This window comes from Antechinus flavipes, chromosome 2 (assembly GCF_016432865.1).
Source record: "Antechinus flavipes isolate AdamAnt ecotype Samford, QLD, Australia chromosome 2, AdamAnt_v2, whole genome shotgun sequence".
NCBI classification, from domain to species: domain Eukaryota; kingdom Metazoa; phylum Chordata; class Mammalia; order Dasyuromorphia; family Dasyuridae; genus Antechinus; species Antechinus flavipes.
Genome location: NC_067399.1, coordinates 33,646,528 through 33,853,003, shown reverse-complemented (window position 1 = coordinate 33,853,003; position 206,476 = coordinate 33,646,528). Strand labels below are relative to the sequence as shown.

At 41.8% G+C, this 206,476-nt stretch overlaps 3 protein-coding genes and 1 long non-coding RNA gene across 5 annotated transcripts; 3 read left to right on the top strand and 1 right to left on the bottom strand.

Annotated features, from left to right (window-relative positions):
- Window positions 1–12,232: 12,232 nt before the first annotated feature.
- CD8A (CD8 subunit alpha) lies at window positions 12,233–27,919 on the top strand. 2 transcript variants are annotated; one of them, XM_051974399.1, is made up of 6 exons: window positions 12,233–12,438; window positions 12,687–13,055; window positions 14,694–14,810; window positions 15,488–15,595; window positions 16,709–16,739; window positions 27,351–27,919. In XM_051974399.1, the coding sequence occupies exons 1-6, from the start codon at window positions 12,384–12,386 to the stop codon at window positions 27,400–27,402; spliced, it is 732 nt and encodes a 243-aa protein (XP_051830359.1). In that variant the 5' UTR covers window positions 12,233–12,383; the 3' UTR covers window positions 27,403–27,919. The 2 variants fall into 2 exon arrangements, with proteins under 2 accessions (XP_051830359.1, XP_051830358.1); XM_051974398.1 differs by lacking the exon at window positions 12,233–12,438 and having other exon boundaries at window positions 12,491–13,055.
- Window positions 27,920–34,576: 6,657 nt separating this feature from the next.
- Window positions 34,577–95,620, bottom strand: RMND5A (required for meiotic nuclear division 5 homolog A). Its single transcript, XM_051974397.1, has 9 exons — window positions 95,385–95,620; window positions 70,830–70,972; window positions 58,333–58,467; window positions 57,001–57,101; window positions 46,636–46,802; window positions 44,200–44,365; window positions 42,460–42,562; window positions 39,886–40,040; window positions 34,577–38,933 (listed from the first exon to the last, which is right to left on the bottom strand). Exons 1-9 carry the CDS (start codon window positions 95,524–95,526, stop codon window positions 38,870–38,872), a joined length of 1,176 nt encoding a protein of 391 aa, XP_051830357.1. The 5' UTR covers window positions 95,527–95,620; the 3' UTR covers window positions 34,577–38,869.
- Window positions 95,621–95,712: 92 nt separating this feature from the next.
- Window positions 95,713–123,087, top strand: LOC127547466 (uncharacterized). Its single transcript, XR_007950187.1, has 3 exons — window positions 95,713–98,105; window positions 102,168–102,331; window positions 122,778–123,087. It is a non-coding gene; the product is annotated as an uncharacterized LOC127547466 (long non-coding RNA).
- Window positions 123,088–161,692: 38,605 nt separating this feature from the next.
- RNF103 (ring finger protein 103) lies at window positions 161,693–182,216 on the top strand. Its single transcript, XM_051974395.1, has 4 exons — window positions 161,693–162,457; window positions 165,340–165,479; window positions 176,741–176,856; window positions 180,321–182,216. Exons 1-4 carry the CDS (start codon window positions 162,232–162,234, stop codon window positions 181,777–181,779), a joined length of 1,941 nt encoding a protein of 646 aa, XP_051830355.1. The 5' UTR covers window positions 161,693–162,231; the 3' UTR covers window positions 181,780–182,216.
- Window positions 182,217–206,476: the final 24,260 nt, after the last annotated feature.

Genomic DNA, 206,476 nt, shown 5'->3' with positions numbered 1-206,476 from the left:
CACCATTTGTCATTATCTTTTGTTGTCATTTTAGCCAATCTGAGTGTGTGAAGTGGTACCTCAGAGTTGTCTTAATTTGTATTTCTCTAATCAATAATACCTTAGGGTATTATTTTCATATGGTGATCATTGTATCTTTAACAACTAGGTAAATGAGTATTTGACCTAGTGGTCTGCCTGTGGCTAGATACAACAGTGTGGTTTGGAGAATTTTAAATACTCAAGCATAACTGGAGTAAAGTCAATCTTTTACTCATGTTTCCATGCTAACTGGAAATTCCCTCTGTTTGTCATCCTCTCCACCCAATGTCTAACCCCCTTTAAATACTTTGGCACATTTGCCCTTGGTCAACTGGGCACCCCTTTATAATGCTATTGTTCTTACCCCTTCTTCTTCTTATTAGATTTGTTTCTTCTAGGTTCCAGCTGATTCACCTTCAATTGATGGTCCATACTGGATACCATCTATTTCTCTTTCTGGACTCAGCCCCACTGGATGCAACAAGGACCAGCTTTGGGGTCCTTGAGCTCCTCGCTCCTTCTGATGGGACCCTGAAGGCAGGGACTATTCTAAACCCTGTATCATCAGGACAAGACCTCCACACCCCAAAAGATTTGAGGTCCCATTTGTTTGAGAAGGGAAAGGATATGATCCTAGCTCCTTGGTGATAGGCAATGACAGGAGAAAGCCTGTCCAAGCTACTCCCTGCAGCAAATAGGAAAGCTCACTGATACTATCAACCCTTTAAATGGACCTTTTGGTTTTGATTAAGCCTTTTGTTATCCTAAGTAAGCCTTTATTGCAATAGATCTGGGTTGAATTCCTTGTCCTATTCTTTGCATTGAGAAACCCTACAGTTACTGTATCCATTCAGGTCAACTTATGATATCAACCTCCCAAGGTTATTTTTTTCCCTCTAAAAGGACCTACCTGCCCTTGCTAATTCTTTTAGGACCCTAACTCTTTCTTAGGGTTAGCCAGTCAGCCAATGACATAAATCTCTATTTCTTTGCAGATTTATTGTGGCAGCAAGTTAACTTTGCCTTTCTAACAGCTTTTTCTCAAGGTTAATTGTGAGTTCCAAAAAGGATCTTAGCACCTCAATCTTTCCCTTTGTTAACAAGTAAAACTCCATTTTGGAACTTTGCACACTAGTCAATGGTATAATAATAAAATCTTTGCCTCTTGATTTGGAAAGAAAAAAAAACCCACAAGAAAACAATCTGAAAAAGGAAACAAAAAATTGGATATAGTAAGTCAAGCCTAGGCATGACATTTTTGTCTCTTCCTCCTTGCCAACTGAAATCTTAACTATCCTTCAAAGTTCAAATCAAATATCCCATATCCCAAAGAGAAGAAAAAATAATCATATGTACAAAAAATATTTGTAGAAACTCCTTTCATAAAAGGAGTTATTACAGTTATTATTGCCTGTATATTGAAGAATGGCTAAGCAAGTTTTGTTTTTTTTTTTTGTCTTTAAATAACTTTTTATTGATAGAACCCATGCCAGGGTAATTTTTTACAGCATTATCCCTTGCACTCACTTCTGTTCCGATTTTTCCCCTCTTTCCCTCCACCTCCTCCCCCAGATGGTAAGTAGTCCTTTACATGTTGAATAGGTTACAGTATGTCCTAGATACAATATATGTGTGCAGAACCGAACAGTTCTCTTGTTGCACAGGGAGAATTGGATTCAGAAGGTAGAAATAACCCGGGAAGAAAAACAAAAATGCAAGCAGTTTATATTCATTTCCCAGTGTTCTTTCTTTGGGTGTAGATGCTTCTGTCCATCTTTGATCAATTAAAGCTCTCTTTATCGAAGAGATCCACTTCCATCAGAATACATCCTCAAACAGTATCGTTATTGAGGTATATAATGATCTCCTGGTTCTTCTCGGTTCACTTAGCATCAGTTCATGTAAGTCTCATGGGTAAGCAAGTTGTGGTATATGAATGTAATGAAATATTATTGTTCCATTAAGAAAGGATGAAATGGACAATTTCAGAGGAAATAGTGAAGACTTCCATTAACTGATGCAGAGATAAGCAAGCAAACTTAGGAAGACAATTTATACAATAGCAATAAGCGTATAAAGAAAAATGACTCTGAAAGACGTTAGTATTCTGATAAATGGAATGACAAAACCAGGATTCCAGGGGACCAGAGATGGAATAGGTTACCCTCCTGTCAGAGAGATAAGTCTAAGCACATCAACTGACAAGGGAAAGATAGTTGATAATAATTTTTTTCAGTGTAAAAGTACATTAAAAACAAATCATTACAAAGAGCTATTGCAATTTTACTTTGATTTTAAAATTTCATCCCTCTCTCCAGTTTCTTTGTTCTGTTTTTGTTTTGCTTTTTTACAGTATTATACTGATTTTTTTAAGCAGTATTGTATCAAGTGATATGTGTTTGTAGCATTATAAATTCTGATTCTCATAAGACACATGTTTTGGACATGGCCAATGTGGGAACTTGTTTTGCTTGACTGACAGAATTTGTTATGAGGGTTTTCTCATTAGTATTATCATAGTTCAGTGGTGGAGAGAGTAGAAGGGAGAGAAAAAAATAATAAAATCAATTTTCTTTTTAAATTTAAATTTAATCTAAATTTCTGCTTTCTCCTTGAATTTTCCTGTATACATCAACAAAGATCATCTTTGGCCCTGGTTTCAAAAAACACTCTATTTTGCATAGTGGGAAGATCTTTTTTCTTTTAGTGAGTAGTTTATCACATAATAGAATCTTCTTTTTCTTTTTTATGACAATAACTGATTTCTGATCCCCCACACCTACTAGTGCCTTCCATCCCTACTCGTACTTCCAAGAAGATTTTTTTTTGTAAGATAAGTCAGGACATCAAATCACCTATATTTGGGAGAAGGGATGGAACATTTATTAAACACCTACTAGCCCAGTGCTAAGTATTTCTAAGTGAACAGATGCTACTGCCTAATAATTTAAGCCAGAAAAACCATCTTGATGGAAAACTCAGAAGCACTGACGAAGCTTCAATATCTCAATCAAAAATATTAGACTAAGTTGAAAAGTCCCCCAAAGCCTTTGGATAGTGAGAAGTAATGTGAAAAGTAAATAATTTGAAGTAATGTTGAAAAGTAAAATGTAGAAAAAGTAATGGTGGGGCTGTATACTGGAGTTCACTTAGAATCTAGCAGATTTGGGGAAATGATGAATTGGGAGAGAGTAATTTCTGCCTAGCTCTTGAAGGGTCACTTAGGTTGGAGGAGGAGACCCCCTCATCCTCAGTCTTGGTTTCCTCTCATGCCAACTCCACTGAGGAAGACTATGAGTTTCCCAAGAGCTGGAGGATCTGATTGCTTCCACTGGCATCCCCTCAATGTGTCACCAAGAGCAGCTGGTGACAGTGGCCACATTAGGAGATGAGAATGGACTGGACATGAAGAGGAAAGCTCTGTGAGGTGCCCAAAAGAAAAGCAACAACTAGTCTAAAGCAGACTTTATCAGAAACCCCACAAAAGGGAGAAAAAGAAGTTCAGCAGCCAGGAACAGTGAGTTAGCCCTCTGGCACATGAACTCCCTAAGTTTGAGCTCACCTTCCCTTGGTCTCTGCATGTACTTGGGGGAGAACATGTCATAGACTTTTTAGGGGGACAGGAGAGAAATGTTTTGCATTGATTGTTCTTCCACGACCACCTCAGTAAATATCTCCTCCGAAAAACTGATTGAGGCTGGTTGGCTAATTTATATCAATTGATATTGATGTACGGAAGAAAGCACAATGGTTAAAGCTCATGAACTATAGCATTGAAAAGATACTTCCCATCCCTTCAGGAATGAGAAATGATTCATTTGGACTCCTACTCTATTCCAATCAGAATTAAATACTGCCCCACTGGGGTAGTAATTATAAGTCTTGTATTTTAAGCCTCAGAGCTGTGAACTGCATATTGTACATTCACTTATTTAATCATAGGAAGCTAACTGGAGGATCGCCACCTTTTTTCCCCTTGTTCTAGTGATGGAGACCAGCATGGTGGAAATAATTCAATTAAATGGAAAGTCCTTCAGCTTTCCAGACTACTCTCCCTTGTTCAACAGGAGCAGGTGAATATCTTATGACCACTTAGTCAGTAGAGAGGCTCCATGCTTTGCCCAACCTCAGATTCTCCTGCTGACACACTATTTTTTTGGCTGAAACGTTATTTCTAGTCCTCGAACCAAGATATATCAACCTATATTTTGTGTAACCCTCTAGAGTGTTCAAGTATCAAGATAGCCAACTTTATAAAAATAAGGTCCTGGAGGAAAAAAAGGGAGAATCTCGATCATGACGAAGATCTGAGGTCCACTCGATGAGAGGGGACCATGGGCCTTTTAATAAAGTACCATTGGCTCAGTGGTTTTTCTTAAAGATTGGGCAATTATAATCCCCACAAGGGTAGACTACAGCACAGAGGGAAGATAAAATGGTCAACCTTTGAGGAGCCAGCTTGTAAGTAAAATTTTATTTATTTATTTATTTATTGCAAAGCAACTTGCCCAGGGTCACGCAGGTGTCTGAGGCCAGATTTGAAGGTCCTCCTGACTCCAGGGCTGGTGCTCCATCCCCTTCACCACCTAGCTGCCCCAGTTTTCTGCACAGCACTGAAGCCTCCTGCAATAGAATGTGAGCTCCATGAGAGCAGTGATTTATTTTTGTGTTTTTGCATCCCTTGCCTTGCATTTTTTTTTAGTTGCTGATAAGTCGGTCCAACCTTCACGACTCCATTTGGGGTTTTCTTGGTAAAGATGCTGGAGCAGTTTCTCGTTTCATTCTCTAGTTCATTTGATTAGATGAGGAATCTGAGGCAAACAGGGTGAAGTGACCTGCCCAAGGTCACACATCTAGTAAACATCTGAGACTGGATTTGAACTCTGGCCCAGAATCTAACTCGGGCCCAGGGCTGCCTCTTTGTATACAGCAGATGCTTAATAAATGCTGGCTGGCTGGTAAGTGCTATGAGTTTAATCGCTGTATAAGTATGATGTTTTAAAGAGACTCGTGAGACTTAAGTAATGATGCTGATGAGTTACACAGAGGATAGAATACGGGCACTGGCACAGACAAGAAGATCTGAATTCAAACCCACCTCCAACCCTGACTAGCTATATTATCCTGAGCAAGTCCCATCTGTCAAATAGCACCAACTTCCAGCATCAAATGAGATAAAGTGTTTTGCAAAACCTTAAGGTGTTACATGATTATTAACCTGGTTAAATCTTTCTTTCGTTGTCACTCTCTCCCATCACTATCATGACGATCATTACTTAGAGTAGAGGCATATATGGAGACACTAAGCATGGCAAAGATAGTGCCTTGTATGTAGTAGGTGCTTAATAAATGACTAACAGAACAGACTTTTTTTTCTTAATTAATTTCATGTAATGGATAGATATCTGAGCAACTAGAGAGGATAATGGATGGAGTATCTGGCCTAGAGTCAGGAAGAATGACTTTGAGTTTAAATCCAGCCAGATTTTTAGTGAGTATGTGACCCTGGGAAAGTCACTTTACCCTGTTTGCCTTGGTTCCCTCACCCACAAAATGAGTGGGGTTGAACTAGATGACTTCAGAGATCTCTGGCTATACCTAGAGAATTTGATGAGTACATGGCTATTTTTGTATGTATATAAGGAAGAAAGAAGAGAATCTGAAACTCAGAGTTTTTAAAAACAAATGTTAAAAAGTTGTTTTATAAGTAACTGGGGAAGATAAAATATTAAATTAAAAAACTTTTTTTCTTTTCTACATGGTTTATTCAGTGAACATAAAGGAAAATTATTTTTAATTCATTCATTTATTCAAAACATAGCTCTGAGGATGGCTTGATAGTTGGTTGACAATAAGTTGGTGGTTCAATAGCTGCAAAAAGGCAGTTCTGTGTGGTAAGGAAAACATAAGCCAGAGTGCAGAGCAACTAGAATAGTAGCAATGACAATCTGCTGAAAAGGTTTTTTTTTTAATTAAAAGTATCTTTAAAAAAGAATCATGAAGTTTAAAATTAGAGATGATCTTGGAAGGCAAAGGAAAACAGCTTCAGAGCCAACAGGCCCTAAGAGGTCATTGTGCCTTGTCCATGAACCTTCTCTCCATTCCTCTAGTTACTTAGCAGTTACCCTCCCCCATTATCTCGCATTTATGTGTTTATCCCTCTATTATTGTTATTATTATTTTTGGTAAAACAAATGGGGTTAAGTGACTTGCCCAAGACCACATAGTCAGAAAGTGTTTTAGGCTGGATTTGAACTCAGGTCCTCCTGACTGTGCCATCTAGCTACCCCATTATTTTTTATCTCAATATATTTTTCACATCATTATAATACTTCTTGTCTCCCCCAACAGGATATAAGCCCTTGATGGGGGGGCTTGTGTGATGAGGGGAAGTTTATTTTTTGTCTTTGCATCCAAATTGCTCAATAGGGTGTCTGGCCCATAAGAGGCATTGAATACAGATTTATTGATTGATTGAGTCCAACTTTATCTTACAGATGAAAAATGGAGACACATGGAGGGGAGATGAACTATCCGAAGCCACAGAGCTAATAACTGCAAGAGCTGAGATTAGAAGCCAGATCTCCATCCCCAGAGCCTGCATGGTCTCCAGTGCCCTAGTGCCTCACTAGCTTCCACTAGCTTCCCACTCTGAGGTTCTGTGATTCTCTCCACTGGCCTGAATGTTACCCAAGCCACCGGTCCGCCTCAATGCGACTGGGTCTGGTTTTGTTTCCCAACCACACTGAGTCTGTGGTCACATTTGGGTCTCATGAGCTCCTCTGACTTGGGAGCTGAAAGACTGAGCTAAGTCCACATGTTGGTCTGCAGGGTGTCAGGGTCTCCAGGCACACACAACTCAACAGCCTCTGCCTGCTTCTCGCAGGGAGGAAGTCACTGTGGTTTTGTCGAAATCCCACTGAGATCGGCACAAATATCATTGGGGTCATGAAACCACCTGGGTGGGTTTGACACCCACCCTTCGAATTGTGCCCCCTCAGCGCCGCTCAGTACAAAGAGTCTGCCCAGGTTCTGACAGCCTTTCAGAGCTCAAAGGATGGAAGAAACCTTAGCCAGCTGCAGCTGGCTTCCTGCAGGCTTTCACTTGGATACCTACTTTTTCATATTATATAACCATCCCCTCCCCATCTCTCACTCCTAAGTATCATAAAGAACCTTGATTTTTTTTAAAAAGTAAGTTTAATTATTTGTCATTTTGTGGAAATGCAGTGGAGTGTTAAATAGGGAGGCAGTGTGGGATAATGAGTAGAGTGCTGGACTTGGAGTCCACACATAATATAATGTGTTAAATGTGTTAAAAAATAAACACATAAATCTTACTTCAAGTGGCTTAATACTTGTGGCACTCTGGGCAAGTCACTTAGCAGCTCTGTGCTTCAGCTTCCTCAACTCTAAAATGATAGGATTGGGACTGATTATCTCTAAATTGATAACTTCAAAACTATGGGGAAGTCACCTTATTCCTCAGGATTTCAGGCAATTTTTTTTTCCATTTTTCCAAATAAAGATACTTTTCAACATTCATTTTTGTAAGACTTTGCACTCCAAATTTTTCTCCCTCCCTCCATAACCTCTCCTCTCCCCAAGACAGCAGGCAATCTGCCATAGGTTAAATATATGCAATCCTTTTAAATATATTTCCATATTTGTCATGGTGTGCAAGAAAAATCAGACCAAGAGGGGAAAAAAAACTTGAGAAAGAAAAAAAAAACCAAACACTTGAAAATACTGTGTTTATCGATGATCAACTTATGAAAGACCTGGTTCTTCTCAGTGGTTCAATGATCTAAGGCAATTCCAATAAACTTTGGATTAGAAATGCCATCTGCATCCAGAGAAAGAATGATGGAGACTGAGTGTAAATCAACACATGCTATGCTCACTTTTTTTTCTCTTTTTCTTATTTTTTCTCTCTCATGGTTTTTCCCTTTTGTTCTGATTTTTCTCTCCCAACGTGATTCATAAAGAAATGTGTATTTAAAAATTAATGTACATGTATCACTAGGGCAAAAAAAGAAAGCAATTAAAAAGGAAGAAATAAATTTAAAAAATACTTTTTTTCGATCCACATTCGGTCTCCACAGTTCTCTTTCTGACACTTCATTCCAAGTCTATTGGAGCTGCTTTGAATCACTCATTGTTGAGAAAAGCCAAGTTTCAGGCAACTTTCTAAGCCTTATGTCACAAAGTATCATGAGATCTACATTTGGGAGAGGGAATTTCCAGACCGAGACCACCCAATACTGATTTGAAAAAAAACAATTCAGGTTTTATCTAAAACCAAGCTGTTGTTGTTGCTTTCTGTTTTTACATCATAGTCATTTCTTTATCTAACACCCACCATTGCCATGAGCCTCTCTTCTAACAAAGAAAAACAATCTGATGAAATCAACTGACAAGAGAGCAAGTCCAATAACAGATACCAAATGTCACCCCAAATTCTCCCACCTTTCCACCAAAAAGAGAGAGCTGTGTTTCCTCCCTGGGGCTCCAGGATCAAGGATGAGTATTATTAGTTACAGAGCTTTACTTCTTTTTGGTCTTCATCTTTACACTATTGTCAATCTCGGGTAAATCATTTTCCTAGTAAACACTGAATCCCAATTACTCCATTCCATCTGGCTTATAGATTTCATTGGCAAGTTTGATACAGCCATGTCCTCCACAGGAGAAACAGAATCAAGTCACTTGTAAGGCCCCTGACAACTACAGACTCTTTCTTATTGCTTGGTTCCTTAAACTTTATAAAAGGCAGTCCAAAAGTACACTGAATAAGAGCCAGGAAAACCTGAACTCTAATCCTGCTTCAGAGATGTAGTAGCCATCCCATAACCCTCTACCTCAATTTCCTCATTTTAAAATGGTTATTACAGCAGCATCTACCTCCCAGAGTTATTATGAGAATCCAATAAGATAATGTATGTCTGGTGTTGTATAAAACACCCGTGTAAACTTGAGCTATGATTGTTCCTTTGAAAGCAGCCAGGCAGAGTGAAAAAAAAAAAAATCTGGATTTTAAGTCAGAGGACCTGAATCTGTTCCTTACTACATTTGCGTCCTCTAGCACTTATTCCTCTAGGCTCATTTCCTTATCTGTAAAATAAAAAGATTGGATTTGATGACAAATGTGGTCCTTGAAGAAGGGGAAATCCAATGACTTTGCCGTTGGTTAGTTTCTCTATTAAAAACTAATGACTTAAATGGTTCTCTAATCATCATGGTTTTCAATTATTCATTTATGAATTCAATCAATTGACACTTATTAAGCACTTAACATTCCCGGTGTTCCCAGCTAGGCATTGAGGGAGATACAAAATAAATAAGTCCTTAAGGACTTTATAATATAGTATGAGGAAGTTAAGACCAATATATAATAGATATTAAAGCCATCTGACTTTTTTCTCAACTCACCTTCCATAGCCAGTGGCTGATAAATCTTATTTAACCTTCATATTGATCACTCACACTTCAATCTCTCTAGTTCATCACCTCTCTTTTGAACTATGGCAATAACCTCCTAACTGGACTCTTGTGCTTCAAGGGTCTCCCCTCTCCAGTCAGCTTCATACTGCAGGTAAACGGATATATTCCTAAAGCATAGGTATGACTTCCCTGATCAAGACACTTCAATGACAGACATTGATTCAAAGTAAAGAGGATAAAACCAGGGGAACATTGTACATAGTAACAGCAACAATGTAGGAAGAGCTGGGAATGACTTCACTTTTCTCAGCAATATGACGATTCAAAACAATACCAAAGGACTCATGATGAAAAAAAAATGCTATTTCCAGAAAAAGATCTGACTCTGAATGTAGTCTAAAGCATACTATTTTTCACTTCCTTCCTTTTCTTTTCTTCCTTCTTTTCTTTTTTCTTTCTTTCCTTCTTTCTTTTTTCTTTCTTTCTTGAATTTTCTTGCACAAAATGATTAATACATATGTATAACCTATATCAGACTACTTATTGTCTCAGAGAAAGGGATCAAGAAGGAGAGAAGTATAGAATTTGGAGCTCAAAATGTAAACAACAAAAAGGACACATTTTTAAAATTGTTTTTTGCATGCAAGCAGGGGAAAATATTTTAAAAATAATACAGCATCATTTAAAGAAAAAAGAAAAAAACTCCAGTAGTTCCTCTCTTGTCTCTAGGATCCAATATAAACTCCTCTCTGTGGCATTATAAGGCCTTCACAATCTGGCTCTAACTCATCTTCCCAGATTCCTTTTAGGGAAAAGCCCATTCTAGTAGTAATCTAATATAATCTCATCATTCTACAGACTCTGGTAAAAAATATGCCTCCCTCTCATTCCCTCCTGAAAGAGAGCTTCTCAACCCAGCAGAAAACATCTGCAGACTTTACAGATCTACACACACACACACACACACACACACACACACGCACACACACAGAGAGACTAAAGTCAATCGACTTTTCTCGAAAATAGACAAGTATTCTATTTGAAGTCACAGCTACTTAAGACCCAGAAAAGAAAGTTCTCACCACCAAAGTCCTTGGAAATGTTAAATGGCTTAACATCAAAAATGGATATGGTTTTATCTATAGAAATGATATTAGTGGAGACACATCATCACCCAGAAGGATTTTGTGGTCTTTATATTTGATTTGCAAATAAAACCTCCCAAATGTGTTATCTCCCCCCATTAAAAGGTGGAGTTCTTTGAGAATAAGGACTGCCTTAATTTTTCTATTCATATTTCTAAAGATGAAGGAAGGCAGTGTTTAGTACATGGTAGTAGTTTAATATACGATATACTCTCACTGCCCCTGAAAAGAATCATACTAAGTACTGATCATTCCATTCCTATACTTCTCTCTCTCTCTCTCTCTCTCTTCTCTCTCTCTCTCTCTCTCTCTCTTCTCTCTGTCTCTCTGTTTTTCTCTCTGTTTCTCTGTTTCTCTCTGTCTCTCTCTCTCTGTTGTTGTCTCTGTCTCTGTGTTTTTCTCTCTCTTTCACTCTCTGTTTTTGTCTCTCTCTCTCTCTCTCTTCTCTCTCTCTCTCTCTCTCTCTCTCTCTCTCTGTTTTTCTGTTTCTCTATTTCTCTCTGTTCCTGTCTCTATCTCTGTTTTTCTCTGTTTCTCTCTCTCTGTTTCTCTTTCGAGCTCTGGCGCTCTCTCTCGCTCTCTCTCTCTCTCTCTTGCTCTCTCTCTCTCTCTCTCTCTCTCTCTCTCTCTCTCACAAAGGAAGAAATAAAGATCTAAACCTTAAACTAGGAGTAAAAGCTGAAAACACTAATCTACTGCACATAGTAGGCACTTAAGAAATATTCATGAGATTTCATCCAATGAGACAATATAATGCAGTGGAAAGACTAGATTGGCAATCAAAGGATCCAACCCTTATCAACTCCGTGATTGAGCAAATCATTTAACCCTTGGGCCTCTGTTCTTCCTTTTTAAAATGGGGAGAGCTAGCATAAGCCTTCAAAGCTTCTCTTCCATCTCTAAACTTATGATCTTCTAGAACAGGGGTTCTGAACCTTTTTTTGCATCACGGGCCTCCCGGGCAGCCCTGTAAAGGCCATGGAATCCTTCTCTTAACTCTGCTTATTATCTACTTTCATAATTGAAAGAAAGACTAAGTTTCAGTTAGAAGTAAGTAATAATTGAAAAATTACTTTGCCCCACTCATGGTCATGGGTGGCCTGAAATCTACCCATGAACCCCAAATTGAGAACCTCTGCTCCACTCCGCTGTTACCATTGTCCACTTTTATCTCTTTTTCTTGTCTTCTCCCTTCTTCCTCTAAAAGACTTTGCAAGAAAGATCTCTCCTCCTGGATCACAGATCTATACTCAGTCACCCGGGAGAGTCAACAGACTTTTGAATCCTGTTCTAACTTCCAGAACATATTGAGTTGATTTTTAATAACAATCGGTTGAATTAAATTATCTCTTGTCTCCCTTCCTATCAAACCCAGTAACAAATTAAGACTAGGCCTGCCCGGGCTCTTTCCCCACATATAACACGAGCCACCCGTTGGGCCCTTCTCCCTCCGACCACCAAGGATGTCTGGACCGGGTGGACGGCAGGGAAGGGTTCTCGCCCCCATCTGCAGGCTCCTCTCCTCTGCTTTCCCTTTCCGTCCCTCAGTTCTTCACCACTCGCAGGTGGGAGGTGGCCAACCTCAAGGAGGGAGATTTTTTTTTCTTTGGGGGTATCAAATGACATCACATCCTTTGGTCTCCTCGGAGCTAGACGGAGAAGCTTCTCCACCCTTCACCGAGCCGGGGCCCCCCTCCTCTTACCGGGACTCGGCCAACTTTCTGGTTCCATTGGGGCTGCTGGACGGGGCGGGAAGTACCAAGTGAGCCAAAGATGGGCTCCAGCTCCGCCGTCGGATCCCTGCTCCTGCCTCTCGCCCTGCTGCTGCGTGAGTAGCCACAGTGCGCCCAGAACTCGGGACCCCGGCCTCGGTCCGTCCCGGAGCATCCGGGCCTATGGCCGGAGGTGGAGGGAGGGAGGGAGGGAGAGAGGAAGGGAATCCTGGCTCGCGGAGCCCGAGGGCACAGCCGGGGAGGGAGGGCGCAACTGGGACCGCCGTGCCCTCCTGGGGTGGCCGGGCCGAGGAGCACGTGACGCTAGCTCTCGGGCCCCGGGTTCTCGCTGTCTCCTTCCCAGAGCCCTTCGGGTCCCAAGCGCAGCAGGGGTTCCGGATGAACCCGACGGAGAAGCGGGACGTGAGGCAGTCTGAGCAGGTGCGGCTGCAGTGCGAGGCGCTGAGCTCCTCGAACACGGGGTGCTCGTGGCTGCGCCAGGCTCCCGGAGCCCTGATCCCCACCTTTCTGCTCTACATCTCGGGCGGCACGAACAGCGTGAAGCTGGCCGACGGCCTGGACGCCACGAAATTCGCGGGGGAGAAGGTCTCGCCCTCCACCTACCGCCTGACCGTGAAGGACTTCCGAGCACAAGACCAGGGCTACTACTTCTGCGTGGTCACCCGCAATGCCATCATGTACTTCAGCCCCTTTGTAGCTGTCTTTCTACCAGGTCAGGGCCCGGACCCGCTGCTGAGGTCCTGGGAGGGTGCTGGGTCAGCTCCACCCCCACCCACCCTACCCTACCCCACCCCACCTCCGAGTCCCGGAAGGGCTCAGGACCCGGCTGTCCCTACCCTATCTATCCCTGGGACAAGGCACTGACGGGGGCGCATCGGGAGCTGTCCCGGACAACCACCCGCGCCCTCCGAGTAGGGTCGGGAGGCTGGCCAGCCTCCAGGGCACGGTTCCCTTTTTTCACTGCGCCAGGATCACAGTGGGTGACCCTGCCCAGAAAACCAAAGCCCCACAGAGAGCATTTGGTGCTGGGTGACTTCAAGCATCCTGGCCGCTGAGAATCCACTGAGATCCAAAGATAAGGATCTCACTTTCCTCATCCGGGAGATATGGAAGGACAGCTAAAGTCTTGTACTCATACATCTATGAACCTTTAATGCATGGAAAGGATTTTGGAACCCTAAATTATTATTACTGTTATTACTAGAGATCATCAGTAATCCAGCCTTCCTCAGTATCTCCTCATCCTCCTCCCCGCACCCATTAATATGAAGGGGACTCAGATCCCACGAACATACTCTTCAAAAAGTTGCACAATAATGATAAGTAACTGACATCTGGATGGTCCTTTAAAGTTTGGATCTGATGCCCTTCCCACATAGAGAGCTTGTTGAGGGGGAGTTTTAATGAAAGACAAGGACGGGAGAGACTGAGGGTGGGTAGCCATGTATTGGGTTATAAACAGCATCACCCAAGCTGAAGTTCTAAATTGTTGAGTGATAACTCAACAAGCCTTAAATTATTTATTTTAAAGTTCTGAAAGCATTTTTTTCTGTATTTCATGTGAGCCTGGCAATAACCGCCTGAGATTAATAAATAGGAAAGGTGTATTATGCCCATTTTAAAGATAAAAGAATTGAGACTTCTAAAAGATCATGTGATTTTCCAAGATTGCCCAGTAGGAATGAGGAGCTTCTGACTACATCAGAAAATAGCTTGTTTATTCTTCATAGAGGAAGACTTGAGACCCAGAATGATCCACTACTTTGCTCAGAGCAGAATCCAGATTAGAACCCAAGACTACTGAGCCAAAATTCATCTAAATATCTCTTACTTCTTGCTCCCGGAGCATGCTATTCTGCCCATGGGTCTTTAAACACATAAGGACAGATATGTGGATAAAAACAGATCTATGGATAACCCATCCATAGACCAAAAAAAATGGACCTGCACCTGTAGAAACACAGATGCCTTGCTCCATCCTTAGAAAGTACCAACTTGTCCGCTGAATTCTGCAAGAACTGGCTCACGTGCAGAATTCTCCTGTTGAACGAATAATGCCGAGTGCATGACTATTACTGATGAAATTGTGCTAATGTTTTCTCTGCTCCCAGCCTGGGGAAAGTATTAGGGAGCGGAGAGGAACCCCTGAGCTGGATTGGGACTGTGTCTCTGTAGAAAGATAATGACCCAACATCTCTGCGTTTAACTGAGAATAGAGGGAGAGTGTTTCTTGCCTAGGGATGAAGATCAGAGGGAGAATTATTTGTTACTTATAAAGGATGAGGAAATATTAAGTCAGAGAGCTCCCCCACCAACTTGGTTCACTTTCTTCCCTTTTTTCTCTGCCCAGTAAAGGCCACTACCCCTGCGCCCAAGCCCAAGACTACCACTCTTCTGACCACCATCGGCTCTCCCATCCAGAATTCAGCAAATTCTGGGAAATGCAAGCCCAACGCCAGCTTCCAAGGTGAGGCAATGACTCCTATCTCCCTGTCCTCAGCTTCTTAGGGGAGTTCCAGCCTAACCCTGACATGTGTCCCCGCACTTGGAGGTGATGCCCTCGGACACTATCTTGGGAAACCCTGCAGGGTCCAGAAACTTGGACTTCACACCCTACCCCCCACCTCTATCTGCTCATCACTTCCTGTCTCCTCTCCCCCCCCCCCAGAACCTTCAGTGCTGTCCTAGCAATAGGCAAAGGACGCTCCCCAATGGAAGGCAGTAGGATCTCAACAAATGTTTTATCAAGTTCTCACTATGTACCGAGTGCCACATTAGGCAGTAAAGATTAAAACACCAAATGCTAAACTTAGAATCTCTTTGGGGTGAGGGGGAGAAGGGTTTAGCTATGTACTTTATATCATCTTTATGATACAATCAGAATGGGATTAGTACAAGAATAAGGTCTCCCCAGAGGGCTATATTGGGGGGTGGGGGTGGACAAATCGCTTCTGGGAGTAGAGAGAGTGGGGAGAGGCAAATAGGAAATTCTTCTTGGAGGAGGTTGCTTCTGAGCTGGCCTGGAAGGGAGAGGGAGATTGAAGCAGATGAAGATAGGAAATGTTCTCCAAAATTTCTTGCCCGCCATGACATGATCAGGAAGACCATTGCCTCATTGAGTTTCCCTCTGTTTCATGTATACAGGAACGAAGGTATTGGATTTCTCCTGTGACCTGTACATCTGGGTGCCCCTGACGGGTGTCTGTGTTGTCTTACTTCTGGCCCTGATCATTGCCATTACCATCTGCCAGAGTAAGAAGCAATCCTTCTTTCCATACTTCTCTCCACCCCAGACCACAATCTCCTCTGCTGAGTCATTGCCTAGTTTCTCCAAGCTCAGAGGGTTAGGGAGACTCCCTCACCCCATCCCCAAAACAGCTCATTCTGCTCCATAACGACCCCTCCCCTTGCCTTCGAGAATTTAAAGCATCTTCCCCAACTTATGCAACAGGTGGGAGCTGAGATTTAAATCCGAGTTTTCTGAGCCCCAAACCAGGGCTCTTTGCAGATGGAAAATTAATGAGATAAAGCCCCAGGAGCAGCAGTGGGAGAGAAGGCCCGGAGCCTTCCTGAAACGAATAATCACCCGGTTTAGGGTTTAGGGATGATCTACCCAAGCAGAACCTGCCTGGGCAGCGATCAATCAAGCATCTGCAGCATTAGAACATGGATAGAGAGCCAGGAACATGTGGGGTTCAAATCCAGCCTCTGACCCATCCAGGCTGATGGCCCAGGCCACTAACTCTCCGAGACTAAACTGCAGAGATCTGGGGACCAGCACTGCGGAGGGATTTTCCTCAGCTGGGAGTGAGATTATAGATCTAGTCCCATCCCTATGTCCCCGTCCTGGGGGATCGGGAAACAGAATCCTCTGTCCTCCCGGAGCTGGGGGGGCAGAGGAGGGAGCTCGGACAGGGTCACAGAATAAATGCAAAGTGATTGGGAGGGGACTAGGAGGCTGGAGGAATCGGGGGGGGGAAATCCTGGAAGGTGGCCCCTAAACAGAGCCTTAATGGGAATGAAATTCCCAGAGAGGAGGAAAAGGCAGTTCCAGGCCTGCGCTGTCCGGGAGGGAAGGAGCAAGTGAGGAGGTGAGGGGGAGTAACGCGGGAAGAGCGGCGCGCAGACGGCAGTTTCAGGACTGCGCTGTTCTCGCTGCAGGACTCGCGTTTAAACGGAAGAAATTGTCCAAGGAGCAGAGGGTCGGGGGACTAGTATTAAAGCGCCTGCTCTCGATCGGCCCAAAGCTGGGCTGGAGAAACGGAGAAAGGCGAAATCCGGAGCCTCCTCCCCAGCACTCGGAAGGACACGCGCCGTTTCTTACTGCTGTTTTTAATTCTGTTTTGTTTGTTTTTTTCCCTTAAGGGTCACGAAGACGAGTCTGCCGGTGTCCACGGTAAGTCCCCCAGAGTTCCTCTGGCTGAGATCGCTGGAACTGCCATTACTGATAATTCTGCAGTGCGTGTTTGACTGGGCTTGGAATGAGGACTCCTGGGGTTCGAATTCTTCCCGGGCCCCAATCACAGAGCCTTCAGCTACTAATAAACGCTAAACGCGGTGTGTGAAAAGGCTCCGGCCCTGGAAACCAGCAGCTCTGGTGATGGGGGGAAACTTTCTTTTTGGGGGGGAAGGGAGGGAGGAGGAAGCTTTCAAGGACTGGGGATACCCGACCTTGGGAACAGAACTGGATGGGGAATCCGGGTCCTGGGGAGGGAAGCGTGACAGGGAAGGATGCCTGTGTCCTGACCAAGGAATGAGTGTTTGTGTATATGTGTTCCTCAAGCTCGCCCCATTGAATCATAGATAGATCGACCGCCGGAAGGGATCTCAGAGGCCATCTTTTTTTACAGAGAAGGAAACTGAGGCTGAGGGAAGTTCTTGTTTTTTGAAGGGCAGTTGGGGTTAAGTGACTTGTTTAGGGTTACACAATAACTGTTAATTGTCTGAGGCCATATCTGAACCCAGGCCTTACTGACTCCAAGTCCGATGTGTTCTATCCACTAAGTGCCCCCAAGAAAGTAAGAGGACTTATGAGAGTCACCCAGAGAGTAAGCATCAGAGGCAGGATACAAATCCAAGTGCCTCCTATTTCAGAATAGCTGCGCATTCGTTCTTTCTTGTTGCACAGCTATGCAAGGAAAAGTAATCACTTCCTCTGGACTCCCTAGATCTTCTGCTCTGACAACCTACTTGAACAGTAAAACTGCCTGTGAATGGGGATTTTAAATATTTTTGTCTTTTGATTTTATAGCATGTATAGCCTTCCTTTTCCCCCAGCAAGAGTCTTCTCAAAATGTAAAAAATGTAAAATAGACAAGGGGGGCATGATGGTGTGTCACCAGGTGACTCAGTAGATAGAGCACTGGCCCTGGAGACAGGAAGAGCTGAGTTCAAATCTGGCCTTACATAAAATATTTACTAGCTGTGTGACTCTGTCATTTAATATTGATTGCCTCGGAAAAAAAGAAAAGGAAAAAAAAGACACAAAGAAAAAGTTAGGCAAGTCTAGCTATGAATTAACAGTCTGACAATATCAATGGAGCAAGGAGCCATTAAGCATCTACTCTTTACCAAGTGCTGTAGAAATATAAAATACAAACATGAAACAATCCCTACTAGAGGAGACAATGTGGATTGATCTAAATTCATACAAATAAATACAAGATACATATATTGGATTTAACATATACTTTAACATATTTAACATGTATTGGACTACCTGCCATCTAGGGGAGGGGATGGGGGAAAGGAAGGGAAAAGTTGGAACAGAAAGTTTTGCAAGGGTTAATGTTGAAAAATTATCCATGCATATGTTTTGTAAATAAAAAGCTATAATAATACAATAAAAAATTAAAAAGAAAAAACCAAATAAATAAAGGATAACGGAGGGGTGAGGAACATAGCCCATAGTGGTAAGGGACTCGTATTTGTTTTGTTGAAACAGTGTCCAACATCTGACTTGTCTGATTTATTGAAAGGCCTCTTATGGCCAAATGTCTAAAGTGGTGCCTGTTTTGGGGGTGTCTAAAATCATAATCTTGAAAATATATCCCAGGAAATAAAGAAGTAGTGACATCATCTAGGAGTCCAGGAAAGCAACAACAATGACAAACAAACAAAACAAAATAAAACAAAACCTGCCACCACTTTCTAACTCAATTATCTGGTGGTTTCAGGAGGGGAAAAAAAAAATCTTTCCGATACAACAGATTTAAGCATCTAGTATATGTGAGGCCCCGCAATTTTAGCTTAAAATATACAGATAATGATCTCCATTCTGCATCTCCCTCTTGGGGCACATAATTGTTGTACCCTTGCCTTGCCCTCAAGGGGTTGGAGGCCTGCCAGTTGATAAAGGAACTCATGGGCCAATCGAGTCTGTGGGTATTTTGGGGCATGTGAGGGACAGGAAACTTCTGCTTTCTTCTATTTTAACCCTTTGGTAGATGGCAAAAATGTAGAGCAGAGTCATGAGAGGCAGCTTGATATAGAGGAGAAGGTTCTGGACGGGGAGTCAGGAAGCCAACTCCCCTCTCAGACATTTACTAGATGTGTGATCCTATGTCCTTTGGCCTCCATTTCTTCATTTGTAAAACTGAAGTGGTAACCCCTTCTAGCCCTAATGGCAGCCAGGGAGCACAGTGTACACACAGAAGGCTAGACTTGGAGGACCTGAGTTCAAATCTAGCTTAAGTTGCCTACTAAATATGGGATTCTAAGCTAGTTTCTTAAACTGTGCCTGTCTCAATTTCCTTATCTGTAAAATAAGTTATGGATCTTTTAGGATTGTTAAGAGGGCCAAATGAGAAAATATTTGTAAAGTACTTTGCAAACCTTAAAATGCTATAAATAAATGCTAGTTATTATGAAACATATGATCTTTTCAAAACAAGAGGGACCAATTATGTTCTCTCCCTCTCTCTTCTCTTGAAGAGGTACACACACAGAACTATTGTCCCCCTCCTTCCCAAGGAAGATTGAGCAGTGAATTAATAATTTAGTTGTAATTATTAAAATGAAATGAATAACTTTAATTTAATACCTATTTGACCTCCTTAGATTCACGGTTACCCTCCCTTTCATCATTGGTCAATGTCTTCACTGAAGTTTAATTTACAGATGGGAAGTAAAGTGTGACATTGGACGGATCACATTGGGAGAAAGGACCAGAAATGGAATTTGAGCCCTGGGTTCTTTGCATGCAGAAAGAGAGATTGCTCTTTCCATTGAACCCCATTGCTAAGGACTTACCTGCCTGAAAAGGCAGCTCAACCAGAACAAAAATCCCCAGACTTTACACAAGAGTGTCTTGTGCCCACATTGGTGTCTTAACTTCTGAGCCCCTCCTCTAAGGAGAAGAAGCTACAAAGAACTTTGCTTGGGGGGGGGGGGGGAAGGGGGAGAGAGTCGGAGGAGGAGGCAGGTAGACTCATAACTGGCTATCTTCCAGCACCCAAGTTGCTTTAGGAGAGGAAAAGGGCTGAGAATGAGGTCAACTGATTCCTATTCTGCACCACCACTCCCATCTTTACCCCCACTCCCTGAGCATTTGTGGCTATGAAACAAAAGTTTCTTTCTTGAGGTTACCCTTCACAACTCAAGAGCCAGGACCTATTTCCCCTTTTCCTAAGTTCTGTGCAAAAATTTTGACAGAAACTGGGAAGCACCAAGAGACTGTCCAAGGCTGTAAATTAACTGAATTGACATTTAAAATGGCTGATTCAGAGAACTCTAAGATTTTGCAAAGTACTTTAACCATGTTATTTTAGGCATATTATCTAACTTAATCCTTACAGCAACTTTTGATATGAGTTCTATTAGTCCTCCCATTTTTTCTTTCTTCCTTCCTTCCTTCCTTCCTTCCTTCCTTCCTTCCCTTTCTTCCCTTCCTTTTCTCCTTTCTTCCTTCGTTCCTTCTTTCCTTTGTTCCTTCATTCCTTCCTTCCTTCTTTCCTTTTCTTTCTTTCTCTTAAGCTGAGGCAGTCGGGTTAAGTGAGTTGTCCAGGGTCACACAGCTAGGAAGTGTTAAGTGTATGAGGCCATATTTGAACTCAGGTCCTCCTGACTTCAAGGCTGGTGCTCTATCCACTGTACCACCTAGCTGCCCCCATTTTCCCATTTTTCAAATGAGAAAACTGAGGTTTAGAGATATAAGTGACTTGCCTAGTATCACATAGTTAATCATAGTGAAAGATTCAAATTCAAGTCTTTCTGACTTGAAATCTCATTTGAAAAAGAATATCTGAAAGAGACTAGAACAAAATTGACTATGCATAGGGTAAAAAACCCAAAACAGTTTTAAAAAAAACCCAAAACAGTAGTTGTGATCATGCTAACAGACAAAGTTAAAAGAAGAATGTGTATTACCAAGAGAGGGAACCTGGTGTAGTCAAAAAAGACCCAGCCTTGTAGCCAAGAAGATCTCACTTAAAGTCCTATTTCTGATACATACTATGTGTTCCTAGATCAGTCACTTAATCCCTTAGTGTTCTAGGAAACTTTAAAACTATAAGTTGAAGAGAAAGTGCCAATCGATCTCAGCAAATGGAATTTCCTCACTGAGGAGTTTCCTATGCCATGATAGCATGGACCCTGTTATGCTATTATCAGAAGAAATAAACAGGGAACCTATATTACAATTAAAGAAATCATTGATAATGAACCTATATTAATATTGAAGATATAAGCATCAAATGATATTGCTTTAAATTTGTAAAGGAAAATTTAACTGAATTGCAAACAGACATGGATAGTAACACAGCAGTATAGGAGACATATTCTCCTATAGGAGAATGAATCTGATAGAATGATAAACAAAGAAGGAAACTATAAGACTGAAAACATTTTTATGACATTGTCCAAATGGGAACATTAAAGAATATACGTATTTCTTAGCACTGAATGGTACCTTTACAAAAACAAAAAACTCTCAGTCATGCACTCTGACACAGAGAGGCTAGAACAAAATTATAATAGAATGTTAAAAAGCAGAAAATATGGAACATACTTTTAAAAATAATATTACAACAAAAATCATAATTTTGTAAACAAGCAAAACTTGAAAAATTAATATAAAATATAAAAATAATAATAATGTGAAAGAATGAGACAAATGAGATAATACATCAAAATTTCCGGGATGCAGCTAAATCTGACCTTAAAGTTACAACTCTTAAAAAATACATTAACAAAATAGAAAAAGAAGGGGTAATTGAATAAAAGATGTAATGTTAAAATGAGAAAATAAATTTTCAAAAAACTGAGGGAAAGTTTAATATTAGAGGAGAACTAGATAAAATGGAAAACAAAAAGACTACAGAATTTATAAAACTAAAGACCACTTCCTCAAAAAGATTAGCAAATTGACAAAACTTTAGCTAACTAGGTTTTTTTTTTAAGAGCGGAAAATCAAACTGAAAATACAAAATGAACTAAGAAAAATCACAATAGAAGAAATAAGTATTAAATTGGACTGATTACAAAAGAAATACACTCTAGTCAGACTGATTTATAGATAAATTCTATCAAATGTTTAAAAAGCTGTTAACACTTCTGCAGCACAAATTACACCCTCAAAAACTGAGAAAGAAAACACTTTACAAACATGTTTTATGAGGCAATTGTGGTTCTAACACATAAACTGGAGAAGTATAATCCTAGTTGAAAACAAAAAAACAAAATTATGGCGATAGATCTAAAAAAATATTGATGATGATCAAGTTATATTTTATCGGGGATGAAATAACAGGATAGCATTAGGAAATCATTAACATAAATCATATTAAAAATAAGACCACAAAATTATATCAATAGAAGTAGAAAGAAAAAATTTTTCACAAATCATAAATATTATTCACCAAACCCTATAACAGAGCCATAGATAAATGGAGGTAATTGCTTAACATTATTATAAGGAGTATATAACTAAATCCAAAAACTAGCATTAAAAGCAAAAGGGAAACACTATCAATCAATACATAAGAATTTAAGTGCTTATTAAAGAGTACACACTGTGTTAAGGGATAGAGACATAAAATTAAAGACAATTTTTGCTTCAAGAAGCTTATATTCTAATAGGAGGCTAACTTGTTTATTATTAGGCATAAACTATATTTAAGAGAGCAGATGGAAGACAGCTTTCTAGAAGATTGAGGGAGGAGAGATTAGTAAATGTTACCTACAGAAAATGATATTTAAGCTAAGTCTTGAAATAATTTGGGGATTCTAAGAGGTAGGGGTGAGAATGAGAACATTGATTTTAGAGTAAGAGGGGAGAGTCAGGATTGGAAAACAAGTCTGTTGATGTTAGATACAATGTACCATGCTGTCTCTTGGTAGGGAAAGTTTTGTTTCCATTTGTTTCCAAGTGGTCCTTGGTCTGTGATGGAGCAATATAATTCATAATAAATATGAGAGCTATTTGTGTGTCTATGAGGACATTTGTCACTTCTCCTATATTTTATGTTCCTATCTAGGAACAATTTACTTTCAATTTATTAAATTATTTTTCCCTAAATATAGAGCTATAAAAGATCTTAGAGATCCTTGAGTCCAACCTTCCTTTTTCAAATATGGAAACTGAACATAAAATAACTTGCCCATAGTAACATAGCGATCACCCGAAGCAAGGGTCCCCAAGATTCTTTTGGGGATTCTTTTAAGACAAAAACTACTTTTATAATAATGCTAACATTTTAATTTCTATTATAGTAAATGTCAATAGATATGTCACATAAAAACACTTTAGGTGAGGGATCCTTGATACTCTTAATCGGTGTTTATTATTCCTTCCATTATGGTTTCATAGTTTTCTTTTTGTAACTTTGTTAGTAACTCTAATAACTTTACATTTAGATTAATTAATTTAATTAATCTAGCTTCATTAGATTAACCTTCCACTATTTCAAGTTCATGTTGTTACTATGAGTGAAATTTGTCTTTCTTCTTATTTTCTACTTATGTGACAATAGAATATAGGAAAACAACTAGAGAAGCACGAGGCAGATTTAGATAGCCGTTTTGCTCAATTAACCACTTAATCCTGGTTATTTTGAAGGGAATTTTAATAATTATTTGTATTTGTGTTTCCAGAGATTAGCACAGTGCCTGCGGCATATGATACACACTTTATAAATGTTTGTTGACTGATTTAATATTAATGGGGTCATTATGGCTTTGCCCAGTGGTATTAAAATTTAGAGGACATTAGCGTCACTAGATAAAAATTTAAAATTTTAATCATTTTAGTTAAAAATGGAAATAGCAGGCCTCTTTTCCTCCCCAGTCTTGTGTGGTCATGTTGCATGTGAAGGGAAGACCCCAGGCATCCTAGTGTTTCTCTTTCCACTCCTTTGAATTTGCGTTTAAAAGTTGATTTGAAGGTACTTTTCATGAATGTTCAGGTTGTTTGCCTAAGTTTCAAAAATTGCTACTTAGAGCTCTGTGTGGCAATGCATTCTGTTTGCTAAGATTTCATTTAGGATTTTTTTATCTGAATTCATAAGTGAAATCAATTGAAAATTTTCTTTTTTGGTGTTATCTTTGTTTGGTTTTTGGAAGACAACCATGTATGTTTTGAGGGCATTCCTGTAGTTGGCATTTAGCCCTTGAAGATTTACAAAGTGAACCCAAAAAGCTAATTTAATCCTTACAACCTCTATTATCATCATCCCTATTTACAGGTGAAGAAATAAAGGCTGAGAGTTTTAATGACTTGCCCGGGACAGCACAGTTGGTAAATGTCTGAGTATTTGGAACAAGGACTTCCATCCCTCCACCACTGACCAATCTAACTATTCTTTGAGGTGTTAAGAAAATTCTCCAACAAGAGAATCTAATTTCATCTAAGTCAAGAATCTTTTCTTTCCCCTTCCTTTTCCCCCACCCCCCACAAAAAAAAATCTGGCATTCTTTGATGTTTCCCTATTTATTTTTGCTATTGAGCTAGTCATATTCCCCATTTTTTGCATCTATTCAGGATGTTTGTGCTGATATAGGTAGTCATCTGTTTCTCTTTGGTTATCACTTTTATATGTGGAAATGTGATATTGATTTCCTAAAACATGATAAATATTCCCTAAAGTTTTTTTTAACCTTTCACAATAGCTTTATTTTTTTTTTTTTTAAATGGTGCATTTGCAATGGATAGAGTACTAGGCCTGGAGTCAGAAAGACCTAGATTCAAATCTGGTCTCAGATATTTACTAGCTGTGTACCCTGGGCAAGTCATGTAATCCTATTTGCTTCAGTTTTTTCATCTGTAAAATAAGCTAGAGAAGGAAATGGCAAACCACTACAGTATCTTGCCAAGAAAACCCCAAATGGGGTCATAAAGAGTTGGAAACAACTTAGAGATGACTGAACAATATTTTTCTGTATTTTTATTGGTTTAAAATATTATGTGTTGTATTATAGGTTTCTTCTCTGATTCCAGTGTTATCTTAGCAATCTAGTTGCCTTTAAAAAAAAATTTCCATGAGGTGAGGAAATTCTAAATTATATTTCTGTTTTCTAACTTTGTTATATTGAGGTCTGAGAATAAATTATGTAAAATTTCTGATTTTTTGTGTCACTAAGTTTGACTTATGTATATCCCAGTATATAACCAATTTCTGTGATTAGTCCATAGAGATTTGGAAAGAAAATGCTTCTCCTTACATCTGTTAACTAATTTTACCATACTTAATGAATCCTTCAAACTCCCTATTTCCTTTTTCAATCCTTTGCTTACTTTGTCACATTCTGAGAGCGGTGAGATCTCTTAATACAATTACACTTTTGTATATTTCTCCTTACAGTTCTGTACATTGTTTTGTCATTCTTTAATTGCCCATAAAATTTACTGAATACTATGACTTCATAGGAGAGGAGACCAGTCCCTAATTTATTTCTCGTTTAGGTCTTATTTAATTCAATTCAGCAGGCGGGTCTTCCCCTCCTAGACTGATTCTTTTGTGAAGACAAACTAGGTCATCTTTTGCCTCAATTCTTCTCTGGCTTTTCATTAAGAAACATCCTCCTGAAGTCTTTTTCTAGAACAAAGGACGAACAACAGAATTAGTGGTTTGAAGAGTTCTCTTTTTAGGTCTGTTGCTTTGGCTTTTTCAGCATGTTTTGCTGATGTTTGCTGTTTCCCCATATTTCAGTAAAAAAAATTCTTTTTTTTTTTTAGTGATATTAAGCAAATAGAAGGACTCTCCCTTATTAATATCCACCCCACCCGCTTCCTTCCTCATCTTTCTTCCCCATCATTCTCTGCTGATAGTTCCCATGCTCTTTTTTTTGCTGGGCTGGGTTACAAGGTGACTCCCAGTAGTTCTTGGGCCAATTGATCTCCAGACCAAAACAATATGAAGCTGTTCCTGCAAACACAGCTCAGACCACAAGGAGGGTAGTTAAATCTGAAGCATTGTATGGTCACAGAATCACAGAACTCTTCAAAACTTTGGAGATGATCCAGACCAATCTTGCTCTAGGTGAGGAGGTCGAGGCCCAAGTGAGTCCCAATTTCCTAACTTCTCTTGCTGGATGTGCTGAAGTTTTGTTCTTGGCCTGGTGTAACCTGTTGTAAGGGCCCACATGCAAACAGTCGGTGCGAGGGATGAGACTTCTTTCTCTACAAAATGAGGCCCGATCTTCTGTTCCTCTGGTTACCCACTTTCTTGTGTTTCGAGACTGGTTCCTCCAATGATGGAGGCCAGAAGGAGTTTCGATTTCAGACAGAAAACGGCCTCCAGGCTTGAGCATCCGCTGACTCAAGGCAGTAAATGCTCAAGGTGGGTCTGCTTTCCCCACTGGCCCCTCTTTCTATCCTGCTCCCTTCCTCCCCTCTGATCTATGCTGGCTTCCTGCAGAAACACTAGTTAATGGGGGTTTTCACCAAGGCTGGGGTGTAGATCAGAGTGGACATACTTCAGTCTCCTCACGCATTTTTATCCATCTTATCTGCTTGCTACTTGCCTGCTGTCCTCCCAACCCAGCACTACAACTCCTGGATGAAAAAAAATAAATAAAAAAGGATCTCGACTCTAAAAGAAGTTATTAAGGAAACATTGGGGTCTCATTATTCCCTTGTTTTCCCTTCATTTCTACATTTTCACCATTTCTCCTCCATTCTACCATCATTTCCTGTTTCCCCCTCCTTTTATTTTTGCTTCTTTTTTAGATCTTGTAGGGGAGGCAAAAGAAAAGGGGATTAACATGTTATCTGATTAACCTTCATTCGTGGATTCCAGGGCAAACGAGGGCGCCCACTTGTGACTTGGGGCCCCCCCAAGGCAAAGCCACAAAACCATGGAAGCGAGGAGGTTCTTTCTAATGTCCCCACATCCTCCTGTGTTTGTTCCCCATTCCGCCTCTACTCAGGACCCTTTGGTTAGTTACTCTAAGCCCACCCCAGATTGTCTTCTCTGGTTTATCCACACCTTTCCAACAACTTTGTCCAGTGGCCCGAGATGAGGAAACACATGGGTTTCCAAGGTGATAACAGCTTCAGTGGGTGGAATGTTGGACTTGGGAGGCAGGGAGTCCTGCCTATGACACTTGCTCCCTGTGAGACCTTAAGCAAGTAATTTTTCAGGGGAACAGTTTCCCATTTGTGAATGAAGGGGTTAGGCAAGATGGCTGCTAAGGTTCCTTGTGACTCTAAAGCCAAGATCCTAAAATCACTTTAGGAAAGCTTTCCTAGCTTTCCATCCTTCGTAGCTATTATTTCTTTGGCAGCAAAGACTGATGAAATCTTGGACAAATCACTTCGCCTCTCACAGAACCCGTCTCCCAAAGTGGTTGTGATGCTCAAGTGGATAATACTTATAAGCAGTTCGCAAACCTTGAAGTGATCGAGAAACGCTATTATTATTATTCAATTGTTCTTCAGTGGGGACCCACGGGTTGTTTCCGGGGCTTTGCTCTTAGCTGTCCTGGTATAAAAGGGTCTTCTTTTAATCTCTCTGGCTACGGTGCTCATTTGCAGGACTATTTATGAATAAATCTTCCTCCCTCTCTCTAGGCCCCTGATCAGAGCAGGAGGAAAGTCTGGTCCACCAGAGAGATTTGTTTAATGAAGATGGTGGACATGAAGCGGCGACAAGCATGATGGTGGCTACTACAAAGCTATTACCTGAGATATTTCACTGTATAAATTAGCAACGATTTCCCCCTTCTGTTCCTTCTTCCCTTTTTTTGGAGGCATGGTTGGGTGGGGGTAGGGGTGGGGAATATTCGTCTGGGAAAGTATTCATTTTTCTGTTTATTTGGAGAATTGCAAGAAGAATGAACTTTGTTTCAGGGCCCCAGTCAAGAGAGTACTGTGAGGGTGCCTAATTTGAAAGCACAAAATGATGGGCTGTGCCCATCAGTCATGGAATCCTGGGACTGGAAGTCTTAGGGATATATGTACTGGAGCCAGCTCACAGAACTTGGGCCAGTTGTAACATTCTCACTGTGAACATTGACATCTGGGAAACTGAAGGGGGGAGGGGAAATGCTACAAATCGAGTCTTAATTCATTGTTTTGTCGGTTATCTAGTCTTAAAGTGAAAAGGAAAAAATAATAAATGCATGTTATTTGTCACTGAATTTTCTCTATATTACTAAATCTAATTGGTTGAAATTTCAATCACTATTATTTCTTATTTTTAGCAGAATATTAAACTATATTTAAAATTTTTAAAAAGAAAGTAATAAAGAAAATGTTGATAATGCAAATCAAGTTTAAAAGTGTTTCATGTGATGCATGTATGAATTTGTTTCAAAAAAACTGGTTGTTAAAACATTTGCCATCACACCACTGGCCTACTCCAATATATTTGTTTTACAGATGGGGAAAAGTGATGACCTGAGATACGAAATTACTTGCCAACTCATTGGGGGGGGGGGTGATCCGGGATTCAAGAGCAGGGACCCCAGTTCTCAGGCCCACTTGGCAAGATTTCATTTTTACACAAACTACAGAATGAAGTTGTACTAAACCAGGAACCATAAGTAAAGTGGATATAGTTATAGAGTGCCTGCCACAAAGAACAAAGGAACAATAACATAGCAGCAGAGCAATTACATCACACTGTATTTTCTTGTACAGCAGAGACAGGAGGGGTACTCGCTGTGTGACTGTGAGCAAAATGAAGCTGATAACAGCTGTAATTCTCCCCTATCTCACAGGGTTGTCGTGAAGCCCAAATGAGAGAATGTGTTAAAGCATTTTGTAAACTCTAAAGGGACTTCCTGGTAGGAAGCAAAGCTAGAAGCCCATCCAAAGTGCCCCATGCAGCCTGTTTCCTGTCTCCTATACTCTTTGCCTAGAATATCATGGATTAAATGCAAGGGGATAGGATCTCCATCTTTCCTAAGAACCTTCTAAGGATTTTTTTTTCCTTTCCTCCATCTTTTTCTGTTTACAAGAGACTGATATTTGGTCCCAATCATCCTTCAAGATACAGCTCATCTCTTTTATGAAACCTTCCCAGATTTCCACACCTACACACCCAAGCAGAAAATGATCTCTCCCACCCTAAATCTAACCCAGAAGTTTTGTTTGTTTTTTTTTTTTTGGAGCCGTTCTATGCATTTAACTCATGCTGCTTGATATTATAGCTACTTTTGTCCAAGCCTCCTGTCTTGTTCCTAGGTTGTAAGTTCAGCAAGGGCCAGGATCCTGTTTTCTTAAGATCACAACTCTGTGTCATACCCCAGAAGCCACTTCGTCCAACATCATTTTAAAATTGAGAGCAATGATCTCCAGGAAAGTTAATTGATTTGTTCAGGGTCATACAGGTGTTAAGTCATCAGCCAGCTCCTCTGCCACCAGTTAGCTTCAGATGGGCAAACCCAGGGGATCCAATGTAGCTCATGGCTACAGATAAATCATCGTTCTGTGGTGCTGGGTCAAAGTGCTGAATACAGTGGGGAAGTTCATCACCCACAAGCTGGGAAGGGGCCGAGGAGCAGACAAAGCCAGAAGATGCTTAAGATCCAAAGGGATCCTAAAGACTGAGTGCATACAGGGCCTTCATTTTACACATCAGGACTGAGGCCTGGAGAAGGGAACACACTCTGAATCCTTTGCAGTGTAGAGGGATGGCCAGAGGATTGGATGTAGGCTCTGACTCAGTCTCCCTTGCGATCTCAAATATAACTGACTATTCAGTTCAGTAGTTCAGATAGTTTAATTCCATTTGCAGGGTTTCGTTTTTTCATCCCAAATAGTGAATTTCTGTAGGCAGAACCTAAGGCATGTAAGCCAAGTTACGACTCAGAAAACAGGGAATATGCTTATGGCCCAGCAGGAAAGGGAATCTGAAGATTAAGGTCCTACATTTCTGTACAGTGAAGAAATGTCTTAACTAAGGCTTGTCAAAATCAACATTAATCCAGTACCTTCCACATGCCAGGGCCCAGAAATGCAGGACATAAATGGAAGCTGCTGCCCACAGAAGCTTATATTCTCTTGAAGACCTTGGTGGAAGCAGGGTACAACATGGACACAAAGCAAATTCCTGCAGAATAAGGAGGATCTAGCACCTGAGCTGTGCCTTGAAGAAAGCTAGGAATTCCGGAAAGTGGTGGTGAGGAGGGAAGGTAGAGTAAGTTTGGGGATGACAGGTAATAAGGGAGATGGAACGTCAAGTATGGTGCATAAATAAGGATCACTTTGATAGGAACAGGTACACAAATATTAAATAAGATGCAAAAAGTAGGTAGGAGTGAACTTAGCAAAGGTGAAATTTTGTATTTTATCCTATTAACAAAAGTAAGCCATTGAAGATTTTTGAGGCAAGATAAAATTTTTTAAAATGTCGATTTGGCATCTCTGGAAGGGATGACTACCCTGGTCAGAAAGATGTAAAGGCTAACTGTCAGATCCCAAGGTAACAATCATGTAGGTCTGAATTACAACAATGACTGTATGAGGAAAGTTCTTACACCGATTACATCTTCTTATCCCGAACCAATCTTGTCCATGTCTTTCTGTAGATTCCAATAAAGGATCCGATCAAAGCCTGCTCTTGTAATGCTTCATGGAGACCCAGGACAGCACTTGGGCCACTCTTTTCTTACCCTTGTTCCATGACCAGCCACCATAAATATGAGACACTGTGTCTTCGAGCATGAATTAGGTAATTTCTCATTTAGTATATAATATATAGCCGGAGTTTTCTTTTCAAACTGGCTTGGCCATTAAGTTCCTGTCAAGTCAGTGAAATATATACTGACAGAGAAACTCAATGCATTGGCTTTAACAATTGTATATTACAACATGAGCAATGAGGGTTTTGTTGTTTTTTGTTAAGTTCTCTCCCTTAACTGCTTTCCATCTAGGGGAGGGGGTGGAGGGAGGGAGGGGAAAAAAATCGGAACAGAAACGAGTGCAAGGGATAATGTTGTAAAAAAATTACCCTGGCATGGATTCTGTCAATATAAAGTAATTATTAAATAAAAATTAAAAAAAAAAAGTTCTCTCCCTTATCCAAGGGAAAGGTTTAGCCTGGTCTAAGATAGAAATCAGTATGGATTCATTGAAGAGACTTTGTTCCAAGTGTTCCAAGTCTCTGTAGTGAGCTCTAAGAACAGGAGCATCTGGAGAAATTTCCACCCAGTCTCTTTGTAGAACATCCTTGGTGATGATGAAGATTCTGCTCTCTCCTGCTGCATTTATCAGAGAATCTGATGTGATATTAACACCTTCTGCTGGTGTACACGGCTTGTCACCAAACACCTCTGCATTTCAGGCAGCTCTGTGACTTTGCATCTAACAAGCATTGGGTGGTAGATCCCAGAGACACAGAGATAAAATGATCCACAATACCTGCTTCCAAGGAGTTTACGTTACAGGGAGGTTGGGAGACATAACATAGAAATACCTAAGTATTGTTGGGTTCAGTATCTGGCACACTTGCACTTAATCAATGCTTCATTCACATGTCACTCAATGTGGAAGCTCCCTCCACTGGTGCAGATTGGGAACTCATTAGTAAAGAGACTTAGGTAATCTAGGTCACACAGCAGTTATATCAGAGGCAGTTCATGTCTTCCTGCCCTCTACCCCCTTCAAATCAATGGCTCACCTGTAAGTATATCAAATATAATTAAGATTTATTTGAGAAGAGAGGAACACTAACAAAGTAATCAGTCTTAGGAGGTGGCAGATGAACTGACTTTTATACGAGATCAAGGGTTCCAAGAGCTAAACACTGCCTAGGTCAAAGGCATGGAGGTGGTAGAGTGAGCTAGGAAACAATGAATTGAGTGTCAGGCCTGGAGTCAAGAAAACTCCCCAAGTTCAAATCTGGCCTCAGACATTTACTAGCCGAGTGACATTGGGCAAGTCACTTAGCCCCATTTGCCTCGTTTTCTCATCTGTAGCTGGAGGAAATGGCAAACCTTTCTAATGTCTTTACCAAGAAAACCCCAAACGGGGTCATAAAGAGTCAGGTATGACAGAAAAAGACAAAACAATACACACATTAAAAAGTGAGTTTATAACATAATATTTCAAGTGTCCTTGTCCTTTTCATTCTCCTCCATGTTAACTAAGTAGCGGCCTATCCATAGACTACTCACCTCCAGTCGCATGTCTACACATTAGCTTATTACACTTTAATTCAATTTGTACAGAATTTCCAGGAATGTTGCAAATCATAAAGTTTACTTCATCATCATCAACTGATCTGTTCCAGTTAACAGCCATTTGTCATCCTTCCAGTTTCAAGAACAAATGTTCTCAGGAATACCTGGCACAACTGTGCCACAAAAATCAATTTTCTGCTGCTGTTTTCCCCTCACCTACGCTTCTTTGTTTTATATTATAAGATGATGCTATTTTTATGATGTTCCATCACCAGGATTGTATCATTTGGCAAATGAACTCACACTCTAACGTAAACCCCTAATGGAAATTTTCTTGACGAGACAATCCAAATGTTCATTGGATAAGATTTCTAGGTTCTTTGGGCCTTGTTTTTGAATGTTCTCAATCAGTTTCATTTCTCAAAAAAATTGTAGTCGAGTCAGTTATCTATTTGTTCACTTTTCAGAATGAAGAATCCATTTTAATAGGTAAGGTGGGGTTGCTATTTGGCTGATTTTCAGCCTTTTTCATTCTTTTGATTTTCTACTTTAGCTCTAAGTTGTTTCCTAGCTGTCATTACAGTAAACTTCACTTGTTCTAATACTCTGGGACCTTCCATATACCTCTTCTTAAAAGAAAATTCTTATGATGTACAGATACATTAATAATCTACAATCCTGGCTACCCTTTTTCCTTCCTTGATCGCAAACTAGGTTTTTCAGTATTTCCGTGTTCACCACTAAAGTCATCATTATCCAAGTATTAAGTTGATTTAGTTTGAAGGAGTGTTGTCAAGTCACTTAGAGAATTTCTCTCCTTCATCCTCTTTCAAGTAGCAATGATTTTTGTGATGGTTGGCTTGCAGTGCATCTTACACATTGTGATGTTTCTTACTATTTGGAGGAATATGATGGAAATACCTTTGTCACCTTCTTTAACTGAGGAGAATGTGAGCTGCTCTTCCTCCAAATGGGTAAATGTTTTTGGTTTTTTTTGTTTTTTGGGGGTTTTTTTTGTATCTTCTAGCTTCATTTATAACAAGATCACATAGCTATGTTCAGTTCCTCCAGAAGGGCGGAGGGGGAAATGCACATGAATGCCCAACACGTCAGTGATCTGTGATTTCACAGGCTGGTTGTGAGGATCAAAATTCCAAAGTGCGTAATGGGTTTTGAAAACTTTAAAATTCTGAATGTCAGTTATTTCAGATGCAAATGCAAACTTCTTCTATCAAGATTTCTGGGATCACCCAATATGGAAGTAATCTCTTCCTCCTCTGATCTTTTAAGCACCCTTTGAACAACTTCAGTCAACTAATCAACTATTTAAACAGCTATCATGTATCACAAGCAGTGCTGGGTACCTTTTTGTACTAATGATATTTCTGGTGAATTTTAAAAGATACACACACACACACACACATATCACTCCCAATTGGGCCATGAGAAGCTTGACAATAGGGTTCTTGCTTTATTTCCTTGTACCTCTTTTAGGACTCTGAGCACTGAATAAGAAGCAGGGACTGAAAGACCGTATTATCAGCAACTAACCAAAAATCAAATTAAAACTACAAATATTTCTAGCCTCAAAAAGGGAGCTCTACACAAATAAGACAGCTCATCAAAAGCTTCTAGTAAGGATGAGAGTTTCCCCCAAGTTTTTGTCTATATCACCCAGATCTTTAGCTATACAACTGGTACTATGTGGCCCATCATTTAATGAGGAAAATTCTAAGACTTTCAAAAGACTTAGTATCTGTGTGACTGTCTCTGAAAATATGCCAAGGGACCAAAATTAAACATTGTTGGTCTTTACTACAGAGAATGAATTGTACTAATAGGTAAATTGGGGCCAAAACCCTCAAGAAAAATATAAAGAAATTTCCCAAATGATCATTATAGCTTAACATGTATGTGAGTGAATTTGAACAGCTGAGGAATTAAGTGAATTATGGGAGGTAGGATGAGAATGATCAGGATTCCTTGTCAATCTGCTAAAAGGAGAGAAATGTCCACCCCAAGTTTGGGAATCTATTGACTCCTCAGAGATTTCTGGGAAGACAACTCAGTTTAGTTATGGGTATACCTCCCTACAATTCAGGGTAGGGACTTATGTCAGGAAACAGGAAGGTGTTAAGACTCCATCACAGAACTATAGACCCTAAAAATGAAAAAGGATGGGGCCGGGGAATGGGAAGCGAACCCAAGAATTGCGAATCATGTCTCTTAGAGACACTCAATTTCGAGCTGTTTTAGCTCCCCTCAACTTTAGATGCCATCAGAACACAGAGAAGTGGCAACTACAAAAGCTTTTAGAACAAATTGTGCATAAGCTGCCAGGGAAGGAGTTTTTTGTGCATCCCAGTTGTTTCTGCTTCCAAAGACCTTACCAGAATCTTCAGGCTCCCTCCCTTAGACTCGTCACTCTGTGCATAAATGGTCAGATAATCCATAAAAGATGAAAGCACTGAAAAATTTTAAGTATCCGCCCACAAGAAACAATGGTGTTTTACATATGAACTTAAAAGTACTTTTTGCATATTTCCCAAAAATGTATATATGATAAGCCTCAGAGAGTGAAATTTATAGATTTAATTAGGATTAAATGAGTCCTTGAAGTCACTTAAATATCCAAGTTTCCCCGCTCCCATCAAACAGAGTATTTCACAATTCATGTGTTAAATAGTGTTTATTGTTAGCGTTATTGCCTATAGTCTCTAAGATGCAGCTTTATTGTGCCTTTGCAAAGATACATAGATTTTTTTCTTTAAAAAACGGATCAAATTTCATACATATAGCTCTATATGATACATTACAGTGCAACACTATTTCTGTTACATAATTATAGAAAGACTATTGAACCCTACAGCACAAAAGAAGCAAAAGAAATACAATCCTGAGCCATCTGAACAAGATGATTGGATGACCTAGGGGTGGGGGAAACACCACACGGGCACGCTGCTGGCAATCCTGAGGCAGCCGTACAGCCAAGTTGCGGCCCTCCCGACAGACCTGAATCCGGAGGTCATCCTGTTCACTTTCGGGTCCACGCGTGCACCCCGCCCCCCGACACACACACCCAACTTCTCACACTCACCCCACCCTCTCCCCACAAGAGGCACTACTGCGTCCTAGGGAACCCCATCCCTGGCTTGTCGGGAAAGAGAACTTGTAGCGGCAGAGGCCCTAGCAAGTGCAGATTCCCACCAACTACGAGACCGAGCTGACAAAAGAAAGGCTGCTAAGCCAACTACCTTCTCCTTTTTCATTCCCTCCTGGGAGAAAAGAAACGATATGATTTTTACTATAGCGAAAGCTGAGGGGGGTTGGGACAGAGAATGTTTTAGAAACTAAACTCGGTCTCTCCCCTGATGCTGAAGAACAGCTGTAAAAATGCACACTGCAAAGGAAACGACTTATCTACTATTAAAAATACATGTGTCATTCTACCCATTTTTGGTATCTACCTGCTTACAATTCAATACCAAGGTTTCTTGTACCTGCTTAAGGTAAACATGAATGTACTACTGTATGTATAAGACTCACCCACACCTGAACACAGCCTGGGGGCAGCTCCCCAGCCTCCCCTGGAGAGAGCTGGCAATCAGTGCGGTCAGAGACTGCCTCCGCGAGTGAGCCAAGCGATCTGGCTTCCATCCTACTGATGAACTTGAGCAGCCCCCCACCCCCTGCCCCCGTTCCCCTCTTTGAAGATAACCGAGTTTGCTGGTTAAACAAACTGACTGGCTGTCGCTTTACCCAAATGACTGGCACCAGCAGCTTGTCCTATGAGGCTGAGCAAACTCTCCTGGTTGATTAAGGGGCCCTTCGAGCTTGGACGCTGAAGAGGCCGAGGCCGGTGGCAGCAGCACTCTCGGCCCCAACTCTGCTAGGCTAGCTTTGGGAGGGAGGGGGGCGGACCACCCACCCCCTGCCATCGAGAACTGCCCTAGGTAATCACAACAAAGGCTGTGTTTCTCTAGCATCATATTTTCAATTAAATACTCACACACTTATAACTCACACACTCTATGAATGTGAGGTGGCTCTTGTGTCCCAAGAAGCACCAATACCCGTTCATTTATGTGACAAATCTTTCACCTTGAAAAGTAATTCAGATGATCACCACGAAAAGCAAAAGCAATGGCGTCTCAAAGGGATTGCATACAAGTGAACATGGCGAAGACAACCCGAGCCATCTGAAAACTCAATTAGAAAAAGAGCAAGTCCGGTCACGGCCCAGCACTTGAAGAGTAAGGTCTCGACTGGCTTAGCATAGAAGTGCGGGCCACATAGAAGGCATGGTCACTGCCCATGGCCAGGACTCACGAGAAAACTTTCAAACTCAAAACTTGGAGAAACCATTTGGAAACGGCTTTCCTGTATTCCTGTGGTTTGCTGTTTTCACCCTGTAAAAAACCCTGACTGTCCCATTAGCGTCCAACAGGTGGGACCGGACACCCCCCTTTTGTGCCCTTTGAACATGGGCATCAGCTACCGCGAGGATAAGCCATCTCACGTGACGGTGAAATAGTACCGGGATCAGAAGGTCATCTTTGGTTACCGTATACAAAAGCGCAGTCCCTAGTCTCTTCAAATACTTTTCCCGAGACATCTAGTCTTAAGTGAATCAACGTAATGGCACAAGCTGTGCTTTCTAAAGCGTGTCTTCAGACAAAATGGTTTGGAAACTAAGTCATCACCTATCCCCAAATTTAATTTCATATCTTAAGGCCCTAACACTGCCCTAGGGAAATGGAAAGTCAAGTCCAAATGCTACAGTTAAGTCATGTTCTCTCTATATACTTTTTATAAACTATAAATCTAACAAAATTTCTAGCACTGGGATAAATGAAATTTATAGCAATTCTATGGCTTATGGTCTTGCAAACAGCACCTGTCTGCTTTCAGAAATGTCTGGCCCACCAAGCACTGACACATTTTTTCTAAGTATTCTTAAGATTTTCCATAAATTCTAAGTGTGATATAGGCATAGAAGTTCAAAGAACAGGATATGATTAGTATAGAACTAAATTTAGCTTGGCAGGGGCTAAATCTGTGGAGGGAAAAAACAGAGACTTGATAAATACCCTAATGACAAGAATTCCTTGAAACTGCTTCTTTCCAACATTGGCCCACAATCTGCTGGTTGTCGAGTGACTTATGGCAGTTTCTAGCTATGAGCAGAAGACAACAACAGGCAAACATTTAGGACAAAAGAAGCAAAACCCTCTTATTTCAGATCTTATCCAAATAAATACAAGAACCAAGTAAATCAAAGATCCAGAAAACCTACTCGGGTCACCCAAGGAGCATCTTGTGTTTCATTTCGTTGGCCTTCTCTCTGCCCTGGCCATCCAAATCTTCCCCAGAGAAGGCCCCGATGCTGCTCACCTGGTAACTCAGCCTGAGCCCCAGTTCACCCCATCCCAGCTGTCTTTAGTAGCCAAGTCAACCCTGGAGATTCCATCCTGAAACCTCAAACTCCTTCTCCTGCTCAGTCTTCTCCAACACCTCATGAAGGGTTTTTACATTGTGTCCAGTTCCAAAATCCAATGAAATGGGGTTTCAACAAGGTGGATTTCCCAATCACGTTCTTCTCTACGACACGCGACACTGGCACCTTCTCTCCTAAGAGCTCTTCTCTACAGAGTTCACAAAAAAAAGTTCTTGCACGTGTCGTATGGCGACCTTGGAGACAATGCATTCAAGAGAAAAGGGAATAATCTTATCAGAGGCGAGCAACGATGTGACATCCCGTGTGGAGGAGAGCACGAGTATGCGACAGCTACAGACAAATGACAACAAGCAGATGCATTCTGAGGGGATGGTGAGCGAGCTTTTAGCTTAAAGGACGAGACAATGTGAGCTCACAACTGCAGGCTGCACCCACGCACCTTCAGAGAGACAGCGAGGAACCTGAGAGCCCAGGCAGCAAACAACGGCCTGTCAGCTCCAGGAGCAAAGTGCCCCCAGGCCAGGAGGGCCCCCGAGCGGGGACTGAGCTTGCTCGGAGAACAAGGCCCCCCACTGTATTCTCTCCAGCGGTCACTGGGGCAGCCAGCCCCGGGCAGGGCCACAGCCAGATGTGTGTCTGTATGCGTGTGACTGTCTGCGTGTCCGTCTGTGTGTCTATGTGCCTGTGTACGTGTGCATGTGTCTGTCTAAGCATGTATGTGTGTGGGGACGTGTGTCTATGTCTGTATGCATGTGCACATGTCTGGTGTGTGAATGTGTATGCATGTTCATGTGCATGTGTGCATCTATTTGTATGCATGTCTGACGGTGTGTCTGTCTCTGCGTGTGCATGTGTCTGGTGTGTGCTTGTGTTTTGTGTTTGTGTGTGTCCATGTGCATGTGTCTGTGTGTCTGGCTTCAAGAGGAGCTGCAAGAAGGGGCAGAGGGAAACATTTGAAAGCAGACTCAGAATATATCACAGCTTGTTTTCTTCTTTAAGCAAAAAATACAAATTACTTTTATAACCACTATTCAATTTATCAAACTTTTTCTGAAGTATTTTTAATTATGTACACATAACAGGAAATAAAACTTTTTCACAAACATTCTTCAAAGATGAAAATCATCAAGAAGAGGATGAATAAAAGCAGGAGAAATATTCAACACATGGGGGAGGGTGATTTCTCGTTTCTGCTCTTAAAAAGTAAAAAAAAAAAATCACCATATAATTAAGTACAAAAACCGGCATTGAATGACAACTGCTGGTGTATTTACTTGATCAGAAATGAAGACCAAGAGTATAATAAAGCCCTATGGTAAGATCGATTCCAGAGCACTTGCCCGCAGCGTGGACACACTCAAAACGCTGACCAAGGTTCTGACGCTTTTGCTCTGAGCAGCCCGGGAGTCCGCGGTCTGTGGAGCAAATGTAGCAAGTATTGTCTAGTCCTCTGAAAGGCGCCTGCCATCCAAGGCATCACTTACGAGCGGCGTCGGAGTGACTCTTCAGAAAAAGATCTGTTTGGCGTCTCCTGGACTCTGTTCCATCGGGCAGTAAGGACATTTTAATCTAGAGACAAAGAGAAGACACTGAACGCTGGGGAAGAGCAGGCAGGATCCCAGGGAGCAGCCTCTGCTCCCCCTTTGGTGACCCTATCGCTAACCCGCATTCTTCTCTCTCCATCCCCACCCCCAGGATTCGGGGTAAACGCTCCTCTCCTCGGTCATTGCTCCGTGCCCCCTGGGGTCCCCACGGCATGACAAGGCAATCTTGGCCCTTCCAGAGCACAGGCCAGGGAGCCAAGGGCCAAAGAGTACAAGACCCATGCCTGAGGCTAATCCATCAAGAGGTAGGAGAGGCAGGGCTTGTGCCCAGGGCACTTGGGACTGAGCTAAGGCCTCAGACCACTGTGCACGGGCCAACTTTCTCCTCCCACCCTTGAGAAGATGTCAGGAATTGGTTCTTTTAATGAATAAACCAATAAGATGACTCCAAAAGGCTTGGATTCTGTAACGGGAAATGTGTGCAGCTAAGGGCATTTCCACCCAAGATCAATAAGAGATACAAGGGGAGCCTAGGCCTGGCCAGAGACCCTTTTATTCCCAGGGGCTAAAAAGGAGAGGAGCCCCCTCCCGCACTTCCTACCTAACTCACTGCACTTGAGTGAAAACATGTCTAGGATCAACTTCAGCAAAAACCCTTTGCCCAGGGCCAGCCACAGCTGGAGGTGCGTTCTGTATGGCCGCCATATTGGCTTCAAAGCATGGGCGAGGCAACATTGCAGGTGAGCACTGGGGACACTGCAAGGTTAATGGTCTGGCTCAGGCCCCACAGAGAACAAATCAGGGTGGGCATGGCCCTCTATGCAATGGGCCACACTATGTGTTACATTTCAATCTAGTCCTTTGAAGGTGGACACTAACTTTTGTCGTTCTCCCTTGTTGCCATCAAATGCCCCAAATGTTCCAAGTCTTAAAAGCATTTTTGGAAAACAAACTGTTAAAGCTGTAATGACACTTACTTGCTACCATTAAACATTTTATTCAGCGCATCTCTTGAGATAATATGACCACAGACCAATTTCATAGGTGGATTATTATCTGTTGTTTGCTGACGAAGAATGGGACAAGCGAATATAGAGTGATACCAGCACTTTTTACCAAGGTCCACTTCAATCTGTTTTAATAAACAAATAAATAAACACATCGATTAATACCAGTAGCTGGCTACCTTTCTTAAAATGTCGCCTGCTTTATGCAACAAAGATTTTTATCAAGTATCTAAATGTGACTTTGCAACTCCAAGTCTTCCAATTCTGACACATGGTTCAGACTCTGCCACAATGTTACAGGGAGTTTTAATTCATTTTCAAAATTAAAATCATGTGACTGCTTTTGGTGCCAATCTGTAAAGATCTGAAACCAAACCAGTGACCATGATAAAGAAAATCAAATTAGTGAAATTCCTACAATTTGGACCTTAGAGAAACAAGTAATCTCAAGAAGTGAGTTTTCAGTTTGAAGGTAATGGAATATTATTGTTCCATAAGAAATGATGAACAAGCTGATTAAAGAAAGACCTGGGAAGATTTATATGAAATGTGGCTGAGAGAAACGAGCAAAACCAAGAATATATTATACACAACAATAGTAAGAAAGTCTGATGATCAACTGTGACAGATTTAGTTTTTCTCAGTGATCCAAAGCAATCCCAAAAGACCTTGGATAGAAAATGCCACCTGCATCCAGAAAAAGAACTAAGGAGATTGAATGTAAATCAGCACATGCTATATTCACTTTTTTTTTTTTTTTAAAGTTTTCTCCCATGGTTTTTCCCTTTTTTTCTGATTTTTTTCTCCCAACACGAGACATAAAACAATGTGTATTAAAAATAAATAAATTTACTAGGAAAAAAAAACCAGAAAGCAAGCAAGCAATAACAAAAAAGGTGAAAATATTATGTTGTGATCCACATTCATTCCCCATCATTCCCCTTCTGGATGCAGATGGCTCTCTCCATCCTAAGTCTACTGGAACTATCCTGAATCACTTCACTGCTGAAAAGAACCAAGTCCAATATAGTTGATCATCACATAATCTTCTTGTCATGTTCCATGTTTTCTTGATTCTGCTCACTTCACTCAGCATCAGTTCCTGGAAATCTCTCCAGGTCTTTCTGAAATCCCTCTGCTCATCCTTTGTTACAGAACAATAATATTCCATAACATTCATATAAATAGCTTATTCAGCCATTCTCCAGCTGATGGGTATCCACTCTACTCAATTTCCAGTTACTTGCCACTACAAAATGGGCTGTCACAAACATTTTTTGCACAAATAGATCCTTTATCATCTTTTATGATCTGTGATACAGGTCCAGTAGAGACGTTGCTGGATCAAAGGATATGCAGTTTCATAGCCCTTTGGGCATAGTTCCAAATTGCTCTCTAGAACGGTTGGATCAGTTCACAACTTCACCAAAAATGCATTACTGTCCCAGTTTTCCCACATCCCCTCCAACATTCATCATTACCTTTTCCTGTCATCTTAGCCAAACTGATAAGTGTGTAGGGGTACCTCAAAGTTGTCTTAATTTGCATTTCTCTGATCAATAGTGATTTAGAGCATCTTTTCATATAACTTGAAATGGTTTTAATTTCTTCATCTGAAAACTGTCTATTCATATCCTTTGACCATTTATCAATTGGAGAATGGCTTGAATTCTTATAAATTTGGGTCAATTCTCTATGTATTTTAGAAACGAGGCCTTTATCAGAACCCTCAGAAATCAAACTTTTTTCCCCAGTTTTCTGGTTTCCTTCTAATCTTTTCTGCATGGGTTTTGTTTGTATAAAAACTGTTTAACTTAATATGATCAAAATTATCCATTCTACATTTCATACTAGACTCCAGTTCTTCTTTGGCCACAAATTCTTTCATTCTCCACAAGTCTGAGAGTAGACTAAACTCTGCTCTAATTTGCGTATACTCTCACTCTTTATATCTAAATCATGAACCCATTTTGACCTTATCTTGGCATAGGTATTAGATGTTAGTCAATGCCTAGTTTCTGCCATACTAGTTTCTAATTTTCTCATAAATTTTTGTCAAATACCAAGTTCTATCCCAGAAGCTGGGGTCTTTGGGTTTGTCAAAACTAGATTACTACAGTCACTGACTTTTGCAGAAACATTCTTTTTTGGAGGATGAACTGGACTGGCGTGAGGAGTCTGGCCGAGAACCTGTATGGGAGCTGTGACTGCAGGGATGTAGAATAGGATGTAGATTTAACAATAGTTGGAAGCTTAGAGGGGAAAAGATGTGAAAGGAGAGAGGAGGAGAAAGAGAGGGAGCAGCGGGACAGGCAGGGGAAAGCCAAGAGAGAGCAGCTCCACAACAAGGGAGGGAGGAATGTAGTCCAGAGGTGGTGGATCACCAAGATCAGAGGTTCCAGAAGTCCAATGAAGGGACCTGTGGCTAAGCACACCCTCTGGCATCAGCTGCTATTCTGCAAAGCTGCTATGAATCCCAGCAATCCCCAGTCACTGTGGACTTTGGCAGAGGGGGAAAAAACCACCCCCTGACCCTTAACTTACAGGCAACTCGTCCTTCTGGTTCCAAACGCCTGTGCACTGCCTCTGCTCAATCACCGCCTTGATGTTAATCAGAGCCGGCAGGGCTACACAGCCTGCTGAGAAACTGGCAGGAGAGAGGGAGAGGAAGAGGAAAAAAAAAATCAGACTCAATTTCAGACACTGTTGCTGTCACCTCTGATCAAAATACTAAGAAAACCCAAGGAAATACAGAATTCACACTTCTTCATATCAGATTTGGAAACCAATGAAGAGAACCAATCAGATGTTTAACCAGAGAAATAAGAGTAATGATACTAGTTCCTATTGACTAAGTTGCTGACAGACAGTATCTATCTAATTTAATCTTCATAGTGATCCTCTGAGATCTGTCTTACTGTTAACCTTTTTCTACAGAGGAAAGAACTGAAGGTCATTTAGCTCAACTCCTACATTCTACAGAGAAGAAAATGGAAAGCCAGGATCAGAGATAAGGGACTTATACCAAGTGGCTGAATGCAGACAGAAACCAAATCTCCCAATCCAGAGGCTCTTCCCACGGCCCCACAATACCCTTTGCTTTTCACTTACTCTTGTAGACACATTTTCTCCAGTTACTAAAAAGCAATGTCAACCCCTCCCCTCTCTACCAAGCGTACTTTTTTTTTTTAAAGCATTAAGCATCTGTCCCACTCTCTTTCCCCCATAATAAGCTGCATCTATGAAAGTTTGATCCCAACTTTCATTTACCAACAAGCTCCATGATTTCCTGCCTGGCTAGATCTCCACTTCTTGGAGGTGCTACTAGGGCACCATCACTCTCTTTGGCTTATAAGAAGAAAGCATCCCTGGTTCTCAGCCAGTTCCACTTTTAAAATAAGAAAACGGAGGGATCTAAACCAGACACGTCAAACACCCTCAAGGCTGCCAACTGCAGTTCATATAAAATGGAAATGAGACATTGCAGCAAAACAAATAAAAATGTGACAAAACATCCATAACCTTTCACCTTTTACCACTAAGTCAATGGCTGACTGTGCACAGTATGGGCCCCTGTTTTTCTTCTGAGTTTGCTACCACTGGCCTAAACATAAACAAAGGAATATATCCAAGATCTGGTAAGAAGAAGAGTTATTTTTAAGGAGCTCTGCCTTCCGCCCTACCAGCCAGGGCACAAAAGGGAAGGACAATTTGTTATGAGAGAGCCCTTTACTGAGTGTTCTGGACAAAGGATGGAGATCTTCCACTCAACCCAAACCGTTTCTTAATGGCACACTGGGCCACCAACTTCATTGGGCTCCTGCCATTTAGAAAGGACCACAGTAACAGCCAGAGCGACCTTCACAGGGAATTAGGAGACCACCAGCAGCCCCTCGAGACCATCTCCTTCAAACCCCTCATTTTACAAATGAGAATGAAATACCAAGAGAGAGGGAGGGATTTCCCACGTCACAAAGACAGTTAAAAAAGCAGGCTGGATTCAAACCAAGATCTTCTGAAGCCAAAGCCAAAGACTCCTCAAAAGTCCCACTTGTTTGATTTGTACTTGTGAGCCCGAGTGCCCCGATGTCATCCTGCAGGCCTGCACTGTGGTACTGGGAGCTTGTACATGACATCATAAAAGAATGGGGGAGCTTGGAGAGCAGAGAGAGAAGCTATTCTAATTTTCCATAAGAGGAAGACTTAACAGAACACCAGCCAGGTACCTTTCCCTAGGATAGGAAGTGCACATAACCAGCATTTACTGCCGTAACCCCGCCATACCTAACACTGAGTGGTGACTCCACAGACAGTCCCAAGAGAGCGCAGGCGTCCCGAGTGAAGATGTCACAGATGTCCGCCCACTGGTTTGCATCAAGCAGGTGAACGTAAGGTGAGTTCTCAATGCCCTGCCTCAGGTACACGAGGCTTCCCATCAAGACCTGGATATCTGAAGGATAAAAATCAAGTTAGTAGCAATGTGGTTAGAACTAAAATTTTAACTTTAAAGGTTCAAGATTTTCCCCTTTGTTTATGGAAAGAAAGCAAAAGGGAAAAAGAAAGTTTAAAAAAAAAAAAAAAAACACCTGATCAATGTGTTTGGGAATTGCTCAATCATTTCTTTTTCTTTTTTTTTTGCTGAAGCAATTGGGGTTAAATGACTTGCCAGGGTCATACAGATAGGAAGTGCTAAATGTCTGAGACCAGATTTGAACTCAGGTTCTCCTGACTTCAGGACTGGTGCTGTTCCCCCTAAATCATTTCTTTTAAAAATAATGCTGTCCATACAGAGATGTTCCTCCCTTTCCTGTGCAAAAAACGATTCCCAAGTGCTTCAATGTGGATCAGAGAGAAAAGGAAGGTTTTATTTGCACAAGCAAATTGCATAATTTGCACATCACCGAATGCAATAACTGTGTACATTAATGGGGGGAGGGGGTGCACACTGGCTCCCAAACGTCAGTCTGGGTATTAGGATCACGAGGTTCCCAGACCCCCTTCCTTTCTAGCACCAAACCTGTTTCATCAAAAAGGCAAAATGGGGTGGGAAGGGCTGCCACAAGGGGACAATCATCAGGCCACCCCATGAGTCCGCTTTAGACTAACACAGTAGCTCAAAGCTTCTTCCAACGTATATTTTCATATTTTCTTAGAGGCAATGTGGTATTTCATCTTTTTTCTCTTACATTTCAATCTCAGCAACCAGGTCACCAAGCTCTCTAATACACCTCCCAGTGTCCTCTCTGATAGTCAACAGGCACGTATTAAATGCTAGTGATGTGCTGGGCACTGTTAGGCGCCAGGGACACAAAAAAAGGCAGAAAACACAGTCCCTGCTGCCTAGAAGCTCAATTCTAGTGGGGGAGAGGAGGAACATGCAAACAATGGTGGGCATGCAAAACGTGGGCAGTGTCAATGGCAGATAATCTCAGAGGGAAGGCCCTGGCGTTAAGGGGGATGGGATGGGGGCAGGGGAGCAAAGAAGGCCTAGGAAAGGCTTCTTGAGTCAACTAATGGAAATAGAGCTAAGTCTTGAAGGGAGCTAGGAGGCAGAGGAGAAAGGAAGGCTGCAGCAGCCGGGCCCGGGCACTGAAAAGTGCAGAGTCTGAGTCAGCATTTAGGCCAGTGCTGCTGGTCAAGCACAGGAGCCCTGGACAGGGACCAAAAGGGCAGGCGGGGGACAGCACCCAAACAGCCAAGCGGGGAGCTCTGCGCCTGATCCTGAAGGGAGGCAGCCGAGGGGGGTGGGGGGGACGGACAATGGAGAATGCACAGGCCTTGGCGAGTGTGAGGCAAGGGCCAAGCCTAGGTAACAGGAGGGAGAGTAACAGGAAAGCTGGAAAGAGAGGAGGCTGGTTGGGGGCTGAGGGGAGGGGATTTCTGGATTTCTATTTTGGACGTGTTAACTCAAGAGGTCCAACAGATATCTGGAGATGGAAGATTAAATGAGAGCCTCCGGCCTCCCCTGCAGCAAAACAACAGCTGAGCGCTGACCAGATTACTGTGGCTGGAGAGACGGTCAAGAGGGAGAAGAGAGGGCAGGACCGAGCCTATGGAGATGTCCACCTGGAGTGGGCAGGTCCAGATGAAAAGGCTGAAATCAGAGTTAGGCAGGAAGGGGCAAAACCCAGAGGGCCGTGGGCAGGAGCCAAGACAAGAGGGCGACTTGCTGTACTGAAGGTCAAGGAGGAAGAGGAGGCTGAGAAAGGCCCCGGAGACCGTGGTGACTCGGGAGAGCCGTCGCCGCTGTCTTGGGAGGTCCGAGGCCAGCTCTCAAAGGGCTTGGAGAATGCTGAGGGCAGAGCTGGGGTACTGGGGACAGACAGGTCTGGGGAGAGGAGCAGCGCTGACGGCTAGAAGGTGGGCAACCAGAGCTTGCTGCGGGCCTGAGGACTTTGGGGAGAGAGCAGAGAAGATGGGGGCCCGAGGCTCTGGAGAAGATGGGGTAGAATGGAATCCCACGGCAAGAAGAGGGGCCCGCTCTTGGCTCAGACAAGATCAGGGAAGCGGCAGAAGACAGCCGAGCTCTGGGAGAGGAGGGGGAGGAAGCGGGGAGCTCCTCCAGGACAATGGCCACAATCCCTTCAGTGAGTGAGAAATGCTGCTGTGGTGCTTTATCAGGAGGCCACTTCAGAGGTCCAGATCCACTGTTTTCCAGAGCGCGCATTTCTCGGCCAGACCGCCCACATTTCCACCCTGGGAACCAAGGGAGCCACTTACCTTTCTGGTGGTTTAGGGCAAATGGCTGAAAGTTTTTAGCATATTGCAAAGCTTCCCGCTGGTTTGCGGTCCCACCCATTAACAAGCTGATGAAGTACAATCTGTGCAACTTGAACTCCAAGGAGCTGTTCTGGGCCATGAGCATCTCCCGATTTGACACCGCCCACCTAGAGAAAGGGAGAAAGGAGGAGCCGTCACCGCCGCACACACAGCAACTGTTCCACGGCAAGCCGTCGCCAGGGTTTCTGGGAGGAAGGAAGGGCTGCCCCGCCACCTAGCGGGGCCCTCGGGAGCCGGCCCAATTCCTGGAACTGGTTTCTTGTGAAGCCTGAGGACGGCGGCTCCTCTGAGCCCACGGCAGCTCCAGCCCCCACGAGGAGGGGGAGGGGCACAGGAGATGGTGGCAGGGGAAGCCCCACCCCCGCTATCGTGCCCCCCAGGAGGTCACCGGGGAGCCCGGCCCCTCCAGACCTGCTCCCACCTTTCCTCTCCAGGCTGCTCCTCCATGACAGGAAACGTGCCAGAGGCACCGGAGGCCGACCCTGCTCTAAGCACCGTCAGAACGGACTCAGCCCCTCAGCCAGAACCCCGAGCAATGGAGGGCCTGGCACACAGCGGGTGCCCATGTCCACCCCCGGCCTCTCTAGGTGCCCGCGCACAACAAGGGTCGGAGTAAATGGCATCAGGGTCAGGGCCTGCCAGGCTGGGGCAGCCGCCCTGGGCTCACGCACAACTGCAGGGCCACGAGCAGCCCCACAGGAACGAGAGCGAGAACGCGCTCCCTGGCAGTCTCCGCCATGACAAACGCATCTGCGTGAGCAGCCATCGCTCACTGGGCACTTGTGATCCAAGGGCTGTGGTTGTCAATGCTGCAGACCCAAAGCAGAGAGTCCTGGCCCAAGGAGGTCCCAGACTCGTGGCCCCCTGCTGGGCCCTTCTAGTGGGGGAGGGGGGAGCGGCCTGGGTGCGCCTCCGGGCTGCCCTGGCCATCTCACCAGGACCAGGCAAGGCCTGCCCGAAGCAGCCTCCGAAGGGAGTCCTGAAGGCAACACGGGATCTGCTGGGGTGGGAGTGTGAGGTCGGGGGGCCTGGAGGCCCTGGGGAGCCACCTGGATAAATGGGGCGGGGGGCGAGAGACCGACTGCGGCCCACAGGAGAGCTTCGTGGAGCCTGTCACACATGCCTGGGCCACCTGACTGTGAGAGGCAGGGTTGTCCCCGACTGCCAAATGAAGGCACCCGATGCCCAGGGCAGTGCCCGGCCTGAGAGGCAGAGGCCGGAGCCCAGCGTGGGGCAGCCTTTCCAATTCTTGGTCAGTCACCTGCCTGTGCCCACAGGAAAGAGACTCAGTCTTCCCAAGTCTGCGAGGATGAAGGGGCTGGTTGGGATGGTCTTGAGGATCCCTGCTGGGAGCTGGGGGGGAGGGGGGAGAGAGGGGAAGGAGGCTGGAGTCAGGGAGGCCGGGGTTCCTTCCCAGCCTCATCCTTGCCAGAGGTGTCAGAGGAGGAGCCTGGCAGCGCCTCCATTCCATGGTTGTCGTGTGGATCAGAGGGAGTAATGAGCCCTTAGGGGCGCCCGGCACATAGAGGTGCTTCCCCCCTTCCCCAAGTGGAGGTCACCATCACCTTAGGGATGAGGCTCTCTGAGGCACAGACCAAGCAAGCTTTGCTCTCATGGGGGGAAGGGGCTAGCAGGGGGAAGGGAGAGGAAGGTGGGACAAAAAAGTCCGAAAACATGGAACCCGCTGGCTGGAGGGCACTGCTGGAGGCAAAGAAGGCGGAGACCCTCCCCCCCAATCGTGCACTCAGGGAAGGCTGCCCAGCTGTGCCCCCAGGGACCTCAAACCTCAGGCGACCTTACTGAGGACTACAGGCAGCTCCAGCAATGACACAGGCTGGGGAGATATATACCCCTGAGCAAGAAACGGTCTGAGGGTCTCTGCTGCGGCCAGAAACATGGTGGCAGCAGGGCCACTGGGAGCTAGAGAACTAAGCATAACACACACAACCCTCCCACTCCGCCCACCTCTGCCAAGGAGGACCAAGAAGCCCAGTCTGGCCCCCTCAGGGCCTCCAGTCCCACAGCTTGCCTGCCTGGAGTAAAGCCCTGAGTTCGAATTTAGACTCGGGCTCTTTAGTCCACAAGACCTCCAGAAAACCACTTTACTTTACACCTCGGTCTCCTCAAGTGTAAGGTGTCCCTAATACCAGCCTCCGCTCGTTATTGTGAGGATCAAAGGAGACCATATTTGTGACGCGCGGAGCACAGAACCTGGCACACAGCGAGAACTGTACAAACATCTGTTCCCCCGCTTCCTTCTTCTCTTTAAGTCTTAATTACAATCTAAGAGCACTCTTCCCTTATCCCTCCTAACTCGGGTTTGTGATTAAATCTAGATTTCATCATAATCAAAACCCCAACCTCCAAAGAGACGGCAGGTCCCCCAGTGCCACGAGGCGAGCCATCAGGGCTCAGGGCCCGGGGACAACCTCCAGAGGTCAGCGGCGTCACCATGACTAGCTTTGCTCACAGCTCCTCCATTCTGCCGCTGTCCCCAAGGGAGAAGAAAATGCCTCCCGTTTAGATGAGCAAGTTCAAGGCAACTCCCAGGCTTCTGAGACACTGAGGTAGGACTCAGAACAGTTTTCAAAGACCCCACCATAGTGAGGGGACAGCGAGCTCTGTGCCAGGAACTTCCATTAGACTCCACCCCCACCCTCCAAAACAGACAATCCCATATTCACTTCTTTGTGTGTGTCTCTGTGTATGTGTCCGAGGGGGCGTGGGGGGAGAGGGGGGAGGGACAGAGACAGAGACACACACACTCATAGAGCTATTTCAATTCTTCCTGAGGCACATACCAATGGCTCACAAAGACCCCCCTTTCCAGTCCTCGTTAGGGCCACATTCTTGGGGGAAGGGGTTTCTAGGATATTTTCCCCCCAAATGATGCTCCATTGAGCCCCGAGTTTCCAGAAAGCAGTCTCCAAGGGCTTCCATTGGTTAGAGAGGCAATAAATTGCCAACCAAGAGTGCGGTGCCCAGGGTCAGGTCCCACGGGGCATTCAGGGCCCTGGGCATGGGGCTGTCCTTCACACACGCCGTGCTCCCTGCCCATTCCTGGGTCTCCGAGAGCCGTATATCATTCTTCCCTTAGCTCTTCCTCTCTGTGAGGAACAAAGATTGGTATTTCCAATCAGGACAAAGAATCAGCCCTCCCCCCCAACTATTTTTCCCCTGTCCGTGCTGTGTCTCTATAAAGACATCTGTAAGCAAACCTACATCACAACTGTAGAAATAAATCAAAGAAGGCTGACGTTCACATACGCAGCCCAATGCACTCCCTGCATGGAGCAGCAGGTCACTCCAGCCCTCTCCCCAGCTCCCATCCAATGGACAACCAGGGTCAGGGTCCAAGCAGGCAGCAGGGACTCTTACTGCCTGATAACCAGCTCTTCCTTCTTTCAGGATTCCACCTTCTCATGGGTTCTAGACAAGTCTGAATGGAAGGCTCCATCTTTCGCCCCCCAGGAAGGGAAGCCCTACCACAGCCCCAAAGGAGAAAGAGAGAGAAGGCAGAGGCTGCGGGAAGGGGAGGGCCATTCTCCTAATCTCTCTGCCCTTGGCCATGATCCTTCAGCTCTCTCCCTCACCCACTCCCAGGAGCCTGGGACCAGCGGGACAGACACAGGAGAGACAAGCACAGCCCCACTCCTGGTGCAGTGAGGCGAGGGCAAAGGCCGTTCTGATTGGCTGAAACCGTCTCACTGTCCAGACTCAGGGATGACACATGGCACAGTCAGTTCATTGTTTCAAAAGAGGGTGTGAAATAGCCAGCATTTAACCACCATGATTTCACTCAACGTCCATCTTTTCCCCTGAAAAATAATGCTTAATTCTGCTGGGTAGTTGATTCTTCAATGCAGTCCAAAGCTCCTTTGCCTTCTAAAATATCATATTCCAGGTCCTCCAATCCTTTTAATGTAGAAGCTGCTAAACCTGGGTAATGCTAATTGTGGTTCCCCCATATTTGAAATGTTTCTTTCTGGCTTTTTGCAGTATTTTCTCCTTGATCTGATAATTCTGGAATTTAACTACTATATTTCTTGGTGTTTTCATTTTGGGGTCTCTTTCAGAAGCTGATCAATGGATTCTTTCAATGACTATTTACTCTCAGGCTCTAGGACATCAGGACAATTATAATCTTTGATTTCTTGAAAGATGTTTTCCATGGGTTTTAGGTGGTCCAAGAATTCTTAGATTGTCTCTCCTGAATCTATTTTCCAAGACTGTTACTTTTCCAATGAGATATTTTACATTTTCTTCTTTTTTTAGAATTAAAACGTTAGAGAGGATAAGAATAAAAGGAGTTTTCCTTAAAATAATAAGTAATGTCTATCTAAAACTATCAATAAGCAATATCTGTAATGGGGATAAGTTAAAAGCATTCCCAATAAGATTAAGGATGAAACAAAATTGACCATTATCACCACTATTATACAACCTTGTACTAGAAATGTTAGCTTTAGCAGCAAGTCAAGAAAAAGAAATTGAAGGAATTGGAATAGGTGCCAAAGAAACAAAACTACCGCTCTTTGCAGATGAAATGATGGAATATTTAGAGTATCCTAGAGCATCAATTAAAAAACTATGAGAAGCAATTAGCAATTTTAGCCAAGTTGCAGGATATAAAATAAACCCACATAAATCATCAGCATTTCTATATGTTACCAACAAATCCCTAGCAGCAAGAGCTAAAAAGACAAATCTCTTTTAAAATAACTGTCGATACTAAGATAGTTGGGAGTCTTACCTACCAGGAACATAATTACAAAATACTCTCTAAACAAAGTTGATCTAAACAACTGAAAAAAATATCAAGTGCTCATGGGAAGACTGTGCTAATATAATAAAAATGACAATCCTACCTGAATTAATCTACTCACTTAGTGCCATAACAATCTAACTGGCAAAAAATTACTTTACAGAGCTAGAAAAAAAATGACAAAATTCATCTGGAAGAACAAAAGGTTAAGAGTTTCAAGGGAATTAAAGGAAAAAAATGCAAAGAAGGCAGCCTAGCCATACTAAACCTAAAACTATATAAAAAAACAGGGTCATCAAAACCGCTCGGTACTGGCTAAGAAATAAAATAGTGGATCAGTGAAATAGGTTAGGTTCACAACACACAATGATCAATGACTATAGTAACCTAATGTTTGATAAATTCAAAAATTCCGCAAGGGATAATGTAAAAAATTACCCTGCCATGAGTTCTATCAATAAAAAGTTAATAACATCAATAAATAAATAAATAAAAATAAATAAATATACCCATAACAGAAAAAAAAAAGATAAATTCAAAAATTCCAGCTTCTGGGATGAGATCTCACAATTTGACAAAAACTGCTGGGAAAACTAGAAATTAGTTTGGCAAAAATTAAGCACTGACCAATATCTACTACTTTATACTAAGAAAAGGTCAAAATGAGTTTATGATTTAGACATAGAGGTTGATACTATAAGTAAATTAGGAAAACCAAGGATAGTCTACCTCTCAGATCTATGAAAAAGGGAGGAATTTATGGCCAATTACAGAACATTATGAAATGCAAAATGGATAATTTTTATTACATTAAATTAAAAAGGATTTGCACAAACAAAATTCAACACAGCCAAGAGTAAAAGGTAAGCAGAAAGCTGGGAAAAATTTTTAGTCAGTATTTCTGATAAAAGCCTCATTTCTATCATTTCTAAAATATATATATATATATATATAGAATTAGTTCAAATTTATAAGAATACAAGCCATTCCAAAGAATTGGAAAATGAGTAAATACCCATCAATCAAGGGAATGGCTGAATAAGCTATGATATATGAAAGTAATAGAATATTATTGTTCTATAAAAAAAATGATGAACAGGCACATTTTAGAAAATCCTGGAAATATTTCCATGAACTAATGATGAGTGAAAAAAAGCATAAAAAACACAAAAAAAGTTTTTATATCTAACTAGGGAAAACAAATTTTTAAAAATATATATAAGCTATTTCCCAATTCTAAAGGGTCAAAGGATATGAACAAATACTTTTTAAATGAAATTAAAGACACTTCTAATCATACAAAAAATTGCTCTACATCACTATTAGTTAGAAAATGCAAATTAAAAGTCTGAGACACTATACACCTCTAAGATGTAGGTAAGATGGTAAGAAAAAATAATAATGAATGTTGGAGGAGACGTAGGAAAACTGGGACTCTATTATTTATTGGTGGAGTTATGAACTGATCCACCCATTCTGAAGAGCAATTTGGAATTATGCCCAATGGGCTATCAAAATGTGCATACTCTTTGATCCAGCAGTGTCTCCAGTGGGTCTGTATTTCAAAGATATCTTAAAGGAGGGAAGAAGACCCACATGTGCAAAAATGTTTATGGCAACCTTCTTTGTAGAACGGCTAAATAAGTTATGATATATGAATGTTAAGGAATATTACTGTTCTATAAGAAATGATCAGCAGGATGATTTCAGAGAGGCCTGGGGTGACTTACATGAACTGACACTGAGTGAAATAAGCAGAACCAGGAGATCATTGTACATGGCAACAACAAGATTATATGATGATCAATTCTGGTGTTCTTCTCTTCTCAACAATGATTCAGGCCAGTTCCAATGGTCTTGTGATGGACAGAGCCAACTGCACCCACAGTGAGAACTGCGAGGACTGAGTATGGATTAAAACATACTATTTTTACCTTTGTTGTTGTTTTTGTTGGTTTTTTTTTCCTTTTAATCCAATTTTTTTTCTCAGCATGATGACTATGGAAATATTTTTAGAAGTATTGCACATGTTTAATTTAAATGGACTGTTTGAAATCTTGGGGAGAGGAAAGAAAAAAAACTGAACAAAAAGTTTTGCAATGATTAATTGATAACTATCTTTCTATGTATTTGAAAAATAAAATACTATTAAATTTTTTTCAAATAATTAAAAAAAAGGATTGGCAAGTAAAAAATATTTTAAATAATTTTTAAAAGCTCAAAAAGAAAAGTAAGAAAAATGAGTTGAAGCATGATAGTAAACAGAACTATGAGATCTTCTTGCTAAGCATAAATTGAAGAATGGGATACATAGTTTGGGACACAACCACTAAGGGATTTGCTTCACTTGGCTGTGCCTATTTTTTGGCAAAGGCTTTTTTTTTTTTTTTTCCTTACAAGAGGGGTAAGGGAGAAAGTGTTGGGGAAAGGAAGAAAAAAAATGATTTTTTTAAAAAATAAAATTTAACTTAAAAAAAAAAAAACTTGCCAATATAATGAGCTCAAGAACCACTCCAAGAAAGCTAACCTTTGTTCTAAGTCTGGAACATATTGACCATTTGATCTTTGTGGACTGATAAGTTAAATATTTTTCAGAGTTAATTTCAAGATAATTCTAAAACTTCCATAAAATCATTCTTATCTCATTCTAATCTTCTGGCTTCCATTTATCTTGTTAGCTTTGGTGAATAATTCTTTAGTCCCTCTTATTTGCTATAAATAGATTTCTAACTACAATAAGATCACATAACACTGATCTAAAGAATTAAATAATAAAAAAAGAATGAAAATGAAAACTCAAGTGACATTAGCTGAAAAACTACATTTCCCAGCTAATAAAAGGCAAGAAAAAGGCCTTTCATATCAGAAAAGTATTTAAATCAGGAAGCTAATGAGGAAGAAGAATAAATGAGATCTTTCTAACGTTTCTGTTTCTCAGTCCTGCTGAAGCTAGTCACACTCTGGCAGCTCCTGGCCAAATGGGAATCTTTCTAAATTTGGAAAGGACACCAGAATCCGCCATCTGCCAGGTGCACAGCAGACCACAGCCAATACCTTGCTCACCTTGCTTTCTAACTTCACATTTTCAGCACATGCTAAGCTGGAGTGTGCAGGAGGAGGCCACAAAGATGGTGAAAGGAGTGTGGAGGATCAGGCAGAGCAGGGGAACCTTTTGGAGTCTAGAAGAGCTATAGTGTGGAGGAGGGCTTAGCTCCCCTTTGTCTCCAGAGGCAGAACTGGAGAGCACAGGAAACTGCAGGAGAGGTCATCAGTCATTGGGGGATGTGCATCAGGAACGGCAGAGGGATCTGGGCTTGAGGGAGAGTCAAGAAGCTCCATTTGAAACCCAATGGGCTTTTAAAATCTGCCTTTCCAGGGCTGTATCTCAAGAAGTCAAAACGGAAAACCAATCAAGACAAAAACAATTTTTTTCAGCTTTAAGAAGGGAAAAAAAGGAAGGCAAGAAGGAGGAAGAAAATAGGAAAAGAAGGAGGTGGAGAAACTTCTGTGTGGACTGACAGGTTAGGTCTCTAAAGGGCAGTGGCTATTACTCTCAGTTATGGTAAAAGCTCAGTAAGAATGTTAATTGTGTGCCAGGCAGAATGCCTATTTTATGGGAGAGGACACCAAAGTAAAGAGGGTTCCCTCAGGACAGATCTGAACTGAGAAGGGCTGGCCGACCCCCGGCCCGGCACACTGGGCACGCAGCGCTCTCCGCCATCTGGAGGCCGGCAGGCTGCAGGAGTGCAGTCTGTCTGGCTGCGTACAAGTAAAGCAAACACAAAGGCACCCCTGGGCTCTTGCGTGCCCCGGTATGCTGTGCAGATGCACCAGGAGGACTTCAGGAGGACCAGCCCCGAGACCAGCAGCTGGAGAAAGAGCCCGAGACCGCGGCCCTGCAAATGAGCTGCCATGGCAGGGAGACAAGGCTCCCCTGGAGGGGTCTGGGAGCCGACCTGTCAGACCAGCCCTGGGCTTTGAGAGAGCTTGATGAGGTCGGGAGAGGGCCCTGCCAGTATAACATGGAGGCTCAGTGCGACTGGAGACATCTGGTAGAGACTGCCGGCTCAGCCAGGCTGATCAGTGAGAAAGGCCGAGCGCCCATTAAAAGCTGACAGACACCCCCAAACCAGCCTTCCTACGTCTCCTACACAGGGCCTACCCAATCAAAGGAGCTGGGAGGACAAGGTGCTCCTCCCCAGAGAGAGGAGACAAGGACCTTCGGGAGAGGGGGCAGGCATAGGACCACTCACCTGGGCCCCCAGCCCAGAGGCTCTTGGAACCTCCGCCCCAGTCGCTGTGTTTAGTTAGGTGAGTGGAGGGGAGAATCTCCCAGAACTTCAGCCCTCGCTGCCTGGGCCAGATCAAGCCTCACATTTTAAATTAAATGGGGAAGGGGTGGGAAGCGGTACCACAGATGGGAAGCAGCCTGGGAATGTACCCCAAGGTGAGGCTGGGCTGGGCTTGGGACTTAAGAGGGTCCTGAGGCACTGATCTGCTGCTCCAGGAAAAGCTACTGTTCAGCTGCCTCCATCCTGAGGGGAGACAGGGTCCCAAACCCCCCTGCACCAACCAGGGCTTCTCACCAGCCCCTTAGTTACAAAAGATAGTGACGCACAAGCGGATGAGCAAATTCCCATGAGGACAATGCCAGGGGGCATCCAGCCCCCTCCCGCCAAGCTCAGGTTTGCTGGGTCACATACAAATGTCCTTAGGGGCAACCTAGCACTCAGCACCTCAAAGGCAAGTGTCCTGGCAGCAGATAGATGATTCCCACAGGCTGAAGACTAACAAGACTCTTTTAGAGCCTTGTATTAGGGGGAAGAAGGCAACAAGGAAGCCATGCACAGAGAGAAGAAAGTTTTGTTCTCATGAAAATACAACACAGATCAGGGCCCGGCTACTTTCTTCTGTATTATCACCCCAAGCTGTCTAAATTTCAGTTAAAACCAAATAGTCCCATTTGATCAGTGTTTCCAAAAGTTGTCCCAGGAGATGTCCAATTACCTGAACCAACTGCTCCTACCAACCACTGTGTGCTAGGCCTTGGCACGCAGGCTAAAATAACGATGTCCCTGCCCTCCCAGAGCTTGGCATCCAACACTTCTTCCAATCAGTTTCTTCCAGACCGGTTTGGAGCTGGGCCTGGCACCTCCCTCAAGATCCAAGCCTCCCAGAGCAGCCTGGGCCTGTGATCTATTCCATTTTTTATCAGAGGAGGCAGCTGGGATCTTGTGGTGCTATGGCCGATTCCCAGTCCGCTGGGCCGGTAGCACCGTGGGGAAAGTGCACTGGCCTGCTTTGGCTGTGACCTTCACAAGTCACTTCAACTCTGACTCCATTTCCTCACTATAAAAGGGTACAATCGCAGAACCCACCTCCCGGGGTCATTGAGAGGATCAGATAAGACAACATCAGCCAAAAAAACTCTTAACCTGGGCCTGGCCCAGAGGCAGGTGCCACAAAACACCCTTCCCTTCCCTTCCCTTCCCTTCCTCTCTTATCAAGATATTCAAAAGCAATCAAGTTTAGTGACTCACTCCAAAGCAGGTCTCAGAACTCGGACTTTTAATGCTTCCAATATTCGATTTAATTCCACAAATGGTTCTTTTTGACTTGGGTCTATAGACAGTCCAGATTCCTGAAAAGCAGAAAAGTTCCTTTGTTACCTTTAGTCAGAGCTATAAAATGGCATTAAAAGAAAAGTAATCTAACATTAGAAATCTGGGAGAATTTTTTTAAAAATTCTGTTGAAAAAGCATGTATTCCTCTACAAATTAAGGAGCATAAACACAAGTACCAAGTTCCTGAAGGGGCAATCCTAAGTTTGGCTTAAACTATGATCAAAATGTGACATTGCATTTTCAGATGAGAGGTTCAGTTTAGTCTATACTTTTCCCATCTAGAAAATAAGAGTATGCCCTAGCTTTTAAAATATTTTAAGCTCCCTAAATCAGTGGTTCTTAAACTGTGGTCTGGGGATTCCTCTCAAATACCATTTCAGGAGGGGCCCATAAGATCAAAACTATTTTCATAATACTAACACATGTTCATTTAAAATATAACCTACTAACAGCAAGTCTTTTTTGCCTAAACACTGGAAATTGAGGAGATGCCCATTAATTGAGGAAAGGCTGAACAAGTTGTTACGTGATTATGATGGGATATTATTGTGATATAAGAAATGAACAGCAAGACGGTTTCCAAAAATCCTAGGAAGATTTATGTGAGCTTATGCAAAGCAAAGTGAGCAAAATCAAGAGAAGACTGAACACAGTAATAGCGTTATCATAAGGATGATGAACAGTGAAAGACTTAGCTCCTCTGATCAAGACAACGATCCATAAAGGCAATAATTCTAAAGGATCCATAATGAAAAAGACTATCCACCTTCAGAGAGAGAAATGAAAAACGCTAACTGCAGGTTGAGGCATACTTCAAAAAAACTATTTATTGTTATTGTTTTATTTTGTCTTTTGTTTTGCTACGTGACTGAAAGGGAAAAGTTTTACTTGACTTCACACATATAATCAATATAAAGTTGCATGCCTTTTCAAAGAGGGAGAAGAGAAAGAAGGATGAGAATTTGGAAATCAAAATTATACAAAATGATTATTTGAAAAATTTACATTTAATTGGGATGTATTTAATTAAATAAAAATAATTTTTTTAAATTAAAAAAAGTAAACTCCAGTAATGACCAACCCAAGTTCTAATTAATTAGAAACAATTAAGATAAAATTAAGATATGGATACAAAGAAAGATAAATGGACAGATGGATGATGATCAACAGAGATCTGAACCCTGCTTTGGAATGCTTAGCACTGAGTGTATTCCTTTCTCACCACATGCCCATCTATTTCCCAATTACCTGACAGAGCTCCTCAGCTACATCCAGCATTCCTTGTCGGAAAAAGTGCTCCACCATCACCTCATTGAGGATCCGCTGGCTGTCTGCCTGCCAACAGCCATCAATTCCCACACTACTGATGTCGGAATCAAAATTCTGAAAGGAAAAATGAACATTCAATTGGCCAGGGAACATCACATTATAAGTAGAAGTCACTTGCAATGAGCTTGCTGCTCAGATACGTTTTTGTTTGCCACCCAGCCATCTAAAAGGTCCTTCCAAAAGTCCAGAATGCTGCATTAGGACATCATCCATCCATTGTCTCCTTTCTGAAACCAGTTTCCTTATCCAGGATATATCGACTTATCCAAGAGATTTAAAATCCTGGCCAATCACAAATCAACCCTTCTCTGGAAGACAAAGTCAAGTTAGTAAAGAATTTTTAAAAGCAGATTATGTGAAAACAAGAAAGTCAAGTGACAACAAATGATTACAAAAGGCCATTTTCTACATCAGAGTAATAAAGAAGTCTATTCCTAAACCTCAAAAGGTTCATTCTTTAAATGTGGTTAAAAAAAAAAAATCACAAAGAAATAACTGCCCTGAATATAACTGCCAAGTCAGTAGTCTAAGACAACAACGGCAATACAACAAAAGATGTAACTGTGAAAGTCATATGCAGAAATATGAAAATACACAAATTGTTTCATTCTGTTGATTCATCTTCTCTGTACAGACCTCCATCTCTCTTAAAGGTTCAGTATTAATTTACTGTACGAAAATGAGTTGACACAAAGCACCCAGCAACTAATGGGAGAAAGCAGTTATTGTCATCCAGGCCTGGAGGGGGCTGGCAGTGCTGGGCCAAGGGAGCTCCATTCCAGCTTATCAGATTCTGCATAGTAGTTCAATACTTTCAAGCACATCATCCCATCTTTCTGTTTTCTATGACAGCCTAGTCGCCCCCAACCTCCCACAATGGATTCGTTCCCCACACTCCTCAAGTGCTGGGAATAGAAAAAGATGGTATCACAGTCCAACCCCCTCTTCCCCCAAGTCCTCTCCCCGCACCGGCCTTCAGACAAAGAACCATTCACATGAAAGGGGAGGGGGTGTGTAGAAAGGGAACAATGGCATGTATTACAAATGGACACAGTGGTTTGTAACACAAATGGGCAAAGAGGTTTAGAACACCCACCAAAAAAAAAAAAAAAAAAGTGAGCAAGAAGCACAGACCAAGGCTTAGATGACCAGAGAGACTCTTTAGCATCATCCAAACCAAACCAAATGTGAATTTCTGGTTCCCACTTAAATAGTACAAGTAAAAAAATCTCTCTCTTCCTTTGATGAGTTTAAAAACTTTCTTCCATGAGAATGAAATGAAATAAACTTTAGTGATAATAGCTGACATAAAAGTCATAAGCCAATCAGCTTGACAAAACATATTAAGCCAGATTTTATAGGTTTCTACCAATTCAAGTGAATTCAACAAGTATTTATTAGGCATCTACCATGTGAACAGGGGAAGACTACTGGCCAAGAAAAGAAAAACCCTTTAATTATCAGATTATGTATACATGTAAAAATGGGAAAACCCTTGATCCTTCGGATGATATTTAAATTACTGAATTTTCCCCCTGCTTTGGCAGCTAGTCCTTTAAACTATAATTAAATATGGATGCAGAGGGAAATAGATGAGCCTTTGACGTTCTATCACTGATTTTATGCTCAACCTTACACTCTATTGAGAATTATCATTTGTGTACAGCTCAATCTCTACTTAATCAGCAAAAGAAGTAAAAATGAAGATTCTACAAAATGTCTGGATAGAATTACTCGTGTGCTTAAGGAGTATCAATCTGGTAGTTGGGGAGAAACAAAGTTGAAGTAAGAATGATCTGGAAGCATAACCACAGTCCATGTGTGAGCTGCTAATCATCTAAATTAGACTGATGATAAACATAAAGGACGCCATGGGACACAGGAGAACTGGCCTCAGAAACCAGATCTTAGGAATAGACAAAGATGCTCATAAACATTCACCTGAGGAAATGCAAATCGCTTTCACCTTTGACTCTTAATGATGCCTCAAAAATACAATTCCGGTGATCAGAGATCAAGTACATATGTCCCAGACGGTTTTCAACCAGCCTTTCCACAGAACTATAGCACCTTACATTTGCATCACATTTTGTAGTGCACAAAGATTCTCACTAACATTTGATTTTAAAGGTTATTTCCAATTTTCTTGATATAGAAATGAAGAATAAAAGAGTTAAATTTGCCAATGCAATCAGGTGGAGGTGGAAGTACAACACAAAATCCCAACTGAGGGTCACTGAAATTGTAAAGAGGCAGAGCCAGACTCAGACAAATTACTTCAAAACCACAATTTCACAAAGGACAGGATGCTTTTAATGGGTTGCAATCTCTTACACTCAATACTTCATATCATGTACTATAATAAATTTGAGGGTTTTTAAAATAATATAAAAAGTTTAAGTAAAAAAGTCTCCATTGTTTGGTAGATCAAAATTTTATTTCCCTTTTACCAGTAACGTTCTAGTGGCACTGCCAACCAGAAGCCAGCCCAACTAACTAATTAATAATTAATAATTTTGTTCACAACAACTCATAAAACCATCTCCAAAAAAACATGGAGATTGTAGATTGCCATCACATAAAGTAACACCCCCAAATATGAAGTCACTGAAATCCCAAAATAACAAATGGAGGAATAGTGGAGCATGGGGTAATAGGCCACCCCACCCCCACCCCCGCTTTGTGCATTTTCTTTCTCTCTCTCGACTCCTTTCATACTTGTGCTCCAGATATTTCTATATGTGATTTCTTTTTGGTATATTAGTGGAAGACTTGACATTTTCTCCATTCAACTCTGCCTCATTTGTTTTAACATCCAAACTCTGAACTATTAAGACCTGTCTGAACTCTTCAGCTGTCATCATAATTTGACAAACATGCCAAACACACACGTCTAATAGGCTTAGACGTTCCCTCCAACAACACAGACTGAAACCACCTACCCATCCCATAGTACTCCTGGACCATGAGTCCACCACAGGGGAGAGTTATCCCTTGTGCCTTGGCCAGTTTTTTTTCCCCCTCAAAATTATGAAGATATTAGGAGAGTCATGGGATGCCCCCCTATTTGTTCCATCAGTTATTTAGCCCACCAACATTGCCTATCATTTATTTCCTTGATGACACCTGTTACTCTGCTTTTCATCATTCTTTTAATTTGTTATGTATTTCACTCACCTCCTACATGTCAGGAGCCTCTGACCAAAGCTTGGATAAAAATACTCAAACTTCTAGTCAAATACCACCTCAGAGAGAGTGACTTTATGATTTGAAGTGATTCCCACATCCTCCCCTAAATTTTAACTTCTTCTACCAAAAGGATGAAATTTTAACTTCTTCTACCAAAAGGATGAGGTTGGACTATATAATTTTATGGTCCCTTTCAATTCTAGAGCTATGATGCGATGATACCAAATGTAAGGGTCCTTTAAATGGGCGGCCACAATGCAACAGGAGATTTGAGTGGCCCAGAAGTAATCTCTGTGGTATAGGACTGCCCCTTGGGTGGGATCCTGTCCATATGGAGATAGCTTCTTAAGGGAAGAAAGCTCTCTCTCTGATTGACTGTTTGTGTGACCTCACAGACCCTCTATAAGCCCACTGTGGGCAGCAAGTCGCGCTCATTATCCTTAGGTAGCCGAGCCAAGTGGATGGATAGCTGAGAAAGGTAAGGAAGTTAATAGTGAACATGTGGGTCTTCAGACCAGGTGTTCACTAGGAGTTAACAAGTCAGGACATTATGTGAGTAGGTATAATGAAGGCTTTAAGTGTGCACATGGCTAGCTGTTCTTGAGCATGCTATTGGTTATTAAACTATGATTCAAGAAATTGTGGCCAGAGACCTCAGAAGGCTTCAAAGGAGGCGAGTTGGTAAAATTAGTTGACACTGCAAAGATCAGTGGCCAGAGGTACTCTGAGGGCCTAAGAATTAGGAGAGACTGGTAATGGTAACTGCTATGAGAGCAAGTTACAACCAAGGGCTGAAGCAATAACTAATTATAGTTGTTTAGGGTTTTTTTTTTCCCACAACTGCATAAAATATATTTATTTACATATGAGATTTTCTTGAAAGTTACCAATGACCAAAGGATTCCATCATAAATTGATTATTTATTAGAAGGTAACATATTATTTGCAGTCTAAAATGAATGCATAAATCATTAGACAAATATATAGTCAAAATTTGTGCTTTAAAAGTACTGTATTTTTAAAAATCCTCATATCATCATAAGGGTGGCCACCTGGTGATTTATAATTTGTTTCCATTTTATGGCTCAGTGTGGTGTGGCCCTTTTTAGAAGACATGGTAATATAGGTAAATATAGGTAAAATACATGACAGAGGACACTAAGAACTACATTCATTTCATATACACCAAAATATTTTGCACTTTCAAAAGGTCAAAGATCTGGAAATAATCTATTCTAATGGTCAACTGATGGCCTTAAGATGACAAGCTTATAGATCAATACTCTGGGCAAATCTTTTCACTGCCCTTGGCCCCAGAGGGGTAAAAACCTAAAGTCCCTTCCAGCTCTTAACCTATGATCCTATAATCTGCTGAAATGTATGAAGAATTAAAGAAGTCCTCAATATCAATTCAACATACAGCTTGATACTCAGGGACTTCAATGAGAAGAGAGACATAGAGAGAGGAGGATAGTGAAAAACATTGGAAATTGTGGCTTAGTTTGAAGAAATGAAAGGGCTTTCATGGCTCTTCAGATCCTCTCACCTGTGCATATGAACAGTGACTTCCAGAGTCTGAACATGAAGACTAACAAATGACCTCGAAACGCTAAGACTCCTACAAAACTGCCAGCCATTTCCCCATCAGTGCTCTGTAGGCTTAGCCAGACCTGGCTGGAACAAAGACCAGAACAGACAGCAGAAAATGTTGGGATCATGAGAGTGATTCTGTTTCTTTTAGAGACCAGAGTCCTTGGGCACCGATGACCTTGAGACCTCACGTCCCTTCCCCAAGTCTCCGTCCCATCCCCTGCCAGACAAGGAAAGAGCTGCAGGGTCGTTTTTGCACAACCAGACATCCTAGTTCTAAGGGAAGTCTCCAGGAAGTAATGACAGTCACGAGAAAAATAATAACAGCTACTCTTTGCAAACAAATCCTAAAGTACTACATAAAGTGCTTCATATACACGCATATATACATTATCTCTTTTGATTCTGACAACAACACTGTGGCACAGACATTATAATTCTGATTTCACAACAAGGAAATCTGAAGGCTGAGGAAGGATGACTTGTTTAAGCCAGCAAATGTCTGAGCCAAAATTCAAACTTGGGTCTTCCTCATCCCAAGTCCAATATCTCATTTTAAGAAGATCTCAAAGTGGAGAAGATTCCAAATGAAAAGAAGGGAAAAGGAGAAATCATAGGTGGCACTTAAAAAAAAAAAAAAAAAAAAAGGGGGGTGGGGTGGGGAGGTGGGGGGTGGTTATTGGCAGTGACCTGCACATGCCTTTTTGATTTCAAAATTTCAGATTCATGTAGATGAAAGTGTGGAGGCAGAGGAAATAAGCCCACTGAAGAGATTTCAGGATTTGAGTGAGAAGACTCCTATACTCTTACCACTGGGTATGGTGCCTAAATCAAGGGTTCAAAATATATCCATTTATGCTCTACAAGGTAAAGCTACCATGTAACTTCATCTCCATCTTGAGAATTGTTCTAATCCTTCACACTGACTTTTTTTTAAGCTATCAATTTCTCTCCCTTGCCATAGTCAAATACAATTTGTTTCTAACTCTAAATTTAAATTAAATTCATCATCAAAAAAGCAGAAACAATCTCAAATGGCTTCTTCACTCTGGCGTCTTTATTTCCACACATGCCCCTTGATGAATCTATTATTGCTTCCTCTAGATGTCCCTTTCTCCTCTATAAAACTAATTTCATCTCTAGCAGTGATCTGGATTCCCAATTTTCTACTAATGTATTCATTCCCTCTTTCCCTTTTCTACGACTCTCTCTCTCCTCTCTCCAAAAATTTATAAATCTTCCTAATCTGAGTACCAACTGGATTTCACCACTTGGCCCTTCATATTACAGTTCTCTATCTTCTTTTCCCTCCCTAAAGAAACTCTGGGCTAGCTGCCCCTCAAGAACCATTACTGATGATAATACCAAATCAAAGCATCTCTTCCTGGCTTCCAAAGCCCATTATAGCTATCTGACTCTTAAAATTCCCTAACAAACCTTCTAGATCCAAGTAAATGTCCCTAACATAATGAATCAGAGAACATGCTCATTCTCTACTTAGTTCCTTGCTTTTTTCTCCCAACAAGTGATAGGTGAATGAATGAAATGCTAGGAAAGGTCAAAATAGTGAGTGAAATTTGGCTATTTCTAACAACTCCACTAGCACATGCGTGTTTTGATTGGCTGAGTCCAAAGTAAGACAAGCCAAGTAACCGGATTGAGAACTGTAGGGATAACAGAGTAGTCAACATACCCAAGTCTATTTTGCCTTGAACATCATATAATATTACGAAATTACTCACATGCACTTTGTGCCCCAGTTAAAATAAAAAGTCTCACAATAAACAAAACACAGATTACTTCAAAAACTCAAATTGACTATGATCAGATTTGCTCCAAAACAGTCAACATCTTAAGGCACCGATTCATAGCCACACTGTGCTTTATGGCCCTTTTATAATAATTGAAGATCATGAAATGCCTTGGTACCCAGTATAAAAATCAATGGCGTCTTACTTTGGGGCAAAATTGCCTAAAGAATTTCTAAATGGCAAAAACTAAAAGAATTTAAAAGAGCAAATGAAGAGAAATAAATTAGGAAGCCAAACACTATGGGATAGAAATTTATTAGCTTATACTTTGATAAACTGCCCAATAGTGGGTACACTCAAAAGCCCAGGTAGCTTTGAAAGGAGCCCTTGGCTCCTGCTTGCCAGAAGCCATACTAGACTAAAGGATGATACTCCTCCCATCACTGCTCAAGACCAAATGAACTTCATCCTATTTCCTTTCAATACTAATTCACAAAATTCTACCCTTTAAAACAAATTTCCCAATTGTCTGCTAGCTCAGAGGCTTCACCTGAAGGAACGGAGGTCCCTCTCTGGACAATAAGGTCTTTAAGAGCCATCACCCTTCTCATGGCAGAATTGTTTGGTGCTGGAACCCAGGCCAACACAAGCTGCATTTTGAGAGTGAGCATTTAGACAACGCTAAATGTCGGCATAGATCTATAAGCCACAGACCTAAAGTACTGGAGTACTGCATAAAGTAATTATGCAGATTAAACTTAAAAATGTGTTGTGTATAAATTCCCCATCCTCACTTTGGAGAGCCAGTTGTTATGTTTGCCAGCACCCTAAACAATTTGTTTGCTGCTTGAATGAGAACAGAAAGACAATCAAACTTACAGTTATATGATTTTTTTAGGAAGCTGCACGGTAAATACAGATAGATAGATAGATACAGATATAGATAGATATAGATCTGGCATTTTCTTTCAGACACCATTCTATTTGCTGCATATTGATAATTAAGTCCAATGTTCAAAACCCATAGGAATCGCCTGAAGGATTTCAATTAGAAATACTCAAATTTCAGGGGACAAGACTGCCCTGCTGAATCAAAAATGGGGGTTAATAGATCATAAATGCTTACAGGCATAATTTATATGGATTTTTGGAAAAATAAATTTCCCTGCTCTGAATGCTGGTAATAAGCTTAAGCAAATCATGGTGCCATCAGGACTTTGCCTACCATTAATAAGTGAAGGAATTCAATGAAAAGGACCCAGGTCTTTCATTTTTGGGGAAAAAGATCAGGAGTCTTTTACTAAATATTGAGAAGTGCCTTTTAGAACTTACTGCCAGATAGCCTTTTAAACTAAAAATCATATCTGGCAGGATACACTACCATAAAAATTCCCTTTAATCATCACTTGTTTTCTGTTACTATAATTGGTTCCATTATTTCTGCTACTGATGCTACCAAAAGCTAATGGGTCAGCTTATTCACCACCTGTTCTGATGGCTTCATGGGATAACTTCTACAGCTCTGAACTGTAATCCAAAATTCAGTAAATAAGAAAGTTGAGTCATTCAGTGTTCAACTGAAAGGACAAACTGGGGAAAAAACTGAGCTTTTAAAACACAAAACAAAACTGGAAACCCACTCTCAAATGGTTTTCAAAATTCTTCATTAACTGAAGTCACTTGAGTCTTCAATTTCTCTGGTATTGTTATAAACCCCGGTAAAACACTATAGAAAACCCCTTCTCAAAAGTAAATAAATCTTAAGCTGATTAGAGATTGTCACACTCAAGAGACGGTACATGCTATGATTAAGCTCTTTCACAAGCAGTAAAATGACATGGTTTTACTCTGAAGACATTACCAAGGATATGACCTGGCTCCTTCCAGTTTAATGACTCAGAAAGAAGGCCAACTCAGTGTTGTAAGCCTTAAAAAGAGTGTGACTAAAAAGACTTTTAAAAATTATAGACACGGGTGAATGGGATCAACTAGGCTAAAAACCACCAGCACCTAGCCATTCTAACTTACTAAGAGTGTATCTTCATTACATGAGGCTTATTTCCCCTCTCTTTTCAGATGAAGCACCATGTGCAAAAGCAGGTTTGAAACTGAATAATACATTCTCCTCCAGCCAGCCTTCGTTGGGCCTAAGCACTTATATCAGATATAATCTTGCAGATGTCTCCACAATATCATCTGGTGTCTTTCTCTGTTCAAAACAGGCAATTATTTATTTCTCCAAACATTTTTAAAATTTAGCAAAAATTCCTTATAAATTGGTCACATGAAAAAAATGCTCTAAATTACTATTGATCAGAGAAATGCAAATGAAGATGACTGAGATATCACTACACACCTGTCAGACTGGCTAGAATGATAGGGAAAGATAATACAGTGTTGGAGGGGATGTGGGAAAACTGGGACACTGATACATTGATGGTGGAGTTGTGAACACATCCAGCCATTCTGGAGAGCAATTTGGAAGTATGCTCAAAAAGTTATCAAACTGTGCATACCCTTTGATCCAGCAGCATTTCTACTGGGCTTTAAAGAAGAAAAGGGATCCACATGGGCAAAAAAGCTTATGGCAGCCCTCTTCATAATGGCAAGAAACTGGAAACTGAATTTATGCCCATCAGTTGGAAAATAGCTGAATAAATTGTGGTATATGAATGTTATGGAATGTTACGTTTTCTAAAAAATGATCAGGAGGATGATTTCAGAGAAGCCTGGAGAGACTTACATGAACTGATGTGGAGAGGAGAACCAAGACATCATAGTAACAGCAAGATCATGTGATGATCAACTGTGATGGACTTGCCTTTTTTCAACAATGAAATGATTCAGGCCAATTCCAATAGACCTGTAATAGAGAGAATCTGCACCCAGAGAGAAATCTGTGGGGACTAAATGTGGATCACAACACAGTATTCTCAACTTTTTGGTTGCAGTTTGCTTTTATTTTTTTCCTTTTTTGTCCGATGTTTTGTGTGCAGTGTGATAAATGTGGAAATATATATAGAAAAATTGCACATGTGTAACATATATTGGATTACTCGCTGTCAAAGGAAGGCGTAGGGGGAAAGGAAGGAAAAAATTTGGAACACAAGGTTTTACAGGAGTGAATGTTGATAATTATGCATGTATTTTGAAAATATAAAGCTAAAAATAAATCAAATTTTAAAAAATTCATTACAAACTAAAATGTAATACCTGGTTGGCCTTTTGAAAATATCTCTTTGTAATGTACCACATCCATCTTTCAGCCTATCAGTAAGACATCTCATAATACAGTCTTAGATCTAAAGACGTTATGGCGTTAAAAGGATGTGAAACAGTCAAAAGAAATGAAAAAATAAAAGGTCTCTCCCTACTGCAGACCTTTTTAAAAACTTGCTTCTCTCAATGAACTTGTCGCCAAGCGTTCCTGCACCCTAGCACATTGTACTCAGTGGTTAGCCTGCTTCCAAGGCCTTCTCAGGGATCCTGAACAAACCATCAGTCCCCCGGCTCCCCAGCACTCTTCAATGCTACGCTTCCTCCAGATCTGCCCACTCCCTCCCCTGTGGTCTCTGGAATCCTTGCTTGAGAAGTAACAAACCTGCCTTCATGTCAGCCTTGGCCTTCCTCACTCTTTCCCTGCCTGGCTCCCGTCCCCCAGGGCAGAGCTCTTTTACAACATGGGCTTCTCTCTCATGCCCTGATACCCGGTAGAGGAAGTGGAGTACATTGTGCTTGTCCTGCTTCTCCCTCAAGGTCACACTGTCCACAGTGATCATCCGGTCCAGCCTACTGGGCCTTCTCTGTTCACTCCCAGGACATCTGCCTGCTTTCCCAAGGAGTTTCCAGGGCCTGGCTTAGAGTCCCTTCTCACCATCTTCCACCTTCAAAAAAGGAAACTCCATACAAATGCTCTAATATCTTCAATCTTGCCATTTAGTTGGCCACTTTCTGGGGCCCTTCTTTGCGCCTCTTCTCAAAGTCTGTCCAAGCTCATGTCTGTTGCTCTATGACACTTTATCCATCTCATCCTCTCCCTTCCCCTTCTCCTTTTGCCTTCAGTCTTCCCCAACATCAGAGTCTTTTCCATCGAGTCCTGTCTTCTCATTATGTGGCCGGTACTTCAGTTTCAGTATCCGTCCTTCCAGTGAAAAAAGTGATGAATTTTTTTGAGTACTGACCAGTGTGATCTCCTTGTTGTCCAGCACTACAACCTGAAGGCCCACAACGTACTCCCCTGCGTCCCACAAAGAGGAGCACATCCTTGACTCTGCCAAAGCTTCTCCCAAGTGGTCACAACTCCAGAACTCCTCTTGCTGGTCATTCTTGTTCATCTCAGCCCAGGCTCCCAATCTCTTCCACCACTTGTTCTCTTCCCTCCCTCCTAACTGAACCAGCCCAACGGCGCCCATTTCTCTTGCGCCTCCATGTCCTTCTAAGTCCCAACCTGGATTGCTCTCGCCATCTTCTTCCTTCACTCTGTTCACGGGCCGGACAGAGAATCCTCTGGCATTGGGTGAGCCCTTGGGGCAAGCCTTAGTCCCTCTCCAGAGAGACCGCCCTCAGTCCATCCAGCTCTCGGCGTCTCAGCCCTTCTCCAGATTCCTAGGCTGGGCCCTCCCTGCCTTCTGCCCAAAGGCTCCAATAATCTGGCTTTTCCTGCCTGACACCTCTCCCGACTCAGGAGCCATGACTGTTCTAAAACGCAGGTATGACTGTGTCAGCCCTCCCTGAGCTTCTGTGGCTCACTGTGACCTCCCTGAACAAAGAGCTGTCCCTTTGTTTGGGGAGAATGTACACATGCCTCCTGCATACTGAGTTTCCTGTGATCTCCACGGCAGCCCTGGGAGGGGGGTGCTGCTATTAGCCCACGTGACAGTGAAGGAAACCCAGGTGGCAGGGGAAGGGAGTTGCCCCAGTCACACAGCCAGGAAATGGGCTGACATCCCTCCTCAGATCTCCCTGACGCCAGGCCCTCCCTGTCCGGTCTTCCCCAGGAGCTCATGCCCACCTGGGGGCCTGCTTTGGCTCCTATGACCACTCAGTTCCAGCTCATGTCCCCCTGGCCCAGGGCCCACCTCTGCCGTAAGCCTTTTCCCGAGTGCCAGGAGCCTCCTGGGGCCTGCCCAGAGCTCAGCCAACCCAAGCCAAAAGACACAGAGGAAGACAGTCCTGCCTCCATGGAGCATCCACTCCAATGTGGCCAAGGGAGCACAGGAGGAACGCCGAGTGATGCAGGCAGGGGAGGTGACCCAGGGGACACTGCAGGAGGCAGCGCCGGCCCAGTCTTAAGTCCAGATGTAATTACAAGAGAAAAGGAGGAAGAAGAGGCTGCCAGCCGCAGGAGACAGCAAGGGCAAAGGCAGAGGGGTGCGGGACGGCTCTGCCTGTGGGCGCAAACTTCCAACCATGCTCAACAAAGCTGGGGGTGGGGGAAGGAGGGGGAGTCCTGAGGCAGAGCACTCCAAAGGAGAAGACCAAGGTCATCCCAGGGCTGTCTAAGGCTACTGAGGGCAAAATCAGGTACAGACAGGGCTCCAGGACAGAAAGCCATCCAGGACCCAACTTTACCCTCCTTGGTTTTCAAGGGCTTAGGATCAAGGGCTCAGATCCGCTGCCCGGGGTCCAGTGGGCCGAAAACTTTTAAGGAGAGCCAGTCCCCGGGGCACCTGCGGCGGCCTCACTGCTCTGGCCGGCTCCAAAGCTGGGGCTGCAGAGAAGAAAGGACCTTCCACCTGAAGGCTAGTGTGCAGCAGCCAGGTCCAAAGGGGCCCCCAAGGTGTAAGGGATCCAGGGTCACGTGTCGTTGAAGGGAGAAGCCCTGTTCCCTGAGGGGAACCCGGGGCCTCTGTCTGGAAGGAAGGAGTCACACAGTAAACAACCTACCTTGTCAATGGCTTTTCCAACCCGGGAGACACTGCTGTGGATGTCTTTGTGATCGGAAGCCAGTTTTTGGACTGTGTCCTTTATTCTTTTACAGCACTGTGTCAAAACAAGTGACAGTGTCCCTGATAATTCACCATCTTGGCCTATATGAAGAGAAAATGAATTACTAAAGCAAAACCAGACTTACTTAACGAGGGCAGAACAATTAACCCAAATCATCCCTGGCACTGCTCTGCAGGGGGAGGGGCATCTACAATAGCAAACCATGTAATTATGGCCACCACCCTTGGCGCAAGGTCCCAGAGTGTCGAGGCAGGACCACCCGAGTCCCAGCCCTGCCCTCCATATCCCACTGGCCCCCCAGACCGCCATCGACCCAAGAATCCCCACGGAGCCTTCCCAAGTGTTTGGCAAGTCACAAGACTTGGGCTCCATTTTTCTCCATGCTTTTAACGTTGAGAATGTCACCTCAGAGCGGCAGAAATGGGAAAGGAGCAGTCTTCCTAAGACCAGTGGAGAAGGACCCAGGAAAGGCCAGCTCTCCAAGGGCAGAGACTGGGCCAGTGAATTGCAAAACCTCCTGGGGACTCTGCAGAACTAAATTAGGAGTCCTGGGGCAGCTGGGGAGAGAGGCAGCCTAGCTCAGAAACATTGATTTTGCAGATGAGGGGAAGGGGTCAGCAAAGTCCAAAGAAGACCGATACCAGCACTGAACATGGGGTGCTAAGCAGATGTGCCCCAGCTGTGGCTTCAGGAACCAGTGGGTGCAGCAGCAAGGGGCAGGGTCCCCGCTGATTCTGGGCCCTGCAGGACAACAAAGTCCCTAGTTTCAGTCCCAGAGCAGAAAGGAAGCTGCAGTTTGCCGCCACTGGAGGGACCCAAGGGAGCAAGAGCATTTGCAGAACAGTGTGGCTGGGACCCTGACTGAGGCTTAATAGTGGAAAAGAAACCCAACAGTTGGGCCCCAAGAACACTCAGAAAATAATAGTGAGAAGGCCCTGAGGCATCATTCCCCATACCTCAGGACCACAATTTGATCACACTAATGGCTGCTTAAAAAACAAACAAACAAATAAATAAAGATAAATAAGCAAAGGAGAAAGAACCCAAGCATAGTTACTATAGGATAGAGAAAATCTTGAGTGCATATTCAAAGGAAGATAATGGAACTAAAAAAGCCACTCTTTTTCAATGAGAAATAGCAAAGGATTCCAAAATATCAAATGGTCCCCAGCACAAAGCGTTTTAAAAGGACTTTAAGTTAGAATTAAGTTAGGGGAAACTAATGATGTTTTAAGAAACCAAGAAATCATAAAACAAATTTTTTTTTAAATAAAATATCTCATCAGAAAAACAAAGCATCTGGAGCATAGATCAAGGAGAAATATAAGGAAAGTCAAGACTACCTGAAAAATATTATTAAAAAAAACTTATACAATATAAGAAATTATTTTTAAAATTGCCCTGAAATTTTAGACAAAGTAGAAATCAAAAAAAAAACTAATAATCATTACCTGAAAGAGATCCCAGGAGGAAAACTTACAGAAATATAGCCAAGTTTCAGAGCTCCCAGGTTAAAGAGAAAATATTGAAAGCAAAAAGAAAAAGAACAAAACACCACAATTTAAATATCAAGGAACTACAATAAGGATTACACAAGACTTAGCAGTTAGGTCTAAAAGACTAAGAGACTAAGGTCTAAAAGACTCAAAGACCATAGGTCGTGGAATACTACATTCTACAGAGCAAAAGAGCTGGGGTTATAACCAAGGGTAACTTACACAATCCTAAATAGGGGGGTGGGGGCTGGAGTGGGGGTGGGCGGGAGGACAGTTAACAAATTGAAAGACTTTCTTTCAGGTCTTTGTGACAATAACTCTAAAACTTAAGGGATGATTTGATATATAACATCCAGGAGAAATATAAGGTAAACATGAAGAACCAATTATAAGAGACTCAATAAGGTAAAATTGTTTGCTTCACATACGTTAAGGTATTAGCAATACTCATGATTGTCATCATTACTTGGGTAGTGTGGAAAAAAAAGGCTTAGGCTGACCTGAGTATGAGGGTATGATTCTAAAAAAAATAAAACTGAAGGGAAAGATTGAAAGAGTAATTATCACATATAAATGAGGCATGAAAGGAAAAGTTGATGCAGGAGAAACTGGGGAGAGGAGGATTAGTCCTGGAACCTTACTCTTATCAGCAATAGGTAAAGGAGGGAAGAAGGCAGCTGGGAAGGTGTGGGGGTGGGTGGGAGGGAGAAAGGAAGGAAAGGAGGGAGGAGAGGGGGAAGGAGAAGGAAGGAGAAGGAAAGAAAGAGGAAAGGAGGAAGAAACTAAAGTCTCCTAAATTCAGAAATAAATAAGAGGCAAGAGAATAGATGGGAGAGAAGATAAGGAAAAAAAAAAAACGATTCAAGGGGTGGATTGGTTAAATAAGGAAGGAATAAGGTAGTGGGTAGAAATAAAGCAGAAAAGCTCTAAAAAGAGCTGATATTTCCAGTTTTATTAAAATCAACCCCTCCTTCCCCTTACTATCAAAATAGTAGCTTCAATATGGCTACATGAAACTTAGGAAACTTGCTCCACCACTGAAAGTGATCTCTTGCAAAATGACCAAGATGACATAGGGGCACACCACACTGATTCACTGTTAGGAGAGCTAGGACTCATCCAACCACTCTGGAAAGCAGTTGGGAATTATTCCCCCACGCCTATGCTCTCCCAAAACAACTAAAACAAAAAAGTCCATGCTCTTTAACCATAGGAATGACAACCCACAGGAATATGACCCTAAGAGGTCAAAGACATCCCACAAGTACAAAAATAGTCGTAGCCATATTTTCCCCTTAAAATAGAGAACAAAAAAGGATTGTATATGAAACCATAAACTTGTTATGTAGGTTTTTAAAACGTGAATTATATTACATCTTCAAAACTGACAACTAGTTAAGCAAATTGCCAATTTGTGTCCTCTTCTGACCTTTCAACTTTTCTTTTGTTTTTGTTTTTTTGTTTTCTTGGTATTTCCTTTGGCAATTTCCCTCATTTTCATCAACTCTCCCCCAAGTCCCCCTTCCTCAAAGAGAATCCTCTCACTTGTAAGGAGTATAAGCAAAACAAATAAAATGCACTGGACACTGCCCTTCTGTACCTTTAGCCCACCGCTTCATCAACCCATCCTGTGGTAAGCAGAAGATGGAAACAGAGTGGGCCACCGTCAATTTGGGAATGGAAAAAGAGAGTGTCCAGGTTAAAGAAAAAATATTGAAAGCAAGAAGAAAAAAAACACAAAACACCACAATTTAAATATCAAGGAACTACAATAATGATTACACAAGACTCCTGAATTAAGAAATAAATAAGAGGGCAAGAGAATAGATGGGAGAGAAGGGGGAAAAAAAACGATTCGAGGGATGGATTGGTTAAATAAGGAAGGAATAAGCAGATAAACAGAAGGTAATACCACTGTGCTGTAAGAGACAACAAATGAGGGATTCAGAGAAACGTGGGAAACCTGGCCAACAACACGCAGCACGACAAGGTCAGCGGAAAGGCAACAAAACCCAGGGAGCGAGTAGAAGAACAGCCAGGCTGGGTTCCAGAGAAGGAAAAGGAGAAAACACTCCTCCCGCCCTGCTTTCATTCGAGTAAGAAACATGTGCTATCTCTCCAACACAGGCAAGCCAAGGCTTGTGTTCCGCAGAAGATCTGGGGCCCGAGGCTTTTTGCTTCATCATTCCTGGCCCGAGGGAAGGCTCTCTGGACAAGGAGGGAAGGAAGGGATAAGTTTAGGAAAAGTGTGACTTTTAAAACAAGAGATACACAAAATTATAAAATAAAACAAAAATGAATGTTCAAGACTATTGTGAATTGAAACGTGGTTGATACCAAGTAACAAACCCTCACTTGGAAGAGGACCTAGAACTTTAGGAAGGAGAGAAGAAGATATTCTTCAAAACTGACAACTAGTTAACCTGTGAGAAGCCCGTAAATGAAGAGAAGGGGCCTATAAAGGTAATCTTTTGTCATTTCTGTTTGAATTTCTTGAAGAAAAATAATTTTTACATCATATCCTGAGCATAAAGATCACAGACTGATAAGGTTCCTTCTATGCAATAATTTTTAACCTGGTATCCACAACTTGGATTTTTTTTTTTTTTAAGAAAACTCATCTATTTCCAAATAACTAGATAACATCCATTCTGGAGAGCCAATTTGGAACTAAGCTCAAAAAGTCATCAAACTGTGCACACCCTTTGATCCAGCAGCATTTCTACTGAATCTGTATCCCAAAGAAATTTTAAAGGCGGGAAAGGGACACAAATGTTTGTGGCAGCCCTCTTTGTAGTGGCAAGAAACTGGAACCTGGGTGGATGTCTACTAGTTGGAGAATGGCTGAATAAAATATGGTATATGAACATTATAGAATATTATTGATTCTGTAATAAACAATCAGCAGGATGATTTCAGAGAGGCCTGGAGAGACTTACAGGAACTGATGCTGAGGAAAGTGAGCAGAACCAGATCACTGTACATGGAAACAACAAGATTATAAACGATCGATTCTGATGGACGTGACTCTTTCCAGTAATGTGATGATTTAGGCCAGTGCCAATGATCTTGTGATGGGTCAGTAGCTAGCTGGGATGGGACTTAGACACAGACCAAAGCTCCACCTGAATTAGCTTTCCTTTACCGAGTTAGCTTCCCTGAGCATCAGTCTCCTAGTATGTCAGACATTTGGCTGGATGACAGGGCCCCCTTTCTGAAGTCCTGCTATCAGGCCAAAATCTATCCCCTGTCTTTCTCTACCGAACCCAACTCTTCACCCTCCCCCTGACCTTTAATCCCTTGACCTGCTTTTCTCTCACCTTTTCCCCACTTCAGTTTCAATCTCTCCTTCCCCATTCCTACAAAAGCATGTTCAGGTCCCTTCCTTGACCCTTCCATTTCTTTTCGGTCCTTTGCAGCTGAAGTCCCTGCAAAAGTGGCTCCATCTAGCTCCTGTTCCTCTCCCTCTCTTCGGGCTCCTGGGATCCTGTCTATTCACCAAAGCTGCTCCTTCCAACATCGCCAATGATCTCTTCGTTGCCAAACTCCATGGTCTTTTCTCAATCCTCATTTCCCTTCATCAGGCTATAGCTTTGACACTGACCTTGGGTCACTGTCTCCTCCCTTCTCTCTAGGCTTCCAGGATACCCCTCTCTAGCTTCTCCTACCTCAGATTCTTTGAATCTCTTAGATCTCACCTCCTAACCATACCTGTCCCTCAGGATCTTGTCCTGGGCTCTCCATTCTTCCTCTATACTACTTCACTTCAATTCCCATGGATTTAATGTGAAAAGTAAATTATATTTGTAAAGTTTTTTTTTCCACAGTTGAAAAACTTCAAATGAATTTTGACCAGTTATAATATTGTGCCAAATTTAATTAGATGCCGTGATAAGAAAAGAAGAACTCTAAGCCAACAGGGATCCATGTGAGGAATGGTGGGAGAACAAGGTCGTTTTCACAGATGCTGTAACTTGTCTACAAGAGTAAGAACTGGGGGGAGTCAACCCAGTAGTCTATGCTATCTTGACCAGCAGTAATTCAAACTCCAAGCCCCCCCCCCCCACCTCCAAATGTGGGTCCAGGTATTCTTGCTACTTTGAATGCTTAATTAGCTCTATTAGGTTCTCCTCATTATGCATGACCAGGGAGGGGGACTGCTGCATGCAGTGAGAGAATAATGAAATATGAGACTACAGAAGGGGGTCCTCTAAAGGAAACTTTGAGCAGGAGGAGTAGTAAGGATGGGATTACAGAGTATAACAGTGGGCTATGGAGTAGGTGGGAATTTCCACACTGCTTCCTACAGGAGCCTGTGAAAGCTGCTTCACTTATCCCAAGGCTGTTCAATCTTCGCACCCTTTTGGGAATTCAGAATATTGTTTCTAACAATGACCATCTCCATCTGATGACTCAAGTCCACCCAGCCTGCCCCAGCTTTTCTGCTGACCTCCAACTACCTTTCAGATGGCTCAAACCGATGTGGGAAAGATTCCTATTTTTGATTCCCAATCCCCTCCTCCCTCCCTCAGTTAATGTAATTACCCTTTAACTCACAAATCCTGGTCCTTTTGAAGTCCAATAGAAGATCCGGACCTGTCCCAGTCCCACCCGGATCTGAGCCAACTTTGGGGATATATCCAAAAGCTCCTAGAGCTAAATCTCCTATTATAAAAAGGCCAAGCTGGGAACCCCTCTTTGCAGAGGTCCCAAACATGCTAACCATGTGAGGACCCTCTGTCCACTGGACCCTCTGTCCGGTGCCCTCCTTATCTCTACCTTGACCTATCTCTTTACTTCCAAACCTCTTTTATCAATCTAGCTCTCGGGCCAATAAATGCCTTTATTGGGGACTCACGCAGTTACTAGACCTCATTTACGTATCCTTGCGCCGAATCTAAGGAGGTTACTTTGCTTGACTTCCTGTACCCCGAACCTGTCACTAAACCTGTCACTAAATCTCCACTAAACCCTAATTTAACTTAGGTACCCAAAATCTAGACCTCAACAAAACTAGCTGTCTAGCAGCTTTAACTCAACCTGTTCAAAACAGAACCAACCTGTTCAAAACAGAACCCATTATCTTCCCCCTGAACTCCCCAACCAAACAGAACTGCTCAACTGGACACACAGCTAGTTCCTTCTTTCCCTTCCTTCGGTCTACATAGACCTGTGGATGCTTTGCTCAAAGGAATGGTTTGGCAGCTAAATTTCTTTCATAATGACCTTGCCTTAAATTCAAATCACTCTAGTTCTCATTGCTTGGCCAACAATAAGTCTTAACCCCAACTGATTCAGAATGAACTCAGATTGTTTCAGTTTGGGCTACACACCCAGAGGGTCTTTTCCTCCCAGATAGTTTTTTGTTTTGTTTTGTTTTGAATTAAGCTTTCTTCACTGAATGGGTGCGGCCTTAATTCAAGACAGGTTGAAAACCTTTGTTTAAAAAGGCCGTGGTCTCCCTCTACATCCGGGACCATCTCCAATCTTTGTGATCTCTTATCTGGCCACTGGACCCAGATGGCTCTGGAGGGGAAAGTGAAGTAGGTGATCCTGTCCAGCCTTAAATACACCCACTTAAATACAATTCACTTGCATTTTATGGCATCACCTCTCTGATGTCCCTATCCCACTCTTCTTTGAGAATGAAGGACAAACCAGGCTAAGAAATAGTGTAGTAGATTAGTGGAGAAGGTTAGGTCACAAGACACAAAAGTCAATGACTATAGTAATCTAGTGTTTGATAAACCCTAAGAGCCCACTTCTGGGATAAGAACTCACTATCTGACAAAAATTACTGGGAAAATTGGAAACTAGAATGGCAGAAACTAGGCATTGAACTATACGAAGATAAGGTCAAAATGGATCCATGATTTAGACATAAAGGATGATAGTAGAAGCAAAATTAGGAGAACAAGGAATGGTCTATCTCTCAGATCGAAGGAGAAGAAAGGAATTTGTGACTAAAAAAGAACTAGAGAACATTATAAAATACAAAATGGGTAATTTTGATCATTTTAAATTTAAAAGATTTTGTACAAACAAAACTAATGCAGGCAAGATTAGAAGGGAAATAAAACTGGGAAAAAACTTTTACATCAAGAGTCTAATAAAAGCCTCATTTCTAAAAAGCCTTTCCCAATTCCTAAATTCTGGTGCCTTCTCTCTCAATTATTTTAGCTTGGCCTATACATAGCTTATTTGCTTGTTGTGTCCCCATTAGCCTGTGAGCTCCTTGGGGGCAGGAACTGTCTTTTGTCACCTCTGTATTCCCAGAACTTTGCCCAGCATCTGGCACACAGTAGGTCCCTTAAGAAAGGTTCATCGATTGCCGACTGACCCTTTCAGCTCTAAAGTTCTATAATTCCGTGTAAAGCTGAACTTAGCTTCTTTACCCTCTATTTTCTGCCTCTATTTTCCCCAAACATCTCCCTCTCATGAATTTTATATTTGATCACATTTTTGTTTTGTTTGGAGGTTAATGATTTCACTAGCATGGCAACTCCCAACCCTGAGTAATGACTTAATCCAGGTCCTGGAAAGGCAGACCACAGACACAGAGCTTGCCACGAGGTTCTCCTGATTTCAAGGCCAGCTTTTGGCCACATTTCCTTGAATCCCAATCCACCCAGGTCAATCTCCCAGCTCATCCATTCAAGGGGCTTCCCACTGCTCTTGGTAAGAAAAAACAGGAACTCCTGTAGAGCCCGGTCTCAAGACATCTTTGCAGTTTGATTAGACATTACTTCTCCTGAATGCTACAAACCACAAAAAACACAACTCCAGGCTCCTTGGCTCCATCCTGGCCATCTTCCTGCCTGGAATCCCCATCTCAGGCTCACTCTCTGCTGATCCCCGCCCTTCCCAAACTAGCTTATATTTATTCTGCTTATTTATCCTTATTATATTATTACATATATATATATATATCCTTATTTATTTGTCCTCCCATGAGAATGGAAGCAAGCTTCTTGCTAGGAAGGAAAGTTTTTCATTCTCTGTGGACCCCACCTCACCCAGCCTGTCTCACAATAGACATACAACTGCTGGGTGATTTCTACCCCGCTTTTATGGTTTATCTAGACTTTGGCTCAGCCTGTAACAGAACTTTGGAAAGGTCGAAAGGTGGCCCGGCCACGTGTAAGATTATGGGTGCTAGCAGTTGGAGGACAGGAGGGGAAATCCACAAAGACTTTTTGTGAAAGGAAAGCAGGCTCTGGGTCTGGCTTCCCTGGCCTACAGAGTAAGGAGAGTACTATAAAAGCATGTTGGAAAGGCAACATGGGACCATTCCATAAGACTTTCCAGCCAAACAGATTTGATACTTTGTCCTAGAGTGTGCAGGGCAGAGCCCTGGGAGACCCCCAGGCTCTCTGGGGCCACTTACACTTTTCCTTCTCTGTCCCTCATCACTCCCTCAAGGGCTCTAGGTTTTCACAACTGGGTCCTCCTGTTTCTTCCCAACCTCCCTTGCTAGACTATCCACATCCCATAACCATGGGTATATCCCAAAGTGCTGTCCATCCCAAGTCCTCTTCTTGCCTCACTCTCTGGGTGACCTCATGAGTTCCCAAGAATTTAATGAACATCTCTCTGCAAATGATTTCCAACCTATAAATCTCTTTCTGGATAAGGCTGCTATCATCCCCGGATCTCCAACTGTGGTTTAGTAAATAACTTGGAGCTAGATTCAGTAACACTAAGCCCTATAACCACTCCTAATCTCCCAAACCAGGAGTCTGATCTTAAAATGCAACTTTCACACACTCAGTAACTGAAATTCTGAGGAATCCCTCATGAATCCTCTCATTTCTGACCAGATGATGCAAAAGTACCAAAAATATACTGATTATCTTTTCCTTCCCCAACTCAAATCCAATTTTTCAACAACACGAGTCCTTGAAGTAATTATCATAGTCTTAAAAGTTCATTGTTTGAGTTTGATGGCTCAGAGTGAATGTAAACAGCAATTGTTTCTGTTCTGGCCAGAAACTGAGGGTTTTTTTTAGACAAAAAATTAAACTTGTTGTGATGCTCAGGTCAGTTAGCTTATCTTTGAAAACTTAATGTGAAATAGTTTTAATACGTGGGCTTAAAAAAACTACATTTTTAAGCTTGTTCATGCTTTGTCCTTTAAGGGACCAATGACATCAGGAAGATGATGGCTTGACTTGAAATTGAATTGGATTTAAATGAGGCTGAGGCAGCAGTGCCAAATCTTGATCTTTTAAGTTAAGGTCTTCAGCCAGGTCTCAGTTTGTCTTGAGCCAACCCCGAATCAGTCATAAAAGGGTGAATAAGAATTGAAGTTACACTCTTTTTGTTGTTGGCTTGCATTTTTTCTTACTAAAGTCTTACCTTTTTTGATCTGATTTCTCTTGTGCAGCAAGAGAATTGTATAAATATGTTTATGCATATTGAATTTCACATATATTTTAATATGTTTAATATATATTGGATTACTTACCATCTAGGGGAGGGGATAGAAGGAGAAAATCTGAAACACAAGGTTATGAAAGGGCTAATGTTGACAAATTATGCATGCATATGTTTTAAAAATAAAAAAAAAAGCTTTAAAAAATTAAAAAAAAAAAGAATTGAGGTTAAATGCCTTCAGGAAAAAAAAAATCAGTCTAGAATAGGAAGGAGGCAGGGAGGAGAGGGGAGGGAAGGAAGACTAAGTAAAAGAAGTTATAAAAAACCAAGCAGCTCGGTGGGTGATCTTGGCCCTTGCCCAAAGCCTTTGAATTCTTTTAACAATAAGCACTCTAATACCATTTAGTGACCAAGTGACAATTTACTATATTTAGGACATAATTCTAAATTCTGGGAAGGGTGCAAAAATGAGTAACACTTCACAAATAAAATCACAGAAGTGTGAGAAAAATGATGACTCCAGAGGCACAGAAAGACTTCACTGAAATGATGCAAAGTGAAGTAAACAAAGATTTCAAATAAAAAACAAAAAACCATCAACATAAACAATCACAAAAAACTCACCACCATGGCCAACCATCAGAATTGAATGCTATGAAACTGTGATGACCCATAAGCCCTAAAGAAGAGATATGAGAAACCAACTCCAACACTTTGGGGGCAGATGTGCAGTACTAAGTGGTACAAAGCTCTTTGTACAATACTAGACTTTGTCAACGTGTTGATTAGTTTTACTGAACAACTTTCTCCCATCTCTCCTTCCCATTTGTTCCTTCTTTGTTGTAAGAAATGGATCTCTGAATTTATAGGTCTTCCCAACTGACTGGATGTAATGAAGGGGAGATAGAAAGGAATAACACATTATTTGCAACCAACTTATATCTGGTCTCAGTATTCTGTAATGCCATGCCCAACCCAAGCAAAATTATATTATTTCAGAAAGCCGCTGCCACTTGAATATTGCTTGAAGATTTGATTTGACCAACTCAATAATAAACTCAAATAAGTCAACAAGTATTTATTAAGCACCTACTATGTAACTGGAGGGTATGTAGGTGACTCAGTACATAGAGCATCCAGTCTGAAGTCAGAAAAACTGCTCTCCCCACGTGTAATGGGCTGAAATTGAGTTGATGCACTGAGGTCCGAGCACTTAAGGCTAATTACCAAATGGACAATACTCTATTAGCATATGCTTGGAAAACAGCCACCCCACCATTCTGTTGGTGTACAGGAAGATTTTGGAAGAAGGATTAGAGAATGAAGTAGGACAAGCGAGTATGACTTCAGATGGTAGAAGAAAGAGAAGATTCCTGTGTCCACTCTATCTCCTGTCCCTTCAACAAAGAATAAAGATCAAGGACTTTTGCTTATCCTGACTCTGGCCGATTCTAAAATATCCAAGGTGCTACCATGGTCTTCACATCCACGTTCCAATCTGACCTCGGATACTCAGGCTCCTTGTGAGACCTTGGCTAAGTCACTTAACCACATCTGCCTCAGTTCCTTACCTGTAAAATGAGCTGGAGAAGGAAAAAGCAAATCACGCCAGTCTCTACCAGAAAAATTTCAACAGGAGTCATAAGGAGTCAGACAGGACAAAAACAAATAAACAGTGACAACAGTGTGCAAGGCACTAAGCTAGGCATGGGCTCTGTCTTCGGGCACTGCCATTCTGTCTGGACAGACAAGCATTCATCAAAAATATACAGTTTTGGGGTCTACACTCTTACTCCCCTTCAACAAAAAGAGAATTAATTGGGAGACAATGAGTGCTACAAGATGCCCTCATAAAACACAGTCACACCAAAGAGCCTACAGACCCTAGTCATTACGTTAACTGGCAGGCCAACTCCTACTAGAAGGGAAGAACGTGACATCCAAGCAGAAGAATAAAATGTCTACATGCAAAATATTGTCTATTTGCACTGGATCTGTACTAGGACCACTCACCACGCCTTTGGTGCCTGCCACACACCTGCCAAAGAGAGATTGCCCAGGTGAGAAGGCAACAGCCTCTCACTTCCCTAAGGGCCTTCCCAGAAGGCAGGCAGCTGAGAACCCTGCCCCAAGAGGTTGGAGGAATGCGTTGGGGGCCAGCAACGCTTGCCAGCTCAAACCAGGGTAAGGCTCTGCCCAAGTCAGTCATACTAAGTGAGCCTACGCAGGATATGCTGCAATATTAACAAGGATAATATCCTTAAAATTGACTGGAGTCACTTTTTCAAGAAAATCTGGGCCCTATTTCGAGGTCCTCCAAAGATAACCAAGAACCAAGTCAGTAATCCTACAAAATCCTTCCCCTTCCACAAGAACACATTTGGACTTTGTCTCCATTACTTATACAAATGGAAAACAGGAACAACAGACAGATCAACAAAATCCACAGGCCACGGAATTTGAACCCAACTTCCTCTTCTACCAAAATCTGAACCAACCTAATGCAGCAAAAAATAAAAAATAAAAATCATCTGGATTTCCATTTCTTGCCTTCAAAGGGCTCCAAAGAAAATGCCCCTGATCAGCCTGAAAACTTTAATTATAAACCCATAAACAAGTCATCTGCCTCCTTTTCTGATGAAGGGAGCGAAGGAGCGCCCCACTACTTCTCAGCACAAAAGGAGACAGCAAGTTCCAGCTGCCTCCCAACTCCACAGCAAGCTGTTCCTGTATTTTTAAGCAAGATCATGGGACTAAGTTGTACAGCACCTCCCACACTGCTGGATCCCAGGTTAAAAGATAGTTACCACACTTCTACGGTGGAGCTGAAGAAGAGCAAAGGGAATAAGCATTTATTTGTACAGCACCTACCACATGGCCAAGAGCTTTACAAACATTATCTCATTTAATCTTTGCAGGAGGTGGGAGGAAAGGGGTGCTGTTATATTATACCCATTTTACAGCTGAACAAACTGAGGTAAGCAGAAGACTAGTTAGCTGCATAGGACCACACAAGTGGTACCAATGGCACTAAATTGGAAGGGAGATAACAAGCACCTGCATCAAGATCCCTCTGCTACTGATCCTGGGACCTGAAGGAAATGGTTCAAAGCCATCCACATGAGGCCCCAGCAGAGCTGCTTTTCTCAGGCCTCCAAATCCTCAGGTCCCTGTTCTGGATGTCCTTGGCAAAAGCACAGAAACCTTTCAAAAGACACTTTAAATTTTCATGTGAGAATTTTAACAGGTCCACATCTCAAGAGCATCTGGTTCCAGCTCACTGTGGGGTGTCTCAAAAACATACTCCAACTCTTCAGGTCACCCAATGGCATCTTTCAGTTTTTAAAAAGGCTGATTTATGCTTCTAAAAATGCCATCATCACTCAACTAATAAGGATTACAATCTTCCTACTTAACCACATCAAAAAGCTGAAAGCTGGGCTCCTCCTGCAGAAGCCGGGTATACCATCCAAATTCCAATAATTTGTTGGGTTTTGCCCTGTTTTACAACTTTGTGAATCCCATTCTCTCTTTTCTAAGAATTAAAGAAACAAAGAGAAGGAAAAAAGTACAACTCAGAAGACAAAAGGTTTCTTCAATGAATAGTTAACAGAAAAAAATATGATTCTGACAAAATGCAATCTCTAAAAAACCCTAAAAAGCCTATGTGTATGTAACAGGTATCGAATATGACCAAGAGTACACATCTAAAACCAAGCACCAGCCTTGTTTGTCATGGAGAATCATTAAAAGCTTTCCCGGTAAAAATGGGGTCAAACTAGAATGACCCTCCCCCTTACTACTGTCTGACTGGTACAGAAATGCTAGCTAAATTATAAGACAAGAGAACAAAATTAAAGGTCTGAACATCAAAGAGAAAAGACATTTCCAGAGGAGAGAAAATGCTTAGGGAAAAAACCTAGAGAATCAGTTAAGAAGCCTATTAAAGACTATTAATACCTTGAGGAAGGTGGCAAGATACATAAATCAGTACAATTCATCAACATTTCTGTAAACACAAACAAAAAGAGAAATTGCAAGCAAAATAATTACAAAATGCATTAAAATTGTAACCAAATCAAGTGATCTGCTTCTGTAAATAAACCTACAAAACACTATTTATTTATATAGAAACAAACGAGGACTTCAAAAACTAAAAAGTTATTCACTGTTCATGATTGGGACTTATCAATATAATAAAAACAACGATATCAAAAATAATTCACAGATTTAGTACTATAACATAATCAAAGGAATGCTTTCTATAACTAAACAAAAGGAAATTCATTTGAAGAAAAGGTCTAAATTTTTTTTTTTTAATGAGAAAAAAAAATATGAGTAAAGGGAATGTAGCATTATCAGGCCTCAAACTACAACATAAAATTTTTTGGGTTCAGGGAAACAGACAGACAGTTGGCTATTGTCCTTTGTTCTCAAAGAAGACCAAAATGACATCCCTTACTGGTTAAGCAGGCGGATAACGAGCTCAGGATCTCCCACAAGGAGAACAGAGACCTCTCTAATCTGCACAGCTCACAAATTCATTTGAAGCTCTGGTCATTCATTTCTGCTCACAGGGCACAGTGCCAGCACAACATAGGCACACCACGCTGGGTGGTCCTGGGCCAGCATCTTCCACATCTCACAACTGATTCCAATCTTCAGCAAGACCTGGACAGTGTCCTTGAATTGCTCCTCCTGGCTTGTGAGTTCTCCAGAAAGTAATCTTTTAGGCAAACATGCATTTGGCAATCAAACCACATGGCCATGCTGGACAATTCAGCTCAAGGACCTCGGTGTCCAGAACCTCATCTTGCCAGAACCTTCCTAAAACAAGATTTCCAGCATGGCACTTGTACGTGGCCCAGGTTTCAAAGGCATACAAGGTCAGCCAAAGGCTCTGCAGACCTTCGGTTCAGGAGGCAATCATCCTTTTCCCCATCATGCTCCTTCAGAAACTCAGCTAGCTCTGGCAACGAGCACATCAAACTCCCGGAGAAGATGCACGTCCCTGGAGAGCGCACTGCCAAGGCCAGGGAGCTTATCCACGGCATTCCCAACTTCACCTGCTGCAACCAGCAGCTCCAACGGAGCCTAAGGGATGGTATGGTGCTGGCTGGGGGAGCACCCAGTCTGTGGGCTAACCGTCAGGCCAAATGAGCCCAATGGCAGAGTCAGTCCAGGCTCTGCTGTACCAAGGGCACCATCATTCACCAATACACCCGCCACTGTGGGCTGGGCTTGGAGCCTTTTCAAGTGGAAGAACTTGACATCAGGGAGGCAGCAGTCCTTGGTGAAGGCACTGGACCACACGACTGAAGCCATCAAGCTGAAAGGCATGGGAGCACGCTCGGAGTCCCATTCGCTGCCCTGGTGCTCGGGCACTCAAGCGCTGCCCCAGGTCCAGGACTAGCCAAGCAGGCCCGTCAGAGAAGTGATGGGCGATCCTGATGAGCTCCAAGAAATTCAATTCTGATGAGCCCTCGGGACTGACCGGCATTGTGTAGGATCTCCCGCTCTGCTCCCGGCATTTCTCCTGGAGCTGGCGGGCAGCAATATTGTGTCAACCATTCCTCCACTCTTTCTGAAGCCACCCTGGCTCTCAGGTAAATGAGGTGAAAGACTGGCCTAGTAAGCAGGACTCTAGCCAGAATCTTGCCAACAATGACTAAGAGAGAGAGGATGGACAGAGGGATGAATGGATAAAGAACAGAAAAATAAAATGAACTAGATATGGGAAAAACAGATGCACACCAAAACAATATTAGATGAATAATATTAGATGAACCCAAGAACATGTATTTCTTAGGCAATGACTCACCTTGGGAAAAACTTTGTTTTTGACAAAGTTTTTGATAAAACTATACTTAGGGAAAAAAAACTATATTTAGGCCCTCATCTTACATGGCATATAATACATTCAAAATGGATGTTATCTCCACATAAAAATGTCATAGCACCAAGAGAAAAGGATAAATCAGGCCTCTTTTACAATTATACCTAGTGAGATATAGATAGATAATGATAGAGAAAACATTGGAAGATAGTCAATTTTAACTAAATTAAGGAAAAAACCTCTTAAGAATAAAATCAATTAAGGTAAAATTGCAGAAATTATAGAAGGGAACATATTTGCATCAAATATCATCACCAAAGCCACATATTCAAAACATTGGGAATAGAGATTATATACAATAAACAGCAGAATTCTTCATATTAAGAGATCAAAAGTTTTAAGTTTTCAAGAGAAATGCAAATGATAAACAACTATGTGAAAACATGCCACAAATCACAGATACTAAGAAAAAAAATAAAATTAAAGTAACTTTAATGTTTTGCCTCAAACTATGCAAAGCGACAAAGATGTCAAAAGACAAAACTAGTCAATATTGGAGGAACCAATGGTAAAGTTGTAAAATGGCCCAACCACTTTGGATAGCAATAAGAGCTCTGCAGGGTAAAGGGACTGAACTATCAGTATCTCAACTCAAAAATCACATTATGGGCTTACTCATCCCAAAGAAGGCAAAGGCAGAAGCTCCAACACTTGCCAGTGGTGAAACACTGCAGTGGCAATGAACCTAAAATAGAGTAAACTCTCCTTCCCTGGGGAAATGGCTAAAAACAAATCTGTGACACTAATATGAAACATTATAATAATATGGTAAGAGAGGACTAACAAGGAGTTCAGAAAAAAACTGTACATACTCAAGCTGAACAAAATCAGCAGAGCCAAGATCACAATATGCACAAAGCCAGTAAGGTAAATGAAAATATCAGTAGAAAGAAAGGCCTGTACACTTCTCTCACTGCATCCAGGGCCATGTCCAGACATCCTGATCTCTATCTGGCTACTGGACCCTGATAGCTCTGGAAGAGAAAGCGAGGTGGGTGACTTTGCCCAGCCCTCCCTCTTGCTCGTCACAGCATCACCTCCCAGATATCACAGTCTTCTTCATGGTCCTCTTTGAGAAGGAAGAGCAAACAAGAAGATTTCACTCTCAAGTAATAAGGCAAGGCATCAATACTTACTATGGGGCAGAGGGATGATGGAGAATGCATGAGATAGTTTTGTTTAATTGTTCTTTTTGGTCACAAGGGAGAGTTCAATATGGACTGGGGGAGGGGGAAGCAGCAAAATGACATGGGAAAACAAAAGGCATCAATAAAACCTTTAATAATAAGGAAAAATAGCAAACAAATTTTTAAAATAAAAGTTTTAAGTTGCTGTTGGTACCTATCAATACCACAATTTGGATCAAGGATGTGCTGGTAAACATTTAAAACTAACTCTCCAAAAAAAATTTGTACAAATTACTTTTAAATTCAATTTGTATTTATTAGCATTTTCTAAATCTAGCTCTGATTTGTGACTCCCAGTGCAAGCTGGCTTCAGCACTGCCTCGGTACCAAGCATCTTAAGCCACCTTAGCTCTAGGACTCAGAAGCTCCACACAAACCCAGGGCCACCAGTCCAGGTCCATACTCACTTCAAAAGAAATCCTTGGCAGTCTGTCACTTCCTTTTGCTACCTCACTAGCAACAAAATACAACTTGATTTTCCCATTATATTCTCCTCCTGTCTTTCCCCAGAAAGTGTGTGTGTGCTGGAGAGAAAGGAAGGGAAAATAAGGGTATTGTCTCAAACTCCTTCTCCAACTCAATTTTACCTTCTCCTGTATATTCTCCAATATATATTTGGGTATCCAACCTATATCTTCTCTTCTCCAAAGAGAACCTCTTTGCAAATCAGTTCAAATCCTTTCCCATCCTTAGCCCAAACCTGAGAATATTCCAATATTCCCCTTCTAACCAAGCCATAATTCTCTCCACCTGGCCCTTCCTGACCATTCCCTCCAACGGCCTTCAGTCCTTGCACTGCAGACACTGTCTCACACCACTGTTCCAAATACTTTTGGATCCTACTGACCAGTCTCCTTTCCCATGACATACTCTTCTGGATTCCCTTTTTTATTTCTGAATTAACGTCTACTTCCTCCTCAACGGCATTCTTTTGCCTTCTCTTGACTGAGGGCATTGCATGTGTCCTCAGCCCCTCAACTAGTCTCTCCCAACGTGTGCACGCGCACGCACCCAAGCACGTGGGTCTTGGCCCTCTTGAGCATGGATCCCCTTTTCTCAGAATTTTTCTAAGAACATAAACTGCATCGGATTGCAAAGGAAACCAATTATGGAAAGCAACAAGAACAACAAAATTTTGAACCCAGTTCCTAGGAATCCCTGGGGCTCCATGAACCTCCTCTGGCACAGGTTCTACTCCCCTTGTTATGTTCATTCTCGCCTCCCAAATTTGTATCTCCAGACCAACTCCAAATGGAATAAGGCACCTAGAAGGCCAATGTCCAACCCAGTCAAGCCAATTCCCCTTCATCTATAAAAGGAAGGGCTTGGACAACCTCTGAGCCTCCTGGACATAACACTTGCAGTTACCTCCAACTCTAATTATGTTTTTCCTCCTTCCTGACTTCTCTCTCTCTCTTTTGTCAAAGGTATAATGGAAAAGCATTTGCTTTCTCTCTCACACCTGCTTCCCACGCCCTCTTCCACTAGTCCTTTGTCCCGGTCACTTCGGTGACTGTACTGCAGTCATGCCCCAAAGTCCCCAGTGCATGGAGAGAAAGCACAAACTCCTCCAACCTGGCATTCGATCTGATGACCTCTCTCTTACCACTTCTCCTTCCACTCACCCACAGAACCTTCCTTGACAGGCCCTGACCCCTTCTGCCTGCATTTCTTAGCCCTCATCTCAACCTCGGGCCAAAATCCCATCCAACCATCTTCCATGACTGACTGACTGACTCAATGGATCATTCTGGCCAATGACCCTCATCCTCCCTGAATTCCTGGGGCTTGTTTACGCTAATAATTGTGCTCCTAATTATACCATATATTCCTTGTGACGCATCTTGTTCTGCTGTCCTGTAATTACTTCACCCTTTATAGGTGACTCTACCTCCATCTCCCCAGATTCACAGCAAACTCCTCCAGGACAGGTACTACCACTCAGATTTCTCTGTATTCATCTTGGTATCTGACAAGGTGTTTAGGAAAGGGAAAAAAGCAAAGGGTTTTTAGTTGTAGAAATAGCAGAAAAAATATACATTATGGAAAATGACCAAGATAGTGTAAGTACTTTAATAGCAGTACTTTGGTCCTCTCAAAGAAAAAGCCATTGAGGTTTTCTCCCCACTTAATCATAACTAGCATTTACATCATGTTTTAGGTTTGCAGAACACTTTAGAAATATCTCATTTGATACTCACAACAACCCTGAGAGGTATTGATAGGATTCTCACTTTACAAATAAGGAAACCAAGGCAGGGTTTCAGTGTCTGTCCAGGGTCACACATTTAGTAAGTGGTGGCTCTTATCCACTCCAAGCTCAGTACTATCCATGGCACCACTTAGCTGCCTTTTCCTAAAGTCCTTTATAAAGATCTCATTACGGCCTCCAGGTTACTGACCACAAACTGGGGTTTTCAGTACAATCCCAACCATCAGCTAAGGCTAGTCTATCTAAATATAGAGAAGCTCATCACCAACGGGCCAGCCGCTGGGACGAGCTCTTTGGCCGTGGCAACACATGAAACAACAATACAACTATGGTGCCCTGTCCTGCTTCGCAGTGGGAGGCAAGCAGAGAGCACTGGGCAGCCCAGTCTGGGGACCAGCTCAAAACAGAAGCTTAGCTAAACCCCTGCGGAGAGAGGGAAATGGTCTCAGACGGCAGAGTCAGGCACAGAGAAGATACAGAAGAGACAGGGCGACTGGGGGGCATCTGCTTTGCTTGACTACACGTTTATAATGGGGGCTCTTTTTTTTTTTTGCTTTCTCAAGATTGGGGGAGGGTGAAAAGTTAGAGCTGAAAACAAAATGCATTTGAATTTTTTTGTGGACCATGAATTTAGTTCCTGTAGCTCTCAATACCACTACCACCTGAGGCAGTGAAGACTGTCACTAGGCATTCTCAATATAAATGAGACCAAAAAGTGCTGATGGGATCAAGGAAATGAGTTAGAGCTTCAGATAAGGCCTCTGGGCTGCTCCTGGTATCCTTAAGATAGCAAGAAAGCTCAAAGAAGGCCCTCAACCCATGGGATAGCCCAACCCTCTGGGGCAAACTCATGGTGGGTTATGGACCAAAGATCCCGCTCTCCACATCTGAGCAATATCCATAGCAAAGATGGCCAATGGTCATGCTGTAACTTAAGATTCTGCTAGGTCCCAATCGGTGCAAAGAATGAAGTTATCAAATATATTCAATCTTGCACTAATCGAAGTCCTAATTACATAAAATATAGTAAATAGTTCCAACCCAATGGGAAAATATTCTATCAATTTGAATAATACAACCACGGGGGGATTCATTAGTCACACTAATTGGGACCTGGCTGTGCTAATTAGGGAAATAACCTGTAGTACTACAAAAAACCTAAGGGAGAAATGATTATATGGTTGGGGAAATGACAGATCAATGATTAAGTTAAATCAATTTAAACCCAGAGTTACAAATGAAACTGACACACAGAGAACTCTCAATTTAAACCAGCATAAAAGTCATTCATATGTTTAATGTTAAAGAATATACTTGCTCATCTGGATGTTCTCCATGAGAAAGACCACGGAGGGAAAAAACCTGAGTGTGAATCTCCTTCTCACAGAACATTACTGACGTAAGAGAGAAAGATCTTTCCAGAGTCCAAGGCTCCCAGAGCTGAGCTGACCCAGCTAACCCAGAGCAGGGGACTAATAAAATCAGCAGAATATGAATCTGAACTGAGGTCATCTAACCTTAGATCCTGTGCTCCTTCCACCATATTAATGTAGGCACTGGTGTGCCTGAAAGCAGGCTAACAGCTCCCAGGATGGTCCCAATGACAGTGCACCCAGGAGCTTTATACTTTGTAAATAAGCCTCTACTCCAATGTCAGGAAGCATCACAGTAACTTTAGCCAGCCAGTACTAGGAACATTTCTGGTTAAGGCAAGGGGAAAAAAGCATTCCTAGAGCAAAGAGACCGGGATTGAAATGGACCTAGTGTATGACCAAGGGCAGGCCAATCCATCTGAGTCTGGGATTCCTCCTTTGGATCCACCCCACAGCATTCTTATAAGGATAAACTAGGATGATCTTATACATAAAGTACTTTTTGACCCTTAGAGAATGGTATAAACATCAAGTATTGTCTGAAAGCAAGTAATCTGATGAGTCAGAGCAAGATACCTATAGAAACTTTCCTGCAAGTGACCAGGTGAATACCATACTACTCATAGTATTTAGCTGCACAATTGGTTTCCACCTCAGGACATTTTATTTGAGTCCAGCACATCCACTTAAGCTGAAGGGGCTCTGGGCTCACAAAACACAGCCCAAACTTTTCACACCCTACCTGACTCTCCTTACAAGCAAGCAGGGTGACGCTGCAATTTTGGAATAACTCTATGATGGAGTCACAAAAGGAATTTCAAAATACTTCACAATCACCCAGCTAGTCCAAGTCGCCTGACAGCTGCAACAATAAGGCTAAGGTGCGGGGGAAGACAGGGAACATTGCAGCTTCTTTTCCAAAGGTCAAAAGCAAGTGGCCTTACAACAATACAGAGGGGGCAGTTAACTCTGATCACCAGTCCTGGTGTCCACTTGCCACCACACAGCTCTACACAAATACTTATTGTCTCACATACCCAAGTTTTCCACAAGAAAGATCCTTGCCCTAGAAGGAATATCCAACAACAGCAACCATTATAAAACCATGCATATGCTTTAGCAAGGAAGCGAGGCAAGTATATAAATAACTAGGGCAGCTAAGTGGCAGTGTGAATAAAGCACTGGGCCTGGAGTCAAGAAGACTCATCTTCCTGAGGTCAAATCTGGTCTCAGACACTTCCTAGCTGTGTGACCCTGGACAAGTCACTTTATCCTTTTGCCTTAGTTTTCTCATCTGTGAAGAGCTAGTGAAATGGCAAACCACACCAGTATTTTTGCCAAGAAAATCCCAAATGGGGTCACAAAGACATCTGAAATCATTAAAAACATAAATAACAACAATACAAGTTAGAACATGTTTAACAATGCTGGAAAACAGTAATGGGGAATGAGGGAAATGAGGAAATGAGACCATGAGTGCTGGTGAGGCAAGGTGACATAAGGTGCTACTAATTAAGAGAGGAAATCTAAACTCCTCTGGAGTCCTCCAGGTCTGCTACCAGTTCTGAACTAGACTAGAATAAGTCTTGCAAAGTGCAGAGTTTAGAAAACTAACCAAGCCCTATTAAGAAAAACTAGAGAATAAGACCAGGAGAGTTTATCCCTTGGCCTAAACAAGTTTTAGTTGACTGAATTTTTAAAAAGCTATCACTAAATTGGAGTTTGTTGACATACGGCCCCATCACCAGGATCCTCATGGAACAAATTCTCTTGATCAAGCCCCATTTTCCAAGGAGTTATAACAGTCACAAAGCAGGTACCATCTGGGCTTATTTTCAGCATCTCTATCAAGAAAATTGAAAGGTAATATATTCTTGGGAAAGAATACTCAAGTAGGAAAAACTCTGCTTTCTGGGAAACAGCATGATCAGGCAGAAAATACCCTAAATGGTATAAGTCACCCCACTAGATCTCCTAACACCTTGAGCTACACAGACCAAGTGCACATTTCCTCAGGTGCCCATGCTGACAGGTGCAGAGTCCATGTTAAATCAGCCTGTTCCTAAGAAAGCTGGCTTTGTAATTTACAAGGAGTAGCTTCCACAACCAAAAAGCTCTGGTTAAGGTCACTATTACTAGCAAACAAGTTAAGAATAAAACCCCCAAGGTTTTGCTTTTTCTAAAGGAAAACCAACTGTAAACACTGTCCTTTATTTAAGAGGCTCTGCACTGACTCATTTCTAAGACCTCTCCTCCAAACACAATTTGCCCACATCTCCCATTCACTAAATCCTGTGTTTTCCTTAAAACAGGATGGGATGGGCCCTGATTATTCATCCAATTAATTTCCAGGGCATCTTTCCACACAAACCATCCCTCCTGTTTACTCTCTTTACTAATGACTTCAGAGCTCAATGACTTTTAAAAATACATGTAATTATTCAAGAGGTTCCAAAAAGTCAGCCTCTTCCAACCAATTTCCAGTTTCTGAAGTTTTAAATAGACTAAAAACCTCCATCACCCGCCCTCTCAACTCCTATTACAAGAAGTTAATAACAATTATATGGAGAAGGGGAAAGTCAGGGGAAGGTGGAGGAAAGGGACTCAGGAGCCCACAGAGGTCCGTCCTCAGGGAGGAGACTTAGATGAGCTCTGGAGATGTCCCTGCTGAAGAAGAGGCAGGAGGCAAAGGGGGAGCCCTTTCCTTGGAGTTTCCAGTGGGTTTGGGGGAATCAAAGCAAGGGCAAAAATGGATGAGGCGCTGCTGGCACCGGAGCCGACCGGGTCTCCGAGGCTCCACCGCGAGCATTTCACGGGAAAGGAAAAGGGCAAGGGGCTGTGCATGCCCCCAAGAGGAGGAGAGGCTCCCAGGGACCGGGAGGACTCCCGGGGTTACGAGCAGGGACACCAAGGCCTTACAGAAGGAGGCAAAGGCAGGGGAGTTGGGGGGACCTTCCGGTCTCGGAGCTGCACAGCCCCACTGCGCTCAGGGAGAGGACTCCAGAGTCCTCAAAGAGGGAAAGGAAGGGAGGCGCAGCCCAGCCAGGGGGAATACCTGAGGCCAATCTAGAAAAGGGGGGTACACCTACGAGGTATCCCGGGCCTCCCAGTAACCAGAGGCAAAAAAGGTCCCCAACCCCCCACAGCCAGCCCTGGACAGCGGAGGCCCGCGAGAGGCGGGAGAAGTCCCCAGAATGGGCCTGGGCGAGCTCGGAAAAGGGGGGAGGGAAGGAAGCAGCCCAAAAGTCGGGCAGCAAGACAAGGGGTCTCCCGGTGGCGGGCCCGAGGCAAAAAGAAAGGGATGAGGGGGCTGCCGGGGAGGGTCCGGAGCCGGAGGGCTTGGCCGGTCCCTAGAGAGAAGGAACTCACAAGCCCCCAAGCCAAGCACTTCCAGAAAAAAATTGGGGGGATCAACCCGAAGAGACTGAGGGGCGCTTCTGTAGAGATGGGAGAAGTGGGGACGGTGCTCCAACGCCAGTCAGAGTCCGGGGCCCATCGCGGACGCGCCCCGGGACAAGGGGAAGGGGCGGAACTGTCAGCAGACCCGGGCTGAGAGAGGCCGGACTCCTGAGAAGGACGGCCGGAGCCCAGACATTAACAAGGGACGCGTCCCGAGAAGGGAGCCCTTCCTCCAGCCTCCCCTAGCCCTACCGCCAAGTCCGAGCCGGGAGCTCCCCATCCTCTCCCACCCAGGCTCCGGCTCGGCCGCCCCCTCCTCCTTTCCCCATTCCCAGGGTCGCGGGCGGGCGCCCCCCTTCCTTCCCACTCCCAGATTCCGAGCTGGGCGCTTCTCCCCTCCCCCCTGGGTCTGGGCCAGGCACTCTTCCCCCCTCCCCGCCCCCCGCAGGGAGCCCCCGCCACACACAGACTCACAAACACACATCTCGCCACACCCCTCGCTCTCCCCCTCAGCCCCCTGGGCCCTGGCCCGAGCGGCCCGCGGCGCTCGTACCCTGGCTCTGCAGGATCTCGTGCTTGAGGCCGCCCGTGTAGTCGATTAGCTCCTCCAGGCCGCGCTCGCACAGCTGCCCGTAGCCCGAGAACTTGTGCAGCACCTTCTCCAGCTCCCGCTCCACCGTCACGCACTGATCCATGCCGGGTAGTCCCCACGGCTCGGGGCCCCGCTCCGGCTCCTCAGCGTCTCCCGCGCGGAGGCAGCGGCGGCGGCGGCGGCGGCGGCGACTGCTGTGGCGGCGGGGGCGGCTCAGCGGCTGCGACGGCGCTGGCGGTGCCCCGGGCGGGCCGCGTCCCCCGGCTCCATGACGCCCCGGCCCCGGTTCGGCCCCCGGCCCCACGCGCGGTGCTACTGCGGCTGCGGCCGCCGCCGATTGTTTTTGTTTTCACAGGAACCGACCGATGACCTGGTTCTCTCCCGGGCTGCACCAAGCGCCGCCGGCCCGAGGGGGAGGGCGGGTAGAGAGCGCCTGGCCGCGGGTCGTACCAAGCGGGGCGTCCGCTGGAAAGAAGGGGGGGGCCGGATAGCCCACAGAGAGCGGCGGCCCGGGACTCAGGTAGTGCCGAGCGCGGGGCCGGCCGCGCGCAGCCGCGGTTAAAGCGTGGGCTGTACCACAGGAGGCGAGCGAGGGGAGAGGAGGGAGAAACCACCGGACACCCCCGCTCTTGCCAGGCCAAAGGGCATGCGTAAAGGGAAAGGGGGGAGGCTCCAAGCGGCTGGAATCCAGTGGGAAACGGCTTCTAACTCCTCCCCCGGGGACGGCGTGAAAACTAGCCAATGGCCCGGTGCCTAGAGAGGAGGCACTACGTCATGAGGGAATCTTCTCCAATCCAGCACCGCAACATCAAACCTCCCCCAATCCGGGTCGAGTGGGCCAAACCAACCGACACGCTGTCGGAGGGGGGGAAAGCGCTCCCGGGAAGGCAAAAGCAACACCGCCCCTTGCTTAAGGAAGCTTGTGCACCACGTCCCAGCTCCTTTCCTATTTCCAACCTCGCTAGGATCAGGACGGGAGTGGCCGACCTGACCAGGTCCCATTGGTAACCGAGGCCCCGCCGCCTCATACCACCCTACCAACCGTCCTGGGATGGAAAGGGACCACACTGGAGACTGGATCTCCAGCAGGAGCAAGCCAATGGCTTTTATTAGTCATTGTGATTAATTAGTGACCTTAGAACCCGGTTGGCTCGGTGGGCGGGGGGAGACGCGGGGAGAGAAGGGAGGAGGGAATTCCAGAAGGCAGGAAGGGCGCAGGCGCAGGCGAGAGGCGGAGCCGACAGGCGCGTGGCTCCCGCACGTGCGGAGGAGGGAAGGCGGGGCTCCTTTGGTTTCCATGTGTCGGTGTGTTTGTATTTATCCGCGGCGCGGGAGGGGTAGGGGAGGAGCCCCTGGATCGGGCTCCGCTGCGGCTGCTCCGGGAGCTTGGTCCTTCAGTCCTCCGCCCATGCCTCCTCTTTCTTCCGCGCGCCCATCCTGCGCTCTTGTTTGTAAACTCTTCGATTTCTCCAAATAGACATTTTCAACCTCTTCAGTTTGAAGAAAAAATGTTTAAAAAGCTCTTTCCATCCTCCTAGTAACTGGAGTAACTTGCAGGAAGACTTGAGTGCAAATCCATTCTCACTAGGTGTGGGACCCTGCCTCAGTTTCCTCATCTGCAAAATGGAAATAACATCCCGAGTGGTTTCGAGGATCAGATGAGATTATATTTATAAAGCGCTTCATAAACGCTATTGTTATTAGCTCATTCTGGAACCCTTTTTGCCCTCACCCCCTCCTGCCTCTTTTGGCCTTCACTGGTGCATGTGTCCACGGGGCAAGAGGAACCTCCATCGGCCCCCCCTCACCCAGATCCTACCTTTATCCCTGCCTGCTCTTTCCTCAGTCCCCATTCCCACTCAGGCCAGAAGTCTGGTTTCTCCCCCATCCCCTCCCGGACCCGGACTCCAACCCCTCCCTCTCCAGCTCTGGGCCAGGCCAGAGCATTTGGGGGCTCTGGTTTCTCCTCTCCTTTTCTGCACCTCCTCCCACTTCTTACCTGATGCTTGCCAAAGTTCAGACCTCCCATCCCTGCTCTTTTCTAGGAAAACTCAGCCATTCTCATCACTTGAACAATCTATGTAGAAAATTTTCCAAATTTGTGTCTCTGGCCCTGACCTGTTTTGCTCCCAAGACCCAAACATCTCCCTTAGAACAATCCATTGTTAACTCATATTTTTTAGAGAATGTTAAAAATTGTGTTACATTGTAATTGGGGAAATAAAATACTAACTTTTTTTTTAAAAAACGATCTATTGTTAACCTTGATCTTACCCTATCCAAAACAATATATCACCTTTATCAGAACCTGCTCTCTCTGACTTCCCCGTTTCTATCAGAATCTCCATCTTTTTTGATGTCTACAAGTCACAAATCCTATTATCTCTCCCATTTTACTTTCTCTTCCAGGCAGTTCTTTTGGTTTGCAGTTAGGAGTTTATCATGTGTCATATCTCTTAAAGAAATTATTTTACAAGCTTCTTGGAAAAACTCGAAGACCTCAAGAATAGTAGAATCTTCCTGTTGCCAATCCAGCAAAAAAAAGACATCATCCAACTTTTGGGGAGCTGTGACCTGATATCTCTTCCTGCTATTGTTAAAGGCCTCCTAAGAGACCCCAGCTACAAAAGATATGGAAACAAAAGTCTTTGACATTCCCCTGTGGTTCATCATCAGAAATGGGTAAGGTTTTATCCATGGAAATAACACAAAAGAAGAGGAATCATCCTCTGCTTGGCTATGGCACCCAAAAACCTTTTCCATTTGATTTGCACTTAAAACAAGTGCCAGTTCCTCCAATGGGAGCCCCTTGAGGACTTTTCTATTTGTATTCTCAAGAATTAGTGTTTTCTCATTCATGCATTCATTCTACATATTCTTCATCACCCCCTCCCTTCTAGCTGATTCCTTCCCTATCCTATTACCCCAAATTTGTTTCCCATGATGCTCAGCACAAAACAGTGAGACTGTCCCCTCACCAAGCCTTACATCTTTTTCCTACTGTGTCTGTTCTGCCAGCAAGGTCTCCCCTTTCCTTTCCAGCCTATTCTAAGCCCAGAACATACTGGCCCATTCTGCCCTCTTTTATCCATAGGCCACAAAATGACCAAAAGCTTCAGTGGGTGGAACATTAGAGATTGGGAAATACCATTCTAAAGGAGGAATCTTTTTGAAATGGTAAATAATGGATCTTCATCATCACCCCTTCCTTCCATCTTGCATTTATCAGTTTTGAATGCAATCAGGGTTGAGATTTTTAAAAAATGGAATAGCAAGGTAAGAAGGCTAAGTCCAAATTTCACCTTACAGGATCCCAGAATACTTTAGAAAGAAATATAAAGGAAAATATTTTTGATCAAAAGATAGAACTGGCACTGGAATAAGAAAGAGCTGGATTCAAAACCTGCCCCAGACACCTGCCAAGTGAAATTGACAAATGATGTAATCTTTCTTAGACTAAGTTTCTTATCTTCAAAATGAGGGGGTTCTTAAGCTTCTTAAGTGTGGGTCACGTGGCATAGCTGAATGTGAGGTCACAAAATTATGATTTATTATCAGGCAGTGCTTGATTTGTACCTATTTATATACCTACATACCATAGGTTGCATAGAAATTTCTCAGGTGTAAGGGGGCAACGAGAGGAAAAAGTTTAAGAAGCAGCCCTGCTCTAGGTGACCCCCTTAAGTCTCTTCTGTCTCTCAATCTAATAGCCTGTGGTTTGGGGGGTTTGTTTTGTCTCTTTGTCACTCTTCAGTTGTATCCTACTCTTCATGATTTCATTTTGAGTTTTCTTGGCAAAGATACCAGAGTGGTTCACCATTTCCTTCACCAAGAATCCTTGAAAAAGCAAGGTCCCTGTATGTGCAAGAATGTTTGTGGCTAGAAACTGGAAACTGAGTGGATGCCCATCAATTGGAGAATGGCCAAATAAATTGTGGTATATGAATTATTGTTGGGTAAGAAATGACCAGCAGGATGATTTCAAAAAGGCCTGGAGAGACTTAAATGAACTCATGCTGAGTGGAATGAGCAGGACCAGGAGATCATTATATACTTCAATAACAATACTATATGATGATCAATTCTGATGGACCTGGCCATCTTCAACAATGTGATGAACCAAATCAGTTCCAATAGAACTGTAATGAACTGAACCAACTACACCCAGCGAAAGAACTCTGGGAGATGACTAAGAACCATTACATAGAATTCCCAATCCCTCTATTTTTGCCCGCCTGCATTTTGGATTTCCTTCACAGGCTAATTGTACAATATTTCAGAGTCTGATTCTTTTTGTACAGCAAAATAACTGTGTAGACATGTATACTTATTTTGTATTTAATTTATACTTTAATATATTTACCATGTATTGGTCATCCTGCCATCTAGGGAAGGGACTTGAGGGAAGGAGGGGGAAAATTGGAACAAAAGGTTTGGCAATTGTCAATGCTGTAAAATTACCCATGCGTATAGATTGTAAATAAAAAGCTATTAAAAATTAAAAAAAAAAAAAAAAAGAAAAAGCAAGATCCCGGGAGAGTGAGACTGGTCCTTCTTAAATTTAGGGGATCTTGACTTCAACATGTGAATATGCTATTAGAGACAAAAGCCTAACTTTATTTGAAAGCCAACAAACCTTTAGTGGAAAACCACAGGTTAATTTTGGAATTTCATTATGAATTTGGGGAGCATAGAAAAGATAGCCTCTCTTTTAAGAATATTGATAACCAGGGCAGCTGGGTGGTGCAGTGAATAGAGCACCAGCCCTGAAGTCAGGAGGAGCTGAGTTCAAATGTGATCTCAGACACTTAACATTTCCTACTGTGTGACTTTGGGCAAGTCACTTAATCCAATTGCCTTAGCAAAAAAAAAAAAAAAGAATGTTGATAACCTCATTGTACACAACCACAACAAGATTATGTGATGATAGACTTGGCTCTTTTCAATAATAAGGTGATTCAGGCCAGTTCCAATAGATTTGTCATGGAGAGAGGATAATGGGAACTGAATGTGGATCACAATATAGCATTTTTATCGTTTTTGTTGTTATTGTTTGGTTGCTTTTTTCTTTTTTTTTTTTTTATCTAATTTTTCTTGCAGCATGACAAATGTGGAAATATGTTTAGAAGAATTGCACATGTTTAACCTATATTGGTTACTTGCTGTTTAGAGGAGGGAAGGAGGTAGGGAAGAAGGGAGAAACTATGGAACATAATTTGCCAGGGTGAATATCGAAAACTATCTTTGCATGTATTTTGAAAAATAAAAAGCCATTTAAAATATATTGTTCATCCTATAGAGAAAAAAATCATTTCAGTACTATAATCATGAAAGTTGGGAGGGGAGACAAGGGAGGGAGGGAAAGATGATTTGTTTTGAGATTGTGGAAAGTCATCTAAAAGGAAAAAGATTGAAGCCCCAGTTCTGCCATTTAACAGTCAGATAGCACAGGACAAGTTCTTTCACTCCTTCTCTGAGCCCTAGTTTCCTCATGTTCCAGTGGGAATCACAGAACTCTAACCTGAAGCCTAAAAGGCCCCTCAGAGGCCAACTCATCCAGTCCCTTCCTTTTGTGGACCAGAGGAATAGACTTTCCCAAGTTCACATAGGTGGTAAGAACCAGAATTGGCACTTGTATACTCATACAGGACTTGTATCTTTGCTTTTTAACTGCATTATTTCATGCAGACTTTTCCACACTTCAGAATATTTTCTATATTTGTTTTTATTTAGGTTGATACAATTATCATCTCCAATCTCCTGTCATGATCCATTTAGCCATTTGGCATTTTACTTTCAAATTTTTAAATATTATATAAAACATAAGCTACAAATACTTTGTATAAAATGTTTTATTTTTCTCTGAAATAGTGGATTTTTTTGATGAAAAATAAATATTTCTCTCCTCAGCCTCTCTGTGTGTGTGTGTCTCCCCTTCTATTCCACCTCTGTCTTTTTCTATTTCTCTCTGACTCTGTTTTTCCTACATCCTCTCCTCCCTTGTCTGTTTTTGTCTACTGCTTCTGTCTCTCCTTATCTCCCCTTTCTCTTTCTGATTGTTTTCCTCCCCTCTCTTCTCCTTTTCCCCCTGAGTAACAAGATTCATGATTCACTGGAAGGCTCTGCTTCCATTTCTCTAGCCATTCCGTGTTGCCTGGGAAATCAGTGCCATTTCCCACAGGCTTTCTCCCAGCACAGGAGACTTTGCAGTCCAGGACAAGGCCTTTCAAAATTATTTTTACATGTAGTGGTTTGGTTATGGGGCTGAGACTTGATGACTGATCTTTAATTATCCACAAAAAAAAAAAAAAAAGCCTATGGCATAATGTGTGTTAGACATTGTGCAATGTATGGTAGAGGATGTGTCAACAATGCCTTGCTGTTGCAACAAATGCTTCTATTAATAATTCAGTTGTATCACGTGGAAAAACAAGTGAGGTAATTATTCAGATTTACTCACTAGTCCTACTGAAGTCTCTGTTGATGTACTGAATGCCAAAAAAGCAGGCATTGTGTTTCCAAAAAGCCAAATTGCACTGTACGGTTCAGAGAGGGCGAGATTTACTGGCAAAAATAAAATGGCAGGATGATATTTGATACTTAGACTATTAAAAAGAAGTGTAATACATGACTACAAGTGTTGGGAGAGGACAGAATTTTTACAATAAGGGAAAGAAAGAATGATAGCTTTCCCAGAGAAAATTCACAAAGGCTTCTAAAATATATAAAATGCTGTGTTGTTAGGACTTAAGTTACACGAAGACATTTGTGGATTGTCCCTTTTCAAAGCGGATCAGTGACATGAAGGATGATGACTTGACTCGTGAGTGAATTGGATTTAAGGGAGACAGAGCCGTACCAAGTCATCGATTGATGTCACTCTCTTTCTCAGTCATCTGAGTCCAGAGGTAAGACAAAATGGGGATACTAGCCATGGCCCAGGCTGTGGCAGGTAACCCTGGTGAATCTGAAATCTGACAGAGCCCTAGGCCCTCCCTAGCACCTGTTTCACAATCATTCTCATCGGTCTGTTCTTCCAGCGAAGTCTTCACATGTTTGAACAGACATTCCCTTAAATCTCTGATGAATTGGAGGACCATGACCCCCCATTATGCTGAGATGTGGCTGCTGCACGAGCCATGGGTGGGAGCTGGCTGAATCAGGTGGACACCAAAGGCCTCCAAATCCTGACTCTAGATCTGCTAGTTCACTCTGCATAAGGATGCTCTACATAAAACCATAGGGCAGAGAATTGGCTCTCTCTCAACATTCAGTTTGCTGCCCAATCCTGAGGAAAAGTTAAAGTGGAACAAAGAACACATTTTTGGAGAAAAAAAAAAAATCTTTTTTTTTTTTTTTAAGTTTGTACAAAGCATTGAATTTTCACCCTTGAATCAGATAAAAGGAAATTAGTTAGTTCAGTGGATAGAGCACCCAGTTTGGAGTCAGAAAACTTGAATTCAAATTCAACCTCAATTACTTACTAGCTCTATCATTCTGGGCAGTTCCTTTACCTCTATCAGCCTGAGTTTCCTCATCTATAAAATGGGGATGATAATATCATTTATCTTCTCCCATTGACATGAGGATTAAATGAGATAATATTTGTAAAGTTTTTGTAAAATTTGTTTTTAAAAATGTCACAAAAATAACAAAAATAAAAATAGTACTTCAAGGTTACCATAAGTGCTTTTACATAAAGTATCTAATTTTTTTGGAGTCTCAGCCAAATTCAGTTTATCCATAAAAGCTTATCCTGTCTATTTACATTTGGATTTGTGATTAAAGGGACATGAATATTCTAAACAGCTTGTGTAAAGTATCTAATCACCTCCTGAAATTAGATCAACCAACAGGGAAGTACAAACTCCAGTGATGTTGTCATTTGTATTTTAAAATGTTTTCATCCTAACTTTTCTTTGTTATCATTTAGTCGAGTCTGACTCTTCTTGACTCCAAGGATTTTCTTGGCAGAAACATTGGAATGGTTTGCCATTTCCTTCTCTGGCTTATTTTACAAATGAGGAATGTTAAATGGCTTGCTCAGGGTCACCAGCTAAGAAGTATCTGAGACCAGGTTTGTTCTCAGGGAGATGAGTCTTCCTGACTTTAGGCCAGACACTCTATCCACCAAGCCACCTAGCTGCCTCTAGTTTTTCTAGGAACTTTATAAATATTAAAGGAACTCAATCTCTGTGTACACTTGAAGGATCCAAATCCATTTCTCAGCTCAGTGACTCTGTATATGATTCTACCATTTGGTTATTAGAAACACAAAGAGCCTTTACAAGAATTGGGTGGAGGCCTGTATTTAGGAATATTTATCATCACCAGCAACAACTGCTAACCAACTGCCACCAAGAGGCAGATGTAAGCCCAGGAGCCCTGAGATTGACAGCACCCCCCTCCCCAGACTAGTGATCCCGCTTCTAGGCCAGCCCTCATGGCCATGATCCAGGCAGATGAGAGCAGCCATCCCCACTGAGTGCCAACGACCTGCCACTCACAGAGCTGAAAGGTCAGCCTAGCTCACTAGCGAAATCGTCCCAGGATCCAGGAGCCAAGAGCCCTGAGAATAGCGATGCTTCCAGTCCAGTGCCCTTAGCCACTGTCCACAACCCCTGTGGAGATGCAGCCTGCCAACTGCTCTTGCAGGTGCTTCAGTTCATGTAAAGACCCAGGAAAAAAATTCTTGTCGAGTGATTCAGACCAGAAAGTGATATTCCATCGGGGGAAATGACATTTAAAAAGAAGCCTTAATATCTGCTTTGTCACTTCATGGGACTTTAAAATGACTTGCAACTGTGAGCCCCTTGAAATCAGAGACTTTCTAACTTCCCTATTTCTCTTCGAAACTAGTAAGTGCTTAATAGATGCTTCATTCATTCAGAAAACATTTCAGGATCTGCAAAATACCTCCCTTAGAAGTGACGGAGGCTTTTTGCAGGTGTACCAGCTCATAACAGTGGCCCCAGGAGAGGGGGAACCATATGGCCAATTTCAAGAGTTCCAAAACTTAATAGTCAAGAAAGCAAGTGGGGAATTCCTGGGCAGTACCAGCCTCTTAGGGAGAGGAGGCTCAGGAATAAGATGGAGGGGCAAAAAACTTGACTGGATTTTGCCCTCTTTTACTACCAGAAATTATTCAAATGGTGTAGTTTCCTTTTTAAACCTCAGAATACCATTATGAACCTAGAGGTTGGTATAGATCCCCCAGGGGTAAGACAAAATCATAGAAAAGGAAGAGATTGGAGATTGGAAGCCTTTTGCATGTTCTACATTGTTTTGTAGAATGAAACCTGTTCCTGATCTTCAAGTTATGCTTCTTAATTATACTCAGCTATGAACCTGTTATCTTTTCCCTATTCAGGTATAAACTCTTTTGGGGCACTTTTTCTCACCAAAGAGAAATCTAGGAACTGGAGAAATCAGAGAAATGCTTCATGGACCAACTGCTCTTATATAGAGCTTTGAAGGAGAATAAAAATCCTGAGAGTTAGGAAGCAGCCTTCTCACCCCGGCAACGCTCTCACTATGCTCCAGCAGCTTCCTCATACTGGGAAATCCTCTGTCCCTGCAACAACTTGCACCGACTGGATATTTCCTCCCAGAACCTGCATTTAAAAGAAGGGCCTCCAGGCTAGCCATAGTCACTCCTATCTTAGTGCATCTCTGGACTTCTTTTTTTCTTCTCGATGCCCCCATATTTCTCCCCATTCTCTTTCAGCTTCCTTTTATAATTTTCTTTTCCTATTAGAATGTAAGTTCTTGGAGGGCTGGATCTTTTTGCCTCTTTCTTATCTGCATTACTTAATACTGTATCTGACACATAGTAGATGCTTAATAAATGTTTACTGAGTGATTGAAGTAAGCAGAACCAGAACAACTTATACTCTTGTAACCCCAGGCCCCAAGCCCATTAGTATGGGATTCTGTCCTTATTGGTGGGGCTCAGTGTCCCACCCATCAGGCAGTGGACTTTGCAATTGAGGGCATACTCAACGCTCTAAAAATAAACAATTTTGAAGACTTGTATAAACTGAAGAAGAATGAAATGAGCAGTAGCAGGAAGACAAATGATAGCAACACTATAAAAATAAACCACCTTGAAAGCTTTAAGAATTCTTATCAACACAATTGCCATCCATGCTTCCAGAGAACAAATGATAAAGCATGTTTCCAACCTTCTGATAAGGAGGTGATACAGTCAAAGTAAAGAGAGAGACATTTTTTTTTTGGACAGTCACTTGCCACCGTGCCTAGGACAGAGTAGTCACTTGCTTGATTGATTGAACCTGGCCAATGAAAGAATTTGTTGTGTTTATCTCTAAAAATGTGTTTCAAAGATTTTTGTTTTCCTTTTTTTTCCCCGTAAAGTAGAGAGGGACAGGGGAAAAAATACACATACACACACACACACACACACACACACACAGAGAGAGAGAGAGAGAGGAGAGAGAGAGAGAGAGAGAGAGAGAGAGAGAGAAACACTCCAATAACAAGGAAAATGCTCTAAGAAACACCAAAGAAATAGCTACCTAGAATCAAAGCTATAACTAGTACAAGGCAACAGGGGCTTCAACCCCCTGCACTAAAATTTAGAGGCTGCAAAAATTTTACTAACCCCTTACTTACAACAGCAATAATATCTAGCATATAATACTTACTATGTGTGAGGCGCTGTACTAAGTGCTTAACAATTATTATCTCATTTGATCCTTACAACCACTCTTCAAGGTAGATGCTATTATGATTCTCATTTTACAGGAAATGTAAATGAGGAGACGGAAGCAAACAGATTAAACAGCCTGCCTGGAGTTACATAGCTAGATAGAAAGTGTCTGAGGCAACATTTGAACTCAGATTTTCCTGACTCCAAGCCCAGTGCACAAGAGTAGAAACAAATGAATTTGGCTACTAGTTAAGAAGCATAAGTAATTAAAATAGGATGGGAACATTGTTAATAAGCTCTATCTGTGACACTATTGTAACTAACTCCCCTTTCCCACTCAATTGCATTTGTTTTTCTTACTACTGATATTATTTTGCATCTTGAATTTTCACAGCTGATTTGAGAGCAGTTTTGTGCTGTTTATCTCAGAGGGAAGTCACTTTCTGCTCCCTTTCCCCCCCAAGCCATGCTTCTCTACCCTGAGGAAGTCTTCTCTATATCTTTCCCTGTCTCTCCAAACATTCTAACAGCTTCTCTGAATGTACTGAATGATCACCATTCATAGTGTTGGGGGAACTAGCTTCCAAGCCAGGGAGGATTGAGCTGTAGGATACAGCGACTGCTGCCCAGCCCTGCTTCCTGGTTCTCCCACCTTCCCAGCCATCTGTCTTAAAAACTGATGGATTATTCTATTATCAGTGCATTTCTATTTGTGTCTGACTCAGAATCCATGAGTCAACAAACATTTATTAATCACTTATGTATTTGGTGATGTGCTAAGCCCAAGAACTACAAAGTAGGAGCTCCCATTTTTATAAGGAAGACCATAAGTTAAATAACTAGCGTAAAAGAAAGGTGATCTCAGAGGGGACCACAGTCAGATTTTTCTGTAATACTTTCTTTTACGTTACTAAAATTTCTCTCTTATTTTGTTATTTTGCTACTTTTTTGTTTATAAGGCATGTGATTACACATTCTCCCAAGTGACAACAGAGGTTCTATAAACAATAACAAACATGGCCTGGATAGAGACAGGTCTGTCTGATGACTGACTAATCATCCATAGTGATGGGAGTCTGCTCAAGTGGAGATCTGGCTGGACATATTTAATGTTAAAATAAGAGGGGCAGAGATTCAAGGGAAGGGGACAATATAGAATTGAACTGATTCACTAAAGAATAAAGATGGGGGGGGAAAAAGAGAATGGCTACTGCAGACTGGATGGCCTGGGAGAGAGCTGAGGGAGTGCAAGGGATTGGAGATCATGAAGTAGATGGAACAGGTGTGGGAAGGCAGAGAGAGGAAAACCGATAAATTACTGAAATCAGAAGATTTTCTCTTGCCTTTCCTCTTCACAGATCAGATAGGTGTAATAGGAAGTGGAAGTCCCAAACACAGGTCATAAATGAGCACATAATAGGTGCTGTAACCTGGAAGAGGAAAGAACTGAGTTCAGATTAGCACTCAGACACTCACTAGCGATATGACCCTAATCTAACCCTCCTGACATCCAATTCTTTTTTTGGATTCATTACTTCATTACTGAATGGCCATTGCCTCTGTCAAACGAGATCTGTTAAAGACCTTAGTTTAGTTATTATTATTTTTGTTTATTTTATTTACATATATTATTTAACATTTAATTATTTAATTACATATGATTATATAAATAGTTATTATATATAAATAAGTATATACATCTAAAATGTAGATAACAAATATAATAATCACAAAATATATAATATATGAATATTTAATTATTTAATATGTATTTATATATTAAATATATAATATTTATTACTTTATTTATTTAATTTATATGTAATAGGAATATGTTTGATAGATGTTTATTATATAAATATATAATATTTGGTTATATGTTTAAATATAAATATATATTTATAATTTAGTTATTATTATTATAAGGGGAGTGAAGGATTATCCATTCTCCTTTCAGCTCTCCTTTATGTTCTGTCTTCCTCAATTTGAATGCAATCTTCTTGAAGGAAGGAACCATTTTGTTGCTTGTATTTGCATCCCCAACACTTAGCACAGGACTTGGTGCTTAATAAATGCTCAGTCTATCCACATATCCCTATCCACTATGTCATGCTATAGAAGGAATGGAAATGTTCCCTTGGTGCCTCCTGGTGGATAACCTATTATGTTAAGAGACAGCCCACCATAAATTGGTCAATTCAGATTGTTGGGAGTATAGACCATTGTCACAAGAGCCACTTTTGTGTATGGTCCAATAAAAAGAGTCTGAGTCACAACTTTTTCATCTTTACCCTGGTTGAAAGGTTGTCTTTTCTTAGGAATTTCTAACAGCTGCCTTTCAGCAGAAGCATAAGGTAAACTACATGGGAACACATGAATGAATGAGCATTTATTAAGCATTTACTATGCACAGTGAAGGTCCTAAGTTCAAATCCAGTCTCAGGCACTTAATACTTACTAGCTGTGTGACCCCAGGCAAGTCACTTAACCCCAATTGCCTGCAACCCCCCTCCAAAAAAAGGTCATTTATGATGTATAACTGTTCTAAGCACTGGGAAAACAAACATAGAATCTGAGACATTCTCTGATCTCAAGTAACTTACATTCTAATAAGGGATAGAGACACATCTAGCCAGAAAGACACTCTTAGTTTTGGAAATTTATAGGCTGGTAAGTAGAGTAATAAGAAAGTAGACTGATACAATTTCCAGTAATAATGGCAGAATTGATTATGACTCCAATATTGAAAAGGGAGGTAAGGGAGGAGAGGACAAGGAAGATGTGAGAGCTTCATCGGTTTAATGTTGGAAAGAACCTTAGATCCCATCACATCCAATACCTTCTTTCTATAGGTGAGGAAACTCAGGGACAGGACTTGCCCAGTGTCACATAGCCAGTGTCTAACGTGGAATTTAAAGTCACATCTCCCTGAATCCAAAGCCAGACCTCCATGTGTTGAGGAGAGCAAGTGAGAAATTGGCCAGAGTATAAAGCTCCCCAAAGATACTGGACTATGAATCACTCATTAATCAGAGCAATAGGGAGGCATGGAGCAGAAAGGGTTAACCACCATTCCGTGTGACCTGATCGGGACTTTGTGTACTTTACCAATCTTGGGAGTTACCTTACAAACCATTTTCAAAGACTATAATTTGCAGAGTAGGTGCTGACATACATTGGTAGAGGAAGTTTTCCTCATTAGGTTGTTCCTTATACCAATTAATTTACAAGACAGATCAAAAAAATAAATAAATAAAACAGTGCAGGGAGGAAAATGACAAAGGGTTGATTGCTAAGCAACCCAGGTGCCTCCTGGGAGAGTCCAGGTGTTTAGAGAGTCTTTGGGAGAAGAGCAAGGCAGTAAATAATAGGTACTCACTTGAGTGACTAGCAGCCTTAAAATGTATTTCCTGGAACAGGAGTCCAAATGATACAGTCTGTGAGTACTCTGTAGGACTCACCAGAGAGGGAAGAGAATTGTGTTGATTGGTTGACATAGATGATTACGCTGATAGTCATCCTCTGTGAGATGAAAGAAAAGCGACCCTCTACCTAGTACCATTGTTACCTTGAATGCTTCTATGGGATTTGGGATTCTCTTTTACCCATTTTGTGGAGACCTAGACATGAATGATATTGGATGATTTTCATAAAATATATTCTGAGTGGAGGCACAATGAGCCAAAGAACTCTTCCTTTCTGAAGGCTGCTCCAAAATTAGACCTGGTCGATATAAGCCCAAAGTCTGCAGGGGTCTGAGTCACAGGTTAAACAAATTTAGTCACAATAGAATGTATTCCATTTTCTTATCTTCTCAATACAAAATTTAAACCAAAATTGTACTCCCTGACAGCCGGAACTAGAACCTTCTGAATTACCCTCTCTCTTAAACCTCCCCATCCTTGATGGAGTTCACAAGCCTCTTTTTCTTTTACCCCCAAGACTCAAAATAACCCTTCAGAATTCCCTTTTTCTTGGGTGTCTTGCCTTTGTTGGGCTCCCCCTCCTCCCCAGCAATGAACATAACCAAATGACTTCCAGCACTTGTGATGATAACCAGTGTCTGAAAAACCCTTGTCACCAATGTGCTGTATGATGCTGGGTTTTGTCCTAATGAGGGTAACTCTAGGTGCCAGCCACTGGTCTTTCTCATGTTAAAGGAGAGGGTTAGATTAGGGAATCAGTAAGGTCCCTTAGAGCTCTGACATCCAGTGCTTCTTTAACTACCCATGCAAATATGAATTTACAATTACAAGGTTATATGATATAATGGAAAGAATGCTAGACTAGACTCAGTCTAGTCTTGATCTTGAATCTCATCTCTGATACTTAATAGCCTTAAGACTCTAGACAAGTCAATTCACCAAAGTGATTTTTTTCTATTGTGTAAGTCTGTCCTTGTCACACTATCCCAAAGAACTGCTCTGGCTCCCTATTCCTTTGAGGATCAAATAGAGTCGTCTGATTGGTATTTAAAGCTGTTCATGACTGCCATGGCCCCTTCCCATCCTTCCAGTCCTCTTACTCTCCTCCACATGTTTTATGACTCAGTAACACTGACCTGTGTCTCCCACTCCATTTTCCTCTCTTGGTGAAGGACTCTGATTGTTCCTCAGACCAGAAATACTGCATCCCTTCTCAGCTCCACTGTTTTACTTCTCTGGCTTTGTTCAAGACACACTTTAGACCTTAACTTTTGCTAGTCCTTCTCCCCGCCCTCTCTCCTCTCCCCCCCCCCCCCCCAGCTTTCCCCTTCCAACAAGCCTTCCATCAGTGTCATCGATTGCTTGGAAGTACCTAGTATATCCTTTGGTTCTTAGCATTGGGGGGGCATGTAGCATTTCTTAAATGCGTCAGTTTTATCATCTTTAAAATGGGAATAACAGAACTACCTCTCTCCCAGATTTATAGTAAACCATAAATATCTATGCAAATGTCAGTTCTTTCTAAAGTTTACATTATGTTTGACTGCTGTAAAACAGGAATCCAATTTAGAATAGCTGTATATATTGACACTCTGGAGGCACAGTTGATAGAGTGCTGGCCCTAGAAGAGGGAAGAACTGAGTTCAGATTAGCACTCAGACTCTCATTAACGATATGACCCTAACCCTAACCCTCCTGACTCCCAATTCATTCTTTTCTAGCTTTCATTACAATGGGCATTGCCTCTGTCAAACTGAGACCTCTTAAAGACCTTAGTTTAAAAAGGCTAAGTTCTCTTGCTGCATCCAGGGCCATCTCCAATCATTCTGTTCTAGTCCCTGGACCCAGATGGTTCCAGAAGAGAAGGGGAGGGTGGTGTACCACCTTGCACAGCCCTCCCTCACTCCAATCCAATCCATTTGCATGTCATAGCATCACCTCCCTGGTGTTATAGTTGTCTTCAAGAATGAAGGAAAAACAGTTTCTGTTGTTTTCAGTCATGTCTGCCTCTTCGCGACCCCATTTGGAGTTTTCTTGTCAAAGATACCTGAATGGTTTACTATTCCTTTCTCCAGCTCATTCTACAGATGAGTAAACTGAGGCAGACAGGGTTAAGCGGCTTACCCAGGATCACACAGCTAGTAAGTGCCTGAGACCAGATTTGAACTCATGAAGATAAATCTTCCTGACTCTTGCACTCTATCCACTATACTATCTAGCTATGGACAGGCTTTATCATTCAAACCAGCAATTCCAAGCCCTCTTATAGATTTTGAAGATATTTTGCCCAAATATCTGTCATAACAAAATGACTGGAAAAGGCAGGTAAATTGAGATCCGTTGTTCAGGACAACATTACAATTTGTATTCTCAATTTTTGCCATCACCTCAGCACAAGTTCCTATGAGCTGAGGTGGAATAAATGATGAGGTCAATGTGATTTATCTTTGAAGCCCCACATGTCCTCCTTCCCTTTGCTCCATTTTCTGAAGCTGAATCTGAAGATTTTAACTTCTTCATGACCAAGGCTGCTTTCTCTTTGTCAGTATTTCCATTATCCATATGGGCCATCTAATCCACAATTAGGTGAATCTATTACTGGGATGATTATCTAAAAGTAGTGGTCTCATACCAGGCTTTCATGCCCTCCTTAGTCCTCTCCTTCTGCAAAGAAAATAAAATGGTGCCCTGCTCCTGATTGTCTCAAATTTTGTGACTCAGCACCGGTAATGATGTTGTCCTGCTTAGGACAATCTATGCTGCAATTTTTCTTACATTCTCAGCATCTATGGAGTCTAGCTGTATCAGTCTTTACACATATTGTTTTACCATGAATAGAAACTCAATACACATTTCTCCCTTTTCTGCACAGTATTAAGAGACAAAAGTAGCATAGAGATCTTTGGATCCATTCCACCTCAAATATCTCTGCTAATGTTTATGCTGGACTCTCTTCTACAGGACTTTACCCTGCCTTTGTAGCTATCTCCCTTAATCATGTCTCAGTTTTATCAGAAGGCTCAGGGCCCTCTCTTGCCAATCTGCCCCAAGTTTCCTAGGATTATTCTCCTGGGGGAAACAGTTCATGTTCAGAGAAAATGACATTTTGAGACTTACAATATCTATCTTCAGCAAGGTATGGCCTCTGTCTTATTCATAGACAAAATAGAGTTTGTGGATTTAATTATCTCTCTGAAGGAATGCTTCCTTTGATTAGTAGGGCTCCCAGTTCAATAAGTAATTCCTCATCCTCAGGGGATAGACAGATCTGAAATCCCCAGGAATAGCTCTTTAGTGAAGAATTTTCAGATATATCTCTGTGGTCAAGAGTCTCAAATAGAATTAGAAAAACTTCCTGAATTCTCTCACCTCTCTTTATATCATTGGCCCTAACTATACTCTCTTGCGATCTTTTTTCTTTTCTGTCCAATATTCTTTAAAATGTCCTCATTCTTTTTTTTTTAAACATGGTAGAAATATATGTTAAATCCATCTTCATTTTTTAGATCTTTTGATATGGAGTGATTACTCTATAGTTAACAGGTAATCATGCAGCAAAGTTCCACATTATTCATAGGACATCAGAGCCAGGTTCATAATTAACCAGGTGGAAAATTTTTCGTTTAGAAAGGAAATAGAATAATGGGGAAACCTAATCAAGAGGCTTTTACCTTGACCTACAAAGGACTGTCCTCTCAACTTTGCAAGTAGTAGCAGTTTTCAGACTATTCTCCCTTTGGGCAACCCAGAGATTACCTTAAATGATGGAGTATTGGCTTAAAGTTGGCAATTATGCTTGAAATCAAAATTTAGAATAATATCAAATTATAATCCCAAGATATTTTACCTCAAATAGCAAAATTCAAATAATTATAGCTTAGGAATAAGTTATTGTTATTTTTTATCATTTTGCAATAACAATTAACAATGAGCACAAATTAGAACATCTAATTTACCTTTCATTTATAAATTAAGAATAATCACATTCTCTAGTTTTATGCATATAGTAAAAATGGTAATTGGTCAAAACCATAGACAAATGCTAATTACAATAAACTTTCCAACTGCTTATTAACCTCTAAAAGAAAATGAAATTTTTGAATTTGAGGTCTATTTTTATTATATCAAATATGTAATTTCAATGCAAACTATTTTAACAGATATGATCTGATAATTTTTATAAGAGATGATCAAATAATCTCAGATCAAACTCACTCTTTATTATAAATAAACTTTTAAGTCCCCCCACTTCAATTGGAAATGGTCCCTGTTTTCAAATTTCACTATTTTAGCATTTTACAACATTCTGTCAACAAAGATTATAGAATCTTGTGACCCTGCCCAATAGATAGATAATTAAGAGGCCTTGGCTGATTGTTTCCCCAAATACTAAATTCTTATTATTTATTTTAAAGCAAAATATATTCAATTAAATACTTAAGTTTTCAAACATTGTAACTATATTCTTTTTTTCACCTTCCCATGATTATATTCTTTAACAGCTCAATTCATAATCTAATAATATTCAGATTAAAAGAGAAACCACTAACTAGCGATACAATTGAAAGCTTTCTGGATGTTATTTTTCAAGTAAATAGCATTATTTATACAATGGTTTCCCAAATTTTACAATACAAGAAAAATTAGAAGCCTACCAATAACATAAACAATATTAGGGATTTTTAAAACATAACACAAAACTTTAATTTTTTGCTAATCAAATAGAATCAATTCATTTGAATGCAATTCCAAATCCTCTTCTGTAGAAAATCATCATTCATTAGTTTGGCATTCTTTATCAACCATATCCAAAAAAAAGCGTACTTACATTTAATAAAAATTAATAATTGCTAACATTTGTATAATGTTTACCATGTCTCTGGCACTGTGATAAACATTTTATAATCATCTTCTCAGTTGATCCTCACAATAATCCTGGAAGGTAGATGCTTTTATTACCCCATTTTACAGATGAGAAAACAGATAAACAAGTGAAAAGACTTTCTCACAGCCAATAAATGTCTGATTGAATTTGAATTCACATTTTCCTGATCCTTATAGTTTCCAAGTAAATCAAGCAAATTTTAGCCTTATTACCAAATATCAAATGTATTTTCCATTAAATTCCAATTTATCCTAATTATACTAACAGGAGAACACATCTCACATTAAATGGGACCACGATATAATTTAGTTTTAGGACAAATTTAAATCAGATCAAATCAAATCTTAATTTGTAATTATTAATGGTAGTATTCAAAAATCTCCATTTTCTCAAGGGCCATAAGCTTAAATTTAAAAGCTCACCACTGTTTTCAGTTAATTAATTATCATGGATTCATGATTAGTGATCTTACCTTCTTATTTCCCTCATTTTAGAGACCAAGAGACTGTAAGGATTGAGACATGTCCTTTGAATAATGCTTCAAGGACAGAATGTTAGTATGCTATATTTAGCTAATTTCATGCTGCTAATTTGCTTCTAAGAGTTTCTATTTGATAAATATTATAACTTTTTTTTCAAATTTAGTTGTTTTTTTTTTTTTGTGGAGGAAAAGGACATATATAGCATGAACAAAACATTATAACTTGCTAAAATACTTTCTATCTGAAATTACTACAGGAATTTCTCTAAAAAGTTTCTCAAATCCTTTTTATCTCAGTGAACTCAAAATCTTCCACAAAGATGTTTTATCAGCTAGAAGAATCTTTAAATCATAATTTGGAAGTTTACAGTACAGTATTACATGAGTTTCATATTTTAGTGTCTATTTAGTTTACAAAACCACAAATTTCGATGAACTTGGAAAAAAAGAAGAAAAATAACTTTCCTTTTCTTATCTGTCTTTCTTTCTATAATCTCCAACTTCACTAGAGTTGTGGAGGAAAAAAGAAAGAATTTCACAGTTCTTTTATCAAACCAAAAGTCTAATCAGAAGTCAGTGAAAGGAAATCCCATTTAATGCTACCAGTAGCTGGGTTTGACGTTCTTGACAATTGCAGTTGCCAAGGCAAAGGTGGAGAAGGGGCTCCACATGGTGATTGATTCTCCATGGCCTTCTTCCCTTTTGATAATTCGGTGGATGTCTCCTTCTGCCAGAGACCTTGTCCTGCTGGAGGCTCCTGCAAATTCTCTTAAAGCATCCATCCCATTTACAAGGAAAACATGCCCTTGGATGATTGGATTCGTGTAATAATTAGATGGGACCAATGCTATTTCAAGCATCTCTCTCATTACAATATCACAGGGAGATGGGATTAATGAGGGCAGTACCCTTTCCTGCAGGTTGGTTGTTCATGTATTTAAAGACCAAGTCAAAATATGAAGTCCCTCAGACTTTATACACAGAAATCAGAGAAATTATACATATGAGTAAATATACTAGATAACATAGAATGGGGAAAAGCTCTCCTTCTAGGAGCAAAACAACCAAGAGAGTATCAGATTTCATTCAAAGGGGAAATTCCCCAAAGCTGGGGATGGAGACATGATGAAGACTTGTAGCTCCTTTCATATTAGTTTCTTCCCAGCGTCTTTTTCCCCATCAGCAACCTGAAAACTAACATATGGTTCATCTTCTCTCTTGGAGCTAGCAGCCAGAAGAGCCTGAAAAGCATGGATCTCTCCCTTTCTCCCCAACTTCTCCTCATACCTCCAGCTAACATAGGGCATTGATTTCCTTCAGAAGTGGAGGAATTAAAAAATGGAAATTTTATTCTGGATGTAATTCTTAATAACAAGGGGGAAACTAGTTGCTTGGGTAGAAATGATGAAAACCTTAAAGGGAAGTGACCTTACTTCCTTCTATTTGTATTAAATGAGAGGAAATTTAAGATTGACATGTATCCTTGGATTAGGGGAAGCAAATTTCAAAGGGTTCGGAAGAAAGAGAGGCAAGATCCTGATGTATTGAAATGCTACAGAGCAAGTTATTCTAGGATAGATGGATATTGCTCAACAATAAAATTCTAAAAATACAAAAGGAAAAAATTTCAATATAGAAGATAAATGGGATTTGTCTGAAAAGACTGGTAGGGATTAGCAAGTAACTTACCAGCAACTAATATATTAAAAAGAAATACACAGAAGATGAAAGCAAGATGGAACAGCAGAGAGTGAATATAAAAGTCTGTCATGGTTCTGTAAAAAATAGTGACAGGGATGCTAAAGAACATAATGAACTGAAGCTGGTGAGGGAAGCTAAGGAAAAGAAAAAAGAATTTGTTTGACTATGCTGGAAGGGAAAAAAAAGGACAATCAAAAAATGGATAGAGTCAAAAATAACTAACAACAGAGAGAAGATAGAGGTGCCCATTACTTATTTTACTGTTGTTTTTCTAGAGAAAAAACAGAATAAAAATGAGTAATAGGGAGTTGATACCCAAAATAAGTTATGAGATAATAAGACAGTCTTTCCTACCCTTAATGAATTCAAGTCACCTGACCCAGAAAAAATATAATCTTAGGTCCTGAAAAAAAAAAAAAAACTGGCAGATATTGTTGAACCACCAATGGTAATATTTAAAAGATCATGGAAAACAGGAGAGATTCCATAAAATTGGGAAAGAGCAAATATCTTGATTTTTAAAAAAGGAAAGAGAATAATATTTAAATTATGAGCCAATGAGTTTGACTTTGATTTTTGGAGAAACTCTAGAAATGTTCATTAAAGAGATGATCAGCACACATCTAGAAAAAGGAGCAATGTTTATGAGGATCTGTTATGGTTTCATCAAGTTCATGCTAAACTTAGCTCATTTCCTTTTTGACTTGATTGCTAAATTAAGAGATGAAGGGAATGTTATATAGTTTATGTAGATTTTAGCAAAATTTTTGATAAAGAATTTCACACTATTCTTGTAAAGATGGAAATAGATGGACTAAACAATACTCTTAAGAATTAGTTGGATGGTCAGACTCAAAACATAGTTGTTAATGATTCAATGTCAGTGTGGTGGGAGATTAGTATCCCAGTGTTCTATGCTTGGCCGCATGCATTTAATGGTTTTTTTTTTTTTTTTAATGCTAAACTTAGCTGACATGCTCATAAAATTTACAGGTGGCACATAGCTGGGAGGATTAGCTAATAGATCAGATGACACACTAAGTATCTCAAAGGATCTTGATAGCTTAGAATGGTGGCCTCCAAATTTTTTTGATCAGGCATTCTAATGTGTAAATACTTATATATAAATGTGGAAAGATGTGTGAAAGGAACCTCTAATATAGACCTACTGGCCCATAGGTGAACTAGATAAATATCTAATCTGAGATCTACCCCACCTTGTCTCCAAGAAAGACTAATTTCTGCCTTTGTAGAGAGTAGGAGCTGGCCATGGTTATATTACTATTGACTTCCAGAAAAGAATAAGATAAGATCTAAGATAGATCTAAGATAGCCATGGCTAGACAAGTTCTCCTTTGCTTTCTTCAGAAGGAATATTCAGCTAGGATTACCTTTCTATCACATATTAAATACTGGTAATTCAGGAGCATGAAGCTCTTGAAGAGGTTCAGAATTTTTAAAATCATTTTCACCCACAATTTTTTAGCAACAATGGAAACTGGTTTCCTCAGATATATCTTATAAAGTGGTCAGTTGTTAGACATATACTTACTATTTCCTCAGAGATAAAAATTTGATGCAGACGTTTTAAAGATTTTTGACACTTATATTCTCTAAATCTGCCGTAGATAATTGGTAATATTTTTCTTTGCACTACCAAACAAAAGCCTCACACGTATAAAGTTGGCATCTGCTGCCATCTTAAGCCAATAAAATCAATTATTAGCTCTAGAGTTCTTTCTTGAATACTATATCCAAAGTGATCATGTAGAACCTTTATGGCCAAGGAACAAAATGTCCTGGGAGGCACCGACTACTTTCTGGTATCATATGTGGTATCAGTGACAGTCTAATACTATTTCTCTGTTGACTGCTCCAATTCCTACCATTGTCTCAGCAATAAAATCCATTTGAGAGATTAGCATCTGAGCTCCTTGACATCACCCCTTCACTTCTTGGCTTGCCTTTCCTCACGTAGTTTTCAGACTTTTCACAGTCATCTGTAGACAGGGGATGTAAAGAAAATTGGTTCAATGAAATGACATTCACATAGGCATCTGGCATGCTGCCTGGTGGAAGTTCCAAGCTTCAGCTGTGATGTCAATTGTTAGCAGTCCAGCTCCTTGGTTGTTACCTGCTGTTTTTATTCCTTTTTTTTGTTAGTGTTCTAGTTTGGCTATTCCATCACTTTCTGGAAAGGAGTATCCCCTGGCTGGTCATATATGCTGAATTTATAGTTGATAAGCTCTGTCATCCATCTAGAAAAACAGTATCCACCTTAGCATTGCCCAGACTATGTCCATTGATTTTTGTCAGACTATATTTGTAAATGATGATTAGGTGGTCTGTAGTTAGGAAGAATTCTCTTCCTGAGTTCAAGTCTGGCCCCGGTACTCACTTTTTTTGTGACCCTGGGAAAGCCACTTAATACTCTTTACCTCAGTTTTCTGATCTATAAAATGAGTTGGAGAAGGAAATGGCAAACCACTCCAGTATCTTTGCCAAGAAAACTTGGAATGGGGTCACAAGAAATCCTTCATTCTTAATATCTTTAAATACAAAAAATGGACTCAAAAGAGTCACACACAATTGAAATGGCTGAACAACAAAAATTGCGAATTCACACCATACATAAGAATTTCTCAGTAACTGCTCGAGTTATATCTAAAAACTACAAATTGTTCATAGAATAATGGGCATTTTTGTTGCTCAGGCCTCTGCGAACAAAATTTTGTTTCATCATTGGTTTCATGTGACCATTACTCCCTTAGTACAGGACTGTTCCTAGAACTTTCAACAAGCAAGTTCATCTCTACATTTCGTATTCTTCTCTTTCTATATCTTTTCAGTTATATATTATTGAACAAGGTCATTCAAACTTTTAATTTTAAATTTGGTATAATTCCCCAAGTCTAGCAAAATGCTTAATTTTAAAGGCTTTTCAGACATGGTCAAATCAGAACTACTTCTTTCTCATCCCTTTCTAAGTAATCTTCTTACCTTGGAAGATACAGCTGCCCCTTCCTCTGATTGGCAAATTCCTCCTTGGAACTGCCACCTGAGCAAATGTCCAAGCCAACATTGATATTTTCTTGGCTCGGTTCCTGATTCTGTGAACTTCTTACCTTTACTCACTGGCTTTTATGTGCGGTCTTCTCTCATTAGAATGTAAGCTATTTAAGGACAAGAACTGCTTGGTTTTTCGACTTGTACTTGTATTCCCAGTACTTAATACAGTGCCTTACACATCATAGGTGCTTAATAAAGTTCTCTCTCTTTCTCTCTGTCACTATCTCTGTCTCTCTCTGTGTGTGTTTTTCTCTGTATGTCTCTTTCTCTCTCTGTCTCTGTCTCTCTCTGTTTCTGTCTCTGTCTCTCTCTTTTTGTCTCTGTCTGTCTGTCTCTATCTGGTCTGAGTAATTATTTATGCCTTGTTAAATAAAATACCCTATGATCCACATATTTGACTTACTTGTTATGATACAGTATGACCAACATACTTAAGATTCAGGCTTATCTATTGAAAGCATTAGGCCATTTTCTTTCAGAACAGGATTTCTTAACCTTTTTTGGTGATCTCTTGACACTCTGGTAAAGTCTTCTAATTCCTAATGTTTTCAATTACATAAAATGGATTGTGATAGAAACTAATTGTATGAAATAGTTATCAAATTATTTTTAAACCAAGTTCATAGACCCCAGGTAAATAATCCCTTGTCTGGTCAATCCAACACTTTCATCAATAATTCAGGGTCTTCTTAAAGATAGTGAAATCTGGCAACAGCAAGATTATACGATGATCAATTCTGATGGATGTGGCTCTTCTCAACAATGAGAAGGTTCAGGCCAGTTCCAATGATCTTGTGATGATGAGAGCCATCTACACCCAGAGAGAGAACTGTGAGGACTGAGTCTGGATCACAACAGCATTTTCACTTCTTTTGTGGTTGTTTACCTGAATTTTTCTTTCTCATTTTTTTCCCTTTTTGATATAATTTTTCTTGTGCAGCAAGATATATAAATATATATGCCTATATTGAATTTACATATATTTTATCATGTTTAACATATATTGGACTACTTGTCATCTAGGAGTGGGAGTGGAGGGAAGGAGGGGAAAATTTGGAACACAGAGCTTTGCATGGGTCAATGTTAAAAAATTATCCTTGCATATGTTTTGAAAATAAAAAGCTTCAGTAAAAAAAAAAAAAGTGAAATCATCAAGCTATACCAACACTCATAGATTGTTCATATATGCAACTACTTTTTGGATCTCAAAATCAATAAACATTTATTAAGTACTTAATATGCCAGGAATTCTACTAAGCATCAGAAATATAAAAAGACAAAAGAAATCCCTGCCTTCAATAAGTTTGCAGTCTAATGGGGAACTAGTCTTTGGAAAGTGGATCCAAGGTGCCTTGGGATCTAGGCAACTAATTTAAATGGACATGATCCACCTATACAGATGAAAGCAATCTTCTTATCTTCTTCCATTGGATGCTAGTAAGAGCCACTCACAAGTCTAGTACAACATTCTCCCCCCCCCCCCTTCCCAGCTGACTATCGGATGATCTAGGACAACTTGGATTCTTAGTATGATGTACCAATCCACTCTAGTCATGGGGTTGGACAAACTTTGGAAAAGTCTGATCTAATCCACTGACATTTTTATATGATCTGTGAGCTAAGAAGTCATTTTGGTTTTGTTTTTTTACATTTTTAAATACAATAAAACTTTATTTTAAAATATAAAAAAAAATTCTCACCTGCCAAGTTTTACAAAGTTTGCAAATCCCTGGGCTACACATACATACTTTCCATCCTTCTTCAGCACCTTTACTAGGACTCTTATATTTTGATGACCCTAAAGGATTCTTGAGGTGTCCCTTCTGAGATCGTTGATCACATACAAAGGCATTTTTCTAGAGCTTTCTTGGAATGCTCTGGACTTGGCAAGCTAGATCTTGTGAGTTCTCCCAGGGTATGCCCCACATCTCACTTACACAATGAGAAGATTTAACGTATTGTCTTCTTACTAAGTTACTGCCCCAACTATGACTTCTATTCCTCTAGAGTTGGAAGATCTTTGAAAATTAAATTTCTCTGGATCCAATCCAGATGTTGAAATACCAGGGTTCATATAATGTTCACCCTCACCCCCTTGATACTTACTATCTTCCTCTGTATCTCCATGGAAGCTCCATGGTTATCCAAAACAAGTAAGCATCATACCTCACCTTTTTTTGTTGGCAATATTCTGCTATTATCTCAGAGCCTGGAATTGGTTCCAGATAAGGCTAATACTTCTTTATCACCTATAATATTGCATCTGAACACCCAGAGCCAGAAGATCCATTGCCTTGTTAACACCAGCACCTTCTTCAAGAAATCCCAAGTCATATAAATAATATACTCCAAATATGGGTTGCTATTGTCACTCAATTCTCTGAGGCTACAGAAAAAAAAGTGTTTTCTTCAAATGTGTCTCATAAGGTGACTGGAACAAGATGGCCATATTCTCCAGCATCTATGGCAACAAAAAGATACTCATCCTGCATTTTTATAGGCACCTCCATAAGGGTCCATACCTATAGGTCCAGGTAGAAAAAACTCCTGATTTTCTCAGGGCAAAGAATTGGAAATTGAAAGGATGCCCATCAATTTGGAGAATGGCTGAATAAATTGTGGTATGTGATTATGATGGAATACTATTGTTCTATAAGAAATTATGAGTAGGATATTCTCAGAAAAATCTGAAAAGTCCTCCATGAGCTCATGCAAAGTGAAATGCACTTTGGAGAAAGTAATAGAAATATTGTGGATTGATCAGCTGTGAATGACTTTGCTGTTCTCAGAAATACAATGATCCAAGATTACTCTGAAGTCTTATGATGAAAAATGTTATCTATACTTAGAGAAAGAACTGATTGTTCTGTCTGAATACAGATTGAAATATAGATTTTTAAACTTTATTTTTCTTGAGGGTTTTTTTTTGGGAGGAGGAGATCTAGGTTTACTTTTGCAATATGACATTTGTGGAAATGTTTTTCATAACTTCATATGTGCTTTCTCAATGGAGGGGAGAGGGAAAGGGAAGGAAGGGAGAGACTTTGGAACTTAAAGTATTAAAAATTACTTTACATGTAACTGATGAAAAATAAAATATTAAATTTTTTTCTAAACAAAGACTTCTGAAGCCATATATCTGGGAAAGCAACCTCCATGAAGATAAGACCAGCCATACTATCAACTGCCATCTTTGGGGCAGATCAGCCTGTCAAGCTGGAACATTGAGGCTTCTGAGGAAGATACAAGAAACATTCTGTGCCTGATGGGCCAAGCACCTGCTTCATCCTCAATCATTACTTTCAACTACAACTAGCCACCACCAATGGACAGGAGCTATAGCTACTGCTTCCTTACTGAAGACCTGGAAAAGAAAACTCTTGACACCATTTTGGTCCTGAAAGTGGCTCAAAATCAGAAACAAATATAGTAATACCAGTGGAAATCACAGAAGCTATATTACTATGTGATTTTCTATTTTGCCCAAAGTACCATGGTAACATTGCAAAACTTAAGACTCCTAAGAATGTTGTTTCCACATTAGATAATGAGCTCCATGAGACCAGAAACTGTCTCTATTTTTCTGTTTTCATGTAGTAAGTACTTAATGTATGCTTTTTTCTTCATTCATTAAGAATTGCTAATGTGGTCTTGCTCACTACCTGCAGAAAGCAGGGCAACCTCCTTCCCTGAACCATTTCTTTTTCCTAAAACTAATACTATAACTTTAATTTTTTTCTACACCAACATTTGAATCTCATCTTCCATGCATGCAACATACATTTGCTCATCCTTTGATGATAATATCTAGCACTTAAATAATGCTATGAGGTTTACAAAGCCCTGTACAAATATTATCTTGTTAGTGCTTCACAACAACCATAAGAGGTAAGTGCTAGTATTATCCCCATTTTACAAATGAGGAAATTGAGAGAGAATGAGATTAAGTGATTTGCCCAGGATTAGCCATATAGTAAGTGTTTATGGCAAGAATTGGACTCAGGGATCCTTGATTCTCTGAGAAGCACTTTACCCATGGTACCATCTAGTTATGTGTAGCACTCTATCCATGGTACCACGTAGCTTAATCTATATGTGGCACTCTATCCATGGTACTATGTAGCTTAATCTATGTGTAGCACTCTGTCCATGGTACCATGTAGCTTAATCTATGTGTGGCACTCTATCCATGGTACCATCTAACTTAATCTATGTGTGGCACTCTATCCATGGTACCATCTAGCTTAATCTATGTGTAGTATTCTATCCATGGTACTATATAACTTAATCTATGTGTAGCACTCTATCCATGGTACCACATAGCTTAATCTAAGTGTGGCACTCTATCCATGGTACCATCTAGTTTAATCTATGTGTAGCACTCTATCCATGGTACTATGTAGCTTAATCTAAGTGTGGCACTCTATCCATGGTACCATCTAGCTTAATCTATGTGTAGTATTCTATCCATGGTATTATGTAACTTAACCTATGTGTAGCACTCTATCCCTGGTACCACCTAGCTTCATCCTAATTGGCTCTTCTCCTTTGCGCTAAACAACAGTAACCTTAACAAAGAAATCCAATGCTTGCTGCCAAGTTCCTAGATTTTGTGAACAGGCTTTTCATGTGAGTCCAGGCTGAGTATCCTTTGGGCTCTCTGCAAGTCCAAAAGCTGACCTTTTAAGGCATTCTATTCATCTACACATCTTTTCTAATTCAGATGCTTAACATGTCCATAGTGTTTCTGTCAGTTTTCTAACCCAAACTTCCCTTGTCTGTTCTCCAGAGGTTCAGGATATTTTCCCAGAAAAAGGTCTTATCTCAGACTTATGTTGTCCCTTTCCTATAATACATCTAATTTCATTCTTGTCTACAGTTGCTGAGATGTCTTTTGGATCTCTCTTTTAGGAGTCTAGGCCTTCTGTGAAATTCCGTTTAAATATCTCCAAAAAAGCAAATCCAGCTTTAAGACTTGTCCCTACAATATTATCAGATTCAAGGAAGCTCATTTTTGCTTGGAATCTGGAAATAAGTAAAGCTATTCTTGATGGAATCAGCATTATTCTCACGTGAACAGTCTAATTCTGGTGGCAAGAATCTTGGTTTAGTTTAATGTAGAGGTGATAAGCCAAATACAGTTCCAAACTCATATTTTAGCTATCATGCTGCGATCTTCAGCACTCGTATTGTCACAAAGTCAGTAGAGCTCATCCACTACAGATAGGGAGTTGTAAGTCAGTTTCCCAGGATTATCCCCTATCTGAATTTTTTGGAGTAGTTTGTAAAAGTCAAATAAGTCTGATAATTCATAAAATACATTCTTAATGGCTTGTCCCAGTAAAGGATTTTCTATTGTACCTAATTCTTGTATTTTGTCTTTCAAATTTTTATAATATCCTGATTCTTCTACACAGGATCTACCCCGAATATTAGGAATCTCCAAAATGGAAAATAGTATGATAGAAACTAGGCATTGACAAACACCTAACACTCTATACCAAGATAAGGTCAAAATGGGTTCATAATTTAGACAAAGAGTGATACTGTAAGCAAACTAGGAGAATAAAGGATAGTCTACTTCTCAGATCTGTGGAGAAAGAAGGAATTTATGACCAAAAAAGAACTAGAGAACATTATGAAATGCAAAATGGATAATTTTGATTGTCTAAATATTGAGCCCTGAATAAAAAAATCATAGCCACCCCCCACCCTCCTGCTTCCTTGCCATTAAGACTGGAAATTGAGTTTAAATAAAAAAGCCAAGGAAAAATCTTGAAGCTCCAACCATCTTTACATATCATTGAGTCATAAACTCCAGATGCTTTATCTTAATCCTTGCTAGGATAATTCCTCCTCCTTTTGTTTATTGCCTCTTGACTCACTGTCTCCTGTCCCAGATCTTCTTATCTAGACCCCAATCCTGTCAGGATTAAGTTATGATCCTTTCCTAGAATTATGGCTTCTCAGTCCTCCCAGTGTTACCTGATTTTATTTCCCCTATAAAATTGTATACTCGGGTTATGTATTCTGTTTGCAAATCCTAATTAATTAAAATCCTATATAAATTCCCTGCCTCAGTTTATCGGCACCTGATGCTTTGGACAAGAGTCCCATATGATTAGCTAGCTTAAACTCTACATTAAAGATTAAAAACCAATCTCTTTTTGCTTCAGTTTCTCTGGTATTACATTAAATTTAAAAGGTTTTGAACAAACAAAACCAATGCAGTCAAGATTAGAAGGGAAGCAGAAAACTGGGGGAGGGGGAAGAGGGGGAAGGGGATTTTACATTTAAGATTTCTGATAAAGGCCTCATTTCTAAAATATATAGAGAACTGACTCAAATTTATAAGAATACAAGCCATTCTCCAATTGATAAATGGAGATAAATTGATAAATGAACAGACAATTTTCAGGTGACAAAATTAAAACTATTTCTAGTTTATATGAAAAAATGCTCTAAATCACTATTGATTAGAGAAATATAAATTAAGATAATTCTGAGATGCCACTACACATCTCCCATATTGGCTAAGATGACAGGAAAAATAATCATGAATGTTGGAGGGGATGCGGGAAAACTGGGAGCCTAATACATTGTTGGTGAAGTTGTGAACTGATATAATCATTCTGGAAAGCAATGTGGAAATATGCCCAAAGAGCTATCAAACTGTGCATACCTTTTGATCCAGCAGTGTACTACTGTGTCTGTATCCCAAAGATGTAATAAAAAGGGAAAAGAACACACATGGGCAAAAATGTTTGTAGCAGCCTTTTTTGTAGTGACAAGGAACTGGATACTGAGTGGATGTGCAGCAGTTGGAGAATGGCTGAATGAGTTATGGGATATAAATGTAATGGAATATTATTGTTCTGGTAAGAAACAACCAACAGGATGATTTCAGAGAGACCTGAAGAGACTTACATGAGCCAAGAGATCATTGTACACAGCAACAACAAGATTATATGATGATCAATTCTGATGGATGTGGTTTTCTCAACAAGGAGGTGATTCAAGCCAGTTCCAATGGTCTTATGATGGAGAGAGCCATCTGCATCCAGGAAGAGGGTTGTGGGAACTGAATATGGATCACAGCACAGTGTTTTCATCTTTTTGGGTGTTGTTTGTTTGCTTGTTTTTTCTTTCTCATTTTTCCCCTTTTTGATCCGATTTTCTTGTGCAGCATGACAAATGTAGAAATATGTTTAGAAGAACTGCACATATTTAACTTATATTGGATATAGGGGATATAGGGTAAATGGGGGGGAAGGGAGGGAGAAAAATTTGAAGCAAAAGGTTTTGTAAGAGTAAATACTGAAAATTATCTTTGGTTGTATTTTAAAAATAGAAAAGCTATTATTATTTTAAAAAAAACCAAATTAGAGTTTAAAAAAAGGAATCTCTTACAAATGCTAATATTCATAAATAGTTGTTTGGGCAGCTAAGTAGGTTCAGCAGACAGAGCACTGGGCTTGGAACTCATCTTCATGAGTTCATATCTGACTTCAGACACTTCCTAGCTATGTGTCCCTGTACAAGTCACTTAATCCTGTTTATCTTAGCTTCCTCATCTGTAACATGAGCGAGAAGAAAATGGCAAAGTACTCCAGTATCTTTGCCAAGAAAACACCAAATGGGATCAAACAACTGGACAACAACAGTTCTCATATCTTCACAATGTTTGGCCAATATTTGACCAGTCACCAAAAGCAATTAACTAACTGATCAAACAATTTTGCCTCAAACTCCAACAATTCAAATTAGCAATAATAATGTAGGAAATTATATTTAAAAGAAGCAAAAAAATGTTTTTTTAAAAAAAACATATTGCTTAAACTCCCAAGAACAAATGAAGACAAAATGTTATACTCAAAGAGCCCCCATGGGTAATATCACTGGACGTTGGGGCACGTAAAGTTGGCCAGCTGGAACCCACCTTGTTTGTTTTCTCATTCCTGTTGAATAAGACAGACAATGGCTATCTCCTCCCTGGAAGAGTGATTTATATGAATTTTCTTCTTAGGCCAGAATAGTTCCCATACTCCCTTCTCGATGATATTTAATTAGCCACTTCCTTAGCTTTGCATTTTAGCCTCAAGGGCAATATGAAAACCTTCAGATACTCAAGATTTCTCTGCTACTGTTTTATGGAGTTTACATCAGATGAGATAGTAGTAGTATAATCACAATAGCTCAGAACCCCAAATTAGGAAAATTTCCAACATTCAGGCAGACTTTTGACTCTGAACCCTAAGATAAACATGTGTTTAGCTAGTGCATGATCTCCTTATGCTTGAGGCAAAATCATTTTACAGGAAATATTTAGGGAAAAAATGAATAGAATACATGACATTGTTTATTGCTAGACAGGCATAGGGAGGGGAAGTTGAAGAAAGAGTAGATCTTTTTTTAGAAATGTTCCTAGTTCTTGAAGAGGTGGGTACAATCAGAGGCTTGCGTCAAAATGATCTGCTCAGATAAATCAGTTCCAATAGAGCAATAATGAATTGAACTAGCTACACCCAGCGAAAGAACTCTGGGAGATGACTATGAACCATTACATAGAATTCCCAATCCTTCTATTTTTGTCTGCCTGCATTTTTTATTTCCTTCACAGGCTAACTGTACACTATTTCAAAGTCCGATTCTTTTTGTACAGCAAAATAACTGTTAGGACATGTATACATATATTGTATTTAACTTATACTTTAACATATTTAGCATGTATTGGTCATTCTGCCATTTAGCGGAGGGGGTGGGGGGAAGGAGGTGAAAAATTGAAACAAAAGATTTTGCAATTGTCAATGCTGTAAAATTACCCATGCATAAAACTTGTAAATAAAAAGCTATAATTTAAAAAAAGAAAAAAAATTAACTTTCGAAAAAATAAAATAAAAATCTGTTTGTCAATGAAAAAAAATTGATCTGCTCAGAGAAGCTTGTGTAAAATTGAAAATTGATGCCCCATTTTATTTTGTAATTTATTAATTATTAATTGAGAATCATATCTAATCACTGAAAACAATACTCATGGATCAGAATTAGATTTAGTTCTAAGGGCCTCAGTGGTAGAGTTTATAAGATCTTAAGTTCCCTATTTAGGAAGCAGCATGACACTATAAAGATTCAAAATCTATGAGCTTTTACGGATCATGGAAGGATATGACTCAACCTTATCATAGAGTGTTTGCCTATCACAAGACTTTCCAGAGGATGTCAGCCAACTTTATGGTGTTCCTGGTGCCATAGATTGTGGAAATCCCCTCTCTGAGACAAATCAAATGTAAATCAATTATCTGTGTGTCAGCCCACTGACATTTTGCATCACTGCCACCTTGTGTAGCCAAACTACAGAAAAGAGTTGTCTGTTTGTCAGATGCATCCTTGACATCTTGGAATGTCTTAAATCTCATTTATTGGAAATTGATAGCTTTGCTAATAAACTGATCATGCTTAAAAATTTGTGCTTCAGTTTCTTTTTATTACAGATTTTTTTATCATGAAACTTTTACAGGCCCAAGAGTCTTCCTGGAGCTCTTCCTTTTTCCTTTTCTTTTCTTTTCTTTCTTTCTTTCTTTCTTTTTTTTTTTTTGCTGAGGCAATTGAGGTTAAATGACTTGCCTGGTTACACAGCCAGGACATGTTAAGTGTCTGAGGCCAGATTTGAACTTAGATCCTCCTGACTTCAAGGCTGGTCTCTATCCATTGCACTACCTAGCTGTCTGACCTCTTCCTTTTTCAAGAAGACCTACATTCAAATTCTGTCCTGCCAAGGATCAGTCTTGAATTACTACCACCATCTACCAGTTTTGCCCCTACGTACATGTTGCTGAATAAATCTGGAAAAATTATCTATTGGACATCCTCAAATGGATAAACCATAGATATCTTAAATTCAATGTATCCAATATGGAATTAATAATCTTTCCTAAAAAAAAAAAAACCCACCTACTCTTCCTATCTTTCAGATTACTATGGAGTATACCACCATTTTCAAGTGACTGAAGCTCACAACCTAGGTGATTACCAACCCTTTATTCTCCTGGATTCCCATATCCAATCTGCTTCCAAATTTTATCAATTTATCAATATAACATCTCTTACATATGCTGCCTTCTCTCCCCTGACACTGCCACCCCTTTGGCCTAAGACCTCATTGCTTCCTTCCTGGACTATTCTAATTGCCTGCTGGTGGATCTGCCTGCCCTACATCTCCTCCCACTCCAGTCCACCCTCCACTCAACTCTTCAATTGACCATCCAAAAGTACAAGTCCCTAATCAAGAAACTCTGGTGGCTCCATATCATTTCCAGGATCACTTATAAAATTTAGCATTCAAAGTCCTTTATAATCTAGTGCCTTCCTAACTCCCTAGTCTTCTGACAACAGCTATACACAATGACAATGACCTCCTTCCTAGAACAAGAACTCCATCTACTATTTTCAATGACTTTCTTCTTTCCTCCTCACCTTTCAATCACTGACTTCCATCATATCCCAGCTAAAATCCTACTTCTGCAAAAAGCCTTTCATGATTCCATTTAATTCTAGTGCCTTCCCTCTGTTACCTACAATTTATGCATATATATATTCACACATACATATATAACATATACACACACACAGATATATTATATATACATGTGGTATGGATGCATACACATATATTATATATCATATGTTTATATTAGCTATAATTTAACATATATTATACATATGTATATACAAATGTGTTTGTTTATACTTGTTTTCACATGGTATAATTGATAGAGGTCTGGGCCTGAAGTCAGGAGGGTTTGAGTTAAAGTCTGGTCTTAAACACTCATTTTAAGATCCTGGATAAGTCACTCAATCTATATCTGCCTCAGTTTTTCCAACTGTAATATGGAGATAATAATACTCATGAGATTATTGTGAGTATCAATGAGAACAATATTTATAAAGTTCTTAGCACAGGATGTGACACATATGGACACTTAATACATAATTGTTCCATTCCCTTCTTGTCTCAACTATTAGGTTATAAGTTCATTGAGAGTAGGAGCTATTTTTAAATTTTTGTCTTTTTTTTTCTCCTTGATTTGTATTCCCAGTGGCTAGAACAGTGTCTGGCACTTAATGGATGTTAAATAAATTATTTTAAGTATGTTTTTATTTTGTTAAATATCTCCTAGTTGCATATAAAAATTTTTAATTCATTAAAAAATTTTTCAATTCATAATTCTGTATCCTTCCAATTTCTCCCCCATACACCGAGAAGGCAAGCAATTTGATTCCAATTATGCTTGTGACGTTGTGCAAAATTCTTCAGCATTAGCCATTTTGCAAAAGAAAATATACACACAAAGCAAGAAAAATAAAGTAAAAGTCTACTTCATGAGCAGAACCAGGAAAACATTGTACACAGTTACAGCCAGGCTATGTGCTGATCAACTATGATAGACTTGACTCTTCTCAACAATATAATGATCTAAGACAACTCCAATAGACTTGGGTTGAAAAATGCCCTCTACTCTCAGAGAGAGAACTATGGAGACTAAATGTGGATCGAGACATAGTATTTTCACCTTTTTTTTTCTTTCTTGTGGCTTTTTCCTTTTTGTTTTGATTTTTCTTTCACAACATGACTAATATGGAAATATGTTTCAAATGATTATACATGTATAACCTACATCAGATTGCTTGCTGTCTTGGGAAAGGGGAAGGTAGGAGAGGAAGGGAGAAAAAAATTGGAACTCAAAATCTTATAAAAACGAATGTTGAAAATTATCTTTACCTGTAATTGAAAAAATAAAATACTATTGAATTTTTAAAAAGTATGCTTCAATTTGTGTTCACAGTTCACTTGTTCTTTCTAGAGATGGATAGCATTGTTCATCATTATTCCTTTGGAATTATCTTGAGTCACTTTCTTGATCAGAGTAGCTAAGTCTTTCACAGTTGATCATTCTTACAATATTGCTATTGTTATGTACAATATTCTCCTGTTTCATTTAGCTCTTCCCAGGTTTGTCTGCTCATCATTTCTTTTAGAACAATAGTATCCCATCACAACCACATATTATAACTTGTTCAATCATTCCCCAATTGATGGCCATTCAATTTCCAATTCTTTGTCACCTAAAAATAAATATATAACTTGGGATGGAAAATGCCATCTGCATTCAGAGAGAGAACTATGAAGATTGAATATGGAGTAAAACAAAGTATTTTCACCATTTTTTGTTTGTTTGCTTGCTTTTTCTTTCTCATGGTTTTTTCCCCTTTTGACCTGATTTTTCTTACACAGCATGACAAATATGGAAATATCTTCAAAAGGATAATACATGTTTAATCTATATCAGATTGTTTGCTCTCTTGGGGAGATGGGAGATTAAGGGAGGGAGGGAGAAAAATTTGGAACATAAAATCTTAAAAAATGAATATTGAAAAGTATCTTTATGTATATTTATAAAAATAAAATACTAATGAGAAAAAAGAAAAAAAACTGCAAAAAATGATATTAGCATTCTTATGCAAATAGGTCTTTCTCCCTTTTTTTTTTTAATCTCTTTGGAATAGACTTGTACTGGTATTGAAGCTAGGTGATACAGTAGATATAGTGCCAGGTCTGAAATTAGGAAAATATGAGTTCAAATATGATCTCAGACGCTGACTAGCTTTATGATCCTGGGCAAGTAATCCTATTTGCCTCAGTTTCCTCATCTGTAAGATGAACTAAAATTGAACTCAATCTAGCCTCTGTTAATTTTTAGCTAGACTCTGGGCAAATCTACAGGAAAGCAATTAGAATGATGAAAGACTTTGCATCCTTTAACATATGGGGAGCCATTGAAGGGAGCAGACTTAGCCTGAAGAAGAAAAGACTTCAGGGGGATGTGATAACTCTCTGCAAGTATATAAAGGTTGTGATGTGGAAAAGGGACCATTAGTTTGTTTTTTGTTTTGTTTTTTTCCTTTTCTTTTATTTATTTATTTATTTAGACAACTTTTTATTGACAGAACCCATGCCAGGGTAATTTTTTACAACATTATCCCTTACATTCACTTCTGTTCCGATTTTTCCCCTCCCTCCCTCCACCCCCTCCCCCAGACGGCAAGCAGTCCTTTACATGTTAAATATGTCACAGTATATCCTAGATACAATATATGTGCACAAAAGTGAACAGTTCTCTTGTTGCACAGGGAGAATTGGATTCAGAAAGTATAACTAACCCGGGAAGAAAAACAAAAATCCAAGCCGTTTACATTCATTTCCCAGTGTTCTTTCTTTGGGTAACAGAACAGAACAATATAGTCATGACATATTTGATCCAATTTACATAGAACCAAATGCTGATATCATTTTTTGCAATTTCTTTTCTTTTTTCTCATTAGTATTTTATTTTTATAAATATACATAAAGATACTTTCCAACATTCATTTTTTAAGATTTTATGTTCCATATGCTCAAAAAGTTATCAAACTATGCATACCCTTTGATCCAACAGTGTTTCTGTTGGGCTTATACCCCAAAGAGATACTAAAGAAGGGAAAGGGACCTGTATGTGCCAAAATGTTTGTGGCAGCCCTGTTTGTAGTGGCTAGAAGCTGGAAAATGAATGGATGCCCATCAATTGGAGAATGGCTGAATAAATTGTGGTATATGAACGTTATGGAATATTATTGTTCTGTAAGGAATGACCAGCAGGATGAATAGAGAGAGGACTGGCGAGACTTACATGAACTGATGCTAAGTGAAATGAGCAGAACCAGGAGATCATTATATTCTTCAACAATGATACTGTTTGAGGATGTATTTTGATGAAAGGGGATTTCTTTGACAAAGAGACCTAACTGAGTTTCAATGGATAAATGATGGACAGAAGCAGCTACACCCAAAGAAAGAACACTGGGAAATGAATATAAATTGCTTGCATGTTTGTTTTTCTTCCCGGGTTATTTCTACCTTCTGAATCCAATTCTCCCTGTGCAACAAGAGAACTGTTCGGTTCTGCACACATATATTGTATCTAGGATATACTGTGACATATTTAACATGTATAGGACTGCTTGCCATCTGGGGGAGGGGGTGGAGGGAGGGAGGGGAAAAATTGGAACAGAAGTGAATGCAAGGGATAATGCTGTAAAAAATTACCCTGGCATGGGTTCTGTCAATAAAAAGTTATTTAAAAAAAAAAAGATTTTATATTCCAAATTTTTCTCCCCCTCTCCTTTAATCTCCCATCTCCCCAAAAGAAGAAATCCACTTCCATCAGAATACATCCTCAAACAGTATCATTGTTGAGGTATCTAATGACCTCCTGGTTCTGCTCATTTCACTCAGCATCAGTTCATGTAAGTCTCGCCAGTCCTCTCTGTATACATCCTGATGGTCATTTCTTACAGAACCATAATATTCCATAACATTTATATACCACAATTTACTCAACCATTCTCCAATTGATGGGCATCCATTCATTTTGTAGTGACTTTGTAGTGACAAAGAGGATTGCCACAAACATTTTAGCACATACAGGTCCCTTTCCCTTCTTTAGTATCTCTTTGGGGTATAAGCCCAGTAGAAATATTGCTGGATCAAAGGATATGCACAGTTTTTGAGCATAATTCCAAATCGCTCTCCAGAATGGCTGGATGTGTTCACAATTCCATCAACAATATATCAGTGAGACCATTAGTTTGTGTGGTATGTAGCATCAGAATTCAAGAGCCCATCACCTCCTGTCTGATCTACTGCAAGCATTAGTTTGTGTGGCCACAAAGGGCAGAATCAGAAATTACTGGGATGGTTTTTAAAGGGAAGTATTTAGACTTGACTTCAGGAAAGATTTTCTAGACATAAACCTGTCCAAAGTAGAAGGGCAGCTCTGAAAGATGGTGGATTCCTCTTCCTTGGAGGTCTTCATCCAACCATTGGGAGGAATATGGTATGGCTGGGACTCCTTTGAGCTATGTGATTCCTGAGGCCCCCTCCAGCGCCTACATTCAGTTTGTGGATAATTAAATGGCCATGGGTCTCAGGCAAATTACATGCTATGACATGGAGACCACACGAAGGCTTCTGCCCTTTGGCTGTGGTGCTGACCCAGCTGGGTACAGGATGCCCGTATCTTTCAGGTGAACACATTGCCAGGTGATGCTGCTCTGACTTCCAAAGGCTGTAGGGTGGAAGCCCAGCTTCATCTGTCCAGATCACAATGCAGGCAATGTAGAGTCTAGGAACTTGCACCAGAATCTTACCTTTCATTGCTTTTCTGCACAGCCCTCCTCAGAGTTTAATGAGTTATTGCCAAGATCACAGCCCTAGGTGCAGACATGAAGAAGGTGTTTATAGGACTCCATGCCATGAGAATCTCTACTCCAACAATGTCTGGCCATCTCATCTGATATTCCTGCTATTATAAGTTCTCTGTCCTGCCCTGGTGACTGCCAGGCAACTGCCACAACCCAATAGTAGGTATGTCATTTCTTCTGTGTAGCCAGAAGGATATCATCCCTTCATGGAGCCCTACTGGATTTTATATGGCAGTTGGAGGGAATCATGGCCTGATTCTGAATTAATGGAGCCATCGATGAGTCAGTGGCCAAGAATGAAATCAAGTAGAAATTGGCTCTCAGGCAAGTAATTTGTTATACCTCCATTTTAAAATCATATAAGAGGCAGTTTAAAATCTTGGGAAGAAATACATTAGGCATCTTTGTTCTAGTTTAGGATGACTGAAAAAAGCCAACAACATTATATCATACTGAAAAGTACATTTAAAAAATCAATATATTATAAATGTAAAGGTATTTATCATTCTATTCTTTTATTTACAAGCTGTTTTAATATTTTATTTATATTTTAAGACTGAACATAATAAAAAATAAGCTATTCAGTGTCCTATTTTTATTTTTAGAAAAGAGGGCTTGTAAAATCATGAAAAAACAATAGAATTTGGAAAGCAAAATCATATTTATGGAAAGACAATAACAAATATGAAGAAAAGAAATTTGAGAAAGCCTAAAATCAGCACATGAAATGGCAATTGGATTTTTAAAATGGCATTTTCCACAAATAATACAAAATAAGTATATCACCTATGAGAGAAAGAGAGAGACAGAGAGAAAGAGAGAGAGAAAGAGAAAGAGAGACAGAGAAAGAGAGAGAGAGAGAGAGAGACAAAGAGAAAGAGAGAGACAGAGAGAGAGAGAGACAGAGAGAGAGAGAGAGAGAGAGAAAGAGAGAGAGAGAGAGATGAGCAGAAAAGGAAAATACAGTACATAAATTAATTATTCCATTGGATTATAATAGATTGAGCTGTGTGATTTCTGAGTCTCTTCATCTGTTAAATGGGGATGATATTTTCTTTATCTTTCTCACAAGGTCATTATAAAGAAAATGTTTTACAATAGTAAAATACTAAATAAATTCAAGTTGTTATTACTATTATAGTCATGACATATTTGATCCAATTTACATAGAACCAAATAGTTATTGCTATTATAAATTCCTACCACATTTTGATTCAATTTATTCAGTACTAAGTGATGGTTGGTGCACTTACAAAATTCCATAAAATCAGAATTCAAATGCATATGAATATTATTGCATTTTCTACATAAATTTCAAATGCAGAAATGTAGGATTAATTGGAACAAAGAGATCGCGCTAGCCCTCTACGTATGAGGTAATAAGCACTGTATTGTAGGGGATTAGAAATAAGAGGCAGGTTGTACACACCAGGAGGGTCAGTTACTAGAATAGCAAATTGTAAAACATTAGACCAGGGACCTGAGGCAGGAGGTGATCCAGGATCAGAGGAGTGATCTAGCAATGAAACATATGAACACACCAAAGAATAAGCAGGAAAAACAGTAGAAGTCAGGCCAGAGTTCAATGAAACCAGGTGTCCAACACAGTTTGAGTTTGAACAAAGACCTTATAGATAATTTGTCACGCCCAGCCTAATGAACATACCTGTGGCCTTTTATCGCTGGCTTGTGAAGATAACTATCTCCCTCCCTTATTTCTATGAAATGGCTTCAATTATGGACAGCTCCCATCTGCTGCCGATTATGGGAAAGGATAGATCTGCAACAGCAGTAGACCTGGACTAGGGATCAGAATAAAAAAGAGAGAAAGAAAGATGCAAATTAAATTGGGAAGGAATGATGGAATGCTGGTAAGTGTTTTGCAATCAGCTTTCTAGGGAATGGAGGGGAAGAAATGTACCCACAGCATTTAAATTTTTATCATGCAGTATTAATATTTTTTCCATCACTTTCTTAAGTCTAGACAATCAACAGAACAATAAATAAAGCTCTGATTTGTAACATTTGCAGATTTCCAAGGTGTAAATGTTCTCAGTGAAAATTTAACAATCTGTTCTAGCAGCCTCTAGCACACGCCTGAGAAGAAGTTGTATTAGTATTTGATGAATGATTAGACATGGGGATGGTAGATTGGACAAAGTAAAGCAGAGTTGGTGATTTTCAAGTTTTGAAGTCAATTAATTAGGCTGGTGACTTTCAGCCAGCCAAGGGTTGTTGCAAAGTCCCTTTTTGGGAATCTATTAAGTCAAAACTATTAATAATACCAAGATATTTCAACTTCTAACACAGTAAATATTGATAGATATGACCTATGTAAACAAAAGCTCTTTGGGGTCCTCAATAATTTTTAAGAGTATGAAGGAGGCAAGAAACTGAACACTGAGTGGAGGCCCATCAGTTAGAGAATGGCTAAATAAGTTATCGTAAATGAATATAATGGAATATTATTGTTCTATAAGAAATGATCAGTAGGCTGATTTTAGAGAAGGCTGGAGAGACTGATATGAACTAATGCTGAGTAAAGTAAGTAGAACCAAGAGAACATTGTACATAGCAAGATTATAGGCTGATCAATTCTGATGGATGTGGCTCTTTTCAACAATGAGATGATTCAGGCCAGTTTCAGTGATCTTGTGATGAAGAGAGCCATCTACACCCAGATAGAGGACTGTGGGAACTGAATGTGGTTCACAATACAGCATTTTTATTCCTTTTGTTCTTGTTCACTTGAATTTTGTTTTCTTTCTCATTTTTTTTTGCTTTTTGATCTGATTTTTTTGTGCAACAAGATAATTGTATATGTTTATATATATATATCAGATTTAACATATTTTTCTCTTTCTTCTCTTTTTTTAATTAAAGCTTTTTAATCTTCAAAACATATTTTTACCATGTTTAACATACATTGGATTACTTGCTATCTAATAAAAGGGTGGGGGAAAAGGGGGAAATTGGAACACAAGGTTTTTCAAGAGTCAATGTTGAAAAAATTATCCTTGCATATGTTTTGAAAATTAAAAAGCTTTAATAATAATTTTTTAAAAGATTATAAAGGACTCCTGAAACCAAAAAACTTGGGAATTCCTGATTTAGGTCCTTCCTGCTTATTTTTGGTTATAGACAACTGGGAAAACCTCCCCTGGTGAGCTCCTATAGATCCCACCATCCCACTAGTAGTAGTTACCCACACGTAGGCATAATACCCATGAGGAAACAATCAGTTTGTATAGAATTGCCCTTGTGGACTTGCATCATAAAATAATATTCTTTGTGAAATCAAGCATTAAGACAAGAATCTTAATCTTTGTTGTGGCGTGGAATCCTTTGGCAGATAGTCTGGTGAAGTTTATGGATCAGAGAATTTTGAACTGAAAACAAAAATTGAATTGAAAACAATAAAATAATAAAACAGGTTTTGTTTTTCTTGCTTTCTCAGTAGAACAGGAGGGAGGAGATGGGAGGAAGACAAAACTCAGAGCTGAAAATAAAATAAAATTTTAAAAAATGAAAAAAAAAATTAATAATAAAAAATGAAATTCAAGATGGCAGATTAGAGACAGTCACTCAATTTAACTCTCCTAACATTCCTCTTCAAACAAACCTTCAAATAAAATTTTGGCATGGCAAAGGCAGCAAAAACCAAAAACAAAATGAGGTGAGATCTTTTCTGACCGAAGAAAACTTAGGAAGTAGCTAGGAGAAATCTGTAACACCAGGTGGAAATCTAGTGAAGGTCGCTTCCACATGTGTGGTAGAAGCAGCAACAATAGCAGCAGCTGCGGAACACAGCACAGAAACAGGGAGGAGGTTGAATCAGAGAAAGATTATAGGTAACCCTTTGCGGGGCACTGGCTACAGCTGATTGACAGCTCTATTGTCCATGCATAGTTCTGGATCACAGTTCCAGGGCAGAGAGGACTGCTGGTGGTACGCCACAAGGGAGCAGGAGTACTGGTCAACATTCCAAAATCAAGAGGAGCACTTACTTATGACTGCAAGGGACCAGGGACCCTTCTTGGATAAAGACTAGTGGCAAAACCTCTTCCAGAATCATACCACTCAGAAAACATCAAAAACTTGCACACCCTTCAGAACTAGTTATGAAAAAAACATGAAACTTGACAGAGTGCCTCCCCACCTTAGATGAGCAGACTTTTTTAACAAAAAGTTAAAAGTCAAGAAATAAGTTGGGGAAATGAGCAAACAACAACAATGACAAAGAAGAATTTGATTATAAAAACCTACTGCAGTTGTAGGGAAGACCAAGATATAAACACAGAAGACAACAATGTGAAAATAGCTACCCAAAAAGGCTCAAAGAAAAATGCTAATCAGACCCAAACCCATCAAGAATTGCTGGAAAAATGAAAGAAAGAGTTAAAAGTGATAGAGGAAAAAATTAAGAAAAAAGTGAGAATGCTGCAAGAAAATCATGAAATGAAATGAGAGTTAACAGGTTTTAAAAGGATTTATTAATATGATGGAGTACTATTCTACCATAAGAGATTATAAAAGTGATGCTTTCAGAAAAACTTGGGAAGATTTGCATGAACTGATATAAAGTAAAACAAGCAGAATTTGGAAAACAATTTATAAAATAACAATAGCCCCATAAAGACAAATAACTTTGAAGGATTTAAGAACTCTGATCAATGTGATATCCAATCACAATTCTAGAAGGCTGATGATGAAACAGGTTACCTTTCTTCAAAATGCACAACTAATAGATTCAAAATACAGAATGAGTAATCAATGTGGAAATTTGTTTTGCTTGACTATATATACTTGTTACAAGAGTTTTCTTTTTCTTTTTTCTTTTCCCAATGAGAGGAGAGAAGGAAAGAAAAGTTTATTAATTTGTGGGGGCTTATTTAGTTTGTTAATTTTTAAAATAAAGTTTTAAAAGGGAAAAAAAAAAGAGAAAAATACTCAAAAAGGACACAACAGCTGAACCAATCAGATTACTTCCAGTGACTGAGCTCCATGTTCCTTGAAGCAACAAGGAACACGCCTGTATCCCTTCAAAGGAAGATAAAATCAATTAATAAATGTATCCAGGAACACACCTATATCCCTTCAAAGGAAGATAAAATCAATTAATAAATTTATTCAGGGTCCTCCCAAAATTTACACAAAGCAAATTTCTCACATCAATCAGGGGGCATCATTTCCACATTTCCAATGGAACAGAATAGCATTTGTAGTGCTTTCTAGTACAAATGAAGTTATAGATTAACAGAGAGACCTCTGTTCTTTCCCAACAACCCATCTGGATGTCAGTAAGTGAGTTCTGAGCCAAGATGTAGTACTGTGAACAGCCTGAGGCCCTGCTGGCTTTCACTTCTGTTTTCCAAAGGACAGATTCTCTGCAGCAGTGTGTGTATCCAGAATGGAAGGGCAAGCCATTAGTTTTGCCAGCCATGTTTATGTACATGGGCAATGAACCAATTAGTACTGTCAGATACAATGAGTGATTGTGTAGACTGTTTTCTAAAATACTGATAATAAAAGCCAACAACTATTTAGTGCTTACTATGTCCCAGGCACTGTGCTAAGTGTTTTATAATTAATTGTTATCTCATTTGATCCTCACAACAAGTCTGAGAAGGTTCTATTATTACCTCCATTTACAGATGAGTGAACTGAGGCAAACAGAAATAATTGATTTGCCTAGAGTCACACAGCTAATTAGTGTCAGGAGTCACCTTTAAATGCAGGTCTTCCTGAAAACAAGACTAGTATGCAATCCATTGTATCTTTAAAATCAAAAATCAACTCAATTGTTTAAGGATTAATGATTCAGAACCCCCAACTCTTTCTTCTTCTTTCCCATTTCTACTGATTTATCCTACTTTTGAGATCCTCTATATAAAAATTTTTTTAAGATTAAACTCAAATAGGAGTCTTAGTACTTGTTAGCTATTCAGGTAAAAGATTCAAATATAGAAGGAATTTAAAATTAGTAGGCCTAAATCATCACTTGATGGTTTAAATTACACATGCTACCCAAGCTCTCCCTTCTCCCACCATAGGTTGCAAAATTAATAACAATTTAATCGTTAAAAGACTTTTTTAGACTTATTTTAGACTTTTAGACTTACATACGTTGGCGTGTCCACAGGCCTTCAATCTATGACTTCTTCATGACTCACCCCCTGATGAATCCTATTCCTGTTTTATTCCTACAATCTGACTTACCTGTTTCCATTTACATGATGCTGGAGAACAACAAACCAACTTAGTTTTTTAACTCACCTGGAACCTCACTACATATAACAGGGCATTCTTTCTACTATTCCCTGATAATCTGTCCCATTCACCATGCTGGCTGTTCCTTCCCAATTGCCTACAAATATGTTCAGATCTTTAATTTAAAAAAAAAAAAAAGGGACTATCATCCGTGATCCTATCATCCCAGGTCGCTATCATCCTATATTTCTCATCCTCTTCTCAGAGATACTCCCTGAAAAAGCTGTGTTCATTGCTGTCCTCTCACTCTTCCAAACCTTCTGCAATCTGGTTTCCATCCACATCATTCAAATTGCTTTTAAAAATTACCATTGTATCCAATTGCCATATCTAATGGGTTTTCCCTCAATTTTCCTGTTTCTCCATCTCTCTGCAGCATTTGACATTGGCCTGTCATTTTCTGGATCACTGTTTAAACATTTTTCCCCAGCAGGCCAAGGAATCTATTTCAGAAATCAATATTTGTTTTCTTTGGGAATAATACTGAAAGAACACACCCAAGTAAGCCCCGGGGGTGGTGAGGCGGTACAGTGGATAGAACACCAAACCTGGAAGGAAGAGGACCTATGTTCAAATATGGCCAGAGACATATTCACTGTGTCACCCTAAGCAAGTCAGTTATTTGCCTCAGTTTCCTTATCTGTCAAATGAGCTAGAGAAGGAAATGGCAAATTACTCCACTCATCTCTGCCAAGAAAACCCCAAAGGGAATCACAGTCAGACCCTATTGAAATAACTCAACAACAATAAAAGGGGATTGTACAATATTCCCCCACAACTGTGGGCAACAAAGGTTCTACCATAGTGGGTACATTCAGTCAAGAGATCTGGTTTTGGTTTCCCAGAGCCAGAATCAAGAAATAAAAATAGAAATTACTCGAGATGCCTAAGGAATTCAAGAAACTCATTGACTCCTCCTCCCACAAAGTATAATGAGGAATGAGGATGTAGATGTCCTACTGGGCCAGACAGCAGAAACTTAGTGACAATCTTGTTTCAATTATTTTTTGCAAAAAAAAACAAGATATATATCTCTATAGCCAATCAAGGGGCTGGGTCTCTATAAAATGAGCAAGGACAACCTATACCAGGATTATATCAAAGTATTCTTAAAATAGGGTCATATTTGGAGAATGAATAATGGGATCCAGTAAATAGAATTTATGCTGTCTGTAGTGCAGAAAACTTAAATCCAATCAACCTCAATCATTTACTAGTTATGTGACCCTAGTCACAATCTTGCCTCAGTTTCTTCTCCTGTATTAAAAGGGGGTAATGATAGCAGTTATCTGATAAAATTATTGGGAGGATCAAATAAAATAACACGTGAAGTGTTTGCAAACCTTAAAACGTTATAAAAACACTAGCAATTGTGTTGTCTCATACTCTCTGCCATGGAACCCACGTGTCGGGGGCATTTTGCATATGATGATTTTAGGTTTGGTGGCTTCCCATTATTAATCATTTCTTCTTTATCTTATATATAGCTTGTTTTCTATATATTTGCCTTTTAGATTGTAAGCTCCTTGAGGACAGGGGGCTGTTTTTTGCTTCTTTTTATATCCTAAATGCTTAGCACAGTGCCTGGAACATAATGAACAATTAACAAATGCTTATTGATTGACTTTGATGCTAGTAGTGTATGATACAGAACTGTTTTCACTTGGGGCTGGGATTTTTTGGGGGCCTATCATTAAAACTCTGGGGAAGAAACATGCCGATTCTTTGTGACCCCATGGACTAGATATTCCTGGTATTAACAAAATCTACCTTTTGTATTTGTTTAAGTAAGTAATTAAAAAGGCCACATGCAGCCGTATATATCCCCCAGATCATACTGGAAACCCTCATTCTCCATTCAAAGAAATCAAACCCCAGATAAGTGGAGTAAAATTCCCAGCTTTAATTTTTTAAAACTAGGATATACTATAGTTCTTCTGTTCTGTCTTCTACCTTCTATTATCCCAAATCAAATTATAGTAATAATAATAGCCAGCATTTATATAGCATTTTAGGCTTGCAAAGATTTTACACATCATCTTGTTGATCCTTGCAATAAACCTAAGAGGAGGTGCAGTGGATAGAGAGAGCATTAGCCCTGAAGTCAGGAGGACCTGAGTTCAAATCTGACCTCAGGCACTTAATGGGTCCTTGCTGTGTGAACCTGGGCAAGTCATTTAACCCCAATTGCCTCAGCAAATAAATAAGAGGTGACTGTTACTATTATTCCTATTTTACAGATAAGGAAACTGAGATGATTGACTTCCTGGATTAACACCACTAAGTGACTTAAGTGGGAAATAAATTCAGGTTTTCCTGACTACAGATCCTTATCCTCTGCTCAGCTTTCCTACCTCCAATTTCTTCAGAAGTTCCAAAATAATAATTCTTTAAGTCTGAGACTTTATAAATTTCACCTCTATCCCTAAAATTCCCTATTTACCCATTCTGATTCCACCAGACCTTCTCATCAGTTGAGCAAACTTATGGTCTGGCCTTGAAACCTTCTTTGACATTTAATCCTGTTTTCTTTCTTACTATTTATTTACAGAAGCTATCCCAGAGATACAGAAACTAGTGCCATCTATTGGGGCTTATAAATTAAGAAAAGATAATCAATGTATTAAGGCAGATGTAACTTTGTTTGAATTAAATAAAATCTGAAACTAAATCCTTAGACAGTGGAAAATCCATTTCTTCCTTTAGTATTGATGGATTCAAGAAAAAAACAGAGAAAATATATTTTCTTTGGAAATGAGCATTTGTAATAAGGATTGTAGCCTAAGCAAAATCATGAATCATATTCCCAGAACAGCTGATCATAGGATTTTAGAGCTGAGTTGTGTATGAGGGAGTGAGATGAAGAAACTGAGACAAACAAGTGACTTGCCCAGAGTCACCCAATTGGTAAAGAAGGTCAAATTTGAACTCATCTTCCTGATTCTAGACCTAGTACTCTGTCCAATGACCAATCTAGCTGCCCAATAAGAGAGATGAAAAGATGAGGGATGTAGGTGAGGGGGAAAGAACAGCCTACTGGGAGACCTCACCTTGGACAAAAAGTGAATGTATTTGTGTATTACAAGGTAGAGAAATAGCAGGATTTATGTGATCAATAGATTATTACAAGCTAGCTCAATCAACATAAATCAAGCAGTTGTCAGAGAAGAGGTGTTTGCAGATCATAACCCATGGAGCATGCTTTATATAAATTCTGTATTTGGGAATGGAGTAGCAAAGTGGAGAGAGAACTGGACCTGAAATTAACAATACCTGAGTTTAAATCCAGCCTCAGACATTTCCTAGTAAGTCATTTATCCCTATTTGTCTCAGTTTCCTCTCTGTCAAATGAGCTGGAGAAGAAAAATGGCAAACTACTCTAGTACCCTTGCCAAGAAAACCCCAAATGGGGTCACCAAGAGTTAAATACGACTGAACAACAACAATTCCAACTGGCTTCTGTGTAAAGGGCTCAGCCCAATTGTTTTAAAGGTGCTGGAGTGAGCCATGGACTTAGGGCCAGGCTGCCTGGGCTCCCTTGAATGGTCACTGCTGTGGTCTTGGGTAAAACTAAGACATTGGGAGAGACAATATGTATTGTGGAAAGAGGACCAGAATTGGAATCAGAAATTCCAATCTTATCTCTCCCTTCATGTCTCTGGAATTCAGTTACCTCACAGTGAGATGAAGCAATGGGACTTCAGGGTTTCTAAGGCTCCTTCCAGATCATCTGTTGAAGAGTTGGCAAATCTTGTAGAGCTTCATTTGTCTACAGGAGGCAAAGGCTAGGAAGAAACGCAAGTTGAATCCGGGGACCCCAAGTTTTTTCTCTACTCATTTTCCTAATCTAGACACTCTGGAATAATGAATCATTGAGAAAAAATGATCTTGAAATGCCCTTTGACTTATTCATCTGGTCTCTTTGCATCCCACTAAGGACACTTGGTTTCTGGCTTTTTTGAATGATCCCCACCCCCCGCTCTAGACAGAGATTTCGCACAATTTACCCTTTAAATAAAAAAAAAATACAGGCTAAGAAATGATTTCTCATGTCTTATCAGAACTTTCATTTAAATACAGAAGTCTAATGAACAGCTAATAACAAAGATCCTACCACCTCCCATATATCCCAATACATTTAATAAGATCTATGATTAAAAGAAAGGCCCATATGTACCAGAATATTTACAGCAATACTTTTCATGGTAACAAAGAACCAGAGACAAAATCAATTTCCATTGATTGGAAATGAATAAACAAACTGTAACTCATAAATGTAACAGAGCATGGCTATGCTAATAGAAATGATGAATACTGAGAAGGATTGGAATATTTATATGAACTGATGCAGAATAAAACATAGAGAAATCTCTACATGGCTATAACAATGTAAATGGAAAATAAAACCAACAAACCAATTAAAACAACACTGTAAAAATTATAATAATAATAGTATTTGTAAGAGTTCTCCAGGAAACAACCTCTTGAAGTAGATGCTTTGATTATTCCTATTTCAGAGCTGAGGAAATTTGAGACAAATTAAGTGACTTGCCCAGAATCACCCAGCTGGTAAATAAGGTCAGATTTCAACTAGTCTTCCTGATTGTAGACCCAGTACTCTGTCCGATGACCAATCTAGCTACCCAATAAGAGAGATGAAAAGGTAATTTCTTCCTTTATCCTTTTCTTTGAAGATATGGGGGTCAATGGGTATAGAATACTTTTCTTGATATGTTGATTTTTGCTGAACTTTTCCTTCACTTTTTTAATTCTTAAACCCCCCCCCCTTTTTTTTAAATTCTAAGGAATCACTTTCCTGGAGGCAGGAGGGGATGAAAAAAAAACAGATATCAAAAAAAAAAAAATTCAATCCTTTTTAAAAGAACTGTTCAATGATGCTGAGTGAAATGAGCAGGACCCAGGAGATCATTATATACTTCAACTACATGATGATCAATTCGATGGACCTGGCCCTCTTTAGCAATGAGATGAACCAAATCAGTTCCAATACAACAGTAATGAATTGAACCAGCTACACCTAGCGAAAGAACTCTGGGAGATGACTATGAACCATTACATTGAATTCCCAATCCCTCTATTTTTGTCCGCCTGCCTTTTTGATTTCCTTCACAGGCCAATTGTACACTATTTTAAAGTCCAATTCTTTTTGTACAGCAAAATAACTGTTAGGATATGTATGCTTATATTATATTTAATTTATACTTTAACATATTTAACATGTATTGGTCATCCTGCCATTTAGGAGAGGGGGTGGGGGCAAGGAAGGGAAAAGTTGGAACAAAAGGTCTTGCAATTGTCAATGCTGAAAAATTACCCTTGCATATATCTTGTAAATAAAAAGCTATAATAAAAAAAAGAATTGTTCAAGTTTCTCCACCAAAATGCCTTTCACATTATTGAGAAGAGTATTGCTCTCTTCATGGCTCCAGGAACCCCTTTTTTACAGTCTAAGTCAAGCTATGTCCTTTCATCTCTCCTCCCAGGATCCATTTCCCAGGAATCCCTTTAATCCCAATCATCCCTCTTCCCAAAACCCTCTTTAATGCTACCACATCCTTTGAAATGTAAACTTGTACTCTAAATTTATCTACAATTAAAAACATTTTTGTTTCATGAGAACATCTTTTCTCCCTCCAATTTCTATTTTAAACTTGAATGTTTCACTTTTAGGGGCTGTTTGCCCAATTACTAATTATTTTTTGGAGGCAGAGGGTCTGAATTTGTGATTTTTTTTTTTTAGTTTTGCTATCAAAAAGAAGAAAAATCAAAACCGTTAATCTCAGAAACAAAGTACTCATGATCTCTGATCTAATAATTTGCATAACCATAATTCAAACCTAGGTTTTTATTGTCTACACAGCTAGTGTTTTTTCCACTACACCAGCAACAACTATATAAGGCACAATTTCTATCCTCAAGAAGCTTATAATCTAATAGAGGAGATAAAACATGTACATACTAATAACTAATTTCTTAAGGTTTTGTTTTTTGTTTTGTTTTATTTAGTTTTGCACTGAGGCAATTGAGATTAAGTGACTTGCCCAGGGTCATACAACTAGGAAGTATTAAGTGATTTGAACTCACTCAGGTCCTCCTAACTTCAAGGCTGGTGCTCTATCTACTGCACCATTTAGCTGTTCCTTTCTTAAGGTTTTTAAAGCACTTTTTATACATATTTCATTTGATCCTTGTAACAAAACCATAGTTACCATTAGCCTCATTTTACTGATGAGAAAACTGAGGTTCAGGGAGATTAAATAATTTGTTACTATCACATTGTTCATATCAGAGGTGAGATTAGAACCTAGAACTTTGTTATCATTCTTCACTACATTAAAGTCAAGGTTAGTATCATCTCAGAGGCATAAACAGTATTAGATAACATAAGGGGAGAAGGAAAATATGAGCATAGAATGCATCTCTTAATGACTGGGAGAGAATATTTTTTATTTATTTAAATGAGGCAATTGGGGTCAAGTGATTTGCCCAGAGTCATCCAGTTAGGGTCTGAAATCAGATTCCAACTCAGGTCTTCCTAACTTCAGGGCTGCTGCTTTATCCACTGAGTCACCCAATTGCCCCAGAATATTCTTTAAGAGGCATGCCTTAGATCAGGAAAAGCAGTTTATTGTTTGTATATTCTATTCTTAATTTATCCCCAGTGCATTTATATGTAGAATTTCTCATTGATTTCCCTCCTATTAGAAAAATGACATGGTTGATAGGAATATTGAGTCTTTTGAGTGGATGTTTTTGACCATGAACTGATGCTAATTGGAAGAGTTAGATAAGGGAATGAGGAAATTACTAACATGAAGCTATCCAATGGACCATTGTGCTAGATGCCCCTGCCATCCATAGAAGGATTGATTCTCTAACTTCCTGCTCTAGGACTCTGTAGACTGAGTAATTCCAACAAATGCTCATTGAAATTCTTTAACTTGGAAAAGCCTACTGAGAAGATCTCAAGAGAGAAGATGTAGTTGTGCTAAGAAGAGCAATTTATAAAGCAAATCTGTGCCAGATTTCAATCACTTTAGCTTCGTTTCAAGTCACTTTTACCATTTGGAGACATCATCTCTGATTCCAAATATTTTAGCATCTAAGTATCCCTTCTCCTGCTGATGATGATAGCTTTGGAGAAACAACTCCATACAAAGATTCAACTGACAATAGAACCAGAGCATCATTTCAACATATGAAAGGTGGTACAAACTCTTCATTTACTTATGGTTAGTTAACATTCTTAAAAACCACTTTAAAGCCCCGATTCAAAAACCTTGTCAAATTCTTTTTTTTAATGTCATTTAAAAATGCTTTGCTCTGTCAGGGATAGAAATCAAAAACTCCTTGCTATACTATTTCTAGGAAAACTGCACTTGAAGCAATCGATTGCTAAGAGCATTGAGCTAATTAGTAATAACTCCCAAATGATAAACGGTCAAAAGATATGAACAATTTTTTCAGAAATTAAGGCCATCTATAGTCATGTGAAAAATGCTCTAAATCATTGTCGATTAGAGAAATGCAAATTAAAACAACTCATGAGGCCACCTCATGAGAAAACTAGAATACTAATGCACTGTTGGTGGAGTTGTGAAATGGACCAGCCATTCAGAGGAGCAATTTGGAACTATGTTTAAAGGGCTATCAAACTGTGATCCAAAGTGTCACTCCTGGGTTTATATCCCAAAAAGATCATAAAACAGAGGAAATATTTGTAGCTCCTTTTGTGGTAGAAGGAAATAAAAATTGAGTGGAAACATATCAATTCAGGAATGACTCAATAAATTATGGTATATAAATGTAATGAAATATTATTGTTGTATAAATACTATATGATGATCAGTTCTGATGGATGTGGCCCTCTTCAACAATGAGATGAACCAAATCAGCTCCAATAGAGCAGTAATGAACTGAACCAGCTACACCCAGCGAAAGAACTCTGGGAGATGATTATGAACCACTACATAGAATTCCCAGTCCCTCTATTTTTGTCTGCCTGCATTTTTTATTCCCTTCACAGCCTAACTGTACACTATTGCAGAGTCCAATTCTTTTTGAGCAACAAAATAACTGTTAGGACATGTATGCTTATATTGTATTTAATTTATACTTTAAGATATTTAACATGTATTGGTCATCCTGCTATCTAGGGATATACAGGGAGGGGAAAAATTGGAACAAAAGATTTGGCAATTGTCAATGCTGTAAAATTACCCATGCATATAATTTGTAAATAAAAAGCTATAATAATAATTTAAAAAATATTTTTGTTGTATGAGAAATGATCAACAGGCTGGTTTCAGAAAAGTTTGGAAAGTCTGACATGAACTCATACTGAGTGAAGTAAGCAGTAATGGCAAAATTGTGTAATATTCAATTATGATACTTTGCTTTTCTTAGCAATGTGATGATCCAAGACAAATCCAATAGATTTGGAATAGATCCATATTCAGAGGGAGATATGAGAAATAATTCATTTGGACCCTACTCTATTCCAATCAGTATAAATCAATTGGAAAGAATCATGTCAAAATTCTGTATATAAAGCCCCCAGAGCTATGAGCCACAGATTCTAGATTCATTTACTCAATTACAAAAAATTAACTAGAGGCCCTCCACCCTTGTTTTTCCTTGTCATGGTGACCAAGTCCAGTGTGTCAGAGGCGATTCAACTCCATGGAAAGTCTCCCAAAATATTTTTGTACCTCCAAACGGATCTCTTGCCTAGTAGGAGCCAGTGACCATCTTATGACCACTTACATCACTGACTGTAATAGTAGTTTATACCATTTCTTCTTGCCTAACCTAAGGAGAAGCCTGTTCATCTTGTGTGCAGATATTTCTTACTTCATCCCATTTGTGATCCTGCTAACATATTATTTTGCTTATTATAGCTTATGCATCACATGTCAATTGATGGAATTATTCTGAATTTGTTATAACTGGTCTTGAAATCTGGACATCCAGCCCTATAAAAGTAGGGCCCTGGAGGGAGGTGGCATCTCAGATTGTGAGGAAGATCTGAGGTCCACTTCATGCACAGACCCTTTAATAAAGTCCCATTGTCTCTGATCTCTGCCTCAGTCTCTCTTATTGTAGGTGGGATAATTCTAATCAACCCACAGAACTATAGAGACTGAATGCAGACCAAAGCATACTATTTTACCTTTTTTTGTTTGCTTGATTGCTTTTTCTTTTTTGTGTTTTTCTCTTTTGTTCTGATTTTTCTTTCACAACCTGACTAATATGGAACTATGTTTTTTAAACAATAATTAATAATAACAAACATGGCAGCTAAGTGGCTCCATAGTGCACAAAGCACTGGACCTGCAGTCAGAAAAATTTATCTTCCTGAGTTCAAATCCTTTCTCAGACACTTCCTAGTTGTGTGATCCTGGGCAAGTCATTTCATTCTGTGTCTCAGTTTCCTCATCTGTAAAATGAGATAGAGAAGGAAATGACAAACCACTCTAGTGTATCTGCCACAAAAAAACCCCAAATGGGATTATGAAAAGTCAGACAATTAAAAATAGCTCAACAACAAAAAAGTATTGACTGAATGCGTTAAGGTTTGCAAAGCACTTTACAAATATTAACTCATGAAGATGTAGTAGAATCTAAGTTACAATTGGGGACTAAAATTGTGTCATAAAACATGAATACAAGAACAGAAATACTTTATTAAGAAAGCATTTAACATAGATAAGAAACAAGAATTTCTTTTATTAATTTGTTTAACAAATGAAATGTACAGATTTAAATATTTCAGTCAATGAAGGAGGAACAATAATTTAAGACAAATCAAATTTATTTTTACATCAACAAATGTGTTTTGAATAAAAAAAATTAACTCATTTGTAGGGCACAGTAATAAGTATTCATTTTTCTGGCAAAAAAAAATTAATTTTCCAGGGAAACCCATAATTGGTTATGAGTAGTAGGTTTATGCACCAGAGAGATCCTCATAAGTGACATCACCTTTTGGCTTCTGCTCCATTAAGGAAGAGAAAAAAGAGAAAAAAGTATATATATGCATATATACACATGTATGTATATATGTATATACACACACACATATAGTCACACTGATGCAACCAAGATGAAAAGAAATACAGAAAACTAGGAAATCTTTACAGCGAGGGTCTCTGATAAAAGCCTCATTTCTCAAATATATAGAGAACTGAGTCAAATTTATAAGAACACAAGCCATTCCCCAATTGACAAATGGTTAAAGAATATGAATAGGCAATTTTCAGATGAATAAATCAAAGTTATCTTTGATTAGAGAAATGGAAATTAAAACAACTCTGAAATATTAAAACACACTCATAAGATTGATCAGTATGACCAAAAAGGAATATAATATATATTGGAGAGGATGTGGAAAAATTGGCTCACCAATTGGTGGAGTTGTGAACTGATCCAGGCATTCTGAAGAACAAGTTGTAACTATGTCCTAAGGGAAACATACCTTTTGATCCAGTAATACTACTAATAGGTCTGTATACCAAAGAAATCATTAAAAAGGGAAAAAGAGAATAAATGTGAAAAATATTTGTGGCAGCCCTTTTCATGGTAGCAAAATATTGAATACCAAGGGGAAGCCTAACAATTGGAGAAGGGCTAAAGAAAAATGGTATATGAATGTAATAGAATACTATTATACAATAAGAAATTATGAACAGGCAGATTTCAGAAAAAACCTGGAAAGACTGAACTGATGCAAAGTGAAATGTGCAGAACCAAGAAAACATTGTATACAGTATTAGCAACATTGTGTAATATCAATTATGATTGACTCAGCTCTTCTAAGCAACACAATGATTCAAGACAGGTACAAAGGACTAATAAAGAAAAATGTTATACATAACCAGATAAAGAACTGATAATCTCTGAATACAGAGTGAAGAATATTTTTCTCACTTACATTATTCTTTCTTCGATTTTTTCTTTTTGATCTGTTTCTGCTTTCACAATTGCGATTAATAAGGAAATATCTTTTACATAGTCGCATATGTATAAACTATATCAAAATATTTACCATCTTCAGAAGAAGGAAAGGAAAAGAAGGGAAAAAAATTGAAACTCAAAATCTTGTAAAAACGTTAGACATTTTCTTGATATTCAACTAAAGAAAAAAAACACTGATTTTTTAAAAAGTGAGTCATGCAATTTTTTGTTTCCCAGTACGTATAAAAATTATGCTTCCACTATTCTATGTTAAATATGCAATAATTTTATGTAAAATAAAATTTAAAAATAATCTTTTGTTAGAAAATACTATTACCTGAGCCTTCAGCAAGTTGCAATCTCTTTGCTGATAAAGGGTCTTGCCTGGATGTTGATGACTGCTGACTGAGCAATGTGATGGTTGCTGAAGGTTGGGCTGGCTGTGACAATTTCTTAAAATAAGACAAAAATGAAGTTTGCCACATCAATTGACTTATTCTCCCTTGGACATTTAAAGGCTATTGTAGGGTCATTAATTGGTCTAATTTGATTTTGCTTTGTTTCAGGAAATAGGACTCCAAGGAAAGGGAAAAAGATGGGAACGGACACTTGGTAGAATAGTCAGAACACACACAACATTTATCAGTTAAGTTCTTGGTCTTAAAAGGCATGATTTGTGATACTCTAAAAACAATTATAATAGTAGCATCAAAGATCACTGATGACAGATCACCATTAGTGATGAAAGAGTTTGAAATATTGGGAGAATTACCAAAATGTGACAGAGACAAAATGTAAACCATTGGGAAAATGGTGCTGATAGACTTGTCTCAGAATTGCCACAAATCTTCAATTTGTAAGAAAAACACAATAAAATGAAGCACAACAAAATGAGGTCTGCTTGCATATTGTCAGATGAAATTTCTCTGTACTTGGTTGGTTGTGTTTTGCTTTTAGTTTTTCTTTGTCCTCAAGAAAATTGAATGTACATATGGCATATTTGAAAATTATTTGTATGTGAAGAAAGGATTTAAAAATTAATTTTAAGAAAGATAAAAGGAAACTAAGACACAGAAAGGTTTAAATAGGGAGGGTTTTCATAGAAGGAGGATATGGAAAGGCAAATTAAGACTAATTAGGAATGTAGAGTCTCCCACTGCATCCAGGGCCATCTCTAGTCATCTTGATCTATATCTTGCCACTAGAGCCAGATGGATGCAGAGAAGAAAATAAGGCTGGTGACTTTGTATAGTCCTCCCTCATTTTAATCCAATTCACTTGCATATCATGGCATTACTTCCCTGATATCATGGGTCCTTTTGATTATGAATGACAAACAACAACAAGAAGTTATAACCAAGATAAACTTAGGTAACCTGACAAGGTTTAAGGATTCCCCTTTCAGGGAGAATTTTCATTGTTTCCTCATTGATATCATGTTGAGACAATGGGATACCTTCTTGGGGTCCTCTGGAATATCACCAGTCAACATAGCTGAATAGTTATTGGTCCATTAATGTCTCATGAGAAAGAATGAGTAATTGAGTCATTGTGGTAGGGACCAGAAGGAAACTTAGTGATTAGGTCAGGATTGCAGATCTGACCTTCAACTTGACTCAACTTTATAAAAGGGAACTGATAGAGATAAAGGTAAAAACAAAAGATAAAAAGAAAGAGAAAAACACAGATAAAATCAGCAGACTAGAGAAGGAGAGAAAGAGACACAGAGAGAGATTCAGGAGTGGGCATATAAGGGACCAGGGACCTGAGAGCAGATTTAGATTCCTCAGAAATGAGAGCTTTGGTTTATCCATGCAGACCTCTCAGTTACCCCCTCAGACAGCTATGGGGAAATAATGGCAGATTGGTTCCCCAAAGGGGGAACCACATGCTATGAGATCAGTGGAAACAAGGGTAGAGCCACGAGAACTATTTAGTTTCATGAGGAAAAGAACACATATACAAAAATATTTTTAGCAATGCTTTAGTGGTATAAAAACAATGGAAACTAAGGGGATACTCATTTGTTGGGGAATGATTGAATAAATGAAGATATATAAATGTAATGGGATATTATTATAACATAAGAAATAAAAACTGGGAAGACCCGTATGAACTGTTGCAGAGTGAAGCAAGTGGAATTCAGAACAATGATATAGCAACAATATTAAAAAGTGAAACAATTTTGAACTCTGATCACTTCAATGATTCATTTTGCTTTCAGAGAACTAAAGATGGAGCTTATGCTACCCACCTCCTGAGGGTATTCAAGGAGAGGAGGATTCAAGATGCAAAATGAGATGTACATTTTGGTCACAACTAATGCAGAAATTTGTTCTTTGTTAGTAGCCATTTGATATGAGGATTTGCATTTTCTTGCTTTTTTTTTTCTCCTGCTTGAGAAAGAAAAAATACTTGTTAGTTGAAAAGATAATAAAACAAAATTTAAAAATAACAATTCCTTTCTTTTGCAAAGATAAAGGAGAAGGAGTTTAACTTGAGTTCCTGAATTAAGCTTCTTGGCAAGAAAAGGAGAAAGCAGGTGGCACTAGCAGGTGGAGGAACAGCAAGGAACCGAGAAAGCAACCTGGACTTTTTCCTAAACCAATATAGAAAGTTATCTAGAGAGCCAATATTTTGAGCAATTATTTGTGCAGCTCCAATAGGAAGGAAGAAAGCAAGGAAAAAAGAAGGAAACAAGGAAGAAAGAAAGAAAGAAAGGATGGAGGGAAGGAAGAGAGAGGGGGAGAAAGGGAGAAAAGAAGAACAATAAAAAAGGAGGGAGAAAGGGAGAAGAAAGAAGGAAGGAAAGAAGGGAAGGAAACAAATGTTTCTTAAGCATTTATTATGTGCCAGGCAATGTGCCAAGCATTTTACAAATTTTCTTTTATTTGATCCTTACAACAATCCTGGAACACTGCTATTATGACCACCATTTGATAAATGATAAAACTAATACAGATTAAGTGACGTTCTTAGAGATGCACAGCTAATTAGCATCTGAGGCTAAATTTAAAGTTAATACTGGACCTAATTCCAGGTCCAATATTCTAACTCTAATGCCCCTACCACTGGGCATCTCAGTCCCAGGACAGTCCCATGAATCTAGAGGACTAGAGGGGTCCGTGTGGGAAGAGTGGGATCCATGGGAGAGAGAAGTACATTTGTCCTTGACTCTTTGAGGCCTTTGGGTTATTTTTTGCATTCTTTCTACAGGGTGAGACAAACTCTTTCCTGTATTCAACTATATCATTAGCTTAAATACTTGCATGCAAACTGATGGTCCTTTTTAGCCATGTGTATGAAAAACTAGATGATCTATATTTGGGAAAACCTGGTTGGGAACAAAGTGATTCAAGTTTAGAAGTCCACAGAGGAAATTTGAAAATGTGAATTTAAAAAAAAAAGATTCTTAAGAGAGCCCCAAAATATAATCCAGTTCATGTAAACCTTGAGCTTGGGGTCTGAAGACATGAGTTATAGTAATTCACAGAAATTAAAGGAATCTTAGAAATAATTTAATCCAAACTCCTTATTTGATAGATAAAGAAACTGAATTTTAGAGAACTTAAGTAATTTATCCTAGATCACACTATTAGTAAATATCATTCTGCTGATTAGAATGAAATAACCAAAGAAAAGATCCTCTCCAAAAAAAAAATGATGGTCTACAGATGCTTTGACATCTTGTGAAACTACCATAAAACCTTGCACATTTTCTTAAGAAGAGTTTAGAGTTTATTGAAAACATAAACAGAGTAATTTCTAGGTCTTTTAATCAAGATCTAGAAATTCAAATAAGAATTAGAATAAATTGATAGCAGGATTTAGTGAGGAAACTAATTATGCTTAAGAATTTGCTTTATAAACATATCACTAGGGAATCGTGAGTTGATATGAAGTTTAACCAAAACAAACACCACCAAGATCTAGAGAACAGAAGCCTTCTCGGCCAGCAAACTCGTAATCCCCTTATACAATTGAAAAAACATGGCAGCTAAGGTCAGTAGTGGGTTAGAATATAAGTTCATTTTGAAAACATTTACCCAGAAGGCTGATGGAAGACTGAGCAGTATTGCCTCACAAAAAAGGGAGTCACGATTATTGAAATGTGTTTCAGTTTAGGGGGAAAAATAATGAGTTCTATTTTGGACATCTCTTTAAGATGTCTACTGGACATCTGGTTCAAGATATCTGAAAGGCAGTTTTAGATGTACCTAGTACATAATAAGTGCTTAATTAATGCTTGCTCCCTTCCTTTTTCTCCTTATCATCATCAACATTTTGAGAAAGTGAAGCTTTTTAAAAATGATCATTACTTTCATTACCATTTCAGGTTGGAGAGAGATGGGCTTTATAAAGGGATTATGTAGCTAGCTGCTGTAGGCTTTTCTCTATTGCTCAGAGAAAGTTAGCCCAACAAGCTTGTTCTCTGATTTAAAAGAGACTGCTAGTCAGTCTTTTCCAATGTCCCTTTAAGGCTGATTATAAATTAAAATTTAAAAAGCTGTCAGTGTTTTTCTGATTTGAGAATAGAAGAAGATTTGACCAGTTAGCGCTTAGAAGCAAAGTAGGTAGCAGAGAAATAGTTTTGTGTCTTACAGATGTTCCTGAATGGACCGATGGCATTTAAGCTTGCAGTCTAGCTTACCTGTTAGATCTATGGATAAGAGAGGAATTTATGACAAAGCAAGAAATAGAGAGCATCATGGGAAATAAAATGAATTAATTTTGATTAAATTAAAATGGATGATTTGCACAAACAAAACCAATGCAGCCAATATTAGAAGAAGAACAGAAAAAAAAAAAAAACAGATAAAGGTCTCATTTCTCAAATATGTAGAGAACTGAGTCAAATCTATAAGAATATGAGTCACTCCCCATTTGATGGTTGGTTGTTGTCCTTTGTTCTGGAAGAGGATCAAAAATGATGTCACTATGTTGGGGTCAAGGTACAAAGCATCCAGGGTGCTGTTCAGGCCAATTATAAGGTCGGGAAACTCTACCACAGGTTGAGCACAAATAGTTCATGTAAACATTTGGAGTATGGTCAAAGGATATGAACAGGCAGTTTTTATAAGAAATTAAAGCTATCTATAATCATATAAAAATGCTCGAAATTATTATTGACTGGAGAAATGAAAATTAAAATAACTCTGAGATAAACCACGTTACACCTACCAGATTGGCTAATATGACAGAAAAGGAAAATGTTGGAGGGGATGTTTGTTGTGGGCAAATTGGGACACTGATGCACTGTTGGTACAGCTGTGAACTGATACAACTATGCCCAAAGGCCTATAAACTGCATACTTTTTGACCCACTATTACGTTTGTATCACAGAGATTTTTTTTAAAAAGGAAAAACAAACAAACAGAAAACCATCCGGGCAGTTAGATGATACATCAGCCCTGAAGTCAGGAGAGCCTGAATTTAAATTCAGCCTCAGACACTTAACATTTGCTAGCCATATAATCCTGGGCAAAATTTTTAAATGAATGTTTAAAAATGTCTTTATATGTAATTGGGAAAATAACTTTTATTAAAAAAATTTTTTTAAATACGAAAGACTTTTTGTTATTATAAAATTTTTAAATTGGATCAAAAATTAAAATTGTTCAGATTGTGTGGTATGGTTAAAAAATAGAAAAGCTGACCATCAGAATAATGATAACACAAGCAAGATTTAGAAGCAAATAAATAGAGCAAGTTAGTGATTGATGAATTCAAGAATACAAATCACTGAAAAAGTATTCTTTATTTAACAAAAACAGCTAGGAAATAACTTAATAGTTTGACAGAAGATGGAGTTAGATAGCATTTTATACCAGATATTACAAAGTATTCAAAATACATAATCTAAATATAAAAACCCATTCTATAAAAAAATGAGAGGAATATGGAAAGTATCTTTTACAGTTTCAGAGGGGAAAACTGTTCATCAGACAAGATACAGAAGAAATTATAAAAGAAAATTGTTGCAATTATATGTTAATTATTTGTGTTTGCATAAAAAAATTAAGATGATTTTAAAAATGTAACACTGAAGATCCATGATGAAAGTTTGATGTAAGATCTATAGAGAATTGACACAAATCAATAAGGTTAAAGTCTAATTGTAATTGAGGGGCAAAGAGTTCTTCTCCTTGCTTTGGTACTTATGGGCCTATTACAACCTTGCATTAAAAGCATGTGCTCATCTATGTAAGCCTCAATCAGAATCTCAGGGTTCTATTTTTTACACCCTGTGCTTCTGAACATCTATGTACTGAACATAGATGACCAAATAGTGATCCTGAAATAGACATTTATATCTTAAGTAGCCACTTCATGACACTGAGCACTCCTAAGTCCCTGGGTTCTTCATCTGGAATCCTTTTCTTGGAGAAAGGGAATGAACCCCGATCTTCACCTGATTTTCCAAAAGTCATAGACCTTGAGGGAATTATTTTTAAAATGTGGAATGAAGTGAAAGTGAAATGCCTATTTTTAAAAAGCTTTTTATTTTTAAAACATATGCATAGTTTTCAACATTCAAACCTGCAAAACATTGTGTTTCAAATTTTTCCCCTCCCTTCCCCTACCCCCTCTCCTAGATGGCAAATAATCCAATATATGTTAAATATGTGCAGTTCTTCTGTATGTAGTTCTACAAGGCTGCACAAGAAAAATCAGATCAAAAAGGAAAAAAAAATTAGAAAGAAAACAAAATGAAAGCAACAACAACAACAAAAGTGAAAATACTATGTTGCAATCCACATTTAATCCCCCACAGTCCTCTCTCTAGGTGCAGATGGCTCTCTCCATCACAAGTCTATTGGAACTGGCCTGAATCACTTTGCTGTTGAAAAGAGTCACGTCCACCAGAATTGATCTTCTTGCTGTTGCTGTTTATAATGATCTCCTGGTTCTGCTCACTTCACTCAGCATCAATTCATTTAAGTCTCTTCAGGCCTCTCTGAAATCATCCTGCTTATCATTTCTTATAGAACAACAATATTCTGTAATTCATATATTATTCAGCCATTCCCCAACTGATGGGTATCCACTCAGTTTCTAGTTCTTTGCCATTACAAAAAGTTGCTATAAGCATTTTTGCACATGTGGGTGCCTTTCCCTCCTTTAAGATCTCTTTGGAGTATAAGTCCAGTAGTAACACTGCTGGATCACAGGGTATGCACAGTTTGATAGCCCTTTGGGCACAGTTCTAAATTGTTCTCTACAATGGTTCGATTAGTTCACAACTCTACCAACAATGCACTGGTATTCCAATTTTCCCACATCTTCTCTCACATTTATCATTTTCCTTTTTTGTCACTTTAGTTTATCTGAGAAGTGTGAGGGGATATCTCAGTTATCTTAATTTGTATTTCTTTGACCAATAGTGATTTAGAGCATTTTTTCATATGAATGAAATGGTTTTCATTCTTCATCTGAAAATTATCTGTTCATTTAACCATTTATCAATTGGAGTGAAATGCCTATTAAAGAGACCCAAATAAATGCTCTTGCGCAGCCAGGTGGTAGAGCTCTAAGTCTGAAGTCAGGAAGACCTGAGGTAAAATTCAGCTTCAGACACTTACTAGCTGGGTGACATTGGGCAATTTGCCTCAGTTTCCTCATCTGTAAAAATGAGCTAAAGAAGGTAAGAATAAACAGAAGAAAATTCCAAATGTGAGAATGAAACATGACTCGGAGCTTTAAAGTTTTAGATGAACAGACTCCCCCAAGACAGTATAAAAAGACTTAAAAGATTTTGATTGTATGTTTGAAGTCTATCAGTAAATACTTTTTGTGCCTTTTTGTCTTCAGGCATTTTTTGGTAGTGGAGGAAAGAAACTATCTAAACTATCTATCTAAAACACTGAATATTTTTCTACTAGCTAATGTTATATAGCAATTATGTGCCAAGCTCCGTGCTGAGGACATTATAATATTCCACTTAATCTTCGCAGCTCTGGGAAGTGAGTGCTGCTATTATCCCCATTTTACAGATGAGGTAACTGAGGCAAATAACTAAAGACTTGACTAGAGTTAGATAGCTAGTAAATATCTGGATTGTCTCGCCGACTCTGAGCACTCAGCTCTACCTGACCGAGCCACTAAGCTGCCCTCGCTTTCTCTAAGTGATGTTCTCTTCTGCCTTGAGTTGAGAGTGTATATAGATAATTAGGAATATAGGAATTTATAGAATATACATAAAGAGCCCCAGAGTTTGGGGGTGGAAATAAACTCTCGGTGGAGTGCTGGCTCTCCCAGCACTGAAGCTGGCTCCTGAGCGGAACGGAGTTCGGTGTCCTTGGTGGGAAAGGCCTCCCAGAGCTGGGGCCAGCCTATTAGAATATTTATTTTGCACGTGCCATCCCGTAAGGGGGTGCCAGTGCCACAGTGGATAGACGGAGGGCACGGCCCAGGACTCTGACTTTGGTTAAACACACCAGAGACCTTTGTCTAGTTTGCTCAGACTGTCAGAATCGCAGAGACCGGAAGAAAGCAGCTTTCCCCAGTGGGAGCCGCTTCCCTGGGTGAGGGGAGGCTCACAGAAATGGCCGCAGCTGGGAAGTACAGTAGGTGTCACAGAAGCGTGTATCACACACAAGGCCGTCTCCCTTTTCATATTCATAAAGTTAGATAGTCCAGATCTCCGAGCTCTCTCACAAATAATCTAATTGCAAGTCGAGCCAACGAGCACTTATTAAGCGCCTACTCTGTGCTAAGCTCCGGGAATCCAGTACAAGAAGAAAAGCAGCCCCTGCCCTCGGGGAGCTTACACTCGAAAGGGGGGGGGGGGAACTACACCCTAGGAACGCGGTGGGAGACCTGATGAAAGAAAAAAGACGTAGAGGGAGGGGCTCCTAAAAAGGAAAATTCTGGGAAGAACCAGCCAATAAGAGGGCCCTGCTTCTTCCTGTCTTCCTCCTTTTCTCCTCCCCTACTTCCCCTCCTTCCTCTCTTCCTTCTTTCCTCCCTCTTCCCTCTTTCCCTCCCTACGTCACGAGTCGGGAAGAGGACACATCCCAAAGAAGCGCTGGAGCGCTCTACGGCTCCCGCCCCCGTCTCCGCAGGCCCCGCCTCCCAACTAAGTCCCGCCCAGGTCCCGGCTCCGGTCCCGCCCTCCACTGACGTCAGTTGTTATGTCTCGGGCCCGGCCGCGGCCGCAGCTGATCCGCCGCTGGGCAGAAGGCGGCGGCGTCGCCGTCTCGGTCTCGGTCTCGGTCTCGGTCTCGGTGTAGCTCTCGGTCTCGGTTTTGGCAGCCTCTCTGGGCGCTCGGGGTCGCGGGACGGCGGGGAAGCCCGGACCGGGAGCGCGTAGGCCCGACGCCGCGCGGGGATCCCGCCTCCCGCCCCGCGAGTAGTCCCGGGCCCGGCGGCGTGGGCCCCCGCGGCTCGCCTTTCCCCGCGCCGCCCACAGGCCGGGGGCCGGGGCCAAGGAGCGCGCCCTGCAGCCGCCGGCCGTCCGCGGAGGACACGCAGCCCCTGCCCGCTGAGGCCTGGTGGCCTGGCTCCGGCCTGCATCGGCGGCGGCCGCGGCGGGGTCCGCCCTCGCCTCCCTCGGTCGTGCGGCCCGCGCCTCCTCGGAACCTTTGGCGGCCGGCTCCGGAGGCCTCTGGCAGTGACTGAACCCGGAACCCCTAACCCCGCCCGGCCTTACCCGCTGCTCACCCCCTCCGTTGGTGCTCCCCACGTCCCTCCTGCAGCCCCCCCTGCTGGGACTCCCCGCATCTCTCCTGCAGCCCCTCTCCAGTCCCCCGCCTCGCACCCGAGCCCGGGCCCCCCTCCTGCAGACGCCTCCCAGCTAGCCTTCGGGGAGGCCCCCCATTGATGGGGGTCCCCCGACCTCGGCCTCCGCCCCCGCTGGTTCCCGCCCGCCCCCGGGCGGGCCCCTGGTGAGCGCCCCCATGGCCGCCCCGGAATGACCGGGGGATGCGGGCCGCGTCCTTGGGCTCCCGCAGCGCGCTCTGCCTCGGCCGCCCCCTCCCCCGCTGAGCCTCGGGTCGGACTCGGGGCGCCCTGAGGCAGCGCAGCCAAGATGTGGCTCAAGCTCTTCTTCTTGCTGCTCTACTTCCTGGTCCTGTTCGTGCTGGCCAGGTTCTTCGAGGCCATTGTGTGGTACGAGACGGGCATCCTGGCCACCCAGCTGGTGGATCCGGTGGCGCTGAGTTTTAAAAAGCTGAAGACCATCCTGGAGTGCCGGGGCTTGGGCTACTCCGGACTGCCCGAGAAGAAGGATGTCCGAGAGTTGGTGGAGAAGTCCGGTAAGGGAGCGCGGGGCTGCTGGGCAGGGCCAGGGGTTGCACCCGCGGCGCCCCCCCCCACCCCAGCCAGGCCCCTGGTCAGCCGCCTGGACAGACAACTGGCCGAGGGGCGGGGGTGGGGGCAGGGGCGGCAAAGACCCGGCCGGGGGCACACACCGCCGCGGCGAGTCTGAGGCTGGAGCCCGGGGCTTTGGGTCCTAGAGACGAGCTTCTCCGCGGTACCACCGGCCTGCCCCTGAGATTCCAGCGAGAGAGAAAGGAGAGCAAAGAAAGGGACAGGGAGAAAGAAGGGACAGAGAGAGAGAGGAGAAGGGTCAGAGAGAAGACATAGCGAGAAGGGACAGAAGAGAGAGAGAAAAGGGACAGAAAGAGAAACTACAAACAGGGAGAGAGAGAAGGGACAGAAAGAGAGAAAAGAGACAGAGAGGGAGAGAGAGAGAATGAGAGCTCCTTCTAGCTTTGCAAACGTCAGAGGCACAAGAAGTGGCCCTCCGAGTTTCTTGGTATCCAGAGCTCCCTTCTCCCTCTGCAGGGGGCCACCTTACCTGCGATTTCCAGCTTCCTGGAACCCCAAGGCTGCGTGACCTGCTCAGGGTCACCCACCGGGTGTCTGAGGCAACACTTGAAGCCATGCTTTTGAGGGCATCCTTCTGTCCATTCTGCCAAGTTACCCATTTAACCTCATGGTGCTGTGTAAGGGCTAGTGGTTATCCCCATGATGGAGCATGGCACTGCAGCTGTCATTTTTTTATATCCTGGGGCCTTTTCCTCCCATAAATAAAATAAAGAGCCTGTAGAATTTTAAACCAACAATTTTGTGAAGTTTTAAGGAAATAATTCAGTTTCCAGGGTCCTGGGAAAGAAAATGTGAGATTCCTTCACTTTATGGGGGAGACTGAAATGATTTGTATGTTTTGTTTTTTTAAGTTTGTGGAAAGTAAGTAACACTTTGAACAGGAAACCTCCTTAAAGATTTAAGGATTTCTCAGCAACTCCAACTTTGGTTATAGACAAACAGAAAATGATTTCGGACCATTTGAAAATATTCTTACGACAAATAAGTCATTTTAAAATTTCAGTTTATAAATTAAGTGTGTATGTGTATGTATCCATGTATATATTCTCCAGATTTTCCTGTATATATACCTCTAAGTGTAAATTTCATGTTTGTGTACACGTATAAACCTATGCACTGTGTGTAATACCAAGGCAGCCTGCCCTTGTTTCCTTGCTTGTTAGAACTCTTGGTAAATCAGATTGTGAAGATGCCTAGGCCTCAGGCTTAACATTTATAGGGAGGAACATAGATTTTTAATAGAGAAGAATGCCTTGTACTAAGAGTGAGATCTGTACTTTAAACTCTAGAAAAAACTGGGGAAAGATAGGTGAAACTTTAAGGAGGCTCTTCTTTTTTTTTGAAAAGGAAGTTTGGGAGAATGTTTTTCTTTGATGATCCTTTCTTATCTTGGTTTGAATTTCCATTTCCCCTGCATTTTTAGTCCTTAGCCCTGACAGCTGTAGGTTAATGGATTAAAACACCAAAAAGTGAAACCAAATGTAACACATGAACTTGATTTGTCCCTCTTACAGACAATTGGCTGGCTGAAGTCTACAGTTTTAACATAATGTCAGTGGGAATATTAACTTTTTTCCACTGAATTCTGAAATGTACATTTTTAAGGGTCCCAAAATGTTCATTTTCTGCACAAGAGAAATATTAATGTATTTGTTTAAAAGATTTGTTTCTTCCTTGTCCTTCCTGTCCTTCCTCCCTACATACACATATGTACACAAAGAAATGTATATTTGCTTTTAAGTTTTCCTTCCTGGATCAAGAACATACCAGGCTGGCTTTCGGTATGTAACTGTTGAAACCAATGGTTCTTTTTTGTTTGTTTCTAGTGTGGTCTACTTTATATTTGTAAGGCTAAATTATTTCCTTCAGCAATCCCCTACAGCTTGTTTAATGGGTTAGACATAAATATTAACTCTTCTGGCAGATTTACTTTTTAATGACTTAAAGGTGACGGTGTTATTAAATTCATATGTGAACTAGTCCCATGTTCTCTCTCTACAAAAAAAAAGAATTCATTTTTTTCCAATTAAAGATGGTGTCCTTTATTTTAGTGTGTTTTATTATGGGTTTCATCTCTAATTAAGAGAATTTAGTGAAGTAGCCAAAATCAAAGGCTCTTAATATGCATATTAATAAACAAGCACTACTAATATAAGAAATGAGATCAGTCCTGTAGACCTGATTAGCTGTACAAATATAGTATTATAAGTTTTAGTCCTAGACAGATGAAATTAAAATTGTTTTAAAAACTAGACAACTAACTAGATTGTTGCGTATAATCTTAAAAGCTGCTGTGTTGATGTTAGCTGAGGATGGTTTTACCCCTTCCTATCTCAGTAAAAGCTAAGTTAGAGACTGTACCTTAAGTTGTGTTTTTCTTTAGAGTTCAGTTGATGGTGAAAATTCACAATTTCTATTGTTTGTTTTGAAAGGTCAGGTTTTTGACACTTAATAATACTGCAGGCTCCATTATTCATTTGGTACGTGACATCCAGCAAGTCCTTCTGCATCCCAGTTATTAAATCTCTAAAATGACAGTCTTATTTAACAACAGACTATTTATATGTGGCCCAAGTAAAAAGATATACTGTAGAAAGTCTTAGGGTTGTTGTGATTTATTTTTAGCTGTTGATAGAAATTCTACAATGTCAATATAAATCTCAGCTTTATGTGTCTATACAACAAAGTGATAGTGTTTAGCTATGTAAAGCTCATTCCAGAAATTATGAAAGGAATAGGTTTACAGGTGAATGTTGTCCCTTTGTCCTTTTTGAAGTTTTATTTCTCTAACTTTTTCCTTCTTTAGGAGACCTGATGGAAGGTGAGCTTTACTCTGCACTCAAGGAAGAAGAAGCGTCGGAGTCTGCTTCGAGCACCAACTTTAGTGGTGAAATGCACTTTTATGAGCTGGTGGAAGACACCAAAGACGGCATTTGGCTGGTTCAGGTATTTGGCTCAGTGGCTCATTCACACTCACTTCAGAACTCAGGTGATCCTTCCAGAGAGGGGCTTATCTGTCACCAGGCTTCTTCTGAGCCAGCTCTTCCTGGCAGTGATAACAGGCAGTTTTTGTGCGTCAGCTGTAGGCTGTTGAATCCCAAGGGAATAAAAGGAAGACTGAGTGTCTTGATTCCCGTTGTCTTTTTCTCTTCCTGTTCCCCAGACTGGAATAGATGGGTATTTGCTTGTGTAGTTCTGTCTGCTTTTGAAGCATTTTAAAAACAAAAAAGAGAAGCTGTTTAGGCAGACTTTTCATTGTGTTTGTGGAGATGGAAATACAGGCAAGCCGGAGAACTCGAGTTAGTGTAGTTGATTAAATAATAGTTTTTAATCTTCAAAATTCAGAGCAATAAAATCATGGCCTTTTAGACCTGATAAGGATCCTACTGATAATTAAACCCAGTGTTTTCACTTTCATGGTGGTGAGCCTGTACTTGATTTGTCCCTCTTACAGACAATTAGCTGGCTGAAGTCTACAGTTTTAACATAATGTCAGTGGGAACATTAACTTTTTTCCACTAAATTCTGAAATGTACATTTTTAAGGGTCCCAAAATGTTCATTTTCTGCACAAGAGACCTGAGGTCATAGAGCTAATTGTGTAGAGTTCAGGGCTCAGAAATCCAATTTAGGTACAATTTTTCCCTCTTCTTCTCCCTGGAGTCCAGAAGGAGGCAGTTAGAATAGAAGGAAGACTGAACACGAGGTCTGGAGACCTTGCTATGGAGGCCAGTAGTGGCAGCATTGACTTGGGCAAGTTGTCTTACCCTCCATACCACAGACAGTGTCCTCAATAGCAACCATCCCTGGGGAGAAGTTATATCTGCCTGGTACTTCCTCACGGAAACCCTGGGATTTAAGCCGATTCATCGGAAAGAACAAACCGAGATTTAGAGAGATGAAATAGCGGCGCCCACCAGCCAAGGAAGGATCTGCTCAAGTTCTTACTCTAGCCTGGCAAGCTCCTGAGCCACTTGTATGTAGTGTACGTACCCATGGCAGGACAGGGATCTGATTGGCCTTAGCATCCCATAAACCATAGGAATCACATCTAACGAGTACCTGGTTCACTTCAAATGGAGGCCCAAGTACCTTTTTGGGTGACCTGGGGTTCTAGGGCCTTTCTCCTCCCAAATTACCTTGTGTTTACTGTGCGTGTGCTTAGTATGTCTATTATTTGCCTGGATAGAAGGATGCTCCTGGAAGGCAGGGCCTGTTGGGTTCTCTAGCATCTGGCACACAAAAGGGGTTCAATAAATGTTGATTGGTTAATTGCATAATAATGATAACTCATATTTATATAATGCTATAAAGCTTGCAAAGGGCCTTCCTTATTTGCATCCTTTATCTCATTTGATTTTCCCAGTCCTGTGAGAAAGTTAGGAACTGTTACTATCCCCATTTTATAGATGAAGACTGCAGGCTGGGGAGGGCAATAAAGTGTGAGAGTCCAGGGACGCTTTTTTTGGTGCCATTTGGATTTGCCCTCCCATCAATCAAGAGTGTTTGAATGTCTTTTTTAAAGCTATAACATCTTTGACCTGTTCAGTTTGTGTGAAGAGACTTGCTCCTTGTTTTTTGTCCCTTAGGGTTTATTTCTATTGGGGCTTCCCAAGGAAATCTTAGATGGTTTTAATGATGCTAAAATGTTAGGGATAGTAAATTGTGTAGACTGTCCCATTGGCCTCTGTTCTACATGTCGGGATTTCATAGAAGGGAAAGGTCCCAAGGACCAGAATGTTCATGGTTATTGACTTTCCAGATTTGGGTTCCCAGAACTAGGAATTATTATCTTTCTATCACTTGAGTTTGTGTTGGCCAGCAACAGACTCACAAAGGCTGTTTGGAATCAACACTGGCATGTGAAGACTGCAGATTTTTAGCAAAGTTGCTTCCAAATGGAACTCTTTCATGGGTATCAAGTGATAACTGCTGAATATTCAGCATTGCTAAATTCTGTAAATGTAAAACTCTGTAGATGCTAAATAAAAATTGTCCAGAATAATGTTCTAGGGCCTCCTAGAGATAAAAATTTCAGATGAAATATGGTCCCCACCTTTGTGGAGTTGACAGATGGGTTGTTGGGAAATTGACCTATTAAGTTACTGGGAAGTAGAAAAGAGGGACTTTGTACCTAAACACCAGTTAACCTATTGAGTCTTGGCAAAGGAATGTTTTTCCTGGTAGGTCTTTGTCTGGGAAGACAAAGCCACCATCAGTACTAATGGGATATTTTCAGAATCCATGATTTCTTTAGCCACGATATCCTTTCCACCACGGAAGATGGCAGCCCCTGTGCTTTTGTGAACAGTCTTTATGATCATCAAATGGACACCAGCCTCCTGTTGATGAGCCCCTCAGGATGTGGCCATCCTGGTCCAGTGATGGAGGGTAGGCTTGTGCACCAGGGCTCGGGTTTTGCTGTGGATAGTCCGGAGTCGTCTCCACATCATGGAGAGATGTCAGAGGAGAGACCTTTTTCCAGGGGTGGTGGTGATGCACAAGGCTCTCTGTGTCCACTTCTTTTCCGTGGTTTCCCTCGTACCCAATGGCAAGCCCTGTGAGATGTCTGAGACCAGGTTGGCCTTGGGAGCTAACCCAGCTCAGCTTCTCAGAGCAGAAGGACTTGCTCTAGTTACTTTTAAGGGTTATATGATTGGTTTTTTTAAACCATAATTGAAACTGAGGGTACCTGGAGTTGAGGAGATAGGAATATTCTCTAGGCCCCTGCTCTGTTATTTTTCCTCCAAAGACATTTAACTGGAGCTGTGAGCTTCGGATGGTCAGAGAGAGGTCAGCTCTGTTTGTCAGAAAGCCCCCAGGTTATCAGGAGGCTGGATCTTCTCTTCCCACAGGATGTGTTCCTTCTCTTTTCGGGAGTCGGGTTTCACTCTCTCGGAGACTCTGTGTTCAGATGGGGTCTGTGATGTCTGTGGCAGAGGGGAGTCCACGTTTGAGGGAGTTGTCCAGGGCATCCAGAGCTTGACTGCTGAGTCCCTGGTGAGGGTCCAAGCCAGGCCTTGAACCCGGGCCCTTCTTGTTGCCTTGGGGTTCCTACGGATCCTTGTTCTCCTGTGACCTCCATTTCCTTTTCAAGTCAGCATATAGGGAAGTATCATGCAGCTGATAGTAGCTCTCCATGCAGCTTCATCTTTGTTCTGGGGTTTAAAAAGTGTAAATCCAGTCGGGAGGCAGCAGGCCTCTGCCTTGGAGCTTTCTCTAAGTGACAGTGGGCTTCGTTAGCTTATCGTCAGATCAGCCGGGGTCTCGGCGCCCGCCTTGGAGCCTTTTGCGTCCTCTGAAACTTGGAGAGTACCGAGGGGCGGGCCCCTGGTGGAAGGCTTGGCCTTCCTCCAGCCCTCTTTCCAAGAGCTTCTGGGCAGTCTTGGAGAAGCCCAACCTCACGGTCCGCCTGCTGCCCGTAGCCCACCCTAGCAGCCCCAGGGCACACAGCGTCGCTGCCAGTCTCTTCTGTGGCCCATCCTTTTCCCCTTGGTCGTGGCCGGACTTCCCGGTCCTGGGCCTCTCTTCTCTTGCTGGGGCCTTTGATGCTCTGGGCACCTCCTTGTCGCCATGTAAGCCTGAGCCGCGGCCCGCGCCGGGCTCCGTGCTCTGGCCCCAGGACGCAGAGCCGCATGGAAGGACACGTACAGTTTAGCAGCTGTTTCTCAGGCCACCGGCTTTGCTCTTGTTGCTTAACCGCGCTGCTGGCGTGGCCGTCAGCATAGAGGGAACCGGGCGCACTCAGCCGGACTGGGCAAGCGGGGGGGAGAACCGAGGGCCCGGGGCCTCCCTCATCTCTAAGGGGCTTTCTACCAGCCTCAGGACACGAGGGGCAGTGCCTCTGGGGAAGCCTCAGCGCGGGAGGGCCCCACGGTGTGCCCCACATTGTCCAGAGCTCCTCCTCTTACTGCCGGGGCATCGTTTCGCAGGCTCGTGGCCTTCTCTACCAGCCTCAAAACAGAAAATGTCAGGCGTTTGCATTCTGACTTTATTTTTACCTCGCCCAGGAAAAGGACCAAAATAATACCCAATGTCCTCGGTTTGCTGCTGTCTGTGGCTTGAGCCCCCCCTTTAAGGCTGCCGTTTGGCCAAAATGTAGATTTTGAAATTTAATTGAAAATGCCTCGTCATAATGAAATGCTGACTTACAGAAAATGGAAACATCCTTGACTAAGTCCAGCGGACAGGATTGAAGACGTTTGCAGTTAGGTTGCCCTTGGTTTGATACTAACTTGTAAAATCATAGACCGAGCTGGAGGACACCTCCCCTGATCCATCCCCCTCCTTTTATGGGTGGGAAAACAGACTCAAAGAGTTACACACACACAAGGGGTCAGAACTTCGGCATCTTGGCGCCCGCCTAGGCCAGGGTCCTTGGCCCCGGAAGCCCAGCGCCCCAGAAGGCACGTCAGCAGTCGCCATCGAGTGTCAGCAGGCAGCTTTCAGTCTGATAGGGAAGCTCTCTGGGCTCATCGATAAACATTCAGCCTTCGGGGACTCCTCCCCACTCTGGGACCCCTCAGTACGTGGGATCCCTCAGCATCGTGGGGTCCCTCGGCATCGTGGGGCCGCCCTGTTTCGTGGGACCTCTCAGTATCATGGGGTCTCAGATGTCTGAGTCGATTCTCATTCAGTGAAGGAAGAAGATGTCTGCCCTTACCTTCAGCGCCTCCCTCCCCTTCTTGCCAGCTCCAGGAGTGGCTTTTGGGAAGCCCATCACTAGCCGGAGCCGGGAGACTTGCAGTTTGCTCAGAATGGTAGAGAAGATTGCCCATTGAGACCAGGAGGGAAGTGAAGGGGGACTTGTGCTTCGGTTGGGAAAGAAAGGGATGCTGAAAGGAGGACATCTCAGGAGAGATGGTCCGGAAGGAGCCTGAAGCTCTTCCTCCTCTCCCCGTGGCGATGACGGGGCCCTTCTCTTTGCCATGACCTTTGAGCCCCCTCCTCACAGTGGGCGGCCATGGTGTCAGAGTGATCCAGCAGCCATCCCCTCAGACCCCTCGTCTTCCATCTCAGGCATCCCTGTTGTGTGCGGCGGGCTGTTCTCGCTAGCTTACTGGCATCTGTCTGTGGCCCCCCGGTCAGTACCGGGGAGACCTCCCCAGCCTTGGAGACCCGTGGGCACCATGAGGGGAGTCAGAGCAGAGCAAGTGTCCTGGGGCAGAGCCTGGAGGGGCCCCAGGAGCCCCAAGGCAGGGCCAGAGAGGGAGAGCGTTCCAGGCCCCGGGTCTGGACAAAGAACTGGCTCAGGTACGAGTCGCTTGGATCAGCTTGGAAAGGGGGCTCTGACCGAGGCCTGTGCTTTACCTGGAAGACGTCGGGGACCTGGTGAGACTTGTTGTGGACAGCTGTGGTCAGGCTTGGGATATCCCTTGGAGGGGAGAGACAGGCTCTGGGGGCCCTGGGAGGCGGGGACAGTGGTCCAGGCAGGCCTTGGGACGGGTGGCAGGCCGAGCCTGGGAAGCTGGTGCAGATGGGTGAGAGGGAAGAGCTGAGAGTGACTCTGTCCCTGGGGAACGTGAACAATGGCGGCCATCGCTACGGGGATAAGGGGCTAGGAGAAGGGACGAGTTTTGTGAGGACGGCCGCAGCCGTGCATAAGCCGTGAGGCTCGCAGGCCCTTTACAGACATTTTCTCATTTGGTTCTTGAACTGCCCTGGGAGCTGCCGCTATTACAGTGACTGACAGCTGAGGCTGCCCAGTTAAGTGAGTGGGCCAAGGTCACACAGCCAGCAAGTGTCTGAGGTCTCCCTGAGCCCATGCTGCCCCACTCCATTGCCAGAATTCATGGAGAAAGACACTGAATTCTAGGTTCATTATGCTGCATTAGAAACACTTAAGGGATGTCCAAGTGGCTGTGTCCGGCGGACAGCTGGAAATATCTCTGGCCTATAGTAGATACTCAATAAAAAGTGACTGATAAAATGTCAGACTGGAGCTCAGGGAGTCATGAGGGCCGGAGGCATTTATTTCAAAGTCATTCACATAGAGATGAGATCTATATCTCCAGGAGCTGATGAGAGAGGGGGAAGGGAAAATAGTTTGTTAGATGACAGCAGCATATCCCCTTTTCAGGTCAGGAAGGGGGTAATTTATTGTCTAAATCAAACTTTAAGAAAACTCAGTACAGAAAGTCCTTTGTTAAAAACCTAAGACTTAGTGGATAAAGCAAATTCCACAGGTAATGGCTATATGTGTTGATTTTCTGGAAGCTCAAGAATGGCTTTTAAATGTTAGAATTGTGTTCATTTCGTGCCCTAAACTTTCTAGTAAATGCCTAGTTCATCTTTTTAGCCCCCCAGCTCTCATACCACACTTTTCGTGTACACAATATCCTAAGTTGTTGTGAGCAGGAGATTGTCCATAGCCATGTTAGCTCAGATAATAGAGAATAAAGATCCCAGTAGAAGGGATCTGTCAGAAAAATCTTTCTTTTAAAAATTTTTTTAAAATATTATTTTGTTTTTAGTTCCAGAAACTCTCCTTCTTCCCTCTACCCATTGACAGGAGAAGAACAAAATTTATTGATACATATAATCAGGCAAAGTAAATTCTGCATTAACCTTATGCCAAAGAGAGAGACAGAGAGACAGACAGAGACAGACAGAGAGAGAAACAGAGAGAAACAGAGAGAGACAGAGACAGAGAGAGAGAAGAGACAGAGAGGGAGATAGAGAGAGAGACAGAGAGAGAGAGAAGAGACAGAGAGACAGACAGAGAGGGAGACAGAGAGAGACAGAGACAGAGAGAGAGAGAGAGACAGAGAGAGAAGAGACAGAGAGACAGACAGACAGGCAGAGAGAGAAGAGACAGACAGACAGAGAGGGAGACAGAGACAGAGAGAGAGAGAGACAGACAGACAGACAGAGGCAGAGAGAGAATATTTCAATCTGTATTGAGTTCGTGAGAGAATTCTCTTTGTGGCCGGGGTAGCTTTGGAATTGTGGGGAGTGGTTGTACTGAGAGAGAAGCTGAGTGTCTCACAGTTGGTGATTATGGCAGGCTTGCTGTGGCCGGGTACTATATTTTCCTGGTTCTGTTCCCTTCACTTTGCGTCAGTTAATATGGATCCCGTCAGGTTTTCCTGAGACAATTCCCTGCAAGGTTTCTCAGTTCAGCCACTGGCCACTTGACGGGCATCCCCGAGTTCCCAGTTCCTGGCCACCACCAGAGGGGCCATGCGTGCCCTGGATGCCCCGGGGCGAGGTCAGACCAGGAGCACTTTCCTGTAGCCCCGATGGGCAGAGTTCCCAGCTGCGCCCCCTAGTGGTCGGGCCATTTCACAGCTCCCCCAGCCTTTCCTGTCCTCCCCCATCAGCTTGTGGCCTTTTCCTTTTCTGCATCATTAGCTAATCTGAAGGTCTCAGGTGGTATCCCAGAGTTGTTTAATTTGCGTTTCTCTCCAGCCAGAGCGTTTGCCATGACTAGTGATGGAGCCGGGGTTTCTTCCCCTGAAAGCTGCTTCTTCGTGTCCCTCCCCATGTTCCAGGTTGGGGGGGAGGGGTGGCTCCCAGGCCGGCCCGGGCTTTGTGGGAGCACGGAGGAAGAGCCGCCGTGGCGGGAGGCGGGAAAAGCCCCGTCCGGCCATCAGCAGAGTGAAGAGCTTCCACGCCAGCCCGCTCTGGGCGGGGGAAAGCCTGGCAGCGGGGGCTCCCTTCCCTCTCCGTGCCCCCCCCACACTCTGCGCCCCCCTCAGGGATCATGAGAAAGGACGCGAGGTTTGTGTTCCCCCAGGGGTGGCGGAGACTCCTGTTGAACCGAATGGCACGTGAGCTTAGAGCGTCTGTGAAAGCGGCCCCGACCCCCATAGACATCCAGGGTCCAAAAGACTGCTGAGAGCCGGCTGAGAGCTGCGGGCAAAGGAGGGGAAGGGGGAGGGGTATCCAGGAGGCTGGCGTCTTTGTGCTTTTTTGGAAGCCCCTTTGTGGGGAGCAGGGGGACACTTCCCAGGGCCGGGGTCACTCTCCTCTGGGGGAGGAAGCGCTCTCTTGGGTGTGCGCCTTATGTGGGTGCAGGCACCCTCACCCTCAGGGGCTCCGGCTCTTCCTCCCTGGGGCCTCCCTTGTAGTGAGCACAGTCCTGGGCCTTTGTTTCCACCTGAGCCCCCGGCCTGGGCCTTCTCTGCGGCCTGCTCCCGTGTCCTCCTGGGCATGTGGCCAGTTCCTCCTGATGGGACGGACTTCCCAGGGAGGGACAGGCCCGAGGTCGCCGGCATCCTGTGCTCTGCCGAGCACTTTTACATTGTCCCTAATGTCCCTGAGAGGCGGCTGCGGCTGGGCCCGTTTTTAGAAATGGAGACATGGACTTGCCCAGGCTTACACGGCCAGTGCTCAAGGCCCGGCCTCCCTCCCCATGGGCCCGGCCTCCCTCAACCATGGGCCCAGTCTCCCTCACTACAGCCCGGCCTCCCTCAGCACAGCCCGGCCTCCCTCCCCATGGGCCCAACCTCCCTTGCTGTGACTCAGCCTCCCTCAGGGTGGCTCAGCCTCCTTTGTCACGGGCTGGCACTCTGCCCTCTGCGCTGCCTCCGGCCTCAGACACAGGGGCATGGCCCTGGTCACGGGCAGTGGGTCCCAGCTGGGGTCTGGAGGTTTGTTAGGACCAGCATGTCCCCACTGAGCTGATCATGGGGGGGATGGGGGGAGTTCTACTCTGACCTTGGGCACCCCCTGCAGGGTGACCCCAGGAAGGCTGTCTGTCCTGTAGACCACCTCCCCCTCCTATTTGTGTCTCCCTCCTGGTGGAGTCAGTCCGGCTTTGCGAGTGCCATGGAGGGTTTTGCGCATAGTAGGTACCTTACAAATACCTAATAACTGAAGGGATACTTGGTGAGGAAACCCCTCCCCCAGTGCAGCTTAGCTCCCCCTCCCCTTTTCCCCCTTGGGGACTAGATCTCATGGACCCCCGAACTTGCCCCTCGAGGCCACTTGGCCAGCACGGGTCAGAAACCCCTCGAGGGCAACCCTGGCCATGGGAGCTCCTGCTGCGCCCTGAGGAGCCTGGCTTGGCCCCAGCTCTTGGCGCTCTCACTGACCCACTACCAGACAGCCCGAGATGACCTGGTGGGCGCAAGAAGGGAGGGCCGGGGGTCAGAGCAGAGGCCTGGAAGGGGGAAAGGCTTAGAAGCCCGTTGGGACCCCTGACACTCGCCCCTCCCCTCTCCCCCCTGACTCCTTGTAAACCAGGTGGCCCCTCCATTATATCATCTCTAAGGCCCAGCCAAGCCTGGGTCAGTCACACCCGTCCTCTGCCTTTGCTTCTTCTGATGGGTCCCACTCACCTGGGCCCTCCCTGCAGCCAGCAGCCCTGCTCCACTTCCTCTGGCAGCCTGCCCTCCCCCCTCCACAGTGGCTCTCTCCCACTTTCCCTTCCTCCTCCAGTCTCCCCCCAGCCCCGCTCAGGGCCCGTCACTCGGGGCTCTCTCCTCGGCCCCTCGTCTCACCTGGAGGCGGCCTCGCTCCTCTTCCCGCGCAGGTGGCCCCCGAGTCCAGTTCCTCCCCCTCCCCCCCAGCACTGACCTCCCTGGCTCCCCGCCTCCCACAACTCCTCTCAGGCCCAGGCCAGGCCCGTTTGTCCACATGTGATCTCTCCCATCCGACCGGAAGCTCCTTGAGGGCAGGGACGAGACCTGCTCTCTGGCCTGGACCCGCTGTGGGATGGCAGGGCGTCGAAGCAGAAGGGGCCGATGGAACGAAGGCCTTGGGGAGGAGTGGCTCATGGCGGGAAAAGGAGGCCCCAGAACACCAACATTCCTCTCCGGGAAAGGGAGGGTTAACTTTACTTCCTTCGAGCGTGGAGCCCTCTGGGCCAGGTCCGGGCGCCCCCAAGGTCAGGTCTGTTGGCAGCCTAGTAACCAGCTGCTAAACGCTTACTGGTGCCAGGCGGGCAGCGGGTGGGGCAGTGGTTCAGAGCCCCGGCCTGGCGTCAGGAAGACTCATCTCCCCAAGTTCAAATCTGGCTTCAGACATTGTGGGAACCGGGCCAGGTCTCTTCACCCTGTGTGTCTCAGTCGCCTCAGGGCTCAGATGGGCCCGAGAAGGAAATGGCCAAACCAGCCGGGTACCTTTGCCAGGAAAACCCCAAATGGGGTCATGAAGAGCAGGACCCGACCGAGAAACAACAGTGTGCTAACTTGGAGATCCAGAGAAAGGCACAAGAGGGTCCCTGCCCTCCAGGAGTTCACACTCCACTGAGGAAAGATGGGCACGGGCTGTGTGCATAGTGAGGAACGAAATGGCCTGAAGTGGTGGGAGTTGAATCCAAATTCTTGCTGCACTGAGGTTCTGGAGGGAATGAGGAGCTGAATTCCCTGAGGGGTGGGGGCTCCCACCTTCGCCCTCTCTGATGGGGAAGGGGGCGCTGAAGAGGGGTGTGTCACAGAGCCGGATCCCTCCGGCAGAAGGATGAGATTCAGAATTCCGGGAGAGCGGGCAGGTGAGGTGATGGCGTCCTGAGACCAGAAAGTTGGAGAACTAGTTTCAGCTTTTTAAGTAATTCTGTTTCAGAATCATTTTGATTATTGGGAAACTTTTCTTCCAAATTCAGGTGTCGGTATTCAGTCTGTGTGTTTTATTTGAGCCGGCTGCAACCTTCTTTGGAAATGAGGATTAGCTGTCATTTGTCATTATGGATAATTGGGTCTTTAAACACAATTTGTCATTTAGCATTTTAACATTTCAAATTTGCCTTTTTGAGCAGCCAACAATATTAGAGGGATTTTCGGAGATTTCTTGGTTGTCCTTGCCATTTAAAGCACTTAATGAGTGTCTGGCCCCAGGGCATCCTCCCAGATGGAGACAGCTGAGAATTTGATTCTAGGAAGGCTGTCAGCGCCTCCCACCACTTGAACCCCAGTTGAGAATTGGCTGCGGAGAATTGTGGCTCTGGTTTGGAGTTTTCCCAGAAAGCTCATTTCCCTGAGTTTGTCACAGAATGAACGGTCAGGCCTGGTAACTCGGTGAGGAGGGACCTTCTGGCCTGATGGATGGCTAGTTAGGGTGTTGGAGCCGAGTAACATCTGGCCCTGGAGGCCCCGCGGGGTCCTTGTCCATTTTGTCGGGTTAGCGTTTGCAGGGGAGACGTGACAGGGCAGAAGAGTTGGACACCTGTGTGAGGAGCGCTCACTTTCAGGAAATTGAATTACAAGAGCTGGGCTTGATTCTGATTGAGGAAGCTGAATTCTGTCTCTTTTCTTTTGGCCGCAGGTCATAGCAAGTGACAGAAGTCCGCTGGTGGGGAAGGTCCACTGGGAGAAAATGGTGAAAAAGGTGTCCAGATTTGGAATCCGCACAGGAACTTTTAACTGCTCAAGCGATCCCAGGTAAGCACTCCTGCCCTTCTGAGTCCTCTGGGCCTTAGGAAGAGCCATAAACCCAAGGGGCTGGCGGGGATCCGAGCGGGGGCTGCTGCTGGTGGGCATCTGTGGCCGAGAAGAGGTTGCTACGGCCCCCTCAGAGCCGCAGCATCAGTGTGACCCAGAATCCCCTCTGTGAAACTGCTCGGCCCCTTCTTGAATTAAGCGCCAGGAGGTTTCTCTTCTGGTGAAACTCTAGTCAGAAGCGAGGAGCCACAGGCTTCCTTTTTGCTTTGTGCCCTGTGTGTGGGTGAATTCTTCCCTTTGGCTCTGGCCACCCTTGCCAGCAGCGCTGACCTCTGCTCCGTCCCATCCTTAGCACTTGGGAGCCAGCAGGCTGTGAGGGGGGAGCTTCCATGCCCTTGATACTTGACCCCAAAAGTCACTCAGTCCCTCTTTCCCCCGGGCTGGAATATCACAAAGTGGCAGACCTGTGCCCGCCCTTGGGCCTGATGCTTGATGCTAACGGTGTCGGGAAGTCACATGTCTCTACCAGTCACAAGTCCTAGCCAGTTTTCCCTGAGCCCACAAGCAGATAGCTCAGGTCCTGGTGGCAGAAACGGAGAGTTTTACAGCAGAAATCGGAGGTCCGGGTGACCCCGAATCCTGAGCCTCAGTGTCACAGAGCAATCGGGGCTGACCAGCCCCCAGTCACTCAGGCTGCTCGTGCCCGACCTCCCCGTACTGTCCGGATGGCCTCCTCACTACTTCTGGGCCTGCCACAGTCCCCCCTCCTGTCTCTTGGAACCCTTTAAGACGGAGCTAAAGTTGGTTTTCCCCCTGAGGTTTTTCTTCTTTCTCAGGGCACATCCCTCTCTCCTTTTTGGTGCTTTATCCCTTGGCCTTTCCTTCTCCCCTACTGATTCTGTGTGTTCCTATTCTTCCTGTAATCGGATGGGAAGCTCGAGGAGAATGGGTGCTGGGTTTCATACCTGAAATTGCCCCATGCCTTGGACTTTGGGAAATAGTCTTGATTTCACAAAAACCACACTTTGAAAAAGGCTGCATATCCTGATTTGGGATCAGAGCTGATGATCACGGGTTCTTCACTGCTGCGCTATGGGAGGTGCTTCCAAAATCCGTCCTTTTAGTGATCCCTAAGGTTCAGGGGTCTTCCTCCATGCTTGTACCTGTGGCATCGGTCAGAGTGACCCGGGTATATCCAAGTATCTCGGTGTAGAGACTCATCTCCATCGCAGGACACAGAAGCGATTAAACGTGATCCCTTTGCACTGCTCCTCTTGAGTTACCCACTTTGTGCCTGTTAGTTGGGGTGAGAATTATCCAAAGAGCTTTTAACCAGTAAGAGACCTTTAGAATGGCATATTGGGTAGGACTTTGTTTACAAATAAATGAAAGCTTTCATGAATGAGTTCTCTGGTGTTTTGGAAGAATTAGCTTTTCTAACCATACAAGTCACAGTTCAGAAAAGCCCTCAGGGATGATCCCCGTTGTCAGCCATAAGAAAAATGTGAGAATCTCAGGGACAGAAGGCACTGTCCACCTGAGGTCATCTTAGAATTCACAACATTCGGTTGTTTGTTCACGGCCCCCTTCCCTTGGTGTGCTGTGCCAGGATTTCCATGTGGTTCTCCTGGTTCTGCTTCCTACCATTTACATCAGGGCATTGAAGTTTTCACGTGCTTCTCTATAGTCGTCATATTCGTTGAAGATATTTAGACTTAATTCAGCCAATCAACAAGCATTGGCCAAGTTCCCACTGTATGTGGCAGGTGCTGGGGATGGAGCCGTAAAGGATAGTTCCTCCCTTCAAGGTAATTATAATCTCCTTAGGAAGAAGATGCTCAAAGAGAAATAGAGACTGCTTGCAGATGAAAGAAATGCAAACTTACTTTGGGGTCATAGGAATCCTACCTTGAGACGCCCAGTGAAGGCAGGGGCCTTTGAGCCGACCCCTAGGAGGAGGATTTGAATAAAAGAGTTCTGGGCTTGGGGAGCAAATGCAGAGGCAGGCGGTGGGATGCCCAGCACCGGCAGCTGCTCTGAAGCATTTTGGCCAGTTCCTCCACCTTCCTTTTTTTTTTTTTTTAATTTCAATAATCGTGATGAACCTTTGACCTTTTAGAAAAGAAAATTTATAGGACGAAAGCAGAAAATTGGAGAGGAGGGGAAATCTTACTGCAAATTTCTCATATTAAAAAAAACACCAAGAAATATAAAGGGAACAAATAGGCTCCGATCTGAACTCAGAGCTATCGCTTCTGTCTCTGGAGGTAGAGAGTGCTGTTCATTGGGGTCTTCTGGGATTTTGAGAGCAGCTGAGCCTTTTGCGGGCGCTCACTGTCACCCTCTTGCTGTTACTGTGAGAGGGATGTTTCTCATTTCTCAAATACACAGAAAGCTGAACCAGAATTCCCTAAATGAGAAATAGGCAAGGGTATGAACAGACTGTTTTTAGAAAGAGAAATCCAAGCTATCAAGTTTTATGAAAAAGTGCAGTAAATCATTAATAACTAGAAAAGTAAATTATAACAACTCAGAGGTGCCTCCTCATACTCAGATCTGACTAACATGACAAAAAAGGACAGACATCAGGAAGAATAAAATAGGGACACTGATGCTTTGTTGGTGGAGTTGTGAACTGGTCCAACCATTCTGGAAACAATCTGGACCAGGCCCAAAGGGTTGTAAAAACTTCACTCCCTTTACACTCAGCAAACTCTGTATCCCAAAGAGATCGAAGCCATGGGAACGGACCTCTATGTACAAAAATACTTATAGCAGTTCTTTTGGGGGACTTTGGGAGATGTCAGTCAGTTGGGGAGTGGGTGGACAAACTGGTGTGTGAATGGAGGGAATACGACTGTGCCAAGTGCACATCCCCCTCACAGTCGGAGCAAGAGGGCGACAGGGAACGCCCTGAGGGACTTAGCCACTCTCCCAATCCGGAGGGTCCTGATGAACAGTGGTCTCCACTCCAGAGAGAGGGGCCTAGCTCTGACCATAGATTGGAGCCCATTTGTTTGCTTTCTGTGTATTTCTTGGTGGGTTTTTTTCCCAATGTGGCTAATATGGAAATACATTTTGCACGACATCATCTGAAGAAAGGGAGAGAATTTGGAACTAAAAATCAGAAATTTCTCTAAAAAAGCAGATCTCTCTTTCCCTCTGCATTTCCGCATTCAGCATCCCGGCTCCTTACTTCCCAGCCGGCTCACCTTTCTGACTTTTATCGCACATCTGCACTTCATCCATTGACATTAAAAACAAATGCTTTACGGCTCCTGCGTGGCCGGGCTTTTTCCGGGTGCTGGCGGTGCCCGTGGCCACGAGCCGACATCCTGGGAAGGAAGGCCGAGGTTGGGGAGGGGAGCCTTGACCCTTTGGGAGCGGAGTGCCAAGGGGCGCTGCCCGGTGAAGCGGGGGCTGGGGATGTGGCGCTCTCGGCTCACGCTGTCGTTCTCTCGTAGGTATTGCCGTAGGCGAGGCTGGATCCGCTCGACCCTCATCATGTCCGTGCCCCAGACCAGCACGTCCAAAGGGAAGGTGATGCTCAAGGAGTACAGCGGGCGCAAGATGGAGACGGAGCACATCTTCAAGTGGATCACCGCGCACGCGGCTTCTCGCATCAAAACCATTTATAACGCGGAGCACCTGCGGGAGGAGTGGAACCGCAGCGACCAGTACTGGGTAAAGATCTACCTGTTCGCCAGCCTGGACCAGCCACCGGCCTTCTTCTCCGCCCTCAGCATCAAGTTCACCGGGAGGGTCGAGTTCATCTTCGTCAACGTGGAGAGCTGGCCCAACCGCAGCTCGATGACGGAGCTGGGCATCCACAGCATGCCCTCCTACATCCTGCGGACGCCCGAGGGCATCTACAGGTACGGGAACAACACGGGCGAGTTCCTGTCCCTGCGCGCCATGGACTCCTTCCTGCGCTCGCTGCAGCCCGAAGTCAACGACCTGTTTGTGCTGAGCCTGGTGCTGGTGAACCTGATGGCCTGGATGGACCTGTTCATCACGCAGGGCGCCACCATCAAGCGCTTCGTGGTGCTCATCAGCACGCTGGGCACCTACAACTCGCTGCTGATCATCTCTTGGCTGCCGGTGCTGGGCTTCCTGCAGCTGCCCTACCTGGACAGCTTCTACGAGTACAGCCTGAAGCTGCTGCGCTACTCCAACACCACCACGCTGGCCTCCTGGGTGCGCGCCGACTGGGTCTTCTACTCCTCGCACCCCGCGCTCTTCCTGGGCACCTACCTGGGCCACGGGCTGCTCATCGACTACTTCGAGAAGAAGCGGCGCCGGCAGCACCACGCCGAGGAGCCCAACAACCTCGAGTGGCTCTCCAGCCTGTGGGACTGGTACACCAGCTACCTCTTCCACCCCATCGCCTCCTTCCAGAACTTCCCCGTGGACTCGGACTGGGACGAAGACCCCGACCTCTTCCTCGAGCGCCTGGCCTTCCCGGACCTGTGGCTGCACCCGCTGATCCCCACCGACTACATCAAGCACCTGCCCACCTGGCGCTTCCGGGGTCCTGGCGTGCCGTCCGAGGAGGACGCGTCGGAGGCCCCTCGGGAGCCCGACGACGACTCGGACAGTGAGGGCGGGGAGACGGAAGCGGCCGGCCCCGCCGCGGAAGGAGGCCGCCGCCAGGACGGGCCCCCCGAGGGGGCGGTGGAAGACGGGGAGCCCGCCTGGCCCGCCGACATGCTGCGCTGCACTGAGTGCGTGGTCTGCCTCGAGAACTTTGACCGCGGCTGCTCGTTGACGGGCCTGCCCTGCGGCCACGTCTTCCACCAGAATTGCATCGTCATGTGGCTGGCCGGGGGCCGGCACTGCTGCCCCGTCTGCCGGTGGCCCTCGTACAAGAAGCAGCCGCCGCGTGGCCGCCGGCCGCCCCCCTCAAGTGACGCCGCGTCCTGACGGGCGGCGCTGTCCCGCGGAGCCCGGGCTCGCCGAGGGCGCGCCCCGTCAGTGTTAGTCACAGCGTTTTTGTGGTTTGAAGTTTAGTTTAATGTTAGTGCAGTGACCAGAAATATACATTATGCTAACGTTAATGGCAGAATTATTTGGTTGCCTTGTGTGTCAAATGGAATGCATACTTAATTGTACAAACTTTTCTTTACTCCGTTGGAGATTCGGCAGTTGATGTTTTTGGTAAGCACAAAAAGGCGAGACAGAAGTCTATCCCAGCAAGAGATGACAAGTTGGGGTTCAGAGTCCAATGAGATTGACGGTTGCTTCTCTTAAATGTTTCCTCCCTTTTTACAGTCTCTCTGTTCAGCACCTTTGGTTGAATAATGTATCTCTGAGACATGAAATTTAAGAAACCTATGAAATAAATTATTTTAAACCCAGAAGGCTGCAGACTTTCCAAAATGAAATCATTTTTGATAAAGTAAATAAATATAGATATAGATGTCTGAATATTTGATTTATCTGTAAAAACTAATAAAATATAATTTTGGTCTCTTTTACAAAAGAATAATAGAAATCATTGGAGTCTGGTCGGCTGAGAAATAGCACTCTTCTATGTCACCATCAGTTTTAAGTTAGTTTTGTCAGGGAAGATCCTCATCGTGGGATTTTTCCAATTCTCATTGCCCACTTTTCAGTAAAAACTGCTGGAAGTAGAGTCGTCCCACTTGTGATGACTGCCGTAGAGGTGCCCGTAGGCACTTTTCAGGGAGATTTGTGGCCGCCCAATGTTGTGGTTAAAGGAATGCTGTTTTAAAGGGCTTTAAGTGGCCGCCTTTTATTAACATTAGATTCTTTTTTGAAATAAAATTAGAGCAACCCATTTGCTTTGATGGGACCATGCAGTACTTTCAAAGAAACAGCTCCTCAGCTTTCCCTTTGGAGAAGGAGCCATCAGGTTGGAGAGATAGAACAACTAGAAATGTCACATGAACAAAGCTGATCTTTGTTGGAAAAATACCAACTCTGGGAGGTTCGGGTCTCTGGGAGCTTGAGTCATCCCTCAACTCGAGTCGGGGTGAGAAATAATAAGACTTTTGTCAGATTCTCCTGGGGGTGGAGAGTTGAAAGGGAACATTCAGGACTGACAAAGTGAACTCTAAAAGAAATCAGATACCACTTTAACCTAAATCATTTTCAGTCAGTTTGAGACTCCTTCCACACTCCTTCCTCAGTTAAAGGTGCGCTGATGACTGTTCTGTATGTGGTAGCATCCAGTGACAGTGATTTTAGTCCCCTCTGGGGAGGGTAGAGGCTCTCTGTCCCATTGAGAAGACTGTTGGCTTCCTTGTCTGTACCACAGTCCTGTGGTGGGCAGGAGGCTGGGATCTCCATTAAGTTATTTTTAATTCAGAAGCCTTTGTGGGTGAATCTCCTTTAGTTTTCCAGTTCCCAAAGTGCCCACCGCTCAGTCTGTTTCTCCCAAATGCCAAAGGAGTTCTCTAGTAATTAAGCTTTCGGTGTCTGCGGAGGGGGAGAGAGAGCTGTGGCCGGCCCAGAGTTCGCTTGGTTCTGGGGTCCTCCAGTTTGATTTCTCTCTGTCATTTAGAGCCATCTCAGGTAACTGGTGAGAGACCTAATTTGTAGATTATTCAGGTCCCCTTATTTCTTGTCTGCTTCCAATCTCCACCAAAAGAACTAGACCGTGAATGGGAGAGATTCCGATCTACTTTTCTTTCTGTTTGCTCCTAATCAAAGGAGGACAGAGAAGGGGAGTTGAAACATTCAAAGGATGATTTAATCTGATATTTTGATCATCATCATACTTCATTTATGCTGTCTTTTTTTCTTACGATGAGTTGTGATTTTATTTAATTTTTTTGACCAGGAGACTCCTCATACCTCAGATTTTGTTTTTTCTCTCATTTTGGAACTTGGAAACTCAAAATTAAATCTTAAAAAGTTAAAAATAAATGAACTCTGGACCATATTCGTATAAGTAATTCCTCTTTACAGCACTCCAATGTCACCAATTGAATTTACTAGGTTAATCATGACAGGATTCAGGTATTTAATATCTGAAGGCCATCGAGCCTACCTCCCTCATTTGGCTTGACAAGAGACAGAATTAGAACTCTTCTTGACTTGCTGTATCACACTCAGATTATGTCCCCTCTGTCAGAAATGTTGTAGATTCCTGTGGATAGTCAAATAATCATACTTTTACTCCTGAACAAGGTCCTTGATCTTTTCTGTATCCTGGACCCATTCTCAGAATAAGGCCTTAAAAGCATTAAAAATATATAGGATTCCAAAGGAAACCAAGTACCGTGAAATTAAATTATCCAATTTTTTAAAAATTCCCTCAGGTTAAGAACTATGATTCTTTCATAGGCTATTTGTGCATCTTTTTTTCAACTTCTGTTTTAGATGTGGATAACACTAGGCTGCTCTTGAGATAGCATAGCAGACCTGGAATCAGGAAGACCTGAATTCAAACCCTGCCTTGAATGCTTCTTGGGTATGTGACTCAGTTTTGCTTTCCTCCTTCCTAAAATCCAAATTATAATAATGTCTCCTTAGAGTTGCATGGATCAAATAAGATAACATGTAGAGTGCTCTATAAGTATTAATTATATAGTCACAGGACTAGACATGTAGCTCTGGAATCAGTATTTTGAATGACATTCATGACAAAACCCAGAATTCGAGGCCATTTACAGTTTGTCTCCAGTCTAACCCTTCTATGTATTTCTCTTATCGGAATACTCCAAACAATGATACAGTCACTGGTATCTCCTTTGCATGTATCATATTAATTATGACTTCTCTGTTCCTTCTGTTTTCTTCCCCATTCCACCCCTCCAGTAGAATATAAGCTCTGAGGGAAGAAATTGTTTTGGTTTTGTCTTTGCATTTCAAGTGACTAATGCTTGTTGAATGGATGAATAAATGAACAAATGACCCAACTGAGGAAGAGCCAGGACAGCCTTGTTAGTCAAAGATGTGATTCATATTAGGAGCTTCCCTCCTTTTAAACATGACTCTGTCACATATGACACACAGCTTTAGGAATTCTCCCATGTTTGTTTTCCCCCTGTTTATTTTCTTTTACTTAATAGTATTTTATTTTTTCCAATTACATATAAAGATAGTTTTCAAGATTCGTTTCTGTAAGAGTTTTGAGTTCCAGATTTTTTTCTCCTTTCTTTCTTCTCCCCAAGGCAAGAAATTTAATATAGGCGATATGTGTTGAACGTTTTTCCGTATCAGTCATGTTGTGAAAGAAAAATCGGCAAAGGGGAAAAAAAACACAGTTTTCTCTCTGTTTAATCGTACCTAGAACCATTTCATTAGAAAAGGATCCTATTTGTGCTGCTGTTAAATTGGTCCCTCTTGAACATCCATAGAATCACAGAGCATAAGCTGAAAAGGACCCGAGAGACCCTCTGACCTTTAGATTAATACTTGGATTTTATTACTAAACTCTCTTCTCTCTCATGTAAGTATAAGGGATTTTCCTGTTTTTGCTATAGAACCCTTTAAGCCATACAGAAATAGTACTTTCCTCTTAGTTGTCTCTCTCCCCTAAAATAGGCTTTAGCACAAAAATACAGATAACTGAAATGAATATTTGGTATCATCTATCAGTCATCCACAGGTGATTCTCCCCCATCTCCATCCTCATTGTCTGGAAACAGAGAAAATGGAATTGTGGGTATGGGTTTTGAACTCACGTCCTGTAATCCCAAAGGTATACCTCTTTTCTGGATACCACACTAATTCAGTAATAATAATCTTGCAAAATCATGGCTCGGGGTTTTTTGTTTTGTTTTGTTGGGGTTTTTTTTTGTGTGTGTAGTTTGTTTTGTTTATGGGCACTACTTAAAGTAGTAAATCTGGAAAATTTACATCTGTATCATAGTTCATTCCCTCCCCTTCCTGCCCTCCCTCACCCTGAATATCTAGATGAATTAAGTCTTTTTTTGGAGACCTGACAGCCCAGCTGACGTCCCCAGCAGGATATTTGCGAAAACAAGGCAGTTTGGCCAAATTCTACGCCAACAGTCAAGGATGACCAGGAAGGAGCTTAGCTTTTACTTTGGAGTGATGAGAAATCTCGAAATGTGCTCAGAAAACTGGATCTGTTCATCTAAAGAACAATGGAATCAAGTTGAAATATCATGGGTGACATGACTTCTTATCCTGGAATTTTGCAGCATTTCCTGGCATTCAGGGAGTCGAATTATTGAGGTTTCAGACACACATCTGGGAAATAACTCTGTGATATTTACAATCGCTCTGCTTGTTTTTCTGAATCAAGTGGGCCCTTTCTCTAAATTTCCCCTAAAATCTCAAACTAAAATGGCAAACAATGCCCCAGACTTTAGTGGCAGAGGAGGAGCCCTCCAAAAATGCTAAATATAGCCATAATGAAGGTTTTTCCAACAATAGCCATCCCCACCCTAGCCATGTCTTCCTAGTTTCTGTGTGTTTCCCACAAGGAACCTTGAACTTCCTCCACCATTGCCCAGCCCCAACCCTGAGGATCTCATTGATTTTAAAAATGTGTGAAAACACTTTTGTTTGGAAAGCAAAACAATTCGTCCAAACATGCCAAATGAATGCTCTTGTTTAGAGATTGGGAGGAAAATCAGTGGTCCCTTAGTGAAGATGCTTGACCCCTGTGATCCTCCCAGGAGTACAGACCTGCTACATTCGGTTCCCTCCCCTTCGTGCCCTCCCTCATCCTGAATATCTGGATGAATTAAATCTTACTGATGGGCCAGCTGAACAAAATGCCCATTCCAGGATGAGTATCCACAAAAGACCATGCAGGTGGGCTTGCCCAGCAAATTCAGAGACTGAAAAAGTAGGCTGAGTTTTTAGATATCCCCCTTGATCTCTGTCTCTGGGAAGACGGAATATCAAGTGGGAACTAGCCTATGATATGTTTATCTTTGGGGAGGAAGCCGTGAAGCTCTCCAAATTCTTTCCCAGACTTAAATCCAATTGTGCTTTTTGTATACCAGCCTTTCACCCAATATCTTCCCCAGATTGGAAACATATAAAGGTTTGGGAATGGCTCTGTGTCTCCCTGGCAAAGATTTGCTCCCTCTGTCAGCAGAAATGTGTTTGTTTTCCCAGAACCTGCTGATTTATAAGAGTATGGAGAGGACAGAGGCAATGCACAAGAACACAAAATGGTTTTTATGTGTCAACGTGAAAAAAAAAAGGCAGCTCTGAGAAGATGCTCTAGCATTCATCAAAACTCATTTCTTACGTAACAACTGCAAAAATAGTAGCAGAGAATTAGAAGGGATTTTTCAGAGCTTCTGTCCCAACTTCCTCTCCCTAAAGTAGGGGTTCTTAATCCATGGACTGATTTCAAGAGATGGGTCTGTGAACTTGGATGAGAAAAAAGGATAATTTCTATTTTCCCTAACTTCTACCTAAAATATAACTTATTTTCTTCATTTATTTAAAAAACATGATTGTAGGAAGGGATCCATAGATTTCACCAGGTTGCAAAAAAGTTCCAACATAAAACAAAGGTAAGAACCCAAACTGAACAAATATATCAAAATATTATAATGTATAATATAATAATCAAATTTATTTAGCTAATAACCCAGAATAAACCAACATTTATTGGTAATAATCAAAATTTTGTGCCAATAGTTTGGTCTCTTTAGTAGAACAACAATATAAACAGTCATTGGATCTGTTTATAGTTATAAATATATATATAAATATAAATATAATAGTTATAAACTATTATAGTGAAGGAATTTGGAAGGATTCTTTAAATCTAATCCCTTCGATAATGCTGTGTAAAAATTATCCTGGCATGGATTCTGTCAATACAAAGTTATTATTAAATAAAATTAAATTTAAAAAAATAAATAAATAAAAATAAATCTAATCCCTTCTAAATAAGTACAAATTGCCTGAAATTGTGGCTTCACTTTCCTTTTTGTCCCCACTTACAGTATTTTATTTTTTTCCAATTACACATAGTTTTCAACATTTTTGTAAGATTTTGAGTTCCAAATGTTTTTCCCTCCCTCCCTTTCCTTCCCTATCCTCAAGCCAATAAACAATTTGATATATTGTCTTCACTTTCCTGATTTTCCTTCCCTGTCTCCATTCTTTCTCTCTCTCTCCCCCAAAACCCAAAATGAAGAATAAAGGTTTTGTTGGGAAAAGGTGGAGGATAAAGAAAGAAGGTAACAATCACTATAAGTCCTCATTATTTCAAGCCCTAAACGAGAGAATTCAGAGCCCTGGTGTCTGAAGATGAAAAGAAAATGAAGTTAAAATCTTGCAAGTGATTTTAAATTTAATTGGGAAAATGTTTAATTTGAAAAAAAAAACTATAAGAAATGTATCTAGTATAAGGCTATGTCTAAGTAGCATTGATGAATTTCGCTGTGGAAAGGAGAGTTAGCTGGCTTGCATCTGATATTTTTTTACTCTTCTGGAAAAAGAACAGAATAGAAGCCTCATTTTCTCTGGCGGGTGATTTATGGTGTGAGCTCCTCCCCGCCCCTCTCTTAACTCTTGTGAGAAGGAATCCATAAGTTTCAACAGATTGCCAAAGAGATCCAAAACAAAATAAAGATAAGAACCCAAACTGAACCAATATACCAAAATAATACACAGTACAATTGATATACTTTACCCTGTCTTAACAATTAACTCATTTTTAGCCCGGGGTAATACAGTAGTCTTTTGCAATTTCATAGAATTTATAATAGTTTTTTGTAAGTTTTTACAGGTATTTATTAATAGTCATAGTAGCTCAGAGCCTCTAGTTAGATTTGTCTCTCTGCCCAAATTTAAATGTATTGTGCTTCCCACTAAGCACTGTTTCCTATTGCCTTTTTTTTTTTCACGTAGTAAATTTATAATATAAGCTTTCATGATGAAATCTGTGTTTCTTTAGATATGCAGCAAGGTTTATACAAAACAAAGAGGAAGAATATAGGACATTTCCTGATCCTGGACAAGTGTGGGGAAAGGAAGTTGGGGTAAGAATAGACATTTTACACCTCCCCTCAGTCTTTGAAGATAATTCAAGTCTTTTTGGGAGGGCAGAGGAGAGTTTTTTGTTCTAAGATGCCTGAAGAAATTGATAACTCATTTCTGCCTCTCCTTTCTTTGCTACAGATCAGCTCTCCTTTCTCTGCGACTCACTTTCTCTCTCTGTCTTTGTTTCCCTCCTTGTCTCTGAATCATTTTGCTCCCGAACAGAGCTGACATCCTCTCCCTGACTTCTCAGCTCTTGTAATCCTCAATCCTTCCTCTCAGTCTAGTCTTCACTTACTATGTGCTTTAGAAACACAAAAACAAAAAACCTTCGAGGTGTAACAAGTCTGCCTCATGGCTCAAAGATTGGAGTAGCCCAAATAATTCTCTGGGATGAAAAAGAATTGCCCCTTTCAGCTGCAGATATCCACATGCCAGTCAGCTCTCAAAACTCCATTTGCAGATATGTCCATATAGGCGTGTTTGTGACTCAAAAGCTTAGTGAAGTTTTAAGTCCTTAAAGCTTAAACCTGAGACTTTTAGGACACCTTATAGATAATGACATGTATGTTGGTATGTATATGGTAGCAACAACATAGATGAAGACTGGGAGTAATTTAGCAGAGACCCCTATGGTCTTTCTGATCGTAAGTCAGAGAAAGACTCCTACAGAGACAAAGTCCTCAGTGATCAGAAAATAGCATTTTTAAAAAATACTTTTAAACCCGAAGGCACTAATTAAATGGAGTAGCTCCTGCTTTTCACACTGATAACTTCAGATCTAAACAATATCAAGTGCTCATGGACAGGCTAAGCTAATTTGATAAAAGGGACAATTCCACCTGGATGCAGGGGTCCTCAAACTACGGCCCGTGGGCCAGATGTGGCAACTGAGGACGATTATCCCCCTTACCCAGGGCTAGGAAGTTTCTTTATTTAAAGGCCCACAAAACAAAGGTTTTGTTTTTACTGTAGTCCGGCCCTCCAACAGTCTGAGGGACAGTGAACTGGCCCCCTATTTAAAAAGTTTGAGGAACCCTGCTAGAGCATGTGAACTCCTTTTGGAAAGAAAACAACATCTAGCCACGGGTTTGGGTTTTCTCTAGTCCTGTGACTGTGTATAGTAAGGTCTTTTTAAAAGAACTGAAACAGGAAGACATCTGAGTTTGAAGTTCAGAAAACAGGAGGGAAACCCACTTGTGCTTGTTCTCTTTTTTCCTCCTCTCCCAGCTGAAGGCAGAAGCAGTCAGGAGGTCCACAATTTCACGTGCCCTCTGGGGCTCCAGTGACCAGACCTGACAATAGAATAAACAGGATCGTGCCCTGTAAATGCTTCATACCCCACCCACATGCCATGAAAAGACGCCGCACCCAGAGGCCCTCAGAGGCCGGCCTGAAAATGGGGACAAGGAAATGGCTTCCCTTAGAGCGTGGGAACCTTGCGTCACCAGAACAGGAGGGGCTCCTCCACACAGGGAGCCACACATTTCCCAGGTGGGTGCGCCCCTCCACAGGCCCCTCCTTCCACTAAGGGTTGGTCTAAAGAAATGGTATCAGATTCAGACAGGAATGCAGGTGCTTATTGACTCGGAAAACCACAAATTAAAGTTATTTATGTTGTATTTTGTGAAACGCTTCCCGAAAATTACTTTTTAATCTATTTCAGACCCAGGAAGTGTTTTACCTGCGAGTTTAACACCTGTGGTATAAAGGATATGCTAGATTTAAGGGAAAATGATTTATTGCTACTTCCCTTACTATGCTATTTTGTTAAATGCCTTTCGTTGAACGAATTGTGCCCTCCGATTACCTAAAGCACATCAGGGAGGAGCCATGTTTTTGTGTGGGTCACTTGGAAAAGTGGAAAACCTTCCCTAAGGAGAGTTTAATATGAGCCCTCCAAGTACTACATCATTTTATATTGAGATCTCCAAGGACACATTTACAATGTGAAATGAGTTATACTAGTGTGGGGGATGGGAGCTAGGCCCCCTCCCCAAATTAACCAATCAGAGACATCTTCAGGTACGAAGAGAAAGCATTTATTTAGTCCCTACAGGAAGTCATCACAGTTCCACCATGTGCTCCCGGAAGCTGGTCAGCTTCTGGCTTATCCAGGACTTAAAAGCAAAAGACCCGAGCCTTCTCATTGGATAGACTAAAAAGACGTAACCATCCTTGACCAATGGTCACCAAAGTTGTCTGCCTCCTATAGGTTACATCACTTCCTGCAACTTCACTAACTTTCTGCATCCCAGGATTCAAGGTCTGGGAATAGGGATCATGTGACTTCCTGAAACCCAAAGCTCAACTGGGCATAGGGATCATGGGACTTAGGCCTAGTCTCACAAACTTGAGAAAACTCCATCCAATCAGTCCCATTCACCTGTTTTGTAAGGCCAAAATTAGTGTCAGGAATTCAATTTTGTTTCCTGCGTAAAAGCAAATATTTTATCAATGTGGAAGAAAATTCTGTACTATGTGATGAGCAGAAGCCAGTCCAGGACAATTTATTAATTAAGTTGTTATCATCTTAAACACTTGTGCTTAGTGGGAGAAAAGTTCCAGTCGGCAGTTTTTCTATGCTTTTGGAAATCTTTTAGAACCAATCCACTTTAGAATACAATTTATAGTGTTCTCAGTAGAGGCTGGAAGATGGATAGAGTCCTGAGCCAGGAGTCAGGAAAACCTGAGTTCAAATTCAGCAATCTGTTTGCTTTCATAAAAAAAGGATATGACAAACTACTCTAGTATTTTTAAACTTAAATATTAAATTTTTAAATTTTAAATTTAAAAAAACCCCAGTATTGACATGGCAAGAGTCAGACACAACTAAATAGCAACAAATATACTCGGAGAGTCAAATATTCATCCATCAAAAAGAACAACAATCCCTGAAAACATCGCATATGCTAAAGAATTGTTTACCTAAACATTTTCAATTTAGTCTCCCTTTAATTGCTTTTTTCCAAAGATTTATCTTCTACCTTGACCATCACTCTAAAGACCTCAGGAAGATGTTCTTCCTGGACGAAGGCAGGGTCTCTCTTTAGAAATTTTAGGAAACGGAGGCAAAACCAAGATAGTAGAATGATAGGAAACAAGGTTCCTCTCCACAAAATCCTACCAATAGATCTAGAAAATGCACCAGACCAAAGTCTGATGGAGAAATCCAAAGGAAGTCCCAGTGAGAGAGAAAGAGAGAGAAAAGTCTGTGGACACTAAACGTGGGGTCGGGTCAAGAGCGGAACCAAGATCTGGGCCCCCCGATGGAGACAGTTGTCTGCTGGTAACTTTGTCACTCGCTTCTCAGGCCTGGGTCACAGGTCCAAGGCAGCGGGAGATGCAGACTGTGCAGGGCAGTGGAGTTCCAGGTAGAGAGTCCCCGAAATCTGCTGCATAAGTGGTGAGACTCAAACTTCAAGCCCTAAACAGGGTCTCAGCTCCAAAGTCTAGCCCAGAATACAGAGGAATAACTGAGTTGGAGATCCCATACAAGGGAGAGCCTATAATTCAACTGCCCTGAGCTAGCAGAGCTTCCCCTCTGGCTGATAATAGCAGAGTCCAGCAGTACAGAATGGATGCCCAGAACCAAACCCAGCTCAGAACTCAGACCAGATGAGCAGGGATCAGTCCTTTGCCCTGGATCAGACACTCTGAGAATTCTGATAGCTTGTAGGATCCCAGCCTGTCCCTGAAAGACTGGAATAATACAACACTCCATTCTCTAAGAAAGTAGCAACAGGACCAACCTGGAGCCACCGGCCCAAAGTATAGCAGAGCCCAGCCATCAAATCCAAAGTCAGGAAATAAGTTGGAAGATTGTGCACAAAAAATAGAATCCCACCATAAAAGCCTATTGGGATGGCAGCGATGCTCAAGACACAAACATAGAGGAATAGAATGATTTCAACACATTAAAGAAACTCAACTAGAATTCCTGGAAGAAATAAAGCAAAAGTTTGAAAAAGAGTTTAAAATCGTTTTCTAAATAGATTGAGAGTGCTAGAAGACAAAATTGGAAAAGAAATAAGAATTATGTAAGAAAGTATTGGGAGGGAATGAACAGTTTGGCACATGAAGTACAAAACCTTGTCCAAGCAACACATTCCCTGAACATGTGAATGGCCCAAATAGAAACCAGTGCTTTAGAAAGACAAAATAGGAAAACAAAATTTAAAACTGAAACCATACAAGAAAATAGAAGGTACTTTAGAACAAAACCAACTGACCAAGAACTAATTTAAAAATCACTGGACTTCCATAAAGCAAAGACCCCAAAAAGAGTTTAGATAACATATTTCAAGAAGTCATCATTGATGAATCAAATCCCTGAGAATCAGAAGGCAAAGTAGAAATAGAAAGAATCCTCTAGACACCTCCTAAAAGAAACTTAAAAATGAAAAATGGAACAAAAATGAAAAAAAGAACATTATAGTAAAAATTCAGAACTTCCAAGTCAAAGAAAAAATACAATAAGAAGCCAAAAAGAGTGTATTCAAATACTAAGGAGCCACAGTCAGGATCACACATGATTTGGGATATCCACCACAAAAGACCAAGGACAGACCTTGAAATACAATATTCCAGAAAGCAAAGGATGGGGGATTATAGCCAACAGTAATTTTGTTTTTCAGTTATGTGCAACAATTTGTGACTTAATTTGGGTTTTCTTGGCAAGGATAATGGAATGGTTTGCCATTTCCTTCCCCAGCTCATTTTGCTGATGAGGAAACTAAGGCACAAAGTAGTTAAGTGAGTTGCCCAATACAGCTAGTAAGTGTCTGAGGCCAAATTCAAAATCTCGAAGATGAGCTTTCCTTGTTTAGTCCTTTGTCATTGTTCATTCATGTTTGCCTTTTAAATTTTCATCACTCTGGTGTTTGAACTTCAAAATTTCCCCACAGGTCCGGTCTTTTCATCACCAATGTTTGAAAGTGCTTTATTTCAGTAAAAATCCTTGTAGGATTATACTTTTTTTTTTTTTTCTGAGTATTTCTTTGAGTAGCTAGGTGGCTCACTGGATGGAAGTCAGGAAAACTTAAATCCAGCTTAGATCCAAAAAGAGAGAGATGATACAAAATAACTCATGTGAAAATATGCTTTATATGTTGCACATGTAAAACCTATATCAGGTTTCTTACCGTTAGGTAAAGGGGAAGAGATGGAAAAAAGGATAGAATTTGAAATTCAAAACTTTAAAATAATATATGTTAAAAATTATTTTCTCATCTAGTGGGGGATAGATATATAGATATCTAGATAGGGTCAATGGTTTTTTTTGTTTGTTTTCTTTAACTATACATATTTATAACAGGTGTTTAGTTTTTCTTCCTTTCTCAGGGGTATAAAGAGGAAGTGGGAGAGAGAAAGAAGGCTGGTCTTTGTTTGAAAATAAAATAAAATTTAATTGAAAGACTTATTATTATTAGGCTTTTGATAAGAATGATACAAAAATATTTCGATGCAGGATGTTTTTCATAATTTATAATTAATGAAGAAGCAATAATGACTTAAGAAATTTTTAAATTAAATTTTGCCTAAAACAGCAGGTCACATGCTTAATGGAAGCTTTTTGAAATTTAGTTCATTATTTAACATATATAGGACTGCTTGCCATCTGGGGGATGGGAGGGGAAAAATCGGAACATAAGTGAGTGCAAGGGATAATGTTGTAAAAAATTACCCTGGCATGGATTCTGTCAATAAAAAGTTATTTAAAAAAAAAAGAAAAAGAAAAAGAAATTTAGTTCAGATCTCTAAAAGTTTAACTCAGATGATTAACTGATTAAGGATACAAGAAATTCTGCCTCAGCTTTATGAACTGTATTTATTGATGATGAACATATCATGATTGGTTTCTAAGTTCCAGACAAATTCTTTTGTATTTGCTGATCAGGTTACTATTTCATCTGATGAAAATCTGCTTTCTTTGATATTTAAACCTCTTTTCTCTCTGTCTGCTATAAAATTTACTCCATTGTCTTTGAAACACAAACCTTTACTTTTTCTTTTGGCTTGTGTAAAATTCCACTTATTTCTTCCTTGCTAATGTAACTGAAAATTATATAAGAATTTGGGGAGGATTCTGGGAAGATGGCAGAGTAGGTCAGAAAATTTCAAGCTCTCCAGATTTCCCCCACAAATGGAACATCAGGTCTAGTTGTTCTGCTGAGATATGGCCTTGGGGGAGAGGGAACCAGCACACCGGGAGTGCAGAAGACTCTGCTGGCAGTGGGCACTTGCTGGAGGGGAGAGTTCTTGGTTTGGGGTTCCAGGTCTAAGGGGAGAACTGAAGTAAAGCCAGAGGCCCCATCCCCCCATCCCACGATTAGAGGTGCTAACACTAAACTTATGAGTTTTATTTTCCTTTGATCTGATTTTTCTTGTATAACATGATAAATATGGAAATATGTTTAGAAGAATTGTACATATTTAACCTATATTGGACTACTTACTGTCTAGGGGAGAGGGATAGGGGGAAGGGAGGGAGAAAAATTTGGAACACAAAGTTTTGCAAGAGTGAATGCTAAAAACTGTCGTTGCATGTATTTTGAAAATAAAAAGCTATTATTAGCTTATTATTAAATTAATTATTATTTTATTAAGTTTTATTAAAAATGAACCAGCAAAGATGGAAAAAAAAAACAATCACAGAAACTTACTCTAGTAATAGATTAATCTTCAGAGGAGAACAATGAACTAAAAAAAGCCTCTCCTATTTTAAAGAGTAATGTTAAATGGTTACCTGCCTAGAAAGAATTTATAGAAGAACTCACAAAAGACTTTAAAAATGAAATGAGAGAAATTAAGGGAAAGGTAAAAAAAAAAATTAGACTCATGCAAGAAAAACAAGAAGATTATGAAAAGAAAGTCAACCAATTAGAAAAGGAGATCCAGACTCTTAAAAAAAAGAAAGAAAGAAAGAAAGAAAGAAAGAAAGAAAGAAAGAAAGAAAGAAAAAGAAAATGATTCTTTGAAAATTAGAATTGGGCAAGGAGAAGCCACTGAAGTCATGAAAGCAAGAAATAACAAGACAAAATATAAAGAATGAAAAAATAGGTATGAATGTAAAGCACATTATAAGAAAAACCAACAAATTGGTTTGGAGAACAAATTAAGAATATAATTGGACTACCTATGACTTAAAAAAAGAACTTTTGACACAATAATAGAAATAATCAAAAACTGTCCTGAAGTTTTAGAAGTAGAAAAGAGAAAAATCCACTGACCACCACTAAAAGAGATCCTACCAGGAAAACATATAGGAATATTATTGTTAAATTTCAAGAAACAAAACAAAAATAATTCAAATATGCTGGAGCTACAATTAGAATTGTGCAGGATTTATCAACAGCTACTAGGATAGTATATATCAACAATCAAAAAAACTAGGGTTAGGACAGAAAATATATCCAGCAAAATTAAGTATAATATCGAATGAAAATAAATGGATGTTCAATGAGCTCTCAGGTTTTTAATATTTTGTTTCAAACAAAGCTGAACTCAATAGAAAATATAACAAATAAGAGCAACATTAATGAATAATTTCAAGGGACTCAATAAGGATAAACTGTTTATGTTTTATATTTGGAAATGTAAACCACATGTGTAATATTGATTGTAATAGGGCTGTACAAAAGAAAGATTGGAGCAGAGCTGAGTATGGTGGGACTCTAAAAAGCAAAACCATTTAGGAAAAGGTAAGAATAATAAATATGCTATATGAATGAGGTGAAGAGGAAGAACTGACACATAGAAATTAGCAGGGTTGGTAGTTCTGAATACTACTCACATTAGGAATGGGTTAAAAAGGGAACAATATTCGTATACACACACACCCCAAGAAGGGTATAGCATCCTTTAAAATCTATAAAGAAATAAGGAGTAGGGAATAGAATAAAGTGGGGTATAGAAAAGTGTTTGGATTAACTGGAGTGGGACAAATTGTGTACATTAATGGGAAAGGTAAAGAGTGAGGGAGAAAATAAGGGAGGAATATACAGGAGGAGGGAGGTTAAGTAAAGCAAAGCCAATTAAGGAGCAGAACTAAAGTAGAAGAGTTAGCAGAAGAGGAAATAAGATATAACAATAACAACAATCAGGAATAGAATTTATTAGGGAAAAAAAAGAAAGCTAGGAATCATTGATTTTAGACAAAGTCAAACTTAGAGATTGAATCAAGAAGGAAATCTACATTGTATACTAGTCATTAATATTGTTTTAGATGCATGTCTATGTATGTGTATATGTGTATGTGTATATATATGTGGGTGCGTACATGTAGTGAATGTATGTATGTGGGTATATGTACACACATACATACACACAGTTATACATAAATATATCTGTGCTTACTTGTAGCCTGCTTGGGGGAGGTCAGGGGGAAGGGGAAAAATAAGCCAACTAAAAAGTGTGCCGCAGAAAACAAAAGAAAACCTACAAAGAAGCCAAAAAAGACGGACAGTCAAGAATACAATGTCTTCTATTATTATATATGCTTTCTTGAAATAGACATTTATTGTTACATATTTGGAATCCTCCCTCATGTTCTGCTGGCACATGACAAAGTTTTTTTTTTCTTTTTCTGTCTTTCTTTTTCCATTTTTTTTTACTTTATATTTAAGATTTAAGTAAAATTTAAAAAAGAGAACATATTCAACTTCCATTTTTAATAAAATTCTGAGTTCCAAAATTTTCTTCCTCCTTCCCTCCCCAAAATAGCGAGCAATCTGATATAGGTTATACATGTGCAATCACATTAGTCATTTTCTGAAAGAAGAAACAGAAGAAAAAGGGGAAAAACATGAAGTAAAAAATAAAAATAGAATGCTTTGATCTGCACCCCAGGCTCCATCAGTTCTTTCTCTGGATGGGATAACATTTTCATCATGAAGCTTTTGGAAATATCTTGGAACATTGAAGAGCTAAGTCATAGTCATAGTTAAACATAGCACAATGTTCACCTGCTTCTGCTCAACTCACTCAGCATCAGTTCCAATAAGTCCTGGCAGGTTTTTCTGAAATCCACCTGCTCACCTTTTCTTTTTTTTTTTTTCTTTTTCTCCTCCCCCCACCTTTTCTTTTTCTTGAGGCAATTGGGGTTAAGTGATTTGCCCAGGGAAGTGTTAAGTGTCTGAGACCACGTTCATCTTTTCTTAGAGCGTAATAATTGACTCATCGGACAATGTACAAACTGGCTCTCCTAGTTCTGAATCATACGTCGATCGGAGAAGGATGTCAGTTGTGTCTTTCCCTAAGTCATGGGTTTATTTTAAAGATGGGTCTACACAGAGCCAGTGACACCCCAAAAAACTTTGCTTGTTTGCTGGTTTGAGGAACAAGGAGCAGACACCTTAAGCCCCTGAAGTGCTAAGGAGTCAGCTGATGACCAGTCCTTAAGGATAGTCATCAATGATCCAGAATGAGAGAATGGGGAGTCTGGAGGAAGGAGGGATTTGAAAAAAAAAGTGGGTTTTCTTACCTGGGGTATCTAGGGAGACTGGGAGGAGACTGTTTCTCCGGATGGAATTAAGTGTGGTTAAGGTTCCCCCCAACTTATTTTCTTGACTTTGATTTTGTCCAGGAGGGAGGAGTGGGTCCAACAGAAAGAGAACTAGATGGGATGGGTGAGGGTTCCAACTGTTTCTCTGAGCTGTCATCTGCCTTACCCATCACCCCAGACAGACTTACAGAAAGGAGTCCTCTTCTCTGGAGACTCGGGGGAGCTCAGAGCAGGTGGAGACTGATCCGAAGGCAGCCCGACCCTCCCACATGGCCACAAGGACAGAAGTCTCCCGGGCCATTTTCTAAAGCCACGTTGCCTTCTCTCCTTCACTCAAGGGAAGGCAAGAAGAGGGAGGCTGAGCGGTTCCACGGGCAGTTGGCTCTGGGGATGAGGAGCCAGGTCAGGCGCATTGACTTTCAGGGGAGGAGAAAAGCCAGGGGCAAGCCTCCCTTGCTGCCGGGCCTGGGCGGTGGCTGGGGGGAACCAGGCCCAGAAAGGGGAGCAAGCTCCCCGTGATATGGGCAAGGCCTGTTTCTCTCACGAGAACCCTGCTCGGTAGTCATGAGGATTATCACCCCCTGCCTTACACTCACGGGGCTCTCTTGGAGGATGTGGAGAAAATAACCCTAACCGAAGGCCCAAGACACGGGCTTTGGGGCGCACAGGGCAGAGAGGCTCCTGGGGAATGGAGCACGGGGCAAGACTTCTGAGGCTCCCCAAGCACTAGGGGGTTGTAAGGGCACGGAGCCAGGCCGTGGCCAGCTGGATGTACCCGAGAAACGGTCAAGTCACCACAGAAACACCGTCTGCCACGAGGACAGACTCATGCCACGAAATCATCCATTTATTGCACCATGTCCAAATGGGGGGACACAAAGAATCAGAGCCTGAGGGCGGGTTGGGAGCTCAAGGAACCCCAAGTGCAAACCTCTCGTTTTGGAGAGAGAGGGAAGGGCCCCAGTCAGGGGCCATAGTCAATAACGGGCAGAGGCAGTCAAGAGAGGGCCAGGCCCAAAATTACCCTGGCATGGATTCTGTCAATATAGTTATTATTAAATAAAAAATAAAATAAAATAAAATAAAAAGAGAGAGAGGGCCAGGAAATTACCCTGGCATGGATTCTGTCAATATAGTTATTATTAAATAAAAAATAAAATAAAATAAAATAAAAAGAGAGAGAGGGCCAGGAAATTACCCTGGCATGGATTCTATCAATATAGTTATTATTAAATTAAAAAAAAGAGAGGGCCAGGCCCTTTAACTGGGGAAGACCAGATCAAAGGCCATAGTCAATAAGGGGGCCAGACCCTTTAACTGGGGAGGAGCAGTTCAGGAGTCACAGTCAATAAGGGGGGCAGGCCCTTTAACTGGGGAGGAGCAGTTCAGGAGTCACAGTCAATAAGGGAGGCCAGACCCTTTAACTGGGGAGGAGCAGTTCAGGGGTCACGGTCAATAAGGGGGCCAGACCCTTTAACTGGGGAGGAGCAGATCAGAGGCCATAGTCAATAAGGGGGCCAGACCCTTTAACTGGGGAGGAGCAGTTCAGGGGTCACAGTCAATAAGGGGGCCAGACCCTTTAACTGGGGAGGAGCAGTTCAGGGGTCACGGTCAATAAGGGGGCCAGACCCTTTAACTGGGGAGGACCAGATCAGAGGCCATAGTCAATAAGGGGGCCAGACCCTTTAACTGGGGAGGAGCAGTTCAGGGGTCACAGTCAATAAGGGGGGCAGGCCCTTTAACTGGGGAGGAGCAGTTCAGGGGTCACGGTCAATAAGGGGGCCAGACCCTTTAGCTGGGGAGGACCAGATCAGAGGCCATAGTCAATAAGGGGGGCAGGCCCTTTAACTGAGGAGGAACAGTTCAGGGGTCACAGTCAATAAGGGGGCCAGACCCTTTAACTGGGGAGGAGCAGTTCAGGGATGACAGTCAACAGGTGGGCCAGACCCTTTAGCTGGGGAGGAATGGTTCAGGAATCACAGTCAATAAGGGGAGCAGGCCCTTTAACTGGGGTGGACCAGATCAAAGGCCATAGTCAATAAGGGGGAGGAACAGTTCAGGGGTCATAGGTGAGTTTTCTCCTGGCAGTGGACGGGAGCCTGTTGAAGCGTCGTCTTCGGCTTTGTATTAAGGAGGCAAATCTGTGGTTCAGGTTGGAGAAGGCCGCCTCTCCGGGGTCTGAATTCTTATTCTCCGAATCTTGTGACGTCTGTGAAGGGAAGAAAAGAAAGAAGGCATCAGAGGTCCAGGGAGGGACTTGTTTTGCCTGAGTCCCAACACTTCCTCCTTGATGAAGGAAACACCACAATGATCCTGCTAAAATGAAAGATTTTTGTGCTTGAGCTCCCCACTGCAACTTTTTTTTTTTGCTGAGGCACTTGGGGTTAAGTGACTTGCCCAGGGTCACACAGCCAGGAAGTGTTAAGTGTCTGAGACCAGATTTGAACTCAGGTCCTCCCGACTTCAGGGCTAGTGTTCTATCCACTGAGCCACCTAGCTGCCCCTAAAATAACAATATTTAAGTTTTTTTTTCCAATCACATGAAAACACAATTTTAAAAATTTTCTTTTTACTTTTGAGTCCCAAATTTTCTTTCTCCTTTAACTTCTCTTCCCCCTCCCTGAGATGAAAAGCAATTTGGTATAAGTTATACATGTGCAGTCATGCAAAACATATTTCCATAGTAGGTAATGAAAGAAAACAGACAAAAAATACATTAAAAAGTTCTTCGATATGTGCTTTGATCTGCATTCAGACTCCCATCAGTTCTTTCTCCCCAGGTGAATCCCATTTTTTATCACATGTCCTGATGATCTTGGATCTCGTATTACTGAGAATAACTGAATCATTCACATTTGATCATTGTACAATTTTTGCTGTTACTGCGTATGATGTTCTTCTGCTTCTATTCATTTCACTTTGCATCAATTCACGTAAGTCTTTCCAGGTAAAATCGTTTTTTTTTTTTTTAAAGTCCACAGACGCCAAGTTAGGAACTTTCATTCTATTGGATCTTACTCTAGGAATTCTAAGAATCAACAAGCTTAGGGAGGATAGGGGGCGGTGGGTGGGATTTTTCCAGAATAAACTTACTGGGGCATGATCTGTGTCTGGCCCGGCTGGGAAGTGCCTGTCATAGTCTGTTGGGGAAATCGGGGCGCTACCCTGATGCATCGGCTGAAAAGATGCTTCACCTGCAGATGGAGAGAGCGGAGTGAGAATGGACTGACGTCAGAGATTGCGATGGGGTAGTGGGATCGAAAGACCCCTATTCATTCCCTCCCCGGGGAAAAAGCAGGGTATGAAAAGGTCCCCCTATTCATCCCCACCTCTGAAAAAAGCAGGGTATGAAAGGATGCCCCTATTCATCCTGCCCCCCAAAAAGCAGGGTACAAAAGGGCCCCCTATTCATCCTGACTCCCAAAAATCAGTGTATGAAAAGGCCCCCTATTCATCCCCACCTCTGAAAAAAGCAGGGTATGAAAGGATCCCCCTATTCATCCTGGCCTCCCAAAAAGCAGGGTACAAAAGGGCCCCCTATTCATCCTGACCCCCAAAAAGCAAGGTATGAAAGGATGCCCCTATTCATCCTGACTCCCAAAAATCAGTGTATGAAAAGGCCTCCTATTCATCCTGACCCCCCAAAAAAGAAGGGTATAAAAGGGCCTCCTATTCATCCCTGCCCCCCAAAAATCAGTGTATGAAAAGGCCCCCTATTCATCCTGACCCCCAAAAAAGAAGGGTATAAAAGGGTCCCAGCAAAGCCTGAAGCTAACTGAGGGCAGGGCTTTTTCCCTTCGGTACAAGAGAGCCATAGAGCTATGAATAGAAGCGTCTCTGAATAGAAGCTCATGTTGCTTTTTTGATCCCCGAGTGGAATTGGGGTGTGCAAAGGTCTTGGAGGGAGGGGGTCTGTATGAAGCTCTGCAGTGGAGCTCCAAGGAGGTGGGAGCTGAGACTCAGGGCTTATGGAAAGCATCTCTGCCCAGGACTTAGGACCCCCATCAGCCCCAGGGACACAAACACCTGAGGCCTTCTTCAGACTTCAGCCACTGAAGCCATTGAAGCCCCAGGAAGTAAAACGGTGTAGCTCTGCCTAGAGGAGCTCTCCTCTGAGACCCCTGAGCGCCTGGGGCACAGGTGGATGCAGAATGGGAATGGGGGGACTTTGGGATGGAGGAGCTTCTTAGGAGGGGCACACGGCCCTCCAGGCCGCTCCTTCAGCTGCGTCAGACAGACGCCATCCCTGGCTCCCACCGAGTCCCCCCTGCTTCGGGCCAGACTGCTGAGTTGTACGTGACTTGCTAGAAAGAAGGCCGGGGGTTCCGATGTGGTTCTGGAGGGGCCCCGGCCTTGTCGGCAGGTTCTGGGGTGGGGCTCCGAGATGGGAGCCCAGTGGAAAAGGGAGGCTGAGGACGGGTCCCTTGGGAGAGGGCTTGGGGATTCTTGCCTGGGAGATCCATCTGGGCCTGGACTTCCGAGGGAGATTCATCATGGGAGATGCAGACTTCTGAGTGGTCTTCCACGATGATAATCTGAGGATTCACTGGTTCCGAAGGGAAACAGAACAAGAGGCTAACGGGTTAGGATGTGGTTCTGGCTGGGCCTGGGGCTTGTCCGCTCTCCATCCCGTGGCCAGAGGGGGCTTTGAGATGGGCTGAAGATGGAGTGAGGGCAGAAGCTAGGAGGGGGAGCAGAGGAAAAAGCACAGTCTACGAATGAGTGTCAGGAAAATCAGCCAAGAGAGGGGAGGACCTTCCTCTGGGGGCAATCCGCCCAAGGGTCTCCCACACAGTGACCCCCAGGGACCCCTCGGATTGCTTTCACTCTAGCCAAAGTTGGCCCTCTGTCAAGAGCAAGCTACTGTATATAAATGAGGAAAGCTTCACAAGCCTGGGCTGGGCTGCTGAGGTATAGAAGGATGGAGAGTGGGGAATGGGAGGCTGAGGGGCTGGTGATTCTCACCTGAGAGGTCCATCTGGCCCTGAGGGTCTGAAAGAGGTTCAGCATAATAGATATAGGCTTCTGGCTGCTCTTCCATGATGAGAATCCCAGGAATCTCTGATTCTGAAGAGAAGTACAGAGAACAAGTGGCTAAGGGGTTAGAATGGGGTTCTGGCTGGGCCCTGGGTCAGCAAGTTCCGGGGTGGGTCTCCAAGAATAGAGAAAGGGAGGCCACGGGTGGGTCTCCTGGGAGAGGGGTTAGTATTTCTTACCTGTGGGGTCTATCTGTTCCTGGACAGCCAAGAGAGTTTCGTGTTGATAGATCAAGATTTCTGACTGGTTTTCCAAGATGAAAATCCCAGAATTTCCTGATTCTGAAGAGAAATAGAGAGAACAAGAAGCTAAGGGGTTATGAGGTGGCTCTGGCTGGGCCCTGGGCTTGTCAACCGTCCATCCCATGGCCACACACGGCTTTCAGATAGGCTGAAGTTGGACTGAGGGCAAAGACCAGGATGGGGAAGAGAGGAAAGTCGGCCGGCCGAAGGTAGGGGGCAATCTGAAGGCTGCTCTCTCTGCTCCAGGGTCTCTCACACAAAGGGTGGGGGCAGCCATCGTGCATCCCTACCAGGAACTTTGGATATCTGAGTGTAAAAGGTCATTGCAAGCCACTGGATGTAAAAGAGGCGAGCTTCATGAGCAGGCCCTGGTGGGCTTCACGCAGAATAGGGAAGGAGAGGCTGAAGGTGGGTCCCTGGGAGAGGAGCTGGGGTTTCTTACCTGAGAGGTAGGACTGGTCCAGGTCGGAGAGAGCTTCATCTTGACAGATAAAGACTGGCTGATCTTCCAAGATGACAATCTCAGAATCCACTGTTTCTGAAGAGTATCAGAGAGGAAGAGGGGAAGGGGTTAAGATGTGCTTCTGGATGGGCCCTGCCCTTATCACAGGTTTTAAGGCGGGTCTTTGAGATGGAAGCACAGAGGGAAGTGGAGGGTGGGTCTCCTGGGAGAGGGGCTGGAGTTTCTCACCTGAGGGGTCTGTCTGATCCTGGACCTCTGAGGCAGTTTCAGTGTGATAGATCACAAATTCTGGCTGCTCTTCCACGATGATCATCTCAGGAGTCATTACATCTTGAGGAAGAGAGAGATCCCAAGAGGAAAGTGATTTGAATGTGGTTCTGGCTAGGCTGTGGGCTTCCCAGCAGACCCCCACCCTTGGTTGGGAGAAAGATTTACAGATATCACAGTGGTTAAGAATTATAAAATGAAAAATTGGGAGAAATCTTAGAAATCTTCGGCTCTGGTCCTCTTCTCTTAAAAATGGTGGAGCTGAGATCTGAAAAGGTGGGCTGGTTTGCCCCTGGACACAGAGAAGTTGAAAATGACAGAGCATATTCTCTGCCACCCAAGCTCTCTTAGGGTGTCCTTCCTCCCTCCCCTCCCCAATCCTTCCTCGGGGGGGGGAACTCTACGAGCCCCCAAAGCCTAATAACAGCCCAGGCTCAGACCTGGTTCCTCAGTCCTTCAGAAGCCTCTGCTCCCTCTGGCTTAATGAAAAATCCGCTTCCCCTGAAACCTTGACTTACTTGGGGAGGCCGTGAATCCAGCCACCTCCACCATGCTGTCAGAGTGTGGGGCTTCCAGAGCCTCGGCCATCTCTAGGAGTCTTCTCCCCTCGGCTCCCTGCTGCTCGCTGGAATCCTCTGAATGAGTTCTGGAGAGGGCAGGAGCATGGGCTGAGCTGATCACTTTATACAGAACCTTAGGGGTGGGGTCTCAGCAATTGCTTCTGAGTTCTCACCCTGTTAAAGCCGAGTTCCCACCTCATTTAGTCCTTTTGTTCACTTTTTTTTTTAAGCAGAGGTAATAGAAAGGGTGGCCATTTCCTTTTCTCAGTTCATTACAGATGAGGAAACTAAGGCACACAGCGTTCAGCCACCCAGGATCACACAGCTGGTGGGTCTCTGGGGCCAGAGGAGAGCTCGGGAGGATGAGCCTCCCCGCCCAGCTGCCCCACCTAGAGTCCTCTCCTAGAGGGGCTGATTCCCTCCCAGAGGCGACCAATGGGAACATGCTCCTGGGGACCCGGTTCTCACCTGTCCAATGCTGGGAGGGCCTGAGGAGCAATGGCTTCTAGGAGAACTAGCAATCCCAAATTCCAGGTCATTTGAGTGATTATTAGATGCTGTAATCTGTAACTCAGGGCCTGGGAGACAGCAAAGGGAAGAGGTTAGGGCACTTTGATTACAGCTGGGCAGGGCAGGGCGTTTGATGGCTCCCAAAAGCCGGGGGTTTTCTGAAGAAAGGAGCAAAGGCAATCTTCCAAAGTGAAAAGGCTCATCATTTAGTGGTTTCTGTCTCATTTGCTCCCCAAATCTCCTCTCCTTTGATGATTCTGTAAGAAATCTCTCAGGGAAGGTGCTTTGTGCTGGGAATATGGCTGCCCTCAGGAAGCTCCTTCTCTAGATCCTTTCTGCTCTCACAAGGCTGGCTTTATGGAAGTCCTAAAAGACTGAAATGTATTCCAACATTTTAGCAAAATTGAGGATGGAATGGAGGAATGGCTGAATAAGTTATGGTATATGAAAGGAATAGAATATTATTTTTCTTCTTTTTTTCTCCTCAGTCATCACCAGTCATCTTGACTTTTTTTTTTAATTAAAGCTTTTTATTTTCAAAACATGCACAAATAATTCTTCAACAATGACCCTTGCCTAGCCTTGTGGTTCAGTTTTTCTTCTCCTTCCCTCCATCTCCTTCCCTAGATGACAAGCAATCCAATATATGTTATACATGTTAAAATATGTTAAATCCAATATATGTAGACATATTTGTACAATTATCTTGCTGCACAAGAAAGATCAGACCAAAAAGTAAGAAAAAGAAAAGAGAAAATAAAATACAAGCAAGCAACAACAAAAAGAGGGAATATGCTGTGTTGTGATCCACACCCAGTTCCCATAGTTCTCTCTCTCTGGATGCAGATGGCTTTCTTCATCACAAGACCATTGGAACTGACCTCAATCATCTCATTGTTGAAGAGAACCACGTCCATCAGAATTGATCAGCACATACTCTAGCTGTTTCTCTGTACAATGATCTCCTGGTTCTGCTTATTTCACCCAGCATTGGTTCATCTAAGTCCCTCCAAGCCTCTCTGAAACCACCCTGCTGATGGTTTTTTATAGAACAGTAGAAATCTTATTTTTCTGTAAAAAATCATGG

Excerpts from the sequence above, each read along its gene's own strand:
- CD8A (XM_051974398.1), top strand. The coding sequence starts at position 12,506 with ATGGCCGGAGGTGGAGGGAGGGAGGGAGGGAGAGAGGAAGGGAATCCT. Across the intron at positions 14,811-15,487 it reads GCCCAACGCCAGCTTCCAAG|GAACGAAGGTATTGGATTTC; the intron begins GTGAGGCAATGA and ends TCATGTATACAG. Across the intron at positions 15,596-16,708 it reads TGCCATTACCATCTGCCAGA|GGTCACGAAGACGAGTCTGC; the intron begins GTAAGAAGCAAT and ends TTTTCCCTTAAG.
- RMND5A (XM_051974397.1), bottom strand. The coding sequence starts at position 95,526 with ATGGATCAGTGCGTGACGGTGGAGCGGGAGCTGGAGAAGGTGCTGCAC. Across the intron at positions 40,041-42,459 it reads ACCAGAAGGACGAGTTGCCT|ATTGAAGTGGACCTTGGTAA; the intron begins GTAAGTTAAGGG and ends TTATTAAAACAG. Across the intron at positions 38,934-39,885 it reads AAAATGTTTAATGGTAGCAA|ATTAAAATGTCCTTACTGCC; the intron begins GTAAGTGTCATT and ends CTTTGTCTCTAG.
- RNF103 (XM_051974395.1), top strand. The coding sequence starts at position 162,232 with ATGTGGCTCAAGCTCTTCTTCTTGCTGCTCTACTTCCTGGTCCTGTTC. Across the intron at positions 162,458-165,339 it reads AGAGTTGGTGGAGAAGTCCG|GAGACCTGATGGAAGGTGAG; the intron begins GTAAGGGAGCGC and ends TTCCTTCTTTAG. Across the intron at positions 165,480-176,740 it reads ACGGCATTTGGCTGGTTCAG|GTCATAGCAAGTGACAGAAG; the intron begins GTATTTGGCTCA and ends TTTTGGCCGCAG.